Raw genomic sequence first — 288,358 nt, 5'->3', positions numbered from 1 at the left:
TTCCTTTCTCAGGGAGAGAAGCAACGTAGAAGTAAAGAGAAATTTCCTGACAGTTAGAACAATTAATCAGTGGAGCGATTTGCCTCTAGAAGTTGTGGATGCTCCAACACTGCAAGTTTTTAAGAAGAGACCAGACAACCATTTGTCTGAAATAGTACTGGGTTTCCTGCCTCAGCATGGTGTTGGGCTAGAAAATCTCCAAAGTCCCTTCCAATTCTGTAATCCTTTCTTTCTTTCTTTCTTTCTTTCTTTCTTTCTTTCTTTCTTTCTTTCTTTCTTTCTTTCTTTCTTTCTTTCTTTCTTTCTTTTTCTTCCTTCCTTCCTTCCTTCCTTCCTTCCTTTCCTCTTTCCTTCCTTCCTTCCTTCTCTCTCTCCCTCTCTCTCTCACACACACCTTCAAGTCCATCAGCTCAAGCAAAGGCAGACTGACTGCCTATTTTAGTACCTCTCAACTTTAAACAAAAGAATAATTTCCAATCTGCTCCAGAAAACAACTATGTCCCAATTCCCATCCCCACACCAAGCTAAATAAGCTAAATGGAAAAAATCAGAGTTTCCTGGTATCTGATTTGTGTCAAATGTATCAGACTAAAATATGCTTCATTATGCTTCAAAGGGAACACTAGGGTACAAAAAGCCTCTGACACTTTTTGGTTGATCATAAATACAAAAATGCATTTTTTTAAAAAAAAATCATTTTTATCTAATTTAAGGAGAACCAAAAAGTCTGTCTTGAGGTATCTTTCATCTGCTGAGGTTCTCTGTTTATGCATGATTTTTAAAGTTTCACTGTATATGTAAGCTCTGCTGAAATACTGCTGAAATACTGTTTTATTTTATTTTCGCTTGATATAAGTCCTGCCATGCTGGGTCTGCACAGTTTGCTTCCTTAACCTAATTTAGGATACCCTATGCAGAATCCTGATAAGTGGGAAGCTATGAAGCAAGTTCTATCCTGTGCTCCTATTAAGACACTGTTGCAGTGGACACTGGAAAAACTAAGAAACATAACTGACATAATTTGCTTGGCCTTGGCAAAGCCACTGCCTATCATAACCTGGCTTACTTCAAATGTTGCCAAAAGACTAAATGCTGAGACAAAGGGTACAATCTGCATCTGGTACATGGATTTCGGATGCAGGGTGAGGACAACAGAAGGAAGAAACTTTGTTCCAGTTCCTTCCTTCCCAAGGGAGAAAAATCTCTTCCTATGTTGATTTTATGCTTTTTCATGAATCTGAGAACAAAGGCAAAGTACACAGCAGCTGCTCCTTTCAAGTTGATTAGACTATCTCAGGAAAAAGAAACAATCACCAATGGCCATCATGAACTTTCATGAACCGTATGCAGCCCATCATAACAACCAAGGCAATCTAATAGGTTTGGTAGGAATTATTTAAAAGACTAGGCACCTAGAAATTATAAAGGTCCTAGAATTATCTGTCCAGCTAAATTTTATTTTAATTTTTATTGTAAAGTAATATGGTCTCTCTCTCTCTCCCTCTCAACATAAAACTTCAGATGATTTTCAAGTTGCAATTACAAAATTCTAGTTGAAACTAGCAATGTAACTAAATAGAAGTCTTCCTTTACGATAACCCATATTAAAAACGTCCAAAGCATGTTCTTGAAATTATGTAAAGTTTCTAACATGTGCAATTAGTTCATTTTCCTAAAAGAGTTATACACTGGTCAAAAACATGCAATACTCAGAGTTCAAGATTGTACGAATGGTTTTGTAATAGAATTTCCTTGAATAAGTAATATGAAATGCTCCAAATACATATCCTTTTCCCTTCTTAGAAGGTAAGCTTGGCCATCTCATTTTAACTATGCTGTTTTCTAATTAAAATTCCTAGTTACAACTTCTTGGAATCTGGATTATCCTGAATACCCCCCTCCCCATTTCTTTATCAACAGACTTCTTACAATGTATACCACTTTCCATTCTTAATACCTACTATTCTTTAATGTAGTATTATCTTATTTGCTTTTCATAAGGTATTTATTAGTATTATTCAAAATTTAGATGTAACTGAAACAGAATCATCAGACAATATTGTGCTATAAATATGATATTGTTCATTATGAAGACAATTTTCTAGAGGTAATTCTGGACAAACTAGTGCTTTAAACCTGTATGAAGTCTCAATCTATATTTTTAAAAAAATCCCTAACCTTTAAATTGCTTGACAACTGACTCATATTACACAAATGGTTGCAGTGTCCTGGGATCATGTGATCACTTTTTGCAACCTTCTGACAAACAAAGTCAAAGGAGAAGCCAGATTCATTTAACAATCATGTTACTCATTTAACAACTGCAGTGATTCACTTAACAACTGTGGCAAAAATGGTCGTAAAATAGAGCAAAACTCACTTAACAAATGTCTCACTTTTGTTGGGCTCAGAAATGTTAAGGCTCAATTGTGGTTGTTAAGTCAAGGACTACTTGTAATAGAAAGGTATTCAGGGGTATAGTGAATGGTATTGTTGTAAAATAAACTTATTTGTTCTTTTTTTTTTTTTTTTTTTTTGGCCTCATCTCCTGCCTTTAATTTCTTTTGCTTTTTTTTTTTAAACTTTTCTATCTGTTATGCTTTGGGAATCGCACAATGGGCAAATATGTACCTACATACGTAAGAAATGAAGAGCATCTTTCTCTGCCTTAAAATATGTTTGGAAACTATAGGCAAGTGGATATGTAAAAAAAAAAAGTTTGAAAATGAATCCAGATAATATGGTAATCATTCTAGTGATGAATGCCATCTTTTTAGAAGAAATGCGCCTCCGTTAAACCAGAGAACCTCTGTAAATCCTTCTGATTAGATAACAACCTTGACCACAACCTGGCCCTGGTACTTATTTTTCTGAAAAGCAGTTAAAAGCTATGGATAGAAATGTTGTTTTCCAACTGCAGCTCACCCGCTCACTGCCCACATCAGTGGTAGAGGACAGAATGTTCTACCTCAGTCCTGACTGCCATAGCATTTACTGATTTCCATGCTGCAATTCACTCTACGTGAGAGTATCTTTGTGGAGCACTCAGAAGCCTCAACTGGTAGCACACAGCTGTCCATCTTGCATCAAGGGTTAGAAACAGGTGCATATTCAGCTAATTTTGTGCCAATTACATGTGGCTGCCAATTTGCTTTTAGGCATAATTCCAGATAATATTTTTATTCCTTAAAGTCCTACATGACCTGGGACACTAATGTTTTGAGAACTGCCTTTCCTAGAAGAGTCTACTGTTGCATCCTTACATAGAATCTCACAACACAGTCCTGTTGAAAAATTCTGTCCAATAATTCATTAAAAAATGATCAAATCTGTTTTTTTTTTAAAATTTGGTCATTGGCTGACAGCTGGGTTAAAATTTTAAAAATCATGTAAGCTACTTTAAACTGTATTCAGAAATAGTATCTGTGTAGGTTGATGAATATATATATATTTAATTCATAAAGTTAAAAATAGCTAATGATAGTGAAGTTTAATTGTGATCCTCAGACAAATTCTTATTATGAAATTAGGAATATATACATAATAGTGAAATCCAAATTTAAGCAGATTTATTATTTGATATAGTTTGGGCTTATTCTTTTTTATTTTTTAGTAATACATTTTATTTTATGGTTATAAAACACAAATGATACATTATTTTGGTATTTATATAGTATTGACTAGAGATTAAGGCTGATGATTTAGATAATTTAAATCTTTAAAGATAGAGAGAAAAAATATGTCAACATTAACTATCATCTAGAGCTGACCATAGCATTGATAAATAACTGCAAAATTCATTAAACTGATTGTTACTGTATATAATAAAGGTTTTGTACGAGATGACCCGGCTGAGCCCGAGGGAGGGGTCAAACGTGTCATATGTCATGAGTCCCGGCACACCCACGAAATATCTAAATCCAGTCTACCTTGACTACCTGTCTTATTTCCTTTGACCGCAAATTTGTCAGACTCTTATAGAGAGCTTAAGTTTGCAATAAATCTTTATACTCATTTGAACCTCCTGAATTTCCTAATTTCCCCGGCATTTCTATCTTAAGCTTAATGCAAGGATTCCATTGTATTATTACTTATTGTTGTTTATGCTTATTTAAAAAACAAACAAAAGGAAAAATAAGTAAAAAAACCTATTTTCTAACTTTCTCCTTCTTTATATCTTGACCAATTTGTGGTATAAAACGTTTATTCCTTGATTTATGTTTAGTATTCTATAAAACAATCTTGGGGGGGTGGGGGGTGGGAGCAAGCTGTTTGCATTCATTACCATAGATCACAAGATTGATATGTTTTCTACTGACCATGATTCCACTGTGAATAAATCCTCTTCGGTAGCGGGCTGGTTTGAGATGAGGATATTCTTCGGTGCTTGTTACTTTGATCCCCCACACCTGTTTCCAGGCTTCATAGAGTTGCACATGGACCGGGTACACCCCTGAATGATGAGGGGCCACTGCGTATCCCATATCTGTAGGGATGCCATGTTCCTAAGAAAAGGCATTCATAACTGTTATCCTCTAACGCTAACAGAGGAATTTTAATGAAGTAATTACACTGCAAATGAGAAGAGCCAGACATTCATTTTATTTCTTTATCTTAGTCTAATCCAGGCAGAATTCTAGTTTAAGACATAGTTCAAAGTGTATTTTTTGCTCTTACTGAATTAGTCAGACCAGGGAGTGGATTGAGTAACTAGCATTATATAAGTCTTATTGTTTCCTGTTTTTCTACAGGCTTTTACGCTCAATTTAAAGCAGGTTTTGTACAGAACTGGCCTGATGACTTTTAATCATCATGCTTCACAGTTTTTCAGGAGATAGTTAAGTGAACAAACACTAAATTTCTACCCTGCTGAACTGGAAAATATTCTACTTCACATCTGAACAATTCTTTTATGGAAATGAAGAAATGCTGTTAAAAACACATTTGAATAAGTAGCAGTAAAAAAAAAAAACCCAATGCTGTAACATATGAACAAATCCCAGGCAACAATCCAAAGTATTGGATTACAGTATGTGTAGTCCTCACTTAGTGACCACTTCTTTAGCAACTGTTCAAAGTTGCGACAATGCTGAACAACAGGTAGTTACAATCAGTCCTTAAAATTGTGGCGTCAGTACCCATGTGTCACAAGATCACAATCTGCGCTCTTGGCAACCGGATGTTGATAGCTGCAACATCCAATGGTCACATGATTGCCATTTGCGACCTACCCTGCTGACTTCCCATGAATAGGGAAGCCAGCTGCGAGTTGCTCTGGTAAATCCCCCCAGTCTTCCTGTGCTCATGAGGGGTTGCCACAAAGAAGAGGGGGTCAAATTATTCTCCAAAGCACCGGAGGGCAGGACAAGAAACAATGGTTGGAAACTAATCAAAGAGAGAAGCAACCTGGAGAAGGAGAAACTTCCTGACAGTGAGGACAATTAACCAATGGAACAGCTTGCCTTCAGAAATCATGGATGCTCCGTCACTGGATGTTTTTAAGAGAAGACTAGAGTCTAGACAGTCACTTGTCTTAGACAGTCACTTGTCTGAAATGGTATAGGTTCTCTTGCTGGAACAGGGGGATGGACTAGAAGACTTCCAAATTTCCTTCCGGCTCATTCATTCTATTCATGCCATGCCATCCACCTCCACGGTCTTCCTGCGCTCGCACTCCTTACCCCTGGTCCTCCTGCTCTTACACTATGCTATCCACACCCAGGCTTTCTTGTACTAATGTGCGGCCTGCCCTGGGCCTCACCTCACCTCCAACTCTCATGCACCCTCCCAACAATTCCCCACCCCCACCCCCGCAGCAACCAGTGTTCCTTATTTGGGAGTGTCATCACTTCTCACTTAACGACCTGCATCTCTTGGGATAACAACATCAATAGGGATTGTTGTCTCTCTAAGTGATGTGGTTACTTGACTTCGTGCTTTATGACTGTGTCGCTTAGCAACAGCAACAGCAATCCCAATCCCAACTGCCATTGTAACCTGAGGACAACCTGCAGTTTAAGAAGCGCCTTCTGCAAAATTACAATATTACGCTTTGTTTTCCTCGCCCTTTTAATTGAGTTTTTGTTAATTAATAGTGTGAATAACACTTCCAAAACTTCATACCCCTAAGAAGTATCTTTTGCAGGCTCTTTTTAAAAAGAAAGTAATTTCACAAGGTCAGGTAAGTACTGTGCTGAAAGATGTTGGGAATTATCTAGCAAAAGCACTGATTGAATAAACTGTGTTTAGGTTATTTTTCAACTGAAAGTAGTGTAGTAATATTTTAACATACACTTCCTAATGTCAGTTCCAAGCCAGAGACAGCAAGGTAGCAAGATCCAACCAAGTTCAATCCTTTATTTGCGTACATGTAGTGGACAGAATCTTGCCGAATTAAAGCTATAATTTTCTAAACTACTAATATATCCTGAGAGATTCTAGGGTGCCATTACCCTGAATTTTTTCCTCACTCTTCCCTCCAACTTTGGGTCATGCAGTCTCTTGGTCTGGGCCTCTCTCTGGGAAAGCTCTAAGTTGGCCAAATTCTCCCCCTATGCTGCTACAGGTGCACATTCCAACACAGCTGCATCTGGATGTGATGGAGTAACATGAATATGCTCAATGTTAAAATTAGAACAGTACATTAGGAAAAATTTGGGGAGCACCAGGAACGAATCACTACTAAACTAGAAAAAAATGCTAATGTGGAACTGAGCCACTTAGAGATACTCTTAACACTATTCGTCTCTGTATGTCCTTACTAGGAAAAGGAACCATCCAGGCAACCCCTGCATTGACAGCAATGTTAAGAGCTCACATGCAACACAACCAACCATCTGTGTGGTTCTGGAGATACGTATTAAGCTTTCAGGAGAGTAGCTACTCAGTAACAAAATCACAATTTAAATTTAAAACAGAGACTTATGGGCAATAGTATGACATTTACTGGAACCATATATTAAACAGATATTTGGATGGTGTCATAGGAACCATTATTTGTTTTTAGCATACATGAAAAGTAAAAAAAAAAAATGCAGCTGCAGATCAATAGCTGCAGGAGACACACACAAGGACAAAAATAGCAGCACATAATTTGGGAACTACTAGGAGCACCATGAATTGAAACAATTTGGGAATCTCTGTTAGTCAAACCTTCCACCCTTCATGTATTCAATGCTTCAGGTTGTATTACCTGAAATAATTATTCAATTGGTTACAAATCCATAATATTTAAAGACTTTCTCATTTTAGTGGTTTAATGTACAGTCACACTGTTCTGGCAATTCCTGTTTCATTTTGCAATGATAAAACTTGTTATAGCCACTGGTTCTAGATGAGAAGTAAGCAAACTAATAATTCTACATAGTCAAACTATCCTCTGTTTTTTCTTATAAAACCTACCCTCCTCACTCCAGCAGTAGTCCTGGGCAGCATTTTACTTACCACGGCAAATTTCTTGTTCATGGCCATTTGGTCTGCCAACACGGATTGATTGTGAAAAAGGTGAGGCTGCATGTGACTCCACATGTGGGGGAACCACCAAAACTCCTTCACATAAGAGAGCAGAAGGTCATCTCCCTCGTCCTCCGCATCTGTACCTGCCAGGACCAAAGCATCATCATCATCATCATCACTATCACCATCATCATCATCACTAAGCAATGTTTAAGCCACAAATGAAGGCAGAGCTTCACAAAATCATACCCCGCAATCTGACAGCTTCTACACTGAACAGCATTAAATGGAGTACACTGCATGGATTAAGTTAACCCAAAAACCTTAGATCTCCCCAAGTAGAAAGGAATAGAAACTCTTCTTTATTAACCAGACATACAACACTATCATTTCCATGTCCAGAACTCAATGCAGAGGTGAGATCCTGTGGCCTTTCAGATGGTTTACAAAGTACAAATCTCAGCAGCCTTAGACATCATAGAAGATAATAAAGGATGCCTGTTGTTATAGATTACATTTGGAGGACTTCAGGTTCTTACAGTTGCCCTAATGCTTTAAGACACTTGCATATTCAAATTATATTAGGTAAATTTTCACCAGTCACCGAGATTAAAAGGTTTGAGAAGCTACAAAGAAAACTTTGCCAATTGTATTCTTACCTGTGTGGAAAAATTTCCCTGAGTAGCCCAGATTGAAGGTGAAATTTGGGATATGGGTACGTAGTTCATTCTGAGTATCAAACAAAGCCTACAGGATGGAGAAAAGAGAATTTAAAGAGTAGCTTACAAAAAAGATTGGATCTACATAACTAGGTGGTACTTGCTCAATAGTAGTAATTGTAAGAAGGATCTTGGAGTCCTAGTGGACAATCACTTAAATATGAGCCAGCAGTGTGTTGCAGCTGCCAAAAAAGCCAACACAGTTCTAGGCTGTATCAACAGAGGGATAGAATCAAGACCACGTGAAGTGGTAGTACCACTTTATAATGCCTTGATAAGACCTCACTTGGAATATTGCATTCAGTTTCGGTCGCCACATGTAAAAAAAGATGTTGAGACTCTAGAAAGAGTGCAGAGAAGAGCAATAAAGATGATTAGGGGACTGAAAGCTAAAACATATGAAGAACGGTTGCAGGAATTGTGTATGTCTAGTTTAATGAAAAGAAGGATGACATGATAGCAATGTTCCGATATCTAAGGGGCTACCACCAAAAAAAGGGGGTCAACCAGGGGTGAAATGCTCCCGGTTTGGACCGGATCGCCCAATCTGGTAGGGATGACGGCAGGTGGTTCAGAGAACCAGTAGCAAAAATCCCTGCACCTCCCCTCCCCCACCATGCCCAGCTGACCTGCACGATCATCAGACGCTTTTTTTTTACTTTTAAAAGCATTTTTTCTACAACCTCTTCCGACGAAAAAATGCTTTTAAAAGTTAAAAAAAAAAATCCTCTGATGATCGCGCGGCTCAGCTGGGATCATCAGAGGCTTTTCAAAGCATTTTTTTCTGCAACCTCTTGGCCGAAGAGGTGGTAAAAAATATGCTTTGAAAAGTCTCTGACGATTCCAGCTGAGTTGCCTGATCGGCAGAGAGGCATTTTTTAAAAAGCCTCTCTGATGATCCCAGCTGAGTTGCCTGATCAGCAGAGGCTTTTCAAAGCATTAGAAAAAATGCTTTGAAAAGTTAAAAAAAAAAAAAAGTTGGCCACGCCCACCCAGTCACATTACCCCACCCCCCAACAAGCCATGCCCACAGAACCTGTAGTAACAAATTTTACATTTCATTCCTGGGGTCAGCCTAGTCTCCAAAGCACTTGAAGGCAGAACAAGAAGCAATGGATGGAAACTAACCAAGGAGAAAACCAATCTAGAAATAATTTTCTAACAATTAGAACAATTAACCAGTGGCATAGCTTGCCTCTGAAAGTTGTGGGTGCTCCATGACTTGAGGTTTTTAAGAAAAGATTGGACAGCCATCTGTCTGAAATGGTATACAGTCTCCAGCTCGAGTAGAGGATTGAACTAGAAGAACTTTTAACTTTATTATTCTGTTAATTCTGTTAATTACTGAACTTCCCATTCTCTTTGCCAAAACCCCATATATAGCATAGCAAAGCCCCATATATAGCACAAATTTCTGCATGAGTATGGATTACTGCAGATAAAACATACCTTTGTTCAATTATTCACAAGATTGGAAGTTTCTGGACATTCTATCACAGATTCTAAATTTGATATTCCTGCTTTCTGAAAAGCTGACCATCATCTACTGACTTTCAAAAACATTCAACAACATATTCAAGACAGCAGCCTGTCTTCTTGAACTGTTGTTGCTAACATTAGAGTTGCAATACTTGACTGAATGTCCTAAGGGCCAGTCTACAGTTCTTGCTGCAACTTTCACTTCCAAAAAGTGAGAGGAAGGAGCTTCTTATATAATGAAAAATATTTTAGTACTGCCCTAGAGGTTAAAAAATGAAAGCTAGGCATCATCAAATTCTATGTTACCATAGAAAGTGAAACAAGTATGTATGCCAGTTCAGATATTTCTTTTCATTAACATGTGTTAATACATGCATTTCATTAATTCACATGCCATACTAGAAGTTTACTTTTACAGGACAGCTATGTTGTAAACTACAGGTGTATTCTGCAATATCCAAGTTTAGAGATCACTATTAATAAAGCAATCTTTGGACTCTCATATCGCCTTTCTGATAGGAACAGATATTTAAATTCACCTGAGATATCTTTTATGAACCATGCCCATGTTGGGTATCCATTAGATAAATTCTAGTTAGAAGTAGGGGTATTTAAGGGAAAAAAGTTAAATATTCATTCAGTACATTTAGATCTTGCCAAACTGGGTCTTTAGTCAGGAAGCACCTGTTATTTGAACCTTTGACTGATACATGTTTATTAAACTTAAATGACTAGCTAGAGGGTTCAGTAGCCATCTCTACTTTTGTTGAAATATGGAAAATAATGGCCAGTAATTTAAAAGGCAATTTATTATATTTATTTATTTATTTATCAAATGTATTATCTGCCTACTTACCACAGGGTAATTCTGGGCATATAGTATGATTTATGTTTTTCCTTGTTCTTCTAAAAGTAGCTAATGACATGAAATAAAACTTTTCAAAAAAAATCTTGCTGTAACTACCAACGTCTGCTATATGGCTCAAAGGTTCCCCCCTCTCCCCTTCCCTTTGGTGATTAACATTTGACCAAGATCAGAGTTGCTTATAAAATACTCTCCTCAAAACAAATTCCTTTCAAGAGAAATTGTATTTTTCATAAGGTGTCAAAAAATTGTCTAGTACCTCACATACAAAACTTTCCCATTTTATGCAGAGTGTTTTATGTTAGTGCATATGCACCCATCTATAGCTAAATCAGTTTAGGCACCTGCAATCCAAACTGTATGCTAGCAGATAGAACAAGCAACAAGAACTCTGTGATCTAGGTCACTGATCTGAGCATCAATGAAACCCATTTAAACTTTTCCTTTAATGAAATGAACTCGAGGGTCAATAGGCCCCACATCAACCCACAACCATAAAACAAAGAGCAATAGGCCGGTCTAAGAACAATTACCTTGACATCATCCACCTTCATCCGTGTGCCTTCCTTGCCAACAAAGATATCATCAATGTCGACTAAGATGTAACGGTCAAGGGGAAGTGAAAGCCTCTTGCCAGTCAGGAATGAAACAGCGTCCACAAAGACCAGTTTGTGTAGCCAAAAGTTGAGATTGTTTCCAAAAAGGACTCTCTGGATGCCATCATGGAGTCCCAAGTCTTGTACGACGGTGGTATGGAGTGCGGCATCAATGCTCATGTGTGGGATGGATTCAGCTGACTTGGTTTTAGCGAGGAGGACTGGTTCATATGTGGAATGGTTTGACTGGAAGACTGTCCAGTCCTCCCCTGGAAGAAGTCCCTTCTCTACCTCACTGGGCCGCGTGATGTACAGCAGCGGTGATTTGGGATTGATGCTGCAATCCTTCAGTGCAAGGTTGGAGTGGAGAAAAAGGGGAAAACCTTTCAGCTGAGCACTCAGTAAACTGTTCTCGTTCGCCTGTAAAGAGATCACATGAACTGAATGACAATTTCAGACCGGAGGTTGTCAGGTGACAGTAAATACAAGAACAAGCGAAGAGAATTTCAGCTTACCGTCAGGGAGATAACTTTCTGTTTTATTCTTCAGAAAGTACAATGTGTCCTAGTTGCTTGGCAAGTCCAACTTCAGGACTAAAAAGCCAAAGGACACTAAACACTTTGAGCAGAGATGTGTAATTCAAAAGCTTCCCCATTCAAAAGCTTTCATGCAAACATCCAGAAGCCGCAGCTGAATTCTTGTTTGTAATATAAACTGGTAGGGAAAGTTATTACAGGCATGGAGGGTGACTTTACTACTGTAACTTTAAGTCTGTGGATATTTTCAGTCATTCAGGTCATAGTTGTCTCAAAGGTGCTTTTTCAAAAGGCAATTGGACTGTTTTTTTCTCTGAGGAAGAATAATACTTTTTGCTTCTCATCCAAGAAGCTTCTTAGGTTCTGACAGGGTGGTGTGGGCAATGGAAGGATTACTTCTGACAGGATTTTTTTTTGGGGGGGGGGAAGGGTGTCTCATATTTCTTTGCAGTTATCTGGTTGTTAGAACTCTTCCTGAGAGCTCTTGAGGCCACAGAGGACCAGAGTGCAAATGGGGGTGGCATCTTCTTGGAACTGCTGCATGATAGACAGGAGATAGGTGGTGTCTTATCCCTCCCCCTCTGTTGAGAGAGGGCTGCTCAATCTTAACATAAATGGCCTCTTGTGCCCCTTTCAAGCCAATGGTCTTTTCTATCCAGAATGTGGCCTTTGTTTCCATTGTCCCCCACCATCCTGCCAGAACCGATGAAGCTTCTTGAATGAGAAGCTAAACGTCTTCTTCCTCTTCCTCAGGGAAAAATAAGTCCAGTTGCCTTTTGAAAAAGCACCTTTGAGACTATTGTAACTTTAATTTTGATTTAGTTTAATTTTAATATGGTGGAAATCGTTTTACTTATCCCACCCAGACCCTTCTTTTAGAAGCATTGAGACTTTGCTCTTGATTAAGCTATAAATTAGCTTCCTAAAACAGTCAACATGTTTGCTATCTTCAGTCAAATCATAAGACTGTCATTAGTATATGCATTTCAGCAACCAGAGGATCCAGTTCACAATGGAATATGGAACAGTTTATTACCAATTTTAACATGAACCTCTTCTTAGGAGAAGAATCCAGATTATATATAGCTCAAGGAGACAAGCATACAGAATATTTTGTCTCCCTCCTATTTTCCCACAACGACCCTGGGCAGTGGGTTGGGCTAGTTAATTGTATAAACTAATTATTTTACAAGTGTCACCATATTAAAAAAAATCTTCTCTGAGCTGTCCGTTATAAAAGGGGAAGAATGGAATCAAGTCATTACTTATCTTTAATTTAAATATCAGCAGACTGAAGGGAAGGAGAGCACCCAGAACAGAAATCCTGAAGGCGCTTCCATGTGACACTGAATATGACAAAACAACAAATCTGGGGGTGGGGGTGGGAGCTGCTCTCTAGCATTCAAACTCCAGATGGCATTTTTCTCTGAACATACACAAGCAACCTAATAAGAAATGAATAGGTTACTTGTTTCAAGATTTGTTGCAGAGAGCAAGAATCCAGTGCTCATGCACTCTGAGAATTATAAAATGTCAGGATTTAAATTTATGATGGTTCATTTAATTCCTCACAGAGTCCAGAGCTGCTCATAGCATCTGGCTGCATGTCTCTGCCATTAAGCTAATGCAAAATAAATAATGGCACTGCCCTTGATTCAAAATATTGTAAGAGGAATATATATATCGAAGCAACCTGGTTTTACCCATATATATATATATATATATATATATATATATATATATATATATATATATATATATATATATATGGGTAAAACCAGGTTGCTTCGATATATATATTCCTCTTACAATATTTTGAATCAAGGGCAGTGCCATTATTTATATATATATATATATATATATATATATATATATATATATATATAAAAATCATAGTGGTCAAAACCTTTATTATGATCCTCAGGCCACACCACAGCAGCTTAGTTAAAATCAAATGTAGTACTGATTAACAACCAGGTTAAAAACTGGGAAATTGTGAGATCTAGTTCTACCTTAGACACAAAACCAGTTGGAAGTTTGGGGAAAGGTTACTGAGAAGATGGTTGGCTTACAACTCCAGAAGGTTTTATAAAAAAAAAAAGATTATCTGGTCAGGATTCAATCCAAGCCATAGCACTAAAATGTCATTGGTTATGCTTGGCAATAACTTTTGGTGGGTCCAAGATAGAGGTTCTACATTTATCTTGTATCTCCTTAACCTTTCAGTGGCCTTTGATACCATTGATCATGATATTCTTCTAGAAATGGAGCTCACAGTGTTATGGGGGTTGCCTCTTTTCTCTAGGGCCAATTCCAGGCCTCTGTTTTGGGTACCTCGGGGTTGCATTTAACATTCACATGAAGCAGCTAGGGGAGGTCATCTGTATGTTGATGGTACTCATCTGTAGATCTCTGTCTTTGCTAATCAAGTAATGCCATCAAGCTCCTTTCCCAGTACTTGGAGCTTGTGAGGGTCTGGATAGAGGAGGACAGACTTTATCCCAACCTTGGCAAAATTGAGTGTGTGGGGTTTTTTAGGGTCCATGGTTCTGGAAACTCTCCATCTTTAATTTTGCCTGGGGGTGACTTCCCTAGTCAAACCAGTGAGTAATTTAGGTGTCCTCTTGGACTCACAGATTCCCACTCTTCCCAGCAACCATAACCATGCTAAGTAGATGAATGATTCAGGCAGCAACTATGGAGACATCTGCTAGGAGAAAGCTTTCTTACACTGGCTTTGTATTACCGTCTACTTTTATGCATAAAATGTGAAATAAACTAATTTCAGGACATTTTGTAGATACAATAAATATCTGATTAGGATATACAATATTGTGTTGCATGCCTCTGGCCTTTTAAAAATCTCAGGTGTGAAGCAATTCTCTGCCTTTGAAATGTAAAGACAAACAAATAAAATTGCATGTCAAAAAAATAAAGGATACTTAGCTACTCAGTTCACTTTCTTTTTGCAGAGAAGCACAAATAGACCTTGGGGAATATTAACAAAGAATCATCTCACAAGAAATCAGGAAAGGGAACTACAACCTGAAATTTCATAGTTCCCCTTTGATAACTTCATTGTGCAATAGGAATAGGTTAACATATACTATTCTGCTTTTCACTGTTGCTCAAATCTTATCTCCAGAAGTCAGTGTATCGCTTCTTCTCTTCCCATCATTTCAGTAAACACTTTCTCAAATTTGAAATACCTTGAAAAAGCCAATGATGCCTACACCGTACTCTACGCAGTACTTGTCCAAGAGCTCACGGTTCCAGGCATCCAGGTTCACATACTTCAGGATGTTCTCATAGATGATAAGTGCAAAGCGCCCTCGGTCCTTGTCAGTCAATGTAGGCATGTCTCCCTTCCCCGGAGCGATCTCTGTCAGATATTTGAAACGACTAGATTCCAAGATGGCCACAATCTCTTGTCCCAGTTGAGAGTAAAGGCTTTCCACAAACACAAGGACCAAGGGGTCAGTCCGAGAAGAATCTACCACTTTGATGGGTTTTATTGGTAGCAGGCGTGAAGGAGCAATCTTCGGTTCATCACAGTCTGGGCTCGGGATATCCCCAGAGGGTTCCAGTCCCCTCTTCCACCCATATAAATAATATGCGGAGACAAAAACACTGAGCAGGCAGAAGGCAAAGAGCAAGAAGAGCACCACTTGAGGAGATACCTGCCGGAAGCTCCTCCGGATCCTTACTAAAGTCATCCTTGCTTTGGAAAAGAGTTTTCAGGTTCCTTCCCCACCCCACCCACCCTTCCCCCCTCCCTCCCTCCAGGTCTCAGCTCAGGAAAGACTGGAGATAGTTTCACAAAGAGGCCATACATGTATGGAATTGCCCCTGTGACAGTCCATTATCCATCCTGGTCCTTTTTCATGTCACCATGGCAAATCCATTCAAAGTTCCTTTCTCAGATAAAAATACCAACAGTTTCTCATCGTCACTGTTTTATTAGGATGGAAATCTGACAGCCTTGGCCTTCAGGAACTGTTCTCAAAAAGCGGGACCACATGGTGATTCCTTGGGTCTGTGAACAGAAGCAAAGGGGGGAAATGTTAGCAGTGGGGAAGAAAAGCCTCATCTCCCAGTTCAGAAGCTCTGCCTCTTAACACATTTGTTTCCAAACAGAGAATTTATGGGCCTCTCACATCTACTTGGCTTCTCTTGCAGCTGGAGTGGGAGAAAATTCACTATACCCATAGATAAGTGTTTTTTCCTTTTGTTTTTTTTTTTCTTAATTATTATTCCTTATCATGTACCATGCAGTGAACCTTTTGCCACTATTGCATAATAAAAGCTGGACTTGTTAAGCCAATTCTTTGGGAGAGCAGAATATGCCAGTGGGTGGATGATTAGGGATGCTCTTTTTTTTTCCACAGAGTATTCAACTCTTTGCATTCTTTCTTCTTTTTTTAAAAAAAAGTTTCCCAGGCTATTTAAGCCCACATAAATAGCACAAGGAAGGAGTCAGAGAAATAGCTAAGGAAGATAAAATGCAGGCTCGTGCATAAAAAATATATATATGCAAACTGGAACTTTCCGAGGCCTTAATCTGCAGAAGGGAGAAAGAGAATAATAGACTAACTTCAACCATGTTCAACGAGCTTTATAGAGAAACTATAAATGTAAGATTGCAGTAACCCCACCCTCAATTCAATCTCAGGGCATCGATTTAAAAAAAGCCAGCTGCCCTTCAGAGAACCATACACGCAACAGTCTTAGACAGGACCCATAGTTTGTTTTCCCAGTCTTGCTGATCACTCCCACGTAGCTTTGAGGTAGCCGCCACACTCTCTGCACCTGCTTCAGCTTAGTGTCAATCACTTGCCAACACACCACAAGAAGCCTTTAATACTTTGACAGTGTAGAGGACTGTAAGAAATGCTGCCATTGCTTTGTATGCTTGGAAAGGCCAGAGGGGGCCCTCAGCCCAGCTTTCACTCGTGGAACAAAAACATGAAACAATTACAAATGTTCTCCTAGTCACTGAAAGAGCCATTCCAAGGCTACACTCCCAAAGAAGAGAACATTATTCAATGCAAATGGTTGGGGCATTTTACCTGTATCTTAGAACACCTTCAAAGCACACATCAACACAAGAAGGAAAGCATAGAGAGGTAAAGAGAAAATGTGTATTTCCCCCATCCCAGTTTTGAAAGGCAAACCCGCTTTCTTTATTCTCTCACTGCGGATCAGTGCATTAAGTTTTCCAGTTTCTCAGTCAACAAGTAATCTTACGAAGCTTAAAAGAATATTTGGGAAGTGATCTTTCCAAGGACCCAAGCTGAGCCGGGTGCAAATTAACCCAATGCCAAATAAAGGCGACAGGAGTGAGGAAACAACTACCTTGTATAGAAAGCATTTCACATAGGTATGGTCGTACTGCCCACAATGGCGAACAGATTTGACTTGCATACTATAATGCCAGTCAGCTCACAGCTAGATCAATTATCATATATGTGCACGTTCAAATTTTCTTTAATCACAGTATTACTACTCCCATAGAGGTAACTTTTGGCATTCCTGCTTCCAGGGATGCAAAGAATGGACAAAATAATAGTACCAGCTAGCAAATGTATCCCTAATGTGTGGAGCATGTTAGATCATGACAATTCCACACAGTATTCTTATTCAGTAAAAGCCAATCTTTGAACATCCATCTGAATTTTCATTTAGGACTAAATGAGACATAAAGTTAAATCTATCTTTGGTTTGAGACTGATAATAATCCAGAGCACAGCAGGTATATGACATGAAACATATTCTTCTGTGCCTCTGCTCTTATCCTAGGAGAAAAAAAAATCTGCATTTAATATTAGCACCAGGAAGAAAATCCCCACTGTTACAGATTATGAATTTCCTTGCAATGCAAATAGCAGTGCTTGGGGGTAGGTGGGAAAAGAAAGGATACATTTCACTTTCTTCATATCTGCTTGATCTGAAAAAGATCAATCCCTGCAGCTGCAGAATTTTTTTATTTCCAAGCTATGGCTCACTAAATGCAGATACTGTAGGTTAAGCCATTATGTTTAGTTTAACCATTAAGGTTGAAGTTTAATAGCCACAATATTTTTTCCTTACTGGTTTTTTTTAGTGACACTTAATTATTACAGCTGAGGACAAAGCCCCCCTTCCCCCCCCCCATTCACAGTTGCAAGTTGAGACATCTGGCAAAATTTCCAAAATGTGGTTGTGAAGTGCTCAGTCTTGTATTCTACTCTTCATTAAATCTTAATCAGACATTACTCAGACTTTTTAAATCACGAAGAATGAATCACAATTATCGTTTTCCCACAAGCTAAAGCTCCCTAGGGTAGATAGATGCTCCATCAGTTCACAGAAAGACACTACTCGGAATCTAAAGAGCTTTTCCAGTATGCTGGACAACAGCTCTTTCTCTACACAGACTGGACAATCAGACAGATCAGTTAGGCATGACATTTATATCCCTGATACGTGAGTGCTACTAGTAGAACATTTTAATCTGGCTGGCCAACAAAGACAGCCTGCCAAGTAACTACCCTAATGCGATCCACATTTTTTTATAAAATGAAAAGGTGAAAAACATTGAAACAAAGTTTAGTGTAGGATAATCTCAGACATCAAGAGTATCATAAGAGGGAGAACATCCCTAGTTCCATCTATCCAACTCCTAGACTCATATCTCCTACTTAAAGAGCAGATGGCAATCATAACCAGAAGGGCTATATACAAATCCATTTTTTTCAATAAACAGGAGTATACAGTCCTTGGTGCTCTCTGAGCTTGGTTGTTTGCTTGAAGACGTTTCATTACCCAATTAGGTAACATTATCAGTGTGAGTGAGTGTGGGGTTTGCTACAGTAGCTTGCCCTCCCACTTTTGATGTAAGTATGGTTTTCTCTGTGGTACAGGTAGTCCTCAATTTACAAGCACGGTTGGGATCAGAACTTCTACTGCTAAGAAATGCAATTGTTAAGTGAGTCACACCTGATTTTATGACTATTTTGCCACTGTCATTAAGTGAATTTGGTTCCCCCCCCCCCGACTCTTATTGGAAACCTGAGAAGATCACAAATGGTGATCACATAATCCCCAAAATGCTTTAACCATTGTAAATTCATATCAGTTGCCAAGTGCCTGAATTTTAATCATGTGACCATCAAGGTCACTATGACAATTGGTTGTAAGTCACTTTTCTTGGCACCGTCATTAATTTCAAACAGTTGCTAAATGAATAGTTGCAAGTCAAGGTCTACATATATAGTTTCTTGATTAGGGTACTGTTTCTTGCTTGATTACCTGATATTAATCCTCGCATTGATGTTGGCTTCTGGAGAGGATATGTTCTGGCCTTTTTGTCTCCTTTTTAGCATTTTTATTGACTCTTTTGTATGGTGTAAATGTGGTTTATTTTTGAGTGTCTATTGATAGCTGATTGTCAGAATGCCAAGCTTCCAGGAATTCCGTAGCTTGAAGCTCACACTGTGAACTTCAGTTCCAGCTGAACAGTTCCTGTGTTCATGTGTTGTGAGATTAAGGCATGGTGTCTTCTGACTGCTGGTTGGTGTTCTTTATTTGTATTTTTTATCTAACATTGTTATTTTTATAAATAACTCAAGATTATAAACATACCTAATACTCACGAAGGCAAATATACATGTCCCAGGAGGACAATATACTTCTGGCACCGATAACCTCCCACCGGCCAATCTGCTCCCACAGAGAGGGTCTCCTCAGGGTGCCGTCAGCCAAGCAATGTCGACTGACGACCCCCAGGGGGAGAGTCTTCTCTGTGGGGGCACCCGCCCTCTGGAACGAGCTACCCCCAGGAATATGACTGATCCCGGACCTTCGTACTTTCTGTCGAGTTTTGAAGACCTTCTTATTTCAGCAAGCCGGGCTGGCTTAAAATTTTAATGGGTTATTTTATGGGCAAAGGGTTTTAAACTTTTGGGAAGCCAATTTGATTTAATTCTGTTTTAATTCATCTTAATTTTTATATTGTATGTATTTTAATTTTGGCTGTTCACCGCCCTGAGTGCTTCGGGAGAAGGGTGGTATACAAATTTAATAAACCTAAACCTAAACCTAACCTAACCAGGACGACAATATTGCAGGATTCAATATATGAGTTGGTCACTGGGACCAACTGGTCCCAGTGTAGCCCATCCTCAGGGAACTTCTCTTTCTCTCTCTCTCTCTCTCCAGAATATGTGAATGTGTGCAAACATTCTGGAGAGAGAGAATTTCCCTGAGGATGGGTTCCAACACGAGCCCGAAAGCTTGAAGGAATAAACCTTTGGTCTCTCACTCACTTCGGTGACTCACTCAAATTGAATCCTGCTTCTTCTATTCCTTCTTCCTTCTATTTTTCCCCACAACCGCCTTGTGAAATGGGTTGCACTGAGAGTGAGTGACTGGCCCAAAATCACCCAGCTAGCTTTCATGGTAAGGCGAGACTATGGCTGGTTTCTAGCCTGGTACCTTAACCAATAGATCAAACTGGCTCTTATAACTAGCATAATAATAATTATATTGCCATTGTACGTATATACACAGTATACCCATACAACGAAATTCACTTAACACCCAAAGACTAGGCCGAACACACATAACAATCCCCAAACACACCCCCACCCACCACAAATTCCCCGCCCCTAAACCACCCAAACATCCACACAACAGACCAAGTAATGCTGTCCAACAGCTCACTGATGGTGGCCCTTTAGTTCATTGTTGAGTGCAATTATAGCTTTGGGATAAAAACTATTCAGAAAATGTGTGGTCCGAGGTTTAATTTTTCCAGTCTTTACACTATATGTTGTAGATCATTCCTGTTTTTTCTTCTTAGACAACTAGGACTTTTGGTTTACTTACGATGTTTTGGAGGACCTTAGTTGGTTTCTGTGCTACTTTGACACTGTATGGTTGTAATGGTCTATTGGTTGTTTCTAAGTTGTTTTTAATGTGTGCCAATGTTATCCTTTTCCTAGCTTGTGTTGGTTGTGCTGTAGTGATTGCATGGTCAGGGATGTTGTTGCGTGGGTATCCCATTTTATATAGGCAATTGGTTTCCTTTTTTCCTGGTGTTCTGGCTTGCTGCAGTGTGTTTGTACTCATCTGAACAATGTTCTTACACAGCTCCTCTTGTGGGAGATTGGCTTGTTACTTTGGTAACAGAGCACTTGGTTGGTGTGGGTTGTCTTTTGATAGACTTATTTTTAAAATTTGTGATCATTTGCTCTGATGAGAATACACAAGAAGGGTTCTATGTTGTTGCTGTTTCCCAGTAGGCTTCTGGGAACAATTCATGATCCTGATTACACCTTTATGGTACAGGGCTGGGTTAGTTGCACGACTGCCAATCTCCAACCGAGTTTGCCTACCCCAAGAGATCCAAATGAGTAAGATGTTCTAGGTCCCCTCTGTAGGAAAGTATCATCTGGCAGAGCCAGAAGGCATGCTTTCTCTGTTGCAGCATCAGCCACTGGAACAGCTTACCCTGTAAGATTCAAATGGCCTTTAATCTACTGACTTTTTTTGAAGTCTTAAAGAACTGGTTTTTGCCCCAAGAACTGGACCGGGACGGTGGATGAGTCCATCTGTAGGGAGCAGGAACTCCCACAAATATTGGCTGGCTACAGTTACACTGTCTTTGTGTGTGTTTTTAAAATCTTGTTGATGTTGGCCTGGTTTGCAAACCTATATTAACCTCCCAGAGCGGTAAAATTTGTGGGTTGAAGTGAATATTAATTGATCAAATAAATACATCTAGGTTCAGATCTATGAATTTCAGTGATCATTTGAGGTCACTCCGTCACTGTCACTCCAATAACCTGCAGTATAAAACCACAGTGAGGATAAAATTGGTAGGCAAGCATTGCAAATATTTTAAACCGAGTTTCTAAAGAAAGAATGAGATTCAAACTTAACTAACAAACGAGCTGAAACAAAATATTGCTTGTCTCTTTTAGATATAACCGAACAGTAAAATTTCCATCAGGCCAAATTCAACTCCTGGTAGCTCCTCTAGACTTTTCCATATAGTTTTCCAGGCAGGAAAGGCTTTGTCCAAATGCAAATAATCTTAATTTGAAAAATAGAACAGGGTACCGACACAAACTAGCAAGGAGCACATGGTGCAACAATTCTGATAGAAAATCATGAGCCAGAACCACCATGGAAAAGGTAGCAAGATCTGTCACCACCAATGCACCATAGGAAAAGCACTAGAATTCAGTAAACCTTAGCTAAGATGATGACCCTCAAGATCTCCAATCAAATTACACCCTATCTCATGGGTTTTGCTCTCATACACCTGACGCACATCAACTTCTGCCTTATGTAGGTTTTAGGAAATGTTCACAAGGCCTGCCAGTCACTATTTGTTCTATCTATCTGCATTCCTTTCATCACTTGCAAGTGCTTTAAACATTCTTCAACTCTTCCATCTTCCAAGCTGGAGCTTTTAAGCCTTGCTGAAAGCTAGAACAGAGACATCTAGGTCGCCAGCAGCAGCCTTTGAATTGAGGCTGAGCAGCAGTTGATGGCCTGCCGTTTCTCACCTTGACATCTTAGCAGGGAAAGCAAGAATATTAATAAATGCCAGCGTGAGTCTCCAGCTATTCAGTGAAGGCTTTTCTAATGGCTATAGCCGAGGCTATAGTTAAATTAGCCTCTGGTTACACCTTACCAAATTCATGGTCAAACGTGAATTTGACGATTCTGATGTTTTTCAGCACTTAAGTGCATTTGCTTATACCATGCTGCAAAGGCCAATTATCTAAAATAATTTTTAAAATAACATTATTAAAGCAAGATGATTTTAATGAAATGAGATTATACCTAACTTAATCCAGTTATTTTTGTCCCTATCTGAGATAAAGGGATAATGGCCTTACATACAGATTACATATACAAACAAGCTATAAGTTAGAACTACTATACCTTTGATTTTTTAAAAAGTTTATTCCATTTTCTTCCTGGAGTAAAATCCAGAAATCAAAGATATAGTAATGAAATGGGCTTCTTGTGCGGCCACCTTTCTTTTTCAAAAAAAGAAGAACATATAACACACACAATACATGCACACCTAATATGATACAGGTCATTCTATATAAAGACCCAGGTGTTGAGGCACATAAAGGATAAAGTTAGAAGTTGGAAGGCCATGAGTTCAAGTCCTGTCTTTGGCACAAAGCCCATGGATGACCCTCGGCCAGTTACTCTCTCTCAGCTCTAGGAAGCAGACAATGGCAAATCACTTCCAAAACCTCAGTAAGAAAACAGCAGGGACTTGCCCAGGCAGTTTCCAGAAGTCAACACTGGCCTGAAGGCATACACCACACACACACACACACACACACACACACACATACACACACACTGATGTCTGTACAGAAAGCAGCAGGCTCTAAAAAAGATTTTACATAGATCAAGAATAGACAAGAAGAAGAATGTTAGGACTTCCGAGAAAGATGTTTCCTTGCAGCCGCTGAGCAGAACAGCATTTTGTTCCCCTACACTGAACTCAGCATCTTCCTTTGTCAATCAGTAATTTTCCCAGAGGCAATCGCTTGGAATGACAAGAGCACTGCCACAGTTTCAACCACTTCCTTTGCTAAAGCTCCAAACAGCCCTTTTAATCTCCCAAAGTGCTTACTAGACGTTAACCATTACATTTCCTTTTTCCTCTCCATCCACAGAGCACACCTCAGCACTTTTCTTTTGTTGGGAAAATGCACACTTGTGATATGTACAGGGTACGGAAGGCAGCGGGCGCAAGAAAAAAACTATTTAATCAAGAATTCCACCTTAGAGCCATAAGATGGTTTTCTTTTGTTCTCTGCCATTTTCAATCCTTCACATTGCACCGTCCAAGCACCTCCTGCCTTCACTAGTCCTCCCGTTCCTTCCTGCACAGAAGAAAAGTCACAAGCTCTCATTAGTGACATCAGAGTTCCCATGGCTACATCCAGAGAACTGACAGCCAACAGATTTAATGGCAATGCATGGAAGGAAAGGCAGCGAGGCAACGGTGACTGACAGGGAAATATCACCTCTGCTTCTTTAATCATCAGTGAGCCCTAAGAAACTGGGAGCACAAGGCACTGATGACTTTTCTTTTAATCACGAGTCCTCTCCATCACAATCACCCTAAATATCTCCTTGCCCTTCCTTCCTTCCCATTAGGAAAAAAACAAACAAAATAAAACAGAGGATGGAAGAAGCAGAAATTCTATTCCACTTGGTCAGAGGCTAAATGATGCATTCTTTTGAATTTAGCACATTTCTTTTTAGGAGCTAGTGACTCAAAGGTCAAGAACAAAATAACTCAACCCAAGTAACTCAAAGATACCCAAAGAAAGGAGAGGGAGGGAGGGAGGGAGGGAGGGAGGGAGGGAGGGAGGGAGGGAGGGAGAGAGAGAGAGAGAGAGAGAGAGAGAGAGAGAGAGAGAGAGAGAGAGAGAGAGAGAGAAGAGAGAGAGAGGGAAGGAGGGAGAAGTTTAGGTGAAGTTTATAAACTTCATAGCTTCCTCAAAACTATCTAAGCATAGGCTTACATCAAGTTCCACTAGTCCTCAATATTGACAATCTAAAAGGAGGAGGAGGAGGAGGAAGAAAAAAGGCATATTAGACTTCCATTATTATTTATAATTTCCAGAATATAGCCATGTCTCATACAGATCCTAAATTTTGTTTTAGAAAATGATAGACAGATGCAGCCCATTTAGGTTTTATTTCCCCTTGGGGGAAAGGTTTCCACCTCTATTGGCTTGCTGTTATAATTGCCTTCTTCCAGGATGCTTTTGTTTTTATTTTTCAGTTAAACCAACTTCTAGACAGTATAACCCCAACTTTCTTCAGCCATCATGGATGGCTTGAAAATGAGATAGAGACATGTAGGATACAGCAACCATTTTAAGCCCCACCTACATAGAAGTCCTACAAGTCATATATAAGTGTTGAATGAAATCTGGCAAAAATAGACTCTCAAAAATAATAGGAAGCATGTTTTCTTGGACTACTGTAAAATAACTTCAATTTGGTTCTTTCTAAGGTTGTGTTTATATACTGCGATCAGCAAATCTTTTAATAGTAACAGCAATGGGCAAGTCTTCCCCTTTCCAACTCAAAACCTCTAAGGCAGCCATCACCAACTGGTGGTCCACAAGAAAATTTTGGTGGTCCTCAGAAAACTTATTTGCATTTTTTATATTGCACTAAATCCTCAAACTACGGCCCCTGGGCAGGATACGTGCAATGAACATTTATGTTGCTTCAGGAAGTCTCCCCCTTTGGAGACTTTTTGTGTGGGTCAAAGGGGGGCAAAAATTCCAACTCAGGGTCTGCTTCAGCCTCCTGGTGCGGGGCTTTGGGTGAAGGCTGGAGGGAAGTGCCGCTGGTGGCAAAGAGCCAGAGGGCCTTGTTCCAGTGGGACTGCATCATGGCCTGGAACTGGCTGACCATCTCAGCCAGCTGAGCCTGCAGGCGCCGGTACCTGGCCTTGCACTCCCACAGGTCTTCCCTCTGTTTGGAAAGCCTATGCTCCTAGTCCTCAGTGAGGTGCTTCTGCTGAGCCTTTCTCAGTCAGATTCAATTTGAACTGAGTCAGCTGTTTTGCCAACTCTTACTCGTGGTGGCTGCTTAGCTCCAACAACTGCTTCCTGCTGGGGCCCTAAGGAGCCTAGGCGGACAGGCAAGAAGTAGCTGGGAGGGGAGGGGCAAGTAGAGGCTGGCGAAGTGCCCCTCGACGCGAGTGACATCGAGTTGGCCATGACCACCCAGTCACATGACACCTAGCCACGCCCACCCAGCCGGTCATTAGGCAGATCATATTAATGGTCCGGGGGATTTTAAATTATAAATTTAGTGATCCCTGAGGTCTGAAGGGTTGGTGACCCCTGCTCTAAGGGAAGGGACAGGATAACACAGGAAGGCTTAGGAGGGGCAAATCGTCAGTTGGTATGCCACACATAAATTAAAACATTACACCAATGATGCACAGCTAAGGGGAAACCAAGGAAAGGATGGGCACACCAACAGGCCAAATAGAGGAAGAGAGGAGAGGGGGGCATTATCCTACTTGCCCTATAAGATCCCTGGCCAGCTGGTCTGAATCAATACCTGGAAGAATTAAAATATTTTGGGAGTCCACCAGACTGAGATTCTCTCTGGAAGAATCTTTGAATATGATTGAATTCTAAGCCACATGGAACTGAACACATTTTTGATTGTATGTTATTATCTACCTTTAATTTGAACCACTCGTGCAAAGCATACTACTTAACAGTCATATACAATTACAGCTGCTTCCCTTTCACTGACCATAGCTCTTAAGCGCTAAACTATTGTAGTATTTTCTTATCGAACCATAACACTGGTGAAATATTTGTCTGACATAGCAATATTTATGTGGATGAAAAGAAATATTAAAAAGAAAATACCGGTGGTAGGAGAACTTCAATATCTCTGATAAAGTCATTCTTCCTGCTTTTATTGCTTACATCAATTGCAAAAAGAGGTTTAAAAAATAATCTCCCCTCCTTAAATTCCACTCATAGTTTAAGAATGTAGATCCTGGCTAAAGCAATCATTCATATTTAGGTTTTGACTACCTTGTGTCAATGCCTAATATGCATGCGCTAATTCAGTACAGTAGTGTTGCAGACTTGAAGTTTATCAGCATGGAAAACTGAAACAAGGGAAACAGTTGCCCATCTGCCAACATACCACTATTATTTAGTGCTCCTTCCCATCTACCACTGACCCACAGAATTCAACAAAACACATCTAAGAGCATGCAACCATACACAAGATATGAGATCACAACAGTTTCCAGCATGAAAAGACATTTCTATGAATTGATGATGTTCCGCACTTCAAGCTACAGCTTAGAGAAGAAGAAGAAGGAGGAGGAGGAGGAGGAGGAGGAGGAGGAGGAGGAGGAGGAGGAGGAGGAGGAGGAGGAGGAGGAGGAGGAGGAGAATCCGCCAGATTGTAATTAGTCAGTTATTAGATTAATATGGGAGCGATATCTTCTAAAGTATAAAATTTTAAGATGATTAGCTAAAATAAGTAAGCATGATGCTAGTCTACCTCACATGTTCTCAGAGAAGGTTTAATTCGTGGTTGAACTTTGGTCATCAAGATCTTCAGGTAGGGAGGAACAAAAACATATCTTGAGAATTCTTCCAAGCAATATTTTTAATTGTTAAAAGCAATGTCTTCTTTGTGATATATACCCTATTTCCCTTAAAATAAGACCTATCCTGAAAATAAACCCCAGCATGTTTTATGCATGCGCCTAATATAAGCCCTCCCCTCCCCAAATAAGCCCTACTTAAGAGCCTGCATAGCCGGCTGCCCGCCCATTTCACCTGGTTGCTCATGGTGCCGTGGCTACAAGGTGAGGTGGGGAGTGGTGGATCTGCCCCACACTGGCTTACCTCAGGGCCCCCTCAGTCAGGCCATCCATGCACCGACACCTGCCTTGCGGCAGCAGCAACAGCAGCAGCAGCCATGTGTAGCAGGAGCCCACATGGCTGCCTGCCCACTTCTTCTACTTACTCATGGCCACAATGAAGCAGGAGGCTGAGTGGTGTGCTGCGGCCAGGAGATAAGGCAGGTGTCAGGGCATGGATGGCCTGGCTGCAGGAGCCCTGAGGAAAGTTGGTGTGAGGTATGTGGGCCAGCTCTACCACCACCACCACCTGCCTTGCCTTGTGGCACTGGTACTGGTGTGTTGCTCAGTCTCCTGCTCTGTTGCAGCCACAAAGAAGCAGAAGAAATGGGCTAGTGGCCATGTGAGTCCTGCTGGACGGGGCTGCCAGAGCCGCCACCATGAGGCAAGGCAGGTGTTGGGACATGAGTAGCCTGGCTGTGGGGGTCCTGAGGTAAGCCAGTGCAGGGCACATGGGGTAGCTACACCCCCGCCTCGCAGCAGCAGCACTGGTGCACCACACGGTCTCCTGCCCCACCACGAATTAGCAGAAGAAGTGGGTCTCCCATACATGGGGGAGAAAATAAGACACCCTCAAAAATAAGCCCTAGTGCTTATTTTGGGGCCCAAAACAAAATAAGACATGGTCTTATTTTCGGGGAAACTTGGGTTATATAATTTCCAAATTACTGTGTTACTCATTTATAATCGTCCCACATTTTCCAACTAGCACCTATTTTCAGTAAATCTGAAAGGTATGAAATGATAAAGTTGCAGTACAATTAGGAATAGGAAAATGTGAATAAGAAAATACACAACAGATATGCAGTAAGAATGTATAGAGCAGATTCTACATATCTCTCCATCAATTCACTTGTATTTCTATTTGCAGAATATTTTTTTGCCATGAAAAAGTTCTTTTAAGAAAGTGCTTTCCAGCTGTTCTGGTCTCCAAATCTCTTTTTTATAAAAATGTGAATGAAAGCACTTATGTCTCAGAAACAGTTCCTGCCTTTCCTTTCTCTTTATAGATATCACAAGGCTTTAACGAACGGCTTCCTAAACTTTCTTTTCTTCTGAAATAAAGGAATTATCTTAGCCTTGTACCCTCCAATTAGTTACTTAATTATGGGATTCAATATGCTCTTTCTTTCATTCTTTCGGTGTATACATGCATAATTCAGCAAAGTAAATATTTTAGGGAATAACTAAAATAGGAACTACTTTGTGCTCTGACTCTGGTGATTGGATCCTGAATTATTTTTTCTTAACACTTGGGTTCCCCAGCCAACCAACAGGAACAATTGAGCCAATAAATTGTTTCGTGAAATTGACTAAGCTATCAAATGAGACCCTTTGTCAGAAAGTAAGAACTCTTAATTCTCTGGGGAAATCAATTAAACTTGTTCCCATTTTTAAAAAATTTATCAGGAAACAAATTTGCTATAATTGTTTAGTTTTATATTACAGGCAGAGTCTGAAGGAACCTCATCTCTCAGGACTCTCTAAAACTCACCCTCTAAAACATCCCCCCCCCCCAAAAAAAAATCAGAGTGGACCCAATCTTTTTGGTCTTCCGGAAGGGCTGAAAATATGGCTTTGTCATCTGGTCTGGGCATCTACTAGTGGTGGTGTAGAGTCAGAAAAATCACTGCTGCACAGCTGCTTCATTTTAGAAGATTCTTTGGCTCTACTTATTCCCAGGATGTATAATAGAGATAGAGGGCAAAGAACATAGTGCATGATTGATGAAAGGCCATTGCAAACTATTGCCTTCTGCAGAGCTATAATTCAGGCCCTTGAGTAGTCAAGATTCTGCATGTAGCTCCACATCTTTACTCCAGAAGATGCTGTCTAACCGGGCAACTAACTGGTCAATATTGGGACATGATCGTAATTCCATTAATCAGGCTCACACAGGTGCAATTGATGGGATCAGTTATAAATATAAACACTTAAAGTTTGGGAAAAGATGTGGCAGGAACACTGCTGACTTGGCTATACCTTTCTTCTGTACAAATAGAACATAACAAGGTACAGATACAAAAAAGGTGATAGGACCTGATAAAACAATTGCTTCAGTTTTTATCTGGAAGAAGCCCCAACTCCAGCAAACTATCAGTCAGGATAGGAAATGCCAAGCTAGACAGACAGATGACTTATCAGGATAAAGCAGATTTCTAGAAAAATCTCTATCTGTAATTATGATTTTAAAAATATTATCCCAAGAGGGCACACTGGAGGCAGTAGAATAATATTTCCATATTTATGCTTATACTTGTGATTTTTGTAGAGAGACAATTCTAGAATTGTGTGTCTCTAAGAAAAGGTGCTTTCTGTTCTCAGAACCAGTAATTTATTAATGACCAACTTATTATCTTGAATTTTGTACTTTTTTTTTTTACTAAAAAAAAACCTTTTATCCTCTCCTGCTGACAAGATTGGAGCTTCAATTATTGGGAGGGCAACCTTGAGTCAACTCTATTCTGAAAATCTTGTTTAATTTTTATCAGTCTCCATGAAAAAGAAATTACTCTTTGGTATGTTAGCTGATAGTATTCAGTCCTTTGGGTATCCATCCTTCAACAAATACATCAAAGACCAGAGTCCCCAGACTGTAAGGAAGCTTTCAATATATGGGGGCAGGATGAGACACTATAGAAAAAGACAGAGCCCTCTCTACCTCCCAAAGAGCTTCTGTTACTATTCTGTACAACAACAGTTAAATCACAGAACATTCTTTTTTTACTGCTAGAATATTTTTCCAGACCTTCCTGCTTTTCCCACAATACTTAGGATCCTAATTCATTCTGTATCCTTTGATATTGGCTTTAAACAATCAACTTAAATACACAGGGGTTTCATTGCAATTATTGCTGGAAAAAAAGTATTGCTTAAATATTTGAATGATATGTTTATTTGCAATAAAATCAGAATTAGGAAGCAAAACAAAACACAAAACAAAAAGACAATTTTGCTTTTAAAAAAATCTAACTTCATCTGGTGCAATTTTCTATACTCAAAAGTAGTTCAATTTAATAGGCTACTGGGGAAAACCTTTCTGATACAACACCATTTTAATGTGTGTTTAGGGCTGCTTCAGAAATGCCTATTAAGGTATTTTCTTTTTGGCTTGGTTCTCATTATCCAACAACAGAGTCCAATCAATCCTTTGATATTCTCCCTCTCTTGCCATCCCTTTATCCATTGCCAAGCACAGACTTGGGTGGAACCTGTCACCAGTTTAGAAAATCCACCTGCATTATAACATTAAAGTCCAGGAAATCTCTTATCTTTGTAGCTTCAAAGACAATAGATATAATTCCTCCAAGCATTCAGTCAAATTTATTTTGTTTCCCAAAGTAGAAGCAAAATGACTGGGGGAGGCTGGGGAGAGATTATCTCCACATTTGGCATACAAACAAGAAAAGCTCACCTTCCAACTATGTCCCAGCTCAATTGCCTGTAGGCTGACTCTCTGTACTTAATGCAGCCTCTCCTAATCTGAGATCCCTGACAAACAGCATTACAATCAACATAGCTTTCTAGGCAAATTCTCTCTACACACACAGGTCACCTCCAACTCACTAAGCTTCAGGAAATATTTCTTCTTTAGTTTGTTTTTTCTTCTTCTCACACAATCTAGGAGATCACCTGCTGAAAGAAATATACCTTTGAAAATCCCCAGGGGTAGAGAATGCTTAACATTTCCTACTGAGGTCAGGACTGAGCAGTCTCTAAAAAGAACATTAGCCAAACAAACTGTAGAGTTTGGGGGTGATGGGAAATTTTAACACCAAATGAATACACACATTGTGCAATCAACCATTATTATAAGTGGCATACGCATTTAAATTTCTACTAAAGATTGTTCTCAACAACTCTAGCTGGATTCAAATCTAATATTTCTTTAAATAAAATAAAACATTAAAAAAACTAATTTTTCAAGTATGCCTAATTCAAGTTGGTGTAAAACAAAATGCAAGCTATTCAAAAATTCCCTATTAAAAAAGAAAAACAAGCATAAATACAAAGGTTGGTTTTCTATCTAAGAATGAACACAGAAATTTTAGAAGCATAATTAGAAATAAAGATAGTGACTTTTTTCACACTAATATTTTAATCACAGAAGGAAAGATTTGGAAATCAAGAGCTTGTGACAGGCCTGTCAATTGCTGATTTTAATACAGAGGTCAATGGATCTACTCTTGACTAAACCTCAAAAAAGTAACTCTACAGTTAGTCCTTAGTTAATAACCGCAATTGGGATTGGAGCTGCCATGGTGCAGTGGTCATAAAATGCAAAGTCATGTGACCATGCTACTTATAAATGGCAATCTAAGTTGCCATTGTTAATCAAGGACCACATGGATTGTGGTTTTTTATTTATTTTCAAAGTAATACTATATAATATTCAAATCAGCAAGCTGAAGCTGAGGGTAATGCATATTTAACTAGTGGGATTTACTGCTGTATGATGTTGTAATGTTCAAGTTCACTAACTTGAAGGGCTTAGCAGTAGACTGGATACATTCATGGATGACAGGTCTATCTATGGTTATTTCCAAGGGACTGACGGGACATGTATGTTGGAATACCAATTATAGAGGTTCAACAATAGATAGGCAGGTCTCCATCTTCTGCTTGTAAGCACCTTAGACCAAGTTGCACATTGTGAGAAACTACATTTCGGATTAAAATGACCCTTAGCTTGATTCAGCAGACCTTTTCTTACCTAAAAACTAGACTGACTTGCCCCTCCTCTACTGATGAATCTAGAGCACAGAACTACAAGAATCTGGGTGCCTGGTGTGTCCTATATGGCTTCTTCCACATACAAGGTTTGGAAGCAATTCTAGGGATCTGCCAACTATCCCCCTAGATCAGGGGTGTCAGACTCACATTGTCACGGCAATGTCCACATGGCGTATCTGGACTTTTTCCTCCTTCGCTAAACCAGGCGTGGGCGTGGCTAGCATGTGACGCATCGGCCCGCGGGCTGGGAATTTGACAGCTCTGCCCCAGATAATTACTATACTCAAGGCTCTAGTATAAAACTGGATGGTATCCATAGAAGAATCAGCCATAACTCACAAAGGCCATCACCAATTTCTTTAGGCTAACATTACCAGTGCTGAAATCTCAGGATACAGGAAATTCATCTGCAATTCATAGGCCTTGGCCATAACTGAATTGCTGCTATTGCTCAAAGTGACACACATAGCACATTAGTGTTAGTAGCACATTAGTGTTGTTTTGGCTACCTAGTCATCCACTTTGACAGGAAATCCCCTCCCATCCTTGCATACTATTGACTTACAGGATAGAGCTGCTATGTGTAGTAGTACCACTGTTTCTTTTGGGAGCAAACAGAGTATGTTGGCTACAGCTGGAGTGTGGTTAGCAGCTTGGTTTAGTGTCTCTATTCCCTGAAAATCAAATTAAAGGAGAAACTGTGGGAAAGGCACTGTTGGATCGAATAATCTCTCACTTGAGAATACCTCAGAAGCTTGTAAAGTGAAGTACAGGGTTGGGAATCCTTTTGGCATCTGCTCCTCAGTTAGAGAACTCCTGTTGTCTTGCCAGGAATACTGACTGTATCTCTGCCTTAGGCAATTTGTAATGCCGAGGGGAGAGGAGAGGAGGGGAGGGAGGGATGGAGCTCTTTCAGTGTATGTTCACCCATTTCTCCTTCTGAGTCAACCACTGACCATATGTCAAAGGGAATCCCAGAGAGAGAGTCAAATTATTATTAAATGCATACTTTGCCTTTCTCTGCATACAAGTTTACCATAAGTTGGCTTATAATAATAAAATACCAAATATAAAATATTGTTGTCATCCAATACAATTAAAATAAAAATTGAAATCACTATCATTTCATATCTCCCCTTCAGTAATCAACAAGGCTCCCACCCGGATGATGTTCAGGAAACTATTAAAGATTGGCTATTCTCCCAGGCTTTAGGGCAGAGTGATAGTTGAACCTGCATTGGAATGAGGTGTTTTGTTTGCAGGTTTGTCTTAGGTCACTCGTGATTTCTTTTGGAGTTTTGTATCTTTTTTCTTGCTTTTAACTGTAAGCTATGCAGAGTCATTGAGAGTTGGGCCCCTAAATTGTATGTAGCTTAAGTACAGTATGTATGTATGTATGTATGTATGTATGTATGTATGTATGCATGCATGCATGCATGCTAAGTGATGGGTCCTTGGACAAAGAAATTTACTCCACGATCAGCAAGTCCAGTCAGACACTGGAGCAGCTGCATACTAGAGTTCTCAATCAACACAACATCCATATCTCTGCAAAACTAAAAGTCTACAGAGCTGTGGTCATTCCTTCCATCTTAAATGGATACAAGTCATGGATTTTGTATGGAACATACATCAATGTTCCGTCCAGAATGCGGCTGCACGGGTAATTATGGGTGCAACTTGTTGCGCCCATGTAACACCTCTCCTGCGCGAGCTGCACTGGCTCCCAGTGGTCTTCCGGGTGCAATTCAAGGTGTTGGTTACCACCTTTAAAGCGCTCCATGGCTCAGGACCAGGGTACCTACGAGACCGCCTTCTGCCACCGATAGCCTCCCACCGACCAGTTCGCTCCCACAGAGAGGGACTCCTCAGGGTGCCGTCGGCCAAATTATGTCAGCTGGCGACACCCAGGGGGAGAGCCTCCTCTGTGGGAGCCCCTGCCCTTTGGAATGAACTGCCCCCCGGACATACGCAAGATCTCTGACCTCGGAGTTTTCCGCTGTGCTCTTAAGACCCTGCTCTTCCGACAGGCAGGGCTAGCTTCATAATTGAGTTTTAAATTCGGAATTCTTAAATTTTGGGTTTTTTTAGCAAATTGGCCTTAAATGTAATACTTTTAATAATTTTTTAAATTTAAATTGTGATATTTGTATTGTGTTTTTACCTGGCTGTACACCGCCCCGAGTCCTTCGGGAGAGGGATGGTATAGAAATAAAATTATCCTATCCTATCCTATCCTATCAAACAGCTAGAGAAAATTTGCATGTGGGCTCCCTGCTCCATCCTTGGCATTTATTGTCATATTATTGGCATATTGTCAAGATGGTACCAGAAACTGGAGGGCAGAGTCTGCCAGCATTGAATCTCTGAATATCAGAGCCCAGATTAAATGGATGGGACACGCCATCAGAATGGATGACCACTGTATGCCTCGCCAGTTGAACTAGAGCCGTGATGGCGAACCTCTGGCATGCAGAGCCCTTTCTGGGGGCATGTGCACCATCGCCCCAGGTCAGTCAGCTGGCCGTTCGGTTTCCGGTGCTCTGGCCTGTGCGCACCTTCTGGTTTGGGTACTCTGTGCCTAACAGATTCGCCATCACTGCACTAGATGTACTGGAGTCTGGGAAGAGACCTCAAGGTCAACCATGCAAGCTCTGCAAAGATGCTGTGAAAGAATCCTATTTATTTATTTATTATTTATTTATTTATTTGATTTGTATACCGCCCTACTCCCGAAGGACTCGGGCGGTGAACAGCCAACAATAAAATACATAAATACACAAAATTTAAAAACCCGATAAAATCAAATTAAACTTTCTGGCCCAGACAAATTAATATACCCCAATAATTTAAAAACAGATTAAAATTTACATATTGAAAAAGGGAAGAGATCAGGCCAAGCCCGCTTGATGGAATAAAAAGGTCTTCACAGCACGGCGGAAGGAGCGCAGATCCGGGATCCTCCGTATCTCCGGGGGGAGCTCATTCCAGATGGTAGGTGCCCCCACAGAGAAGGCTCTCCCCCTAGGGGCCACCAGTCGACACTGTTTGGCTGTCGGCACCCGGAGGAGTCCCTCTCTATGAGAGCGTACTGGCCGGTGGGAGGCTATTGGTGGTAGTAGGCGGTCCCGTAAATAACCAGGCCCTAAGCCATGGAGCGCTTTAAAGGTGGTAACCAAAACCTTGAAGCGCACCCGGAAGACCACCGGGAGCCAGTGCAGCTCGCGCAGGAGAGGTGTTACATGGGAGCGCCATGTCGCTCCCATTACCACCCGCGCGGCCGCACTCTGCGCCAGTTGGAGCCTCCGGGTGCTCCTCAAGGGGAGCCCCATGTAGAGAGCATTACAATAGTCCAGGCGGGAGGTGACGAGGGCATGAGTGACCGTGCGTAACGGTCCCTGTGCCCCTGTGACATCTAGCAAAAGGAATTAGAAGCTGCAGCTGCTGACAAAACTTGCCATTTTATGAAGACTTCACCGGCTTTGAAGACACATGCTCCCCAAAACTCTTAGAAAACCATGACTAGTGCCCAGGATAATACTCACAATTATTACAGCAATGGACTTCCAGTTCCCCAATTGTGCTAGACTCTGCACTTCTAGACAAACGATCTCCATGTCCACAGAAGAATTGCTCAACAGCATGCCTTCTTCAAACCTGAACGGTTACTGTATGTATGTAAGTATGCATAAATGTAAACTTTTACTTCTTACTATCAATTTTGTTTTGTTTGTAGTTTATGTGTGTGTTTTGTATTCTCTTTCTCCAATTTTATAGGCATAAAATTAAATAATTAAAAGCCTCACTGGCCTGCTCTATGGAATCAACAATAAAGACAGAGAAGTAAATTATCTCTCCCTTCATCTCTCAGCCAAGTCTTTGCAATACATGCCGCATCAACACTTTCATCCGGGACTAAATCCCGGATAATAGATATTTTAATAGAATTTCACCAGGTATTACAATACAGGACTTCTTTTAAACTGGAAGGCCCATTTTTGCTTCACCTTGAAGTCTTCAATTACAATGCAGCTTGATTGAGTAGGGGTGATATGATAGCAACTTTCAAGCAGATTATGAGTTGTCCCTAACAGTAGTATATGGAATAACGGTATTTCGTTATAAGAATACATATTTTTGTTGTGCATTAAGAAAATTCTCTAAAAGGCAAGAGCAGTTTGACAGTGGGCCAAGCCTACTTCTCTGGGGGTCTATGACAATTTGCCACTGCCAACTCGCCACAGCTAACTCGCCATAGCTAACTTGCCACGGGGCCAATTCACTGCAGGCCAACTCACCGCAGGACAACTCGCAGCAGGAAAAGAGTTACACTAATATTAAAGAAATAGTGGAATGGAATAGAAGGATGCAAAAGGAGGGACAGAATGAAATGTGAATGGCAAAAATTAAAATATTTATTTATTTATTTTAAATAATTAAATAGAATTGTTAAATTGTCCCACAAGTTGTCCTGTACCAAGTTGGCCATGGCAAGTTGTCCCATTTCGTTCTCTGGAGACTTCAAGCAGAGATTGGATAGCCACTCTGGACTTGATTTTCACCTCTGGTCAGTGGTTGAATGACCTTGGTAGAGGGGACTTAGACATTAAACCCTTGTCATGGACAGATCATTCGCTCCTTCACTTGGACTTTCCTACTGCTTCCCCCTGCCGCAGGGAGACGGAACCGACTAAATGGTTCCGTCCCAGGCGCCTGATGGATCCAGAAAGGTTCCTGACGGAGCTTGGGCCGTTTCCTGAGACTCTGACACACGACTCGACTGAAGAGCTGGTGGCTGCCTGGGAGAGTGCGGCCACCGGAGCTTTGGATCGTGTCGTGCCTTTGCGGCCTCTGACCCGATGCCGATCTCAATTGGCTCCTTGGTTCTCTGAGGAGCTGAGAGAGATGAAGCGTCGGAAAAGATGCCTAGAGAGCATTTGGAGGACTAGTCATTCTGATTCCGATCGGACACAGGTGAGGTCTTATATCAAGACCTACCTAGTGGCGATAAAAGCGGCAAAATCTAACCATTTTTCCGCTCTTATCGCATCTGCAGAGAACCGCCCAGCCGCCCTGTTTAGGGTGACCCACTCCCTTCTTCGAGGGGGAGTGCGGGAGGATCCCTTGCAGGGTCGAGCTGAGGATTTTGTGCAATTCCTGCACGATAAAGTCGCTCGGATTCGGGAAGGCTTGGACTCCGACTGGGTGAGTCCGGGGGAGGAGACGAGGGTAGGTCTTGAGAATATTATCTGGGAGGAGTTTGATCCTGTGGCTCCCGAGGATGTGGACAGGGTTCTGGGTAGGATTAGTGCCGCCACATGTTTATTGGACCCGTGTCCCTCCTGGTTGCTACTGGCCTCCCGGGAAGTTACACGAGGCTGGCTCCAGGGGATTATAACTGCTTCTCTGAGTGAGGATGCCTTTCCCGCCGCCTTGAAAGAGGCGGTGGTGAGGCCCCTCCTCAAGAAGCCTTCCCTGGACCCGGCTGAATTAGTTAACTATCGTCCGGTCTCCAACCTTCGTTTTGTGGCGACGGTTGTTGAGAGTGTGGTGGCACGACAACTGCCCAGGCACCTGGATGAAGCTATCTATCTAGACCCGTACCAGTCGGGCTTCAGGCAGGGGCACAGCACAGAAATGGCATTGGTCGCGTTGGTGGATGATCTCTGGAGGGCCCGGGACAGGGGTTGCTCCTCTGTCCTAGTCCTATTAGATCTCTCAGCGGCTTTTGATACCATCGACCATGGTATCATGCTGCAGCGGTTGAAGGGGTTAGGAGTAGGGGGCACCGTTTTGCGGTGGTTCTCTTCCTTCCTCTCCGGCCGCTCGCAGTTCATGTTGGCAGGGGGGCAGAGGTCGACCTCGAGGCATCTCGCATGGGGAGTGCCACAAGGGTCGGTCCTCTCGCCTCTTCTGTTCAACATTTATGTGAAGCCGCTGGATGAGATCATCCGTGGTTTTGGGGTGAAGTGTCACCTGTACGCTGATGATACTCAGCTGTACATCTCCACCCCAGACCACCCCAACGATGCCCTTGATGTGATGTCTCGCTGCCTGGAGGCCGTGCGGGTCTGGATGGGGAGGAACAGGCTCAGACTCAACCCTTCCAAGACCGAGTGGCTGTGGCTACCGGCGTCCCGATATAGTCAGCAGGTGCCATCGCTGACTATTGGGGGTGAATCTTTGCCCCCCACAGAGAGGGCTCGCAATCTGGGTGTCCTCCTGGACGCACGGCTGTCTTTAGAAGAGCATATGACGGCCGTGGCCAGGGGGGCCTTTTATCAGGTTCGCCTGATCCGCCAGTTGCAGCCCTTTCTGGACCGGGACGCCTTGCGCACGGTCACTCATGCCCTTGTCACCTCCAGGCTGGACTATTGTAATGCTCTCTACATGGGGCTCCCCTTGAAGAGCACTCGGGAGGCTCCAGCTGATCCAGAATGCGGCCGCGCGGGTGGTTATGGGCGCACCTCGTTGTGCCCACGTGACACCCCTCCTGCGCAAGCTGCACTGGCTCCCAGTGGTCTTCCGGGTGCGATTCAAGGTGTTGGTTACCACCTTTAAAGCGCTCCATGGCACAGGACCCGGGTACCTTCGAGACCGTCTTCTGCCACCAATAGCCTCCCACCAACCAGTCCGTTCCCACAGAGAGGGTCTCCTCAGGGTGCCATCAGCCAAGTTATGTCGGCTGGCGACACCCAGGGGGAGGGCCTTCTCTGTGGGAGCCCCAACCCTGTGGAATGAACTGCCCCCGGAAATACGTAAGATCTCCGACCTCCGGGTGTTCCGCTGCGCACTGAAGACCCTGTTGTTCCGCCAGGCAGGGCTGTCAATATAATAATTTTAAATTGGGGTATTTTAATTTTTGGGGTTTTAAATCGGCCAAATCTATTTAATTATTTTAATTTTTAATTATTGTTGTGTCTTGTGTTTTTAAATTGGCTGTACACCGCCCTGAGTCCTTCGGGAGAAGGGCGGTATAGAAATAAAATTATTATTATTATTATTATTATTTGTCAAATATGCTTTAACTTGGAACTCTGAATTGAGAAGTCTCTCTCTTGAAAGGACACAACCAGTTTATCCTTCCCCATTGAATATTTAAGGAATGTTACTCCATCATCTCTCTTAATACAGCATATATGTGCATTCACAGTGGTTTAAGGGTATATGGCACCCCGATTGTGCCTTGTCATGCCATTCCAAAGATTTGCATTTTTAAAATGATTCAGGAAGAGGGAAAGCATTGGTGCAAGCTCAACATTGGTACACCAGGCCATTGCTGATTGGGCCATCGCTTAAAGCTGGCCTCGCACTTTCAGGTTTGATTATTTTAGTATCTATTCTCCTAGTATATGGCAATCTTCACTATTAATTAGTTTCTCTGAAAAATCCCCCAACTTCTAAAGCCATTGCTTCTTCACAATTCATACTGTGTCATAACATAGGAATTAACTCTTTTAAAATGTGAATGCTAATGTGAAGATGACTTGAACATTACTTTCAATTTGGCACTTTGGGTGATAAACCATTTAGATTATGAAGTCTCTGTCCCAGTTTTTAAGCAAAACTGGAATTATATTAATTACTATCTGCCTCTTGGGAAACTGGATTCTGATAAGATATTGCAGACATCCAACAGTATTGGGTTGTTTATCTAATAGGCTGTCTTAAAAGAGTCTTAAATGAAAACAAGTTCCAAGATCAGCTCCATGTCAATGTCACAAACTGTACATTCCGTGACAATCTCTATGGTCATCAACAAATAGCTGCTTGTCCCCAACAGAAAAACTGAACGTTGAAACAAGAACAGAATAGAATCTAAGCCAGTAAAAATACATTTCTACTTACTTGGCAGTATTTGGACTTGTCTGAAATGTTGCAAGGGAGAAAAATGAAGAACAAGTTATCAGCTACTGCTAGACAGCCCACTCTTGAGCTTGCAAGCAAAGCAGCTAATGCAAGAAACATTTTTTCCTGAAACTGCTTAATTCTACCATTTTTATTTTGAAATACAATGACTGAATTCCTGCCATTCCCATAAAAAGTAGGCATTAAAAATAGAATAACACAATTGACAAAGAAGGAGATACTTTTCTAGCTCTCATATGTTAGCCACCATTTGTCAAAGGTAAAAATAACATCCATTGTATTTATTTCATATCATTAATAATATTCCTTTCACTGTTTCATTTCAACTAAATCCCAAAAGAATGTATCATGTGGTTATTTAGATGCCTTCTTTTCTATACTGAGTCACTTTATAGCAACTAGAAGGGGAAAAAAAAAAAGATGACCGAAATTGAGTAACCGGTCCTCTCTATCCCTCTCCCTGTGTCTCTGCCTGTCTCTCACACACAGAGAGAAAGGGAGAGGGAGAGGGGAAGAGAGAGGGGGGGGATATAGTGGACCCAATGCCGGGGTGAAATGCTACCGGTTTCTACCGGTTTTGGCGAACCAGTAGTGGTAAAGCTACCGGTTCGGATGAACCAGTAGTAAAAAAAAAGCTACTGGTTCGTCCGAATCGGTATTTCATAAATCAGCTGTGCCACGCAATTTAAATTCGCAGAAAATCCTGCTTTCTAGCGAATCTAAATCACGCGGCACAGCTGTTCCCCCCCCTCACTGTTCTACTTACCTTCTCAAGCCTCCTTTTTATGCACGAAGCGCACGTTTTGTGTGCACTGCACATATATGTACAGTGTGCATTTGGTGCACATTGGGCATGCATGTGCATGCATTTGGCATGCACTGTGCATGTGCACGCACAGCTTGCATTTGGCACGCAATGTGGATGCACGTGCGCAGCGTGCGCACAGTGTACACCACACATGCACATTTTCTTTTTAAATACAAATACTTTCCATACCAATGCTATCTACAGACTGCACTTGCTTCAAAGGAGAAAGCAAAGCTGAGCAAATAGTTTGTTTCAGCGTTATTCTTGCTTTTCTCCTTTACAGGAGTCTGTTTAATTTTTTTTTCAGAAGACAATTTAACAAACAAAACAAAACAAGTAACAACAACAAAAACACCTGAAGGAAGGCAAAGAACCTGGAAAGTAACTATTAATCAGTGCATCACAAACCTCCCTGTTCTTGGTCCCTAGAGCAGGGCCTCCTCCCAGAACAATAGAGATGTGCTAATCACTTGAAATGTGAGCAAAATGTGTTCCCTCAAGTCTGGCAAGCATAAGAGTGATAGTTTCTCACATTGTCATGAAAGATCTGGCTCTCAGCACTTGCCCTTTTTTTAAATGTTTCATTTTGCTATGGTTTAAATTACATAATAAGAATGTACTGGGGAATGCTACATACAAAATATAAGCCTTAAATCAGCAAAAGCCTATTTTATACACAACAGCTTTTCCTTTGATTATTGCAAATTGCCAAAAAAACCAAACAAAAAAACAAACCCTCATTAATGATCATGGCAAGGTTCAGAAAACCAAAAGCCTTTGCATTCATTTTAAAAGATAAATTTCAGTCTCATAATTTAACAATAGGTTTCAGTGTGAAAAAAACCAGCACATTAATGAATGAATGAATCACATACATTTGTATGCCATCTTCTCTAGACAGTTTACAATGATCTTGCTTACCACCAGCAAGATCAGAAAAAAAATAGCATAATCACAATTCAAACAGCATTACTCCTTTACTCCTATACAGATGACTCCAACTTAGTGACACCTCCTACTCCAAACCTTTTACTACTTTTTGAAATGTGAGAAGGCAGAGGGTCATCCTAACCTTGGGAAGAGGCGGTCTACTCCAAAGGTTATTTATGGGTATCTTCCCTATAACTTCACATGAGGATATACCTTAGTGAAATGGGTGGTAAGCAAATTTAATAAATAAAAATAAATACTTATCTCTATCTGACCCTCTTTCAAAATGGCAATTTTCCTCTTAGCTAATACTTCCTGGGCTAGCTGTGAAGCAATTAAGAGTTAAATCAACTTATGCATAATTCTACTTAAGATTTGGGAAATTAAGTAGTAAATGGTTCTCTCTAAAACAATTCATTCACAGATGGGGTTGCGGTTTCAAGGTCTTTCCTTTATGCTTTTCAGGCAAGAGAACAGATATAAAATTCTCAGATGATATGGCCACGTAGAAATGGGATACATGCTGCCAACAAAATTTAGAGATTAGCAATTGTTTAAGAAATGCAAGTTGTTTTCTTAGGTTTGGAAAAAAGAATTTTTCAATACCACCATGATGGGCCCAAACCCAAGAATGCTTGAATAAGAGAGATACACAAAAGAAACAAGAACTAAAAATTTCTATTTCCCAAAGAGCCTTTTAAATCAAGGATAGTAATTCATTCCTGGAAATAACTTTTTTTTAAAAGCTGTTAAAACTATGCTATTGATGCACTGTAAGAAATTGAGAAATGCTAGCATTTTAAAAAAAAGCATTACTAGGTGCAAATGGTCTACAGATGTGTGGCAAAAGTTCATGACTTAATCTTGGTCTCAGATCTTCTTAACATCCAGACCACCATTCTGCTCACATAAAACAATGGAAATAGAAAGAGTTTGTTAATGTAATCTGCATTTCTACCATGGATGTGAAGTGCTATATAAATGTTAATAGGTATTTAAAAATATAATCTAGGAGTCTAGGGGGACCTCTTAAGTCATGGGATAAAGACAATGCATACTGATCATTTTCATACTCAAAGGGGGTCAAGGGGAAAAAAGGAATAATTCTCCATAGCAAATATGTTTTGTACCTGGCATAAAGGAAGATCAGATAACATGAGGGAAGGAGGGAGGGAGAGAAGACCCCTTACATATTTTGCATCTTAATGACAAACATTTTGAGTTAGCATTAAGAATTTGCAAAAGAAATAACCTATTATTCCGTCACAGCAAAACCACAATGTTTTATAGCTCCATAAAGACTAACATTAATTATGGCATAAGGCTTTCTTGTCTATGCAGCAACTCTCACAACCTGTATGTCTTGCATTTATGCATACAGGTAGTCCTCAAGTGTAATGGAGCCTGCTTATGGTCATAGGCCATGGCAGTGGTTATGCAAGGCTCTCCCATGTGATCTCCTTGCTTAATGACCATAATCCCTGCTGTCCCTGTTGTGGTCAACAACTACATGGGTCATTAAGTGGAGCATGAGGTGCCTCAGGGGGTGGAGGAAGCCCTGGAAGCTTGGTGCAGGTCAAGGTCCTCACTACAGCACCTCCATAGCTCACACATAGCCTGCCCTAAGCCCAAACCCAAGGCACCCTGTGCTCCACTTGCCACCCAGCTGGATCCCATATCTTTGGGCCTCTTCCCACCATAAGTGGGACCCATCATGCCTTGGTCCACTTATCTTTTCCAAAGATCACCTTCAGAAAGGAGAATCATCAGATTCTACCTTGTCGCCTTCCTGTATGAAATCTGTATGGCGCAGTCCTGAAATCAGGCACTCGTTTGGGAGCAGCCGCAATTCCCGGATCATGAGAATTGTGGCCACTCCCAAAATGATGCTTGCTTCTGAGATGGCACCACATGGACTCTGTATAAATGATCTCCTGAAAAGGTAAGCAAAGGGAGGTTTAATGGGGAAGGAAGGTGTGGGACCTAATGGGGCAGGAAATGAGCCTAAGGCCTGGTAAGGACCCAGCTAGCTGGGAGGTAGGCCCAAGGTAGGCCCAGTGGGGCAGGATGGAGGGAGGGAGAAGAAAGGTCAAGGGGTGCTGCAGCATCCCTGAGGTTAATCCTAAGCGCGGGCAAATTGCCAAGCGCTGGGATTTTGTTCATGTGACCGCGGGGGCACTGCAGTAGCTGTAACTTCAGGAATAGGTCCCTTCATCATAATTTTGAATAGTGATAAGTTGTGGACTCCCTGTATTAATAATTCAATGTTACTTCCCCTTCTGCAGCAGGCGTTGTAGTTCAGATCCTGTTGAAAACAACAAAATTAAATAAACTGGTAGTTTCAAATGCTACAGCTTGATGAATTCATGAAAGTCACCTTACTGGATCATAAGTAAGAGCTCAACAGTCATGGCCACCTGTTAACCTTTTTAAAGCAAAGTTCTCTTAACTCTTAAGAGAACTTCAGCCAAAATTTGTGTAGTTTCTCTATACAGTACTAAAAATTTTCATGTCTGTTTAATTGTTTGTAAATTTTAATTGGGCAAAACAGTGCATTATAGGGCAACAATTTTTTAATCAACCTACTTGGGCTAATTTACAGAATGCATCCAAAATCTGGGACCCATGACTCCCATGGCACTGAAATTTGGCAAAGTTGTGGCTGTTTTAGTGTTGCCGCTCTTAGCTCCATTCATGTGACCACCATTTCCAGCACTATCTGCTAGCTTCCTATAAGAAAATACAATGGGGAAGCTGGCAGAAATCAGAAGTGCTTCCACTGGTGGGTTGTTTGTTTGTTTGTTTTTTGTCCACCCATGTGGTAAGAAAATATCTCTGAAACAATGACACAATGGATCACATGTTGTGTAGTAAACCAGCCACTAAATTGGCTTCTCTTTCCAGAAAATAAATTGCTAGAATATTCTTTACTGTGCCAAAGGCAACAACAAAAAAGTGTTATATAGTTGTAAGACTTGTTCAACCAAGAGCATAACGTACGCCATCATCTTTCATTAAATAATATGAATAATAAATGCCTGGATGCAGCTAATGGAAATTATTCTTCCCAAATCTAGAATCTATTTTTAAAAATTGCTGCACACACAACTAACTGTTCTCTTGAGTCTGGCCAGGTTTTCTGCTTATTGTTAACAAGTGAAATCTGTTCTCTAACCAGTTTAACTATTCTTGTGAACATGCGGAAGTTGTGCACCATGTCCCCAACTCTTTGGAATGAAAGCAAAGCCAGGACAGCAGAGGAAAAAGGGGCTGATATTCTATTTCCAAGCATAAAGCAGCTTTTTGGTTCTTGCATAATACAGTGTCTGCGCTTTCTGAATAAGCCCTTGACAAAGACCCCCACAAACACTGTTCCGTGCAAGACAATAACATCCTTTCAGACCGAACAAGCAATAGAGACCCCCACAACCTAGCCATGTTCAGAGCTCTCTGTGCTGATCGTTAACAGCTAGGCCACAAGCCTGTTAAGTTGTTCTTCATAAATAATTCAGGTCTTCCCCCTCTTCCTCTGGCTGCTGACTACATTCCACGTCCCGGTTTGCAGTTGAATCCAGCAGCACTGTGTCAATAGAATCGAAAGCCAAATTACACAGCCCCAAGACAATCAGAAAAGCCAAGAGGAAGGGGTGGGGGGGAAGCAGTGTTTTTCTTGCCCACTGAGATCTGGAGGAGGGGATGGGGATGGGGAATTTGGGACACTGTGAAGAGAAAACTTCATGTGAGATTTCAGAATGCATTCTTCTTTTCAGTGGGCCAAAGAGATCACATGTCATTATTGATCTGTGTGAAAATGGAACAGACACATCAGAAAACAATTATCCTTTAAAATTTTTAAATTATCCCCCTTTCCCAAATATGTGAAAAGAGCAGGTGTACGTACTATCTAGGGATTATCTTCGCTATCAAAATTTCTCTTTATAAAATGTACTAGGGCCCAAGAAGAAAATGCAAGAAAGATTTCAAAGAAGTCTTCGGCTATTCAAAAGGATCAAGCAGTGGTAAACTCCAAATTTTTTTACTACCGGTTCTGTGGGCATGGCTTGGTGGGCGTGACAGGGGAAGGATACTGCAAAATCTCCATTTCCACCCCACTCTGGGGCCAGCCAGAGGTGGTATTTGCTGGTTCTCCAAACTACTCAAAATTTCCTCTACCGGTTCTCCGAACTGCTCAAAATTTCCACTACCGGTTCTCCAGAACCTGTCAGAACCTGTTGGATTTCACCCCTGGATCAAGGGCCTTTCTTATAATTAGGCCATTAAGAGGCATACCAAGATGGCATCCAAGGAGATTCCCAAAATTAGGCTGTATAAAAGCTCCCACCCTTTGGCCAATCTGAAAAACAGTGTATGTACAGCCTAGGACCGTGATGGCAAATCTATGGCATGCGTGCTGGAAGTGGCAAGCAGAATCATCACTCCGGGCACGCGAGCCATCACCCGTTGCTCTTCCAGGTTCCAGAGTGCCAGCCACCTGGTCTTCACAAGCGCGGGAGCACCAGAAACCAAAAGAGCAGCCACCCGGTGTGCATACGGGTACCAGGAAGATGATCTTCCAGTTTCCAGTATGCGCATGCACACCAGCCACCTGGTTTATGACACACATGCGCACATGAAGACCAGCTGGCCAGTGCGCATGCGCGCACCAGAAACTGGAAGATCATCTTCCTGGCGCACGCATGCGCACTGAGCGGTTGCTCTTTCGGTTTCTGGCATTCCTGTGCCCGTGAAGACCAGGTGGCCTGGAACCCAGAAGAGCAAGGGGAGCAGAGCTGCCATCCAGGATGGGCTGGCCAGCGCTTCCCTTCCTCCCTGCCCGAGCAGGCTTCTTGTGCAGCACCAACGCGTGTATCCGGTCCAGAGTGTCTGGCTGGCTCGGGCGCACAGGGCAGCAGGGCAGTTTTTGCTGGCTGAGTGGCCAGTCACCCCGCCCACTGCTTCTGCACTGTGAGGGGCAGTTCGGTTCGTGCGCTACCGCTTCTGGATGGGTGTTGGAGTAGCCAGGAGGAAAAGGACAAGAAGTAGACATCAGGGAGGCGAGCTGCCGCAGGAGAGTTGGAGGAGAGTGCAGCACGGAGACACCACCGAGGGATAAGAGGCATGTCGGGCCGGCCAGGAAGCAGGAAGCCTTTGCCAAAGGATAGGGGGGGCTGTGCTGGCTCTCCCGCCTGCTGGCCCCCCCAAGCCGAGCCCCAGGAACGCCGATGCCCCTTACCTTCAAGCCCGGGAAGGGGCTCTGGCTTTCCAGCGGAAGGAGGCAGCATTCCCTGCCCAACTTTCTCTCCCTCTCCGGGGCTGCGGAATCAGGTCCTCAGTGGGGATGTCCCACCATCCCGACAGGGGGGTGGGCAGGGAGGCACAAGGACCCCCAAAAGGCAAGGCAGAGCAAGCACAAGTGCACTGGATAGCTGGTCTTCGCACACACATGCACGCCAGAAACCAGAAGATCATCTGCTTAATCTCGGTGCCGAAAAGGTTCGCACATGCTCCTGTTTCAGCACTTGGTGCTGAAAAGATTTGCCAACACTGGCCTAAGAGAAAGATCCATTGAATATCCTAAGATTTTTTGTTTGTTTGTTAGAGCCAACATTTGGAATAGGTGCACATATATCCAATATTCTGTAAATCTTCTATATATTTTTCAGTTATATTTGAGAGAGGAGCTCATATTTCAGATCTACGAACATAGGATTATTCCAGCCAACTGCTTGCAGATTTCCCTGCTCAAAGGAAAGACCCAGTTCAATCAAACTAGGCACTGCTTGACATAAATCCACACTATCACATTCAGATAAGTATTTAAAAGCAATACTCAACAGAAGGTCATTCTTATGCAATCAGATGTGATCACTTTTGTCATGGATTGCTTGTGGAATGCTAGCTGAGCTGGCCAATATTTAGGTAGTCTTGCTAATGTGCAGTCAGACTATTTCAAAAGATGGGAGCTAGGAACATCCGATTTTCATTTGGAGAGAAACTTGACCAAGTTTAATGATGATAAACAGAAGCCAATAATGCCATCTTCACCAGTATTCTCACTCTCCTCACAGCAATAAGGTTGCTTCCGGCAGGCTTTGAAGGAGTTTTATAAAACGGAGATAAGGAACATCTTAGCAATAGATTACACAGCCTGCTTAAGTGCTTAGCAAACAGTAGTCACAGGGTTCAGGGGATAAAACAAACAACATCCAGGCAGGGAAAAGAGCAGAGAAGGAGAGGGCATGTGCTTTAACAAAAGAAATGCTATGACTTTTCTGGTCCTTGGTCTTTTTCTCTTCCCTAATACCATGTCTAATAAAGACACAGGAAAGGCAAACAGTTGAATTAAAGGGAACACTTGTGGGGGGAAAAATAAATTCCAGGCCATTATGTCCACAACTCTGATTAAGTCATTTAGCCAGAGCTTTCAAATATATTACCGTAGCAATTACTTAGAAAATATCGTGCAACCCAATTGAATCATTCGGAAAACCCTGAACAAGCTCAGTCTTGCTAGATTCTAGTAATTTTTCTGTATGGTAAGAAAGATGTATTTTCTAAAGCTAAAAAAACAGGTTGTTTTTCTTGATTCTTAATGATGTATTTCTTGCAGTGAAGTCTAGCTGAGCACTGACATTTGTAAAACATATTTTAGAGCCAGAAAACAGAATGTAAGTGCTTAAACACTACAGTTAATCTTACACTGGGATGACAACCCCTACTCCCCTATACCATGTTGACTGTTGCTCCCTCAAAATACCTAAACCAAGACAGCTTAGAAGAACTGAAGCAAAAACATACTTGTAATTCTAAGGAATATCCTTACAAAGTGAACTATTTTTATATGAGATAGCACAATAGCAGAGATCAGCTCCAACTCCCACTCCCACCCTCCATTTAAATCTCCTCTCCTTAACTAAATCTTGTTTCAGTTCAGTATCTCCTTAAAGCCCAGCCACTTCAGGAGTACACTGACCTCCCTTACTAGATTGCCTTAAAAATGATGTACTGGAGGGTTTCAAGTGTAACATAAACCATTTGACAGATGTACCACCAAGTCAATATTGACACTTAAAGACCATATAGATGGATATTCTCCAGGAAGATCTGCCCTCGGCTTGGTCCTTCAGGTTTCACAACTGAGTATATTCATCTTGCTGCAGGTTGCCATTATCCTGTCTTTTTTCCACTTTTCCACCATTGAACAAAGACAGCGAACAGCAAACATTTCAGGCAAGCACTAAAACAATTTTCACAAATCTGTGGATAAAATAGTCCAGGTCTTCAACATTAACCTCCTAGGGCTTCCAATCAAATTTCTTGAGCACTTTAAATCTAAATCTGATTCTTGTCCCTCCGTGTTAATGCCAGATCACATTTGTTAAACATCACATTCAGGAAATATTTCTTATTACTATAATAAGATTATTCATGCAACATGGTATTGCTATTACATCAATTCTTATAAAAATGCTACAGTCTGCACAATTGTTGAAAAGAATTTTGTAGCAGATGGCTGCTCTGGTTTGTCTTGTGAACTGCATTTTTTAGCTTAATTATTTCTGCAACAGATCTACCTTCCAGAAACTTTTTAATTTAATTTTAATTTTTTAAATTTTATTTATTTTTATATGCCGCCCTTCTCCGGAGACTCAGGGCGGCTTACAATGCATTAAGCAATAGCCTTCATACTTTTGTATATTTTATACAAAGTCAGCTTATTGCCCCCACAAACCGGGTCCTCATTTTACCCACCTTAGAAAGGATGGAAGGCTGAGTGCTTTTTTGCTTTTACTATAGATGGGAGAAAAACATTTTTTTTTCTTGAAAGTGATTACAAAATTATGCTGATCATCATTACTATAAATATTTATTATAATTATAAAATTATTAAAATTATTGAAGCATTAAATAATTTAAAATTATTCTAGCCATCCATATTTGGATATTATCTCCATTCTAATAATTATTTCAATTACTCTGAAATTAAAAGTTACATTATCACTGTTGATTTATAAAAATGAACATAGCAATAGCACTTAGACTTATATACCACTTCATAGTGCTTCTCTAAGCGGTTTACAGAGTCAGCATATTGCCCCCAACAATCTGGGTCTTCATTTCATCCACCTCGGAAGGATGGAAGGCTGAGTCAACCTTGAGCCCGGTGAGATTTGAACTGCAGCTAGCAGTCAGCTGAAGTAGCCTGCAGTACTGCAGTCTAACCACTGTGCCACCTCGGCTCTAACATAAATACTAGTCTGCGTGAACTAGCTGTTACATAATCTACTACCTCAATGTGACAAAGTTATTTTTTATTTTGCTTATACTCTAGCTTTTCCCAAACAGCTCTCTCTTATAGGTGGGTCTTTTGTTATAGTAACACTATGCAGCAAACTACCTTCATGGCTGAATGGGAATTTGATCCAGTGGTCACATCCAACATGCTGGTAAATCCAACTTTCCCACCTTGATAGCTCTTCCCTTCATTTTCTTACTAATTCTAAACTTCCTTTAATCTCATACACAGAAATCTAGAGATCTATGTTTTTCCTCCACTACTACCCCAAAAATTGAAAATGCTGCAAACAAATTGTGTGCTATTATGCATAGTCTAACCAGGAGAAAATTTGAGGTCAAGAGCTGTATTGGCCTTCTCATTTAGTCTTAATTTAAAAATACATGTCCATTTCCTATAATACAATAGAAAGGAAATAAAATAAGGCAGAGTGCCAAGCAGCAGCTACGCCTACAATTTAGACATCCTACAACACTATCAGTAAACCACTACAAGAGAATCATTAGACTAATCAGTCTTCTGAACCTTTAGTTTTTCTTTTCAACTTATTCTGTAGAAATCTGTTTCTTCCCTTGTCAATGACCCCAGGGACAAATTATTTTTTCGATGTGCCCATACATGCTCGGCCTTGCTTCCTTCCCCCTTCACCTATCAATCCACACAACAAGTAAGATAGGTTTGCAAGGCACAAGGTTTAACAAGCCTCTCAAATTCCCTTATCTGTCTGGTTAACCTAGAGAATACAAAAATGTATTGCTCCTTTCTGGGAAAGGATGCAAACTAAAGATTATTGAAAATTGCTAGAAATGGCGTGTAAGAAATGCAAATGCAGCACTTCTCTTCTTGATTTAAAAATGCATTGTGATCTTGGCTGCAGCTTTTTCAGTAACTTAATCAGCCTGTATAGTCCATTTGTGTCTAAGGCTCTTTAACTAGTATGAATTGCTTGCCAGAGAGGCCTGAGGTGCTATTGCAAAAAAAATCCTCATCAAAGCACAAAGATGAGAGAAATAAAAAACAGAGCAAAAAGAGTACAAAGAGGAAAAAAATGAGTTTACGCACAAAGAGGGAGACCTGTGAACACACATACATAGACACACACGCGCACACACAGTACAGAAACTGAAAATAAAATGGTCGAAAGATAAAATAGAGATTTAAAGAAATATCTAGCAGCGCAGAAATGGTAGAATGAATGCTATGGGGAGAGCAAAAGAGGCTAGAAGATAATGTATTACAAATACAGAACACTAAATTAAGCTGTTTACTGCTGAATGAATGTTTTACATTTAACAGAGAGATTTCAGTAGGTAACTGTGCTCTGGAAGTAGCCTAAAGCGTGATCTGAGTTGCATACCTTTAGAACAAGGCATTCAAGTGGCAGGTGCTCTGATCCATAACAAGAGCTCACCAGTAGTGCTTAAACAAAGAATTCAAAATACAGAAGAGACAATATCAGCACATGCAGCCACATGGAAGAATGGATATACAAGGCTACACTCACAGACAAAAACCTAATTCAAACAGCATTATATTCATGAGAGCAAGTAAAAATCCTAAGTTTATTCACCCACAGTCTAATATCTTGCAGTTATAGAATGCCTGCCCATAGTGCTCCACAATCAGAATAAGTCACTATAAGTGTATTGATGATTACTCAGTGAGCTTGACTAAATAAACACATAACACCTGTAGAAAGTTAGCACCCACCCCTCTCCTAGAAGAATGAAATATTCCAGGAAATATTAAAAAGGCAGAATATTATACTTCCCTGGATGAGAAAAGGAGAAACATGCTCTTGGAAAACAGCTCCCACCTTTGTTAATAGACCCAGAAAGGCTGGGCCAGCTTATCTACAATACAAAAGACATTCACCCTCAGGACATAATAGGATTAGTCCTCTACCCATCTCACCACATGACACCACCCAGCAAGATTCAACCAAGCCTGGGACTCAAGAAAACCTACAAAGTTACCCCTGCATGGCCTCATGGGAGTCTGACAACCAATCAGAATACATTTCTTTCACAGGAACAGGAAGCTCTAAGGCGGGGCCAAGAGAAGGTATATATCTTCCATGTCTTCTTTTTTTGCCCAGGACCTCAAATCATGTGGTCCTGTCCACCATTAAAGCATCTTTCCAAGCAGTCTCCATGTTTCCAGTGTCTTTCTTCCCACTGAACCAAGATGGACATTTTTTCCAACACACCTTAAACTCATTTTTAAAAAGCCCTCTGATATCTTTTAAAGATTAAGCATTCAAGCTTATGCAGCACACTTTTCTACTGCCAAGTAACCAGAATATCATTTTTTTCATTTCTTGATCCCTGCCCATCTGAATTGCATTCTGTTTTCCTGTATCCTACTTTAATCTAAAATCAAGAGCCAGATATTCTATTTCTTTTGTTTCTTCAAAGTCTCAGCTGTATCTCATGCAGTCTTTCTTCTCCTTCAACAACTTCCTGGACAATTCAAAAGCTCATCTTTGTCTGAAATAATATAAGTTAATTGTCACACTGGCACTTTATATACAGCGTACACACAATAGGAACTGTCATAATAGCATAAGGCTTGTCTTCTGTATGCATCAAAAGAAAAACAGTCATTTAAATACATTTGTGCCACCTGCAATTAATTCCCCCATACAAATCTTAAAACTGTTGAGTCACTGCACCTAAGTACAAAAGGGGAGCATGAATAACCCCCAAACGTATTAATATCTGAATCCAAAGAGTAACTGAAATAGTTTTTATATTATTAATTAAAATGTAGTTATATTTGGGCTTCTAAATAAAACTAGATTTTAATCAGTGGCAGGCTGCAGATGAAAACACATCATTTCTTTTTTTTTTCAGTTGAGATATATGGTTAGATTATAATTGAGAATTATGGAGAATTGAAACAAGATGCATCAGTTGAAATATTTATGGACAAACTTCATGTTCTTATTAACATTTTTTAAGTATGCCAAGCACTGAACTTTCCAGATAAGTCAAAAAGTACAAAGAGGCAAAACAAATTTCATTGCAGAGAGAGTATCATGGAGCCTCACTTATCAAAATTTTTCAATATCATTGGGAAAAATGAATCATTATTATCAGGAGCAGCAGCTTAAAGGCTATTAAAACAACCACAGACTTCTGTTCTTAGTATTTGACTGGCAGACTGCATGAGAGAAAACACAGGACAGATGGGAATCAAACTGTTTTGGGATTTCATTTTCCTGTCAGTTTTTCAGTAAAGTTTTCTTTCCTAAAAGAAAGCCATTCTAAAATCAGGGTCAATCATGTTAAATAATATGTAAAATACTCTCCCCTAAATTGTTCTATACAATTTCACAATTGTAGAAGATCAGACTGAAAGACTGCAGCAATAATTTATCTCTGTTCTTTAAATGGATATCCTTAACATTTCTGTAAGAAGATGATGCACGAACTTAGTACTTTAAAAAACTGGAAGAGTCAAATAATGCAAAATAATGCATGAATCCCGAGAGAAGTTGCTTGCCCGCCCCCCACCCCAAAAAAAAAACCAAAAAAACCTTAGTACATGAATTTAAAAAATATATATAAACAGATTGTTTTAACATCAAGTTAGTGATTAATTCCCTAAAAAAGAAAAGTGAAGAAAAAAATTATAATAAAGTTTTTTCCTTCTAGCTTGACAACTTCTATTGGATTCATTATTAATACCACTCATTCTGACAACTATGGTGTCGTCATCAAACCATAGCTTTATAATATCTTTCCCCAGCCCAATGTTCCTAGTACATCTATAATAAGAGCTTCTAGGACTTCCAGCCAATATGACCATTAGTGTGCTATCTTTTTATCAACTCAAAATTGTGGAAGTTGTAATCATATTTCTTTTCAGAAATGTGAATTCATACTGTAAAACCATGAAAAGAATGTGGCAACTGGTAATGAAACTGCACAAAGGCAGTACTGAATTGAAGATCATTAGCAGAAGCATCTGGAACTCAAATCTACCTTCCAAGATTGGGTTTAATTCCTTCAGAAAATATATTTCTTTTAAAAATGCAATTGTTGTCTTCTATAAAGCCAGCATTTCCCACATTTAATTAAAATTAAAGAAAATCTAAATAAGGCTGACAGGAATACCAGATGTATAAAAGTATGCTACATCTTTTGTAAAATAATAGTTATGAAAAAAATAATGAGATACATTGGCAAGTCAAGTGTTCACAATGTGTACATGAAAACACATTAATTCATTTTAAAAGCACATATCAGAATTTATTTAAATAGCAGATCTTTCCAAAATAAAATTATTTATATTTCATATTTTTTAAGTGCCCATCTTCCTTGGGGAGGGGCTCTAGACAATGGAAATGTCTATTTCAATGCTTTGCAAGCAAAGATGGCGATCCTTATCTATCGACACACTCTGTTTTATCCCTGAACTTCTCTTAGCCTATACTTAAAACTGAACTTGTTGGCTGGGGTAACACCATGGTTTCTTGATCAAGCCATGTAATAGTTTGATTGATTCATTGTGCTAATCTGCAGACCATAGTTTAGAAATCACACTGGCCATCCACAGATCATTCTGACTGATATAATATCTTAACATAGTTAGCTGATAAGCCCAATCAGCAAAAGCAGGGGAAAAGAAGAAGTATCAATAGGAACTTGCAAAAAGCTCACAATCTTTAGAAACAAAATACTATATCTGCATCACCTTTCGTTACTGATCACTTAAGTTCTAGGATGGGATATACAAAATAATCAAGTATCTATAATCTATAAAAGGGATGCGGTGGCTCAGTGGCTAAGACGCTGAGCTTGCCGATCGAAAGGTCAGCAGTTCAGCGGTTCGAATCCCTAGTGCCACGTAACGGGGTGAGCTCCCATTATTTGTCCCAGCTTCTGCCAACCTAGCAGTTCGAAAGCACATAAAAAATGCAAGTAGAAAAATAGGGACCACCTTTGGTGAGAAGGTAACAGTGTTCCTTGCGCCTTTGGCATTTAGTCATGCTAGCCACATGACCACAGAGACGTCTTCAGACAGCGCTGGCTCTTCGGCTTTGAAACGGAGATGAGCACTACCCCCTAGAGTAGGGAATGTCTAACACATATGTGAGTGGGGAGCCTATAATCTACAACACTTCACAAAAGTCAACAGAAGTTCTCATTGTCCTCCATAAAAGTTCCATCACATTTAAATTCAATTTGCTCAGAAGAACCAAGGCCATAAATGCTTGGTCCCTGTATTCTTTCCTTTAAATTAACCTTTAATTTTTTTTTTCAATAATACAAATGTATTAATACCTATCTAAACTAAACTAAAATCTTCTATAAACAATTGCCACAGATAAAAGACTGTGTTGGTATTTCACAAAATTCATTTACAGGAGGAAACAGGAATTGCAAAGTAAATCATATTTATTAGGACAAGAAGAATCTCAAGAAATTTCTATTTGTTTTGTATTTCCTGATGTTTAATGTTAAAAGAAAATAAAGTAAATAAGAAAAAAGAAATTCAACAGCATATAAGGAAAATTTGTATAAGATGTTTTACAGGTGGCATCTACCCCCGACAAGAATAGCCAGAATGTTCAAGAATAAATCCGAAAAGTATTGGAAATGTCATCAGACACCGGGCTCATATTACCTACCATATGTGGTAGACATGTGTAGAAGCCAAAAGATACTGGACTAAAATCCACACATGGTTGGAAAAAATGACAAAAAACACATAGATTTTAAACCAGAGATTTTTTATTAGGGATTCTGCCAGAAATATACAATAGAGAATTGAGATATTTGATTGTGAATGTCTTAACAGCGGCTAGAATTGTGTTTGCTAAAAACTGGAAAAATGAGAAAATACCAACGCAAGATGACGTTATTAAGAAAATCATGGAATGTGCTGAAATGAGTAAACTGACATTTGAAATTAGAGAACAAGAAGATAAACAATATTATAAGATATGGGATTTGTTTTATCAATGGCTAGATAATAAAACATGGAAATGAAATATGAAACATGAAATGAATGTTATAAATATAATATTTGAAAATTATTTTTATGAAGTGATAAAGCCATAGTTAAATAAATGATAAATGAGGATATGTATTTGTTTGATAATATGAGAAATTAGACAATTAGTAAATTTTGAATATGGGGATGAAACACAAAAGACTTGTAACCGACCGACACACTATTTGCAGTTGTAATGGATGATGGATTTATGTTTTATGTTTTGTTTAAAAATAAAAATAAAATTCAAAAAAAGAAAAAAGAAATAATTATTAAAATATGTTCATATTACTTAAAAGACAAAGAATGTTTATAATTATTTTTCAAGCTATAAAGAGATAGCCAATTTACTGTAATTTGTGAACCACATTATAGGTTTCAGGTTATTTGGCAGACAACTAGAAAACTTTCTGAATCTAAAGGTCATTTCATTTCAAGAACCAATATCAGACTATGAGTACTTAAGAAGCTAAAATTAAATTGACTCAAATTAAACATTTTAGTATAAATCACTCTGAAATGTCATGGTTTTAAACTATATTAATTTTCTAACAGTTGACATTCTAAACTGATTCTAAATTAGACAATTAGGCAAATTAGGCAAAATTTGATTCAACCGCAACAATATTAGCATTTTATTTCAAATATATATTTATGAAAAATTTGAAAGAGAAATCCAGAAGCAAAGAAAAATCAAATATAACCATACAATACATAATCATGCTCTGGTTATCCAGGACATAGTATTATACTGAATTATTGCAATACATTGAACAATAGCTTGAAATTACCTTGGAATAGGTGTTGAAAAGTGCAATTGATTCAGAAAATAGCAGCAAGAATGTGGGAGGGCATTTAGAAGGGGGCACTTAGAAGCAGGACACTATCACAAGCAAAGTCCCACTGATTAATCTGTACCTGGGAAGGTTTGGTAAAGTGTTGATGATGACTTTCGAGCAATAAAGAATATGGATCCAGGATATCCTATGTCGTTGCATCTTTTTGCTGTGTTAGTCTGTTCACATCAGATGGAAAGGGCCTGCTCTGCATAGTAAAAACGGTGGAGACAAACAGGCTTTAACCATGGCTACACCAAAATTATTTAACTTCATGTCTCAGGAGATTCGGTACAGTGGCTCAGTGGCTCAGAAGCTGGGCTTGTCAGATGGAAAGCAGCAGTCCAGGTTCGAGACCTGAGCACCATACAATGGGGTGAGCTCCCAACCTCATCCCAGCTCCTACCAAACTAGCAGTTCGAAAGCATACAAATATGACTAAATAAATAGGCACCACTTTGGGGGGAAGGTAACAGTGCTTTGTGACATCATGCTGGCTACATGACTGCAGAAATGTCTTTGGACAGCACTGGCTCAATGGCCTTGAAACAGAAATGAGCACTGACCTCTACAGTTGGCAATAACTAGCTGAGTAAAATCCTCAGGGACTTCCTCAATAGACTAGGTTGGCATCTTCTAATATTTAAGAAGGCATTGATTTCATATGAAATGTAAACATTATTTCATTATTTATTTTGTCTGCTGTACCAGTTTACTTTTACCATATGATCTTTCTTTTTCCTGAAACGGTAATTGTATATTTGCCTTGCACTGGCTGTAATTGTCCTTATCTATACTGTATGTAAATAAGAGCATTTAGTCACTCTAGCCATTTGTCTCATCAGCCTTCTATTTTGCTTAGCACAGATCTTTATCTCCTTCCATGTACTCCTGCTGGCTCAGCTAAAGCCTAATTCCATGTTAGCCCAACACATGAAAACAAGGCCCAGGAATAAGCAAATGCTTTCAGAATGAATAGGATTAGGATTTTGCCTTTCAGCGCCTGGCAAAAATCCCAGGGAATGCATCCTACCTTGCCAATACAGTTGTACCAATATTTAGCTATGAATATTGATGTTTGTGTCATTCTTTCCTTCCTCAAAAGTTTGCTATTAGTGCTCACAGAAAGAAATTGAGCCAGGAGAACTAAGAAACAAGAAGGCAAGCTCAGGATCCTCCAATGATCTGAAATATTAAACAAACAAGCAAACAAAAACGCCAAAGACAAAATGTGTACAACAGCCTCTGAATGTTGAGTGTCAATTAAAAAAAGAAAACAAAAAGTGAGAGCAGAGTAAAGAGTAAATTGGCTTCTTGAGCTCTAAGCAACTGATTGAATAGCACTGAAGTATTTTCTATTAGAAGACAAGAATATATAATCCTTACTTCTTTAAAGTATTGGTAGGGCACATTTCAGGTCAACTTGGAAAAGAAAATCACAAAGTTATTATTCACTTATGGAAAAAAATAAGTCAGTTTCTAATATGGAATATGTTTGAACAAAACTTCTATTTCTAAATTTGCTGATTACTGACAATTATTTCCAGTCCTGCTATTTACAGCACCTTTCCAAGCATGTATCTGTTTCCTTGCTTGCTTCCCCTATTTTCAGCCAATTTTTGCCATCAGTTCCATACCAGCGTGAGCAAAATGTTTAACTAAATACTGCATCTACATTGCTCAGTTCTCATCAAGATGTTTTTTTCCTCATGAGAAGAAAAGAAGGGAAACATAATTATATTAAATTATTTTGAAATTAAAGAGATAACAGAAGAAATAATTGCAGTATAATTTAAGGCATTTCAGTTAAGATGCTCCAAGTGATCAGGTTAAAGGTTTTCTAAAATTGTAAAATATTTTTAACAGAAGTTACAAAAACATACATATCATAGGTTCTTTCCACACAAGGAGGACAAATTAATTTCTTCTGTTCTTCACTATTCATCTCTGGCTTTCCTACGAAATAAGAAAGCAGAGTTGGTTCAATCAGATGTCCTACCTACCTGCTGTCCATGATTAGAAGCCTAAAGAATGGATTGATTCTAACTTGACCTCTCCAACAAGTTATGCAAATCAATTTATTTATTTATTTATTTATTTATTTATTTATTTATTTATTTATTTATTTATTTATTAGATTTATATTGCCGCCTATTCACCCATGGCGACTCAAGGCGGCTTATAAAATGCTCCTTCTTCAACAATAGTAAAATAAGGGAGGGGCAAATTATGCTGGAGGTGGAGTCAGTGGTTACTATCCTATTTCCTAAACTTTTTGGGAACATAAACTAGGCCAAATGAATCCATTAAAATGTCCTTTGCAGCAATGTAACATTTTAAAAAACATTATTTTAATACTTCAAACTACTGCAGCACTTCTCATGGAAATATATCTTAATAAAGATATATTTTGCTTGCTTTTTTGCTTTGCTTTGCTTTTTTAATTTATATTGCCGCCTATTCACCCATGGCGACTCAAGGCGGCTTATAATATGCTCCTTCTTCAAACAATAGTAAAATAAGGGAGGGGCAGATCTTCTCCGGAGACTCAGGGCGGCTTACAATGCGTTAAGCAATAGCCTTCATACTTTTGTATATTTATACAAAGTCATCTTATTGCCCCCACAATCTGGGTCCTCATTTTACCTACCTTTAAAAGGATGGAAGGCTGAGTCAACCTAGAGCCTGGTGAGATTTGAACTTGCAGTAATTGCAAGCAGCAGATGTTAATAACAGTGCTTTAGTCCACTGTACTACCAAGGCTCTTGATTCAAGGTAGTGGTTATGTGCGACATCAGGGGTATCAAACTCGCAGCTTGTGGGCTGGATGCATCACACGCTGGCCATCCCTACCCCTGGTTTAGTGAAGGGGGGAAAAGTCTCGATACATCACATGATGACGCGAGTTTGACACTCCTGCAGCTACATGGCATTGGGGCCAGTTATCTGGGGGACTGCTCATCTCTTGTGTAGTCTGACTGGCTGCTAAGAGGTGTCAGAATGGGTGTAATCTAGCCTCCCTCTGCAATGAGATCCAAATGGCTTCCACATTGATGGTATTCCAGAAGTTCTTAAAGCCATGGCTCTTCTCCCAGGCCTCGTGGTAGGGTGGATGGAACATTTTGCTAGATGTGTTTGTATGTATTTCATATGTTTTGAGGTTAGATGTCTGGATTTGCCATTTTATTTATTTCCCTTACTGTATTTTTATTTGTTTTATGGTATTTGTGTTTGTTTTTTTTATACTGTGAGTTGCCCAGAGTCAGGTTGGAGTTGGGCAGTGCTAAAGTCAAATTAAATAAGTGAAGAAACAAAATAATCAGTCAGAAATTATGACAACTCAATCTAAAGTTACTTAACTAGGTGTCAGCACCAATATAATTAGCCCAAGATGAAAATACCTTTTTAGATGCCTAAATTATTCCCCTAAACTCAAGAGAACTAAAATATTGACTACAATTTAGAAGTCAGAATGTTCATTACTCTACAAATACAAGAACATCAGCCACAGCTGCACAACAGCTATAAAACAGAAGCTGTTTTAATAATAAAGCTTACAAGATATCAATAAATATTACATCTAAAGGAACTTCTTAGGGTATCAAAACAAAGGTAACTAGCTGTTATTTTCTTCAGTAATGCATTTTTCAGAGATTAACTGCAGCATTTCTGCACAAGGGAGAAATATTAGCAAACTTGGGACTTTCCCAAGATTTCTAAAGCTATAAAGGGAAAGGGGAGGAGGGGAAACATCCTCCCTCCTCAAAAAACATTTAAAGGAAAACTGGGCATATTTAGTACCCCTGGAACACTGAGTCAGTTGGGGGCGGGGGACATGTGCTATAAGAAGAAAAGAAACTGACTAGCAATAGGCAAACTGCTGATGAAGGAAGTGGGCATCCTAGATAGGCTACTGGATGAAGATGTAAACAGAGGATATATTTAGCTATTTCTCCAAGACAGTCCAACAAGGTCATTAGATGCCGATATATAGGGGACAGAGTCTCTAATCTTCCTTCCACCAAATGGATGCATTTTTTTCTGAGGATGTGAAAACTGCCCAGATAATTCAAACCAAACTTTTACAGGTAGTTCTTGTTCCAGTGATCATGTGATCGTGATTCAGGTACTTGGCAGCTCGCATGTATTTACAACAGTGGCAGCATCCCGAGGTCTTTGATCACCATTTGAAACCTTCCCAGCCAGCTTTGGACAAGCAAAGTCAATGGAAGAATGTGGATTTGCTCAACAACCATGGCAAAATAGATCTAGCATTGGGCATAGTCATCTGATGGCTCACTTAATAGCTGTAGTGCTTTACAACAGAAGGTCCAGGTCCAATTGTGACCATAAGTCAAGGACTACCTGGAACACATCTATGCAGTTTAAAAAGTCTTCATGTTTTTTAAAAAAAATCTTTGACATCAAATTACCCTTGATAAATCCATATTCTTTCTAACACAGAAGAGGAACAGGAACATATACAACGTCCTATAAACAATAGGAACTAGCTACTACTTCTATACACTTTAGAAAGAACTTCTATACACATAGAAAAAAAATCATTTTGATCACATAGAGAAATGACAAATTGTGGTCTTTGCTCAGTGACTTAGAAAACACATCCAAACAGCATATTTGTCATCCAATTTAGAAATACTTGCCTATAGGGAGGTGCCAGTAATAGAAACTGAAATAACAAACAGGTATTGGATAAAATATATTGCTTCAAAACTATATAAATCTGGATTCATGATGCTTAAATTCTTAAATATTGAAAAATGAATTCAATAAGAGGAACTGGCCAAAAGCACAATCCATGGAGACTCTAATTTTACATTTTCAAGTATATGGTTTGGGCACTTTTTCAGAAAGCGAGGAAGACAAACACCAGATCTTTATTCATAAAGCCTCAGGTTATGCGAGAATAGATAGCACAAGCTTATGAAGCTACTTCATTACAACTTTGTTCTAGGTTATTTAAACGTTTCAAATTCCACTCTTTCTTTACCAAGCCTAATTATGTCCCATTCACTATCGGTCTTCAATTCCAAAAGAACCTTCTAGTCACGTAATGTTAAAGGTCTGGAGAGAGAGAAAATATATACCGTTACAAAGAAAGAGAAATGATGAGGTTTCAATTAGAATATGTCTTGTCTGATTTTATTTGATGTAGATCAGACATACACACATACAAAAGGAGGTCAAAGGTTGCAGCACTGGGACCCTGGAATTTGGAAACAGGACATTAAAACAAAGAGGGAACTGATCTTCAGAAATCTAAGCAGCTGTAGCTCTCAGGAACTGCCTTTCACTCACCACTGGGGGAGGGGGAAGCTGAATTCTTGTATTTCAAGGAAGCCCTCTAATGCCCTGCATTGATTTTCAAATGATCTTTCTCCCCCCCACCCCAAGAGAAAGAAAAGTCTGCAACTGCACTCAGCAACTGACAGTGAGACACCCATTCCAAAGCTAGCCAACCAGCTGTCATGTGCTAAATGCATCATTGGTATCGATTCATCCCTTCAGACCCTGTCAGGGCTGTCGCTGGCTTTTGCAGCGGAACAATGCAATACAGAAGCCAGCCATGCCCTTGTCTCATAAACATTCTGTGCATTGGAACCACAGGCCACTCTCGGATGTCTCCTTAGCTGATCTGAACTTTAGAATAACTTGATCCGCTTCCTCTGTTCAGACAAGTAATGAGAGACCGCCAAGAGAAGGCCACGAAGCAAAGGGGGAGGAGGGTGGCGAGGGAAGCTTTAATTGCCTTCATGGTTTCCCAGCCCTTCCCCCTACTTTTCTTTCACATGATTGCCTTTCATTGGCACCAGCTTCATTACACTCTCAAGAACAGTCTCTTAACTCCTTTGGGATGCAGGTTCACATGCAAACATCCTGACAGACAAAACGCAATCCTCTCCCCATCTTCATCTCCCTGATATACAAAGATAACAGAAGGCCTGTATCCCACAGCTCTATTGTTTCAGAATACGAAAAATGTGCAGTATTTGTTTTACAGTTTGGAGATGGGAAATCTGCCCATAACCTGTATAGAATGGTACAATCTGAAACTAATAATTGTTTTACATTAAAATTTGCATAGGACATTAGGAGTTTGAATTAAATGTATGTTGTAATAAGATTTCATGCCTATATAAAACAGGGCATTGACACTACTACATTCTGCTTGAACTGTAACCCTCCTAGTACCTCAACTACAAAGTTGCTTAACGCTGAATGCTTGCAGGAGTAGCAAAGGAAAGAGAATGTCATTACTCTGGGTCTGAAAAGAGTAATTGTGTGAAAGTCATAACATGCTTTTGCAAATAAACCAACACTTTCTTTAGCTAGTAAATGCGGGCAGATTAAAAAAAAACAATACCATATCTTATACTGTACACAAAGAGCAAAATTTAACACAGGTATGGCAGATCATTGCTCACTATCTTCCATTTTGATGCAGAGTCCACAACACATTGTTATGCTAATCCTTTACATATTATTTTCAAAATAAACCCATTACATGATCATCTGGAAAAGAATTTACACAAGAATAGGCTATACAAAGCCAGTTATACAAAACAGGAAATTTGAAAAGTAAACAACTAAATAGGTAAAGTGGAATATATAACTTGACCTCTAATTTACACAAAGAAATCAGCCGAAATCCAGCAATTAACAATAAGCACCATATAAAAACTGGATGAATTGGATTTAAAATCATATTCCACCATTTTAAAATACACAATAAGTATTATTTCAGCAATTTAAACATATTGATTGGTAGATAAATAGAGCCATTAAAAAGCTTTGGAGCATAATTTAAAACTTTTGATTATTATGCAAGCCCTTTAATATTGCGGCTATATTTCTGTTTAGAGACAAGGGACCCATTTCTGTTTCTCTTTCTCTTTCCCATACACACACACATTCACAGAAATAAGTAAGACGGCTTGTAAGTAAGACAAAAGTCACAATTCTGTCTGGAAGGCACAGAAAAGGAATACAAGGTCATCCTTATTGGCTCCATGGTCAAAGAGAGAGAACAAAAAACTGTGGCAATGGCCATTCCTTGGGTTCAATGAATTATGTGTCATTCATGTTGCTTAAGTAACAGGATATGTATGTTCATTATATACCACTGAAATATACTTATATGGAAGTAAATTCCACTCCACTAATGGGACTGACTTCTCACTAATTCAGTACAGCATGGGATGAGATTAAAAGGTCTTTTGCAAAATATAAAAGGCTGTGCTGAATTTTTTTACTATAAGATATATGACTAGCAAGCAGCTCAGTGAAAGTTATTTGCCTGACAGACTGTACAGTTTCTCTGGTGGATAATTTCAAGGATGTGATGGAGGACAACAAGAAAAAGGTAAGTAAAATTAAAGTAGTAAGCACAGAACTCTGTTGGCTATGCCACCGTGTGTAAGGCAAGAAAATGGAGAACCCATCATAACACAAAACCACCTGTGAATTGCAAAAAGGTTTCAATATTCAGAACAGAAGATTGAATGATCTATAGTCATTTGCATATTTCAAAGAAAAAAATGGAATAGCCAGATCCTTGCTTTATAGATGAACTGAAGGGAGACATAAAACATATTCTGTGCGTTCTTGCCAGTAGCAGGAATATGCCTTTGCCCTTCTACTTGTGCATATTGGAAAGTGTCATGCTTCCACTAATACACTTAATCAGTTTTTCCAGAAAATTCTTAGCTTACAATTAGAATGTGGTTTCATCTTTGACAAAAAATATACCCATAAGTCAAGCTGAACTGCTGCTGATTACTCAGATATGTCCATCTTTGTTTGGCAACAGCATGGAAATGTCTTTCCACTACTTTTGTCCAAGTTTTTAAAATCCCCCCATCCTGGCTACAGCTTTAGAATTTCCCGAGTTTTCCATCTAAGTACCAACCAGTGTGGCCTTCTTCACATTTTCAAGGTCAGACAAGTTTAGCCAAGTATTGTCACCTGCTGCGGCATTGCAAAAACTATAAAAATGTTTTATGGACTCAAAGAAACTTTAGCAGTTAATATATATATTATGGATCACAATGAAATTTGAATGAAACAGGAAAATATTAATCCCAGATTTAAATACTAGCAATCTTAAGTGAGCAGGGCAACCTTCCTTCTCCATGAATTTCAAAATTCAAATTCACAGCAAAGACTTATGATAATCAAAATCCTACATATCTATCTGTTCACCTGATATCCTTTGTTCTTATAAGTGTCAGAGAAACATATTGCCTGTCACATTCAACAGATTAAATCAAGCCCCCATGACTCTCCAGATCAACTAGGGTTGGCTGGAGATGATGGCAGCTGTAAGCTAATACGTATGAAGGATACATATGCATTGTTACAACTAAACCTATTTTGCAAGTATCTAATTAGAGATATTCTATGAGCAAATTGCCCAAATTGTAACTTTATCAGAGTGTACATTTAAAATGCTGGTTTATATTTATACAGAGAATGATGTACTTTCCCAGGTTTTAAATGTTTGACATTTTTCTTCTATATGCCATTCCAATAAAATAGGGAAGCATATTAAAACCAATACAATAGTTCTATATTAAATTATGCTGTACCTTGTATCATCTGCCACTCTCTTTTAAAAAAACTTTTAAGAAAATGAGGAGCCAAAAGTAGAAAAAGATCAGATTATTTAAAAGCATTTTGACTGAACTTAATAAATCCTGATATTCTATTTATTACTTTTGGTTCTTATAAATGTGCTAAAGGAGAAACTGTAAGCTCAGCTACAATTTATTTGATTTGATTTTGGTTTAGGATATTGTGGCAACCCAGCCACTGTGATTTGTAAACCATCACTTACAGTTTAGAATATTATGAGTCCAGCCAACTGTCGTTTATTCAAACCATGACTGACTTACCATGGACTAATATAAAATGTCCACCCAGCAGAGATTCTTAATAACGTCTCTTATTATTTCCAACTAAGGCCATTCAACTGATTTCAAGAAGGGTTTCAACACTGGCACAATTTTGTGTATTCCACCATTTTAGCAGGATGGAATTGCAGCCAATGATATCAAGCTGAAAACAGCTGCCTCGGGAATAATATCTTCAGAATGGACCTGGCTCACAAGATTCCACAATAAATTTTTAACATTATGAATGTACACAATTCATATTGCTTCCACAGCAATGGCCATGTTTTCTAGAATAAAGTAAATTCCTAATTTTTTTTAATTTGGTTGCTCAGTTTTATTAATTGTTTTGTTTCTTGCTTACTGTTTCATTATTAAAATATTCAATCTGTGCTTCTTTTGCCCCAGAACAAACAGCGGCCATGGCTGAGATGCCAACATCGCATTGTTGACCAGGGCTGAACATCTGACATCGTCTTTCATCAATGATGGTTATGTGGGAATTGATGGATTCCGGTATGGAGGTTCCACAGTGATGGAGGCCGCCTCCTCATCTTCAACTGGTGGTTCTGGTGATGCATGCAATACCTTGAACTCAGAGGCCAAACCAAACATAGACCCCAAAGACGAACTATTTGTTGGAACAAGATATGATTGAGGAACAAGTCAAAGAAACGATGATAATTTGGAGTAAATATTTGGGACATAGTATTGATTTGGACAATTGGCAAACTCTATGGGAAAAAAATTTAAAAATTATGTTAGCAACCTCATATAAGGAAAATTTATACAAGATGTTTTATAAGTGGCATCTGCCCCCCACAAGATTAGCACAAATCAATAAGGGAAATTCTTTGGCTTGTTGAAAGTGTAAGACGCCTTCGGGGGATTTCTACCATATGTGGTGGGAATGCCCAAAGGCAAAAAAATATTGGAATTGAATAAATTTAATTGAAGAAATTTTATTAATAAATATAGAAGTCAAGCCGGAATTTTTCCTTTTGGGAATGACAGAGGATAAATATAAGAAAGATATAAATTATCTATTATTGCATTTACTCACAGCTGCATGGATAGCCTTTGCTCAAAAGTGGAGAGAGAAGGATACCCCAACTGAAGAGGAAATATTACTAAAAATTCTTAACTGCGCAGAAATGGACAGACTTACCTTGGAGCTCAAGGATGTAGTACAGTGGACTAAAGCACTGTTATTAACATCTGCTGCTTGCAATTACTGCAAGTTCAAATCTCACCAGGCTCAAAGTTGACTCAGCCTTCCATCCTTTCAAAGGTAGGTAAAATGAGGACCCAGATTGTGGGGGCAATAAGCTGACTTTGTATAAATATACAAAAGTATGAAGGCTATTGCTTAACTCATTGTAAGCTGCCCTGAGTCTCCGGAGAAGGGCAGCATATAAATTAAAGCAAAAAAAAAAAAAAAGATAAATGTGAAACATGATATTATATAATCTGGAAAAATTTTTACGAATGGCTAGACAAAAGGAGAATAGCCGAGACAAAGGTGTAGTGTTAGATGAGAAATATATAAATTACGATGGATAAATATGTATGTAAATTGCATAAATAGGTACAGGTATAGATTAATAGACAAGTATGTATAATTGTGTAGAAATATGATAAAGATTGTTAGTATGATGTTATGTATAAATAACGTATAAGGTTAAAGAATTATATTATAATATTAACTTTAACATAATTTGTATTAGTTTAAAGTGTTGGAAGATATTTAGAGCCAGTGGTGTCATATCTATGTCCAATGTTTTTAATTTTGAATTATTAATAAAACACTTTTTAAAAAAAACAAAGTTCCTTGGAGACCCTGGAAAGTGACATTGTTCATCTTTGGGGTCTAAATTCCTAGTTTTTTCATGTAATATTAGTGCCTTCCACATGCTGAAAAAAGACATCCCAATAAAATTAAAGAGATCATCATAACTAGCAGGCAAGGGGTCTTATATTGATCTAATCAATATACACAGATGGTATTCAGTGGGAAGTTGCACATTAATAGTGTGTCGGTAACTGACATTACAAGTAAATCATACTTAAGTATATTTCTACCACCTGAGTTATAAAATTCATGACTATCCAATCACAGAAACATTCATTTTAAGCCAAGAAATCAGTGGGAAAGGATGAAGGACAAACTAATAGGGCTCTAGCCAGGAAATGGGCTGAGCCAAAGAGATATAGATACATATGAAGGACAGTTGGGCTGGGCTTGCAGAAACATGCCAACATAAATACTTATCGGAATATGGAAGGAAGTACAGCAAATGCAGCAAGGGTGCAAAAAAGACAGGCAGAAATTAGCTGACATCTAACAGATAAGAAGTACAAAAACTACAAGGCAGAGAGAAAAGCAAAGATACAAACTAGGAACTGGTCAACAATTCCTAGGTAACAAGCCAGCCAATACAGTCATTAAATCACTTCCTGCTAAACCTTAATATAGCCTCAGGATGGTCTGTGGGGAAACATGTTGTGTCAGCCAATTACACTAAAAGCAGAATGACCTACTAGCATCAACATTACCGATCCAGTTACATGGACAGCTCCCTGTAGCACAGTAGTCAAAACACACTCTTACATTCAAGGCTAAAATCAGGAATCCACCAAGGATTACACACACCAAATTAAGGTTGGCAAAGGTAAGACCACTGGCCAATTTCTAATGAAGTGCTTGGCATCTGGTAGATGCTGGATTCTTGGAGAATAAAGTCTAAGCTGGTTATCCTAAGGAACCATCACCATCTTGTATAAGATAGTTCTATAACAATGCACGCCGTTAGGTAGAAGGCAAGGGACTTGGCTTGCTGCTAGGCCTATTGAAATCATTAAATGACCTCTTAGATGTTGTCCAGTTAACCAGGTAACTTTTACTGGGGGCAGGAATGGATCAGCACATTTTGGAAAATACTATTTTATTTTCTAATAATAGCAACAGAGCCCATATAGATGCCAGAGACATTCTTGGAAATAATGATTCTGGAGGACGGTGCTTTGTTTTGCAGCATGCCATTCTTTAAAAATCTAAAAATAAACTTTAAAGGAGTATTATCATATATATTAGACCTGACAGGCTATACAAGGAAGTGTCTAAGGACATTATTTTGACTGTAGAATTTGGGTCTGTGACAAATTACAAAAAAAGAGAAAGACAAGCAGGCAGACGCATTAAAAGGGAGAAATGTTTGTCTATCCATAGCTATTATAAAAAATTATGTCTTAAAAGTTGATGCTAGTGTATCTTCAGTTAGCAGACAGAGCTTCCTGTCGGCCTCCTGCTTAGAGAGGCCAAACAGCTGGAATAATCAGCCTTTCCTGTGATCTAGCATATCAACTTTATAATTTTAAGAGTACACGTTCAATATCATTTGTTACAGATTTGTTAAGCCTTAAATAGAGATTCCAAAAATGTAACAGAACATTCGCAATGTATGTCATTGAATTATAACAGTTGGATTCCCACAGCTGGTTACCTTCAGATGTATTTTGGTTTATAACTTTTTGAAGCCTCATGCTGACAGGAAACTCTGGAAATTAAAACACTCAACATATAGGTAGTCCTCACTTAAGGACCATTCTGGTTGCTTTATAACCATTCAAATTTAAAATGAACCTCCCCAGAGCTACTTACAACCTGGTTTTGATGACCACACACACCCTTGACTGGTCATGTGACTGCATTTTGGGATCTTGGCAACCGGCTCACATTTATGTTTGCAGCATCCTGCAGTCATGTGACTGCAATTTTCAGCATTTTTTTTTACCAGTTTTAGGCATTCAATTCCAGTTTTCCATACAAAAACCTCCATTGGATTTGCTTTATAGCCACAGTGTTTGCTTAACAAGGACTAAAAAAGGTCATACTATCAAGTATGGTCACATGGTGACCCACTTAACAACCACTACAACTTATAACCATAATATTGGACTCACTTATGGTCATAAGTTGCGGCAACCTGTAATAATATCTAAAAGGCATCGCTTTGAGAACACTGGAATATGGTAGGAGTAGTAGAAGCAGCAGTAGTAATACTAGTAATGCTTAAGCATTGGCACATACACATCAGCCTGATTACAACTCTGCCACCATTTTCTTTGTTCAAATAAGGGGGGGGGAATCTAAAATAGACAATATGTTGCAAATTGGTATTAAAAATGGACCTTAGGTTGAAAACCCCTTTCCCCACACATAATAGCTAATTATTGCATTAGACAACTGCTCTTAAGAGAGAACATTTTTACTATTTTTACTTAGATAACTAAGATTCCAGACAGACCAGCAAAGGATGAAGATACGTTATTTAGAATCATAGTTCAGGATTGGGAAACACACTGTGCCTTTCAAGGATTGCAAATCCTATCAGTTCTAGCCAACATGTTTGATGGTGAAGAATGTCAGAAGTGGTGGCTTTAAGAACATCAGGAGGACCAGATAAGCTACTGTAGAGCTTGCAAAAGAATTGCTTAGGGCAGGGCTTCCCAACCCCTGGTCCATGGATTGGTACCAGGCTGTAACATGCCAGAAACTGGGCTGCGCAAAAAAGCAAAGCCCCATCCGCAGGATGCAGGCAGCATGTGAAACCATGCCCTTTCTGGTCCATGGAAAAATCTCTCTCCACGGAACTGGTCCCTGGTGCCCCAAAGGTTGGGGGCCACTGGCTTAGGGAATGTACCCTGGTTCTTTTACACAATAAAACAAATTTAAATATCTGCATGAATTCAGGTTATTATTTCTGAAGTTACTATTACTAACTGGCTTAAATCCAAGAACATCAGTTTAACTAGTTTTTCAGTTTGGCTGAGTTTAAATAGTTTTTAGTTCCTGGAATCCTGCTCCCATTTCTTCCATTCCTTCAAATGATGTATCTTAAACAATAGGAGGGGGACTATATACTAGCTGTCTATTAAGTATGGAGTTATTAGCAACAGTGTCTATTATAATCACTCATCAGGTGTGAACAATCAGATCCACACATTAGTTCAATTAGCTATTTTATTGCTCAAGCCTACAAGCACAGGAATTTTCTCAGAGTGGTGGTCTGCTCCTGGGTCAGGCTAGAGAAGGTTCAACAGTATTCAAGTGGGGAGAAGGTCAGACTTCACCCTCTTGTGACCATGCAGGGATTCTAGACTAATTTTCCTTTTAATTCCTCCCCCTGGTTCGGCCAGTTTCTAACAACTGTCCATCCATCTTCTTGCTGAACATCCTTTTCCTCTTATTTCCTTCCACCTTTCCGAGCATTAGAGCCTTCTCTAGAGAACTAAGTCTTTGCATAATGTGTCCAACATGGGATAATTTGAGCCCGGTCATTCTTGCCTGAAGTGAGAATTCTAGACTGATTTATTGGACAGCAAGAAAATCTTTTGTAGTCACTTAGCAGTATGTTTTCAAGCCCCAATCAAAGTACTGCTTATACCCCAAAAGGTCCATACATTGGGGCAAAGGAAGACATTTTTATTTGTTAGATTTATACCCCACATTTCCTTTAGGGGTTTGTAGAGACAGACAGACAAACAGACAGGAATTTCCACTGCTGAGGCTGGACTTAAATTCTTCAATGTGAGTTCAACTAGTCATTATCCCTACTGACTCTTTTGCTTATGGTTATGGACATTAAGAGGCCCAACTCAAGATGCCACCATCAAGAGATATAAGGGCCATGGAACAGAAGACTGGCCTTCTCAGCAGTAGGCCCTCATTGTGACCTGTCCCAAAAGTGAGCCTACCCCTTCAATTATAGCATTTTGGATCAAGGAAGATTCAAGAGATATTTGATTTGTACAGTAGAATGAATCAAGGAATAGCTGCTGACTTTATTTCTTTCATTTATGATTTGTTACCAATTAATTTACCTTAATGCAGTTTGAGATAAGAGTAGTTTTAGTGTTGTGTTTACGTACGGCACTATTATACAACCAATTCTATTATTTCTGTGCTATCCAATCATGTCCAAAATTCACCATAAATATTTGTATCATTAAAATGACTAGATGATAAGCAATGCAATGAACTGATCCATAAGAAAACATAAAAATCAAAAACTATTAGTGAAATGATATCATTAAAGAATGGATTACAAAAAAAGTACTATGAACAGATTGTTAACTTTTACAAAGAATGCAAGAGGTTGACTGAGATATCAGGGTATTCCTTGAATATCTACACTTCTACAGAATTACTAACAATTGCACTGTTATTCAGTATGCTGAATGAATTTCTTCTGAAGAATAAAAGAACACATATTTCCTTGTTTTTAATTCCTTTTCAAACAGCCTTTGCAATGCAGCTTAGAAGCCACAAACTTATTGTTACAGCAGCTGAATACTCCCTTTTTTTAAAAAGGGAGAAAATCAAGAATCATCTGGAATACAAGAATTTATTTTCCAAGCTGATGAAATACAGAAGCATCATATTGTTTATTTTCTTATTTGTAACCAAGACTTTGCAAAGACTGTGAAGTTCATGGAAAAATTTTGAAACAACCAGAACTATAAGCCAGATAAATTGCATAATAGCCTTGGTCTGCAAATTCACAAATTTAATTTTTATGGTTTCTGAAGATTTTCTAGTAATATTTTGATTCATTTGCAAATTAAAAGTAATTATTGGCAGAAGCATACATCAGGAACAAAATACTGACATAAAATTAATCACAAGCAATGCTAACCTAACTCCCAGAAAACAATGACATGTTGGGTTATCGTTTCAGTGATATTTCTGTCCTTCTTCCTTCCTCCCTCTTCGATCATTCCCTCTTCTTTCCTTCCCTTCCTCTTTCCTTTCTTTCTCCCTCTTTATCCTTTCTTTCCTTCCTTCCCCCTTCCTTTCCTCCTTTATCTCTCTCCCTCCATTTTTTATTTATTAAATTGATATGCTGCCCATCTCACTACTGAGCTCTCCTTTCTCAGTAAACAGGGAAGGGCCCCCTCCCTGTTCCTTCTTTTCTCCTTCTCTCCTTTCTCCTTCCGTCCTTCCTCAGCAGATAAGTAGCTACTGCCAAGTAGGGGAGAGAGTGCATGAGTGGCCAATGCAGGGCATGCTAGCAGAAAGGAACTGGACCACTTTTCCATTGACTCTCCAAAGACATTGGTAGTGGGAATGTGGCAAGGATCACAAGAGTGTCGGCAATTATCAATTCCTTCAGGATTTCCTCTTGTGGGATGTTGTCAGCTATTGAATATGAGAATCATGTGAACGCAGCTGACCGTGCACTGCAGCAGCAAAAAAATCCCCAAATTTTGTTCCCTTAATAGTAATAGTTCTAACGTATTCTGTAAATTAACCCATTTGAGGTACCTTTGTTGGCAAACTTTTGCCTTATGATGCAGCATTTCACCCAAATGAAAGTTACAAAGTATCAAACAGACACCAGAGTTTTACTACTATGTAGATACTGTCAACTAGTTCAGGCGAAATATCAAGACCATGATTTGTTGTGAGAAGAAAAATAGGTGTACAAAATCCATTTTTGAATGATGTTCGGGAGCAAATTGTAATTTGCTATTTAACTAAATATAAGAAATTGAAGATTTGTACAAGCCACAATTTTAAAAATAGGATATAAATTATGGTCTGCAGATGTCATAATTTCCTACATATGAAAAAAGGGGTGGGTGGGGGTGGAACTAGTTTGTTCCAAACTCAAATATGAGTTTTAAATAGGCTGCCCTTGCAGAAGAAGTTGGAAGCACAAGTCCTAAATTCAACACAAAACATCCAATTGGTTATGAAATCTGAATCAGAAATATGACAAGAACTATTGCTCAAAGACTTTCCAGAGATCTGAAGCTCAGATTTAGTATTTTTCCACAGAGCATTCATGACTACTAAAAATATAATATATATAAAACCTAACAAGATCTAATATAGATCTATGCAAGTAGTCCTTGCTTAGTTATCTGTATCAGTTATCACCAAAACCAACAGAGTAATAACTAAACACTCCGTTCATGTACCTTATCACCTTATTCCTTCTATCGCCCTCTCTCAAGTTAAGAAAACAGTTACCTACAATCAAAGATTGTAGCTTACAATGGCCCAATGCCAATAACCAATTTTAAAAATATTCTGGCTTATTAAATTCTGTTGAGCATGCATGTCCATGAAATCCACTTATGAGTCATGGTGGCACAGTGGTTAGAATGCAATACTGCAGGCTAACTCTGCATTCCACTGCCAGCAGTTCAATCCTAACCGGCTCAAGATTGACTCAGCCTTTCATCCTTCCAAGGTCAGTAAAATGAGGACCCAGATTGTTGGGGGTGATATGCTGACTCTGTAAACTGCTTAGAGAAGGTTGTAAAGCGCTACAATGTGGTATATAAATCTAAATGCTATTGCTATTAGTCTTGCATCCTGGACATAAACTGTTTCAACTCCTACCTTCAAAATGACGCTATAGAGCACTGCACACAGAACAACTAGACACAAGAATAGTTTTTTCCCAAATGCCATCGCTCTGCTAAACAAATAATTCCCTCAACACTGTCAAACTAGTTATTAAGTCTGCACTATTAATCTTCTCATCGTTCCTATCACCCATCTCCTCCCATTTATGACTGTATGACTGTAACCTTGTTGCTGGTATCCTTACGATTGATATTGACTGTTTTCTAATATGATTTGATTGCTTATTTATACCCTATGACTATCATTAAGTGTTGTATCTTATGATTCTTGAATGTATCTTTTCTTTTATGTACACTGAGAGCGTATGCACCTCAAGACAAATTCCTTGTGTGTCCAATCACACTTGGCCAATAAAAAATTCTTCTTCTCTCCTCTCCTCTCCTCTCTTCTCTTCTATTCTCAATCAGAAGCCACAGGCAGAAGTTCTAAAGTAGCCATTCAAATTAAATCCAAAGAGTTTACAACATGGAAATAAATATTCCAGGGTAGTTCCTTTGTTGTTTTTGCTTATTTAAGCAAGGGATAAAGAAAAGGGAGAATTTATTTGTATATATAGTCTAAAGCCATCATGGCGAACCTGTGGCACGCGGAGCCATATCGGTGGGCATGTGAGCTCAGCTCCGGCGTGTGCCAGCTGATTTTCGGGCCTTCTGGGCCCATGGAAGTCAGGAAACACACTGTTTCCAGCCTCCCCAGGGCCTCTGAGGGGGTGGGGAAGGCCATTTTTGCCCTCCCCAGGCTCCTAGAAAGGTTCTGGAGCCTGGCGAGAGCAAAAAACAAGCCTACCGGGCCCATCATGCCATTGTGTGCCAAAAGTGGGTGGAGTACAGGGGGTCGTGCGTGCATGCACGGGGGAGCGGAGTGCATAGAATTATGGGTGTGGGCCCATGCACGCACAACCCCCCCCGTGCTCCCCCCGTTTTTGGCACGCGATGGCAAAAAGGTTAGCCATCACTGGTCTAAAGACTACAAAACAAGAAGCAGGGTTTCTAAGAACGTATTATCCCCATTCATAGAGTAGATCACTCTCTCCTTCCCACCTTTTATTGCCTCTTCTCTGCATATGAGCACATTCTTTCCTTTCTTCCTTTATTATTAAAAGGATTATATTCAAGCAATTTGGCAGAAAGGAGGCTCTATACATATCTTACTGCACAAAGTAATAAATCAGTCCTTCTCCCAAATTTAATCTAAAATATGAGATGATAAAAGATTGTGGTGGACAAAGGAAAACAAAACAAAACAGGATACTACATTTTTGTTAATACATTCTTGTAAATATAATGGTTGAACAGTTTAAATATAAATATTTCAACAATAAAAATGCTTAAATTACAAGAGTACCCAACTCTTTTTCCTTACATCTGAGTCAGGTGATTGGAAGTGATGAACAAGTATCTGAAATTCAAAAATGGAATGGATTAAACCAGTAATCTAGAAATTTTGACAGAAGTTTTGAAATAAGTATTTTGCTCAAACTGATAGTCTTTAGCCCGAGTGTATTTCCCCACAATTACAATGATTTTACATTGTACTATGCTATTATTTTGTCATCCATAATGTGCTGACAAAACCAAGATGGATTACACATTAAGCAAAATCATTGTTCTCAAAAATACATTTAGCAAAACCAAGCAAACCATATTATGCCTCATTGTAATGCAAAGCGGTACTCCAAATCCAATATTTTGCTATTGGAGGCAAGGAATATATTTCACTGTATGAGACCAGTACATCTGTTAGAGCCTTTTCTGAAAGAGATAATCTGACCATAGCAATCCATAGTTCAATAAATAAATCACCAACTATTCTAACAGTCCATACTGTATTTGAGATTACTTGAAGACTATCCAAAAGCTACTTCGTTCTAGAAAATGATTACTAGGCTGCCAGATATTGAGAATATACAACAATGGGTCCTAAAGAAGAGTAATGAATAGAATTCAGTTTCTGATCTTTGAAAATTCATGTTTTACAGGGACACTGTAACTAACATAAATATAGATCAGTTGCCAAGTGTCTGAATTTTGGTCAAGGGGATACTACAATTATTGTAAATGTGAAAAACAGTAATAAGTAATTTTTTTCAGTGCTGTTGTAACTTTGAATGGTCATTAAATGAACTGTTGTAAGTCAAGGACTACCTATAATTTATCATATACTGAGTCATCTGTGAAGACTCTCCTCCAGATACCCTCCCCATCTGAAAGGTCACAGAAGACAGGGCAGTTTCACCAACAATACCTTCCTTCCAATTACAGAAATTGTTGCTTACTATATTATAATATATTAATCTTACTGTTGTTTGTATTATACAGTAAAATGCAGAGGAGTCATCTGGCAGAAGGCAATATGCACATAAAAGGTAAGTCATTCTAAAGATGAGAATTAGATTACAGCAACACAGAGACCTGCCACCTGTTAATTCTCCTTTCATTCATATTAAGATCCCTTAAGATCTTAATAAACAAGATCCCTTGTTTATTGCAAGATAAACAATCTTCTCTAGGTTCATTCAACAGAATATCTCTTTTTACACCCATTCATTAGCCGATGTGCAAGCAATCCCATCAAATAAAAATTTAAGAAGCAAATTTAGTTATCCAAGGAAAAGTATCTGGTGTTAATAATGTCCACAGCATATTATTTGCAATAATCAACCACAGGAACTGAAATTATTATATAGTCTCAAGCATCACACTTCTAGCTATATATATATATATCAGTCATCTCCTAGGTTATAGAAAGTTTTGATTGCTAGATACTGGAACCACAATTTTTCAGGATCACTGTATTCAAATATTACCAACTCAATTAAAAATTGCAAGTTGTAATGTAATAAAAGTGATTCACAGGTAATATTAGTCCTACAGGTTTTAATTGGGACACACTCTAACACTACAGTGCACAATTAGATGTCAGCAGTTTGACTTTCATTCATATAAATGGAGGTTCTCCCACAACAAAACCTACAATTTTATACTATTTTTGTAGCACGGTGATATACATGGATGGGTGTTCAGAAATCTCTTAAATTCAAGTTATTTTATTTCTTGATGAATATAGATTGTTAGGCTTAATTTTCCAATGTAAATTATTACCCAACCCATTCACATCAATCAACTATGAGATTATTTCTATATTGAATAAATCAGGAGCTTTAATCAAATATTCAAATAAGCCGTCAGAAAGAATAATTTTTGGAAAAAGCTGTTGTCCAGGATGATATAAAAACTCCTGCCCTGGTCAGGAGGTTAGACTAGAAGACCTTCAAAATCCGTTCCAGCCCTATGATTCTATGTTTATGGGAAAAAGTAAAACTGTAAAATATAATAAAGCATGTAATTTTCTAATGATGCTCTATATAGATCATCAGGACTCTGTACATTTTTAAAATTTTGAATAGGGATTCTGCTCTTGAAGAGCATACAGAAAAGCTGGGCCTACAATTGATCACAGCCAAACTAGATCTATGTAGAACAAAGGTGGGTTTCAGCAGGTTCTGACCAGTTCTGGAGAACCAGAAATTTTGAGTAGTTCAGAGAACTGGTAAATACCACCTCTGAGTGGCCCCACCCCCATCTATTCTCTGCCTCCAGAGTCCCAGCTGATCTGGAGAAAATGGGGATTTTGCTGTAACCTTCTTCCACCAAGCCACGCCCACCAAGCCACACCCACAGAACCGGTAATAAAAAAATTTGAAACCCACCACTGATGTAAAACTTCCAAGGGCAGGACAGTGCTTATGCATCTGCCTCACGTGTTGCACTCCAACTGCTTTCTCCACACCAAGTTTGAAAATAATACTTACTATATATTAAATAAACAGATACCAAAACATATTCATACTTTTTTGTCAACTAAGGCAGTGGTCCCCAACCCCCGGTCCGCGGACCGGTGCCGGGCCGTGGAGTACCTGGCACCGGGCCGCGCAGCGGCCGGGGGACATGAACGCTGCAGCGCAAAGGCTCCTGGGCCGTGCGCAATGGGCTGTGCGCAAAAGCTCCTGGGCCGTGCCCCCACCCCTGCGCGCGCTCAGCGGGCCGCGGCGATAAAAAGGTTGGGGACCACTGAACTAAGGTATTATAATGCCTTAAAATTATTACACACATACAGTATTTTTATTTTGGTACATAAGATTAAAATTGGAAGCCTAAGCAAGAGACTTCCAATTCAGTTTTCAGAACTGGATGGCAGCACCCAGTTGGACTTGGAAACAAAGAAAAGATTGGCCCTGGTCAGTACTTAAAATGGGTAGCTAGCAGAAATTCCAGATAGCTAGCTTGGAAAGGGAGAGACTATCCTGAAAGAAGGTAATGGCAATACTTCCATGCTGCAGTAAGAAAACTGTACAGACATGTTCATTAAATCACCAGGAGTCAATCTCAACTGGAAAGAGAATTTACATCCCCATGAAGCAATACGCATTCTAGAGTTACCATTAACCAAATTTTAAAAAATAAGAGAGTTCTGAAAGAGCAGGCCCATAAAAAAGGGAAAGGAAGAAACACCAGCAGCAGCTTATTATTGGCTAAATGTTACAGCTGTGCTGTAAATTCAGAAGCTAAAAGGGGGCCTTCCAGCTGGGATTTATAAAGTGCTTTGTTTAAGGCTCAAGCCAGAGCAATACAAAGACTTGCAGACACAGAACGTGTAGATTGCTAAACCAATCCACATCTGCAATTTGCTGATTTTCTTTAGTCCTTTCTTTTAATTAATGCAATTTCTTTTCCAAGTCCTTTCCCTCTCTCCTACCCAGCAGCATGGGGTAAGATCCTCATCCGAAGCTATTTTCATCTAGGTGTTACTGGAACCACTCTTTTCTTTTGTGGCAACTACTTGAAACTACCTGAAACTACTTGAAGTTTTGGTAGCTTAAAGATACCAAAGGAGGTCTGTACTCCAGCCGTTTAAGTCCTTACCACTGCATGACAGAATGAGCAGCTGTCACTTGCCTCAGCTCCTGCCAACCTAGCAGTTTGAAAGCATGTAAATGCAAATAGAAAAATAGGTACCGTTTCCCCGAAAATAAGACATCCCCTAATAATAAGTCCAATCAGGCTTTGGAGCGCATGCGCTAAAATAAGCCCCTCTTCAAAAATAAGCCCTCCCCGAAAATATTTAACTGCATGCACAGGCGGTCCCCACCATTTCCTCTGGTTAGGGAGGCAGAGCTGGAAATCAGGTAAGATTGCAAGAGGAGCCCCGTCTTGCTCCACGTGCCCCAAAATAATAAGACCTCCCTGAAAATAAGGCCAAGCACTTATTTCGGGGTTCAAAAAAATATAAGACAGAGTCTTATTTTTGGGGAAACACGGTACCACTTGGGTGAGAAGTTAACATTGTTCTGAGTTTCACCGTACGCTTTGTACTGCGGTGTGATGTCATATTGGCCAAATGACCTCCAGAAACATCTTTGGAGCGAGCTGGCTCAATGGCTTAATGAAATGGAGATAAGCACCACCTCCTAAAGTCAGCTATGACTAGTAGAGTAAGCCTACAGGGACTCTTTTACCTTTGCTACTGGAACAACATCCCTCCACCTGTTTGTTTTGTGGCAGCTATCTGAAACCTTTGAGTAGATCAAAATTAGAGAACAAGGGCCATTCTATTACTCTAGTGATCTTCAATACTGAATTCAATTCTTATGTATACTTCAACCTTTTCTTGTCCATATGTCCTATGAGAGCACCTTTTGAAAGATGACTTGGAAAGCCCAAAGGGCTTTATGCAGTTAAGGGATGTCTCTGAAGAGGAACAGTGCTTTTCATCCTTTTTCATCCTGCTAACTATGTGGGAAAGGAGAAAGAAGTACTGTAGCTTTAGTGCAGTTATAGTACTAGATTTATGATGAATCTAGGTCACCATGAGAGGGCAGCAAAGAAACTTTTCTGTATCTCTTTGCTGCTCTCTAGTGGTCATGCGAATGTCTGCAGCTAATATCAGGTAGGTAATAACTATAGATAGTCCTCGACTTACATCAGTTCATTTAGTGACCATTCAAAGTTACAATGGCGCTGAAAAAAGTGACTTATGACCATTTTTCAGAGTTACAACCTTTGCATGTGATTAAAATTCAAATACTTGGCAACTGGTTCATATTTATGACCGTTGCAGTGTCCCAGGATCAGGTGATTCCATTTTGCGACCTTCTGACAAGCAAAGTCAATGGGGAAACCAGATTCACTTAATAACTTTGTTGCTAAGTTAACAACTTCAGTGATTCACTTAACAATTATGGCAAGAAAGGTCGCAAAATGGGGCAAAACAAATATCTCACTTAACAACAGAAATTTTGGGCTCCATTGTGGTCATAAGTAGAGGACTAACTGTATAGGGCTTCTGACAATTTCTGCTAATTATAAAGGATTGGGGAGGAGGGGAGGAGATACTGCTTCTGAGTGGAGTTTTCCTTGAGCAATTCCAAGCCAGTGTTTAGATTTCCTGAAGGAAGTGAAGACGTCTTACTGCACATCATCGTAACAAATCCATTCATCGCTGCCATCAATTTCAACCTATGTAAATACTCCAAAGAATCTATAATATTTGCAAATCTAACATGCATCTTCCAAAAGGCCTTTCAGGATGGCATTTAGAAAATTTCCCTTTTATAAAAATGTTTAACTTGAGCCATCTTAAGCAAAAAATGCAGACAACTAGTACATGGCAGCAAAGAGTTAGCATCTCATATATCTCTTTGCTCTAGTTTAGTAATTTAGATTTTTATAGCCAAGATATGGCAACCCTAGCTTTAGAGTTGTATTCAATCTGTAATCTTATGTGGAATATAAACCATACCATTATTATTTGACTACAGCCTTTATACAGATACATCCTTTCTAGGTACCACATTGTTCCTTTGTTTTATAAACAACTCTTTCTAGGAGGAAAGAGCCAAGCATTATTGTCAACCTGCTTCCTCAATCATGCATCTCTGAAATACCCAGAGTAATTTAAAAGCAGCAGCAAGACAGTGTGATTATTTGGCACAGCTCTTGCGCCAAAGCTCAAATGCCAGCACAGAAAGAAGGCAACAGATGCCATCTTTTGAAGAAATTCTTAGTTGTTTCTATAATGTTTGAAGAGAGGAGTAAAATGTATAACAGCTGTTATTAATTTGTGACTCCTGCTATCTCCTCCCAAATCAACGCAAGCACACTATTTTAAAGTTATAAAAATGCATTCAGTAATAAAGCAGTAACCCACAAAATATTGCATAATATAATAATTTTACAAAATACAATTAGGAATTTTAATTTAAAATGTCTTACTAAATTAAATGCTTGGCCCCTTAAAAAGTCTGGCTCTCAGTTTCCTTACAACAACCTCACTGCTAACTATTAGCTTCCAGATTTTAATTATTCTTTCAAACAATGGGTGGAAAATCAGGCATTTTCATTCCAGCTGTTTGCCTTTTACTTAGTGGTCTCCAGCATTAATAAGAGCAACACTTTTATTTTTTTTTATATGTTTCATCATTATATTCTGCTTACACATTCTCCAATGTGCCTGGTTTATGTAATTAATTCCACTTTTTATTGAGGCACTGTTACAATGATTTTACCAAGATGGGACATTCTGGACCAATACTTGGCACTTGATGTTTTGTGGTTTGATTGTTGTTGTTGCAAAGAGAGGGAGGGTGGATTTTGTATTTGGATTTTACTTCTGCAAGCCACCCGAAGTCACCATGAGTAAGTTGGGTGGCCATGTATATTTTTTCTTAACAATTAAAAATATTTAATTGTTTATTAAGGCAAAAAAATATCCTTAATTGCCTTAATAAAAGTTAGATACCCAGTGCTGTTCCACACTATCATCGGTGATGCCCCTGCATATCAGCATCCTGTTTGGCAACTGGCATGCTAGAAAATGCCATAGGATGTGCTCATCTTTTTTCCATAGCGTGCTATGGAAAACAGCAACATAACTGTCACTCGGCTCAATCTTGTTTTGTCACAAACAGTATAGGATTTTGTAATTGAGCTATTTGCTTGAAAGTAGAAGGAAATTAGTTTGACTGCCTTGTTTTCCTCTTTCTTTTAACATCCCTATTAAACTATCATTGATCTAGAAGAGGAGAAAATTCCTGGCCATTTTTCCATCACCTGTGTACACAGCCACTATGCCATTTCTTCTCTAATCTTCAGAATTGGGGTGCAGCCTTTCCTGACATAAAGAAATTGCAGCTTCAGGCATGAGCTTACCAAGGAAGAACAAAGCAAGACTCAGAAGCGCAAGACAGCATTAGAAAGAGCCCCCTTTGATATTCTATATAAATCATTCCAGGTTAAGCCGCCATCCAGGGGATGCAGAGATTCAGCTAATGAGTGTGAAAGCACTTTGAAGATGAAAAGCAATCTAAGCACCAAGTATTTCGAATTGGTATTTACGTATGCTGGGTTTTCATATTTTTAAGCTGTGCCTTGGCAGCTAAGGACCCTCCTTGTCAGATCTGCTGGTGGAAATAAAACTGGTGAGGTTAAGAAGCACTAAGAAAATTTGGATTTGGTGGTATGACAATGTGTGTGTACACGCATTTCATCAAGAAGGTAATCTTCACCTAAGTGGTTTTCAAACAGGGAGAAACCAAGGTATCCACACAGTGTCTATGTTTGAACCACACAGAAAACTACATATCAACTACACTGGAGTCTAGCACATTATGCAAATCCACAATCACTGCTCAGCTTGTGGTCCAGGGTGTTATGGGAAGGCAAAAAGGGGGGGAGGAGATAAATAACTGGGTGCATGAAGGAAGTTACTTACCCTATTCCTAACCACACAATCTTTTTTAAAAAAAAAATAAAATCAAAGGAAACCCAACCACAACAACAGCAGCAGCCAATCAAGTTCTCCACCCTTCAAGAGCCACCAAGAATCACACTCTTCTGTGGGATGGCTCCTTTGGCTCAGCACCCCACATGGGACTTTGTGGGAGACAAAAGTTTTTTTTTTTTTTAAACAGTTCTCAGGAAGTGGGGGAAGGGAGGCAGGAGGAAAACCCCTTCCCAGGATTAAATGCCTCTCCTACTCTTGCTCTTTCAACTACAGGATCCACCCCCACCCCCCTTCTCCTCCCGAAAAGCTACAAGCGAAGGGGCAGACTAAAAAGGGGAGCGGGAGGCAAATCCTAAATCACAAGGAGAGGGAAAAGGAGGCTGCTGCTGCTGCTGCTCCTCCAGCTCGAGGCCCTTCCTCTCCTCATTCTGGGGTTGCGCTGAAGCCTTGCCAGCTTCCCCCCTCCCACCTTTTGTCCCCAGCCCCCCCCCCCACTCTTCTCTCTCTGCCCTTTTCTTCGGTCCGGGGAGGGGGGGGGTTGAGATGTGGAGGCCTGGGTGCACCAATCTCCCCCCCACCCCCAAGTCCCCCAGCCCCTCTTCCCAACCCTCGCGCTCGAGTTCCAGTGGGGCCTGCACGCGCTGCCGGCGTCCTCGCGCCCATTCATTAGCCGGCAAGAGCAGCAGCGGCTCTCGCTGCTGGCCGCCCATTCCCGCCAGCCTCGTACCTGTTGTCTGCAAGGCTCCCGGCTGAGTGCAAAGCGTCGCACCTGAGGAACCCGGGCTCAGGGTATATCAGCTGAGGAAGGCTTGCTTGCCTCCGTCGGTTCCCGGGCTCTGCTCCGTTAAGGCAGCTGGGCTCGCAGGAAGGCTGCCACGCTCGGCTCAATGCCTGCCGCACAAGCAGGAAACCCCAGTGGCAGCCCGAGAGGGGGCTGGTGCGGGATGCATTAGCGACGTCTGCTTAAAGGCCATAACAGGCTCTGCGGGGAGCACCGGAGAGGAACTGCCGCCGCGTTAACCCTTGCCGAGCCGGTTCCCAGTTTAGCTCAAATTGAAGCGATCGCCCGACCGCCTGTTAGCTCCCTTCCTCGGCTCTCCTCGGATCCGATCCGCCCCTTTCCTCCCTCTTCCGAATCCCCACCCACTCGGGCCAAGGTTGTTGTAGCGTTCGCACGATGGGGTTTGATTTATCTTGAGGGGATGGCCGGGGCTGCGGTTCAGAAATCATGCCCTCGCTGGTCGGTTCTCTGTGGATCTGCTGGGCTGAGAGATTAAAAAGTGTCGTAACCAGCAATCCCAAAAGCAAAGCCGCGACGCCACGATTTCTTAGCCGCCTCGGGAGGAAAAAAAAAAAAAGCCATCACACACAGTAGGGCCTACTTCCGAGTAAACGAGCGTCAGAGGAGTCGGGATGATTAGGGTGGCCTTTACTAGCGGCTCATAAAGGCACCTAGGATCGCAAACTTCATTAAAGCGCCTGCAGGTCTCCAGCCGTACCGAAAAAGTAAAATCGGGTTACTGTATTTAAATAGTCCTGCTCCAAAGGGCTCGCTGCTTTCTTGGGGATAGTGAGATAAACTTACAGATGTATTTGCACATGAGACGTGAGAATATGCAAAAGACCAAGGTCACGTAGGTGACTTTGAACCTTGGCTGATTTTTAAAAATAAAATAAACTGCCTGAAGAGGAGACCACTAGGAAATCCCAGAGCCATAAACTACAATGGGATGGGGGGAAAAACATTGCCTAAAAGAAGGCAACATTGTATTGCTGCCAAGGAAAGAAGATGAACATGCCAATGCAGTCACCAGAAATTGCAAAGGGGTTTCTCTCTAGATCAGTAATTCTCAGCCATGGCAACCTTTAAGATGCATGGACTTCAACTCCCAGAATTCAGTGAGTTGAAGCCCACTCATCTTCAAATTATCAATTTTGAGAAACATTCCTCTAAATTATTCCAGTTTGTTGGTCCCATAAATCAATTGAACACATAGCCACATAAGAGTAAAAGTATTTGTATGTACATGTTTGTAATATACAGTGGGTCCTATCTGTGTTATTAGAATTGCATTAGTTATACTTTCCTTTTGAATCTCTTTTTAACTTCTAACTTTCTCTCTTAGCAGAATTGACTTTAATGCTACAAGGGGACAAGGAGACACCATTTTGTGTATCTCAGGAGTATCTATCTGTATCTCAGTCTTACTTGAGGTTGTGATTAAGGAGCTACTTTTCTTTCTCTTCGCAAGGGACAGATTAATTGTAAACAAATTTATCAAGGAGGTTGGAAAAATCAAACTGGGACAAGGCCTCCCCACAGTTTTAACAGTGGTGGTCTGGAAATCATTCAGTCATCCACAATCAGTGAAGAAACAGTCAATGAGCTGTTTGGGGGGAAATGGAATTAATGGGTTTAATCATAAGTAACTGTCTGCTCTCACACAAGCAATTTGCAATCCAGGTTTGCTGTTGCTGAACACATTTTATTCTGAGGCTTATAAAATAAGTTGGATGGAATTTTGCTTCCAAGTAAGCATATTCAGGACTATAACCTCACAGCTTATCTAAATGCATTGATTCAGAATATCTGTCACACATTTGCTCTTCATGTGAAAGTGACATTTATAGTGATATACATGGCAGTTTGTATCTGTTCTTTGACCAGATTTGATTAGTGTCAACAGAACAGCATGCTCTGGAATATGCACTGAGCAAATGGGCTTTACCTCTAGAAGAATTTGGAATTTGGCTGAAACTCTGGTCACTCAAAATTTAACCATACAATCTAGCAACATTGAGCGGCTTTATAATTAAGAAGTAACTCCACTTGATAATAAAGGTAATCTTTCCCCTAAAGTAGAATTTGATGATAACAAGCTAGAAGATACTGTAAGCAGGTAAGAAGGAACTTGGCTAGAGGCTTCTGCATAGATTGTTTTCTGTTTATTTAATTTGGGTTTGCTTAGCTTTAGTTTCCTGACAATGCCCCCCCCTTCCCTCCCCCCCCCTTTGTGAGTCTAAGAGTAACAGGACAGTTCAAGAAGGGTAGCAGTGACTGAGGTTTAATGCTGCTGTTTGTCACAATATTTTTTACTCACTTGCTAAATAGGGAAGCCTCCACAAGATTAACTTTTTGGCATGGTGATTTATCCCCTGAATGCTTCACTAGTCTGTGAGTCACTGCCTCCTGAACAAATCCACATTTTAAAATTTTCCAAGGTAGAATGAGACATTTTTAGATCTCCCCTAAAGTCATCCCAATATGAAAGTGTGAATGCCAAATGGGTTTCAAGTGAACGATGCTGGGAGTCAGCTGAAAAACATTCTTTGCTAGTTTGAGTTCCTTTGATGTCCATTGGATAGGAAAGTGTCCGCCCTTCTTTGAGTATGGACTGAGCTACTTTTCAACAATATATGTAGCCAATGACAATACACAGTGGCCTGGTTTACATATAACACAAATCCACAACGTAGCTTTTAGCTCAGCCCCAACCATTATATGTTAATAGAACATCCAGATTCAGTCAAGTTCTGTTCCATACAGTATCAACTCTCAAACTTCCTCTTTCCGCTATGTATTTAGGATGGGCAGTGATTAATATTTATTTGTAGTTATATTTTTAGGGTTTAGGTATATACATACGAAGGTAATATGTATATAGCATGTCTATATGGGTGTTATGTGTACACTTTTGAGAGCAGGCACAATTTAATTTTTAATATGTCAGTGTGTGCTCAAAGTAAAACAACATGACAATAAAGATTATAGTATTTTAATCAAATCATTATGGTTTGTTTGACAATTCTTTAGAAATCCTGGCTTAGTGCAATGTATGAACCTAGTCATATATAAAAGTCTGTTTTTCCCAACCTGTTTTTCTTCCAATAACCCTTGTCATCCCCAGGAAGTATAGTGCATGAAGTAAGTCATCCTTATCTAGAATATGTCAGTCAGTATTTATTTATTTATTTATTTATTTATTTATTTATTTATTTATTTATTTATTAAATTTATATACCGCCCTATTCCTAAGGGACTCAGGGCGGTGAACAGCGAACGATAAAAATACATGTAATACAAACGTTAATAAAAAATCAATTAAAATATACTAAACACTCTGGTCCTAGATAATTCAAGACATCCCAGTTTAAAATAAAATCAAAAAGCCAAAATACAAAATACAATCTCAATCTTTTTTGTCTTTTTAAATACTAGAAAACTCAATAAAGTATATTAAAAAAAAATAAAATAAAATCAAATCAAATCAAAAAGCAATATAAAGGGAAAGTTAGGCCAGGCCGGCCTGCTGAAACAGGAATGTTTTGAGGGCACGGCGGAAAGTGCGCAGATCCGGAATCTTCTGTATCTCTGGGGGGAGCTCGTTCCAGATGGTGGGTGCCCCCACAGAAAAGGCTCTCCCCGTGGGGGCCGCCAGTCGACACTGTTTGGCTGACGGCACCCTGAGAAGCCCCTCTCTATGGGAGCATACTGGGCGGTGAGAAGCTATTGGTGGCAGAAGGCGGTCTCGTAAGTACCCCGGTCCTAAGCTATGGAGCGCTCTAAAGGTGGTAACTAAGAACTTGAAGCGCACCCGGAAGACCACAGGGAGCCAGTGCAGCTCGCGCAGGAGGGGAGCCACATGGGAGCACCATGCTGCTCCCATAACTACCCACGCGGCCGCATTCTGGACCAGCTGGAGCCTCCGGGTGCTCCTCAAGGGGAGCCCCATGTAGAGAGCATTACAGTAGTCCAGGCGTGAAGTGACGAGGGCATGAGTGACCGTATTTAACGGGTCCCAATCCAGAAAGGGACGCAACTGGCGAATCAGGCGAACCTGATAAAAAGACCTCCCGGCCACAGCCGTCAAGTGTTCTTCTAAAGACAGCCGTGAGTCCAAGAGGACGCCTAAGTTGCGAACCCTCTCCGTGGGGGGCAATGACTCATCCCCAATAGTCAGTGATGGCACCAATTGACTATATCGGGACGTCGGAAACCACAGCCACTCGGTCTTGGATGGGTTGAGCCTGAGTCTGTTCCTCCCCATCCAGATCCGTACAGCCTCCAGGCACTGGGACATCACTTTAAGGGCATCATTAGGGTGGTCCGGGGTGGAGATGTATAGCTGAGTATCATCAGCATACTGATGATATTTCACCCCAAAACCACGGATGATCTCACCCAGCGGCTTCACATAAATGTTGAACAGAAGGGGTGAGAGAACCGACCCCTGTGGCACCCCACATACAAGGGGCCTCGGGGTCAACCTCTGCCCCCCCCCCCGTCAACACAGACTGCGACTGATCAGAGAGAAGGAGGAGAACCACCGCAACACGGTGCCCCCCACCCCTAACTCTTCCAACCGGTGCAGCATGATACCATGGTCGATGGTATCAAAAGCTGCTGAGAGGTCTAATAGGACCAGGACAGAGAAACAACCCCTGTCCCGGGCCCTCCAGAGATCATCTATCAATGCGACCAATGCCGTTTCCGTGCTGTATTCAGGCCTGAAGCCCGACTGGAACGGATCTAGATAAGCCGATTCATCCAAGTACTGAGGAAGCTGTCGCGCTACCACACTCTCAACAACCTTCACAACGAAGTGAAGGTTGGAGACTGGACGGTAATTAGCCAACACTGCTGGGTCCAGGGAAGGCTTCTTGAGGAGAGGCCTCACCACCGCCTCCTTGAAGGCGGCAGGGAAGACACCCTCTCTCACAGAAGCATTTATAATCCCCTGGAGCCAACCTCGTGTAACCTCCCGAGAGGCCAGCACCAGCCAGGAGGGACACGGGTCCAATAAACATGTGGCCGTGCTCAGTCTGCCCAGTATCTTGTCCACGTTTTCCGGAGTCACAGAATCAAACTCTTCCCAGGTAATATTCTCAAGACTTGCCTCCATCCTCCCTCCCGAATCTACCCAGTCAGAGTCCAAATTTTCCCGAATCTGAGCGATTTTGTCATACAGATATTGTACAAAGTCCTCGGCTCTACCCTCCAAGGGGTCCTCCCGCACTTCCTGGTGGAGCAGGGAGCAGGTCACCCTAAACAGGGCGGCTGGGTGATTATCTGATGACGCAATAAGAGTGGAAAAATAGTTACACTTTGCCGCTTTTATTGCCACCAGGTAGGTCTTAATATGAGACCTTACCAGTGTTTGGTCAGATTCAGAACGGCTGGCCCTCCAACTGCTCTCCAGGCGTCTTTTCCGGCGTTTTATCTCCCTCAGCTCCTCGGTGAACCAGGGAGCCAGGTGAGATCGACGCCGGGTCAGAGGCCGCAAAGGCACGACCCGGTCCAAAGCTCCAGCAGCCGCCCTATCCCAGGCAGCCACTAGGTCTTCAGTCGAGCCGTGTGCCAGAGCCTCAGGAAATGGCCGAAGCTCCGTCTGGAACCTATCCGGGTCCATCAGGCGCCTGGGGCGGAACCACCTCATCGGTTCCGCCTCCCTGCGGCGGGGTGTGGCGGTTCGAAGGTCAAAGTTCACCGCCCTGAGTCCTTCGGGAGTAGGGCGGTATACAAATCAAAAGTAAAAAAATAAAAAATAAAAAAAAATAAAAAAAAAAGTGAAGGAGGGAGTGATCTGACCATGACAAGGGCTCGATCGCTATATCCCCTTATCTCGAGACCACTCAGCCACTGACCAGAGACAAAAACCAGGTCCAGAGTGTTTCCCCCCATGTGAGTAGGGCCATAAACTAATTGGGTCAGGTCCATGGCCGTCATGGAAGCCATGAACTCCTGAGCCACCTCAGACGCCTCACCAATGGATGGCAGGTTGAAGTCCCCCATGACCATAAGTCTAGGGGTATCAATCGCCACCGCGGCTATAACGTTGAGTAGTTCAGGCAAGGCCGCTGCCACGTGGCAGGGAGCCAGGTACGTAACCAGCAGGCCCATCTGCACCCCATGACCCCATTTCACAAGGAGGGACTCACATCCGGCCGTCTGAGGAACAGTGGCCTCCCTCGGACCAAGACCCTCTTTAATGATAACTGCCACCCCCCCGCCCCTTCCCTGTGACCTTGGCTGATGAAATGCCCGGAAACCGGGTGGGCACATCTCTACGAGAGGGACTCCCCCCTCCTGGCCCAACCAGGTCTCCGTAATACCCACCAGGTCCGCTCCCCCCTCCTGAACAAGATCACAAATGAGGGGGGGGGTTATTTACCACGGACCTGGCATTGCACAGCATCAGCCGAAGGCCCAGGGCCTGAGGGTCTGTGCCACCTGGGGAACGAGAAGAGCATTGGGGGCCGGAGCGTGCCACCGCTTGAAGACAGCGAGCGCGCACTCCCGCAACTTGATGTGGCCCCCTACTCCCGCCATATCTGCCCCTCCCACCTATAGTACTGATGTAATGTCTATCAACAGCACAAGCTCTAACCCTCTCCTTGGCCCCGGATTCTGCATCTCCTCCGCCGTGCTCTTCAGATGGACTAGACACCGTCCCTCGCAGGTTAATCCCTGAACCCATACAACCCACCCCCCTCCTGGGAGGCCCCCCAGCCTCATTATTTACATTGGAAACCACCCTCCTCCCAGATCCCCTTAAAATAGAATTTGAAAAACTATCTAAAAAACCCCAAAGCTTCCGGTTCTTAGCATACCACCTCTCGGGGTTCCAAAACCCATCCTCGAGGGCGGCCCTAGATAACTGGGAGGGCCAAACTTGCGAGAGGGGGGAATCTCGCAGTCCTAGGAGTTCTGTTATTGAATACATCGGAGGTGAGATAGAATTGGAGGTGATGAAAGGCCATTTTCTTCTTAAGGTGTTAAAGATGGTTTAAAACAGACGGTTAAGACAAAAAGGGTAAAGTAGATAATTGTACAAGGAAGCTAATATAATAGAACATCGGAATACCATCTCCCTCTTACAGTGATGGGAAAGTCTTGTGATTAAAATAAGTTAGTCATAAAAAGGGGGATGAGAGTCTCAATGACCGCCCTCTCACGGCGACCAGTCCAGAGTTACAGAAACAAAGGAGAAGATGGTCCGTCCCACTTGTATAAATATTATAAATAAATTGTTCAAGACTCTCGATGTCTATGCTTCCTCCCTTTCTGATACCAGCAAAAATCCGAAGATAAGGTCGAAAAAAGCAAAGGTGGAGCATCCAGGCGGAAGAGATGAAATCAAATAAGTATAAGAAAATGATGTTGATTATCACACTGTATTAATAAATAAGAGGTGAAATTACACCTGGAAGTGTAATTTGTTTCAGAAAGCTTTGCCAGGTATAATAACATAAAAAAGAAAACCCATCTTAATTTCTATATTGTACACAATGGAAGTACTAGAATTTGGACTAGAATTTCTGTTGCTAAGTAAGGTGGTTGTTAAGTGACTTCCACTTGATTTTATGATCTTTTTTGCCACAATTGTTAAGCAAATCACTTTAGTTCCTAAGTGAATCATGGTCATTAAGTGAATCTGGCCTCCCCCATTCACTTGGCTTGTTGGAAGCCAGCTGGGAAATGATGATCACATGACCCCAGGATGTTGCAACTGTTAAATTAATGCCAATTCCCAATTGCCTTAATTTTGATCACATGACTGGGAATGCTGTGACGATCATAAGTGCAAAGACTGGTTGTGAGTAACTGTTTTTCAGTGGTGTAAGTCTGAACGGTCACTAAAAAAATGGTTGTGAATGGAGAACTACCTGTTTGTGATCTTGTAATCAAGAATGATCATGTTATATCAACATTCTCAGCAATGACTGCTATGAGTAAATCATTTTCCTATTGTTCCATCACGAATCCAGTGGTGGGTTGCTCCCAGTTCGGTCCGGTTCCTGCAAACTGGTAGTAACGGCAGCGGGAGGCTCTGCCCACCCACCCGGACGTCATCATGAACTATCGTGCGCGCTCCCGTTGCGAACCAGTAGTGGAGGTAAGTAGAACCCACCCCTGCGCCAATCCACCTAGTAGAACAGACACTTCATTTTGCTGGGAAATATCCATCTCGGCAAGATGATTTTGACTAATCTTAAAAAGTTGAGTAGGATTAGATTTAATTGAATGGGAAACTTCCAGGAAATACCAAGACTGGGAAGCCAGAAAGTAAGTGGCTGAGTAAAGACAACAACAAATCACTTTCATGTTTTTGTCATGAAAACTACATATGAACATAGATATGAACCTGAACTACGTTTGAAAGAGACTTGCAGTAGCCATCCATTCAGTAAATCTAATAGTGCAGCATTTCTTTTAAAAACAAAAAGACACTTTTCAATTCAGGACAGCAGAGTGTTGTCTTGAGTGTTGTCTGTTTAGAAAAATCAGAAAAATCCCCAAATCTGCTGCCAGTTCCCACTAAGCCATGGCATGACACATTGACCAAATTCGTAGGATACTTAACTATAATGTGGTTTGGCTTAGCATGCTATCCCAACATAGATTGGATACTACTTTATAATTTAGAAGGAATACCTTAACCACAGTCTCTAACCATTGCTTGTTTTTTATTAGCTTATTTTAGCAAGAGTCTTGTGCTACCCTACAGGGAAATTAACCTTTAGTTATTTCCATTTTTTGGCCCGGTGACATAAAAACTAGTTGGCAAAGCAACCAAATATTAAATTTGCTCCTTCAGCCGGCAATGTCTACTGCCCAGCTTTGTTTTCATTCTAAAAAAATCTAAAAAAGATGTAGTGACATATGATGATTCTGACCCTAGCAAAGCTGCTGTATATGTTTAATTTTGTTTTAGAAATTTGGCTGCATCATCCACTACAAAAGTGCTTAGATAATAGCTATAGAAGCAAAGTTTGACTGACAAAGAATTCAATGTCACCTGGTAGCATTACTTTAGATCAGGGGTGTCAAACTCGTGGCCCACGGGCCAGATACATCATGTGCTGACCCCGGCCCCACCTGGTTTAGCAAAGAGGAAAAAAGTCCCATACGTCATGTGACGCCGCCATGATGCTGTGATGCTCATGGAAAGGTGTTCTGTATAACAACATTGTGCACTAGGATTAAATTCATAAGGGAAATAAAAATAACCTAAGGCAACTTACTAATTGGAAGGACTTCCCAACCTCAAGAAACAGCTATTTCTTCAGCAAAGTAAGCCAAAGGGTCCTTCCTTGTGTATTGTACTTCTCTGTGTTGGCATTCCCATATTACAGATTTGTTTCAAAGATCTGATTTTATTATACTACAAGTAAGAAGTTTCAAACAACATATTTAAAAAGTGAAGATCAAAACTTCCGGTGTTATAGAGATATGTGAATGGCTTTGTTTACAATATTTCAAGAAAGGCCACCAAGACAGTAAACGGAAACATTAAAAGGACCAAAATACAACTAAAAGAAAATATTAAAAATCTATTTGAAAACCTAATGCAATGTAAAGTAATAGTTTTCAATATGTGTCTGAGAGAAAGCTGAGATTCCATAGAAACCTGTTAAAGCTTCCTCTCGTAGAATGTAATCATGCAGTTCAAATTCCTGGATTTACAGCTTATCCATTATTACTCTTCCTTATTAGGCACACAAGATCAAGCATTATTGCTGTGGTTCTAGCCGAACCACCAGTACTTCTCTTTCTCTGAATTTCTCATGCTTCATAGGTAAGTCTGAGAATACCATTTTCATTTTTCCAGTATTCCCAATGTGATATCACTTCAGATTATTGTGGGAAGTATAAACAGTAGTTCTCTCCTGCCTTGATTAGAACACGGGTGTTCTCAAGCACCAAACCCAGAGGTATTTATTAAATTTATATGCTGGTACATCTCCCCTTACATGGCCAGCAGGAAGTAACTGCCATGAAATAAATATGCAGGAGTTGTTTCTTTGTGTAGGGCAGTTTTCTTCTTTTTGAGCACCTTTCAGATATATAGCACTCAATTGCCAGAATTCCTTAGCCAATGTGGCCATGGCTGAGAATGCTAGCATAAGGATAGTTTCTCCAAGCTTATAGCAGCATTATTATATTCTTCAGCTTGTATGGCTCTATTTGCTACAGACCATATTGTTGCCAATTGAATTTGTAGAATAAGCTACAGTGGCTGGTTTGAAATAGAAAAACCTAAACTGAACAATTCACATTTCAGCTTAGCCTTAGTGCAATTTGGCAATCAGACAGAGAGACATAAATGCATAAAACACCAGTACCTTAACTAAGAAAGTAAATAATAGGCATAATTGTATTTTGTAGCAATTGGGACATCAGTAGTAAAGACATTAATGTTGACTTCAAAATTGATACCAATCAATACATCAGACATCAACATATTAATATTGATGTCAATATTGGAGTCATCTTAAACATATCATTTTTAAGTTTGCTCATTTTTTAAGACATGAGATAATTCTGACCATTTTCAGAAACTGCTGTTCTGTCATTTTAGTAAAATAGATCATATGCCACTGTGAAATGCAATAGGTCAGTGATAAGCCTGGACCTCTGAAAATGATTACCCATATCATATTTTGATCATAATGTTAGCACCTAATCTAAGCTTGTACAGAGTCATTTTCTCTCATCAAGAAAGGAGTTTTTTTAAATAATAATAATAATAATACAATGAAGTAGTGCTTAAGGGCCAAGTCTTCCTAAGCATATACAAAATCAACTACCCTGATGCCCTCTTAATGAAGCTGAACTGCAGGAGGCGTAGTATACTATAGGGTCCATCCATTTTCATTTGCAGCATAAAGTCTTTATGTTCTATATAAGCACTAGGCTGCAAATGCAACCTTCACATTATATATTAGGGCACTGATGGTTAACTTTTTTGCAATCATGTGCCAAAAGCGGGGGGCACGGGAGTCGTGCGTGTGCCCACACCCATAAAACAATGTGCCCCCCCTACGCATGCATGCACAACCCCCCCCCGCTCCCCCCACTTTTGGCATGCGATGGTATGGTGGGCCCAGTAGGACTGTTTTTCACCCTCCCCAGACTCCAGAAGCTTTCTATGAGCCTGGGGAGGGTGAAAACAGCCTTCCCAATGTTCCCGGTGGCCCTCTGGAGGCCAGAAACAGCCCGTTTCCTGACTTCAGGTGGGCCTGGATCAGTTGGCCAGCGAACGCATGTGCACTGGAGCTGAGCTAGAGCAACATTCGCGTGCCCACAGGTATGGCTCCGCGTGCCATCTGTGGCACACGTGCCATAGGTTCGCCATCACAGTGATAGAGTGTATTATTCATGTCTGATTTTGTGTTAGTATATACATGTACTTCCATGACAAAATTTTCCCTGTCCTTATAACATTCAATCCTAATCAATGACCAAAAGGAGAAAATGTGGTGATTTGATCTAGTAGGTTTACTTCATGAGTAAACCTTTTGCTTTCCTTCTTCTGCAGTTTTTGTAGAAACTGGACTCAATAGTTTGGTGGTAAAAGAAAAGAATGTTTCTGGAAAGACACTCTGACTTTTTTAGGAGATATTTCTTCTAGGTCTGCAATTCTGCTCAATGGTTTACTACTCTGAAAAGAAGAACTGTTGTTGGGCTGGTCTTTGTTTAATCAGTCTAAATCTTGGATGAATTATCCAGAGTTCTGTGATCAAATTTCAATGAAAGGGTTCTCTAGCCCTGCGATTAGCCATCAAAGGCATTTGTTTGATGTTCTGTTCTGTGATGTACATCCATAAGATTATTCCCCCACCCCCTCATCCCAGAGATAGAGAGGCAAACTTGGTGGGATGCCCTAAAGGGCTGGATGCTTTGGGGTAATTGGTAGGTCTGGCTAGAGATCTTCCTAGAATAATCCCTTTATTTTTCCAGTTGGTACACTTGTGTCTTCTTATGCATATCACATTTTTGAAGCCAATTAACTACAAGATTTCCCCACCATATAATAAGAGATTGAGAAGGAAATGCTGGCTCATCAAATAACTTCCACTTTTCACGCTCTAGTTGGAAGATGAGGTGCAGACCAGCTTCTGCCGCCAGCTGCACATTGGACTTTCCCTAGTGACAACTTCTGCTCTAACCTGCAAAGAATTCTCCTCATTCCTTGGCCTGGAAGGGAATTGGAGGTAGAAAGAGAGGCCTAGTTTTTATCAGTTCATAATTTCTCCCTGCCCAGAGGCACTTTAGAACTGTAAAACAATGTACAAACTCAGAACAGATACTGATATCCGAAGTCCTTGTCAAACTACAGCAGAAATGTGTACATCCTAAATACTAATGCAAAGGTCTATCTAAAAGAAAAATAAATGGCAAAGGACATGCTGCATTTTTGACGGAACAATCTCTTTTTAGTCCCAGATTGGATGGAACAATCTCTTTTTAGTCCCAGATTGGAGGGGGGTGGGCAGCAGTTGAAGGTTATTTACAGCTGCTCTGAATGAAAAGAAACAGCCATTTCTTTGATAGTTTGGAGTGGCTTTTCTCAATTTGGTGAGCTTGGGGGAAAACTGGACCCTCCTATCACTGCTTAAGCCAGCATTGCTTGTGAAGGATGACGATCTTCCCCAAGAGAGCATTGTAAGCCCAACATATCTAATCACACCAGACTAAAGAAATCTTTCATATACAATAGTGAATTGCCAGTGTCAAATAAAAAATTATTCTAAAATTTATGTTTTAGTAAAATTTGGCCATCTACTTATTAGTAAAAAAAATGGCCACTCATATTATATAAAATAACCATAGGGAGCTCGCAACCAAGATATACAAATAACAAAATACATAAAGTGTATTTATATACTTAGGTATATGCAGTACAAAAAGACTCGCATCTTGAGAATGCTGGGCTCCCCATTTTTCAGGATGGAGGCTATTCTACAGGGTAGGTACAGTCAGATAAAGACTCTCTTCCAAGGTCCTGCCAGGTGATAACACTTCAACAGAAAGGACCTGAAGCAAGCTCATCCTATCCAATCCTCAGGGAGAGACAGCCCCTCAAATAACCTGGCTGTATGCCATACAGGGATTTTAAGGTGACAAGCAGACTTTGTATTGCCCCCAGAAAGAAACTGAACATGTGAAGCATGGGGTTCATAACTTCATACACTATTGCATTCTGGACCATGCTTTTGGGTGGTCTTCAAGGGCAGAATCATGTAGAACATATTGCAGTAGTCCAGACAGGAGATAATTAGGGCATGAGTGACCATGAATAGAACCTCTTGGTCCAAGAATGGTTGTAATTGGAGTGCAAGATTAATATGTTCCCTTGCTGCAACTGCCACCTGCTCCTCAGACAGAAGCTGCAAGCCCATGAGGATTTCCAAATTGCACACCAACAGTTCAAGATAATGCTACTCCATCAAAAGTTAAAATTACTAACTCTCCAAATCCAAGGGACACCCAAACAATAGGGCCACTGCTTCTTGCTAGAATTGAGTCAGAACTGATTCCTCTGTCCAGATTCTTAAAGCCTCCAGGCACTAGGTCAGCACCTGAATACCGCTACTTGTCAGGCTGGGACAGAGATGTACAGTTGACTATCATCAGCATACTGCACCCAAGCCTCCTCACCTAGTGGCTTCACATAGACATTGAAAAGGAGACATGAGAGAGCTGACTAAAAAGGACACAAATAATTTTCTTCTCTCAGGGTCTACTGGAGCTGAGTGCCTACCACCCTCTTAACAACCCTTCCTAAAAAGGGGAAAACTAGAGACTAGACAAAAGTCATCCAATGGTGTCAAGCCCAAAGATGTCTTCTTGAGAAATCAAAGTTCAAGGCAGGCAGCAGCAGCCTTTCTGCAATGAGATATTAACCACCACTTGGATCCAACCACGTGCTACTTCCTGGAAGGTCTTGACCAGACAGAAGGAACACGAGTCCAGGATCCAGGTGGCCAGACTCAGAGTCTCAAGAATCTTATCCACTTCCTCGTATATTCTTTGTCAGTTCTAAGGCTATTCTCATTCTCTCTTCAACTTCATGTTCTGACTATAAATTTACCACAGATAATTAACGGAGCAAAACTAAACACTTCTGAGGCTCAGTGTGGTGATACTTATTTCCTGAAAAGTATGTATAAGATTTCAGCCTCTCAAAATATTAGCATGAAGTTGTTGAGTCTGGTTGCCTTGGCAATCTCAGAGCAAAACTGCATTTGGTTGTGATCTTGTAATATACAAAAATTGCCTTAAATTGAACTGATCTGGTTTTATCCAGTATATAGGTAGAAATTATGTTCCCATTACCTGTAATGTCATTCTTTAATTGGAGATGCCTAGGACTGAACCACAGCTGTTTAACATGGAAACATAAGTTCTGTGTCACTATTCAACAAATCATATAGTTCTCGTGCATATAGTGAAAGATCTATTTAACTAAAAAGTTTCTAAAATTCAGATGGTCAAGCTGTCTCCAATGCACCCTGATCCATACATGGTCAGGTTCTAAAGCTTCTTTTCCTCCCATTCTATCAATATGCAATCATTCTTGTATCTTGACTGAAAATCGTACTGCAAGGTAGTTCATTTTGATTTATTTTTCTCAGCCCCACTTCCACAAAAAGCTCAAGAAACCATATTACCTAGAAGAAATCCATTTTAAAAATTCATATTAGGAATATTTTTAAAGGGCAGTATATTTTTGGCACTTTTTTGTTTTTACTTGTAGAGAAACATCTGGGTTGTAAATAATAATTCAAGAGAGCGAAAGGAGGCAAAATGCATTTATTCTTAGGGATTCTGGCATGTTTTATATGCCAGAAATGTATATATTTCTCTTCCAAAAGAAACATGAAATAGCATTGATCAAAAATACTTCAGCATAGTATCAGTGGATCTCTCACACACATCAAACCAGTATACAGTATAACACAGATATATTTAGAGGATATAATACTAAATTTATGTTGCAATCCTATGTAGCTGAATAAACCCACTTTAGTACAGAAGGACTTAGTTTTGAGTATGGCTATAATGGATTGGACAGTCAGAATCTTAAGAGAGTTGCTAATAAAATACAGGTAAAATAAGAAGCTGCTAAACAAGCAATGCCACCTTAAAACTGTATTATAAAACTGATAATAACAAATAAATTTCAAAAGCTGACAAGTGATATAGCTTATAAAGGCCATTTAGCTTATTTGCAGGCATGAGGAAGGAAAATGTAATTCGACTAAAGAAAGATCAAATGATTAAAAACAGCATGCGCCATCAAAATAGGTGGGAAGTAAAGCTACAAAACGTTTAATTAGCTACCTAGGATGGCAACATTTGTCAGGATATGAAGGGGTCTATCAACCATTGTATGTTCGGGGTGCACAAGAAATACTAGGATTTTTAATTTGGTAATCCTTCTGAGACTAATTTGGAAGAGCATTAAGTCCTGAATGGAAATAGTGGCTACTGTATATTGCCATCAAAAAAGTGCACTCCCAGACAGTGGCGGATTAAGGCTCACTGGTGCCCTAAGCACTGACAAATCTTGGGGTTTTTGTTTCTTTCTCAACTTTGTGGTGCCCCTTTGGGCCTGGTGCCCTAAGCACATGCTTAGTCTGCTTAATGGTTAATACACCACTGCTCCCAGGCATGTAAGCACTTGACAGTAAGCCCCATTGAACTGAATTGGGTTTAAATTTGAGCAAAGATGCAAAGCATTGTACTATATGCCGCAAAAGGGATGCCATGTATGACCCTCCTAGTAATTTTCTGTGGCCCACAACAGTGGTTATGAGGGAGTAGGTCAAAGTGATGGCAGGTGTCTCATTTGCAAGTGCAGTGACAAGATAGCTGCCAGGGGGAAGGTGGTGTCTTGGCAGTTTCTGTTGGCCATGGTAGATCTTCCCTTGGTCTGAGACTATGGCTTTGTTCCTGAGTGAGGAAGGCCAGGCAGGGTGTGGCTAGACTGCCAATTGATGAAGTGGGCTCCAGGGCCTGGTCCCTTTCCCCACAGCTCCTCTGCCTTTGGGGTTGGGGGAATGGCTCTGTGCAAAGGGCATAAGTCATGGACTAGCCAAGGGACAGTTCCACTCCTGGCACTTCAAAAGGGCACTACTGAAAGCCAGGAAGACCTTCCTACAAGGAGGATTTTAAACATGGGTGGGCTGCTATGGATTTGGCCGGGTTTGGGAGAACCCATAGCTAACGTTGGCCGGTTATCCTACCCCGGCTGGCCCCTCCCACCCCACCCCTCCCAGGAGTCTCCACACAGCCCATTTTGGATGCAAGGTAAGTGCAGGGCCCACACGGAGGCTCGGAGCGGGGGAAAAAACGGGCCTCCCGAAAGCTCCAGAGGGCCTCCGGAGCCTGGGCCAGGCAGTTTTTGCCCTCCCAGAGGCTCGAGGAAAGCCTCTGGAGCCTGGGGAAGGCAAAAAAGCCCCCTGCCGCGGTGCAGGAGGCCAACTAGGCCACACACCCATCATGGTATGCTCATCCAGCAACCAGCCACAGAACCAGTTGCTGAAATTTTTGAAGCCCACCCCGATTTTAAAAAATCAAGATGGTGGCTGCAATTGCACATTTCAAAGCCCACATACATTTTAAAGTATGCAGCAATGCACATAAAAATGGGGTGGCATTTGAAGGACATGGTTAAGGTTCACCATATTGACTTGAGCTTTTTGGCCCCTGTCCTCCCTCCCATTGCAGTTGGCCTAGAAGCTGTTGCCTGTGACTCGCTATCAGTGGTGCGAACCTGTGGCAGGGACAGGGAAGTGGGAGACTTTTATAAATTGTAAAAATCTAACACATTTAATGAATAGTATTTCAGAGGTACAGATTTCCAGGGCAGTTTGGGGTGAAACAGAGCCCCCATGGCTCTGTTTCACAATACAAACTCCCCTCCCCCCCTCCCTCATTTAGCTTGATAAATGTGTTTGAAGAATCCTTGGTGCTCTCCGAGATTGGTTGTTTTCTTGCAGATGTTTCATTACCCAAACTAGGTATCACCATCAGGGTTGCATGCTGCAGTGCTCTTCATTTTTGTACCCTGGAGACTTTAGTACTGATATGGGAGGGGGCTTCGGTGCTGTCACCCTCAGGCTAGCAGGCTGGTTTTCCTGCTGCACTTCTGGTGCTAGGAGTTGGAGACCCCTGCTCTCTAATGCACTGCCTGTCTTCAATCATAGGAACCAATTGATGCATTATGCAGCAAGCATATCTGGAGTGGGAAATGCTGTTAAACTGAAACAGATACATATGTGTTTGTAAACATGCAGTGGGATTTTTTAGGAAACTATGGCAACCAAGATTTCCTAGCGCACACCCACACTTTGATATAAACACACATTTTTGCTGCATATTTTACATTCCAAACGTCAGTTTTTCCATGGCAAATGTCCTTGCTACCACAAATGATAGATTCCCCCTTAGGGATGTCTACGTTTGTCGAGCTCCATGCAGCAGGGCAAGTTTGAGGAAGCAGGAACTGCACAGATTTGAATAAAGTCCCTTTAATGCTAGTCCAGGATAAATACAGACTCTTGGACAGAGGAACTTGCCATTTTCTTTTATACTGAGTTCATTAAGGTCAGTTTTTTTTTTCCAACTTGGCAATTTTTAAGATGTCTGAACTTCAACTCCCAGAATTCCCTAGCCATTAATCATAATAGAGCCGGAAGAGGTCTTCTAGCCCAAACCCCTGCTCAAGCTAGAGACCCTATACCATTTCATACAAGTGGCTGTCCAGTCTTTTCTTAAAAACCTCCAGTGGTGAAGCCCCTACAACTTCTGGAGGCAAGCTGTTCCACTGGTTAATTGTTCTCACCATTAGGAAGTTTCTCCTTAATTCCAGGTTGCTTCCTTCCTTGATTAGTTTCCATCCATTGTTTCTTGTTTTGCTTTCTGGTGCTTTGGAAAATAAATTGAATTCAAATTCAAATTGAGTTCAGATTATGTTTGCAAAACTACTGATTAAGGCAGAGACTCTTTGAATGATGCTTCTTTGAAGATGTTTTACTACCTTGAGCTAACCCCTCAAACCCATTTATCAAGCTAAATGAGGAGGGGGGAGGGGAGCTTCTATTGTGAAACAGAGCCATGGTGGCCTGTTCCACCCCAAACTCCCCTGGAAATCTGAATCTCTGAAATACTGTTCATTAAATGTGTTAGGTTTTTACAACTATAAAAGTCTCCCACTTTTTTGTCCTTGCTTATGAGATCATTTGTCCACTGACTTGTCCACTGTCTCTTGATTAGGACTTCTCTCCTTTCCATTCTTTTTCCAGTCTCCCCACAATCTCCCATGTTTATCAATCTGACCGATATCATTGAAGCTTAGCATTGAGAACACAAAATCCCCAGATCTCTCAAGCTACCTTTTAGAGTTTTTAAATGTCACTATCAATACAGTATTGATGCTCATATAATGCCACCAGTGGTCATGTTGCTTTTCAGAACACTACCAGATTGGTTCCTGCCCTGAGAAACATAAAAATTTGACACAGAACCTGCAGCTCCTGAAATTTTTGAGAATATCACCAGAATCATCATCATTGTATTATTATTTACTTTATTCATTAAACATAAAACTCAATCAACTGAACATTCAAAAATGCATCACAAATACCATTGACTGGTGCTAATGGTTGATAGGGGCTGCTCCCAGCGTCCTAGGTATTAACCAAGTACCTTCTTAAGATGTACAATGTTCCAAGTAGCGCAGTTTTTTGCAGTTCCACTGGTGTTATTGCAGGAAGCTGCAATTTGTTGATGTATCTATATTATTATTATTGGTTAATCTTTAATGAGATTCACAGCCTTTGAGGCTGGTTAATAGCTCAGCAGCTCGAGTCCTAACCAAGGACCTAGGAACTGTTAAGATATCGTCGGAGGATGTAAGCTGTTCCGAGTAAGGTGGTTTTTTGTAGAGTCAAAATGTTCAAGTCCGGCAAATTTAGAATTTCTAAATAGGGGGGTAGCCCTTTGGGTATTGCTCCAAGGGCTCCAATTACAATCGGGACAACACACAATTTCTTTTTCCACAGTCGCTCAACTTCAATTTGCAAGTCCCGGTACTTTGTGATTTTTTTCTTGCTGCTTATCTTCAATCCGTGCATCACCAGGTATTGCAATGTCAATGAACCATACTTTTTTCTTTTCAACTATTGTTATGTCAGGTGTATTGTGGACCAAGTGCCTGTCAGTCTGAATCCTAAAGTTCTACAAGATCTTGAGTTTTTCATTTTCTAAAACTTTCTCAACCTGATGTTCCCAGTGGTTTTTGCTGTACTCAAATCCAAACTTCTGGCACAATTTCCAGTGAATGATCTTAGCAACACAGTCATGGCGTTGTAGGTAGTCAGTTTGTGAAATTTTGCTGCACCCACTGATCAGGTGGTCGACTGTCTCATCTTTCTCATTGCAGAGGCGGCATTTGCTGTTGGTGGTAACATGTTGAATTTTTGCCTTCATGCAGTTTGTGGCTAGGGCTTGTTCTTGAGCTGCCAAAATAAAGCTTTCTGTTTCTTTTTTCAGTATTATTATTATTATTATTATTATTATTATTATTATTATTATTATTAATCATCATCACACAGTCAGCCAGATGTTCAGACTGGGTTTGGCATTTTTGTCTACCTATCAAGTAGGACCTGGATCTGGAATAGGCAAATCTGAATGTTTGACGGTGTTACAGATATCGTCGTAGGATGGAAGCTTTTCCAAGTAAAGCCGCCTTCTGCAATTGACTGATGGCAAATTTGTCAATACCTATGGTGTTTATTATTATTATTATTATTATTATTATTATTATTAGTAGTAGTAGTAGTAGTAGTAGTAGTACTACTACTACTACTACTACTACTACTACTATATAATTTTTAAAATGCCCAGAAGGGAAATATGCAATGTATTCATAAAATTACATTTTTAATAAGAACTGAATTTAAACACCAATAAAATGAAATCAAATGTAGTTTTTGTCCTGGCCACACATTCATTTTTGGAGTTTGACCCTTAATCTGGGCAAAAGCAACTCATCCCTGCAATAGAGGAAGGAAAGGACAATGAAGACAGAGCTTAACTAATAAAGATAGTTAAAGAAAAAAGTGGTCCGTTAGATGTGTTGGGGCTTAGATACAATCTGAATTTTATGGGACAGAGTTGCAAAACACTCTAGTGGCCAGGAACAAGCCCAACTCTGTCCCATAAAATTCAGATTGTTATCTAAGTCCCAACACATCTAATGGACCACTTTTTTCTTTTACTATCTTTATTAGTTAAGCTCTGTCTTCATTGTCCTTTTCTACCTCTATGGTGATGAAGTGAACTAGGCAAGATAAAATTGTGTAACACCCATGACTGTTTTTTTTTCATTGCAGCATTTGAGAGGAAAGGGATATATATAGATATATATAAAACCTGTGTTGAATCTGTTTTGGAATAATTGCAGTTTTATATCTTTGCACTTCAAACTGGCAGAAAATAATACCATCAAGTTGGTAGGAAAAGGATTGTAAATGGCAAAAAAGGGACAAGGGTGCATCCAGCCTCTGATTGCTCATCACTGAATTACAAGAATACTCTCATTTTCATGCTTTCACTAAAATGCTGTTTTCCAGTCCTTGAGCTGGCAGAAGAGTATGCCAGAATCAACTGAACTAGCACAATTGCTAAACTCTCTTCTGCCTTGGTAACAAGGCAAGGAAATGTTGCTGTCCTTAACAGTTCTAATGTGTAAAAGTTAAAGAACACAATTAATGGATTTCCCTAGCAACAAGGGAAATCACCTAGTAGCAGGAAGAATCGGCTCCCGTCATTTTCCTTAATATATGATACAGCAGGGCAGAGCCTTAAACAGATGCTTTGAATGGTGGGTTTAGCTGTCAACTATCAGGTTGCAGGCTCAGAAGTATCCCATGTCTGTGATTAATCAGTCAGGCTGTTTCTCAGCGTGGGTCTATTGCATTTGAAAAAGCATTATACCTTTGTACAAAAAGTCAGCTGACAGGTCCCAGGTCATTTAATGAAGTCCCAGGATACATTGCCTATTGTATCCCCTGTTCATTAAATTATCCATTTTCATTTCCGGCTTTAGATTAGCTGCTAAAAACTACCACCCTTGGCAAAACATGCAATCAACATTCTCATCTCCACAGAAAAGTATAATTTTTTTAATATGTGGTGTTTTTTTCTTGAAATTTGGTGTCTGAAATGACTACATTGTTTGCTTATACAGTTCAGACAAGCAAACTGCATCCATTTTCCTTATGTGACCTGAAATTTCTAGCCCTTCAGCATGTTTGCATGCTGCTATAAGGCCACTATAATTAAGGCTACGCCGTAGCCGCTATGGTATCTAGACTGCAATGATTTGGACAACCACCAGATGAAAGTGAGGAGATGCTGAGAACCCAAAGTCTTTCCTACCCTCTACTGGCCATCCAGGGTTTTGCAACTTGGCTGTGGTAGCTCCAATCCAAAACTTTGGGGGTGATTAAAGAATTCCCAAGGTTCTTATATTCCTTTGGCAGTGCCAAAACACACCAAAGAGCCTCCCCAAGATTGTGTGAAGTTTTTGTAGTCTTCTTTGAAAAATAAACAGTTTCATCTTCTGACACTGCTACAGCTCCACCTCCAGTCTGTGTTTCATTAGTCTGTGATTTTACATACACACTCAAATGGGAATATATAATGCTGGAGAGAAAAGCAAATAGTGTGATTTTTGGACTGCCACATCTGATAGGATGAAGTAGACTCTGATCTGTGGAATCTGGCCTAAGGCAGAATTTTCTGGAATAATTTTCCTTTAACAATCGAAAAGAAATGACTTAACTCAAAAAACTAGCTGCCCTCCTTGACTGAATGAGTAACAGAGAAAAGAAGAAATAAAAACAAACAGAAAGCTATATATTTATTACATAGATCTGAAACCAAATTCTTATTACGAACTTAAGGCAGTTTGATATCTTTGTACATGCATTACTTTGAAAGGTTCTTTTCTTCTTAAATGTTACATCCTGAAATCCTTTTACTATCTGGGAAGAGGCTATTTTCAACTATGAGTTGTCGTCATGAAAGCAAAATGAATACTTTTGTTGAGACTGTTAATATTGTTTGCAAGCTCAGCTAAAACGCTTCCAAAACAAACTCTGCATTTTAATACATTTAAACCTTTATGAGAGTTTTCAAAAGGACTTCACACAGAAATAATGCCAAGAAAAGAAAGAAAGTATGAGTAATAACATGTCTGGGAGCTAAAGTTCAGTAGCCAAACAGCAACATTTTCACCATTGATTAATGACTCGTGTAAGGACAGGAATTTGCTAAATATTCAGCCTGGCATTTACAAACATCCTTCTGCCCACACAGATGCGTAACTGTTAAAAGGGTTCACAAGTAAATTGCTCCATTTGGCCAATCTTTTCAAGACTAAAAAAGAGAAAAACAGATCAGATTTCAAAACAAAGTATGCACTTTCATAAACTTTTCTTGGTGGACACTGGTGGACCACACAGGAAGAAACGGATCAACAGTAAAGCAAATAATTTGTCATGATTTTTGTTTTAACTGACACTAGGGGGAATATGAGAGGAGGAAATACCCTTCTAGAAAAACCCCTGGAAATCTGTGGCGCTTCTCCAGAGGAAGGAGGTTATAGAGTAGAGCCATGTTTCTTAACGTCAGCAATTTTAAGATACGTGAACTTCAGCTTCCAGAATTCCCCAGCTAGTTATGCTGGCTAGGGATTTCTGGGAATTGAAGTCTACACATCTTAAAGTTATGGGGTTGAGAAATAATGGATTAGAGGTATAAATAAAAAGATCTTAATCTATCAATACATATTGCAATTGTATTTTCCCACCCTGCCTGGCTAATGATGTTAAAAAATGGAATCTTAAGTTTTTTTATTTACATCTTTGGGAATAATATTGTCATAGATGAAACAGCAATGATAGCCCAAGAACATTTGTTTTCCTTAGAAGATGTTTCACTTCTCATCCAAGAAGCTTCTTCAGCTCTGACTGGATGGTGGGGAATGAAAGCATTTATACTCCTTGCAGACTCATTTGCATTCTTTTAGAGAATCATTGAGGCCACTTGGAGGTTTATCTGTGTCCTCAGGGTCACCTGAGTAATGGAAATGGATGTGGAGCCTTCTTGGAACTGTAGTGTTTATTAGAACTACAGAGGGATTGGGCAAAATGAGTATCAAGATGGTTCCTTCTCCTGTCATCTGAATCACCAAGCATCTTCCCTTTTGCCATGGACAAAGGGGATGAAAGGAATGATTAATAGAGAAACCTTCTATCTTAATAAGCAGTGTGATTTCCACTTTCAAGAAGTGGAAATGGCAGCCTAGCCCATTTTAGTCTGAATTCGATAAAATAAAAGTGCTGCTTCCTTGCCTCTCACATCTGTCTCCAAATACGCTTTCAGATTAGCCGTATCCTCTTGAATGCTGATTCTGTTTGTAATCTGCCCACCCTTGCTTTCCATGTACATCTGGTTCTTTCTCTCATGTAGCACTTCCGAGATGAATTAATATCCCATTTCATTTACCTATACTTCTAATCTAACCGAGATGGGCCACCCACATTGAGATCCAGCCCTAACCACAGAAAATCAAAGAACTGGGGGTAACATCTGAACTCTACTAGCCCTCTGATGAATGTAGATTGCTGGCAGAAACTCTGTAGCTGGAAGATTTCAAATTAGCTGATATATAATTGTGTGGGAAGAAAGCATATAGAAAGGGTGATTTATAGGATGTTCCTGCTGGTGTTAATGGACTGAAGGAAGTGGGAGGAACCAAGTCCAATTAAAAAAAAAGCATTTTGTAAATCATTTCTTGGGGAAGTTAAAGAGTCCTGAACATCTGCTATATGGAAGTGGTTACAAAGCCTCACCATCAACAGTAAAGAATTGTGTGGCACCTGAAAAATTAATGAAATCTCCATGAATGCTACTTTGTAAAAGGCTTTCCCATAATAAATCTGGTCTTCTAGGCAACACACGCTTGTGCTGTTTTCAGTGCAACATAAAAATGACTTATCCCTCTGGAAAATATTCACAATATAATGAGGGCGCCTGGCTCTACTTATTCAAAAGTGTGCCTTGCCTAATGCCCTGTAGGGATGCTGAACTGCTAATTTGTGCTTAAGGAGCTGGAGACTCAGACTGCCAATGGGGAACTGGAGGGTTCTTCTCCTGGCCACAGGTACAATTGTCTATTGTGCCTCACTTGAATATAATAAAAATAATGCAGAATATTGGACAAGTTACACATTTTGAATTCTTTTCAAAATGGGGAATGATTTTAAAACAATGGGAGTAGGGAGAATAGGGAATTATTGGTGCAGATTAGCCAGGATTCTTCAAAAGCACATACATAGGTGAACAGCCGGGAAAAGCCGATCCAGTTCTCTGCTTGGAAATGAGGCTAAACCTAATAGCAAGGTACTTTTCATGAAGGGTATAGAAAATTCATCCTCCGGGCAATTTAAGGCATTCATCCTCTGGGCAATTTAAGGCAAGAAGATAAATGAATATATTTTCATGGCATTTCTTATTTTTAGATGGCAGGGGGAAAAATTATCACTCAGTTGCCAGGACAATCAAGCCGATATTTTCCTGTTGTGCTATACAAAAACGGCAAGACCAATAAAATCACTGTAGCGTAGCAAGGCAAAAAGTGTGATGCCGATTGCTTTGACAAAGAAGATTGAGAGAGGGAATGTAATTATCCTTCAATTATAATAATTAATTCAGGGCAGCGTACAGGAACTTCATAAAGCGCAATAACTACACCATTGTTTCGTAAGGACAATGCAAGGCGTTGCTTTCGCTCAGAGACTTTTTTACCTAGTCAAGTCAGATTTGCTGTGCGATGCTGTGTAATATAACTCACTGCAGAAAGCTACAACAGAAGGTGGCACTGAAGTAGCAAATGAAGGGAAGTAAAATAACTGTAAACAATGACAATAAAATGCAGTCCAATTGTAGGTGGCAGGTCTATCTGTGAGGTGTAGTCAAATAAATCAAGATGGTGGCCATGATATATTATTTATTTATTTAATTTATATAGCCACCATCTCAGGTGCCAGATTATGAGAAGCTACAATAAAAAACAGAACAAAAAAATAGCAGCCAAGCAATAGCACTAAACGATCATTCCAATTAACACCACCAAAAAACAGGCTCACCAACACCATCAGGGCTCCAGGCATGATGGCAAAACTAGGCCTTTGAGGCCTTTGAAAGGTCAGCAGGGTTGCGCAAGTCTGATCTCCAGGGAGGAGGATGTTCCAGATGGCAGGTACCATAACAGAAAAGCTTTTTGTCCAGGGAAGAGGATGTTCCAGATGGCAGGTACCCTAACAGAAAAAGCTTTTGCAGATGGCAGTCCCTCACAGACATACTCAAAGTATGCCTCCTCTGCCAGATCTAATGGGATGGGTAGATACCATCAGAGAAGATGGTCCCAAGCCATGAAGGCGTTTAAAGATAATCATCAGCACCTTGAATTGCATCTGGAACAGGTTCACTTGAGACAGTAAGCTGGGCAGCATATACATTTAATAGTCTTTTACTGTATTTAATTGTTGTTAATGTTTTTAATGTTTTGATATCTATGTTTTTATATCATTGTAAAGCCACCCTGAGGGACGTGGTGGCTAAGATGCTGAGCTTGTTGATCAAAAGGTTGGTAGTTCAGTGGTTTGAATCTCTAGTGCCGCGTAACGGGGTGAGCTCCTCTTACCTATCCCAGCTTCTGCCAACCTAGCAGTTCGAAAGCACATAAAAATGCAAGTTGGTGGGAAGGTAACAGTGTTCCGTGTGCCTTTGGCATTTAGTCATGCCGACCACATGACCACAGAGATGTCTTCAGACAGTGCTGGCTCTTCGGCTTTGAAACAGAGATGAGCACCGCCCCCTAGAATCAGGAACGACTAGCACATATGTGCGAGGGGAACCTTTATATAGTTGCACATCAAGCAAATACAACTCGATACAGAATAAAAAAACCTTCCAGAATCTTAATAATAATAGGCTATTACTATCTGTAAGTGAATGCTGGTTCTCAGAATTACAAAGGGCAAGTTTCCACGCTTCTAGGTTTCATTTAATTCAAGGAATCTAATATTTTTTTATTGCTGGATGAAACTCCCATTTTTAGACCTGCTATTAGAATCTGAATCGTATTAGTGGGGTTTAAGTTTCAAACTGCTAAATTATTTTCAAATCAATTAGATGGACATTTACATTTCTGTCTGCCTCCTTTTCTTTGCATACCTCTGATAGTAGGAAATGGATCCATTCAAATAGACAGAAATGTGAATTCAATAATATATGTAAATACAGATTCCACCTTATATCCCCACAGGTTGTCACAGTAATTAAGCTATTCAAATCAGATTCCTGCTTGCACAGTAAGACTTAGTTAATGGATTGGGAAATTCCTACAAAGGTCTGTTTTGTTTTTATATATCTCATTTCAATGCCAGCTTTCAATTGTAGTGATGAAATATTTTATGTCATTTAGCTTCTTAATGATTTCTTCACCACAGCTATTTTGTGGACTCTTAGTTCTTGGTAGCTGATGGAGAACTAAAATGGAGAAGTGGCAACTATTCTATGAAATCACTTGGGTTCTAATCCACATCTCCTAAATTAAATTCCAGTTTAACACATTCACCGCTGGATCAGACAGTTTCTCTAACTTTTTTATGGATTTGCACCATATGGTCAATGCCTGTCTTGTCCCGAGTTTTCACCTCGGTCACAGTTTGTTGATAGTATTGGGGACAATGTGCTTTTCCCTAGATCACATGCAAAAAGTAATGGAACTATAACAGTAACCAAGCGGGCACTTTGAAAAGTAAAATATTCGTTTAATGCATTTTGATAGTTGAAATGTGAACCATTACCATAGAAATCATGAAAATCGAACCACTGCTACTAAACCAGACTTTATGTTCAGGAAAATACAGTGGTACCTCTGTACTCATTGTTAATTGGTCCCGGGAGGCATGATGAATACCAAAAATGCTGAATACCAAACTTTTCCTATAAGGAATAATGTAGTGAGTCACAAGCCAGCCGACACTGACAAGTTCTAGTTTGTGTGCTGAATATCATACAAATAATGAATACCAGGACAACATTTTCACATCAAAATGCATTGTATACCAAATTTGATGATTTTCAAAGTATTTGAAGAGCCATGGTGGTGCGATAGTTAGAATGCAGTACTGCAGCCTACTTGTGTTGACTGTTGGCTGCCTGCAGTTTGAATCTCACCAACTCAAGGACAACTCAGCCTTCCATCTTTCCGAGGTGGGTAAAATGAAGACCCAGATTTTGGGGGGCAATAGACTGACTCTGTAAGCTTAGAGAGGACTGTAACGCACTGTGAAGTGGTATAGTGCTATTGCTATTGCTATTGGAGTACCAAGGTACCACTATACAGCAACACACCCTAAGCTATAAGAAGTATGTTAACAAATTCTAGTTCTGTGGCTTCTTGTTGCAACTGCATAATTCATTATTATTAAGTTGTTATTAATAAATTGATGCCAGTCCAGCATTAAAAAAAGTGTTGTATTATTTTCTTTTATCCGGGAATTTCTCATGCTCCCTCCAGTGGCAGTAATGGGAATTGTACCATAAATTACTTCACAAAACTAAGTGGAGGGCTCTTCCTCCCTAGGCCAGGGGTGTAAAACTCGATTTCATTGAAGACTGCATTAGGGTTGTGTTTGACCTCAGAGGGCTGGGGTGGGCGTGTCCAGCTCAACATCACTCATGGGCCAGATCTAAGCGCTCTGCAAGCCGCATCCAGGCCCCGGGCCTTGAGTTTGATACCCCTGCTCTAGGCCAAGTTAAAGTACTATCCATCAGTTCTTGAGCCAACAGAAAATTATACCAGCCTAGAATTAGTTGCTCCATTGGTGATCCTTATCCTGTCACAAACTCCATGTCAGAAATACTTATTTATGATGTACAAGCACATTAAGGATTTGGGTTATAGATTATTTGGCTGTGACCCTTCTCACCAATTGGCAAAATATCTGCCAATCATTGTCTTTAGAATGAAATGGGATAGGAAGAGCTGGAGAAGGCAGCAAGTTTTGACAGATGGATATACCAACCACATTAGACATATTAAAACTTACTTGTATTTGGCACAAATATATACTGTGAGTTTGTTGAAATGGATCACAGCTATCCACAAAGAGTTATACCATAAAGTCCATGCTCTCAAATTCTTTCTCTGTGTGAGGTTACACTCGCAGAAAAACTGCCACTACTTGTTTCCTGCTTAAAGGAGAAAGTACTAACTTAACATCAGAAGAGCAAAAGAAAACTTTAGTTGGGAACAAGATATAAGCAGGATCATGAAAAAATAGCAGAATAAAGAGGCTGCTATGGCAGGCATGTTCATGTTCACCCTGGAATTAAGTGTAAGTTGAGAAAAAGACAGAGCTAACCCATAGAGATTAGTTATACTATCTTAATTTTTAACACAGAGCCAGCATAATAAACAGAATTACACACAGTAACAAAAATTGCAGTCTTTATGTAAAAATCCAGTATTTAAACACACAGACAGTGAACAGTCTTAATCACATAGAATAATACTGATCAGTCTCTCTGGTATACTGATACAAAATTACATCTTATACCCAAAGAAATAATAGATTTCTTTTCTAAGGTTGTAATCAGGTGGTCACACTGTTTATCCAGTACTGAATTTTAATAAATACATTTCATATTTTGTTTGGTTTTTGGGAAGAGCAAAATTTTAACTGATTATACTCTGTATTTCTTAGAACTCTTAATCATTAAAAATGATTACTTATACAATGTATTTATTCCAATACTTTATTCCAGAATTTGGGCAAATAATAAATATCTGCTTTACCAATTCTCTTTAGCTGTTTATTAATTGTAATGTATATGCAGAATCATTAAAACAGATTATTATATCAACAATACTCCATGGGTTTTAGATGCCGATAATTCATCTGGACCAAATAATGAAATCAGAGTTATTTAAATTGAGTACCACTGCCATTTATTATTTTTGGCAATACAGATTCCTTTTACAGTAACTAAAATAATGTGAAGACTGGAATAGTAAGATACTGATCCAAAGCATTAATTTGCCCAAGCCTCAAACAAAAGTTACCTAAAATTTTCAAATTGAGATTATCCCAAAGTGTAAATTTATCAAGTAAATAAGAAATAACATTATTTCCACCCAACTGAGGACCCAGTTTGTGGGAGCAATAAGCTGACTTTGTATAAATATACAAAAGTATGAAGGCTATTGCTTAACGCATTGTAAGCCGCCTTGAGTCTCTGGAGAAGGGCGGCATATAAATCAAATTAAAAAAAACAAAACAAAACCTCATTTCATATATACCTTGCAGGAAATGCAATTAAAATGTTGCTGAAAATAAGTCGAATCCCTTCCATTGTATAAAAGGGATGAAAAATAGCATTTTAATTGTATTCCATAAGGAAACTGAAGTCCAAATGTACACCCAATGATAGATGGGAAAGATGCTAGTCATCACTGACCAATGACTTCCTCAGCACCATTTTCTTTAGAAACCACTTAATACTAATTACCATCAATTCTCAACACCAATCATGAGATTCATCCAAACTCAATTTTTTTTCAAACACTGAATCTAGATCCAATTTTTCTTTAACCAAAGACCTCTCAGGACAATAAGAGGTTCTTAAGTTCTCTTGGATAAAATCTGCAAATATAGAATTGACTGCATTGGAAGTACAGAGATTTTTGTAGTGGTATCCTCAGGAAGACATAAAATAATAGTCCCCATTCTGTCAAATCTGTGCTATTCACTGCAGTAATTGTTACGTCTCTACAAGAAAGATGTGGATTAAAATCACCACCAATTAATTCCTTAAGTGAAAACATTTCAGGGTATTATTACATACATTAAAATCCCTAAGTACAACTTCATTTTTTTTTTTGACAACCAATATTTTACTTCATGGTAGATTATAGTTGTGTTATGGGATTGTCTTCTAGGGGTGTCATTTGATATTAATTGCATGACAATCTTAACTTTCTTTTTACGACAAATTGCTTTAATTCAAAGATGTGCACCAGTGGGGAAGATTAACTGTAAAGACTGCTGCCTAAGAGATTTCTAAGTGTTATTAGCTCAGTCTGTTTTGCTGGCATCTCATTTTAAAATATGTTATTATTTCAGACCATGTTAGCTGAAATGTTTTGTTTGCTACAAAGCTAGCAATATTACAAAGGAAATGAAAGAGATCACATGCCAATTTGCTGTGCCAATGACTGGGTTGGGCTTGACTGGAGAAGGATCTATTGACAGGATGGGGTGGGGATGGGAGAGATATTCAGGTAGGCCTTGATTAGTGTGGTTAATGAATCCCATTAAAGTGTTGCATTATTTGAATGTTCACTATTCAAAGTGATATTTCTATGGAAAAGATTATTGGTTCTAGCTCGGCAATAGACAATGAAAAATTGCAAGTATTTTTTATGTGTATTAATGAAATACTAAGGTAAACATTGTAGAGAATATTGCTTATATATTTAAATTTATAGTGAACAAAATCACAGAGTAATTACAGAAAGTAATATAAAAAGAAAAAAATCTATAATTGAGGCATTCCCACATCTTGTCATTTTTTAGTGTTGCTATGACCATATTTATGTTGTTCAATTACATCAAATTTTTGCTCTAATGCAATAAGAAGCCTCTCCTTTTTTCTTAAACTTATACTGTTTTCTCCTGACGGAATCTTCCTTTTCTCCTATTTTGTGGACACAAATATTATCAGTGTCTAAAGCCCCAACTATAACGGTGCATGCTGTAGCCTGAATTACTCACAAGCTATGCATCACATTAAATGCAACCTGATATCAATTTATAATTTGCACTAAATTAAATATTGCCCTATTTAAATTCATCATGACCTACCTAAATCACTTTCTTTTGTAGAGGATACTGTATATACACTGCTCAAAAAAGTAAAGGGAACACAAGCAGAAGACATTGCGCGAGCTGCACTGGCTCCCGGTGGTCTTTCAGGTGCGCTTCAAGGTGTTGGTGACCACCTTTAAAGCACTCCATGGCTTAGGGCCGGGGTACTTACGAGACCACCTTCTGCCACCAATAGCCTCCCACCGGCCAGTATGCTCGCACAGAGTGGGCCTCCTCAGGGTGCCGTCCGCCAGACAATGTCGGCTGGCGACCCCCAGGGGGAGAGCCTTCTCTGTGACGGCGCCCACCCTCTGGAACAACCTCCCCCCAGAGTTACGTACAATAACAGACCTCCGGATTTTTTGTCGGGCCCTGAAAACCTATTTATTTCAACTAGCTGGGCTGGCTTGAGTTAAATTTTAAATTGATTTTAAATTGGGTTGTTTTAATTTACGGCCAAAATATTTAATTATTTTAATACTGTTTTTTAAATTTTGTATGCTCTGTTTTTTACTTTGGCTGTTCACCGCCCTGAGTCCTATTTGGAGAAGGGCGGTATAGAAATGGAAACAAATGAATAAATAAAGAACACCAATGACCCCTTTTTTCAACGCTGAGCTACAAATATTCTCCTTTATTGACTAATTTGAAATGAAACATCCCAAATTCTGTGAACACTTAATCCTAGCACTGAGACATTACTCAGTTATGGTTTCTCAGCGTTTCTGTTGTGAACAGCTTAACCTATAAACATTTAGCAATCACAATTGGGACTAGCAATTTGGTCTTTAAGCAAAGCGGTCATAAGTGAAACTACAACTGAGCTTACAATCTTACTTCAGTTTTCCTTATTTTACAGGTTGTAAATGAGAGGATGGGTTGTAAGATTATTTTTTCATCACCACTGTAACTGTGAATGGATGCTAAATGAGGCAGTCACTACATGAGGATTAACTTCCCAGCTGGATGCCCATTAGATTTAATAATTAAACAACTATATATGTTCTTTGTACTGGGAAATAAGTTTTTTTTAAACATAGCAAGAAAGCAGCAATTATAACAAGCCATGATGATGTAAAATGACAAAATACATATCCTAGGATTATTACGTAAATTACATGATTGTATCATAATGTCTGGCATTGACTGTACAAGTCAGTTCATATGAAGCATAACATTCCCCATTGGGTGTGTTTACCATTTTAAAATACAAATGACTGCATAAGGGCTATATCATTTATTCAATGATAATAAATATCATTTATTCAATTCTGTTATGTCTAATATCCAAACTAGCTTTGAACCTCCTGAGGAATCAGGATCCAGCACTGAGGATCATTGCAGTGCACTAATTTTTAATATGAGAGCAACATTTAGAATTAACCCTATACCAAGTAAAACAGTGTCTTCAAACTTCTTAAATAAATAGCAAAAATTAACCTTTTAAAATTTTAAAAATTAATTAATTACTAAGTCTGCATTACTATTAATCTTCTCATCGTTCCTATCACCCATCTCCTCCCACTTATGACTGTGTGACTGTAACCTTGTTGCTGGTATCCTTACGATTTATATTGATATTGTTTCCTGATTGCTTATTTTTTCCCTATGACTATCATTAAGTGTTGTACTTTATGATTCTTGACGAATGTATCTTTTCTTTTATGTACACCGAGAGCGTATGCACCAAGACAAATTCCTTGTGTGGCCAACCACACTTGGCCAGTAAAGAATTCTATTCTATTCTAACCAAGTTCAACAAAAGCAAACCTGTGACTCTCTGTGGCTGACGGCTGACAGAGCACACTGACACACAAACCCTTTTCCTTTCATCATTTTTGATAACTCGTGAGTTTTCAGCAGGCTTCTAGAATGACAGAAAAAAATCAGTTGTATAAAATGTGACTACTTAATCATCAATGAAACAGGATGAAAAAATAATACTCCTAGCAACAAACCTCCAATGCAATGAGTTAGAGCTTGTTATATCTCTTTGGTACCATCTCAATGTTCTCTGGACTTTTGTAGTGCAGATATGATAGCCCTATAAAGAGGCCCTGTTCAGCTTCATGAAGCTATTATTATTATTATTATTTTTTACATGATTTCACTCTATCCTATGTAAATCCATCCAGGCCTGTGAAACAAGAATAAAAATAAATCTTTTTTTTTTTAAAGAAAGCCCAGACTGACCAGTTATAGTTGAAAAACCCTTTTGAAATATTTGTCTCTCATAACTAAGGCATGGAAATAAAGATTTGTTCTAGATGACTGAGAGACAGCAGAACCATCCTCTTGTAAACTCATTAAGTGCACTACCTTGAAAAATAAATGAGACGTAAAATGTTCTCTGAATACTTGACATGGAAAAGGATACTAAAAGGAATGCCAAGGACTGCATAGTTCTGCTACAACATGTTTACTTCTTGGCCAAAACCACAGATTGTTCTGTTTCTTACATTTGGGGCCATTCAGTGAACTATGTGGTATGCACTTTTAAGGGGGGGTAGAAATGATTAATTATTCTGCCTGTCATGACAGTGCTATAGACATACTTAATAAGATTTCCATTGACTTCTCCTGAGATACAATTTAAGACTTTTATTTTCAATAATTTTTTTTAGCCTGCTCATATAGCCAATCTCTATGTGTGATGGAAGAAAAGAGCAAAAACAGCATCATTCATGCTCCAGTCTACAGAATTGAAGTGCATTCAAAAGTCAAATTCAGCTTTCAAATGCCCATTTCATAAAGAATAGTTTTTGAAATTTTATGAATACTTTTGAAATTTTATTAAACTATGCAATTTATCTAGAAAAGCTAAATGTCAATTCATACATTGGACACATTTCTTTATGTACACTATTTAATCCTGATGCCCTCACAGTCTCTCATATACCAGACGCATTAAAGTGTTGAAATAAATAGAGGCATTGAAATAAATAAATCTTTCATTTATTTATCTATTTATTTCATCCATGTCACTTCAATTGTACCAGTACAACTCTAATCAGCCTACAGCAGGGGTATCAAACTTAATTTCATTGATGGCCGCATCAGGGTTGTGTTTGACCTTGGGGGCCAGGGCGGGCATGGCCAGCTTGACATCACTCGTGTCGGGGGTGAGTGGCCCCAACACTCTGCCAATGAAAAGGGGCTTCTGAACTTTGTTTTCGGCTGTGACGGCCTCCTGCAACCCTCTGCCAGTAAAAACGGAGCTTGGGAGGGCCACATGCGCCCTTCCTGAGCTCCGTTTTTGCTGGCAGAGGCACCACAGGCCGGTCCTTCACTGTTTCCAGGGCGGCCCCATGGGCCAGATCTAAGCACCCTACAGGCTGGATCTAGCCCCCGGGCCTTGAGTTTGACAACCCTGACCTACAGCATAATATATATTTTTAAAAGTCCAAATGTATTAGACATGTGTATGTTAAATATATATACTATCAATATAGATTTAACTACAATGGTAGCATCATAAAACCATAAAATAACACAAATTGCTGGGTTCATCTGAATCTGAGCATATCTCACTTAAGTACCCAAATGCTCATCTAAAAAGCCATATTTTAAGATTTTCTGAGTATAAGAGATGATATGGGGGTAGAGTATTCAACAGGAGAAAGGAAGTAGGGTATTCAACAGGAGAAAGAATATTAACACACCTCGGAGCTGGCAGAGACTTTCCGTAAACACTCTGCCCAGGCACACTGAGCAGGCAGTCACGAAACCGTGGTCCTAAGTCACATGACATTTTAGAGGTCCTCACCAGGACTTTGAATTACACTTGGAGACAAACTCCCTGCAATATTGTTAGCCTGATTAATATGCAGCCTAATGCATTGTGTACCAACTATAGTTTCCAGGAGGTCTTTGCAGGTGGCCCATTTAGAATGCATTACAGTATTGAAACTCATTTGGTGATAAGAAAGTATAGCCAGTGCCTTCTGCATCAACAATAGCAATAGCACTTAGATTTATATACCACTTCATAGTGCTTTACAGACCTCTCTAATCGGTTTACAGAGTCAGCATCTTGGCCCCAACAATCTGGGTCCTCATTTTACCCACCTCAAAAGGATGGAAGGCTGGAGTGAGCAGTGAGTTAGCCCTGCAGTTCTGCATTCTAAACACTGTGCCACGAAGAATGGTTGCACCTGGCACATTGCAGAAAAGACAAAGGCCGCCTAGTCTCAATTTCCACTTGCTGTTCCAGTAATCCAGGATTACCTCGGTTCCTGGGGAAGCACATCCCTAGCTATAGGCAAAGTTGAGGCAGTACCTTGCTAGAACCAAGTTTTAACCTATTTCTCCCCTGTAGCCCACAATATTGTGTTGTGACCTCCACTATATCTCCCATTATGACAACCTGCCATAATGATGTATAATGTATTCATATTTAGTCCCAAACTGGATAAATGCCTCCAACAGATTCAAGTACCGGTAGTCCTCAATTTACAACCATTCAGTGACCATTCAAAGTTACAACAGCACTAAAAAAGGTTACTTATGACTGTTTTTCACACTAATGATGATGCAGCATCCCCATAGTCATATGACCCAAATTCAGATGCTTGGCAACTGGTCCATACTTATGATTGCAGTGCTCCAGTCATGTGATCACCTTTTGCGATCTTCTGACAAGCAAAGTCAGTGGGGAGGACAGATTCACTTAATAAATGTGTTACTAACTTAATAACTACAGTGATTCATTTAACAAACGAGACAAGAAAGGTCGCAAAATAGAGTAAAATTCCCTTAACAACTGTCTAACTAACTAAAACAATTCTGAGTACTTAAGTTGCAGAATGATCCATTTTAAAAAAAGTAAAACATTCACCACATAGTTGTCTTGGATGCAGATTATGATCTTAATCCAGTTATCAGTGAATAGTAACAGACATTTATTATATTTGAAGTGAAGAGTAACAACAGGTCAAATGAGAAACAAAGATTCTTTCCTTTATCTGTCACCATTTTATCCTGGTGGTCAAAAACAATGCAAAGATGTGATGCAGTCTCCAACTACTGTATGTATTTGTGTAGGAGAGGGAGAGGATTTTGCAGAACTCTGAAATGTTTTAACCATGTGAACATGGCTTTGTTCTGCTTAAAAAGTTAGTTTAAAACATATTTTTGTCAAATTTATGTCTACATTTAGTGATTTTCCTGTTTCCTGTTGTTATATTGTATGTTTCTCTTCCAATTCTTTTCTAAATATTTTTCTAATCTCATCCAAAATTTTGCTTTCTCATAACTGATGTTCAATTTTAAAATATAACTATCCCTAGATATTCATATCAGAGTATTAATGTCCAGTGCAAAGCCATAATGTAGTAATAGCAATAGCACTTAGATTAATTTTACATAATAATAATAATAATAATAATAATAATAATAATAATAATAATAATAATGTTAGACCACCAAATCCAGGTTGCAAAAACTCATTTCTTTGCTGACATACAGTATTTATTCATATTTTTGCTACTCGTAAAGGTATCTCAAATGATGAAATTTTATCAGAATCCTTAAAAAGCGGTTCTACAACCATAACGTAAAAAGTTATGGTTGTAGAACCATAACTACATTTTACGATCTTTATGACTGACACCACAAAAATGTTAACACGTGAAACTGATTGAACATTTTGTAATGTTTCTTGGTGTAAACGTCAAATTTATGCATTTCATGTGCCAGGCCAGTGTTTTTCAACTTTCAAGGTGTATGGACTTCAACTCCCAGAATTCCCCAGCCATCAAGCTGCTAGGGGGAACTCTGGGTGTTGAAGTGCACACATCTTAAAAGTTGTCAAAGTTGAGAAGCATTGAGCTAGGCAGAGAACCGAAGGCATTTAATTCGCCTAGTATCTTCTGAACTGTCAGGGTAAATCGCCAGAAGAGATGCTTCTTTTAAAATGAGGGTCAGTCACTCCAAATAGACCTCTTAACTTTATACACCCCACATCAATTCGTGGTGACAGAATTCCCCCACGTTGCCTCATGGCGCTCCTGCTTCAGGGATGCAGGGCAGAGAAGCCTGTACAGCAAAGGGCCGTTTCTATTGGTTCATCCCATCCTCGCGTGCGGGCGCAACCCGATTATTCAAATCCTCTCTCTTTTGGACCGGCTGACGTCACAAGTCTCCCGCCCAACGTCTGGCGGGAAAAGCTTCCGCCCGGTCAACGGAATGCAAGTTTTATTTTCCTCTTAAGCAAGGAAGAAATTTTTAGACTCCGGTCGCCGTTTCCGCACAACAAACGCTCCCCTAGCCGCGTGCTCATTTACTTCCACGAAGCCGCGTCTCTCTCCATGGGAGTGACCTTCCCTCAGCCGGTAGCGCGTCTCGGGTAGTATTTCCGGGTGGTAGAGCGTGACCTCTGCCCTCGTGACGTTGCTCTCTCCTTTCCGGTGCTGGCTGCCGCCTGCAGAGACGCTCGAGTAAGTGGCTGGTGCGGCCCTTTTTCTATCCAACTCCATCCTCGCGGATCCGGCCCTCTCCGCTCCCCTCGGTGCTGTCAGTCGGCTACTCACCCCTAACTGCGCGAGGAAGGCAACGGAGGGCGAGGTTGGGGGCCTTTGTTTCTGCACAGGGATTCGTTGTTTTAAGGAGGCCCGGGCGATGGGCTGGTTGGGATGGTTGGACAGGCCTCTTGAAACCCCATATCACCCGGTCTCTGGGATAGGTGGTGTTTTTTTTTTTTTTTTGTTTTTTTTTAAGGTTTGGGCCTCATCAGCAGGCTTTCCCCCAACTTCGCGAATGTTCTCTCTAAGCTGTGTATCTTTTCCCTCGGGAGACAAACCGTCTTTACTTTCATCATCCATAAAAGAGCTGAGGCTGAAAAGTGTGGCCAAAACCATCTATTTAAACATGTTTATGTGGCTGTTTTTTTTATGCGCTAACTGTTCTCCCTCCTTTTGAGGGTAGAGGAGTTTTGAGCAGGGAAGATGGTTGTATTGACTAAAACTCCAGGAATATTATGTCCAGTAACTGGATGTAATATCTCTAAGCCTGTACCACGTGGGTTTAATACTGGAACTTTTTTGCTTTGCAAAAAGGTGTGGAATTCAAGTCTGCCTGGTAGGCTATTTCATTTAAGTTCACCCTGATTTATTTAAAAATGCCATGTACCTTAACTACATTTGTAATGCATTTGAAGCAAAAGTGGCAATAGAAGTCTTTCTGAAAGCAATGAGATTTAAGTAAATCTTAATTATAGCAGTATATTATAACTATATTGTATAGTTATTGTAAAGGTAATGGTCCAAGTCGCATCTTAAATTTTTGATCTTGTTTGATATGGAAAGTTCTCATCCAAATTCGTGTTTATCAGAAAATTAGGAAAATTACCAGAAATCCTATGAACAGGGAACCTAATTTATAAAACAGTAAATATTGAAATTGCTAGATTTTCCATGAGATTGCTGTCTGGGTATCCATACACTCCTGCATATCTATACATGTTTGCATATATAATTTCTTCTTCTTTACTTTAATTATTCAGTGGGCAATTAGATGGAGCAACCATTGGTGTTGTAAGTTCTCCCTAATCACAATGGAGCTCTTTTGTTCTTCAGTATTTTTTTTCAGTGAACACTATTTGACTATTGTCCTCATGTGAGAACATAGCTTCCAAAATTAGTAAACCTTTAATTTTCAGCTGCATAATTAATACAAAGGTAGCATAATTCATAAGTAAAATACTAAATATTGAAGTGATGGTACAGAAATGCCCAGATCATTGTTCTAACTTGGTAGGTATATAACTTGTAGGTAACAACAAGAGGGAAGTGGGGAACGTTAACATTTAAATACTCATACTCTTTACGTTGAAGAAGCTATAATTGACTGATGTGATAACCTGAAAGTCTCCATCATCTGTTGCTTCCTTTTTAAAGCCACCAACAAGTTGCTTGAAGTGTGACACAAAAGAGCCAACTATATATATTTCTTCTGAAATGGATGTCTCTTATTGTGGGGATAAATAAGTTGTGGATTGCTTATGTGTTGAGGATAACATTTTGGGACCTCTTGGATAATTTGCATGTATTTAAGGGGAAAGTGGATCCCTTAAGCACAAACTTAAGTATTTAAACTTCATATCAGTAGTGGACCATTTTCCCAAAAGGTTTAATGATGTTGCCCTGCCCATGCTGATACCACAATACTCATGCCCCATGCAGTTCTTGGGACAGAAAGCATATTCCCAGTTCAGGAAAGAGTGTCTGCTACTTTCCTGGAGATCAGAGTGGGAAATAATCCCCACTGTAGCTATGTATAAGGCTCTGATTAGAAGTTGTGAATCAGCTTTATTATATATGATTGGGGAAGGGGGTTCTTTCCTCAACTTGGTATTTAGATTTTTATAGTTTGTCTACTTCAAAAGAAAGTAATAATAGTCTATTTCTGTCTATTCCATAATTTGTTGTTTTATACAGAAATGGCTCCCCGTAAGGGTAAGGAAAAGAAGGAAGAGCAGGTTATAAGTTTGGGACCACAGGTTGCTGAAGGAGAAAATGTGTTTGGAGTTTGCCACATCTTTGCTTCCTTCAATGATACATTTGTCCATGTAACTGACCTGTCTGGCAAGTGAGTATCTCTACTTGTGAAAGGATGATAATATTTACAAGATTGTAATAGACGATCTTGGCAATAGATGTCAAGACTTATTTATGTCAAAAGGCCTATAATATTCACCCAGCCTGAACTTAAAGGAAACACTGTCTACTTGGGCATATACATACTTAGCATTGTAACTTTCGTGGAGCAGAGTATTATGTTTTATTACCATAGCTGAACCCCAGGTGAAGTATCTACTCTTGGAACCTTTTTGTTTAGAAACACTATTGTTTCTGTTAAGAGATGTAATGGTATTACAATCAAGCAGAAACTTTAACCCTAACTCTGGGAATTGTTTTATTCATACTGTATTTTAAAGACAAATTTGCAAAGAAGTTATGTTTAACTATATGCTTTTTGTCTCTGGTGAAGGAAAGGCTGGGATTAAGTTCATCTATAAGGCATTTCTTATTTTCTCAGGGAAACTATCTGCCGAGTAACTGGTGGCATGAAAGTGAAGGCCGACAGGGATGAGTCTTCTCCTTATGCTGCTATGCTGGCTGCTCAAGATGTAGCACAAAGATGCAAGGAACTGGGAATCACTGCCCTTCATATCAAACTGCGGGCTACGGGTGGAAATAGGTAAGGGGGGAGCCAGTGCTTCATTTATCTCTCTCTTGTGCAAATATTTTCACATGTACTCCTTGTCAGCAGGGTGGATAAAAACCGATTTTTTTTAAATAAAAAAAATCAGTTTTTTTTTAATTGAAATCGGATTTATTTTAATAAAATGTTTTTGTAGTAAAAAACTATCTAAAGATAGTTTTCTATTTAAGATACATTAATAATTTAGTTTATTCAGCATGAAATGGAGCTTAGTTATGTAGCATGGGGCTGTCTGTTCTGCAATATTGGGACTGTTGACTGAGTCAACAGCGGGTCAGGAGGAGCTGCTGCAGGACAGAAATGGAAAGTATTATTCTGTGGAATCATTTGGAGATGTAGCTGTAGCTGTTGGAAGAATGTTCTATTAATCTGAATGCAAATATTTATCTAATATAGTGGATATTTATGGATATTTGGCTGATTTGATGTTATGGTATTGTTTATACTCTATCCTTTTTTTTTTTTTTTTTTTTAATGAGTTTTACTAGTTTTACTGCAGTGGAATAGGGTTTTCTGTAGTTTTGAGTTTACTATTTTGGCTTGAGCCATGCCATTCTTGGCTCCTTTGGGCAGCCAGGCATCATGTGAGCAGCTGGTTCAATGTTTCTGTGAGGAAAATAGCATAGTCTTCAACCTTCTCTTTTTAGGGAAAGTTGAAAAGGTGGTAGGAAGATCCTAGAGGAAATGGATTATCTAGATCCTTTTCAGTCAGGATTCAACCTTGCCTATGAGACAGTAATGGTGTTGGTTGTTCTAATGGATTGCCTTTTTTGGAATCTTGGGGAAGGGACTGGTCCTATTCGATCTCTCAGACAAACTTGGCCATAGTACCCTTCTTGGAAATGCAAGGATTGGGACATTACCGGTAATTCTGCTTCTACCGGAATGAGTAATTAGAGTTGATGCTTGTGGGTGACAAGTGCTCAAGCCCTTGGGAATTCAGCATTTTATCCCATGTTTATTGGAACCATTAGCAGAGATCATCCACAAATGAATGGTGAGACATCATCATTGGGTATACATTGCTACCTTGGTCCAGGCTAGAAATACTGAGTTAGTTCAAGATCTAGTATACAGATGCCAATAAATATCTGGACATCCCACTTACAGTTATCCAAGTGGTTGCTGTGAGTGAAAACACACTTCTCCAAAGGAGGTGTGACTTGTCCATTTAGATTCTCACTCCTGCTCAAGCAACAGATAGAAAATGTGGCCAATGGGATGGATTTGCTCAGCTTCAGTTCTGCTCAGTTCAGCCAGTTACAGCCTTACTTGCAGTAGGATGCTCTGACATTTGTGCTTTGATCAACACAAGGCTGAATTACTGCAGTTTACTCCTTGGGGGGCTTCTTTTGAAGACAATCTAGGAGCTGCAGCTGCTACAAAATTGACGCCTATTGTAGGACACCAGTGCCAATGTAGAATAATACTTCAAGGTTATTGAACTGATAGCGAGTAGGCTTCTTGGCCCAATTCAAAGTTGTCATTACTTTAGACAGTGTAGCATTGAGAAAAAGGTATCTTACAAAAATTGAATATGTCCAGTCCATTTCAGTCCACTCATCAAAAGAAGGTCTGTTAAGTGTCCCCACTCTGATGCCCACAGAAAGGAATATAGGCCTTTTCTGTAGCATCCACTTTATAGCATTTTCTTCTCTCAAGAAATATGGTTAGCCTTAATTTCTTCGCTTTTCAGAAGCAAATGAAAACGGTTCTGTCCCTTTGGTCCAAGCTAATTGTGAGCACTTCTCTGATAGGAATATAATTGCAATAGGTTTTTGTTGTTGTTATGTACAGATAGGCCTTGTTTAGCGACTGCCTCATTTAGCAGCCATTTGCAGTTACAGTGGTAATGAAAAAGTAACCTTATAACCTGTCCTCCCATTTACGATCTTCACATGTCTGTTAGCAAAGGAAAACTGAAACAAGATAAACGGTTTCACTTGGCAACTGTTTTCAAGTTTTTGATCCGAGTTGTGATCACTAAATGAGGACTGCCTATAACTTCTCTTGCCATGTCACCCAATTGAGATTGGAGTGGATTAGAAATTCTAATAATTAGAACTGGTTTGGCAAAAACAAGCAAAAGAGAGCAGGCATTTTACTAAACTGAATACAAAAGGCACTTGCATTTAAAGACATTCTAAATACGTGTTCTGAATAACTTTTCAGTGGTTTTCCTTTCTTTTGATTTAATCTTAGCTTTACAATTTATAGCAGCTCTTTTGGCAAAAAAGAGCCATGCTATATCAGACCAACCATCTATCTAGCATGGCACTCTGCTACTAAGAGTAATTAACTAGAAAGCTTGAAGTCATGCTGTTTAGTTATATCCTCACTGTTATAAACCAACAAGAAAAAATTAATTGCTGCACTGATGCTGCCCAATACTATTCCATGCCTCCAAATGAAATAAATCCTAAATACAAGTTTCAGTTTTTATTAATGTATGTTTTACTTTCTTTGCAGAACAAAAACTCCTGGACCTGGAGCTCAGTCAGCTCTCCGGGCTTTGGCTCGGTCTGGCATGAAGATTGGGCGCATTGGTAGGTTTTCTGTTGAAGGATATTTTCAACAATGTGCCTCCTGCAATCATTTTCATAGGGAATATAGCTGTTTCTTTATCCTATTACTTTATTTCAACAAACCATTTATTTTGCATTAGATGGTTTGAAAAAGTTCTTGCTAGATAAAATTATTTGATCTATACTGAAACGAGACATTAGAAAAAGATGATCCGGGTAATTAGGGCCTTCAGTTAGAGAGAATTGAGTTACAGTTGAGTTGCAGCTGGATCTTTCAGAGAACAGCATTACAAATTGTCCCAGCATAGTACAGCCACAGTATCAAGGCCAAAACGTGTTTGGTTTAAGCACAAGGCAAAACGTGGCATTTTGGGAGGTGGGGGTGGGGAGAGGAGAGGTGATGGGGAAAAGCTAAAAATATGTTGGAATGGGGGAAAGAAAAATACATTGGAAGATTGGGGATGGGAGTTAGACAAAGAGGATATGTTGCACTTGAAGCAAGAATTCTGGTGGCAGCAAAGGGGAGAAACCCATAAGAAGACTCTGGAAAATTCAGGGGATTACTGGAAGTGCTGGTTGGATATACTGTTCTAGAAACAAGGACTTCATATGCTGGGAAGACTTGAGATAGTAGTTTGGAACTGAAGCCATGCAGAACAGAGAAAAAGAATAACTCTAAACTTTGTTTCAGCCCAAACCTGGAACAATCAAAATATTCCAAGCTTCAGTTCTCTCAATCTGCAACTCACTCAAAAAAGTTCAACAGAAGCGTTGAAACAGAATGTGTCTCCTTCACATTAAAAATAAAATAAATGCTTTCTTTTGTGCATAGACCTAGCTTTTCCTAGTAGCTGTTTCTTAAAGCCTGTGCAGACTTGCCTTTTCTTGGACTTTCACATCCTGAAATTTCAGAAACTTAAATTGGGAAGTATAATATGTCTCACGAAACTTTGCGATCTTAGTGTTGCGTTCTGAATGCTTCCCTCTTCTCTTTTAAAGTATTATTTTCCATGTTACTCTGTGATTTTTTGAGGACTTGTATAAACAAAGAGTGAAAATAATAACCAAAAGTAAAAAATTTTCTCTCCACAGAGGATGTTACCCCCATTCCTTCAGACAGCACTCGCAGAAAGGGCGGTCGCCGTGGTCGTCGTCTGTAAAATAGGGGCTGTTGTATTTCATCATTAAAGCTTTCCAATATATCTCTCTTCTCATTTGTTTTTCTCTTCTATAAATTTAGTCACCACTGCTGTTCTGCGAAGTGTATCTTTGACTTGCCTTTTAAGTCTTTTCTCAATAATTATTGACATGAAAAACATCCTCCCTGTCTGGACAGGGTTTTTTTCTTTCTTTTGCCTCCTAATAGCTCCCACAGGCACTTTAGTGTATTCCTTTTCACTTAAAAGTTGTTTTACTATGAAGCTGCTTAGTGCAAAATTAAACCCTAAAGCAATAAAGCAGCATTGCGAAGGAAGACTCAGTTAAGTAGAGTTTGGAGGTAATGCATAATCTTGGTAGTTAAAAGTAGAGGCAGAGAATGGCTGCATTCTTTGTATAGATTGAGCTCTTTGTCTTCTTGGATGACTGATTCCCCAAATGAGCTCAGCTTCCAATCTGAAAGACTGCTATACAAAATTGGCCAGTGTGCATTGAATTTCTAAAGTTCTCTCAGAAAAGGCATTTTGGAAAGCAGCAGATAGCCTCAAATCTTTTGATCCTCATTCCTGACAAAATTTTAATTTTGGTGGGAAAACTGGGCATATATATGATTGGGCAACAATATTCAAAGACCACCCAGAAATATCCTTGACTCTATGCAATGGAATTGACTGACATGTAAGAAGGCATGGTGTTAACAGAAATAGTCTTGGTTTAAATTTGGAGGGAAAACCAACCATAGAACTTCTGTGCAAGAAGCATTTACCCATCTTGGTGGTCCATGTTGTGACCCAATTCTATAATTACAGTACCCTGTATAAATAAACATAGTTTGCTTGTTAATGCCAAACTCCTTAATTTAGACTATTATATACTACCATTAAAAAAAATGTCCCTGTCCATGAGAAACTTGTCTTTTTCCTTTTTTTACCTGACCATCAGGCCTGGTGCTCTTGGATCATCTCTACAGCAGGATTATTGAATCGATACTAGATTTTTGTGTGACACTTCAGATATGTAAATTCTAAGATAGTTAAAGTTTATTGGGTATTGGATAGTTAAAAGTATTGGGATATAAATTATAACCTAGTACAATGGAGATAACCAGAATGGAAACTGACCTGAACTTTTATTTTCCAATATTTAGTCCATTGCTGACATTGGTAGGCAAATCTTTCCCAACTTTAGCTCTATTGAAGATAAAAGCTCCAGTCTATTAGCTCAAGTTTTGCCTCTTGTTTTGGAGCCCACTGACATTAAGTATACTTAAAAGACAGCTTCCCCTTTTGAAAATAGTTTAGAGAAGCAATCTCATGATTTCTTCGTAGTCTCATTCTGTGAAAATGGCATCTTGGAAAAAAATTTCCTCTTTTCTGTGCATGCTTGTTAATGTAGAAGTGACTCATTTGAAAACGAATCCATGAAATTGCTAGTAAAAACCAAAATATAAAGACAGGATGGCCAGGTAGATGGTAAGAAATCAGTCATTTCACAATGTAATGTTACTAAGCCAACATTCACAACAGAATGCTATCATTATGTAAAGCTTTTGAGAACATAGCACATTGCAAAGTATGCTACCGTGGTTTTGTTCTAAAATGTTCTGTAGTTCCTCTATCAATGAATTCTCCTTTTAACATCTCCAAAACCAGTTGATCTGTTTCCTAACTGAAACAAAAAAACACAATGTTTATTGAGAGGCTGAGTTTCACCTCAATAGGGGGTTGGTATTGGCTATTACCACTATTGCTAATAAAATTCTATTTTAATATTAACCTAATCATCAGAATGTAGTGAAAAGAAGGCTGTATTTTCTATCTCTTGGGGGTAGCAAGACATACCTCATGGTCCATACCAGTGGTGGGTTTCAAATTTTTTTACTACCGGTTCTGTGGGAGTGGCTTGGTGGGTGTGGCAGGGGAAGGATACTGTAAAATCCCCATTCCCACCCCATTCCAGGGGAAGGATACTGCAAAATCCCCATTTCTTCCCAATCAGCTGGGACTTGAGAGGCAGAGAATAGATGGGAGTGGGGCCAGTCAGAATTTTTACTACTGGTTCTCAGAACTATTCAAAATTTCCGCTGCCGGTTCTCCAAAACTGGTCAGAACCTGCTGAAACCCATCTCTGGTCCATACTCCAATATATTTCTCTTTAATAAGGTGTTTAATATTCTCTTTAATAAGACATTTTTCCCTTAATATAATCACTAGGTGGCAGTACTGTCTAACCATGGCTCTCTGAAAAAAGCTGGGTTGGACCTAGTTGGTATTTGGCCAACTAGAGGCCATCAATGAATCCCAACTGTACAATAGACTGGGAAGAAGAAGACGATAAAACCACTTCTCTGTTGTTAATGAGAAAACTACATCCATATCAATCAAATCGTTTTAAAGAGTCATAGCCCAACATAAGGCGCGTGGGATATAAACAATATTTTTTAAAAAAAGCTAAAAAGTATTAAATCAGTAGGAGCCAAGGTGGCCCTAACCAGCAGCTCCTGAAAAGACCTCCCAACCTCTCACTCCTCTGGCTCAATCCTTTGACCTAAAAATGCCACCCAGAGGCAAGAAGAGAACCAGAAGCAGCCTCAATAATGATACCGGGACCCATAAATCTAAACTGTATGAGTATTTTCTTGGAGCACCAGGAAATATATTTCATTTGGAGACGTGCCTTTTTAAGGTCTGAATGAAAAACACCCACATTTGTGAAGTTTTATCTTCTGAACTGTGAAAAGTTACTCTTAATAAGACCCATTTTGCTCAGAAGCAGCCCATCAGTTCAGGGGTTGCTCAGAAGCAGCCCCTAAAGAACCCCAGGTCTTCTTCAAAACTGTTGAGCATTGGTGGAAAATCTGGCCACAAAGGACTGAGTAACTTGCTGTGATATATGATAGCCACAGAACGTGTGCACTAAACCATGGGAGCATGTACCCATCTCCTTTGCCCTGTCTTCACCAGAGATCAGCTGATTTTTCTGATACTTTTAGTATGGGAATATTCCTGGTCTGGTTTAATCTCTCAATCGAACTTGCTGATCAGGGAAATGATTACCTGATCAGGTATTAAAGAAAGCATATAAGTTAAACTATGCCTACTGGCTGGTTGGGAAAAATAGTCAAAGGACTATATTTAAATCATGATTTGAATATTTGAACTGCTCCTGAGGATTAGGACTCCTCTCAAGTAGATCTTAGATTAAAAAGGGCTTCAAAGGAAAGAAGATGAGTGGAAAGCACAATTGATCAGCAATGTCTACTCATGATGCTGGATTTTATCTTGTGCTGTGATACTATAGATTAGGAAACTGTCCAGATTCTCAGATCATCTGTTGTATTTTAATCTGTTACAAATTCTAGCCTAAATTTAAATTTCTGCCTAACATAAGCCACTGGATAAAATGACTGCATTAAAACTGGGTCTCTGATCTAGCTCAAAAACTTATTTTAAAATGAACGAAATAATGGCCATATTGCTATTTGTTTTAGCACTGCTAAGGTGCCTATAAGAACTGTTGGGTACATAATTCCAATGTTTCTTACTCTCAAATTGAGAAATACTGCATTATCCCTATCCAGAAAACCGTTATTTCTACAATGCAGAATGGAGGAACTATCACCTAACATCCGATTTCCCATCTCTATTCCTCTGCCATTATGTATAAAAAAGGGTTATAACTGGAATAACCAAAAATGACTCCTTTTTGGATGTCTTTGTTAATTGATTAATGTATTGATTCAGTGTCTCTGAAATATTCTTTGGAGTGGATCTTTTCATAGATAATGTTATAGATCAGGAGTCCCCAACCTTTTGGACCTCAGGGACCACTAATTTCATAATTTTAAATCCCGTGGACCATTAATATGATCTGCCTAATGACCAGCTGGGTGGGCATGGCTAGGTGGTCATGTGACTGGGTGGGTGTGGCCAACTTGATGTCACTCATGTTGAGGGGCGCCTTGCCAGCCTCTACTCGTCCCTTCCAGCCACTCCTCGCCTGCCCGCCCGGGCTCCTTAGGGCCCCAACAGGAAGCAGTTGTTGGAGCTAAGCAGCCACCACGAGAAAGAGTTGGCAAAACAGCTGGCTCAGTTCAAATTGGATCTGACCAAGAAGGAGGCTCAGCAGAAGCACCTCATGGAGGACTAGGAACATAGGCTTTCCAAGCAGAGGGAAGACCTGCAGGAGTGCAAGGCCAGGTACCAGCACCTGGAGGCTCAGCGGGCTGAGATGGTCAGCCAGTTCCAGGCCATGATGCAGTCCCACTGGAAAAAGGCCCTCCGGCTCTTTGCCACCAGTGGCGCTTCCCTCCAGCCTTCACCCAAAGTCCTGCACCAGGAGGCTGAAGCAGACCCCAAGTTGGAATTTCTGCCCCCCTCCAACCCGCACAAAAAGACCCCAAAGGGGGAGACTCTCTGCAGCAACACAAACGTTCATTGCACGTATCTGTCCCAGGGGCCTTAATTTGAAGACCCCAATTTAGTGCAATATAAGAAATGCAAATAATTTTTCTACAGACCACCAAAATTTTCTCCGTACCACTGGTTAGTGACCACTGTTATAGATAATGTAAATTCTTGCCTGTTAATGTCTGTTTTCCTGCTTTTTCCTGCCCTTTAATTGTTTGTATCAGTTAATGTTTTGATATTTCCTGATACTTAATAAATAATAAAATGATACAGGTACCAAGACAGATCTTGAACGGAGTGGTGTATTCTTGCTCTGATCTGAATATAAGAATTGACTAGGAATTTGTTGGGTGCAAACTAAACTGGAAATTGCCCTCAATCATTTCCCAGCAAGAACTAGTTGAGGATAAGACTTTCCAAAATTCAGAATTCTAAATCCTGTTCTGGGGTTGAAGTTTCTGTGAGAATTTTACCTATGAAACATTTCTCATTGAGGGGTGGAATGAACTAGATGCTAGCTCTCTGTCAGTTGGCATTTATTAAAACACATGCAAAAGTACTCTCAGGAAGAGACACCATTTTGAGTATGGAGAGAGTCAAAATAATTGGAATAGGGAAGCAACATCAACGTGAACAAAAGCTGTGCGAATTGAACATGAACTACAATCTATTCCAACTGTTATTTGACCTGAATTTAAAGGAACGTCTATGTATCTGTACGGAGTTCCTAACACCTCATAATCCTTTGTTCCCAGTAGCATTTTATTCTTTAGTGAAGTAGCTACCAAATCATTAACTATGATAAAGACAGGTTTGAGAAAGCTACTGCACGCTAACAGTTGGATGGAACAAGGAACAGCCACAGGTTACCTGCCAACAGATGATGTCATTTGAGTACCCAATGACATCTCTTAGAAATTAAATCTAGAATAAAAACGCCCAATTAGATTCCTTTATGATAATAATGTGGGCAGAATATTGAAGGGTATTTCCAGCTACCTAGGTCTTTCTACTTTCACTTCCCTCATTTGCCTTTCAAGAAACACTTGAAAAGCCCAGCAAACTTTTAAAAATTCCCATTTCCCAGCCATCAACCACATTGCCAGAACTCAGCTCCTGAGGCAGTAAAGACCATGGAGGACGACCATATTCTTCTCCCACCAACTGGTTCTACAAGACAACAAGCAAGGTATTTGTAGCTACCACTCATTTTATTTCCTTCAGCTGAGTTTTGAGTTTCCAGTATTGCACCTTCTATCGTATTGAAAAATAGGGGACATTTGATGTAGCTGAGAAATGTGGTAATTGGAGCGGGGGGTATCTTTCTGCAAACCTCCCAATGTGTCTAGAAACATCTATGCTGATATAAGAAGGAATTAAGACAAGCATTTAAGTAGACCCTCAGTGCATTGGCCAAAGGCTAGTGGCAGTTTTCCATGCACGATGCCCTCCACCTGGGTTGGTTTACAATTTCCAGTATCCCATCCTATATGCTGGTGGTTGCGCTAAATGGGAGGTAGCCTGTTCCAACTGGAGGGAATATGGTGGCAAAAGCCACAGGCTGGGTTATATGGATTTTCAAAACGGAAGAACAGAAAACATGGGAAGCACTGAAACTGTAGCATTATGAAAAGTACATAGAAACAAGCTCATTTTGTGTCCATGGGGTTGTGTGAATAAACATGGGTGAGATTATATTGCTTAGATTATTCTTGTTTTTGTCTTCAGCTATGATTTATTGAATAACCTATAATTGGCTTTTATACTCCTGTCACGTCGTAAACTATGTTTTATAAATCACAATATAGTTCACGCTATATGCTAACCCAACCATATTTAGGCTTAGGATAATTCAATTCAATTCAGTTCTTAGCACAAGATTATAAACCTTGTTTAAGTGTAGTCATATTTCTAACCTTGAATCTTTTCATGCTGGGCTTGCTTCATTAGCACAATCACTTTAGGGCAATCTTTCAATCTCATCAAAAAGTTTAGACACTGTGCTTCGTGCTTAAGAAAACCAGTCAGGTTATAAGGAAGCCACAATATGTGTTATCAGTTTAACAATATATTAAGTTATGCGCTAAAACCAATTAAGTACTGGAGCTATTTTTAAATCACTGGCAAAGAATTATCCATTTTCTCCGGTATATCACCATTTTCAATTTTGTTTTACAATGGTACTTTGGAAATATAACTCAGTTCTCTCTCCCTTTCCTTTTCCTTCCTTTCTAAGCAGTAAAAAATGTTCACTTATTTTTTAAAGTGCAAAAGTACAAGAGAAGTAGTCAAGGGTTGATTTGTTATACTCTACGTTGTGCTAGCAAACATTTCTTCGTTTTCACTTTCAGCTTCTATTTTGCAAGCAACAAATCCATATTAATGAATTAGATAAAGGTCTCTTGGGAATTTCCCAGTTTTGTTTTTGGACAGCAGGTTATTTTGTGAGCTATAGAAGGGGTAAGATACAGGTTGAGGAAAATAGGGATTTTCTATAATTTGGTAGGGGACTTTTTTTTAATTGGCCATGTATGGTTTTCTTTTAAATTTGAAGCCTATTCCACTCTATCCATTTTGGTCTGTGTTATATATATATATATAAAGCACACTTTTATCTTGCACTGTTTGTTTAGGAGGGTGGTGGTAGAGTATATACTTAATTGCCTCTATGCTATGCTAGGTTTGGCAACTTTCAAAGTGGGGGGAGGGAGGGATTTCCATGAGGGAAATTAATCCTTTGGTATAAGGGAAAAAAAATACAGGTAGTCCTTGACTTACAACCACAATTGAGCCCAAAATTTCTGTTGTTAAGTGAGCCATTTGCTAAATGAATTTTTCTCCATTTTACGACCTTTGTTGCTACAATTGTTAAGTGAATCCCTGCTGTTGTTAAATTAGTTAAACTGCTTGTCACAAGGTCGCAAAAGAGAATCACCTGATAGAACAAAACAGAACAAAACTTTATTGTCACTTTAAATGTAAATTGAGGACGCAGTTTGTGGGGGCAATAAGCTGACTTTGTATAAATATACAAAAGTATGAAGGCTATTGCTTAACGCATTGTAAGCTGCCCTGAGTCTCCGGAGAAGGGCGGCATATAAATCAAATTAAAAAAAAAAAGTACACTAATCAGTATACATTAAATTGAAATTTTGTTGCATTCAGCTCTCAAAAGATAACCATTATACATATACACACACATATATGAGACAGAGAAACATCACAGTCTAGTTCGAATGTGTACATATACATGGCAGGGAAAAAAGGAATCCTGTGAATTTATAAAACGGATGGCATAAGGAACAAAGCTGTTATAGAATCTATAGAAGTAGTCCTGCTAGAAATACTTCGGAACCTCTTCCCAAAGGGGAGCAACAGAAACAGACCGTGAAGTGGGTGTGTGGGGTCTCTAACAATGCTTTGCACTCTAAGCACATGGTGCTTATAAGCAGTATCCTGAATAACAGGAAGCGAGCTTCCTATACTGTCCTTACCACTCTCTAATATGGACTTTCTATCTGAGGCACTGCAGCCACCAAACCAAACCGTGATGCAGTTTGTTAAAACACTCTCAATCGTGCCTCTGTAAAGAGTGGCCAGGACAGAAGGAGAAAGATGTTTTCTCCCCATCCAAAGCAGGAAATGCAAACACTGGTTTGCACGCTTCACTAAGGATGATGTATGAAGAGATCAAGTCAGATTGTTAGTTAACTCCACCCTCTGATACATAATACTATTGACCACCTCCACAGCTGCAGCCTTGATACAGAGTGGAGTAATAACTATGCCAGCTCTTTCTAAAAATCAACAATGATCACCTTGTTTTATTAACATTCAAAATCAAATTATTTTTATTATGCCAATCCACCAGAGCCTTCACCTCCTCCCTATAAGAATCTACATTGTCATTCCTGGATAAGACCCACCACTGCCGTGTCATCCGCATATTCAGTGATGGGTTTCAAACATTTTTACTACCGGTTCTGTGGGCGTGGCTTGGTGGGTGTGGCATGGCATGGCTTGGTGGGCGTGGCTTAGTGGGCATGGCAGGGGAAGGATACTATAAAATCTCCATTCCCACCCCACTCCAGAGGAAGGATACTGTAAAATCTCCATTCCGTCCCCAATCCAGGGGAAGGTTACTGCAAAATCCCCATTTCCTCCCGATCAGCTGGGACTTGGGAGGCAGAGAATAGATGGGGGCAGGGCCAGTCAGAATTTTTACTACCGGTTCTCCGAATTACTCAAAATTTCCGCTACCAGTTCTCCAGAACTAGTTAGAACCTGCTGAAACCCACCTCTGCGCATATTTCACAATATGATTCCTAGCAGATTTTGCACAGCAGTTGTGGATCATCAAGGTGAACGGTAGCGGACTCAAGACACAGCCCTGTGGGGAACCCGTACTCGAGATGGGGTTGGAGACTTTTCTTCCAAATCGCACAAACTGGGGCCTAATCAATAGGGAAATCAAATATCCTATGCTTGTCACAAGGTCGCAAAAGGGGATCACATGATCCCAGGACACTGCAACCATCATAAATATGAGTCAGCTGTCAAGCTCCTGAATTTTGATCACTTGACCATGGGGATACTGCAATGGTGGTAAGCGTGAAAAACGGTCGTCAGTCACTTTTTGTAACTTTGACCGGTCACTAAATGAACTGCTGTAAGTCAAGGACTACCTGTAATGACTTCATTTGCTCTTTCTCCATAGTTCTTTTTAATTTTAACAAAGTCGCAAGGGGGTGGATCACAGAGTCTTCTTGCTATCTCAACTAACTCGGTAATTACTGCAACAGGCAGAGGTCTGCATTATAAATAGAAGAACTGTCTAAGCAACGTGTATCTCTAGCAGAATCCTGCAGATGTGCATTCATCATGCAGATGTTTTGGTGCAGGACCTCAGGTTAGAGAGGGAAGGACAGACATTAGGATGGCTGGGTGAGTACTGACACAAACCTCTTATATTTGGCAGAAATTCTTGCAGCAAGGGGACTGCCTACACTGTCTTTTCTCTCCTGGGGGTCTTGCTCCTCGCTGGCCAGGCTGTGACTGTCTACTTTGTGTATCAGCATGACAACCAGATCACCAAACTGACCAAGAACACCCAGCAACTGAAACTGGACTCCCTGACCGGCAGCATCTCTAAAAGTTAGTCAGCTACCCACCCCCTTCCTTTCACTTTCAGCTGCAGAGCGCAAAGATGATGGATGGCCCTTAGACAAGGTTTACTTGTGACATTTGCAATTGCACAGGCTCATCGTGATCTCTTTATTTAATCCTGCTTGGAAATTACTTTTTGAAAGTAATTTGTGGTTGAGTATGAAGGACAGAGGGACATGGTGGCTCAGTGACTAAGACGCTGAGCCTGTCGATTGAAAGGTCAGCAGTTCAGTGGTTCGAATCCCTAGCGCCACGTAATGGAGTGAGCTCCCGTTACTTGTCCCAGCTTCTGCCAACCTAGCAGTTCGAAAGCACGTAAAAAATGCAAGTAAAAAAAAATAGGGACCGCCTTTGGTGGGAAGGTAACAGTGTTCCGTGAGCCTTTGGTGTTTAGTCATGCCAGCCACATGACCACGGAGACGTCTTCGGACAGCGCTGGCTCTTTGGCTTTGAAACGGAGATGAGCACCGGCCCCCAGAGTCGGGAACGACTAGCACATATGTGCGAGGGGAACCTTTACCTTTACCTATGAAGGACAAGGTTTCTGACTAAAAGAAAGCTAGCCAAAATTTCTATTGGGCATACTCACACATGCACAAAGGTAAACATGCCCTTGTCTTGCTTCAGAGATTTGTCTGGATTATAACCAGGGACTCAAATGTCCCTGGTTTGACACAACTATAAGGGTAGAAAGCACTTGTGAATGCTCTTATGTTTATCCCTTTCTGTATGTATTTTACAACTCTCTTTCTTCCCACAGATGTCCAAAGATCAGGCCCAAAGATGGCAATAGCTAATGTGATGCCTTTGGCCCTGAGCGAACCAAAGGTAAATAGGACAGATGGTGAAGGCCACTGCTCCCTTCCATGGCTTATTGTTGTCTATCTATGTTGGATTCCCAATAGTTCCTCTTGAACGATTTCAGTGGGCAGTTCTGCAACTTCTGAAAAACTGGCTAGTTTTAAAAGTTCACCTTTCACAGCACTGCAACGAAGGTTTATGTAGTACTCTCAAGGCAACACATTTATTTTTGCACAAACTTTCACGGATCATGGTTACACACCATTTAGAATTGTTTAGAAGTTTACCCACAAGTATATTTAGAATTGATACACACAGTGAGGAGACCATTATGTTTAAATTATTTCAGTCCCTCCTTCCTTCCCTTATGATCACAAGAATAGGCAACCCTTCCTGCCACTGCCTACTAAAATTCCAGAGACATGGGAACTCCTTCTAATGTTCTCCTTTCCTGGTATAAATCCCTATTTTCTTTTCTACAGTTTCTGCAGATGGAAAACAAACTGACTAATAGCACCGAGGATCAAGTCAAACGCCTGCTCTTGGTAAGGGGTCTCGCCTTGTTACTTTTGTGTTTGTGACAAAGCATTGTGTCCCGATTGTGGATGCTCCAGCAAATCTGCATTCAGTGTGATGTTCTCTCTTAAGGCTGTGGCTCCTCCTTGAGCCTACCTTCCGTCCAGCATTAGGCAGGGGAGAATTTGCCGTTCTACCTTGTTAGAATCAGTTCTGAGTCTTCACTACTTTTCTAAATCTCATTAATCTACTTTGCTTTTCAAGCAGCGAAGTTGACCGATGAATATTTTTTCCGGACATGAGAATCAGCAACGATCCTTGACTGCAGATACATACAATCTGTGGAAGAACTGAAACTCAAAGAAAAATGGGAGCGGGAAGGGCCTTCTTTAGTGAATTTTACAGAACCTAGCAGTAGTTTCTGCCAAGATTTAAGGAAGCTGCCGATGAAAGCACAGCATATCAAGCTGCAACTTTTGGTACACCAGTTTGCACTGGATAAGTTGATTAGCAGTTTTTTTTTTCTTCAAGCAACAAAGCACAAACTGTAATTCTGTGCCGGTTTTTCACAGTCAGGCGTGTAACTGCTTTGGACCCTGGCCAGAGAGTTTCTCTTGCTAAGTGCTCTCACTTTAACTGTGCAAAGAGAGCTGTATTTTTTATTTCAAATTCATTTTTTGCTTGATCTGTGTGCTTTAGCACCACTCCCCAGCCTAGATATTCACATGTATTCAATGTCAATTGTGCTAGATGAGTGAAATTGATATTTTCAAAACCTCTTTGGCTATCTGCTTTTCTCATGATGAGAATTACATTCAGATTTGGAATCCCAGTGAGACAGATTGTCAACGCTTAAGGAGCCTGAGTGGCGTAGGAGGCTAATGCTTCCTACTAAGGCAGCATTTAACATCCAGCTGCCTGCAATTACTGCGAGTTCAATTCTCACCAGGCTCAAGGTCGACTCAGCCTTCCATCCTTTCTAAGGTGGGTAAAATGAGGACCCGGTTTGTGGGGGCAATAAGCTGACTTTGTATAAAATATACAAAAGTATGAAGGCTATTGCTTAACGCATTGTAAGCCGCCCTGAGTCTCCGGAGAAAGGCGGCATATAAAAATAAATATAAAAAAAAAAAAGTAGACCAGACTAGCAAATAAACTCTGCAGTAGCGTTAGCCTTCCTTTAGCCAAGAAGGTTAAATCTACTCTGAGGTTGGATGTAATAACAGTCTTTTGCCACACTCTCATTGTGCTATACCTTCTCTCTCTTCCTATAAATCAATGAATCAGGGAGGTATCTGCCTAAGCCACTTCTTAATGTCATCTGTTCCTGGACTTAAAAAATGTTTCAGCTTCTTTGGTCTAGGTAGCAGCTGCATGCAGAGGTGGGTTTCAGCAGGTTCTGACCAGTTCAGGAGAACTGGTAGCAGAAATTTTGAGTAGTTCAGAGAACCGGTAAATACCACCTCTGACTGGCCCTGCCCCCATCTATTCTCTGCCTCCCGAGTCCCAGCTGATCGGGAAGAAATGGGGATTTTGCAGTAACCTTCCCCTGGAGTGGGGTGGGAATGGAGATTTTACAGTATCCTTCCCCTGCCACTCCTACCAAACCATGCCATGCCATGTCATGCCCACCAAGCCACTTCCACAGAACCGGTAGTAAAAATTTTTGAAACCCACCATTGGCTGCCTGTCTCCATCAAGGTCCGCTTCCTTGAATTTAGAGAATTTAGGAAGGGAATTGGAGAGAGGAGAACTATGGTTTAGGGATGTCAGCATCTCCTTTTTTATTTTAAAATACCATTCAGAAGAATGAAGTGGTGGTCCAGTTCAAATGTACAGAACTGTCTCACAGTCCTGTCTAGATGATCTTACATATTAGGGACTTTCTTAAACTGCTGAAACCAAGTTGCTCATAATGTGTAAACTAAGCCTAGTCTTCAACCTGGGTCATACAACATAAAAAGTCATCACACACGTTGCTTCATTTGGGTTAAACATTGTGGCATGAAACTGACACCAGTTGTTTCAATACGCCATAGTTAAACAAACTGTAGTTTGGCATAACATGTGGATTCGTGCATAATCCTAAACCACGTATTAAACATAGCTGCAAAGGCTTAGCCACATCATAAGCCGAAATGAAATGAAAAGAACAATCAGCATATGAACCTGACCCTGATGCTCTTGAACAACAGCCCTTCTTGTATCTGTACTGTAAATATGTCTCTTTCTTTAGCGAGAAAACCCAACCAGAACTTTTCCTCAATTAAAAAGCAACTTCCTGGAAAATATGGGACACCTGAAGATCCGCATGGCTTACAATGACTGGAAGGTAAATCTCTGTCATTCCTAGAGTCTTGTTCCTCCTCCTTGGATGCCCTTGATTTTCTTTCCTGAACCCTCATCTCTCTTCTGTGATTCTCTCATTTTCTTATCAAGATCCTGGACTGCCTTATTCTGATTTCCACTATCTATAGGAGAGTCAAGTATAGTCCTACCAGAAATCCTCTGCTTTTCTACCTTCCTCTCTACTTACATAAGAAACATCTGCATCTTCCTATGGAGCAGAGGTGATATTCAGCAGGTTCTGACCAGTTCTGGAGAACCGGTAGCGGAAATTTTGAGTAGTTCGGAGAACCGGCAAATATCACCTCTGACTGGCCCTGCCCCCATCTAATCTCTGCCTCCTGAGTCCCAGCTGATCGGGAGGAAATGGGGATTTTGCAGTAACCTTCTCCAGGAGTGGAGAGGGAATGGAGATTTTACAGTATCCTTCCCCTGCCATGCCCACCAAGCCACGCACACTAGAACTGGTAGTAAAAAAAATTGAATCCCACCACTGCTATGGATCTTCAACAGCCTTCTTTAGGAGATACGGATTATTCTCCAAGAGGTTACCAAGGAAGGGCAGAACAATAGTGGTCTTAATTTAATATAATTAACCTTCAGTAACGATATCTGGTCCGTTTGCAGGAGTTTGAAACCTGGATGCACAAGTGGCTGATCTTCCAAATGGCCCAAAAACAGAATACCGAAGAAAAAGGTATGTAATGCTAGACTTGTAGGAAACAAACAACTTTTAAGCATGAAATTCTTGGAAGCAAAGGATGAATCCATTCAACTCAGAGCAGATCAAAGTGCCATGTCCTACTTGTGCCTACCATCCTAAAGAGGTGTAGGAAATGAGTAGGAACAGCAACAATATTCTAGAATATTCCAAGTGTCGTGATGTTATCAAGCTTTGTGAGGAAAGTTAAATACTGAGGCATATGCAGAAGGATCAGGATAGAATAGGGTTTGTCTCCCCCAGTCCCATTTTATGTAGCTTTGCTTATTTCACAGTTTAGCATCAGTACTGTACAGTACAGGTAGTCCTTGACTTACAACCATTCATTTAGTGACCATTTGAAGTTATAATAGCACTAAGGAAAGTGACTTATGACCGGTTTTCACCCTTACAACCGTTGCAACATCCTCATGGTCACGTGATCAAAATTTGGGCCCTTGGCAACTAGCCTGTGTTTATGACAATTGCACTGTCCTGGGGTCATGTGATCCCCATTTGTAACCTTCTCAGCTGGCTTCTAACAAGCAAAGTCAATGGGAAAAGCCAGACTTGCTTAACAACCACATGGTTCACTTAATAACTGAAGTGATTCACTTAACTGTGGCAAAAAGGTTCTAAAACGAGGCACAGCTCACTTAACAACTGCCTTGCTTAGCAACAGAAATTATGGGCTCAGCTGTGGTTGTAAGTTGAGGACTACCCATACATAGCATTATAGTAATGAAGAAAGCCAATTGCAGGAAGATGCCTTTGGTTGAAGTGCATCCAATCAGCAATAGCAATAGCACTTAGACTTATATATCGCTTTACAGGGCTTTACAGCCTTCTCTAAGCGGTTTATAAAGTCAGCATATTTCCCCCAACAATCTGGGTCCTCATTTTACCCACCTCGGAAGGATGGAAGGCTGAGTCAACCTTGAGCCTGGTGAGATTTGAACTGCCAAATTGCAGGCAGCCGGCAGCGAGCAGAAGTAGCCTGCAGTACTGCACTCTAACCGCTGCACCACCGTGGTTTAGCAATATTGAATGATGAGGTCAAAGAAATGTACAGCGTGGGCACATCAGGGCACATTGTAATGTACACATACGTATGATCAGGGTTCATAAGGGAAGAACGGGGGGCATGCAATGGCTCACTGATTAAAGACGCTGAGCTTATCAGCTGGAAAGCTGACAGCTCGGATTTGAGACATGAAGACACACAACAGCACAACAGGGTGAGCTCCTGCCCCAGCTCCTGCCCACCTAGCAGTTACTTGCCCCAGCTCCTGCCCACCTAGCAGTTTGAAAGCATGTAAATACAGGTAAGTAAATAGGTAAATAGGTATCACTTTACTTTGGTAGGAAGGAGGGGTGAAATGTAAAATGTGTTACTACCGGTTCTGTGGGAGTGGCTTGGTGGTGGTGGGGTAATGTGACTGGGTGGGCGTGGCCAACTTTTTAAAAAAAAAAAACTTTTCAAAGCATTTTTTCTAATGCTTTGAAAAGCCTCTGGCGATCAGCAATTCAGCTGGGATTGTCAGAGAGGTTTTTTTAAAAAATGCCTCTCTGCTGATCAGGCAACTCAGCTGGGATCGTCAGAGACTTTTCAAAGCATTTTTTTTACCACCTCTTCAGCCAAGAGGTTGCAGAAAAAAATGCTTTTAAAAGTAAAAAAAAAAAAAAGCCTCTGATGATCGTGCGACTCAGCTGAGCATGGGGGGGGGGGCGCGCAGGGATTTTTGCTACCGGTTCTCCGAACCACCTGCCGCCATCGCTACCGGATCGGGTGATCCGGCCCGAACCGGGAGCATTTCACCCCTGGTAGGAAGTTAACCGTGTTCCATGCACCTCAGCATATAATTGTGCTGGCCACATGACCACAGAAATGCCTTCAGACAGTGCTGGTTTTCTTGTCTAAATAACAGAGATGAGCACTGCTTCCTAGAGTCGGACACTACCAAACAGGGGAGGCCTTTACCTTTAGGGAAAGAACTCAGCAGTTACTGCTTTTTTTTTTTTTTGACTGGAGAGAAGCCCCATGTTCTATGAAAGAATTCAAAGGCGCCATCTTGTAAATGAAAATCTCTTGTTCTGTTGCAAAGGGAATTTTGCCATTTCCACGAATTTCTTCTTGAGTTTCAGCTCTCCATCCTACACGGTCCTCCCATCTTCCAAACATTCAAAGTTACAACGGCACTGAAAAAAGTGACTGATGACTAATTTTCACACTTATGATCAATGCAGCATCCCCATGGTCCTGTGATCAGAATTGACTCATATTTGTGATGCTTGCAGTGTCCTGGGTCATGTGATCTCCTTTTGCGGCCTTCTGACAAGCTAGATTCACTTAGCAACAGTTTGACTAATTTAACTATTATAATGATTCACTTGACAACTGTGGCAAGAAAGGTTGTAAAATGGGGCAAACTCACTTAAGAACATACATTTTGGCCTCAATTGTGGTATTAAGTCAAGGACTACCTGTTAACTTGTTGAGTCTGGTTGGTTGATGAACTTTTCATACTGTAGAGCCCAGAACTTATACGGAAAGAGAAGAGAAAGCACTAGAAGTCACAAAGCAGAAAAATGTTCTCTCTCTCTCTCTCTCTCTCCCTCCCTCCCTCCCTCCTCTCTCCCCATCCCTCTCTCTCACACACGTCTGGCAATAAGTGATTCATTTAATACTTCAGTTACAAGTTAGACGTTGCATCTGTGAGGAAGGAAGACCCAAGATGCAAATTAAGAGCCTCTTCAATATAATTTAAAACCCATGGGAACATCTTAGGCATTTCAGCAACTCCCTCCGCAAATGATTCAATAATGCTTCAGTAGGTTATGTAACAAACTTGAGCACCAATCTTGTATTTAAGAAGAATTCTTCCTTCTGTGATTTCTGCAGTTTTTGAAATCAAACCCAGTGGCTGAGAGTTTCATATCAATTAGCCACCCAGCAGTCATCAGCCACTGCCCCCATTAGCAGAATTTATATTAATACTACCTCCATTAAACTACTCATTAGCGTTTGCTCTCATTAGGCTAAATGGTTTCCTTGGGAGCCATCCCAATGAAATAGCTGTCCTAATTAAAGTGGCATATTGTTACAAAAAGCATTATTTCCTTACCCTTCCCTTTCCTTTGGTATAGCTTAGCAATGGAACAACCTGTTTTGATGATTAAGGAGTAGCCAACACAGTCAGCCAAGCCATATGTTAAAACTTTGCTTTGAGCTTCCAGGCTGCTTATGTGTGGTGTGATGGTTATACAGTAGACTTGGTTGCTCCCCTTCCCTTCTAATGTGAATTGTGTATGCAAAAGCCCCACCATCCTGGGAAAAGCTCTACTGAATGCTGCTCCCTGAGAGACTGGCTTTCTGGAGTGTAATTGTGCCACATTCCGAGAAACACTTCATTTCTGAATTATGCTCCATATATAAATTTGTCATATTTAATTACATTAGCATTGGAGAACTGCATCTCTTCATACATAGTTGAAGTACAACTCCCATCACTCCTCATATTTTTTTTTAAATTATATCCCAAGTTAAAATACAAACTCCAAAAGAAAAAAAAAAGGACAAGGCAAAATGATGAACAAGACAAAAATGGACATAAAACAACAATGAAAAAACATGCACACATACAGTCTCCGCTAGCTGAATACTGATAAATATATTTCAACAATAATAGTTCCCCCCTTGCAAAACAGGTCCACAGTTTATAAGAACAGTTAACAGGTAAACCCAACAGCAAAGCTAAACTTTAAAGCCCTCTGTTAACAATTGATTATTGTAATTAACTCACAGAAAGTCCACAATGACTTCTATTCTATCATACACCACTGTAGTCATTAACTCTGATTTGTCTAGGATCAAATATCCTAGATCAGGGGTGTCAAACTCGCATTATCACGGTGTTGTCAGGTGATGCATCCTGAGTTTTCCCTCCTTCTCTAAACCGGCGTGGGCGTGGCCAGCACGTGACGCATCTGGCCCATGGCCCGCGAGTTTGACAGCCCTGTCCTATTTGACAACTCAAACCATTACTGGCCATTTATTTATAAAAAGAGAGTGGACAGCCATTTGTCTGAAATAGTATAAGTTTTCTGCTTGAGTGGAGGGTTGGACTAGAACAGTGTTTCTCAACCTTGGTAGCTTGAAGATGGGGGGACTTCAACTCCCAGATTCCCTGCTCGCTGGGGGATTCTGGGAGTTGAAGTCCACCCATCTTCAAGCTTCCAAGGTTGAGAAACACTGGACTAGAAGTTCTCAAAGATCCCTTCCAACTCTGTTGTTTTGTTATTGTCCTTGCTGGGTGAGGCTGAGGGGAGTTGGCACCAAAGCCTGCACTAAAGGCCATACATTCTGTATTATCATATGTGCTCTTCTGAAGACAACGGATGTGATTATTGTGTTTTACAAGTGCTTTAAAAGGACAGCGAGAGTACTGGCAATCAGTTCTAAATATTAAAATTTCCTTGGTTCTCCCTTTTTTTTTTTTAAAGGGAAAACCAAGTGCCAGAAGGAAGAGTGTGTTAAAGGTGTCCATCCAGGAAGATTCTGTGCCCATTGTGATGAAAAGGGGAACTATCTGCCTTTGCAGTGCAGTTCCAGCAGCGGCTATTGCTGGTGTGTCTACAAAAATGGCACAATAATTGAGGGCTCTAAAATCTTTGGACGTCCAGACTGTGCTGGTAAAGAGCTTCTTTCTGCTATCAAGTGGGAGAGTTACTAATGTGATGGTTACGGTTATGAATATTAAATTTGTTTGCCGCCCATCTTGCAGTCTGAAGCGACTCTGAGTTGCTTATAGTATGATACAAATATCCAGACAATTAGAAATATAAAAGCATATAAAAATTAAACTAAAAATCCATAGGTCTGGAGTGAAGAAGCAGGAGAACCTTCTCTGTTAATGCACCACCAACCACCTCCAACCAACAGCTTTTCCTTCAGGACCCCATAGCCAGGTTTTGAGGTATTTTCTGAAGGCTAAAAAAAAGAGAAGGCAGATCTTACCTCCTGTGCAAGATATTCCAAAGAACAGGGCCATGGCAGAAAAGGCCCTTCTCCTGGATCTTACCAGTCAAATTCCTTGGCTGATGAGATCTGCAGTAGGCCCCTTTGCAGCACGAATGGGAGAGGCCAATCCCACTGAGAAAAGGTGGTTGCACAGATATCCTGGATTCATGCTTTAGAGCAGGGGTGTCAAACTCACATTGTCATGGTGGTGTCATGCGATGTATCAGGATTTTTTCCCCCTTCGCTAAACTGGGCATGGGTGTGGCCAGCACGTGACGCATCCAGCCTGCAGGCTGGGAGTTTGACAGCCCTGCTTTAGAGACCTTTAAAGGTAATAACCAACACCTTGAATTGCACCTGGAAGCAGATTAGCCTCTAGCAACTGAGGCAGGGAGGTTGCTACACACCAAAGAGGCTGGTACAGCGGCAGTACTCCCATTTGATCCTGTGAGCCTTGTCTCAGAAACAGAGTCTCCCATCTGGAAACATGAGGAGCATGGACCCTGAAGGCCAAAAGAGATTCTCAAATGACAACTGCTACTCCCCCTGTCCAGAGTTGGGTTTCAGCAGGTTCTGACCAGTTCTGGAGAACCGGTAGTGGAAATTTTGAATAGTTCGGAGAACCGGTAGTAAAAATTTGGACTGGCTCCTCCCCCATCTATTCTCTGCTTCCTCCCAGCTGACTGGGAGGAAATGGGGATTTTGCAGTAACCTTCGCTTGGATTGGGGAGGGAATGGAGATTTTACAGTATCCTTCCCCCGCCACGCCCACCAAGCCATGCCACACCCACCAAGCCACACCCACAGTAAAAAAATTTGAAACCCACCACTGCCCCTGTCCTGTGGCCTTGGTTATTGCCAAACTCTAACCCCCCAGGGTACATTACTGAGAAGGTCTGGGAGTGAGTTCAGAGGGCTGGAACATGCCACTGGTCTTAAGCATAGGCATCTTCCACTGGCTTCCATCTATATGCCCCATGCCCATCATCACTTGACTGAATCGCCCCATTCATTTTTAAAGCTTTTGTGCATAAATTTTCTTGATACACAATGCAATGATCTTTCATCAAATGTGAGTTGCTGGCAGCAATTGCATTGTCTTCCATTAGTTTTATAAATGCTTTTTTTTTTAACCAACCATAGCCAGGCCACCATCAGTAGCTACACCAGATTTGTTACCAATTTTTTTAAAAAAATCACTTTAATATAATTTCTATTGCTTCAGGTAAATCAAGTTTGGTTGTGTCTTTTAATGGTACTAAAACCATTTTTTAGTGAGATATTTGTTATCAATACCCCTAATAAAAATGGGAAATAGAGTCACATTTGTAGCATTACTACTTCATCTACTTCTAAAGCATAAAATTTGAAATTACTAATTTTACTCTCCAAATCTCTTTCAATAGAGAAAGATAGAATTTTCTATTTTTTTGCAATTTGCCTGGCTATAGTCCAGTGAGACAAACTGATTTTATAAAAATCCATTAAAAAAATTAGGATAAATTATTTCTGCCATACTTTCCATAAATTGCTTAATAAACTCACCGCTAGTAAATGGTTTTGATTTTTCTGCAATCAGATTTTCTACCACCTAACTTTCACAATAGTCGTAAATTTGTTTAAAACATGGTTGAGATGACATACTTTTTTCAGTTCTGCTATTTTGTTTTTACAAAACATCCCTTGATATGCATCGAATTTGACAGCATGTTTTACATATGTCTTTCCAAATTGTAATCTTTAAAACTGACACAATTCCCTTCAAATTAGGCATAGTGCCTTATTATTTGTTTTGACAAAAAAGTATTCAACTCTCCATTTTTTGTTGAAAAATTCTTTCTTAATCCACAATTTTTCTTTTTTAAGGTTTTGGGGTTTTTTGACAGGATGTTGAAGTTGTGCTTTCATAAAAAAAATAAGCAACCATTTATTTTTCTAGTATTAGTGATGGTGCATATATAATTATATCAATATCATGAGCAAAGAACTATTTAATTAATTTTTGCACCACTCTACCACAGTTGCTAAAAAACTATTTTAACTTATTGTTTTATAAACTAATGCAGTAAATCCAAGTGCAGTAATTAAATCAGCAAACTTACATGTCTGCTTCCCAACAAAAAAACTTAATTTTTTTTTGCTGGATTAATAAACGTCTGTCTTCACACGCACACATACATTATATTATCACACACATATAATTTGTTACCACTGCATTTTACTTGCCAAGCTGCAGAAGCACATCTAATGTCTGACACACGTGGATTTCTATTCAACTATGTGTGGTGGGCACGGGAGGTGAAGTTAACACAGCTCTACACAATATTTGATTATTGCCTACGTAGTACATACTTGAGTACTGTGCAATTGAGTCATGAAAAATATAGCTAAAAATCACATGTTAAAAGTTTATATCTTCGGGATGCATTACTAGCAGTTCAGGGTTATATGTGGGCCGCAGGTTGGACACACACCTGATCTAGACCATGATAGCAGTGTTCCAATACTTGAGGGGCTGTCACAGAAAGGACCCGGACAACCTATTTTCCAAAGCACCTGAAGGCCAGACAAGGAATAATGGATGGAAGCTGATTAAGGAGAGCTTCAACCAAGAAATAAGGAGAAATTTTCTGACAGTGAGAACAATCAACCAGTGGAACAGCTTGCTTTCGGAAGTTGTGGGAGCTTCATCATTAGAAGCTTTTAAGAAGAGATCTGTTAGAAATGGAATAGGGTCTCCTGCTTGGGCAGGGGATTGGACTAGATGACCTACAAGGTCCCATCCAACTCTGTTATTTTGTTAGACCAAAGGGAGGGGTTGTTGGTTAATAGACAAGCTAAACTAGGAATATAGGTACATCCTGATCATCCTTCGTGTACTAATAGAAGATTGGGGGGGGGGGAGTTGCTTCTAGAAGATCAGGGGGCTTTTTGTAAAGCCAAGACAGCTTCATCCCAGGTTTAAACAATGTGTCAGTTGTACAGTTCCTGGAAAAGGAATAGCTGAAGATTCTGAAATACACACAATAAAGGAATGTTGGTAAAGACGAGAACATTTGCAGAGATAGAGATTTGATTAGGGAAAAGACAGCTACATTTGTCAGTGACTAGACATCCTTTATTGATTTTTTTTTTTTTTTTGCTGAAAATGGAAAAAATGTAATTTGGAATTTATGGGATTAGAAAAAATAGAATATGGAAAGAAGGAAGCGATGATAGAACTATAGAAATGGAGGACAACATATAAATGCATTTATAACAGCTGTAAAGATCAGAAGCCACTTCTTCATATCTTTTTGCCTTTTCTGTCTATTTTCTTGTATTCCTTCTTTTCTTTTTCTTCTTTAAGTTTGTATTTTTTTTTTACTTTGTAAAACATTTAATATATATATATATATATATTTATAGGAATAGCTGGTCAAACTGAAGCACCAGTCCACCCCACTCAGCGCCTCCCTGAAACAACCCCCCCCCAAGGAGGTAATATTTGTTGCACTAATACATTCTTTAAAAATTTAAGAAATAGACGTTTTCAGCTCTTTAATTGTGCCAATGTTTTGTTTTCGCAGGCATTTTCGATCCTGAGAATGGAACCTATTCTGGAGACCAAAACTGATGGATCTCTTCAGGTGACTTGAGGAGAACCTTGTTCAATCTGCGCAGAGGGCTCTCTAGGGCAGGGGTCTCCAACTTTGGCATCTTTGCTGGCTGAGGAACTCTGGGAGTTGAAGTCCACAAGTCTTAAAGTTGCCAAGGTTGGAGACCTCGCTGAGGAATTCTGGGAGTTGAAGTCCACAGGTCTTAAAGATCCCAAGATGTCCACAAGTCTTAAAGATGTTGGAGACCCCTGTTCCAGGGCAGTATCCTGCTTCCCAAAATGCTTAGCTACAGATAGCCACGGCAGCCTCCCCCAACTTAATACTCTTTAGATGGCTGGATGTTCTGTTTGCACGCTCTTTGGCTTGTTGACTAGGAACTGTGTTGAAATCCCAGCTATATGGAGATACCAGGTTAAGTAGGGCTGGCTTAGGGGGACTATAAAGGACATAAACTCCATAGCTCCTTATCCGTACTCCTCATTTCCCAGCTAATGCTGCCCATCTCTGATTCAGAAATGGTGTAGAGATATCATGGCTAGTAGTAGCGAGTTGCGTCTTACATTAGCTAAAAATTTCTACCATGCAATAAAGAACTGCAGTTCAAATGTTATTCTGAAGGAAAGGGAAAAAAAAACTTGGTTAGGTCCAGTTGGCCTAATACACTGCTGAATGTGTAGGTTTCAAGATTCCATGTTTATAAAGTTTTAGATGCATGTCCAACTAGATTGCAGAACATACAAATGTCTTTACGCTTCATAATGCTGGAACAACAAAAAAAGTTTTTTAGCTATATGCATGTGTGAAGAACGTATGGATATACAAGTTAAACAAGCAGCTTCCTTGAATCGGTATGACCAAATTTATTGAACTGGCACCTTAAATATTTAGAGCTTTGCATTAAATAAATGTCATTTAGAATAACTTGCAGGGGAAAAGGTCTGAACAAAAGGAGCTTGTGGCAGTACATGGGTAAGTTGAATAATGCTAGTTACATTGGCATCCTTCAGTCTCAAAAAACTATGGTATCGTGCTCTGGAAAGAGGTCCTAAAACAGCATCTGGTGTGACTAAAAAGGCCAATTTGAGAGTGGCAATCCCTTCCACGCTGAAGGCAGATATATTCTGTCCCCTGCCCAGCCCCCAGATTTCGCTGGTTCCGGGACTGCCTCTGCCTCAGCCTGTCGAACAAGTGTCTCTTTGAATTGGAGAAGGCCATGCTGCGTCTTTAGCCTGCAAGTTGAACAATCAGAGGTCAAGGTTTCCCAGTCGTTAATGTCTGTTCCCAAGGCCTTTAGATCCCTGTACAATGCTACAGTAATCCATAGGATATGATTAAAACATATACGATTGGTTTGGTATCTTGAAAATATGTGGACTTTCCCACTTTAGAGAGACCAAGCTAGACTCAGACCTCTAAATAATAGTTTTGTTTCTGTAACTAGTGTGGTTACCATTCATCTTTCGTTTTTCTTTTTTTCTCCTTAGAAAATATGAAACAAGGAGGCCAGCACATTGCCCTAAGAAAGTCAAATTGTCTTCATCTTGTTTCACTTTTGCTCTGCTTGGATGCTGATTTCAAGAATTACTGTAACAGCAACCTGCTTCTAAATTTATCAGTTTAAGAATTATCTTAAATGGAAAGGAGGAAAGGCTGGAAAGTAGCTTAATTATTACTGTCAACAATGCTCAGTGCAGAATTATTCTTTTAGAAAAGTGACCTTTGCTTATCCAGGACTTTAACAAATAAGCAAGAAATTTAGATATTTCCCTGTGTAATGTTCATGCCCCCTCCCCCCGATTTTGATGTTTAATCAGTTAAGATCATTCAGTGCAAATATTTCAACATCAATCCTGTTCCATATGTCCATTTGCCATCAAACAGGAATTTAAAACATGACAAAGATGCAATTTCTCCACAATGTTTTCTTTGCAAGGTTTATTTCCCTCAGATTGCCTCTCCTGATTTTACAAAGCCCACCTATTCATATCATTATTTACTTCATTGTTTTCTCAACCTTGGCAGCTTCAAGATGGATGGACTTCAACTCCTAGAATTTGAAGTCCGCCCATCTTGAAGCTAACAAAGTTGAGATACACTGATTTACTATATTTTATGTGAATGATTAGAACAAAATCTCTAAAACAACTTTCCTGAAGTGGCACTCTCCAGATGTATTATTACAAGGTCAGAAATCTAGGCCAGCATGATCTTTGATCTTACTGTCTAAGACAGTTTAACCATGGCAATCTAAGATGTTTGGGCTTCAACTGAGCCAAGAATTGCTAAGGTTGAGAAACCTGTTCTAGGGATTCTGGAACTTGCAGCCATCTGGCAGACACCAGGATGGGGCATACTATTTTACAGGGAAGGAAACATCCTTACTTCCAGAAAGGTCAACTTTTCTAACTGGATGGCATAGGTAGCATGTTTTTTCTTTCCAAGAAAAGCTTAGTAGAGTATTAGACTTTGGCCTGCTGAAGTGTATGCATGCTTTCTTTAGTAGTATCCTTAACATAATCTTTAGAATAGTTATTGAGCAAGTTACGATAAGCAAAGAAGTCTTTAAAACATACTTCTAATTGATGATAGGCTCTCAAGTTTATATACCAATCCTAGTCTATGGTCTGTTAATGATGCACACTGAATATATAATCACTGATAACAAACTAAGATGATTTTAATTATAAGCTTTTGCAAAATAAAAAAGTAATCAGCTAATGAAGCACTCTTCTGCTGAAGTGGATGATTGACCCTTTCACATTCTAGCAACGCACAGGCTGCCAGAATATCCTCTCCTTTGAAAAAACTGCAGTTGCGGAAAGAAGATGCTGCAGTATTTTGTTCAGTAATTGCTAATGATGTTATTATTCCTGACATGCTTTCATTTGACTGTGCATACAATCAGAAGGCAAGCGTGATGGGGATGCTGCCTTTCTTTTTGGCCACTGCAGACTTCAGGGAAGGGGGATCTACATAAAGAACAGCTTTCACGGAACGCCCCATGCATGACCTTCAGAAGCAAGCTGCAACCATTTTAATGGGCTTCCTTCCATAGTAACAGTGTGAAGGATTGAGGCCATGGTTGAATTCTGCTTGGAATCAGCAAAGCTTGTCAGTCACCTGCGCTTTGCTGACATCCACACTAGGTTGGCCGCCACAAGGTGTGATGTATAGAGATGAGTTTAATAAACGTTGATCAGATCCAATGGATGCAAAGTGCCACTGCATAATTATACAGGTGCGGATGGAGTAGTTAAGGGATCAAAACATAACAGTTGGCTTACATAAAAATACTTATATGAAGAACCCTTTTCCAAACACTTCCATTTCCCCTTTCGTATGATTGTTTGCATATTTTGTAATAACATACAGTACTGTCTCTGGTAGCCTAATACATTAAACCAGTGGTCCCCAACCTTTCCAGCTCTGCAGACCAGCAATGGCAGAGGGGGTGGCGGTGGTGGGAGAAGAGGGGATGATTTTGCACACTCGCTTGCTGCTTGCAGGGTCCCGATCCCCAGAGAGCCATGACGTAGTATCTGATTGTGGCCTGGGAGCTTGGGACTCCTGCATTAAACCATAAACCAAACATCTGCCGTTTTTGCCCGTGTAACTAGTTTGTGATTCAGGGCATTGTATGAACAAGGAACACTACTGAAAAAAACCGTACACGTGGGTTAAGCCAATACAACCACTTTTTCTGCTGACTGCCGATTGCCTGAAGTTTGGCAGTTCAATTTTTTTTTTTGCTTTAATTTATATGCCGCCCTTCTCCGGAGACACAGGGCGGCTTACAATGCGTTAAGCAATAGCCTTCATACTTTTGTATATTTATAGAGTCAGCTTGTTGCCCCCACAATCTGGGTCCTCATTTCACCTACCTTTGAAAGGATGGAAGGCTGAGTCAACCTTGAGCCTGGTGACATTTGAACTTGCAGTAATTGCAGGCAGCTGGTCTTAATAACCAGCTTAATAACAGGGTGCCTTAGACCACTGTGCTACAGGCTCTTTGTAGTCACCAGCTCAAGGTTGACTCAGCCTTCCATCCATCCAAGCTGGGTAAAATGAGGACCCAGATTGTTAGGGGCAATATGTCAACTCTGTAAAACTGCTTAGAGAGGGCTATAAAAGCACTGTGAAGCAGTGTATAAGTCTCAGTGCTATTGCTATAACTAGTTGTGAGGGCTAGCGGATCTCTTGGAGGAGTGAAGCAAATGGGAAGTAGCCAACTTGTCAGAATAACACTGAAATAATGTAACTTGTAGCATAAAGTAACTTTCCATGCTTCACTTCAAGAATTGTTTGAATAAACTTCTAACCATGGAGTCAGAGGATTCCAAGTACAGGAGAAACTCCTGTCTTGCATACCCAACAAATATTGTTTGAAAAATTGAGCATATTTTATGCAAGTTTTCCGCTATTAATATTTACTAAGTTCTTAACAAAAGTGATGCCCCCTTCCCAAGTCATCTTCTGGATATGCCAAAGAAGTATTGGAAACTACGTAGTGCAGATCTATCAACTGCTTTCCTAGAATTAGGAAGCATCTCCAAAGCTTTTCGTGATTTATTACATTTATATGCCACCCTTCTTACCGTTTGAGGCAACTCTGGATGGCTTATCCTGTGGACTTAAGTAGATATTAAACAGCATAGGGGAATTTGAAATTCCGTGCAATATCATGGGTTTTTTACCAAGGTGCCAAACTTCAGCACCATAGAATGGAGGATATAACCCAACAGAAAGGATCAGAATCATTGCAGAAATCCCCCATCGCATGATTGGTGACAATGGAAGCCATCGAGTCCCAAAGGAACAAAAAATTATCCCCCTTTCCATTCTCTATTTAGTTTCTGGTACAGGTGACAAATCAAGACATTTCAATCCTACAATTTTTTTTTTTAAAAAAAAGCTGAGATGAGTTCTACATGCATCTTTCATGTCATCACTTTCTAAAATCACAATGTGCAAAAACTGTGTATCTGAGATTGTCTTATGATTCTCCCGCTCTTCCGGGAAAGGTTTTTTCCTTTCCTAGAGTGACATAAGTAGTTTTAGATAGAAGCATTAATTTATTGTTTTTCTCTAAGGTTCCACTCCTTCAGGACAATATAATCAGGCCGTGAGACATGCATAGCGGAAGCAGGTAGAATGCTTCTTCTTTACATCCTTTGTAGTTTGGATTAAAGGAATCCCAAAATAATAACAACCGTTTTCAAGGTCAGTTAATAATAACTTGCCCCAACATCGCAAAGTTCTGTGTTGTCGTGATGAAAGTAATGGGGAAGGAACAACCTTAATGTTTCAATGACTTTCTTGATTAGGCTGCAAAGGGGTAACTTCCTTTAATCAAGTTGGAATTTCCTACCAGAATTCCTACAATGTTGTCAAGTCTCGCTTCTAATACAAGACAGGATTGAATAAAAGAAGAGTTGGGTATGAAAAAAAACCACACAAGAGGACTTTATTTTATTGACATTGCAGAATCTAGTTGCTTCTTATGCAGAATGTAGATGCTCTTCACAACCTGGCTATTTTTGAATAGATACCCCTTGACTTCCTATATTCCACGCTTCAGACATTTTTGAGACACTTGTAGAGAGTATGAAATTGGAAATCTATATAGGGATAGAGTGGGAGAGGCACTCTGGAGGTGATGGGATGACTAAGGACCTTTTCCATATCTAGGACTAATACAAAAACAACTCTTAGTCCCGCTAAGCATTAAAAAGTTAGAGGAATACAGTGAGATTCCATAAATTTTCCATGAAAATCTGAGGCCTGGGAACCTGACTGTCTCAAAATTAAAAAGGCAAACATAAATGCATGAGCATATTCAGTATGAGATCAGAACTTTGCCAAATTATCAGCAATATTCAGGTGTGGTGGAGAAATTGTGCACTTGTTTTTACACACGCAAATCAGCTTTTCCCAGTCAAAATCTTTTTTATTAATAAAAAGAGGAAGGATGAGACAGAAAGACAATCCAGAGACAACACAATTTTGTACCTGTTGGACATAAAGAGAGACCAAGGTTGTTCCTTCTTGAAAATGAAAATAAAAAGTTGATTAAAGAAAAATAGCAGGAGGGAAGGGATGAGGTGTTCCTTTAAAAATAGAATTCTTAAGTGTCGAGGAAAGGGAAGAAAGCAAAGAGAAACAGCATTTTAAAAATTCTTCAGTAAATAAAACCAACTTTTTGTCTCTGCACATGCTTCTTCTGAGAGATCTCTTCAGACAGATCGTTTCACTTAATGATACAAGTTGTATCCTTCTATCAAGCCCGTATCCAGGTCACTTGAAGCACAGAGTTTCTTAGCTTTAAAAGTCATCAGTAAAAATAGTTATAAATTAAATTCAATCTCTGACATTTGGTTTTGTTGTTTAAAAAATATAAATGAATAATTCCTTTCTAATTAATGTACTTCCATTCTTCAGGTTGAATTACAAAGCCACTGCAGAGAGGAGGAAAAAAAAAGACAAAATTAGGAAAAACACTGTGGTGGGGAGGTAAGAGAAAATAAGTGGTATTCCTGAAATTCTTTAAAACCCTTAATTGCTCTACTTTAGATTCTGGCAATCATTTTGCCCTGAAATGAAAGTTTCTTCTCAAAAGGAAGGTAGTTAAAAAAAGTGTTTCAAACAGATTTGGATATTCAGCAAATCCAGAAAAGTAGATTTCTCTTTTTCATCTCTGATTGAAGTTATCTAAAATGGAAAGTACCAGAAAACCTTAAAAAACAACAACGCTAAAAGTAGCAGAGGCAGAACTTGATGAAATCAGTAGGGTATCAAGTTCAAAGCTATGGTGATCTGAAGTACAGAAAATTTATGTAATGCAACATACAACAGCCCAATGCCCTCCATGTATGGGAACAGAGTTGGGCATTATGGGGCATTTGAAGTCAAAAATATCTGGAGGTCATCTGACTGGGAAGAGATCTAATTTATAAATATCTAATGTAAACAGGATTGTCTGCAATGCTAAGACACTGATTAAATTAATTAAAACTCTACTATATTACAATCATACATTAGTAAACATAACTAATAAAGACAAGGTAAAACTGAGATCAGTTTCAGCTCAACTCCTGATAATTATAGCTATGCAGATTTCCTGACAACATCACAGGAGTATTTGCCACTGCTTTCTTTTCCTTTCAATCAAGATGGTTTCACATACATGGTACATGCTATTCTTTGGGGAATGAAAAAGAAAGTTAGCAACTGCCTTCTTTTGGACTTTTATTGTCTGGCTTCTAGTCTGGATGACTGCCCAGTTTGGCCAACCCAAACCATCTAAAGCCCTCCAAAACATCTTAAATACAACAGTCACACTATGCAGGGCAGACAGGCAGAATATTAGCTGAGTACATTCATTAACACCAACTAGCAGTCAAAAGACACAATGAAAACTTCTTAATATCACAAAACATGGACAGACTCAACCATAGTTTCAACTGGGAGACTGTGAGCATCCTAGGCCTAGTCAAGTTAAAAAATGCTAGAGAATTATTGGAAGCCTGGCACTCAGACAAATCAACCATGAACTGTCACATGGAAATAAATCTTATTTACACACCATTCAAAGGAGACAATAAAAAACCCTAAGAAAAATATAAGAACGCATATACACTCCACAGCAGCCAATGACCAGATAAGCAGGGATTAAACACTGGGTAAACAATCAAGCAGGAAACAATACCCTTAATCAAGGAACTATCAAGGAGAAAACCACACCCCCCACTAAAACTGGCAGAATAAGGTACTGTATATTAATAGGGAGCAAACTCCACATTCACTGGCACTGATGTAATCTACTTGGATACTGAAATGTTTGCAAGCAAACAACCAAGCCCAAAGAGTAGCAAGAACTCCACAATTCAACCCTGAGCCACAGTTACTCTCTATTATTGTAATTGCCATGGGATTTCCATGATTTCTCATCAAAATATTAACCTAGCCCAATCTTGCTTAATTTTGAAGGTTTACCTCCAGGAGATGGACCACAATCCCTTTGTTTCTCTCCCAGAACCCCCCTTGATTGTGTCCACGAATTTTAGTTATGCAGTTCCTTGATACTTATAGGTGGGAAACAACAGAAAACATTCTATTTTAGGACATGTGTATGTCCTAAATAGGTTGATTCATTTCAAACATATTTGCCACAAAATAAAAATCCTGACCTCATCTTACTTTTTATCTTTGCTCCTTTCACTGCATCCATAGCCCTTCCACCATATATTAAATGCATTCCCACATCTCACAAGGACTAAAGGTCATATGATCAGTGTTCCAATATCTAAGGGGCTGCCACAAAGAAGAGTGGGTCAGCCTATTTTCCAAAGCACTTGAAGGCAGGACAAGAAGCAATGGATGGAAACTAATCAAGGAGAGAAGCAAACTAGAACTAAGGAGAAATTTCCTGACAGTTTGAACGACTTGCCTCCTGAAGTTGTGGGTGCTCCAGCATTGGAAGTTTTTTAAAAAGAAATTGGACAACCATTTGTCTATAGGGTTACAGGTATAGGGTTTCTTGCTTGAGCAGGGAGTTGGACTAGAAGACTTCCAAGATTCCTTCCAACTCCGTTATTCTGTTATCTGACTTTATTACAATTTGAAAAATTATTCTGCAAGAGTCTTATTTCTATTTGTTCTCGTCTAAGCACTGAAAATCATTGATAAATTCTAGAAGAAAAAAAAGTTCTTTCCCATTCACCCACTTTGAACTCAGTTTCACCTAATTGCTTTTCTATGTCTAATAATCTCCTGACATACCTACAGATCCTCTTGTTCCAACTGAGCACAGGAAAGGATCAAGGATGATGGCAATAGATTAAGGAGTGCTCATCTAACATATAATTTTCAGGGATGGCTCAGCATACTTACATGTTCATGCCTCTTGAGGGTTATCCGTTTTCTGAAAGAATCACAAAGTAAATGACTTCAATTTGTTCTTTTCACACATAATACAGAGATAATAATGTGCTAAGAAATGCAGACTGTGTTGCGGTAAAAAACACCCAGAGACTCCTCAATTCTTCAATGGAAAAGAGCTCAGTTTCAAAAGCACAGTTTGGCTTTCATTTGTGTTGAAGAAAGATACATTTCTGGGGTAAGATTAGACTATATTTTGAGTAAATATGTTCTGAGGATTCTGGAGGATAGGTAAAAGCTAAGCAAAGCAAGCTGAACAAGAGTAATTTGCCCTATTATTATTTTTTGCTTTAATTTATATGCCGCCCTTCTCCGGAGACTCAGGGCGGCTTACAATGCGTTAAGCAATAGCCCTCATACTTTTCTATATTTATACAAAGTCAGCTTATTGCCCCCACAAACTGGGTCCTCATTTCATCTACCTTTGAAAGGATGGAAGGCTGAGTCAACCTTCAGCCTGTTGAGATTTGAACTTGCAGTAATTGAAAGCAGATGTTAATAACAGTGCTTTAGTCCACTGTACTATAGGCCAGTGATGGCTAACCTTTTTGCCATCACATGCCAGAATTGGGGGGAGTGTGGGGGGTCGTGGGTGCGCGTGCCCACATCCATAATTCAATATGCCCCACCCTCCTGCGCATGCGCAGATGACCCCCCCACTTCCCCCTGTTTTTGGCACGCAATGGCACGGTGGGCCCAGTAGGCCTGTTTTTTCCCCTCCCCAGGCTCCAGAGGCTTTCTAGGAGCCTGGGGAGGGCAAAAACGGCCTTCCCCATCCCCCCCGGAGGCTGGAAACAGCCAGTTTCCCGACTTCAGGTGGAACCGGAAGGCCTGAAAATCAGTTGGCTGGTGCACGCATGCACGCTGGAGCTGAGCTAGGGCAACACTTGCGTGCCCACCAATATGGCTCCACGTGCTACCTGTGGCACCCGTGCCATAGGTTCACCATCACGGCTATAGGCTCTTGCATGAATAGACATGCACGCATGTCTATTTAACATGTATTCAAAAGAACAGATGGAATATTTCATACTAAAGAATCCTTGGCCTCTAAAATAACAAAAGCAACAAAATCTGTCACTTCCTTTCTGATTTGGTTTAATCCCTTCCAATACTTAACTCTAGAAGAAGCAAGCCTTTTAGATTATATTAAAAGAGTTATTTATGACCTTGTCTGTATTTCCAAATGAGGGATGTTTTTCAGTACCCCACCTCTGATATACTACCCAATCTACTACTTAGGCTAAAGCACCTCTTCCCTCAAAAGAATCTCCTAAAAACACTGCTTTTGTGCAGAACTGCATAAGAAAATTACTCTTCCATTTAATAATTTTCCTTTTCCATCACATTAGTAACGATCAACCTAGGGAATTTACTGGGGACCATGTGTGGCCTCAAATTGTACACCTGTGCTCTGAAAACAGTTTTGGAGCATAAAAAAAAAATAATGTCATGAGTCTAAGGGTAGCTGTATATACTCCCTGAACTAAATATATGCCTGAGTCATATAAATACAGAACAATTGCTCAAAGTCATTCAATATGTACCTGTTCAGGACTGTAACAAAACCAATTAATGGTGGGGTGATTTGCCCTCTGCACACTCAATCCTATACTGGTTGATAAGAAGAGTTTAATTTGTACCAGATACATATATCATACAAAACAGTTCAAAAAGAGTCCCAAAGATGCTTTTTCAAGAGGGAACTGGACTTTCTGGTTTTTCTTTGAAAACATTTCTCAGGAAACCATGTGCAGATCTGTACATTGGGGATATGAAACAACCACTTCATAAACGCATGGTACAACATAGAAGAATAAACCAATCAGGACAAGATTCAGCAATCCATCTGCATTTAAGACACTTTTATAGACAGCAAAGTTTGCATTTTGGACAGAGGACGACTGGTTTGGAAGATGCCTCAAAGAGGCCATCTATGCAGTGGTGAAATTCAAATTTTTTTTACTACCAATTATGTGGGCATGGCTTGGTGGGTGTGGATACTGCAAAATCTCCATTTCCATCCCACTCCAGGGGAAGAACACTGCAAAATCCCCTTTCCTATCCCACTCCTGAGGGAAGGATATTGCAAAATCTCCATTCCCACCCCACTCTGGGGCCAGCCAGAGGTGGTATTTGCCGGTTCTCCGAACTACTCAAAATTTCTGCTACTGGTTCCCCAGAACCTGTCAGAACCTGCTGGATTTCACCCCTTCATCTATGTCAAAACTGAACATCTCTCTCTCATCAGAGGGGAAGGGATACGACATCATCTGTTTCAGTGGTGAAATCCAATTTTTTTTACTACCGGTTCTGTGGGTGTGGCTTGGTGGGCGTGGCAAGGGAATGATACTGCAAAATCCCCATTCCCTCCCCACTCTTGGGGGAATGATATTGCAAAATCTCCATTCTACCCCACTCTGGGGCCAGCCAGAGATGGTATTTGCCGGTTCTCTGAACTGCTCAAAATTTCCACTACCGGTTCTCCAGAACCTGTCAGAACCTGCTGGATTTCACCCCTGATCTGTCTCTAGTCTACAACACAGTCCCTTCAACAGTTCCAAGAAGGCTCCACACCCATTTTGTTCCATTCAGGTGATCCTGAGGATATAGATAAACCTCCAAGTGGCCTCAATGACTCTCTATAAGAATGCAAATGACCAGCTGTCTGCAAGGAATATACCGTAAATCCTTCTATTCCCCACCATCCAGTCAGAGCTGAAGAAGCTTTTTGGATGAGAAACAGAAATGTCTTCAAAGAAAATCCAGAAAATCCAGTTGCCTCTTGAAAAAGAAGCTTTGGGACAACTATGACCTGGATGACTGAGAATCTTCATAGACAGTTCAAAATAAGAATATTCTTTCCTACCTTCTTTTTCTTTTTTTTCTTCTGTGACCCATCTGCATCAAGTTTCTCCACATTTTTGTTCTTCTTTTTCTCTGTAAGACATTTAAGAGTACAGGGTAAACAATTCAGATTGCATCTTAAAAAAAAAATTCTGGGGCCACATAAAAGCACATTCCCAGCTTTGAATGATTTTAAGTGCAGGACCATTAGTACCAAATTCCCCAAGATACTTTATTTCTTGGATTCCAACGCCATTTAAGGAAATGATTACTACAACATGTCAAGAACCTGCATATTGTGAATGAGTGCCAAAGTTGTGCTAGGAAAATCTAGTGCTAAATCAGTTGTTTTTCTACAAACATCCAGATTTGCACCAGAATCCCCTATTTATTGCAACTGGATTTTTTTTTTTGGGGGGGGGGAGCTAAAATTAAATTCAAAGATATCTTGATTTGAACAAACCCGCATTTAGCAGATTTCAAGAGCAATGGATCAATTTACCATCCAAAGATCCTTCCCCTGCCCCAATAAGGGATAAATGCATTGCAAATGAATATTCCAGATGAGGCAGTTAAATTAATTTTCCTTCATTTAATCATTACAGAGCAATTTATAACATTTGCCTATAAACTGCCTCAGTAATGTACTTCAAAACCCTCGCCTCAAATGGACCATTAAAATGAGGTTTCTCTGTGTTGTTGCTAATTTAATCCAGGCATGAGGCCTCAGGTATTTATTTTCTCACTAACTAGGATAGTAAGAGGTGGTAGAATAAGGAAGTCCTCTGAAGGCAAGAAAATTAAGCCAGGATTAGGCAATTGAAATCAGCCCACAAAGAACTTTTAATATAGGTAGTCCTCAACTTACAACAGTTCGCTTAATGACTGTTCGAAGTTATGATACTGAAAAAAAGTGACCAGTTTTCATACTTATGCTGTGTTGCAGCATCCTCATGGTCACGTGATTTTACATTTGGATGCTTGACAAATGATTCACATTTATAACGGGTGAAGTGTCCTGGGGTCATCTGATCACCTTTTGCGACCTTCTGACAAGCAAAGCCAATGGGGAAGCCAGGTTCACTTTACAACCATGTTACTAATTTAACAACTGCAGTTATTCACTTAACAACTGTGGCAAGACAAGTCGTAAAATGAGGCAAATCTCTCTCAACAAATTTCTCACTGAACAACATACATTTTGGGCTCCATTGTGGTCGTAAGTTGAGGACTACCCGGAGTTGCTTGCTGGCAGGGACAAGCACTGGGCAGTTTATTTTTATGCTCGTCACCCCGTTTCATTTCACACTGCAAACTTTCAATTCAGGCATATTTGGAATGTTAACAGCATGCCTGGGATAATGTCACAAGAATAGCTACTCTGGGGAATCAGGGTTATAAAATAGCCATTTACTAGGAGCCTAATTGGTGTTAATGCTCCTTATCATTCCCTTTTGTCACTACGATGCCATTATCACCACCCTCCAACACACCTTCTCTTTTTTCCCTGAACAGATGGGCACATTTGTAAATTTATCTGCAGCCATGTGCTGTTATTTTTTTATGAATTCCTAGGAGGATAATTCCCAAGTCTTTCTTGGGCACAAAGATAACTCTTAAGCTTGGCTTGTACCATGTTAGTGTTCAAGCTTCACATACATGGCACCACACAGAAAATCCCAATAATAACCTACACCATCATTTGTTCAACTTTGAACTTGGCTAACAGAGTCGTTAAAACCCATACACAACACCACGCTAAAGCGTATCCAGAGTGACACCAAATCTGCTTCACTATCTGGACCCATAAACAAGACTAATGCAGAGCATACAACAGCTGACCATTTCCAGCTTCTTTCTAGGAGAGAAGATTGCTCCATCTATGGAAATAAGATGGTATTCCTCTGAAAATTTAATGTTTTCAGTATTTATAATCTGATTTAACAGTGTATTTGTAGTTAAGTTCATTATGTATTATACACTCATTCTGGAGTGGCTTCAAATAGAAGAGATGGTATGATTTCCTGAAACCCTGAATAAAAATCCTAATTCACCTGAACTGTGATCCTCTGAATATGTTGAACCTAGCTCCCTAAAGTCCTTTGCCAGCGTGGTCAAAGGCAGGTTGCTATGATTGCCATAAAACGTACTCCTTTCTCCTCTCTGAGTGATAGTGAGAGTTTTTATAAATCATGTTACAGACAATGAAAGATGAAAGCCTCCAAAAGCAAGATAGAATTATAGAGACAGTGCTAGGGGAGTAAAAACAAGGGACTCTGAAGAGCAAAAGAACATTATTAACTCATGATTAGGTTCCCACTTCTACACTTTTACTGTTACGATCAGTGAATTTTTCTGGAGAATTCACTGATAGAAGAAAGGAAGACTGTTGATTTAGACTAGAGTCTCCTTGAAAAACATAGTAATGTTAGTTTGGACAAAGAATCTCGTATCAGCTATTAAGTGTGGCGATAACAATGTCATGTGTTGGCAAATGTTTTTCTGTGTCAGGACCTGGATGATCTGCCATCATTAGCTGAAGCTGAAATTCATAAATCAAAGCAATGATCTCAAAGGTACAAACTTACAAGGAAGTTTACAACAAAATGGATGAAGGAGGGCAAATTCAATATTTTGGAATGGTCAAGGCAAACTCCAGCTCTAAACCCCATGGAAATGTTGTGTAGGATTATGGAAAGAGCAATATGCTATGGATGAATAGGCCAGAATTCTTACACAACGTTAAAGACACACTGCCAACTACAAAAAGAGTAAAATAGTTACTGAATCTAAGGTATTTGTATCAATTATTTGTATGTTCGGCTATTTTGTTTCTGAAGTATAGTGAATGAAATCTGTCATTTACGTCAAACATCATCACTATTTCTGCACTTGGTCTTTTTATATGTTTATGCCGATATAAGTACAATCTCCCTGTTTATTCAGATTCACATGAGACCCTGGCAAAAATAGGATAAAAACCAGGAAATCTAAAAGAGGACAAATACATACACAGAACAGAATATCCGGGAGGTTACATGACAAATAATTTCCACCCCATTTTTTTTACGTGTACTTTTCTATAGCATGACCCCTATTCTTGTATACATTAGTGAAGTGAAGCAGAGTATGGAAATAAATGGGGTTTTTCCCCCCCAGTAAAGAGGATAACTTATATCAAGATCAGTAAAATTTCAAGATCGGTAAAATCCGAGTCTCCATACAAGAGCCTCTTTCCTTCTTGTTCTCCCTTTCCTAGAGCAAGCCTGCGACCATTTCTGTTTGAGAATCCGGCAGGCAACTCAAATGCCTCAGCAGGAACTACTGAATTGGCTGGAGCTGCTCTTTGAATAGCAAGATTAATAGTGTCCCAGCAACTTCCTCTCAGTGTTTACAGCGGCTCTCTAAATGCAGCCTTCTTAAGATCGACTCATTTGCACTAATATTCATGATTTATTCAGGTACTGCTGAATATGACCACTCAGCAGCCTTTGTAGCTGAAGCACCCTTTTCGGCTCTATCTGTGAAAACTGTGAGCATATGCCTGAGCTGGGAAAGTTGCTTCCATTTCAGTTTTAAAGCCATGAGGCAAAGGAAGCCATTTCCTAAAACGTATCCGAGCTAGGCTCTTCAGCCTCCTCCATCTGTTCCCACCAGAAAATCAGAAAGGAATCATGGGTAATCATGTATCAAAACAGGTTAAATACAGGAGTGTTGTATTTTGCACCCAGGCCAGCATGTGCTTTTCTTCTACAGTACAGCAAAGGGCTACTGTACCTCCACTTCGGAAGGTAGAAGTGTTTTACCAAAAGCACTGCTGCAGCTGGGAACACTGAGGGACATTTTATTTCAGGGCTGGTGAACAAATCCAAAACCAAAGGACTGTTAGTTTTGGATGGTGCCAGAGGAAAACTGATCTGGTGGGCTAATTCACATGGGGATAAAATAAAGGAACTGGTTAAACTTGTTTTTAACTTTGGTTCTGTGTTGATTTAAATTCTTGTTCTACTAAAAAAACAACCCCCAAAATAGGAGAGCCAATTTGGTGTAGTGGTGAGGCACCAGGCTGGAAACCAGGCAAATTCTAACTCTGTTTTAGTCACAAAGCCAATTGGGTGACCTTGGGCCAGTCACTTTCTCTCAGCCCTAGGAAGCTGACAATGGTAATCCACTTCTGGGAAACCTTGGCAAGAACACTGTAGGGACTAGGCCAGGGGTGTCAAACTCGATTTCACTGAGGGCTGCATCAGGGTTGTGTTTGATCTCAGGGGGCCGGGTTATGGTCGGAGGGGTGGCCAGCTCGACGTCACTTGTCGAGGCTCTGTTTTCGACCGCGATGGCCTCCTGCAGCGCTCTGCCAGCAAAAACGGAGCACATGGTCTCCCTGGGCCTCCGTTTTCACTGGCAGAGGGCTGCAGGAGGCCATTGTGGCCATTAACAGAACCTGGTGGGCCTTGTACAACCTCCCTGAGCTCCATTTTCGCTGCAGAGGCACCGCAGGCCGGTCCTTCGCTGTTTCCACGGAGGCCTCGCGGGCCAGATCTAAGCACCCTGTGGGCTGTATCCTGCCCCAGGGCCTTGAGTTTGACACCCCTGGACTAGGCCAACTAGTGAATTGACTTGAAGACACCTGCTCACACAAAAGTGCCTATGATAAAAATAAGGGACATTACAGAGCAAACACAAAGTAGGTAAATCTAACATCACATTTTAAGGAAAACTATTAAGTTGGTGCATCCAAATGTTCTGGACCAACCCTGGACAGACGAACAATAAAGGAAGGTGATCCCGAGGATCACAGTGGGATCAGATAATTGGGAATCAGTTCAGATGATCACTTGAATATGAGCCAGCAGTGTGCAGCAGCAGCCAAAAAAGTTAATACAATCCTGGGTTGTATAAACAGAGGCACAGAATCAACATGTGAAGTATTAGTGCCGCTGTACAAAACCCTAGTAAGATCACACCTGGAATACTGCAACCAATTTTGGTCACCATTCAGAAAAAAGATGTTGACACTTTGGAAAAAGTTCAGAAAGAGCAATTAAGATGATCAAAGACCTGGAGACTAAACCATATGAAGAATGGCTGCAGGTTTTGGGTCTGTCTAAAGAAAAGAATTAGGGGTGACATGAGAGCAGTATTCCAGTATTTGAGGGGCTGCCACAAAGAGGAGGGGGTCAAATTATTCTCCAAAGCACCAGAGGGCAGGACAAGAAACAATGGTTGGAAACTAATCAGAGAGAGAAGCAATCTGGAATTAAGGAGAAACTTCCTAACAGTGAGGACAATTAACCAGTAGAACAGCTTGCTGTCAGAAATCATGGGTGCTCCATCACTGGAGGTTTTTAAGAAGAGACTAGACAGTTGCTTGTCTGAATTTTTTTTTTTTTTTTTTAGATTTATATGCCGCCCTTCTCCAGAGACTCAGGGCGGCTTACAATGCGCTAAGCAATAGCCTTCATTCTTTTGTATATTTATACAAAGTCAGCTTATTGCCCCCACAAACTGGATCCTCAATTTACCTACCTTAGAAAGGATGGAAGGCTGAGTCAACCTTGAGCCTTGGCGAGATTCGAACCTGCAGTAATTGCAGGCAGCTGGTCTTAATAACCAGCTTAATAACAGGGTGCCTTAGACCACTGTACTACCAAGGCTCTTGGAAGGAAATGATATAGATTCTCCTGCTTGGGCAGAGGGCTGGACTAGAAGACCTCCAAGTCCCTTCCAGCTCCTATTCTATTCTATTCTGTTCTGTTCGATTCTGGGGGCTCAAAAAGGACTGGGAGCATCATAGAAAAGGGGAAGTAGTTAAAGCAGAACAAGCCCATACAAGAGGAAGGAAGAAGCTGAAAAAAAAAACAGGAAGCAGAAGAATGTTAAAGAACAGACCTAAATATATCTTCTGAAAAGCCTTCTTGCCTACCCTTTTCACTTAATTGCTTTTCTTTAGACTGGAATCAAGAGGTATGTTGGGATAGTTTCTTTACACAGGTATAAGGAGGGGGGGGGGGACCATCAGAGTGCTAAGCTTGCATATACTGAATAAACCTTTCTCCAGTATTACTCCCTTTACCAACACAAATGAATTGGTAAAGCATTGGTAACAACTGCTTATTGGTAAGCAATACCTCTTTACCACATGGGGGCAGCAGAATGCATTAGATCCGTGATGGCGAACCCTTGGCATGCGTGCCACAGGTGGCACGCGGAGCCATATTAGTGGGCATGCCAGCTCAGCTCTGGGGCGCTTGCGCACACCGGCCAGTTGATTTTCGGGCCTTCTGGGCCCACCAGAAGTAGGGAAACAGGCTGTTTCCTGCCTCTGGAGGGCCTGGGGGCGGGGTGGGGAAGCCCCGTTTTTCTTTCTTACCTGGCTCCAGATCCTCTCTGTGTATCTGGGAAGGGCGAAAACAGCCTTTCCCACTCCCTTGGAGGCCCTACGGCAGCTGAAAGGTTCCATTTCCCGACTCCCGGTGGGACAGGAAGTGACGTTTTTTCCTGTCCCCAGCCTCCAAAGACTCCTAGAGAGGTTCTGGAGGCTGGGGATAGGAAAAAATGTCAATTCCTGTCCCACCGAGAGTTGGGAAATGGGCCCTTTCAGCCTCTGTAGGGCCTCCAAGGGAGTGGGAAAGGCTGTTTTCGCCCTTCCCAGATACACATCTGGAACCAGGTAAGAAAGAAAAACAGGCCTACCAGGCCATCATGTGCCAGGAGCGGGGGGGAGGGGGTTGCGCATGCATGCGCGTGGGCACGTGCGTGCGCGACCCTCCCCCGCCCCCCCTCTCCTGGCACGCGATGGCAAAAAGGTTAGCCATCACTGCATTAGATAATGAAAAAAAAAAAAAAAGGGACCAGGAACATTAGCACCCAGCTTTGATATGCCCACATGGAATAGGGATGGAGTTTTTACTTTTATCAGACTTCTTTTCTTTGCTGTCTTTTTTCTTTGTTGATTTGATGCTGTCTGAAGCCTTGGATTTCTTTTTCTTCTTTTTTAGCTTTAACTCTTCCGCGCTCTGCATTTTACGCTTCTTGCCCTTTGAAGGGCCAGTGTCCCCATCTGCCAGTTTCCGTTTCTTGGATGGTTTTTCTTTCTTTCCATTTTTCGATGTCTTGGCCTTTGCCACGGGGCTAGCCTGGGCATTTTCTGGGGTTTCTTGTTCCGTGTCCTGCTGTTTGTTCCCAAAGAAAGCTTTGAACGATGGGGTAAGTGATTCTGGCAACTTTGCTGCAGATGTCTCTTGGGCTTGGCCATTGCTCTGAGCCTTTGCTGCAGCTTTCTTTGCTGGGGTCGGCTTGGAGTTGGTGCTCTGCAGCCCTTGTTTCCTTGCCCCCTTTCCCTTAGCAGCTGCTGCTTCCTTTCCAGAAGAAGGCAATGAGATGATCTCTGTAGAAACAAATTTTTACTATTTAGCAACTATTAAGAACCTGATCCCTATAAAGTACTGCTAATTTGTGGGTAAATCATTCCAACTCAGCATCAAAACATGTGATGTAATATGAATAAATGATACTTAAAGAAATGGCATAAGCTATAAAAGTTTTTTGCTTCTCTGTGCTTTGCTGCTTTCTAGGTGCTGACTGAGCGTGCTACAATCCAAGATTTTACTCGGTCATGGCTATATTCCCGTTTCTGCTTGCTCCAGGAAATTCTCAAATACAAGATTCTATCTTCTAGTCGTACAATTATTTTGAATGCCATTTCACTCCACGCTCTTCAGATATGTTTGTCTTAAAATTACTAGGCAATCTGGCCAATGGTTGGGAAGTATGGGATCTGATATTAACTTTTTTTAAAAGAGGAAATTAAATCAAGATTATCTTAAAAAGAAAATTTCTGTAGTGTACCTATGCACATGTTCAAAGTATATCACATGTAAAAGTATATGTTGAGCTTCATGTTCCAAATAATCCTTTTCATTATTAGCTTTTAAGGTGTCACAAGATTCTTTACTGATGATAAGTCAAATGGTCCCAGAACCAACTCAGCATTAATTCAACTGAGAATTCAACTCAGCATTAACATGCTTTCCCAGTGCTGCCAGAAAACCAAAAAGGGACCAAATTCAACAACATTTTTGAACAGCCCCTTGATCTTTGTCTCTTTACACAATACAGATCTTTGGATTGTGAGGGTTTTTTTTTTTTCAAGCTTTCATAGCCACCTCCATTAAAATAATTTAAGCAGGCAGCAGAAAAGGAAAGAGAAATCTGACATATAAATATGCTACCTATTCTATCTGCCAGCACTCCTGGGACTGATCTGCAAAATCTTATTCTCTTCAGGCCTTCTTTGAGCACACAGCAGAAAAATAGTTTGGCATATTTTGAAGAGTATCTGGTAGATAGCAACCAAAGTCTCTCAGTGAGGCTGTCAGCAGGCCCTTATTTTAATCATTTATCTGAAAGGCAGACTTTTTCCTTTTCGTCAGACATGAATGAAATATACCTGGTGATATGGTCAGCGGAATCAAAATCCTCATTTTAGATACTAGGGTTGTGATGAACCATTTAAAGCTTTTTGTTGAGGCTGGAGTAGCAGGGAAATCTTGAACAACTGTTGGCCATGGTGAGTTGGCTATGGTGAATTTTTATTTATTTATTATTTATTTATTAATTATATTTATATACCGCCCTTCTCCCGAAGGACTCAGGGCGGTGAACAGCCAAGATCAAATACATAAATATAAAAGTTAAAAACAATTTAAAACCAGATTAAATACTTTGGCCCACAATTAAAAACATCCCATTAAAATCCAATTTAAAAATTTAGCAAGCCCAGCTTGCTGGAATAACAAAGTCTTCAGGGCACGGTGGAAGGTGCGCAAGTCTGGGATCCTCCGTACCTCCGGGGGCAGCTCGTTCCAGAGGGCAGGGGCCCCCACTGAGAAGGCTTTCCCCCGGGGGGTTGCCAGTCGACATTGTCTGACCGACAGCACCCCGAGGAGCCCCGCCCTGTGGGAGTGTACTGGCTGGTGGGAGGCTGTCGGTAGCAGAAGGCGGTCCCGTAGATACCCAGGTCCTGAGCCATGGAGTGCTTTAAAGATGTTAATCAGCACCTTGAATCGCACCCGGAAGACCACTGGAAGCCAATGCAGCTCGCGCAAGAGAGGTGTTACATGGGAACTGTAGACCCCCTAAAAAGTGCGTTCCTTTTAGTCTTCTGTAACAAGAAGTTCCTTTAAAGCTAACCTGTTTTCGATGTTTCCTCAGCGTCGCTATCGCTTGAAGAGCTATCAGCTGATGAGGTGCTGTCAGCAGGAGCTGGCTTCCCAGATGACTTTGCTTGAGCAGTGACAGAACCCTGCTTGGAGAGCAGAGGACTTGCTGCCACAGTGGATGCCTGGATCTTGTGAGGACCTGGTAGCCCCGTTAAAAGAGACTAGGAGTGAAAAAAAAAGAAAGAGAGAGAGAAATAATGTATGAACATGTGATTAATAGCAAGGGCAGTCAACAGAGTGATAATCCCAATCTCTTCAATTAGCAAAATTTATCAGTACCTGTTTAGTTCAATACTTTTCACAACTTAGCCCTACATGGTTTAGGCCCAGGGTACTTGCAGGATCATCTCCTGCCATCCTCCCATCGTCCTGTGGGCTCCCACAGAGTGGGCCTCCTCAGGGTGCCGTCAGCCAGACAATGTCAGCTGGCGGCCCCCAGGGGAGGAGCGTTCTCTGTGGGAGTGCCGACCCTCTGGAACGGGTTGCCCACCGAGCTTAGGACAGCCCCTGACCTCCTCTCCTTCTGCCGCGAACTGAGGACGTGGCTCTTTCACCAAATGGGCTGACCCATTGGGGGATTTTTACATTGGAATAATTTTAAGTAATTTTTAATTGGATTTTAATTTTTATGTAATTTTCTAATTTGTTGAATGTCTCTTTGTAAGCCGCCCTGAGTCCTTCGGGAGAAGAGCGGCATATAAATTACATACATACATACATATATACATACATAAATAAATAAACTTCATAGCAGTGCTGACACATGAGAGAAATGGCATGAAACAAAGATCTACCAGAGCTTTTTTTTCATTGCCTTCCAAGTGTGATGTCCATTATTCTGACTGGACATTTTGGAAATGTCTTGATACTGGATAGGGAAGGCTGTTTTACATGTATTATTTATTAAACAAATTTATCTAGCTCCTCAACTCACACATAGGTGAGTCTTGGAGGCTTACATTTAAAAATGTAAAAGATCTATCATGTAATAAAACCATTTAAAAATCCTACCCCGTCCCCATTGTATGGTAGCAACAATACAATAAGGTTAGCTACTCGATCAGTTCCATTTCCATTTGTAGCCCCGGTTCCACTGACATAGCCACTTTTAGGGCCTTTCGGAAAAGAAACAGGGTGGGGGTTAATATTGTTTCCAAAAGAAGGCGGCACCTGTCAGACCTGCCCCAGTCTGATCTCTTAGGAAAGAAAGACCCTCAACTCTATTTGGTTGAAGTGATAGATTCTTTTACTAAAATATGTTGGTTGCAGTAAAGTCAGGCTAGAACTAAAATTCCTGTGCTCAAAAGATATAGAAAGTTTCCCCCCATGACCAGTATGTCTTCAGACAATAAGAGTCTGCCTAGGTCAGCAGGCCCCAATCTTTGAGACTTGGCAATCTGGCTGGGGGGGGGGGGGGGGGGAGGGGAACTGGCCTGCCGCTCGTGTAGCCTGGTTTTTTTTTTTTTTTTTTTTATTGAAAAGGTTTTCAAATACAATTTTTTCCCCCTTTTTCCCCCCCTCCCCCCCCTCCCTAACCCCCCCTCCCCACCCTTCCCCCCCTGTGACTTCTTCGTAACAAAAAAAAACCCTAATTCATAACAGATTACTTACTCCCTCCTCAAAATACTGACCTTTACTTACTAAAAGTATTATAAATCCCCCTTTATCCATACATTTCAGAAAAGAAGAAGAGAAAAAAAACAAAAAAAAAAACAAACACATTATACTATAACTATTATAAAATAACTTCTAATTTAGCATAATAGTGTTTTATATCTATACATTATTGCAACAATTCAAAACCACCTTCCACTTTAAAACTATACGATAAGTCCTACTTTAATAACATTTCAAAGCGGGCTCCCCGTAAAATCTAATTTAACATTTATTCCACTCTATCCATTTCCTCCACTCCCCTAAATGTATCACTTAAAAATCCCTTTTCTTAAACTAATCAGTCTGTAGCTAGCTTATTCACCCACTGTCTTACAAATTTACCATACACAACAATTCTTGATATCTTTAATTCACTGCCCACACTACTTAAAAATATATATATATATATATTCCATTATATCTAAATAAAAAAAGAAAAGACAATAACTTTAAATTTATAGTCCATATAATATCTTCTTGAAGTCTTTCCACTGGATTGTTAAAACCAACATCCATAATAGGGTAACATAGCTTGCTGATGCAACAGTTTATTCAAGATCTCCAATCATATCTGCCCCCATCAGTAGTAAACATCTTCTTATATATATAAAAGTAAAAACAACCACCCGAGTGACATTATAATTATATTCCATATAATAATAATTGTGGGTTTCATCAGGATTATTAATTTCCATCATCGTATTGGGTAACAACCCGATCTTCTGCATGTCCCAATGTGATTCTCTTGCCTTATAATTCAAGATAATTATAATATATTTATCAACACAAAAAGAAGTTTCAAAGTAGATAATTCAAAACCATCAATTTGAGGCTCTTTCCATGTCCCAAAATTACGGCAATGCAGAGATCTGCCACTATCCTCAGGATGATATTGACCAATATGTCGCCTCCTCTATGTTTTCACATAATCATTCATATTTTAAAATCACTGGCTTCACTGTTGCTTGGGTTAGAAATTTCTATTTTTGTACAACCTATTTCTTTTTTTGTTTTCTTTTTGTGGGTTTGACTTCCATCCTAATTTTTTGTGTCTCGCGTTTCTTTTTTATCCCTTGTATATCCTCTAATTGGTTTCCATGCTTGTCCTTGCCTTGATAAGTCATCACATTAAAATCAGATGGCACTTCTCTCAAATTTGTAGATAATCCAGCTGGGGTATCCGATAAATCCAAAGGCAATTTATCTGGTACAGTCTCTGTCTTTAATTCCAGCTCCTTCTGCTTATCCTGTATTATATCTGAAGACGTTAAATTCATTTTCAACCTATTTTGATAAAATTCTTCCGCTCTTTCAACAGTATTTAACTGGTATCTTTCTCCTTGATATCTCAATATAATACCAACTGGGACGTCCCACCGGAATTGAATATTTCTCCTTTTTAACTCAGACACCAGAAAGCCAAATTTCTTCCTTTCCATTAATATCTTAGGTGGGAGTTCCTTGTAAATCCAAATCTTTCTTCCATACAATTGCAAATTAGAATTGAAGGAATTTTGCACAATTTTATTCCTAATTTCTTTATCTGAAAAATAAATTACCACATCTCTAGGCAATTGCCTTTGCTTGGCAATCCAGGAGTTTATTCGATAAACTCTGTCAATCCTACAAAACACTTCCTCAGGTTGAATCTTTAAAATCCCAGCTAGAAATTCAGAAGATATTTTCCTTAAGTCATCTCTGTTATTTTCCTGCAAACCTCTAAGTCTTATTGCATATTCTGTGAAATTATATTGTATCTTTAGAACCTCTTTATCAATCCTCTGTTGCAGATTTTCTACATTACCAGACTTTTGGTCAGCATCCATTTTAAATTTTTCTTCTGAACTATAATCCTGAATATTTAACAAATCATTTTCAATTTTTTGAATTCTATTGTCCAATTTATCTTGAATTTCATCCATTTTTGACTCTAGTAAATTAGTATTTGTATCCAACCGAATCATGAATTCTGACACTTTTAAAATTTTTTGCTGCAAAAAGTCAAACTTGGATTTCACCAATTCCTTAGTTTCCTGCTTAAATTTTTCAAGTTGCTGATTCACAATCTCATCCCTTCTTTCAATCTCCTCTAAGAGAAATTCTATTATATTAAAATCAGGTTTCTGGGACTGAAGAGTTAAAACTTGTTCCTTTAAATTCTTAGTGGGGGAATCCCCCCCACCTATTTGCTTGTCTGACTTCACAAGCCTCAGTGCCATGTTTCCGCCTAAGCAGGCTTTGTTAGAAGAAAAAAAAAAAAAAAAACAAGACAAAAGACTTCCAGCCAGCAACAAGGGAAAAAGAGAAAAACAAAAACAGGAGCGGAGTTTTATCTACAAATGTAGCCAGTGGTATTTATTCCGCTACATTGTAATAATAAAAAACGGAAGAACTTTCCCTCTCAAACTCTTCTCCAGCCGCGGCAGACGCCATTTTAAAAAGAAACTTTTTTCCTCTTTCTCTTCCTCTATTCTCTTAAGTAATTTTTAAAAGATAAGTAAAATACTTGCGCTTCAGTATTACAGGTCCAGCTCACATTTTCTTTGAGTAATCTGTCAAATTCGCAGGCTTGCTTTTGACGCCTGGCTCTGCATTAGCAGAGGTCTCCCAAAGCCCGGAGCAGCGGCTGGGGATATGGGGCATCTCATCCGCTCCATCCCAAAAGTAAAAAAAAAAACTTTTGGGACTCTGCAGAGAGTTCTACCCACCCCTGCCGGCTCTATCTCCGTTTCCTCATGGGAACGGAGTTTTTTCGAGCCGCCGTTCCGTTGTGAAGGCGGCTCTGACAGGCAGTGGAAGCTGACGATCCCAAAGGAACGTCTGGCGGCGGCCAGCAGCAAACAGGAAGAGTGTAGCCTGGTTTTGAATAGGTCACGGTGCAATATGGGCCGTGGCCTGGTGTTTGGGGACCCCTGGCCTAGGTGTTTTGAGAACGCCGAGATGTTTAGCGTAATTCACATTCTTTCTCAGGGTGCACAGCCTTGTGTGGTGGCACAAACTCTCTCCCAGGTCTTGCATTGAAGGGAGAGTGCCCACACAGAAACGGGAGCATGCAGGAACACCGCCCTCTTCTCCCTCTCTGTTCCCGCTGCTGGGCGATCCCGTGTGAAGAAGGGGGCTAGCAGAGAGGGGGGAGTGCGAGGTTGCTGCTTCTGGGACGAGGGGACCCGGGAAGCATCTGGGTCCAGCTCACCTGGCTTCTCTTCCTCTTGCAGCCAGCTTTCCCAGTCTAGCTTGATGCAGCCTTCCTTCCCAGGCCCCCGTCCATCCTCCACTGCCCCCCCCCCACAACAGCCAGACAAAGCTAGGCAAAAAGCCAACCCTCACTGGTGCCCAGCTTCACCGACAGCAGGCTTGGAAAGTGCAATGTGAGTTGCGCTGCTGCCTGCGTCAAGCTCAACTGGGAAGGGAGAACATGAACGAGCACCAAGGAGCCCATGAAGGGGGGAAGCCAGCAAAGGGGCGAGCGAGGGGAGTCCGTCCGCAGCATGCCAGGCTTGGCAGACTTTTTAAGCCTGCCTAAAGCAGGGAGGGAGAAAGAGATCCGATTTAACCTCTGTGTGTGTGTGTGTGTGTGTGAGAGAGAGAGAGAGAAAGAGATCGAATCCAATCTCAGAGAGTTATATCAGGCTGGCGGCAGTGCTCTCTCTCTCTCTCACACACACACGTGCACACACAAAAACAGGTTGGATCTTTCTTTCCTCCTGCCCCCCTCCCACCAGAGACCCCTGGATTCCCTCCCCAACCCTGCCTGTCTCATACAGGCACCACCCATGAGTGACGTAGAGTTGGCCACGCCCACTCAGTCACATGACCCCCCCCCAGCCACTCCCATCCAGTCATTAAGAAGAACAGGTTGTTAAATTATTTGAATCCCACCACTGGTAGTAAAACCTTATTATTCAGGTTAAATTGCCGTGTTGGCACTTTGCGATAAATAAGTGGATTTTGGTTTGCAGTTTGGGCACTTCGTCCCTAAAAGGTTCACCATCATTGCCCTAATTGATGGAACCTGTAACATGTCCTGTCTTCCTGTCCTAATGGGCAGTCAGTAGTTGCAATAGAGGGGAGTCTAAATTTAGTCAGTTTTCATTCCCATGGGACTCAAGTTCCCCTGTATCATTTCTAAGTGTGCCTCCCCCAATAAGTTACTTGGATACATGTGTTTAGGGGGCGACATTCTGGCTACAAATTGAAGGGACAGGGCTGTCAAACTTAAGTTCTTGACAAAAAAAAAAAAAGGCACACAACACAAGGCTCAAGCTGCACACATACGGCCATGCAAATCCAAATTCCTTCAAAACTTTTGCTTTCTTCCTCTAACGAGCTTGTGTAATGTGTAGGCTAAGCCATGAAAAAATACGTAGGCTGTCAGCACAGTTGTTGAAAAAAGGCAAACGGAGTGGGGAGCTGTTAAATGCTTCAATTTTCTAGAAAAGGAGGGGAAGTATTTATAAGTTGTATGGATTTATAACCTGCAGGATAAATTCGCTTCTCTGTTCATTCCCTTTTAAATATGCATACGGGAGGTTGTTGGCGATTACTACAGTCCCATGCTTGCATGCAAGTCTAATGTGTCACAGATCTACAGTTGGTACCACACATTGCTCATAAAGACAATTTTTATAGCTACGGCATGGCTTAAATTGCAACTGAAAACTGCTGCTGCATGCATAGTACAGCTCCTCCTGTAGCTATTTAATGCTCTCTATTTTTCATTTTCATTAAATCAATCCTGATTGGTACACGTTCAGAAAGCATGCAGCCAACATGTTAACTATGCAGGTTCTGATTTTATAATCCTTTGTTCAGAGGCATATTGTAGGTTCATGGATGGTGCAGACAAGGCACACTTGTTGACTCCCAAGCAGGGGTGAAATGCTCCTGGTTCAGACTGCATCACCCGATCCGGTAGCGATGGAGGCGGGTGGTTCTGAGAACTGGTAGCAAAAATCCCTGCCACTCCCCCATGCCCAGCTGAGTCGCACAATCTTCAGAGGCTTTTTTTTTTACTTTTAAAAGCATTTTTTATACAACCTCTTAGGCCAAAAAATGCTTTTAAAAGAAAAAAAAAAGCCTCTGATGATCGCGCGGCTCAGCTGGGATCCTCAAAGGCTTTTAAAAGAAAAAAACCCTTTTTTTCTTTTAAATGCCTCTGACGATCCCAGCTGAGTTGCCTGATCGGCAGAGGCTTTTTTAAAAAGCCTCTGCCGATCAGGCAACTCAGCTGGGATTGTCAGAGCCTTTTGAAAGCATTTTTTTATGCCAAAGAGGTTGTAGAAAAAATGGTTTTAAAAGTTTAAAAAAAAAAAAATTGGCCACGCCCACCCAGTCACATTATCTCCCACCACCAAGCCACGCCCATAGAACCAGTAGTAACAAATTTTAGATTTCACACTACTCCCAAGTGATTTTATGGTGACCGCCTTCTGCCGCATAGCTCCCAGCGACCGGTAAGATCCCACAGAGTTGGTCTCCTCCGGGTCCCGTCAGCTAAACAATGTTGGCTGGTGGGCCCACGGGGGAGGGCCTTCTCTGTGGCTGCCCCAGCTCTCTGGAACCAGTTACCTCCTGAGGTCCGGACCATCCCCACCCTATTGGCCTTCCGAAAAGCGGTGAAGACCTGGCTTTTCCAGCAAGCCTGGGGCCGTTGATCTCGCTCTTGTGATCTGGCGAGATCCGGCTATGAATGGTGTGAATGAGTTTTTAATGTTTTTAATTTTTCAATGTCTTTTTATAATGATTTTTCAAATGTATTGTGAGGCGCCCTGAGTCTTCGGAGAGGAGCGGCATATAAATTTAATTAATTAAATTAAATTTAATTAATTAAAAGACCACCTATCCCTTTTTTATTTACAATACGTTTCTTTATCTTTCATCTTACCATTCTAAGATCTTTCTTAAACTCTATTCTATTGTCTTTAATTAGCTCTGTTTTAATTTCTGTTTTTGTCACCTTTACCAGGTAGACTCTATAGTAACAGAATCTTTAAAGTCTGAATGTGTTTCTCCCTCCATCCCCATGTGAACCAGGGAGAAGCCTGCCTAAGATGCTTTCCCAAGTTATTTTCAGGCCACTTTTATCTGACTGTTGTCTTAGCAGCAGCTCTTCCTCCTGTCCTTCATGGCCGTTCCCCCGTCTTCTACCATTTCTGTCCTATTTTCTACTATTGTTATTATTAAACTATTCTCCTTTAGTTAAGTTCTGATTACCTCCATTCTTATCCCCCTATCTGTAGATCCTAAATATACTTCCCTTACACTATTTTCTTTCATTTAGACTTTTTTCTGTGCATCCTATTCTAGTCTGTCAGTTCTGTCTTAGTACTATTGATATCAGTCCCATCAACCAGCTCTCCATGGATGAGGTCTCTGCTGGTTGGGGCACTGCTTTTAGTGTTTCCTACCCTGTTTCCCCCAAAATAAGACATCCCCTAATAATAAGCTCAATTGAGCTTTTGAGTGCATGGCAATAAGGCCAAGCACTTATTTCAGGATTCAGAAAAATATAAGACAGGGTCTTATTTTTTGGGAAACACAGTATTATTAGCACAGGGACAGTGTTTTCTAGGCCTTGTGAGGCTTCAATTTCAGCCTACTTAAACCACGACTTGATATCTCTATGTCTCTCAGCTCTTTCCTTCCCTTCTGGCTGCTCTGGCATTCTTCCTTGCAAGTTGCCCTTTCCTTGATCTTTTTTCACTCTAGGACAGTCCCTGCTCTTGGCTTTGCCGTCACACTTGGCCCTCCATCCATATGTGACCAGTTGCTGCTTTCCCCAGCATCCCCAGTAAGTGCAGTTCTTCAACTTGGTTAAGCTACTTGCCATGTCCCAGTCCTGATCTGATTGCCAGGCCTTTCAGGACTGCTTTCTTCCAGGACTGATGTCTGGCTACTTATTCATATCTGAGGCCTTTCCCAACAACAATACTAGTACAAAATCCTGACTTTCTCCACTGGGCCAGGCTATTCATCTGAATCTCAAGCCCACTCATTGTCCATGTTTGGATTCACCGGCACAACAGATCTTCCAGACAACTCTTTCCTAATGACTACTTCCTCCATCTTCAGGTACCTAGTTTGCTTGCTTTCTCCTTCCCCTCCCTCTCTGTAAGATAAGTCAAAATATCCAATGATGCCAAGTGAACTTGTACCTGAGACCATGAAAAAATACCTGAGAAGCTTCTTGTTCTTCATCACTGGACTCCTCAGATGAGCTCTCTGACTCTTTTTTTGGCTCTTGTTTCTGCTGGGTGGCTGCAAAAAGCAAACAGTGACCTCAGAGTCCTCGAAAAATTAAAAGGTGCTGTGACATAAAGAGTGTGGGAACTGGGAAGATCAAGTCAAATTAAGGTTTATGTTCATTGTCCAGTTACATAATGTGACTCTTAACATATTTAGCTTTGCTTATTATAAAGGCTTCATGAAAGTTCACAAGATGGGAATTGCAGAGGTACATTTATCTTCTGCAATGAAAGAGGTCCTTGCAGCAGTTCTATTCCTATTTCAATCACACTATCATGTCTTTCACGAGAACAATTAGTAACAAATGTCAACAATGGAGAACTGAAATGTTAGTTTGAACCAGACTTGTTGATACTGGTGATTTAAATGTTTGGATATATGAACTGTTGTGGGACTCTATCTGAGGAATTGGTGGGCTTCTTCTGGGTGAGGAATGGCGAGCTAAGACATCTGTGAATGAGCTGAGATGACAACCGCAGCTAAGACCCAAGGATCAATGAGGAGACCGGTCTCATGGAACTTCTCTGGATAAGGAGAGGATAAGAAGATCGCCCACTTGTGCTCCAGATGACTGCTCTTTACAAGAAAATCAAGACAGTGATTTCCCCCAAGTTTGAGGACTGGGAGACAAAGGGAACCATCCTGCTCTCAACTGCAGAGCCTTTTAAAGTGCACTGACCAAGGTTAAAATAAGACATGCTTGTATAAATCTGGGATCCTTTTATGGGCTTTTTGATGACACTATGACTGAAATGTTAACGATTTATGTATTTAAGGGATGGGTTATGGGAAGAAGAGATATTTGCATATATTATGGGGGATGATGAATTATTAAGTTTCTACTCATGATGAAGATCAGAAGCTACCTTTTTATATTCTTTTTTCCCATTTCCTTTCTTTTTTCTGTACACCTTTTATTATTATTTTTCTTTCACTTCTTTCCACGTTTAACTTGCATTTTCTTTTACTATTGTTATAAAAAAAGAATGATAAACTGTTATGCCCAACTGTTTGCACCAAAAATATCCCAAGACTGGGGGAGGCTGAAGTGGTGGAACACTTCAAGGAAAAGAAAGAAGAATTTCAGGAGCTCAGCCTTTTAAAAAATAAATTAAAACAAAAACTAAAAGCAAGTGCAGAGGTGTGATTTTGACATAAACATGTCTCAAGTGGGCAACATTTTTTTATTTTAGGAGCAAGCTGCATTGTGTGGGTAATGCCATCTTATGTGCATAACAAGCTGTGCTTCCAAATATCTACTCTTCACTGGGCTTCCAAACTTCAAGTGTTTGTGAAGAGCTCCTCCTGCCACCCACCCCTGGTGGAATCGGGCTTCTCTTACCAGGCTGGGTCTGATGCTTGGCTGTTGTCGAAGCTTCTGCTTCTTCCTCACTGCTGTCTGAGGAACTGTCCGAGGAGCTCTCCTTATGTATAGTGATTCCAGAGGACTTAGCAGTCAGAGCCTGTCCTTGGCTCTGTTTAACCTTTGGGGAGGGAATCTGTTCTTCCTTCCCTGTTGCTTTTGTGGAAGATCTCCGGGGTTTGTTGGAAGCAGCACCGGATGTATTTAAGTTGGTCTGTACATCCTTTCCTGAAGGAATGGCTACTTTGCCAGCCACCAGCTTAAAAAAAGGGTGAATAGGAGGCTGGGGGGGGGGGGGGAGAACATAACCGGAAATGCATTTTAAAACGTGTATTTTCTCAGGAACAACAAGACATTTGTGTCTGAAACAAAACCAATACTGAACTGCCATCAATCATAAGACTATGCAAATCTGCTCAGGATGCTCCAGTTTCTATTGCTGACTGTTTCACAGAAGTTCAATACATACACAAAATACCCTTGAAGATAACATTGTTTTATCTTTAAAGCAATTAGCCATTTCAAAATTTACATAAATAATTTCTACGTTACCTGCACTGCAGAAAATAAAACCAAGAACCACTAGATTGCCAACTCCACCAATGGCAAGATGTTGATACCTCCCCTGGTTCCAATAAGAGAACCTGTAAGATTAGCCTGACCTGCGTGGCTTCACTTATAGTATCTTATCTACCTTGAGAACAACCTTCTTGAAGAGTGGCTTCTTGTATGGAAGAATGACCTCTCCTTTTACCTGCTTTGCTGGCTTCTCAGCTTCTTTGCTATCTGAAGAATCAGAGCTGCTGCTTTCTGAGCTCTCAGAAGCTTTTGGAACAGGGACAGTTCCTGCTTTTGTTGAGGCTGTCCCCCCTTTCCCTGCTGGCTGAGGTTTGCTTGATGTGAGCCCTGCATTCTTGGCTGTCACGCTTTTCACAGGACTTGTAGCAGGTTGACGTGTTACCTGAGCTGGTTTCTATGGAAATAAAATATTGCAGAATTAGACTGTGGCGAAGATAAGAGTAATTCCCGATTCAAAGGAATGAAATCAGTAATTCAGTTGCCTGAACATGGAGAATAGCCACCTTAGAATTGGCAACGAAGATACTGAAGTGGTGGACAGCTTCCATCTTTTAGGATCAAGCCAATAAAGGAGCAAGCAGTCAAGATAAGCAACAGAATAGCACTTGATATAACAACCATGAAAGTCTTGGAAAAGATATTGAAATATTGTGCGTAACAATCTCTACAAAGATTAGAATCACACAAATCTTAGTATTCCTGAGGTACTCTATGGAAAAATATGCAGGATTTTGAAAAGTAAGAACTTTTCCAAAATAGGAAGAAAACTGGTGCTTTTGAAGGTTTTTTTTTGTTAGAGAAGACTCCTGAGAATACTGCAGACAGCCAAAAAAGACAAACAAATGGATCATTGAACAAATCAACTCAGAGTTCTCCCTTGAGCACAAGTGACCAGGCTCAAATTATCCTACTTTGGGTACATTATGTGAAGACCTAGCTCTTAGGAACAGGATCTAATGCTGGGAAAGGAGTAAAGAAAGAAAAGATGACCTGCAACAATGCGAATGGATTCAAGTAACAGTGGCAATGGGCATATTATTAAAAGACCTGAAAGAACAGGTTAGGAACAGACTGTCATGGACAAGATCTTTGTGGCTGCTAAGAGATGATACTGATTTGATGACACATCATCAATCAGTTGCCTAACCACTATCACTAGTTGTTTCCAATTGTTTTCTAGAGGCCTGGTAAGTGTAGGAATTAGATTGTAGCAGCATTCAACACACAAGCTGCTCCTATCTCGTGGTAGCTCTATAGAAGCAGAAAATGGCCTAAAACATGGACGGGCAGGAATTTGAGCAGGCTGTTGTGGCCCCGCCCTCTGAGCCTGTCCCATCGGAGGAAGAAAGCTCCGAGCATGAGGAAGAGGAGTCAGCCAGGCCTCCCTCTCCAGGCCCCTCCCCTCTGGCACTGTCTCAGGTGCCGGCCGAGGGAGAGGAGATTAGCAGGGAGACAGGTGTCTCGGATGAGAGTGAAGGAGAGACATCATTCCTGGACGCACGCCTCCGAAGGCATGATAAACGATTGCAGCAGCTCAGGAGGCGTGCTAGGAATTAGAACTGAGTCACTGGACCACACCCCAGAGACTATATAATAGAGGGTGGTGGCCAGTGATCCCTGTGACGAACAAAAATAAACCTTGGATAGTCACTAAAGCCTCGTCCGAAACTGCTGAGAGGAATATTTATTTCTGTTGGACTCTTGTACGCTGAGTATATTATCTTTCTGTTTTCTGTGGCAAATAAAGCACTTGGCAGACGGTGTGTATATTGCTGCCAAGTTGGAGATAAAGACCTGGGTGTGTTCCAAGTGCTTCCTTAACCCTCGGCTGGCTGTGTTTGTGTGTGTGTGTGGACGGGGAAAGATCACAGGCATTCCTTCACTTGTCCCGATGTCAATGCATTTAAGGGTCTGCTTCAAAACAAGGGAATCTTATAAAAGCTGTAATCTGCTTCTACATTAGCTTCCAAGATGGTGTTCAATCTGCAAATGTCAACCTTCATTTTCCTTTCCGGAAAAAATACCCCGTGTGCCTACACATTTGTAGTTGCTTGGTTTCCAAGATGCCAACAGACTTTGTTTATATGTTTGCATGCAACTTCCATTACAGGAGGCCCCACAACCGCTAAGCAGCTCGCCATCTTGTTTCAGCCACAATCTTCCTTTTATTAAAAGGAAAGGCGTGTGGGGAAAAATGTAAGTCTGTCTTGCTCTACCCTATAATTTTCTCCCTAATTCACCTAAAAGAACTGCAAAAAAGGTATGGGTGTGTGGTGTGTGGTGTGTGGTTGAGTTATAAATATTTAGGATGTTGATTAGGACTTAATGTCAGCAATCTCAGGGCTATTTTTAAAATGTGCAAAAAAAAAAAAAAAGCTATGTTCCCTTCAGCACAAACAACATTGGTGTTAGAAAGGGGCTTTCTGAATTTTGTCCCTCTTATCAGGTGGAGAGATACCAGGAGAGATGGGGTAGGAATGGGGATTTCAGCTCAAAATATGGGAACCTTTGTGAGGGAAGAGTCTTTGTTTTGCAATCAGGACAAGCTTATTTGAGGGCCTTGTAGTGATTTTATTGTCTTCCTGGACCTGGACCTGGAATCCAATCTACTATACAGTGTGTTAAGAGGGATTCATCTGGGGGAAATGCACAGCATTCAGTTCGTAATGTGATTGTATTTGTCAATAGATACAGATCATGTGTTGTCAACAGAGCTATAGGCTGATTCTCTTCGGTCCTTTAGCTACAGGCTACTACTCTTAAGAGTATTACATTGTTATTTTATTTACTTCTTTTGCAGTTTGGGTTTGGGCTGCTATATTGGAACTGTACTGAAAACAAATTATAGCGCTCTAGAGAAAAATCTGGCTGTCACTTTTTTTTCCTTTTTTAAAAAAACCCAGATTTTAGCCTCTTAAGGTGATGAAAATAAGTGGAACAAAATGAAGTACTTAGGGAAATTTCAGGATTCATCTGGAAGAAACTGCAAAGCTGAATTTTTAAAAGACTAACATTTTTTAAAAATAGATTTTTTCCCAATACAATTTTTTCCCAATACAATACAAATAATAATAATAATGAAATGAAACCCCCCCCCATAAAATTATGCTTTCTATTGATTGCCAATTCTTTCCTTTTCTTCTCTGACCCTTTTTAATCCGTCAATGGATAAATCATCAATTCAGTCTTCTTCTTTCAACAAAAAGAAGCTTCCAGTCTGAGGACCAACATTTCCCAAGAGCTACAAAACAAGAGTGTTCTGCAGAATTTCTCGTTTCCATCATTAAAAAAAGGGAGGAGAAACTACAAATATTAAACAAGTGTGCACAGATGGGCTTCCATCTACTATATACATGGCAGATTTAGAGGTTTTCTTTTTGGTTTAGAGCACTTCTAATTGTATACAAATGCTTCCAGCTGTCCATATCCCCTTTGCCGAGACTTTTCAAATCTTCTGAGAGTCAGAATTACAAAAATAAATTCAAGGAATGGAATAGATTTGCGTGACATATTTCAGATCCACGTCCCTTTCAAAAATCCAAAGCCAAAAACCTAATAAATGTCAGTTTTTGCCCCTGAGTACTTTTGACACAGTAAGTCATCTTACTGTGTCAAAACAGAGAAAGAAGAGATGCTTAGACTATTAACTATAGCCTCTTCCTGAACTCCATGCCACTGAGTTCTGTCAACTACCCACTTTGTATTTTTAAGGTATTCACAATCAGTAGCAATTAATCACCAACTGCATTTGCTTTCTCCAGATGGCACACTCATTAAACTCAATGGGGCTTAATTCAAAGTAAAAGCGCATTAGACTGTTTTTACAGCCTAATGTTATACTTCTACCTACAATCCTGTCTCTTTTTTTTAATTGTCACACAAAATAGTCTTTCAAATTTACTTCTCCTGATCAATTCTAAACACTAGATTTTTTTGTGCGCGCTCCCATGTACCCTTCATATTCATCACCTGAGGCAACAACATATAAATGTATATATCCAACATATTTTTTTAAAAATAGACATGCTTTCTAAGTAACAAAGCACTGTTCTCTCTCTCTCTCATTCATTCATTCTCAAAGCCAGATCAGATAGCATATTAATCTCCCCCCTCAATCAACCATCAAGAACTCTCTAGGCAATTTTCCTGCAATGATTTTATTCTGGCTTTCTCACCCCATTTCTAATTTTGAGAACAACTGCAGCAATTGGCAGTTCTACTCAAGAACTCATATTAGGGAGCCAATTCTGACACTTAGAACCTGAGTCACCAGGCTCTGGAAATAGGGCAAGAGAAAAAGAAAATATAACTGGACAGGAATCCACTCTACCCTTCTGCAGACATTACTTGGACAGCCAAGGTATCACTTCTAGACTGGAATTCTAAACTTGCTGCTACTTCTGCTGTCAGCACCACTTTACCCACAGTGCACCCCCTTGGCCCAGAAATTGAGGAAACAGCAGTTCAATTTTACAATAACCCCAAATTCCTGGCTGGGGAATTTTGGGAATTGAAATTTACACTTCTTAAAGTTTCTGAGGTTGAGAAATACTAGTATAGAGAACTGTAATAGGGAATCAGGTAACAGGAAACAGTTGTGTTTCATGACCTTACTCTTTCACTCCAGTTACCATTCCATTTTCTCAGGCAAGAGTCTTGGGCTGGGGAATGAATGGGTGGCAGTTTGTTGCCAGAAGATTTCCTCCTGCCTCCTGCTCTGAAATTTGTGGTATCTGTATTAACTGCTATGCATTAAAGGGATGGAGTTAAGCTAAGAAACCATGGCTGAAGGATTCTTGTATCCCACAGCCCACATTTTCATCAGTAGCACCACAGATGAGATTTTTCCAAAATCAACCAATGATGCTGCCAACCTCCCTCCTCCTTTTTCTTCCAGTGGAAGGATGTAAAGAAATTCCAAAAGAATTTCTTATACAAGAAAAACTTCAGTAAAGATGAGCTCTGGAATGGAAAGTACTTGAAAAATAGATTCCATTCAGTTCATTTAGCAGTTGGATATGATTTGAATTATTAACACCATTTGTTAAAAGGGAATTTGCAGGTTTTAACTAACTGCTTCTGTGAACACTTGTGACACAAAGAATTATGAGATTAGAACAATATAAGAAAACAAAGCATATAGGAAATATTTTTACTACCTACAAAGAAAATGGGAAAGGAAGCAATTATTTAAACAATTACAGAGGCTTCCTCCTTATATGAAAGATTCAATGGACAAAAATGTTCTAGTATTCAGACTGGCAACAGAGATGAAAAAAAGGAGACACTTAGCTGCGGTGTTAACAAGGGGGGGGGGGGAATCCCTGAATCCAAAATACTATTAATCTCATTAAATATAAATTGAGTCAATTTACTTAAAAAAAGAACAGTTTTTAACAAGCTCAAGTATATAACTTATATTTTTGATAGCAAAGAAAAAAATAATCCAAGAACATACAGCATCAAGAAGCACAAGCAAACAAAAACTGAGAAATTTACTGTATATATTAGCAACAGAAATCTAATCAAATTTAAATAGGAATGATTTCCTTACATATAACATATTACATAGCAAGGCAAGCTAAGACAGTGTAAAAAAAAGAGAAAAACTGATTTTAAAAAATGGAAAAAAAATGACTCAGGTATAAGGAACTGTAAAAGTTTAAAGCAAAGCAAAGTATTTAAGTATTACTTTGTAGATGGGGAAAAAAATGAAAAGGCAACTGTGGTACTGGGTTATAATTGTGGTATTAATTGTGGTATTTTTAATCACACCATATCTTCTTACATCACATATTTAATTGCCCACTTTTGTACAATGATGATGCAATAATAAAATTAACCAAATACTCTTATCTGTATCTTAATTCATTCACAGCTTTGTTCCTGAGGTAGAAGCCCCCTTTCAAGCCCCTTGTTCTCCTTCTTACTGATAAAACAAACGATTACAAACAATGCCAGAACATTCACAGCTTAAAAAAACCAAACCCCCCCCCCCATTGGGTTTTGTAAAAAAAATAATAATGGTAGGGCACAGTCTTTCCCTTCCACAGATTTCTCTATGGTTACCTGAGTGGCCACTTTATCTTCCTCAGAGTCAGAGTCATCACTTGAATCTTCACTACTATCTTCGCTCTGCTGGGCTTTCTGATGTGGTCCCTTTGGAGGCTGGGGCTTCACTGTACATACACTTTGAGCTGCACGAGTTGCTTTGGGGACTGAAAGCAATCAAGAGACAGAAAAGTGATAACTCGGCCAGTTCTAAAAGGTTGCACCATTAGAACACGCAACCTCACTTCCTTCTTTCTCTTTGCTGACTTTCGCCAAGAGCCCCAAAGATGCATCGATTCTCAGTGGTTTTCTTAAATGTTTGATAAGGCAGCTCAAGCAATATGATTTCAAGACGATACACATTCTGATAACTGTATTTTGTTGGTATGTTATGAACTGCCTTTTTGAAATACATTTTTATATCACACGCAGGTTAGAAATATGTTTAAATATGTACAGGTGGTCCTCGGCTTACAACCACAAATTTGTGTTGCTAAGTAAAACATTTGTTAAGTGAATTTTGCCCTATTTTATGATCTTTTTTGCCACAGTTGTTAAGTGAATCACAGCCGTTGCTAAGTAAGTAACAGGTATGTTAAGTGAAGTTGACTTTGTCTGTCAGAAGGTTACAAAAGGTGTTCACATATGACCCTGGGATACTGCAATGAACCCAGTTGCCATGCTTCCGAATTTTGATCATGTGACTATGGGGATACTACAATGGTTGTAAGTGTGAAAAACGATCGTTAAGTCATAAGTCACTTTTCTCAGTGCTTTTGTAACTTTGAATTGTCACTAAATGAACAGTTTGTAAGTCGAAGACTACCTGTATCAGAAAAAAGGTTAGTGGAATGGAGAGGGAAGACACAATGTTGAATGTTTGCCTTAGGCACAAAAGCCAAACACGTCTTAGGAACAGCCACTGTGTTCTTCAAAAAATTATTTTGTGAAACTATCCACAATTTCCTGATACTGAAAAAAAACAAAATCAGTCATGCTGATTTTTTTCCCCCAAGGCAGCTTTGGGACAAAAAGGTTAGGAGAACTATGCGCAATTTCAATTTACAGCATTGAAATTTAATAAATCTCATTAGCAGTTACCTGGTTATGACAGACACAGTATTTTCCTCACTGTGAAGTCAGTCACCGTAACAGCGGGGCTGACTATGGATACTGCAATTTTTTTCAATAAACAAATTGAGGTGGTCCTAGACTTACAACCATTCGTTTAGTGACCGTTCAGATGGCACTGAAACAAGGACTTCATATTTACGACGGTTGCAGCCTCTCCATGGTTACATGGTCAAAATTTCAGTGCTTGGCAACTGGCATTTACTTATTAAAGGTCCCAGGGTCATATGATCACCCCTTTTAACTTTCCCAGCGGGCTCCAACAAGCACTTAATGAGGAAATCCAAATTTGCTTAACATTCTGATTCACTTAACAACAACGATTCCTTTAACAACTGCAGCAAAAAGGTGGTAAAAAATGGGATACATTTTACAACTGTCTTGCTCAGCAACGGAAATTTTGGGCTCAGTTTTGGGCTGTAAGTCAGGACTAACTGTACATAGCTTTTATTATAATAATAATAAAATCTAACTGCAGAAAGATGCCTTTAGTTTAAAATTTCAAAATACACACCACTAAAAACTACAGTTTTTAGACCACTACAGTTCTAAAGCTGTGTGCCAAACCTACTTTAGCTATACCAAGGAACTGGTGAAGAGATGATAGACTTTAAATTCCAAGACAATCAGATTTGTTTAAAAATATATTCTAAAGGTGTTTTGAATTCCTCAGTCAATTGTTTTAAAGCACCACATGACATCTCTCATAGTTATTAACAACTCAACACTCGTTACTGCTGTAACAGATTTTTCACAGATTTCGGCAAGAAGAAATTTATGAGATCTGTCAACTGCTGTAGCACTGATAGAAACACAATTTGCTAATCTCTGTATTTCTATAGGCCAGTGATGGCTAACCTTTTTGCTGTTGTGTGCCAAAAGCGGGGGTCGCACGGGGGGCTCGCGCACTTGCGTGCCCACAACCATAATTCAATGCGCCCCCCCGCATATGCCCCCCCCGCGCTCCCCCTGCTTTTGGCACGTGATGGCACAGTAGGCCCTTATCTCACCCTCCCCAGGCTCCAGAGGCTTTCTAGGAGCCTGGGGAGGGCAAAAATGGCCTTCCCCAATCCCCCCGGAGGCCGGAAATGGCCTGTTTCCTGACTTCCGGTGGGCCCAGAAGGCTCAAAAACTAGCTGGCCAGCACGCGCATGCACGCTGGAGCTCAGCTAGGGCAATCCTCGCGTGCCCACTAATATGGCTCCGCATACCACAGGTGGCACACGTGCCATAGGTTCGCCATCATGGCTATAGGCAAAACCACACAAGAAACTATTTCTGAGATACATTTGAGAAAGATACATTTGAAAGAACATCAAGAATGTGATGTTTGTAAAATAGGGCACAGGTTTCAAAGAAGAATTTTCATAAAGTAACAATGAGAACAGTTAAAAGTTGAAAATATTTCTGAAGGAGTTTATATTAACAAAAGGAAGTTTTGTACAAAATCTATGTACAAAATGGTGAAGAAAGTTGCAAATAAAAGTAGAAACTTATCTTTAATGCAGCTGAAAAAAAATCTGTACCCTTTCACTCTAACAGATGAAAATACTGCCTACAGATGACAGAGGAAAATAAGCCAAAAAACATAAGACACTTAGCAGATTCTTATTTATACTACTGTTCAATTAACAAGATCCTCCATGCTCCAATATCTGACACCATTAATCACAAAACAGCTATGCTTGGCCTTGTTAGGGCTTCTTCATAAGAAAAAGAACCATTAAAATTAATCATATTAAGATAAATCAACCGCCTTTCAATTGTGAATAATCCAGAATCATGAATCTGTTTATTACTGGTTTTCTTCCATCTTTAGAAAAACTCATCATTCAGAAATGAATCTGGGATTGCCAATACCACAAAGGACAAGAACATCCAATTTCCTTCAAGGGAGCATCAGTTAATTGGTGAGACACGCTGACACTATAGGCCAGTGATGGCTAACCTTTTTGCCATCGCATGCCAGGAGAGGGGGGGGGCGGGGGAGGGTTGCGTGCGCACGTGCCCACACGCATGCGTGTGCAACCCCCTCCCCCCTCCGCTCCTGGCACATGATGGCCTGGTAGGCCCATTTTTCTTTCTTACCTGGTTCCAGATCCTGTGTATCTGGGAAGGGCGAAAACAGCCTTTCCCACTCCCTTGGAGGCCCTACGGAGGCTGAAAGGGCCCATTTCCCAACTCTCGGTGGGACAGGAAGTGACATTTTTTCCTGTCCCCAGCCTCCAGAACCTCTCTAGGAGTCTCTAGGAGCCTCTCTAGGAGTCTCTGGAGGCTGGGGACAGGAAAAAACATCACTTCCTGTCCCACCGAAATGGGCCCTTTCAGCCTCCATAGGGCCTCCAAGTGGGAAAGGCTGTTTTCGCCCTTCCCAGATACACAGAGAGGATCTGGAGCCAGGTAAGAAAGAAAAACGGGGCTTCCCCACCCCGCCCCCAGGCCCTCCAGAGGCAGGAAACAGCCTGTTTCCCTACTTATGGTGGGCCCAGAAGGCCCAAAAATCAGCTGGCCGGCACGCGCAAGCGCCCCAGAGCTGAGCTGGCATGCCCAGTAATATGGCTTCGCATGCCACCTGTGGCACGCATGCCATAGGTTCGCCATCACGGCTATAGGCTAAAGGAAAAATTGAAGATGCTAACACATCTCTCGTGTCAGTTTTGAAATAACTGGCATCAGTGGTGGCACTTCAGAATGCAGTTTGTGCATCGCCTTGTTATTAGTGTCCTTTCCCTGTCAAGCTGCTAAGCAAAGAAATTAGTAGAGCCGCTGAAAATAAAAGGTTTTTTCCCTGAGCATCAATAGGGCTGGAGCCTTCTTACTAGATGGAGCTGGCAATTTGGATGGTGTAAGGTCAGTTTCATCCTCACTGTCAGACGAGGTGCTGCTTTCATTCTGGGCTTCTTTCTTCTTCAAAACACCTGGTGCAGCTTTGGGTAGGATCCCAGGCTGATTGGCCTGATTTTGACTGGTCCTCACTGAAGGACGTGGAGTTGATAAACCCTGCACAACAAGGGAAAAAAACAGGCAGACATACAGATAAAATGCACTGATTTCTCATATACCTTTCCTTCCTTCTTCAATTTCTAACAGAACCAAAATGATATATTCCCACCATTAAAAACAGCAATGATCACAACTGGGATTGCCGTGGCTAAGTATGATGCTTTGCTTAACAACCGCTTCACTTAGTGATAGAAATTCTGGTCCCAATTAGAGTAGTAACCCGAGGATTACCTGTATAGCCTGAAACAGATACAAAAACTTAATCTGCCTGCCAAGCTTCTTAAATATCTTTGAATATCAGATTTTTTGTGTGTAACATTTTATTTACAATAAAATACATTTCATGGTATTTTATGAATGTCTTTTAGCTTTGTATAGTTTTTATTTTGTTAAGATTGTAAGATGCCCAGAGTTACTTTGTGGCAGTATGGGCAGCCAATAAATTTCATAAACAAACAAATGATTAACATTTAAATTGGTTAATTTGTCAGATCAACTGCTTCTTAAATGACACACAACAAATACCTGATTTGAAATCCTTTGGTCTTGCTAGTAACTAAAGATGGACCATGCCCATGGTATAAACATTACAACCCCATGGAGATGCATTTGCAATTGAGTTTATTTTGGAAAGAAGGGGGATAAAGCACTACTTTTACAAAAGACAACCAGCCATTCAATTGCCCTAGAAGGAAGCCACGCAGCGGTGAGCGATACAAGCTACAGTTGCCTGAATTACACCAGACTTCAAAGCCCCTCAAAGGAAGCTAAATCAAAGCTGTCTTTTCAAGAAACTCAGCATCTGGTCTGCTGTATTTTTAAGAACTCTGGGGAGAATAACAAAAAATGAGGCAAGAAAAGAAATCATTTTCTGAGCAGCTTTTATCTGTTAAACAGGGCAATGCCAAGGCTGCTAGGTCTCTAACAGCAGTTCTTTCTTTCTTATTCCTCTGTGTGACAACAATGAATATTGTAAGACGGTGTAAAATGTGGTGTAAAACACACCTGACAATCGCTGGCGAGAAAACGCATGTTCTCTAAAAAGGGGAAAGGAGTTATATAATTGGATCTTTTTCTTTCTTTCCTCCCCCTTTGTAAGTCTTCAATTCCCGTAATTTGGATGTTTGTGTTATTACTAGTCAGTTGATATGCACAATTTTGTCATTTTTGGCCTATTTTTTTCCAAATCAATGTAATTATCCTAACAATGTTAACTGAACGGATAAGTTGGATGACGTTCTGCTTTTACACAAATCTTTCATTCATAATACATATTTTCTCCTGGCCCGTCAAAAGAATTTGAAGACCTGGCTCTGCCGACTCCCATGGTGCTCACAGTGGAGCAACCAAAGGAGACGTATGCGAAACATTCGGAAAGGAACATATCCATTCACCTTGTACTGAGAAGTGTTCAAAAGCAGTGCTATGGAAAATGACAGACTTATCTCAATGGAGGGAAAAATCAGGAAGGTGCAGCAAGAGGCAGAGACCAAATTTTACAGATGGAAGATGGGGCAGATAATAGGTGTACCATACACTAGGCTTCCGAGATGCCAATGGAGACAGCTAGAACTATATTGCTTTAAGATGTGGGGTACACACATTGGCAAAGAAAAGGAGCTTTGTATGCGAAATTATTCTGTCTGATCATCTAGAGCAGAGGTGAGGAACGATGGAACCTTTATAACTTGTGGACTTCAGCTCCCAGAATTCCACGTCATTAAAGGGCCATCATTCCTCATCTCTGCTCTAGAGGAAGCCTGCTTAAGATCACTGACATGAGAGCTAAAAGGCCATGGACCAGAAGGCTGTCATTTTTTGTCATACTTTATGGAATATGCACTCCAAAAGTTGTCTTCACCCCTTTTTATATTTTTAGGAAATCGTTCAAAACCTGATGATTCTGATGTCTAGTTGTGGAAAGAGGGGATGACCATTTTATCTGAATTACCGGAATGACATTTTTGTTAGTATATTTTAGCAGGTTAATATTCATGGTTTTTTTTTTACACCATCCAAAGAAGCTACCCTGGCAGGCTGTAAATATCTTATTAAAAATAAGCAAATCATCTTACAAATGGCTGGCTCACGCAAAAACCAAAACCACCGTTCCTAGAGGAAAAACACCAACCTTCTGACTTATGGGAACCGGCGAAATCTCACTGTCACTTTCAGATGATGAGTTGCTGCTGTCTGAGCTCTGGGCTTCTTTTGAAGGAGGCGGTGGCTTTGATAAGATGGTTGCGGGAGACTTCTGGGTGGATTTTGATGGAACAGAAGCAGAAACTGCCTTCTTTAATGGGCTTGATGCTGCATTTTTCCCTGGTGCTTTGGAGGCCTGAGGATTTTTTTTGGAGATAATTTTAACTATGGTTAGATATTAGAAAAATGATATAAATCAGAGTTCATGAACTTGAGTAAGACATTCTGGTGTAATAAATGAAAACGAATGCTTGGGAAATAGGTTAAATTGTTCTGAAACTATATCAATTTCTTTTCCCTGAACTTTATTTATAAATACAGAACGTTATGACGAGTTAAATAAAGAAAAATATAACTATTGTGTGTGTATATATCTACAGAATTTTCCAAATGCTTCAAGCAGTTCCAGGGTAAGAATAGAATTATACTATATATACTCTACATGCATAGTAAAACCTACCAAACAGAACTGGTATTTAAAAGTGATCCTGAACTACCTGTTTAGCATTCATATTGTTTTATTTTGTTACACTATCCAGAATTACTACCTTGGAGGGCTGTAAATGTCTTATTAAAAAATAAGCAAATCAACTTACAAATGGTTGGCTCATGCAAAAACAAAGATCACCATTCCTACTTTTGAAGAACACCAACCTTCTGACTTATGGGAACCGGCGGAGTCTCGTCGTCACTCTCAGATGATGAGTCGCTGCTGTCTGAGTTCTTGGCTTCTTTTGAAGGAGGCGGTGGCTTTGATAAGATGGTTGCGGGTGACTTCTGGGTGGATTTTGATGGAACAGAAGCAGAAACTGCCTTCTTTAATGGGCTTGATGCTGCATTTTTTGCTGTTGCTTTGGCGGCCTGAGGATTTTTTTGAGATAATTTTAACTATTGTTAAGAGATTAGAGAAATGGTATAAAGTCAGAGTTCCTGACCAAGACATCCTGATGTAATAGATCTTGAGAAGGCTTGGGAAGCAGGTTAAATTATTCTGAAGCTGTGTCAACTTCTTTTCCCTGAACTTTATTTTTAAATACAGAGCAATATAATTTTTTTTAAAAAAATATAATTTGTTTGTGTGTATATTTTGTGTGTATATACCTATAGAATACACATGCTGTATGAGCAGGGTAAAAGATAATCTGGTAAATTTGCAGCCTGAAAACAGCCATAAGGGTGAAATCTTTGTTCAGCAGCAAGTGAAAACAATTATCTTTGTGGGCATTGTCTGTAATCTTAAAGTCTGGTGAAATTTACATAAGATTATGTTAACTAAACATTTGGTTACTTTATATTCCAATTTCAATCTATCATACCAAAGTGAGAACCTAGTTGTCACTATGACATTCTTATCTCTCCAAATTATAAATCAGCTCTCACAGCTCTTTAGATTCCACAGGAATAGTTGGCAATGAGATAGTATCTGCCTAATAATTCCTATACAGTGGATTTCCAGACACTTCATTGGACTGACCAGTTTCAAGCGGTTTTCCTTTCCTACATTTTGTACCCATTGGCTTCAGATGTTGGAATCAGTGTCTTGGCCAACTTTACCAATGCATCTCACCTGTGATACTGAAGCAGGTGTTTTAGTCTCACTATCCGATGAGTCAGTAGTTTCTGAAGTGTCTGTTGATTCCGGGCTTCTGTTTGCACTTCCAGATTTTGCACTGGCTTGCTTTGCTGCGATTACCTTTACTGCATTTCTTACACAAGAGCCAGGAGTGACTGGTGACTTGTTCAGCAGTGGACTATTGATCGGGGAATTTTGCACAGCTGCTTTAATCTAGAAGGAAAGATAAAAAATGTTCCTTGTATTGCGGGGTGAGGTAAACAGCATAGGTATTGGCTACTAAAGATGCATACCCTATCTCAGGGCTGTCAAACTCCCGGCCCACGGGCTGGATGTGTCACACAAGGGCCACGCCCATGCCCGCTTTAGTGAAGAGGAAAAAAGTCCCTTTATGTCATGTTATGCCACTGTGATGACGTGAGTTTGACACCCCTGCTCTAGCTAATGCATTGGAATAGTCAAGTTGGGACAAGAGGAGGATAAAACCCAGTTAATACTGGAAACATATTCGATCCATTGAGTAATGTTATTCTATCAAGTCTAGTCTATTGCTCTAAATTGAAGGAGTTAAAGTAGAGGACAATATATCCACTCATATTCCAGTGTTATTCTTTGGTATTGACAAAACTCAGGAAAGTTGCTTATGTAGGTTTAGGACAAAGGAAGCAAAAGGTTGGTATTGTTTTCTCTTGCATTTTCTGGAACCCCTTTAGGCAGGAGAAGTTTTCTTTCTTTCCCACTAGGAGAAGGAAATGAATAAGAGGGTCAGCTTAGGGAGAGAACCTCTTGAGAAAAGCAATTTGGAACCTGAAGGGGGAAAAAAAGAAAATGTAAAAATAATTATGATTGGGGCAGGAGGTAGAAAAGGAAAACTGAACCTGCCCATGGCTCACATGTCAAAGTCAAGAGAGATAAATCAACCCAATTTCATCCTTGGTCAAACAAAACTACACCAAAGAGGAATTTCTCTTCAAAGTGAGATGCTAAATTCGACTATAATAATCAATTCTAGTCTGCTTGCTCTCCCATTATTGGAATAGGAATTGCATTCTGCTCACAATTTCAATTTCATATTCTCATAACCATCCTGGTGTCCACTTTCCCTCTCTACAGAAGTAGGAGAATAGCTTAGAATGTATTCCCTTCCCCATTCCTGGAACGAAGTCCTTGTGTGCCAATTCAGACTTCAGCACTGGAGACAATGTTGTTGTTGATTCAAAAATGCACATGGGAGAATCCATGCATAAGAATTTTCTGATAGCCTTAAAAAGCTAGTTCTGGCACAAGAGCAAAGGTTGGAAAGCTCCATCTCAACATCTCAAGTTTTCTTAAGACAAAAACGTAGTCAAGTGGCAAGAGATTCAAATAATGGGGATAGGTTCATTTAATTTAGAACCTCGTTAAACTTGAGTGCATATTTTAATTAGCTCTGTAGTGTTTACTGGTCATTAGAGGACCAATCTATTCCCCCATCTCTATCCGTTGGATTTGTAATGTCTTCTTTGAGCATCTTCTGAAGACAAAAATGCTCACTAAACAAATGAGCAGTGTCTGGAGGTTGATACTATGGAGTTGATGTATGAATCCTTTGGAAATTTTCCTCAATATATCCTTTGGAAATGGCCAAATGGGGAGAAGCAAAGGGTATTCTTTCTCAAAGGCACTTTCCCTGCTCTGCCTTTGTCAAGTGAGTGAATTATTTAGTTAGTGAATTATTATTGCAGGCACAGACAAAAAGGACACACCCTTCCACTAATTTAGAAAACTGTTAACTAGAGTTACTTGGACTGTTGGTGCTTTTGTCCCGTCCTCAGAGTCAGAATCATCACTCGACTCCTTGCTTGTGCTCGTCGCCTTCTTTAAAGCTAAAATATAGAAAACAGAATTTGATGCCAAAGGAGATCACTTTTAAAAAATGTTTAGCATTTATAGTTACCAATACTAAATGATAGTATCTCAGTGTAGTGTAGTGTAGTGTAGTGTAGTGTAGTGTAGTGTAGTGTAGTGTAGTGTAGTATAGTATAGTATAGATATCCCTTTATTCTATAGTAATCTTTGTTGCTCCACATATCAAGTTTTAAAATATTAGTACAAATTTTGAAGTGGGGTCAATCCATTCCTACCATCACCAAACACAGTAACCAGAAGTAGATTCAGCATCTAAGGTTCTTGCACTGTAAGAGGTATGTTCTGTTACCTCTGTGAAAGATGCTGATGCAAAAAAAAAAAAAAAAAAGATGTTTCTGTGACACTGCAAAGATACCCTTCAATCCTTACCTACATATTCAGAACTCAATGATCACATGTTAGATGTCAATTACATACACTCCATCATGACAAGCTTCTTTTTGGCTCAAAAAGTTGTTTTGAGTCCCAAATTGGTAGAAAAACTCTAAAGCCTGTTTTTCTTGAAGTGCAGTCTTTATAGATAGCATTCGGATTGGCATCAAAAGAAACTTATTTTTGCCAGCTCAGTATAGAGATGTTATACTGCATAAACACCCATCCAATAGGTCATGTAAGGCAGACTCCCTTTCTGGAATTTCCAAAAATTCCAGTAAGCCCATCAAGCCTTTCTGAAGGATTGTTTGGGCAAAGGTATCTTAAGATGCTTTCGTAACTGGCAATAGGAATGTTCTCCTTGACAGTGAATTTAGAACTTTCTTTCGGCTTTGAGTAAGAACTTTGAGATTACCTAAGTGAGGGAGAGACACAAAACTACTATAGCAGATCTTTTGAATTAAGCCTTGGTGGCGCAGTGGACTAAAGTGCTGTTAAGTAGCACCAGCTGCCTGCAATTACTGCAAGTTCAAATCCCACCAGGCTCAAGGTTGGCTCAGCCTTCCATCCTTTTGAGGTAGGTAAAATGAGGACCCGGATTGTGGGGGCAATAAGCTGACTTTGTATAAAAAGAACACTGTTGGGGGGGGGGGCAAAAGCCCTACTAAGCAGGTATATACCAAAGTATGAAGGCTATTGCTTAACGCACTGTAAGCTGCCCTGAGTCTCCGGAGAAAGGGCGGCATATAAATCGAACCAATAAATAAATAAATAAATAAATAAATAAATAAATAAATAAATAAATAAATAAATAAATAAATAAATAAAATCTTCACTGTTATCGGTAAGATAATAAAGATGAGACCCTTTCTGCAAATTTAGAGCGCTATCTATGCAACACTGCAATGAGAATCTTAAGTAAGCTTATACTTACTTGGTTTGGAAGGTGGGGCTTTTACTGTGGTCAACGTTGTTTCCTCCTCACTCTCAGATGAGCTGCCGCTGCTGCTGCTGCTATTGGAACTCTCTGCTGTCTTTGTGGTCTGTGTTGTTTTTTGTCCTCCTGAAATAAGTGACTCCGAAGAAGGTCCTGCTTTACTAGAAAGGCCTTTATTTGGCCCTGCTTTTCTCACAGATGGAGGCGGGGTCTTATTTGAAGCAGATTTGTCCTGCTCTCCTTTTGCTTGGGCAGCAGCAACGGTCACCCCCTTTCCTGGGACAGAATTAGTATTTTGGTCAGCCAATTTTTTTCCAGCCACAGGACTTTTCTCCTACAAGAAAAGTTGGTTAAAAGAGAAAGACATTCCATGATATTGTCAAAGCATTTTTATAGATACTTCAGCATATCCTACATTCAAAGAAACTTTCTGACTCAAGGTTTCCTAGAGATTTCATAACAACAATTGCCTGCTTAATATGTGCTCTGGGGTGACCTCACACTCTTCACTTCCAGTTCTAAATTGATGAACACATCTGTTCTTCTCCTGTTCAGGAGCGATCACCTCAACAGGGCGTGGCAGTCAAGAGCTGGAGGAGACACTTTGTCACCAGCAGACTTAGTGGCTTGTGTAATGAATCCTTTCCCATCAATAGTGATAGAGATCTTCTGTATGCTAAAATGAGGTTGATCCTATCCCAAAGGTGCTTTGGAAATGGAAGGATTTATATTTCTCTGAGAAAAAAAAGTGCAGACTACAGGAACCAGGATCACTACTCAAGTGACTCTGAGGGCACAGATAAATCTCCAAGTGCTTCAATGACCCTCTAAAAGGATGCAAATGACCAGCTGTCTGCAAGGAATATAAATCCTTCCATTCCTCACTATCCTGTCAGAGCTGAAGAAGCTTCTTGGATGGGAAACGAAACTTCCTCAAAGAAAAAACAAGAAAGTCCAGTTGCCTCCTGAAAAAAGCACATTTGGACAACCATGACCTGGATGACTGAGAATCTGTACAGAGGCTGATTCTAGCACAAGGGTATAAAAGTAGGATCTGGCCAATACCAGCATTCCCTTTGTGGTCACCAGAGAAGGCTGTTTCAGCCCCCCCCCACCGCCTTTAAGTGGAGAGAATTAAGGAACAAATTATATCTTAAACCTTTCAATGGCTGAAGACACCTTGCTAATTGTATACTTTAAAATTATGAACTTTTTCTCTCTGTGTATGTGTCTTTGGAATGTTCTGATACTTTATAGCACTGAATTAAAGACATCATTTTGAAGCAATATTGAAGACAACTTTTCCCAAGTAAACTTACATGTTTACTTTTTTCTCTTAGTTAACACTTTAAGATAAGCAATATATACTGCATTTTTCAGAGTATAAGACGCACTCCCTCCCCCCAAAAAGTGGATGGAAATATCTGTGCGTCTTATACAGCAAATGTTGTCGAAGCCTCAGCCACCTGTTGGCCCCCACCCTTCGTCCATTTTTTGCCTCCACGCATCACATTTTTGGCCATTTCCCTGCTACCTGGAACCAGCCGAAAACGGTAATGTGCTGTGGCGATCCCGGCAGCCTGGAACGGGTCTAAAACAGAGAGTGCAGAGGCCAAAAACAAGACGCACGACAGCCAAATATGTGACACACAGAGGCAGCGATGGGCTGTGGCGATCCCTGCAGCCTGCAACAGCTGATTGACGGTATTCCAGGAGGCTGATCCAACCGCCAATCAGCTGCTCGTGCTGAATCAGGCTGCGATAACGTGCTGAAGCTGACCAGGCTGTTTGCTGCAAGGACGCGAGCCAGATGAATACCGATGGATGCTGGTAGGTAGAGGCAGATTTTTTTTTCTTTTTTTCCTCCCCAAAAACTAATGTGCATCTTATACTCCGGAGTGTCTTAAACTCCGAAAAAGATGTAGTTTGTTACTGAGGCATTTATCTGTAAAAAAACAATGGTGACAATACAACCTTATTGCTTAATGCATTGTAAGCCGCCCTGAGTCTCCGGAGAAGGGCGGCATATAAATCAAATTTAAAAAAAAACAAAAAACCTATGGACTCTGTTTTTGAAATGCAGGTAAGTTTCTAGTCAAGACAGTCACTTTTCTAAATTGCATCTGACTGCAGATTTTAAATATTTTCTAGGACATAATATTTAAAATAACGAGTGGTGTGGTGGCCTAGAGGTGGAGTTCTCACCTCACACTCAGGAGACTGTGAATTAGATCCTAGGTAGAGGCAGATATTTCTCTTTCTGGGCATATTGAGAATATATCTGCTGAACAAAACTCCGCATTGGTGACAGGAAGGGCATCCAGCCATTAAAACACTCTGCTAGCTCCATTCAGTTGCACAGACTCCACCCAACAAGGGATTATGGGGGTCATTAAATGAAGGTGATGATGATAATGTTTAAAATAACAGACACCTAGGTGCAGTCCTAATTGACCATCCTAGATACATTCCTGATATTTTCCAGCAGAATAGCAATGATCAAAGTCTTTTTACTTACAGTTTTTTTGGCAACTGCTTCCTCTTCCGAAGATGATTCTGAATCTGAATCTTCGCTGCTACTCTCTTCTTTAGTTACTGTCTTTGTTGGCTTGGTACCGTTATTCACATGCAGATTAGCTGGAACACCCATATAAAAGCACAACATATTGACAGACTGAATGCAATTTTTTTTCAACTTATATTACAACCAACTACAATGGAAAAGATTCTAGAAAAGGAGATGCCAAACTGAATCACTGAAGGGGCTCTGCTCTCTACCTTTTCTATCAAAGGATAAATGACCACTGATAGGTAGGAAATAAAATATGCTGATAAAAAAAGTTTCTTTTAAGCATCTGATTGAAATGATTTTGTCCATGCTAGTGCAAATGGACACGGTCTCAATAATCTCAATATAAGACACTCTGTGCACAAGCTATGTTAAATAGCAATAATACGTGAAAGTCTACTGAGGTTGTCCTGATTTAAATCTTCTCAAAGTTAATTATTTTCTACTCTTTTTTTTCAACATAAATTTTTTTATTTTATAAACAAACAAACATACAATTCTTAATCAATCATACAGTGTATCATCTTTTGTATCTTCTTGTTATTCCTCCAGTATTTATCATATCTTAATTTTATCATTTCATTTATTGTGACATTCCCCCAAATTTCTTACTTTTCTATTAATACATTTATCTATCTTTTTATTTTAATAAAAAAAAATTTTCAACAACAATTTTATCCCCAACCATCCTTCAACCTCCCATCCCCACACACACCCCCAACTTCCCAGAGCAAAAACAGGGTATAACATTTAACAAACGTAAGCTAAAATAAACTAACTTACTACAAGATTCAAAACTCCCTCACACTCTTTAACTCCCCTTTTAAAAATTATTCATCAACCTTCCTTTTACAAATTCTGTTATCAAATTTCACATTTGTTGCTAAGATCCTTTCCATACCTTCTTATCAATAAGACATTCTTCAAAATATAAATTTCAAAACTTTTTTTTTAAAAAAACTATCCATTAAATTTTAAGTTAACCATTTTAATACTTCAATAAGTTTTAGAAAGCTATCCAATTTTAATTAAGCCTTTTTACTTCAATGAAACAGTAAACTTTAGTTTCAAAACTTTTTTTAAAGAAAAAACTATCCATTAACTTTTAAGTTAACCATTTTAATACTTCAATAAGTTTCAAAAAGCTATCCAGTTCTAATTAAGCCTTTTTACTTCAATAAAACAATAATTATTACTAAAATCCTCCTCAAAAGAAATTAATCTTCCATTCTTCCTTTCTTTCTATATTTTTTCCAGTCCTTCTTCTTCAGTAATACTTTCTTCTTCAGCATTGCTCCTCCCCCTACTTTTATTTTCGAAAATTTGGAATTTTGATTTGAGGTTGATGTATCTTGAAAACTCGTTCTCTTCTTGGAATTATTTCCTCTGGTTTGAAACCCCCATTTCGAGTCTTCCTGCTTATATAATCAATCAGTTCATTCCTCTGTCTGTAAGACCAAGAATTGTCACGATAAAATTTATTGGTTTGCAGTAAAGACTCTACTTGTTGCTTTTCAATTAGTTGCGTGGAAGCCTCTGCCAAAGACTCTATTTCCGCTGTGCCAACCTCCATCTCAATCCTGACAGCCGCTTTTCTATCCTCCAAAGTCACATTATTCTGGTTAATTTCATCATCTTTTCCAGCCAGCAAATAATTGTTATTCTCCAAGTTATATTTTTGAAAAGTTCTATCAATTGATTCCAAGAAAGCAGAAGTAAAAGAATTTAAAAGTTCTTGAAAAACCTTTACAGTCACAACTTGTGAGTTTGCTGACTCACCAGACAATGATCCTCCAGCCCTAATGTCAGCCATATTTCAATATTCCCTTTATATTTATTCAGCTATCAGGTCAATAAGTCCAACTATTTTCCGCACAATTTAGAAATGTAAATTAGTTGAAGTCAAAACCATAGTCTTTTCCATTCCGCTTCCACTTTAAATCTTTTTCTTAATGTGTAATCCAGTAGCTTTAACAATGTTACAGACGTTAAAAAGCACTTTCACTAGTAAGTTTCATTTTCACGCCCTCAGGCGCCATTTTTTCCCTTTTCAAACGGAGTTAAAGATCAGTACTTGCTTTTTTTGTTCTCCTGATTTGCTCTGCCAGCATCCAAAGTCCAAATTTCTTATAATCCTTAAAATTGTGTTGCTGGTGTGGTTGCGACACCTTGGTCTGCATAAAGCAGACTCATCCCGGATCCGGAGCAACTGAAGGGCTTTCAGGGAGCTCTCACCCTGCAAACCCCAGGCTTAAAAAGAAAAACCTGGGGGTCTAGGGGAGCTTTACCCAGACTCTTCTGCTCTTCTCTCCCCCTTTTTCCCTGAGGGAGAGTTTCGAGCCGCTAGACAGCTGATTTTCGCTGTTCTAGTGACTAACGGAATCACGGGGCTGGAGCTCCTGAAGGAGCGTCCATCGGCGTTCGCAGAGCCACAGGAAGACCTATTATTTTCTACTCTTGAATTCTCAGTTTTATTATTTCAGATATGGGAAGTTGTGAAGAAATACAACAGACTTTCAACCAAGTATTGCAAGAAAAGGATTAATTAGAACAGCTGATCTCCAAAATTAAAAATATATTTACAATTGCCAAATCAGTACTTTAACAATGGAAGCTTTTAAACAATGATTAAAAAGTGTTGTTCAAAGGTAAGTTCTATAGATACGGTTTAAAATAGTCATAGTTGCAATTTGAAGTTTAAATACCTAAAGTGTCAAATCACAATTCTAATTACTCTGGAATGCTTACACTATATAGAACTAAGGTGTCACAAAGTTGTGGTGAACTAGTATTCCAAATATTGTGAACTTGTAATGTTGCCAGAATAATATATAAATGCATAAATTGAAAAAACAAACAATCTAAAATTTCCCTCTTGTTCCCAATCTCATTTCCTTCTGTATTACATTAATACAGGTAAGGGCTTATTTCACACTTTTTAACCATTTTTGGAGTTTATAGCGAATGAGGTACAATGTTCTTAAATGATACCCATGCCATTATTTATTTTATTTTTATTTATTTTACAGAATTTATATGCTGCCCTTCTCCCAAAGGACTCAGGGTGGCGAACACAGATTAAAAACATACAATAATAAAAACCCACTAAAACCAGATTAAAATAATAAATAATAAAAACCCAAGGATCAGAATCAGCCCATTTGTTGGAATAACCAAGTCTTCAGGCCTTGACAGAAGGAGCAGAGATCTGGGGCTGTCCGGAGCTTGGTGGGTAGTTCGTTCCAGAGGGTAGGGGTGCCCACGGAAAATGCCCTACCCCTGGGTGTTGCCAGATGGTATTGCCTGATTGACGGTACCCTGAGGAGAGCAACCCTATGGGAGCGGACAGGACGGTGGGAAGTAGGCAGGAGATGGTCCTGCAAATACCCCAAGCCATGTAGGGCTTTATAGATCAATATAAAGTATTGATATAGATCAATACTTGTAAGCCGCCCTGAGTCTCCGGAGAAGGGCGGCATATAAATCAAATTTAAAAAAAAAAAAAAATACCAGCACCTTGAAGCGGATCCGGAGGACCACCAGTAGTCAGTGCAGCTCGCGTGCAGTGCAGGTGTTACATGGGAGTAATGAGGAACTCCTGTAACAACCTGCGCGGCTGCATTCTGGACCAGCTGGAGCCTCCGGGTGCACCTCAAGGGCAGCCCCATGTAAAGGGAGTTGCAGTAATCCAAGCGGGAGGTAACCAGGGAATGAGTGACCGTGCAAAGTGCATCCCGGTCTAGAAAAGGGCGCAACTGGCGCACCAGGCGCATCTGTGCGAAAGCCCCCCTGGTCATGGCTATCAAATGGTCTTCTAGGGACAGCCGGGAATCCAGGAGGACACCCAAGATGCGGGCCCTTTCAACGGGGGCGAGTACCTCTCCCCCCATCAAAAGTGACGGAGCTTCTAGAACACGGGATGCTGGCATCCATAGCCACTCAGTCTTGGAAGGGTTGAGTCTGAGTCTGTTCCTGCCTATCCAGGCCCGCACCGCCTCCAGGCATCGTGACATCACGGAAAGGGCATTAATGTCCTAGCTTTCCAACTTTCTTTGTTCTCCACTAAGAAATCATAAATCAGCGGGTCCCTTTTTATGGACCTATCTTCTCAAAGTCAATCATTTGAATACATTTCTGAATGGTTCATTTCCACTGGTTCTTACTTTTTATGATTTGTGCTGCTTCCTCCTCCTCTTCTGAGCTCTCAGAGCTGCTCTTGGGGTCAGAAATTCTGAGCTTTACTGGAGTGCCTCTCTTGGTTTCTACGGTCTTTTGTTTTGGAATTTGTGAGACAGTCCTATTAAACAGATTTTATAAGGATGCTGAATTGGAGTTAATAAGGCCTGCTAAGATTCTCAAAATGTATTCAATTGTGTGCTCCTCTTCAGAAGCACTTTCTTTATTGTGGCAGAAATAAAAGCTGGCATTTCTTTACCTTACACACACAAAAAAATCTTGATCTGATTTGATATAGTTTGATCATTTTCTCAAGAAAATATAAGGCCAGCAGACTTCAAATTTAATATTAAAAATATAATTAGAGTTATACACATCCTATGCATGACCATGAAATTACAATGCAAAATTTAATTAAGTCCAGTAATAATCTAAGCTGCAAGAACATGGTCCTAGGATTTTCTTAAAGTATTTCTACACATCATGTAAATGTTTAAGCCATATCACATACAAGAGAACAAACACAAAAGACAAAACAGCTTAACTAAATGTATCATAGTTTTATATTCATATTGCTATTGTAATTCAATGCACCAGGAGATTACTGGGCTTTGTACGAATTTATTGAGTAAAAAGGATTATTTGGGTACCAACAGTTCAAAAAAGTTTAAAACAGTGATATTCTGAAGTAAGAAAGCTAATTTAAGTATCTGTCTTAATACAGTTGCAACTATAAGCAGCTTTTTTGAATAAGTTATTGACAACAAACAAATTCTCTTCTTAGACTGTTGTTTGAAACTAGTTCAGAACCCAGTATTGGATCTGTGATACACTATTCACTAGATCAGGACTGTTAAATCAAGTGCAAAAACAATTAAATAACAATTAAGTATAGCTATAAGGTAGCAACAGGCAAACATCTCTAATCACTCTCCAATACTAAAGAGAAAAACTTACTTTTTCCACTGAGTGATGATCTCTTTCAGAGAAATATGAGATGATGGGAAAGACTTCTGTACAGGAAGAAAAAATATTGGACCAATACAATTAAATCATTTTATTATAGAATCTTTAGTACAAAAACACTGGATTAAAGTTACAATTCTAAACACGCATCTATTAAGGAGCACTTTAGTCCTTAAAACAGAGATTGATAATTAATTTTCCAAAAGGCCACATAGGAAACTGGAACTGTCATGGAGGACTGCCACTGCTCCTTTAATATTTAATAAGCTTTAATATTCAGGGTAGAACAACCTCATTTCCCACCTTTTACTTTTCAACAAAACAAAACGGTAAATGGTTGTTGGCTTCCTAATCTGTAGTTTGATGGGTCAAGTGAAAAGGCCAATCAATAGGAAGGAAACAGATTAAAAGGACAATTTTAATAGGGTATTTGCCACCAGAGACTTAACTAGAAAAAAATGAATGAAACAAGGTTACTTGTATGGCTCTTATAAAAGTCAACAACAATCTTTGTTTTCCTAAGAACAATTTGAGGAGTTTGAGGAGGAACAATTTCCTATTACATTTGAGGAGTTTAAATGTCGTTCTTTATATCCTTCTAACATAGGGGTAGGCAATAGTTGTCTACATGTTATGGATCACAACTCAAATAATCCCAAACCTATTTAAAAGTTGGAATACAATATATCTGGAAAACCAAAACTTCTCCAATCTTGTGTCCTTCAGATATATGAATATGATTGTTAGTCATGTTCTTGGTATGGTAGAAGTTAAAATAATTCTATTCAAAATTGTGGAAAGCTGGTGAGAATTGCTTCAACTTCTTTTATTTTATTTTTTTTAAAAAATGAGTATATTGGTGTTAAAGAGCATTTTACTAATTCCAAGATATTTTACAAGTGTATTTCTTTCAGTGGTCCCCGAACTCTCAATTTTCTTAGTTGACACAAAATTAAAATAAGGGAAAAAAGGCCTTCATATCTTTAGAATATTGAAGACTCTAATACCATACGTACTGTAATGTCATTGCTAATTGATAGATCAAAATGACTAATAAATGTTAAATAGAGCAACAATAAATACAAATTAACAGCACTGATAAATTAATTAAAATAGTTGATGACTGTTAGCTAGAGCAATAATAAACATCCTTCTACAAATTCCTGATAATTGCTAATCACATCACTGCAAGAAATGGTAATATTTTTAGCATTCTTATTCTTCATCATATTATAATTAATACTTTTTTTTAGCAGTAGTTACAATTCTCTGCATGGTTATCGAATACAATTATTATTCAGGTACATATAGCTATCATTTTTAGCTATGTATAAATGAACTCTATATATCATTATACTTGTCCATATAAAATCTACATCTGTAGGCAATATGCTCATAAGTAACAAGTGTAAATCCATGGAGTGAAAGGCGCATACATTCATCTTTCTAGTGATTAATAGTTGTCAATAAGGACATGAAGAATCCATTTATGTTGCCTGGTTGCCAAATTCCAAATATTAGATATGTAGTTCAAAAAAAGAATACTAGCATGTGAAAAGTTTAGCTTTTGTTACACAGTCTTACTTATATAATTCAGTACTTTCACCCCAAACCTAGTATATGTAGGACACGGCAAAAATATGTTTTATAGAAGCATTATCCTTACATTCTCCATCAAATTGCTGTCATAATATTTGGCAAAGGTTTGGCATCAAAAGATCTATAACTGCTTTAAACCGCTCTATAGGAGCTCATCTATTCCTGGAATTTTACATCTTGTCCAACTTTTTAAAAAGCACTTTCTATCTCTCTTTTTTTCTTTGACAATGTATTTTTATCTTTGTGTTTGGTTTTCTCATTTTTGTCACTATTTTAAACATCAATAAAAGAATTTAAAATGTAATAAATTGTCAAAGAATCCATAACTGAATCCAAGTTCATGTTGTCCCACTTAACTACAATCAGATCAAAAGTTTCTATTAAAAGAACTCCCAAGAGTATTGCAAAGTTCTGAAAACTAGCTGCTAATTCTCAATTCCCTGGCCCTCTATCATAGCATCCTTACCGGAGCGCATGAATTATGCTATGAGCAAATTGACAGCTGCAAAGATTTTTTTTTTTATTTGCCAGAGAACACCCACATCTGTGGAGGAGCTAAATGCTATTCTTGAAGAAACACATATCCAATGCAACTCTGAGTGGGCAATGCTAACATCAAGGGAGAAGATGTGGGACCCACTGATGAGTGGAATTCATTTCAACATGCAGATTTCTTCTCAGAGAGATTTCCTGCTGGTCAAGATCTGCTGTAACCATGGCTTCAATCTCAATGCTTTGCAAATCCTGTAAATTACAGCTTATTCAATAAAATACACAGTACTTAAGGAATCAACGACTTGCACAATGTGTGATGTCACTCACCATTTTTATTGATTTCTCTAAGTTTCATTACACAAAGCAGGGCTGTGCACAATTCAAAAATGACCTCAAAGAATTGCTTCAGATATTACTCATTAGAGTAATGAGTAATTACTCCCAAACTGCACACATAGAAGCCTAAAAACATAGCTCACACAAAGCCTGATTTTTTTTCCAGTATGCACAAGTCCACTAGAAAGCGGCTTTAGCAAGCAATTATGATTAACTACTGCAATGCTCTCTACATGGGGTTCCCCTTGAGGAGCACCCGGAGGCTCCAACTGGTGCAGAATGCAGCCACGCGGGTACTTATGGGGGCGACATGGCGCTCCCATGTAACACCTCTCCTGCGTGAGCTGCATTGGCTTCCAGTGGTCTTCCGGGTGCGCTTCAAGGTACTGGTTCTCATCTTCAAAGCGCTCCATGGCTTAGGGCCCGGTTATTTACGAGACCACCTTCTGCCACCGAGAACCTCCCACCGGCCAATACGCTCCCACAGAGAGGGTCTCCTCAGGGTGCCGTCGGTCAGGCAATGTCGACTGGCGACCCCCCGGGGAAGAGCCTTCTCTGTGGGGGCACCCGCCCTCTGGAATGAGCTACCCCCAGGGATACGACTGATCCCATACCTCCGAACCTTTCGTCGGGCTCTGAAAACAGTCAGTTAATAGTTGGATAACCTTTAGCATGAATTACGGCCTTACAACATCTTCCCATGGAGTGAACCAAGTCTTTTAGTTCTGTAGCTGTTATAATGTGAAACCAAAATTGAATGATTGCTTCTATTAACTGGGTTTTATTGCCGGGTCACTTCTGACTAACAAGTTTCTTTAGTCGGCTCCATAGATTTTCAATTGGGTTAAGGTCTGGGCTATTGCCAGGCCATTCCAGCAGTGGAATATGATTATCTTTAAACTCCCCCCAAAAAAGTGGTGTTATTAGCCATCAAATCTCAAAAACACACTTTTCCCAAAAGGTTTCCACAATTTTGGCCACTACTGCAAAGATTCAAATGGTTTAGAAATCCAAAACTTGAGGAAACAAGTGTTTCCCGCTATGTTCTTACCCCAAAATCAACACTTTTAAGTACGGCTCTTGTTCTTAGCATCCTGACACAAGAGGCTGCGTACTATGTGGGACCACAGGGGACCGCTGTAGTCCCTTGGCTATTTCCTTGGAGACCAGGTTGGCACTGATGCCACCTGCCGCAGCATCCATAGACTGACCATGACTTTAATCTGCAAGTGTTTCTTTGTCAGTGTTAATTTAAAAAAACACAAATCATAGCAAGTTATTTATTTTCCTTGATTTGCTTTCAGGGATGGTCATTTGCCACAGGACCCAAAAGCACGCAATAGATATTGTAAGTAAGTAAAATACATAATGGGAAGAACTTTCAGATTAGTTCTTATTCAAAACCACATTTTCCCCACTTAATGCTGTATTCATTCATCTATAACTAATTAAGCAATGTCTGTAAAGCTGTGCCAGTAGCCTTACAGGAACAGAAAGTAGAGGCAGTTTAGATGAATCAATATTTCTATATTACACTAGCAACAACACTTAGACTTATATTCCGCTTCACAGTGCTTTACAGCCCTCTCTAAGCGGTTTACAGAGTCAGCATATTACACTAACTGATCGCCTTTTTGATACACAGTGAGTAGAATCTCAAGCATTCCAAGTACAATATAAAGAACCCAGTTAACAAATTTAAAGATATCAGCCCAAGTTGTAATAAGCAATGGCAATGCCTTATGAGTCCTTAGCTCTTCTAATATAGCTCTTTATCTTTCCATTTGAGCATCATTACAAATCTATGCTCAGTGGGAATATAAAAAGAACATAGCAGAGACATACGTAGCATTTATAGAAAAACATAGCATTAATTTTCATTAGTCAAGTAGTAACAATTAAAAGCAAAAATCTATGAATTATAATCCATACAGAGGTTGTGGTCTGTTCACACTGCATATTAACACTTCTATATTGCTCTCTCTGATGTGTTTCTTTAACTGATATCACTATTAAAATAGATGCCATCCTGTATATCTGGAAATTGAATATGGAAATCTGTGACAAGGTTGATTTCCAATCCATCCAAGAGGACATTCAGTTCAGTTCTCGAAATCAGTTTCAGTCATACGTGATGGGAGAATAGCAGGATAGAGCACGCTTACCAACCAACTCTTATGGTTTAATTTGTCTTGCAAACAGACATAGGAATGCCTACAATGGGCAAACAGTCTTAATTACTTATAGCCTCTGATTGCAGTTGAGTGAATCTCAACTCATAAACAAAATACCCAAATTGATGGAGGACCCATGTGCTACTTAATTAGACAACAGTTGCCATCATGGCCTTCTTCCACAATGAAACCGAACTGAAAATAGGGGAAGAAAAGATTCTTCCAGCAAAATGTTTATGATGAGCACTACAACTACAGTGCAGTTTTTTACTAAATGTTCATTTTACATAAGCTAGTATCACATCTCTAAGTGAGTTATGAACCTCAAGAAGGACAGTATTTCTAAGGTAGAATCAGGGCATCTGGCAATTCATATGCTTAGAAATACATCCCTCAAAGGCTGAAACAGGCAAAATTAGAGTAAGGTGCAAATTTGCCTTATACCTTTTAGATGATCATTTTACTTTGATTATTCCATATCACCGCACAATGACCATTGCTTATTTAGGTATGCTACACGGCCACAGGAATGCTTAAAAGACATTAAGTGTGCCTAAAACTTGTACCATGCATACGTATTCAACCTCTTCAATAGAATCCTTATCCGGAGAATGTACATAATCTGATCACTGCCCTAAGTGTCCAAAGAGAAAGGAGAGACTGTTTTTAATCACAAAAGTAAATTATTCCAGACAGCTCTGTAAAAGCAGATGATTAGTGACAATTTCCAAGCCCAGATGGTGAAGCTACAGGAGGCGAGCACCACAAAACTGTAGGTTTGCATGAATGAATACATACATACATACATATATCCTCTACTTAAGTCCCTTTAGAATTATGTGGCTTCCAAATTAAAAAAAAAAAGGAGGGGAGGGGGAAGCCACAATAAAACTAACCCAAGGACCAGGGCGCCCTGTTTCAAAGATCCAGAAGAAGCTACTTGCAAGGCTAAAGGAGAAACCTTGCGAAGGGAAGGAACGGTTCAACTTGCAACCTGGCCCGCAGCTGACTTCCAAGAAAGGCTGCCTTTCTTTCTACAAAGCAGCAATGCTGCAGGTCCCCATGTTTCCAGCCACGTGGGCCAACGGCGCCTTTACCTGGCCGCTCTGCTCCAGCAACTCCTTGGCTGCGCTCTCATAACCCAGCTGGATCAACTGCTGGTGCATCAGAGCCAGCAGCTCTTTCTGCTCTCGCGCAGCTGTCGCCATGCTCTCGCCCCGCGCCCGCGCGCGCACGTGTGTGTGGTGGGGAGAGACGTGGGAGGCAACAAGCTCTCCTATCCCACAGGCATGACTACGACCGCAGGCCCCGCGTGTAGAGCAGGCGGCGGACTAATCACATGCCCCAAGCTGCCCGTGCCTCTACCCTTTGCCCATGCACCAGCGCGTACGTCACTTCCTCTTCCCACCCTACCGGTCCTCGGGCTTCTGGGAAATGTATTCTGAGCGCGAAAGGTTACTCGGTGTGTGTCCTTTTCGGCATGTTTTGTCATTATTATTATTATTATTATTATTTTTTGAGAACAAAACGGTGGTCAGCAATTGAAATAATAGCACCAGGATTCGAATTATTTGGGAAGATGTAAAATACCTTGGTATTTGTTTTCTGGAGCAACAGGAAGGGAAACACTCCCATCTGAAATCTTAACTGGAATAAGTCTCTTGCTACTTTGCATTACTATATTAATGTTATATCTTTAAGGTGTCAATAGGTTTTTTTTCTATAACTTTTTATGGTTATACAAATTATTTTAAAATTTTTATTTATTAAATTTATATGCTGCCCATCTCACTATCCACATACAGCACTAACTGTTAGCAACATAGATTCAGATGAAAACACCTATACACTTTAGATAAGTTCAAATCACCAGGATCGGATGGTTTACATCCAGAGTTCTGAAGGAGCTGGCAGAAGTGATCTTGGAACTACTGACCAGAATCTTTCAGAGCTCTTGGAGCACAAGAGCCAGAGGATTGGAAAAGACCTGATATGGTTCCAATCAGGGGTGGGTTCTAATTTTTTTTACTACTGGTTCTGTGGGCGTGGCTTATTTTGTGGGTGTGGCTTGGAGGGCATGTGACTAGGTGGGCGTGGCTAGCTGGTCAGAGTCATTTCTGGAAGGTCCTCGCACTTACGACCAAGTACTCGCACTTACGACCCGACTCATTTGTTTGCTTTTAACACTGATCAGCTGTAGGATGGCCCTTTGAAGCCCTGGCAAGAGTTTAAACAGTTTTTTTCCCTCTAGCCATCAGCTGGGACTCAGGAGGCAGCAATAGATTGGGGGTGGGACCAAATAAAAGGTAAGAATAACGTGGGGTGGGTGGGAGAACCGGTTCGGTGACGTCATATCGTCACCGCTACTGGCTCGGCCGAACCGGACTGAACCAGGAGGAACCCACCACTGGTTCCAATCTTCAACAAGGGGAAAAAGGTGGATCCAGGAAACTAAAAAGCAATCAGCTTGGCATCAAAGCAACATCCAGGTAAAATCCTGGGAAAAATAATCAAGCAGCACGTTTGTAAGCATCTAGAAATGAACAAGGCAATTACTAGAAGCCAGCATGGGTTTGTTAAAAGCAGATTATGCCATACAAAGCTTATTGCCTTTTTTGATAAAGTGACTAAATTAGTGGGTGGATGCATATACATGGACTTCAGTAATGAATTTGACAAAATAGACCATTCTTGGTAAAATAGAAAAATGTGGGATAGTGCCACCATTGGATGGATTCGCAGTTCGCATGTAGCCCTCAATGGAATTACATCTACATGGAGGGAAATATACATTGGGCTATGTCAGGGTTCTGTTTTGGGGCCAGTAGTCTTTAACATCTTCATAAATAATCTTGATGAAGGGATATAAGGAGAGCTCATTAAATTTGCAGATAACACCAAGCTGGGGGAGAATTGCTAACACTTTGAAAGATATACTCAAGATTCCAGATGTGAGCATGGGGCCCTTTGCAACAAGATGCAGTTCCTTGAGGAGAAAAGCAAGGTTCTGTATTTAGGCAGAAAACCAAAATACACAGTTTAGAATAGACAATACCAACAGTAGTAACTATGAAAGGAATCTAGGTGTCCTAGTGGACCACCATTGAAATATGAGCCAGCAGTGTGCTACATCTGTTTAAAAGGCTAATGCAGTCCTAGGATGCATCAACAGAAGGGTAGCATCAAGATCATGAGAAAAGAGAGTACCGTTTTACAGTCTACTAGTGAGGCCACACTTGGAATACAGTTCTGGTCACCATGACACAAAAAAGATACTAAGACCCTAGAAAGAGTGCAGAGAAGAGCAACAAAGATGATAAGGGGTCTGGATGCTAAATCATATGATGAACAATTAAGAGAACTAGGGATGTCTAACTAACCTAATGGGGTGACATGATAGCTGTCTTCCAGTACTTGAGGGAGCGCCACAGGGAATGCCACAGAGAAAAGGCAATTGACTTATTCTCTAAAGCACCTGAGGATAGGACAAGAAGCAATTCATGGAAGCTCGTTAAAGAGAGATCCAACGTAGAACTAAGGAAAAATTTCCTGACAGTGGGAACACTTAATCAGGGAACAGTTTGCCTTCAGAAGTTGTGGGTGTACCATCTCTGGATATTTTCAAGGAAAGATTGGATTGGAACCATTTGTCTGGAATAGTATAAGGTCCCCTGCCTTGAGTAGAAGATGTCCCTTCCAGCCCAATAAATCTATGATTCTAGATCAAAGACCTTTCTAATCCAGCATTTGGTTCCTGCAATATACCTTCTTATTTGATAAATCCACAAAGAGCATTGGTAGAACAGGATTATTCCATTCTCTCTCTTCCTCCTACTCTCCCTCTCTCCCTCTCCCTCTCCCTCTCCCTCCCTCTCTCTCTCTCTCTCTCTCTCTCTCTCTCTCTCTCTGTGTGTGTGTGTGTGTGTGTGTGTGTGTGTGTTGCTTTGAAGTCAAGTCAGTATTGACTCTTGGCAATTGCCTGGATTAGTCCATGCAGTTTTCTTGGAAAGCTTTCAGAAGTGGTTTCCCATTTTCCTAGGGCCAAGAGAAAAAAGTCTACCACAGGGTGACCCTTGCCTAAAGCAAGACTAGAACTCACAATCTCCCAATTTCTAGCCTGGTGACTTAAAGCACTATACTAAACAGTCTCTCTCATTCATATTCCCCGGACCCTTCTAACCAGTAGGCATTTATAACCTCCGTCCATTACAAGAACAGCATTATGTGTGAGTATGAAAAGCTAACTCAGAAAAAAACCAACAAAAGGACAGGCTTGCAAATGCTTGTTGCAGGTGATGGCTTCTGAGTTTGCCTCTGATCATCAAACTCTATATTATCTGTTCTGTAACAGATTTGAAACAAAAAAATGCTTTGGGTTTTTTTATTTTAATTTTGAAAAGTACATTGGAATTGAATTGCCAAAATTGTAGAAGCTGTTCACCAAGAAGGCAAAATAGTTCTGTATGTATGAGGCAGTGGTGGGTTTCAAAATTTTTTACTACCAGTTCTGTGGGTGTGGCTTGGTGGACGTGGCATGGCTTGGTGGGCATAGCTTGGTGGGTGTGGCAGGGGAAGGATACTGTAAAATCTCCATTCCCTCCCCAATCCAAGGTTATTGCAAAATCCCCTTTCCTCCCAATCAGCTGGGACTCGGGAGTGGGGGTGGGGCCAGTCAGGGGTGGTATTTACCGGTTCTCCGAACTACTCAAAATTTCCACTACTGGTTCTCCAGAACTGGTCAAAACCTGCTGAAACCCACCACTGGTATGAGGTCATTTTAAATTTTTCCTGTTCTAAGAGAGGATTCACTTCACACAAGCATTAGATTATGCAAGATGTTTTTTTTACTCCTCACCTGAAGAGCATATAGGTTTATACATAGATAAGCAACATCTCTTTCTAATTTTCAATCCTAATTACTATTGGTTATCAGGAAACCAGTCATTTACAAATAACCTCATTGGTTTCTCAAGAATCGCAGTGTACTGTAGACGGTCTGTTATTTGGAAATGTTCCTTAACCAAATATAGCTTGAATCCTTATTTACATTGCCTGTAAATATTCAATATTTTATGTAAATATTGTTCTATGTTAATAGCACTTCCTCGTTTCAAAATAGTTGATTATATATGAACGCTTATACCAGACCATCTGACCATCTGGCTAAATAAAGTTAGTTTTACAGGTAGGTAGTTTATACATAGGTACAAACTATAGAGCAATTAGATTGTGAAGGTGCTAAAGTTAGCACTTTAGAGGATAATTTTGACTCTGTTCAATCTTGGCAAAGAAAGATGCTACTATTTTAGACAGCTAATAACACCCAGAGAAGGCTTCTTTAAATACAGTGTATGTGTGTGAGTGTGTGTATGTATATGTATACATAGTATATTAATATGTATATATAGTACATGTATACATAGTATATGTATATGGGATATACTGTATATGCATACACACACGCACACACAAGTTTACAATATTGAGACAGCTGACAAAGAATATGCACCAGTGGTGGGACTCATCTCCGGGGTGGGTGGGTGGATGAGTCTGCCTATCGAGATGAGGTGGACCGGTTGCTTTTGTGGTATGTAGACAATAACGTGGTCCTTAAAACCAATAAGACCAAGGAGCTCATAGTGGACTATAGAAGGAATAGATCAGACATCCAGCCCTTGCTTATAAATGGAGACCGAGTGGAGCAAGTGGCCAGTTTTAAGTTTCTGGGTATTATCATAAAAGAGGACCTGACCTGGGGCACTCACCTTGCAGCACTGGTCAAAAGGGTCCAGCAGAGATTATACTACCTGAGACTTTTCAGGAAACAACAACTGAATGAAAAACTGGTGGTGACCTTCTACCGCTGCACCATAGAGAATATTTTAACTTATTGCACCTGTATATGGTTTGCCAATTGCACAATGGCAGATAGGACAGAGGATCATTGGTTGCCCTCTCCCCTCTTTGGAAGAGCTTTACAGCTCCCACTGCCTTAAAAAAGTTCAAAACATTTTTAAAGATCCACCTCATCCTGGGCACCCTTTTTTTGAACTATTACCATCTGGGAGATGTACTGAATAATAAAAAGAAGGACAAATAGGCTGAAAAACAGCTTCTATACCAGGGCAGTAACTACTGTATATTGAATTCTACTGCATAGTGCAATATTAATACAATATTGGGTTTTCAATTCAATTGTATAGAATGTGAAGGATGTGTGTTTATGTTTTATTTTTATAGCTACAATGTACACTGAAGATGGCATTTAATTTCGTTGTATGAGGTGGAATGACAATAAAGTAAACTAAACTAAATTAACTAAACATTGTGCATAGAGGAATCATAGTTCCATTTTACAAAAAAAAAATGCTTTTCATGCACATGATTCATGAGAACACAATTTTCAGATCTTAGCACCATCACATAAAATACTCCAAACTCTTCTTTGTTTTTTAAAAAAAATGTATGCCTGAAGTGCTGTCAATCAATATAATGACTAGGCTGTAGGATCAAATGGTATGTGGATGAGAAGCAAAATGTCTTCAAAGAAAAACAAGAAAGTCCAGTTGCCTTTTGAAAAAGCACCTTTGAGACAACCATGACCTGGATGACTGAGAATCTCCATCGATGATCAAATGGTATGATTTAAGATACTTGCACATGAATATTTTGTTCCACTTTGAAAGTAACTCTAGAACTATCATGACCATAAGCTGAGCTGATATATTTTCAGTTCAGCTGCAGCTAAAACTACTGCAAAGCTTAGCAGCAAGACTTTACTACGCCCAGAAATGGAAAAATTCACAAATTTTCATGGAATGGGATTGCATAGATGGCAAAACAGCTCTGATTAAACAAAAGACTTTGTCTAGCTTTGTTTCTATGTTGAAACTATTTTTGGAGTTTTTGCTTGAAATTGAAATAAACATTTAACTTTGGGATTTGACAATTAAAATTGTCTATTATTATTTCATTTCTATTTATTTACTGTTTGCTAATGGTTAATTTCAGAGCAAAAGGCTGTTGTATTTTATATGTTTTTTCCCCCCAAAAGTTGGAAGTTATTCTTTTCTATGTTCCCTCCCCTTTTTTTCATGTAAAGCCAGTTTTGCTTCTTCCCTGACCTCTCTTTTTTTCCTTTCAATTTCCTTGTATTTTATCTTCTTTCAAACTTAAGAAAGTTTTGCAAAATAAGAAACTATTGCAAAGCTAGGAATTTTTTAGACATCCTCTTTCCAAGTTGGAAAAAACTCATATATTCTTCCTGGCTCTTGAATTTTAGTCCAAATACAAAGCACCAGGATCTAGCTATTTGTCTATAGAATGTTTTGTACGTGAAGTGTTTTGTATCTTCCTAGAAAGGTGTCCCTGTGGCTTTTATCCTCTAGTCATGACCAGCTTTAGGTGGCAGTACTCATTTCTGTTTCTTAAGCCAAAGAGCCTGTGTCGTCTTGTTGGAAGAAACATCCTTCTAGGTTCTGCTCCAAGTGGGGAAAACAGTCACTGGAAACATGGAGACTGCTTGGAAAGATGGTTTAATGGTGGACAGGATCACATGGCTTGAGTTCCTGAACAGAAAAGGGCAGATACAGCGAGTTTTTCAGGTTTTATGCTCTCTCTGGCTTTGAACTTCTGGGGCCCAGAAAGAGTATCCTGATTGGTTGTCAGACTCCCAGGGGGTGGGGGCCTTGCTGGCTGATGGTCACATGTGCTTCCCAGGTCACATGTGAGTTTCTGCTGCTATTGTGTAGAGGGCTAATCCTATCTTTGGCAATTCCTACTATGGCTCTGCCTGAAGGAGGTAGATCTTTGTTATGTAGAGTAGACTGGCCCAGGCCTTAATGGCCCATTGACAAAGGGTGGGGGGCAGGAAGGTGGGAGCTGCTTTGTCTGTAAAATATGCTTCTCATATTTCTCATCCAGGGAAATATAATATTCTGCCTTTTTCATATTTCCTAAAATATTTCACTCTTCCAGGAAAGGGGTGGGTGCTAACTTCCTACAGTCTGAAAACATTTCTACAGCCAGCAAGACATCATGACGTAGTACAAAGCATATGATGAAACACGGAATGCTGTTACCTTCCCACATGGTACCTATTTAATATACTTGCATTTGCATGTGTTTGAACTGGCAGCTGGCAGGAGCTGGGACATGTGATGGGAGCTCACTCTGTCTCACAGCACTCAGGTTTCGAACTACTGAGCTGTAGATATTTAAGGTCTTTAATCTAAGATTCAACATCCTAACCACCACATTCCTAGAAGGAAATACATTATTTGTCCTGAAGGAAACAGGCTGAAAAGTAGAGTTTAAGAGTATTAATCAAGGGAAAGCTGAACAGAGATACAGAAAAGAACAAAGAGGAAGTCTCTTGTTTGCTTTCTCCCAACAGCTTTGTGATCCACAGAATATAGTGTCGAGAGTCAATACTTTTGGAGCTCCAAAAGCAAACAGCTTCTGAGGGTTGGGAAATAAAAACAGCTGTGAAATAGAAGTGCCTTTACTTTAAGGCAGCTGTATGGACCTTTCAAACACCCATGTAACTGACTTCTCATGAACTGTTTTGTGGTTTGAGATTTTATAAATTCCTGTGAGCAAAGTGGGGAAAGAAAATTGGTACTCTATCAATTCTCTACTACCTAGTCAATCATCTGTATCTTAAAAAGTATAGAGAAAAAAAATAAAAGGAAAACAAATTGCCATATCCATACTTTGGGTCATAAGTAACTCAAGATCCAAACCTCCTACTGAATGCAGACCATGTTTCTAATTCTCAGCACAAATGGTCAGGGCAATAGATTATTAGGGCAGGAAATGACCTTCAGTTTTACATTTATTGGACTTTAAATATCAAGACATGCATTACAGTACAATACTGTTTTGCAACTTTAAGAATGTAGATCAACACTAGTTTAGATTAGCAAAACTCCAAGTAGAATTTGCCTTTATCATTTGTTATTAATTGTTCCCATTTCTCTTTCTTAGAGGATGTGAAGCAATTTAAACTTTATAGGCAAAGAGCAAGATTTTCTCCTAAAATGCCGTAAGTAGAACACACCTAGAGCAGTGTTTCACAGACTTAGTCACTTTAAGATGTGTGGACTTCAATTCCCAGAAATCCTCAGTCAGCATTCTAGGGAGAATTCTGGGAGTTCAAGTCCACACATTTTAAAATGGCTAAAGTTGAGAAACACTGACCTAAAGTTATAGATTCTTTCAGATATGATTTTATCAATGTAGGCTAAATCCTAACCTTAAAATTGCTGTTCAAACATTACAGTAGGCCAGATTTATAAACTATGGTTTATTAAATCATGATAGCCTGGATCATATATAACACTAACCCATAATGTCACACATTTTATACATTGTGTTAAACCATAAGCGATCTTTAATATATGTTTATGTGTTTACTTTACATAGTATTTTACATCATTCTGTACACTATGGATGGTTTACAATGTTAGCATCTTGCTCCCAGCACTCTGGGTCCTCATTTTATTGACCTTGGAAGGATGGGAGACTGAGTCAACCTTGAGCTGGCCGGGATCGAACTTAGGACAGTCTGCAATACTGCATTCTAACCACCGCACCACCTGGGCTCAAAATACATTACGAAATATAGAGAACATAATATTTTGATGGCAAAATATGAGCTGTCTCTAGGCATATGTGCCTGTTTCCATGATCCAGGCTACAAACTTTAGATGACCACAAGATGGTAGTAAAAGCACCAACTTCTACTCTTAGCTGCCATCTAGCTCCCAGACATCTATATTTTTGTAGTCCTGATCGGGCATACATAGTTTTTCTCTTTTTCTCTGTCATATATTTTATCCTCAAAAACAATAAAGTATAATACATATTATAAAAGGAAGAAAATAATACCTTCCTGGGTGTCTTGGAGCAGCCCTCTCAAACCTCACTTCCTTTGAGTAGACATGCTGATTGGGAGGACCAGGTTGGGGGTTGATTGGGGGAACAAAGTATCAGTATGGATCTGAAGAGTAAGAACTGAACAGTTCCTTCCTCTGATTGCTACTTACTGAGATTTTAATCACTGCTTCCTGTTTCATTTGCCCATCTTTTCGTAAGAATACGGAGAGAGAGCAAAATCCTGTATGGAGCCAACACAAGAGTTTCATTATTTTCTGACAGTGGCAGCTTTTGTATTATTTCTGGACTTAGGGGCAACTTGTTTACCAGGCTTGTTTCCAGTATACGATGGTGACTTGGTGTGTTTTATTATTAACAAAGTCAGACCTGCTTTATGTGTAGAATATTACTGTATTGTAATATTTGCAAATTGTCACTAGATGGTACTATAATGTTGTTTCCATAGCTAAAGCATGAAACAAAAAAGAGCCTCCTTAGAAAACAGCCCATTCTTTGTTTAGTCTCTATGATGGGAATTGCTTAAAGAACGGTATATACCCTGACTGCCTTCCTTAGTACAGTATGCCTACATTTTGCTACATTTTCCAATAATAGCATAATGGAAAATGGGAGACAGGCAGTGGATAGAAAATTATCAGTTCATTTGGTCTGTGCTACCATTATGAATGCAGAATCACTAAAACGCTTGAGTTTTCAAGAACTGTTCCCTTTCTTTCTCCATTATAACTTTATATAACATTTTCACTTCATTTTTACATGAGCTATTGTTTGTTTAATCTGAAGTAGACAGATGTGATTAATATTGATTGTGGTTTGTTGTAAAACTCATAATGTATTTTTTTTTTAAATCACAGCCATTTAGAGCTTGGAGGGGGCAGTGCTAAACTAATCTCAAGCAAATACTGAAGCATTCTATGTCTTTTTGTGAGCGCATTAAAAGAAATTGAGGAGTTGAGGATACATAGGTTTGCTGCATCTCATTTTTCAGAACATATACCATCTTCATGAAAATTGTTGTTAAGTGAAAAACGTCTTTTTTTTTTTTTTTTTTGCTAAAGCTCGTATTACAGAAATGGCAGTCTGCAAATCTGCTTCATTTCAAAGCCAGTTGAGCCCAGAAGGTTTACAGCTTCATGAATGAATAGCCATCAGCATATTTTGCGGGGGTGGGGGTGGGGCGGATACATTACAGTTATGGAACCCACTTAAATGGACGAATCTGAGAATTTTCTTGACCTATAGTTAGAGGCACAGAAGGCATTTGAGTGCTCCCATAAACATGGCAAATAATAAATAGAACTATTCAGTTAAGCAAACATTTGCATCATTATAAATAGGAAAGAAAGCTGCCATGACGAAACTCTGGCACAGAAGGAACACCACCGGGCAATTATCAAAAGGTGAGAGTTTAAATTCATGTCGTTTCAACCGGAGGCAGACTATTTGTTCACTGTATTTTTAGGAGCGTGCAATGTCCCTGTACAGGGGTTTCAAGATCTCAGATTGTTAGATAAGTGATTCAGTGCCAGGGGTGAAATAGCAGGAAGTGGATCAGGTGAGCTGGTGGATAGAGATGCAGTGACCAAGAGATCAGTCTGTAGACTAGTCATTATCCCCAGTCTCTGGGAAAAGGTTTTTCTTTGCTTTTGGCTTGGTCCTTTGTAAATATTCATTCCTACTTGCTGGATTTCATTCTTCCAAGGTTTAACGCAGTGTTGCATTCACCAGAGCAAGCTTTTGGTTAGAATCTTATCAGGAGGCTGGAGAACTGTTATAATTTGTTTCATGTTGATGTATGGAAATGAGCAAGTTTTAGTGTTAGTCTGCAAGAACCCAAAGGCCTTGAGAATTCTTACTCTGTGAGTCTAAGAGACATAAGGCAAAATCCCTGTAACCTAGTCAGAACAGAAACTGAATATTAATTTCTGCCACTTTTCTACACATTCATGAACATTTTACAGCTTAAGCAGTGTTTCATAACTATGGATTTTTCATTATGGTGGAAAATTCCAAACAATTTTTGATGTAGAGAAACAAGCAGTTGAAACTATTATGTCCTTATAAGGACATCCGCCCGGATTGGCTGCCAGCCATCGGGCGGGAAAGTTGAATCGCTGTCAGGGGCGGTGCGACTGCCGGAGCGAATATAAGGAGAGCTCCGGCAGCGCACAGGCAGTCTTGCTACTGTTTCTTGTTCTCAATAAAGTTACTAATGTAACGAGCTGGTCGCGTCTTCCATTCCTGCGCCGATCTAACACTGGCGACGAAGGACTAGAGGAAAGAGACGAACCTCGTGGCACCAAGCCAACAAGACCAAGACGCCGGGACCTGAAACCACAGTAGGCATTCCCGAAGGCATGGCATCCGCTGAAGTCACTTTGCCAGCCCTTGCTCCATTCCGCCCAGGGAAGGACAAGTGGAAATCCTACGTGGTCAAATTCCGGCAATACCTGAGAGGCAACAACATCAGGGATGCCGATGATGACCGGAAAAAGGGCATCTTCCTGGCCAACTGCGGCTCCGAAGTCCTGGATATGGCAATCGATCTCGTAGCACCACGAGACATCGAAGAAGTGCCATGGACGGACCTGCTGCAGACCCTGGAAGAATACTATGCCCCAACTGGAACACCAGTGGCGAACCGTTTCACCTTCCATCAGAGGGACCAAAAGGAAGGTGAGACCATCAAAGAATTCGTGGCTGCCCTGCGCCAGATCGCAGCCAGCTGCGAGTTCGACCACGTGGACAACGCCATCGCTGACCGTGTGGTTTTCGGCATGAGGGACAGAAGCCTGCAAAAGAAATTCCTGAGCAGGAAGAAACTCGTGCTCAAGGATGTGGTGGAGGAAGCCACCGCATCCAAAATCTCAGAGAAAGCGGCTGCCGCAGTAAGCAGAGCTAAGGGAATCCACAAGATTCGCTCATCACAGCAATCATCAACCGAGGATTCCACAGCTGGATCCGAGTCGGAGGTGGAGTCCACCGTACACAAGGTATCCAGACCCCCAACACGGGAAGCCGCCCAACGAAGCTACAAGGGGGAGCGCTGTGCCAGCTGCAGAGGGGACCATGCCAGGGCGACCTGCAAGTGGAGAGATGCGACCTGCCGACGCTGCAACAGAAGGGGTCACATCGCCGAAGCTTGCAGAGCCGAGGAACCAGCCACAGAGCCATCCAGCCACCGTCCCCGCGAGATTCGGAAGGATTACCAGAGATCATCCAAACGGTCCTCTGGCCCATCCAGACGCAGAGACGATGATTTTCCCCGGAGCGGAGCGGTCCACCAGACGACCATCGCACACACGGACTCACACAATGCCACCAAGTTCCACGTGACCATCCACGTGGAGGGAGCACCCTGCGAAATGGAGGTAGACTCGGGCTCGGTCTACTCCATCATAGACTGGCAACAACTGAAGCGCCTGCAACCCAGCATCACCAAACGTGACCTGAAGCCATTACACTCCAAGCTCATCGACTTTGGGGGCAACCCCATTGGAGTGTTAGGAAGAGCCATCATCCGAGTCGCCTACAACGAGTTCAAAGGCAAGCTCCCCATCACCGTTGTGAAGGACAGCCGACCGAACCTGCTAGGAGTGGAGTGGTTTAAGCCACTGGGGCTTTCAATCGAAGGCATCAACCAAATTCGCAGGGACGAACTCGACAACCTCATCGAAGAGTTCAAGGAAGTCTTCGATGGTAAACTGGGGAAATTTGTGGGGAGGCCAATCTCTTTTAATCTGGACAAGGGAATCACCCCAATTAGGCTGAAGCCCCGCCGGGTTCCATTTGCCCTGCGGCCTAAAGTAGACGAGCAGCTGGATAAGCTGATCGCCCAGGGCATCCTGGAACCGATCGATCATGCTTCATGGGAGACCCCCATTGTGACCCCACTGAAGCATGATGGGTCTGTGCGCATCTGCGCCGACTATCGTTGTACCATCAACAAGGCGTTGGCACAGAGCGCATACCCAGTCCCAGTAGTGCAGCACCTGTTGCATTCCCTGGGAACTGGCACAATTTTTGCAAAACTGGACCTGGCCCAGGCTTACCAGCAACTGCCAGTGGACGAAAAAACGGCGGAGGCCCAAACCATAGTCACACACAGGGGGGCATTCAAATGCAACCGTCTCCAGTTTGGAGTCAGCGCTGCCCCCGGCATCTTCCAATCAATGATGGAACGCCTCCTCCAAGGCGTTCCAGGGGTGGTGCCATACTTTGATGATGTGCTGATCTCCGGAGACTCACAGGCACAACTCCTTGATAGGCTCAGGCTTGTCCTGCAGCGCTTCAAGGCCAAGGGCTTGAGAGTCAGGAGAGATAAGTGCATCCTAGGAGTACAGGAAGTCGAGTTCCTGGGCTATCTCATTGATAGCACTGGCATCCACCCCACCAAATCTAAAGTGAAGGCAATCCATGAAGCTCCGAGCCCCAAAAACAAAACGGAACTTCAGGCATTCCTTGGGTTGCTCAACTTTTATGCAATCTTTCTTAAACAGAAAGCCACAGTTGCTGAGCCACTCCACCGCCTGCTGGGGAAAGCGGCTTCCTGGAAGTGGGGCCAGGAAGAGGAAGCAGCATTCCGAGCCGTGAAAGGACTTTTAACCTCAAAAAGCGTCCTCATCCAGTACAATGAGACGCTCCCCATTAAGCTAACCTGCGATGCGTCGCCCTATGGGGTGGGGGCAGTCCTCAGCCACGAACTGCCCAACGGCTCTGAAGCCCCAATAGCATTTTTCTCAAAAACCATGTCTGGCGCGGAACGCAACTACAGCCAGCTGGACAAAGAAGCCCTGGCCATCGTTGCAGGAGTGAAACGATTCCACGAGTATCTCTACGGGAGGAGTTTCACCATAGTCACCGATCACAAGCCACTCCTGGGGCTCCTCGCAGGCGACCAACCCACACCGACCTTCATGTCCCCGCGGATGACGAGGTGGGCCATCTTCTTAGCCGGCTACTCCTACAGGCTCGTGCACCAGCCAGGCACAGCCATAGGAAACGCCGATGCGCTGAGCAGATGCCCATTGAAGGATCCTGTAGAAGACCCAGCCCCCACGCTCCACCTATTCCACATAGACGACGACGCCAGCTGTCCAGTCTCGTCTGCAGATGTGGCCGTCCACACCCAGAAGGACCCCACACTCCGCCAAGTGAAGTCCTGGATCCTCAGGGGGTGGCCATCGCAACAGACGGAGGAGAAGTTCAGCCCGTTCGCCAGGAAGCAGAAGGAGCTGTCCACCATGAAGGGCTGCTTACTATGGGGAGACAGGGTGCTGATCCCAAGCACTCTGCAACGGCGGACACTCGAAACGTTGCATAAAGGGCACCCAGGCATTGTCCGCATGAAGGCCCTGGCACGGAGTTACGTCTGGTGGCCCGCACTGGACAAAGACATTGAAGAATGGGTCTCCAGATGTGACCCGTGCCAGGAAGTTCGCCCAGCGCCGCCACAAGCCGAAACAGCGAAGTGGGAGACCCCCAGCAACCCCTGGTCGAGGATACATATCGACTTCGCGGGCCCGATGCAAGGGCGCCACCTCCTCATCGTGGTAGATGCCTTCTCCAAGTGGCTCGAGGTGGTACCCATGGCATCTACCACAACGGAAGCGACGATCCGGGCCCTGCGCCGCCTTTTCGCCACCCATGGCCTACCGGATGTGCTGGTCTCCGACAACGGCCCCCAACTCACATCCCTGGCCATGGAGGCGTTCCTGGCAGGACTGGGCATCCGCCATGCCCTGTCCGCCCCGTACAGGCCAGCTGGGAACGGACAAGCGGAACGGATGGTGAGGCTCACCAAGGAGGCACTCACCAAGATGGGCACGGGCGACTGGCAGGAAAGAATAGACAACTTCCTCCTCACCCAGCACATCACGCCGCATGCCACCACCCACAAGAGCCCGGCCGAACTGTTGATGGGCAGAAGGTTGAGGTCACCACTGGACCGGCTGCACCCACAATACAGCCCAGAAGTGACCGCAACGGCCAGCCGCCCGCTTCGCGCCTTCAGCAAAGGAGATTCGATTTTCGCGCTGAATTTCCACGGCTCTCCTAAGTGGCTGAAGGGGAAGATAGACAGCACAACCGGCCCAAGATCCTACACCGTGGAGCTGGAAGATGGACAGGTCTGTAGACGTCACATCGACCAGCTCCGGAAAAGGTGGGGGGGAGTGCAAGAAAACCAGCCTGACGGGGGAGGCCTACAACACCCCGACGAGGTAGGCCTGCAACACCCCTGCGAGGTAGGCCTGCAACACCCCGGCGAGGAAGGCCTACGACACCCCTGCGAGGTAGGCCTACGACACCCCGACAAGGTAGGCCTACCACACCCCGGCGAGGCAGACCACCACCACCCCGACGAGGCCGGCCAAGCACACTACCAGGCGCTGACACAGCGGCAGTCCGGAGCGGTAGACCGGGGTCAGCCGAATGGAGGGTGGCAACACCAACCCAGCGAGGTGGGCACCCGGCACGACAGAGCGAGAGACCGCCATCACAGCACACGAGTAGACCGGGACCTGCCCAGAGGGGAAGCACCACACCCCGCCAGCGAAGGCAACCCACATCAGCCCTGCCAGGGAGACCTCCACTCCAGGCGAGTAGACCGGGGACCATCGGAGATGGGCACACCGCAGCCCATGGGCAAGGGTGGCACACGACTCCCCGGCGAGAGGGATCCCCGTCCAGCACAGAAGACAACCCGGCAACAACAACAACCCAGCCCAGATGACTCCAGCCACCAACCTGCGGTAGACCAGGGACTAGGGCGAAGGGAAAGCCGACAACAACCCGGCCAGGGAGGCCTGCGCCACCCCGACAGGGGAGACCGCCACCAACCCGCAGAGGTAGCCCCGCAACGACAGCCCGACCAGGGCGACCACTACCGACCTGACGGGGGAGGCCAACACCAGCCCGGCCAAGGAGACCTGCGCCACCCCTGTGAGGTCGGACACCACAACCCGAACCAACACCATCCACAACTGGCAGACCGGACCCGAGGGCACCGATCCGAACCACCCACCAGGCAACAACGAGCCAAACCGCGACCGAACCGCAGCGCCCGGGAGACCGGGGAAGAGCAAGTGACAGCCGGTGACTTACCAAGACTCAGACGCTCTTCCCGGGTCGGAACCGAGCAGCATCAACGAGGCGAGAGATCCACAGGCCAGGAGGAAGACCACCAGAACCAGCCATCCAAGGCCTGCGGTCCGGCCGGAGGCGCTGAGGGTGACCCCGCACACTCGCCAGCCGAACCGAGCCCGGTTCCGGGGAAGGAACCAGAAGACGGAGGAGCCCCGTCCGTCCAGGGCGGGGACGAGGAAGAAGTGAGACTGCGCAGGTCAACTAGGGCGCTGAGGCGTCCTACGTACCTGCGGGACTACGTGACGTTTATAAATGAACTTTGAAATTTTTTCGGACTAAGGGGGGAGGAGTGTTATGTCCTTATAAGGACATCCGCCCGGATTGGCTGCCAGCCATCGGGCGGGAAAGTTGAATCGCTGTCAGGGGCGGTGCGACTGCCGGAGCGAATATAAGGAGAGCTCCGGCAGCGCACAGGCAGTCTTGCTACTGTTTCTTGTTCTCAATAAAGTTACTAATGTAACGAGCTGGTCGCGTCTTCCATTCCTGCGCCGATCTAACAGAAACTCCTCAGTTCTTGGATATAGTGTTCTCAGGCTACCATATCTAGGCCACAACAAATCCTGACAACCTTAGATGGTGGCAAATAGAAAACTATCTTTTTTTTCAGTCATGAAGTGATCACCTGGATTTCTGCTTCCCAGACCCGGCAGGCATATAATCCACTCCTACAACAGGGAGTGTCCTTTTATTCCTAATTATGATAGGTCTCCACATTGGCAAATTGAGATATTTCCACACCAGGACTTAAAAGAGTTCTCAAGCTTCTAATTGCCAAGCAATTGTCTTCCCCTATGTACACCCATCTATTCACTGTGGATTTCATCCAGATGTTTATCTCACTCACTAACTTGAATTCTGACTGTTCAACTTAGTTCTCCATTGGGCATTGAGTGAAACTGCATTTAATTCTCATAATAGGTTCTTTAATAATCAGCTTAATCCCAGTCAGCCTTTCTTAGCCTAAGAAATGGAATGTTGTTGTTCAGTTGCTAAATCGTGTCCGACTCTTCGCAACCCCATGGACCATAGAAGGCTAGGCTCCCCTGTCCTGAAAAGAAGGATTAGAGTTGACATGATAATAGTGTTCTAATATCTAAGGGGCTGCCACAAAGAAGAGAGGGTCAGTCTATTCTCCAGAGCACCTGAAGGCAGGACAAGAAGCAATGGATGGAAACTAATCGAGGAGAGAAGCAGACTTGAACTAAGGAGAAATTTCCTGACAGTTTGAACAATTAATCAGTGGAATGACTTACCTCCAGAAGTTGTGGGTGCTTTAACAATGGAGGTTTTTAAGAAGAGATTGGAGAACCTTTTGTCTGAAATGGTAAAGGGTTTCCTGCATGAGCTGGCGGTTGGACTAAAAGACCTCCAAGGTCCTTTCCAACTCTGTTATTCTATTATTCCTCTGTTGTCTCTCATATTCATGTAAGTTTTCCAGAATAAGAAGAGGAATTGGGTCATTGGGAAGAGGAAAATGGGATTTTAATCCATTTCTCCAGCCTAACTGTTCTGACTAACAACTGCCATTCAGTAACTATTAGGAAGTGCCAAAGGAAGCCTTCTTTCAGATTTAATAATCTAGCACTGATAGTGATAAGGGATTTGGGTTAGAACCATGGTACAGAAGAAGAAAAAATATTTCCTTCCATCCCTGTTTGTGTACTCTTTATCTAATAGAGTCTAGAGGCAATAATTCTTTTTTGCAAGAAGATATATGAAATATCAAGTTATATTTTTAATTTTCAGTATCTTGACCTTGTTTTAGGCAGAAGGTTATTTTGAATTAGGGTCCAAGATTCCCTGTAACTTTATAACAGAATTGCCCAGCCCTGAATGTGGCTTCAAGGGGACCTTCAAAAATTGTAGCTTCCATGAATCGAAAATTTTAAGATAACAGAGGAGGAATATTATTAAATTGAAATCAAAGTGCCATTTATCATTACTCATTGCATATTTTCCTGAATGCAAACCTAGAATATATTTAAAAGAAAGCGAAATCCTTAGCCTGAAAAAGGGTTGTACACCTACACTGTCAACATAGGTTAGAATCATAAAGCTGTTCTTTGATACTTTGAGTAATTGGATATGCTGCCCCAAGAAGGAACAAGCATTATTTTTTAAAAAAATAGCTTCACTGAAAAAAATAAACATCCTCATTCAATCAAATGTGAGAAAGGTCACTGAGAGAGCTAGAGTGAAATTATAATCCCTTGGTATACATAGAATATTCACAATTAAATCCAGTGACAAGGACTTTTGTGAAATCTGTATCTAGGATACATGTACTGTCATGAAGCTTTTAAAAAATATATTTTTGTTAATGATATCCTGAAGTTGAAAGGAAAATTCTATTCCAATACAAAAAAAAAAAAAAGTCCTTCTATCATCAAAACTCAAGCAGGACTCAAAGGTAAACCAGTTACCAGTTATTTTAATTTTTTTATCTAAGTCAAAAAGGAAGGATAGGATATGAATCATTTTTGTGGTGGTGCATTTACATGTATGTATACAAAAGATAAAGATTTACTCCCATCCAGTTGTTTCTGACTATAAGGCATGGTGCTCATCTCCGTTTCTTAGCCAAGGGAGCCAGCATTGTCCAAAGACACTTCCATGGTCATGTGGCCAGCAGGACTATATGCTGAGGTGAATGGGACCCTGTTATCTTCCAACATTTTGCATACTTTCAAACTGCTAGGTGGGAGAACCTAACAAGTAATGGGAGCTCATCCTGTCGTGCAGCGCTTGGGTCTCGAACCTGGGCTTCCAGCTGACAAGCCCAGCATCTTTAACCACTGAGACATTGCACCCCCTTGATGTATACAGACATAGCTTTTTTACCTAAGTATTGCGAATTTGGATTGATTAGAAGAGACTAAATCTTGAGATGCAGGCATAATCTTTCCAGAAGTTTAGCTCATCACAACCTGCAGTCATGAAATTTGATTACCTCAATAAAGCCTTTTGTTTAAGCTAATCATTGATCGATCCTGTCTTCCACTGATATAATAATGTTCATCATCACATTTGTATCTACACAGATCTCATTTTTACTGCTTTTATGAACCTAGGAAGGAGAAGGAAAAGTAGCTTCCCCTTTTCCTCAAATGACCTCATTTAAAATGTTTTCCCACAATCTGAACAGTCATCCTGAAATGAGAAGTTGGCTTTGTTTTATTTTAATTACTACGTTCCCAAGATGTAGGGAGAGGATGCTTACTGTTCGGCTGAGAATCTCCTCCCCATTTTTTTTTTCATTAACACAACTGCTGGCAGAGCATTCCCCAGGTTAACTATTCTCAAAAACAAATAACAGGATTTTTTTTAAAAAAAATCATGCATGTCTAAACTTCAAAGTCTTTTCCCTATTAAAAACGTATCTGTTCTTCTACTACTGGTCTGTAGGTGCTGATGTCCAGCTACCCTGTTTCCCCCAAAATAAGACATCCCCTGATAATAAGCCCAATCAGGCTTTTGAGCGCATGGCAATAAGGCCATTATTTCAGGGTTCAAAAAAATATAAGACAGGGTCTTATTTTCAGGGAAACACGGTAGCAGCTGAGTAATATGGGAAACATCAAAGGATGAAACAGATATCTGGGAAGTATAGCATTCTCTGAGAAGGGAAAGCTGCTTGAGGAAATCTCCACAGCAAAGCTCACATCAAGAACAAGTGAAAAAGAGTCTGACATAACAATACTGTTGTACAGCCAAATTTTCTTTGATTGGTCAGTTTAGGAGAGAACAATGTGGGCAGCATCAGAACTGGATTTCAGCCCTGTCTACTGCCCGGAACTTAGTTTCATTCCTTTCCACAAGAAGAAACATGTATATAATGGACCAAGACAAAGGAAGGGGGCTTTGGAGGAATTAAAATACAACAGTGTAGGCTACTGTAGTTGGGGTAATGTTAAGATCCATCAGGAAGTAGCAAGAGAGTGACTCATTTTCCACAAAGAATTAGAATTAGAATTAAAAAATTTTATTGGCCAAGTGTGATTGGACACACAAGGAATTTGTCTTGGTGCATATGGTCTCAGTGTACATAAAAGAAAATATACGGTCATACAGTCATAAGTGGAAGGAGTTGGGTGGTGGGAACGATGAGAAGATTAATAGTAGTGCAGACTTAGTAAACAGTTTGACAGTGTTGAGGGAATTATTTGTTTAGCAGAGTGATGGCATTTGGGAAAAAACTGTTCTTGTGTCTAGTTGTTCTGGTGTGCAGTGCTCTATAACATGGTTTTGAGGGTAGAAGTTGAAACAGTTTATGTCCAGGATGTGAGGGGTCTGTAAATATTTTCACAGCCCTCTTTTTGACTCGTGCAGTATACAAGTCCTCAATGGAAGGCAGGTTGGTAGCCATTGTTTTTTCTGCAGTTCTAATTATCCTCTGAAGTCTGTGTCTCTCTTGTTGGGTTGCAGAGCCAAACCAGACAGTTATAGAGGTGCAGATGACAGACTCAGTAATTCCTCTGTAGAAGAAAAGATGTAGAGCTTTAAAATGAAAGCAGAAGAGTAGAATTTGGGGAAACACAAGTGGTGGAAGCAAGAAGCAATAGTAACACATTATGTAAAAGTAGTGAAACAGTAGAACAGAAGGGTGAAAGATAGGGAGCAGAAAATGAAAGGAGACACCTTGGTTTTTTCTATTATGATTTGATACATTTTAAGGTAGATCTATTTGCATTCTTTTACCAGATGTTTGTCAGACTGGTGTGCTGATATAAAACAGAAAGCACTGTTGTTGCTCAGGAGATTGGAGTCCTTTGTGCTCTTAATAGAAGCTATATGTATTTAAATGTCTAGGTATGGGTTGCTAAGGCTGGGCTTCTGAGAACAGCTGGTGAGTGTTTGATCCATAAGGCAGCAGTGCTGCTTTTCTAGGTCAAGCCAAAGGCATCATTTTTACTGAAGTATCATTGGGGAGGTCTCCCCCATTCTTCTGCTTGTAAATGTCCAAGAGATGGAAGAAAATGCCATTTTAAAATGTCCATGCACCACAATGAAAAACATAAAGTAAACTGAATCAGTGTGTTTGCTTAATGCGTGAAGGTTGATATTTTCCTTTTAGTTTATTTGGGCATTAATTTCTTACATGGAACTTTGCAGTAATGATTCAGATACCAATTGGCAAATGTAACTCATTTGCATTCTCTGGGAACGAAAAATAATGGAATTCTTTCTGAGTTAGTGATTTGAATACTGTTGGATTTTTGTTAGCCACAAATGTAACAAAGACCCATTCCATCATTTTCATTTAGATTTCCCACCACAGGTTCAATATGACTGATTTCTAGATAAGCATTGTAGTTGAGGGTTGTTGTTTTGTGTGTGTGTGTGTATGTATGTATGGCAAATTTCACAGCATTAAACCAAATAAAACAATAATTAGAGTTCATCCCCTCACGTGGATTTCCCAGTAATATTTCCAGATAGAATAGTTGAGTTTTTGCTTGCCATTTCTGTAGGTAGTGAATATCAACCTCACTACTAAGCAGGTTGGATGGTTTCTGAATTGCCTGGAGAAAGACAAGCAAAATATTCATTTAGCAATGCATTATGGAAACACCTATGAAAGGTATTACTTGATTTCTCCACTTGAATACTCTATATAAGTAGAACAATAAGCATACATATTGGGAATTGTGAGAGTTGAAGTCCACACATTAGAAAGTCAAGTTGTATAGTAATTTATTATTATTATTTGATGAGAATGATGAGAACATAATAGAAGAGAAGTAAACATATATACAGTCCGCATAATTATAAGTAAAACGTCTATGGTGGTATGGCAGTGGCCTCATAACTGGCTATCCAATTCAGCTATCCAGGCAATCGCCTCTGGAGTTGCTTCATGCAGTTCTTCTAGGGAAACAGAGAATGTATGTCATGGGCAATCTTGCATAATATGTTTAATAGTTGCATATCAGCATCACAATTTCAACAAGGGAAATCTTTCCATCTCCACTGATACAAGGCAGAGGCACTTCTAAAACCAGGTGATTTGGTAAAAGGATCATTAATGGTCAGGACACAAGAAGGTACCTTGGACCATTCCTCTTCTCAGGGTTAAACTGGGTAGATGTTAAGTGAAGAGCTGTTTTCTAAGCTGGCCTATGGGATTTAAATCTTGTGATGGGCTGTGCATTGTCCTGGTGAATAGGGAGGGTCTTGTTCAGCATCCTTGACTGTAGTTGAACAAGCGTTTGTTGTCTTCTAATGTTGGGAAGTATATTACTAAGTTTTGGTAACCAGTGAACAGGAGTGGGATGCAACATGCCGAAGATAGTACGCATTGCCTGGTGGAGTTGGACATTAACCATTTGGATCTGGGTGCTGTTAAGCCACACACTGGCACAATATTCAGCTGTGGAATAAACCAAAGCCAGGGCTGTTGTTCGTAGGGTGCATCAGGACTCCCAGATGTTCCAGCCAATCTGTACAGTAAATTGTTGTGGTTTTTCAATTTGCAACTGTTTTTTCCAGGTGTTGCTGGAAGGTTAGTGATCTGTCCACTGTTACCTCCAGATACTTCAGAGAGTTATTACATTGTAAAATACAATTCTGGAACTTCAGTGAAGACTGGTAATTTTTATACCTATTGCTGATGCAGAATGTGGCTACTTCTGTTTTTGTTAGTCTTGGTTGGAGGCACCATTTTTTTTGAAGTAGTTGTCCAGCTTCTGGAGATCCTGAGAGATGATGTCATCTGCATCACTGAAGTTAGTTCTTTGGACTGTGAGATTGACATCATGGGCATAAATAAAATTCCAAGAAACATTTTCAGCAGATCATAGATGTAAAAATTAAAAAGAGCAGCGGATGGAACTGATCCTTGTAGTAGCCTTTTGATATCTGCTTCTATTGAATTCTGTGAAAACTTGACATAACCTGATATTCAACACGTTGTCAATCAAGGTGACGGTGTTATGACAAGATATAACCTTGATTAGTTTAAGAAGTCTTTCTTTCCAGACAGTATCATAGACCGCCAAGAAAAATAGCAACATTTTTCATTTTCCTTTGGAATCCATTCTCCAGGTAGGAAGTTAATTCAAGGACTTGATCACTACAGCCAGATCTGAAGTAAAATCCAGCTTGTTCTACTTGGATTACAGATTCTACTGCTAGGGCTATCCTGTTTAACACAAGTCTTTCTAGAAGTTTGTAGATGACACAGAGAAAAGCAACTGACTTGTAACTTCCGGGAATCCTTCCCTGGTTTCAAAATTGCAATACTTTTGTCTATGAATTAATGAATTAATAGAATTAATTGAAAGGAGATATCACTACCTAGGTGATGTTGCCATCCCCTTGCCATCCCATTCTGTGTTCCTAAGTGAGTTCTCCACCAACTCATTGGATAGGCTGACAATCCCGTGATAAATTCAATGAGAAGAATACTTGGTTATAGGAGAGAATGCCATTAAGATACTATCCAAATTTGCAGTGTTAAATCATATATTAGAACTTTATGTTCTTTAGAACTTTATACTTCTTCTGCTATTCTGTTGTCTGTCTGTAAATTGTTCAAGGAAAAAATGAATCCCATGAAACCTTTAAGGTGTTGGTTCTCATCTTTAAAGCGCTCCATGGCTTAGGGCCAGGGTATTTGCGAGACCGCCTGCTGCTACCGATAACCTCCCACCGGCCAATACACTCTCACAGAGAGGGCCTCCTCGGGGTGCCGTCGGTCAGGCAATGTTGGCTGGCGGCCCCCAGGGGGCGAGCCTTCTCTGTGGGGGCACCCGCCCTGTGGAATGAGCTGCCTCCTGGAATACGATTGATCCCGGACCTCCGGACCTTCCGTAAAGCCCTGAAGACGTTTTTATTTCATCAAGCCGGCCTAGCCTAAATGGTTTTTTAATTGGGATTTTAAATTTTATGGATTTGGGGTTTTAAATTTGGGTAGCCAATGATTTAATTCTTTTAATTATCTTAACTTTTGCATTTGTATGTTTTTTAATTTTGGCTGTTCACCGCCCTGAGTCCCTTCTGGGAGAAGGGCGGTATACAAATTAAATTAATAATAATAATAATAATAATAATTGTCCACACTACTCCTAAACTACTAAATATTTACAAACTAATTTATTTATTTATTTATTGAATTTGTATACCGCCCTACTCCCGAAGGACTCAGGGCGGTGAACAGCCAAATAAAATACTTATAGTACAAATGTTAAAAAACCATTAAAATACAATTAAATAATTGGCCCGGAAAACAAAATTTAAAACACCCCTAATTCATAAGACAAATTTAAAATTTAAAAATTTTAAAAATTATTTAAAAAGTTTAAAAGAGAGGTTAGGCCAGTCCGGCTGCTGAAAAAGAAATATTTTGATGGCACGGCGGAAAGTGCGCAGGTCCGGGATCCTCCGTATCGCCGGGGGGAGCTCGTTCCAGATGGCGGGTGCCCCCACAGAGAAGGCTCTCCCCCTGGGGGCCGCCAGTCGACATTGTTTGGCCGACGGCACCCTGAGGAGCCCCTTTCTTTGGGAGCGTACTGGTCGGTGAGAGGCTACTGGTGGCAGAAGGCGGTCTCATAGATACCCCGGTCCTAAGCCATGGAGCGCTCTAAAGGTGGTAACCAAAACCTTGAAGCGCACTCGGAAGACCACTGGGAGCCAGTGCAGCTTGTGCAGGAGGGGAGTCACATGGGAGCGCCCCGTCGCTCCCATAACCACCCACGCGGCCACATTCTGGACCAGCTGGAGCCTCCTAATTTGGCTGTATTTCTCAGGAACTTCCTTTAGGATTATATCTAGATCAATATAAAAGTTCCTCTCCTTTATACAGAGTTGTTAATATTTTCTGGGTTGAAGTAAGATTAGATATGTGGAGCCCTAGGTAGTTGGGTAATGAAATATCTGCAAAAAAAAAAAAAAAAAAACCATCAACCAACCAAGTTCAGAAAGCACCAAGGACCCCACAATTCAACTAGGAGCTACAAATATTCTCTTCCGTTGGAGATATATAAACCAATTTTCCCATATTCAGTGGGAATTAGAAAACGCTCTCTCCCTGGGGGCTGTTACTTATTTTGACTTCAGTAGTTTGGGTGTTCTCCTTGCTCTTCTTATTAAATTGATGTTTTTTTCATTTTCTCTTGCATTACCATTAAAGTCATGGGTGACTACTTTTATGTGTTCATATATAGTTATTTGTTTTATCAACAAGAATAAAATGCTAAACAGACAAACATATACATCCAACACTAACAACAAAAAAGGGAAAAATCAAGTGCAAAAAAGGAAAAGAATGATCCAAATATCGAAATAAATCTAACATTAAACATAAAGAATCCACCCCAGCTGGATTCTGAGAAAAAGAAATAAACAAAAAAACCCTGATAAATTCTCCTCCCCTTATATAACAGGTCTACAACTTTTCAGTGGGTGGATATTTTTATATATTTATACCTACCTTTATATCTCTTATGCAAAGTAATCTACAAGGTGAAATTAAATTTGTATGGTCCCATAAAATTCTGATAAAATTACCAGTGGGTTCCAACTTTTTTTTAATATGACAGATCAGTAAAATATAGATCATTAAATATTTCAAAAGCAAACATGTTCGTTTGCTGTAATTTAATTTTACTTATGTTGAAAGTCAGTCTTTGTTTCTATTTTAGCTGAACTCACCTTTCATTCTGTTCCCATCCTCCCCTTGGAAATGTGGCACCCATCATCTCAAACAAAGACTAAGTGCAGCCCATTACCCCAAAATGCTTATCCTGCTATATAGCATCTTTTATGACTTGTTCATTTTTCTAAATTAAAGATGTGCCGGGCCTCATTACCATTTAAATGAAGAAACACATTGCTCGGTGGACTCATAATTGCAACCAGCTTGCCATTGCATTAGAAGCACCATCATGGATAAAGATGCTATAAAGATGCTATAAAGTATGACTAAAACTTTATGTGAACTGATACTATTTGAGCAGATAAAAACCTAACTCTAGGGCTTCCAAATGATAAAACATTTTATTAAATTAAATAGCTGAAAAATAGCTTTGACTCAACTATGCTCAGATCATGAGTATGTCCTACTAGGGGACAGAAATAACTATCTCAGGAAGTTCATCAAATTTATTTCGATTAATAACAAATATGATTTTGGGTGACGTACAATAAAACCAATGATTGAGACAGTCTTAAAAAACTGTTAAAAACAATTAAACATAAATACAGTATAAACAAGATAAAAATCTCACACAATGAAGCCAAACTCATTCTCTGGGAAGACAGGGCTATGTATGCTGGTCAATTAGATTCCCACGCCCTCTAAACTGGCTGTTATCCTGATGCTTGATGGAGAAGACCAGCTCATTACTAGCATGTCAGATTTATCCAGCAGTTACTGTCTTTTGCAGATCTTGTTTGTCTTCTTGGGCAGCTAAATTTCCTAGCATGTCCTAAAGCAGATCAACAGTATTATAAATATGCTGAATTAAAAGCCAATCACTTTGCATGTCTTGTGACATACACACACAAACATGTACATATATACATGCACTTCATCACTCACTTTGGCATTTTAAAATTAGTTCCAACTGGTATTTAATTTAAACATAGGCTGCTTCTCCGCTACTTTTATTGTCGGTTTACCACTAATTGTCCTTTTTAAAAGTGTTTTTATGAAAGCTTTACCTTGAGGCTAATTTTTAAAGTTGTTCCTCATTATAAAGTTTGGCAGTGATACTCAATCTTGTCGGCCAACATCAATAGTTACAACACAGTTATGATTTTATACAGATTTCTGCTGTTTTTCACCATTATGAAGTTAAAAGTTTTGACATGAAAAAAACTGTGGTTATATTATGGAAATGCATTTTTGTATGGTTTCTTTCTTAAATTACATTATATCTATTGCTTTAGAAAGGAAAAGGGAGGAGGGATAGAAAAAAAAGTGTTGCAAAGTAAACGTTTAAGGGAGGTTTAGAATAGTTAACAAGCTGTAATAGTTAACAAACTGTTAACACAACAGTTTGACTTCTGGGAACTGTAGTATTTTGGGAACATTGCAATTTACAATGGCCAAGTTTTAGAAACCTGTACAGGTGTTTTGATAAAATGGTGAGCTTGCTCTTTCTACCACTATTTCCACTTTTGGCCTTACGTTATACAGGTAGTCCTCAACTTACAGCAACAATTGAGCCCATAATTGATGTTGCTAAGTGAAACATTTATTAAGTGAGTTTTGCCCCATTTTATGACCTTTCTTGCCCCAGTTGTTAAATGAATTATTGAAGTTGTTAAGTGAGCGACACGGTTGTTAAGTAAATCTGGTTTCCCCATTGACTTTGCTCGTCGGAAGGTCACAAAATGACACTGCAACCGTCATAAATATGAATCAGTTGCCAAGGAGATGAATTTTGATCACGTGACTATGGGGATTCTGCAATGGTCGTAAGTGTGAAAAATGGTCAGAAGTCACTTTTTTAACTGCCTCTGTAACTTAGAATGGTCACCAAATGAACTGTTGTAAGTCGAGGATTACTTGTACTCTTTTATTTTATTTCATTATTTCCTATAGAATAGTTAACTAAGAATGACACCAATGAGAAAAAGTTGACAAATCTTTATACTGCTAAAACTCATTCATGTCTGCTTGTAGCCTTCAGTTTGGTGAAAAGCTTCATCATAGGGCAACCATTTTATGAATCAACAGGATTCAAATGGACTAACATACAGAATGCATCAAAAATCTGGGACCCATGGCTCCCATGAGAATGAAATTTGAGGAAATTGTAGCCACTTCAGCCGTGTAACACTACCACAATCATGTGATATTCGTTTTCAGTATACAACTTCTTACAAGGCAATGGGGAAGCCAACAAAGAAGATCATAACTTACTCAGTATCACCCATCCACACAACCTCCACAGTCCCTTTGTGCTCGCACCCTAACAGCCACTTGTGCATTTTTCAATCTGTACTGCATCCTGGGTGTCCTCTGCAACCTGTGCGGCACCTGTCACACACCCCTGTGGACCCTTCCCAACATACACCGCATGCATGTGCACCCTCCCTAACCTGCATTATGCCCATTATTTTTTATTAGGTCAAAAGGAAAATCGGCAAGAAAGCTAAACTGGATTTGAGAAGAAGGAAGAGGGAGGGAGAGAAGAGAGGGGAGGGGGAAGAGAGGAAGGAAAGAAGGAAGAGTAAGGGGAGGAGGGAGGGAGGAAAAGGGAGGAAGAGAGGAAGGAAAAAGGGAAAGAAGAAAGAGGAGGGGAGGGAGGGAAGAAAGGGGAGGAGAGAGGAAGGAAAGAAGGAAAGAAGGGAGAGTGAGGGAAGGAGGGTGGGAGGAAAGGAGAGAAGAGAGGAAGGAAAAAGGGAAAGAAGGAAGAGAAGGGAGAGAAGAGAGAAAGGGAAGAAAGGAGGGGGAGAGAAAGGAAAGAAGGAAGAGGAAGGGAGGGAGGGAGGGAAGAAAGGGAAGGGGAGAGAAAGGAAAGAAGGAAGAGGAAGGGAGGGAGGGAAGAAAGAAAGGGGAGGGAGAGACAAAGGAAAGAAGGAAGGAAGGAAGGAAGGAGGAGGGAGAGACGGAGGGAGGGGGGAAAGAAGGAAATTCTTTGTAAATTACAGCACTTAATAAATTAATCCTCAACACATGAAAGGTGATGGATGCTTGTCTTCACGATCATCTTCCTGTGTTCTTGAAACCCTACATCTGAACACTTGATTAGGGCTAGTAAAGGGAGGGAGAAAGAAATGAAAATGCACTAAAGAATTAGCTGCCACCTATTGGAAGAATAAATGGGAATTATGTTTATGAGTGGAAAGGGGAAATTGGGATTGTGTCTGTGTGTGTGTGGAGAGAGGTAAGTTGTGGCCATTTATATTTGATTCTTAGTACTCCAAAAACATTGACATGACATGATTGGCTAGACTCAAGATTAAGTCCTTTTTCATACTTGATGAGTAAACATATATCTTTCAAATGACAAGATATTCCAGAGAACGATATATATTTATTGCTTTACTTTTTAGACAGTAGCAAAAAAGCAACAACTTTTACTGACAATAAATGAAATCTAAGAAGCAGACGCAGAGTTTTAAATGCAAGACCTGTATGACTTCTCATTTCACTGCTTAAACTCTTTTTATTTTTTATTTTTTTTGCAGTGATGCAAGTTCATATGAAAGTAGATCATTGCTGGCAGCCTATAAAGCTCAGTGCAATCTAAAGATGGATGCCTAGGGAGTGGGTAGCCTGATAGGATGCCAGATCCATTGTTCCACTTCCATGCCATCTTTCTTTCACAGAATTCAAGGCAGCATAATACGGTTACCAAATAATTTCTCACTCAGGCACTGATCCGATCCAGACCTGCACTTTAAGCAAGTTTGTTTAAAATGTCAGTTTATGTAAGAACTATGGAAAAACTTACATCATCACCGAGGGAAAAAACATTTGGTTCTTTGTGGGAGCTGGAATACAAACATGTATAAAGTTTGTTAAACTAGATGGCATTTCATGTGAATGTGTGGCCTTGGTTTATTTTCGAGAGCTTCTTGTACATTTTTTTTTTAAAAAATCCTTTTTATTTAACCATGACACTGCAACTTAAATTCCTGAGAAATGCCTTGTAGTTTCATTCTACTGTGTGGGTGGATTTCTTAATGGTAAATTATTATTGCTTTAAAATATCTTGGTGTTGTGGAGAACACTTTCAATTCATGGGTTTTGTTAGGTTAGACTGCAAACTTTTCTTTAGTTTCTACTGAAGGACTGTAACCATACTGGCAGAAATATTGGTAGGTGTCTTTTTTTATAATAATTGCATATATTATTAAAAAAAACCCTCAGTTTGTAATTAAATTTCTTCTCCTAAATTCCATTATATATACTGTAAAATATATTGTTTTCTTCTGCATTGCACTGTTCTTTTTTTTCTCACGCACCGTATATTCTGTAAACATTGCTAATTTTGTAATATTTTGTGGAATATGTGGCCTTTATTTTTATGAAAAATTGCTGAGGGCTTTTTGTAAAAAACAAAAATAAAATTTGATGCCATTAAGGTGGACTGCTCATGCTGTCCATCATTCAAAAGAAATATTGTCCCACTGCTGCAGTGAAGATTTTGAAAAAGGCTGCTAGATATTTAGCATGTCTGTTTAGTATAATAATATCCTCCTTTTTTTTTAGCAGTAACAGTAATATGTAGATTTAAGACTACCTACTAAGATAGGTAGTTCAGCTATGTAAAAATAACAACATGCCCCTTTTGAATTCTCTGAAGTTTTGCAGAAGGACATGTCACGTTTTTAATGTATTTATGGAGAAGGAATACTTTTGTTAACTGTCTGTCTGTCTGTCTGTCTGTCTGTCTGTCTGTCCATCTTGCATAATGTAATCCTGGGCAGCTATCAACCATCAAACCATTTTGAATATGTGACAAAGCTAAAAACCAGGACCACTCCCAAAATTAAATTGTTTAGAGGAATGTTGATTGGAGCATTAATACATATGGACTTTTGTGTGCAGATGCTGCTGCATAGTTAACTAAGCACTGAAATAATTTCCGGTGAATGTTAAGAGTATATAGTATAATACAAGGTATGTGGATCTGAACTTTAATGTATTAGAAACCAGAATAGTTGTGTTAGCCTATTATTTTTCTCTTATAACTTTGACTCCCTGCGTTGACTCCACCTACCAGGCAATATCTCCCTTCACTAAATATCTCCTGAAGCACATATATTTGATTAGATCACTTTCTATCTCCCTTTGTATATGCTTGATGTACAAACTGGTGTGTTTGCTCAGCCTAAAATAGGTTAACTTTATTTGAGCAGAAATCCAATTTCTTCCAATTCTGAAGGTATCTTGTTTTTTTGCATATCCAATTGGTGAATCAAGTGGCTATACAAAGTAAGAAGAAGGGAGATGGGCTTTAGAAATATGAAATATAAATAAATAATCAGAAGAATAAGAATCAGTTATGGCAGCTGTCAACCCCTGATATGGCACCCCCGCCAAATGCCATCTCAGGGTTGCCATACCTGGGGGAGGGACTCCTAGCATAGGAGATGAGTGGTAGGGAGAACTCATGAAGCCCATCAGACTGATGGATGAGGCTGCAAGCAGCAAGCAACGGCGAGCCGATGAACAGCTGACTGCAAACCAACTGATGATCAGCTGATCGGGGCTGCCAGCAGCCTGATAAGCAGCTAATTGGATCTGATGGATGGTCAGCTGCTCCAACGGCTGAAGGGCACAGCTCCAAACTTCAAAGGGCACTGGAAGGTGGAAGCTCCCAGCACTAACTTTATTCCATTCTTCATTTTGACCGAACTCACTGTGTGCTGAGATTCTGGCTTAATAAGCCATTGGGAACCCAGAGCGAGTGGCATCCTGATTTTGGTTTGGATCCAGAGCTCGAGCCTTTGAGAGCAGCACTATGGAGTGAGATTAAAAAAAACAACAAACAGACAAGAAATAAGTATCAAGGTTTCAACTAATGAACCCAAGCAAATTAGAACTCTGAGGACACTGTCTTCCTCAAAGAACTTCTTTATTGGGTACATCATATCGGCACACTTAGGGTAAAACCAACTGAATAATTCCTGTGGTTTCAGCATAATTAAAATAGGAAAACCCCTCCCCCTGTGTCACTGATTGTATTGGCCAATTAGGTTAATTGGCTGGCTCCTCGTGTACTCCTTCCCACCTTCATCCGTCACCTGGGGAGATGACCTTGGCTTCCAGGAGAAAGCTCTGTCTTGTGTCTCCTCCGTCCCCCTCTTCTTGCACTGTGTGGCAATGATGAACAAGACAATGGCTTCTGCCAGGTTTGGTTTGACGTTGACAATAAGTTCAACAAAGGTATATGAAACAGAAAATATGCATTAAAACACAAGAGAATCTTTTTTAAAAAAATAAGGATTTAGTACAAGAGATATTAATAACCCTGAAAATGCCATTGGATAGTTGCAGGATTATTCTATGTTTCAACTTGAATGTCAAATTTGCATCTATACTAAAGAAGACATAAAATACACATGTTTAATTGGAAATCCAACATATGGAAGATATTTTTGTTCCATGCTCTTTTGCAAACTGATATGGCTGGTTGCGTTAAGAGTTCATTTATTCTACTGCATGCAGAAACAGAAAATAGTACTATAGCTGTATTTTATGTCCTCCGTAGGGCAAATCTGCATAGACTATAATGTATGCTGATGCTGAATGTAGCAGCCATCAATTACTCGATATACCCCGGCTTTGCTACCTGTCTGCAACTGCAAATTAAAGGACTGCTAATTATATGAGACACCACCATAAATGATTGCTGGATTATTTTCTTCTTGATGGTTAACTAATTAATTCAGGCCTTGCTTATTACCTCTGTCATATATCTCAGTAGGTAGATTCATTTTCTTAAAATCTGCTATTGAAGGATTTAATTTGCATTTGATTTTAATTCCTTCATGTTAAAGTATTTTTTCAATGTCTGTATTTTTTTTTATTTTAAAAAAATCTACAGGGAGAGTAATGTTTCCTTTACACAGATACAGAATTAATTCTGTACCTAAGGGCTTACCCCCTTTTAAGGGGAATGATCCCCTTTTGAACCCGCTAAAATGATCACAAATAATGCAGAATGTCTTGACTCTGTAAAATTCTATTTATTGTGATTTAACATAAAAGTATGTCTTCTAGCAACATTTCAATTTTAGAAGGAAAGAAAGAAAGAAAGAAAGAAAAAAGAAAGAAAAAGAAAGAAAGAAAAGAAAGAAAGAAAGAAAGAAAAAGGAAGGAAGGAATCAAGCAAGCAAGCAAGACTAGTATAGAAAAATGGTGGGTATTCTACCATGCAAATTCACAGCTATAGAGGCAAAACTAACAAGAATGACTTCAAGTAGCTCAGTGGGCTCTGTTTTCCATTGAAAGCATTAGTGGTCACTCACCTCTGTGGGGAAAAAAAGCTTGCTGCCTGCTCACACACACAACCCCGTCACACAGCGCTAGCATCAATTGGATGCTAATCATATTAGGAAATAATTCAATGTATTTAGAAAAATTTAGAGTTATTGAGATGGGCAGTTATAGAAATTGAATAAATAGAAAAGTACATGTTCAGAGAAGAACATGCTGTAGAAAGTTAGCACCCACCCCTCTCCTAGAAGAATGAAATATTGTAGGAAATATTAAAAAGGCAGAATATTATATTTCCCTCGATGAGAAAAGGAGAAACATGTTTTTAAAGACCCAGCAGATGAACAGTAACAGAGTTGGAATGTTATCTAGTCCAATCCCCTGCTCACGCAGGAGACCTATACTAGGGATTCGAACCGCCAAACTGTTGACCTTTCTGATTGACAAGCTCAGTGTCTTAGCCACTGAGCCACCTAGTCAGGCTAGTCAGATATGTGGTGCACATTAAGACTGGGCCAGCCTACCTGCAAGACAAAAGTCTTGTTGTCCTCCATCTCCAGGGTGATGGGATTAAGACATGACCCCTCAGGATATAATAGGATTAGCCCTCTACCCATCTAACAGCAGGGCTCACTGCATTGGGAAATCACCTGGGGACATTACATCAGCCCAAGGTTCCACCAGACTTGATTCAGACGAACGTGACTCCACATGGGAGTCTGACTACAGCCAATAGAATACATTTCTTGCACAGGAACAGGAAGCTCAAGGGCAAGGCCCAAGAGAGGGTATAAATACCTTTCTCTCTCAACTCCATGTGATCAGTTACCCAGAATCACACGTGCTTGGTGGTTCTGCTTCACCATTAAACCATCTTTCCAATTAGCCTCCATGTTTCTAGTCTCTGTCTTCCCATTTGGAACTGAACCCAGATGGACATTTCTTCCAACAATGCTTAAGAGTAGATTGTCTGATAACAATGATAAACAACACAATTTAAACAATGCTAGGTGAAAATAAAGTATAATTTCACATGTGGTGCATACGTGACTTTTTGAGACAGCTCAGCAGAGCCCAGTTGTTTTCCCATTATCTCTTCTCCTCATCACTAATTTTGTTCTTTTTTCACCTATTGAATTCATGGTATTATTAAAACGTTCCCATTTAGATCTAACTGAATGCAATTACTCATCCATTCTATCAGAATTCTTTGAAGTGATTTCTAATTTGGTTCATTCAAATACTGAGTCTGTGTTTCCGTTGCAGACAAATGGTTTTTTTTTTCTTGTAGATCTCTGGCCTCATCTTAGAATCATATTGTTGAAAGACATCAATTAGGACATCAATTTCAATCCTCTGCTTAATGCAGGGATCTGGCTGAAATAAACCCTGACAGATAGCCTTCTCGTTACGGCTTGAAGACACCCTGTGAAGAGAGCTCATTATCTAGCTTTTAGCATTTGAACTTCCCTTCTTAACATTCAGTGAGATTCTGCCTTTCTCTAAACAGAGATTTATTATAAACTACCTTGCCTATAGGATGATAGAGACCACCTCTTTATCTTCTTCAATTTACTATCCTTTCAGGTATTTGAAGAGTTCTGTCATATCCCCTCTAGGTTTTTCTTTTCAACACTAAACAGCCCCAATATTTTCTACTAATGAGCTCTCCTTGAGTGTGGTGTGAATCTACTTTATTGTGATGTCGTCCAGTCTACATTTAATTACCCTGTTGCATTACATGATTTGCTAAAATGAGGGTATTTTTTGTAGTACTTCCACAATCAATTACTCTAAGAAACTTAATAAAAAAAATTGAGGTAAGTTGACTTTGGCAGGCCTTGCTCCTGACAAATCCATGCTGCAGACACATTGTTTTAAAGATGCTTATACTCAGATCAAGCTGTTTATGCAAAGATCTGCAAAATCTTTCCAATTATCTGTATCAGATGGACTAGTCTGTTATTCCTCCTTTTTTTGGAGCCAGAAGATTTGTCTTTCTTCAGCTGCTGGTATTTCATCTATTCTTCAAGATTTCTCTAACATCACATCACCAAATTCCCTCATTCCGTCTTTAGAATAAAAAGATTGAAATAGTTAAAAATAATTATATAACTGCCACAATATTTTAACAATAATTGCCATCATTGTTTAATTCACCAAGGCAAGTGTTCTTTCTTCAACAACAACAAAAATGTGTACTAACTTAAATACTCTTACATAACTTCTCTTAAATAAATGTGAGCTTATTTTAGATCAACCTTAGGATACTTGCTAGATCTAATGTGAGTCTCCGTAGTTACTCAAAAGTAAACTCAATTGAGTTTAGTCTGATTTACAGTAATGTAAGTTGCAGCTTTAATATGTAGCATAGTAATAATTACTACAAGACAGCTGTTTTATTCCAGATGATAACAATATTATGCATAGATATAATTTGATTCCTGTTTGGCAATTATCTAATTTTTCACACTTGCAGACTATAATTCTCAAAGCTACAATGTGCATTATAATCATCTTCAGCACCAAATTAGGCTTTGCAGGCGGTTGCTTTTTCTGGTTTATTTACATATGTTCTTAAATATATTCTAATGGGTACCTGAAATTTTCTTAACAATGTTTTAATAACTCTATTTATTGTGTTTATATGTGAGAATTGAGCTGTCCTGTATGAAAAATCATAGAGAAAGAATGCAAAATATGTGAATAATTTGTTTCAAAGCATTTAAATGCAAATATTCAATTTAGTATTAATTCAATTCACTCTTAATTCAGTTTTAATTGCAAATGTTCAATCAGTTATATTTTGACTAAATGACATCTTATGCTACTTTTTAAAAAAATTGAGCTTTATTTAATGCAAAGTTCAAGGACATGTCTCTTTTTCTTCTATGAATAGAGAAGCAGTTGGAGAGGAAAACAATTAGCAATGCCTTCCCCATTAGCATTTGGATTAAATTTATAATCTACTAGTATGAGGTTTCAATTTCTTTTAAGGTTGCTAATCTCCCATCTTTCACATTCCATCTTGGCTGACATGCAAATCTATACCTGGCATCTAATATTTTAAACAGCGGTTGGAGTGGGTCTGTCACATGCTGAAATGCTCAGTAAAAAACAAACAAACCCAAATATCATATAGGTAGAAAACTATTTTGTGCAGAAGCATTTTTCTACCTGGAGAAATTGTGCATCTTGAGTACCTTTCGGTTATGACATTCTTCTTAGATAATCTGATTTTCTTCACACATGATGTTATTGTGGAAAGCCCTCCCCCTGTCCTAGAAGAATGAAATATTTTGGGAAATATTAAAAAGGCAGAATATTAGATTTCCCTAAAGGAGAAATGGAGAAACATGCTCTTAAAGACAGAAAGCAGCCCCCAAATCTTTCTTAATAGCTCACAGCAGATGCCAGCACTTAAGAGATAAAGAGCTTATTGAAAGAGGAAGACAAGTATCTAGATAGCTCTATTCATAACCAAAGCAAATACTGCAGAAATCCATTCAAGACAGGCTATTTCAAAACTCCTTGGCAGAATGGTAGGATTAGAAAGCAGCCTCTCACCCAAGATCCAACACAGGACAAAAGCCATTAGCCACAATAGGAATTGCCCTACACCCATTCAGAACACAAGCCCCATCAATCCACCACCCCCAGAACAGTCCAAACTTCAAAGTCACAGAAACCTATAAAGATCCATCCACTCATTCAATCATTTTGTCAGCTGCCCAGAATCACCTGTCGTTGGTGGCTCTGCTTCACCAATAAACCCTTCTTTCCAATCAGCCTCCATGTTTACAGTGTCTTTCTCCCAGCTTGGAACTGAACCAGGTGGATTTTCCTTCCAACATTATCAAAAAGGCAGAGAATTAAAATTCTACAACGTGGCACTTTTAGAACTTTATCAGATAATGTTTTTAATGTTTTTAAAATGTTTTTATAATGTTTTTAAATAACTTTTCCTAAGTTCATTGTTCGCATTATGTTTGCTGTAAGCCGCCCAGAATTCCTTGGGAGTTGGGCGGCATAGAAATGCGATAAATTAAATTAAATTAAATTAAATTAAATTAAATTCAGAACACATACATTTCTGAACACAATCTTTTCAAATGAAGAGATTCCCTGGATTATTTCAATGATGATGGGACAACACTGCCTTCCTCCCCTCTCTGTTGAGCTCCGTTGAGCCTTTCCCCCAGTGGCAGTAGGGCAGAGCTGCCAATAAAGCTGCACCCTTGAAACAGGTATGAGAGGAGAATAAAGGAGATGGCCCAAAAAAGAGAGAGGTGTTTTTTCTTTAAAGGGAGTGGATGATCCAGAAAAAGAAGAAGGTGTGTATACCCCCAATCCTTTTAGAGGGTGACATATATACACATACATAAGGTAAAGGTAAAGGTTCCCCTTGCATATTCGTGCTAGTCGTTCCGAACTCTAGGGGGAGGTGCTCATCTCCATTTCTAAGCCAAAGAGCCAGCGCTGTCTGATGATGATTCAGTGGCCGGCATGACTAAACACCGAAGGCGCATGGAACGCTGTTACCTTCCCACCAAAATGGTCCCTATTTTTCTACTTGCATTTTTACATGCATTTGAACTGCTAGGTTGGCAGAAGCTGGGGCAAGTAACGGGAGCTCACTCCATTATGCAGCGCTAGGGATTCGAACCCCCAAACTGCCGACTTTTCTGATCGACAAGCTCAGCGTCTTAGCCATTGAGCCACCACGTCCCCCCTACGCATACATACACACATCTGAAAGGGCTGGGGAGATGTCATTATGAAAAAACCAAAGATATAAAACTGAAATGTGAAATTTACCAATCTGTATGTGAATGCTTTTTTAGTGTCTTCTATTCTACTCTATATACATACATACATACATACATACATACATACATACATACATACATACATATATATATATAATACCTGTCAAGACTCCAGTGTTTTTGTGGCTCTCTTGAGTCTGGGTCAGTCTAATTGGATACAGTTCAAAAAAAGAACCTGTGACATCTCAGAATGCCACAGATATAGGCTTCAACGCTGTCTTCCTCCCTCCCCACCCCTGCCTTCCCAGATTCTAAATAAGTCTCTTATAATTTCATCCATCACTTAGATGGGAGGAAAAAAAGTAAATAAATGGAACCATTGCCAAAAACAATTTTTACTTGCAGCATCTAATTCAGCCTCTGATTGAAGACTGGACTTGGTTTTTAAAACAAGGTCCCTTGGAAAGAGTATTAAAGCCTATGAGCCATTTGAAAAATGATACTGCTGTATATGTTTGAGCATATGTCAGTGATCAGATGCAAGTGTTGGCAAACCAAGATGAATTTTGTGTTCATGGTGTGAATTCCTACAGAATGCTGACGGGTGGGAGCTTGTAGAAAGAATGTTGTATCTGGGTGGGATTAGTGAGTTTGTGCAGGCATATAAAAGTACTGGAGATGATTTGTCTGCTGGAATCTTTTTTAACTTAGAGCATGTTTAAAATATGCACAGGAATATTTGGAATAATATACACTTTTTTTTATCAGCTAGAACCGTGATTTCCTGTGATTTGCTGAATAGGGTGCTTTTGCTAACTTGGAACTCAAAGGCAATATTAATATTTTCTGTGCATAAGATGAAATTGGATCCTGCACCTTGTTACTGCCTGTAAGAGAGCAGATTGCTTTCATGAATAAAAATACACACATTCTGTAAATGTTGGAGATCTTTCATACTTCTCTTTAATGATTAAATGATATTTATCTTTAAATTGAAGCAAAGTTATTGATGCTGCTAATATTTCAATTTCATTATGAATTGGGAAATGAGCCCTGGAAATTTCTCTTGGCTAAGCCAAAGAGTGGTATATGTGTGTATACTGGTAGTAATGCATATGAGATACATAGCCTGATGGCCAAATCTCAGATGGATCAACTTCCCATTACAAAAATAGTCCCTAGAAACTATTCTGTACATGGAAAATATATTTGAGAAATTGTCTTTGGCAAGCCAGATTGATTACTTAGAAAACTTCCTATGTTTTACTTTCCACTTTCTACGTCTTCTCTTTCTGTCTCTCTGTCTCTGTCTCTCTCAGTCTCTCTCTCTCTCTCCCTCCCTCCCCCTCCCCTGTCTCTCTCAAATTTATCTGCAACCCATACAATGGTCCAAGTGTCTCTGAGTGGAAATTAGGGGCTAATATTAGGGGGTTTGGTATTTTTTAGGGGCATCAATATATTTTTATGGGAAAGAGTATGCTCTGCTGCTCCTCGCTAAGCAGCAGGTATCTGCTTGAAGTTATGGTGTCAGGCTAGTGTCTTAAACTCTTCCTCTCAGAAATCTTTTTGCACCACACTACACAGCTGTGCTTCTTGCCTTGAGGTAGTAATGAACTGCAATTCTTGCTCCCACTGCTGGTCTTTCAAAGGATGCCTTCACCTTCCCCACTAACCACATCAAATGTGAGAGATGGGGATCCTATAGCTCATTTGGAAGTAAAAAGAAAAAAAAATGACCCAGGGGGAAGATATTTTATAGGTCATATTTTTTGACTCTGTAAGCATTAATATGTATGATTTTGGAAATCTGCCCCTCTCCTCCTTCTTGGTTAGGGAGATAAATCACTCCTTCAGGAGATAAATAGAATCCAAGTTTATTAAAAGAAAGAAGAGGAAAAAGAAGATAAAGCATTCTTAGCTTTAAGTAGTTCTGTGTAAAATGTAAAACAAAGGAGATAAGAATATTGAATTGTCCCAAACATATTGGGTGCTTGTATAGAGATAGCAGTCACCAGAGGTAATAAAATATTTTTTTTAAAAAAAACATAGAAAACTCAATTAAATTTAGTGCAACTCTTAGATTTCCTTGTTCCTTCAATCCTTGGATCTGATCCTTGGAACAGATATTACCTTTGTGTCAATTTTTTAAAGTTTCTTCTTGTGAATTCCAAGTTAGAAGTTGGAAGAGTCTTTTAGGTCTTTCTTTCTCTCCCTTACCTCAGCATTCAGCTTCTTCCTCCTTAAGTTATTTTTATTTTGCAACAACCTCCCTAGCAAAAAAGGATATTTTGAGGAACTATGGGCTTTGCGTACTGTATGCAACCACTAAAGATCACACTTGAAAGAAGATGTTAAATGGAGACATGAGCCAGCAGCTTACCATCTGACGTGAGGGGGCCGGCAGGCAGGCTATGAGAATGAGTGGGGTGGGGAATATTTATCTGCCCATTCACTGTAGATACATTGTCTAATGATATATTTAAGTAGATAAGAAACATTTTCATGTCTTAGTATCCAGTCCACCAAATTTCTACAAACTGTTTAACAGGAATATATTTTAGGGCCATTTTTACAGCATCAGATCATTGCAATTTATACGTAGAGGACAACCTGTATTCCTTTTCCAAGAGACTGGCATTTTCATCTAGGGCCAAAGCCCAGTTCTTTTTTTCCTTGTGGGCTTTCCCAGTGGTGAAATCCAATTTTTTTTACTACCGGTTCTGTGGGCGTGGCTTGGTGGGTGTGGCAGGGGAAGGATACTGCAAAATCCCCATTCCCTCCCCACTCCTGAGGGAAAGATATTGCAAAATCTCCATTCCCACCTCACTCTGAGGCCAGCCAGAGGTGGCATTTCCGGTTCTCCGAACTACTCAAAATTTCCGCTACCGGTTCTCCAGAACCTGTCAGAACTTGCTGGATTTCACCCCTGGGCTTTCCCCTCTTCATAATATTTATCAAGAAGTTGCTATAGTAGGTTTGTTAATCTCCTTTGCTAGGCTTCAAAGCATTGAGGGTAGACGTTGACAATAGCACCTACCTATTTCTTTAGATCTATAAAGAAATGTTAAAAAGGATTGCATATTTGTCCCCATGAATCTAAGTTTTCAAGTGTTTTTCTCATTGTTTCAAAATGTCTGAGATCTGGTATCTGTACAGCTAATAGCAACAAATCATAGCTTATTTGGCTGCCATTGTGTAAGAATATAAGTACAAGAAAGAATATAGCATTGAACCATAGTTTATCGCAAATTAGCTACAGGTAATAGATTCAGCCTATTGGTTTCTGTTCCTAGGAATCAGATTTCCTAACTACCACCACCAGCAGCAACAACATAGTATATGGTATTACATGAACTGTATTAGAAACAGGGTTTGTAAAAATAATGAACAGGGTTTGTCCTTGGATTACATTTTCTGACTCCTTTGGGTGCAGAAAGCCAGGAGAACTTACTTAGGTAACATATGAAGTTTTAATTTCATATTCATTTAAATGCTCCTAGTTGTGTGAAGAATTGGAAAAGAATCAAGCTACAAATGAATCATGTGTACATTTATGATGATCATTTATGGTAAACCAGGATCGCCTGGAATTCTCTCTTCCAAACATTTGAGAATATACACAGTGCCGAATGGATTCATGGTTTAGGATGGTTTTAACTTGAATGTTTAACCACACATGACTATTATGTGGTAACTATAAAAGTCCTTGATTTGTGGATGCCAGGAGCAACACTGAAAGCTCCTTTATTACAACTCAGTACCTCCCAAGTTGAAAACTGGGATTCTGCCAGTTTATTAGTTAATGTTTTATCTGTTGGCTAAAAAAAGTATCTCAAATAATACAATTGCCTCATTATCTTTATTTAACATCTACTGAAGGTTTTCCAATGTGAATCTTAAATCCGCACCTCACAGAAAAAATAAAAAGAAGTAAATCTCGCATTTTGACATCAATTTACGAAAAGGCTGAATCTTTAAATTTAAAACAGAATATTATAAATCTGTTTGTTAGACTTTACTTTGAAATGTTTTTCCCCCTGTTTTTCAAAGGAGTACAGCCTTTTTTGTTTTATAAACGAAAAAGATTTCAATTTTTACTGGAAGCGTTTATTGCTTCGAGAGTATTTATGCAAAGAAATACAAGGACCAGATTTTCCTCGGTGCCTTTGTTGAAACCTAAGCAATAAAGTTTCTCAGCATGAAATTTTTACAAGCATATTTTTTCATAGCAAAAAAAAAAAAAAAGGATTTGAGTACATGGAGAGAGGTAGAATGTTATGCACAGTATCAGCACGTTGAAAAGGTCAAAGTAAATGATTATAGGCAGATTCACAATCATGACATCAGGAATTTGAAAGAGGTCATCAGATTAGCCCTGATATTATGAAACATGTGGTTTAGTTTGCTGTCCTAACATTTGCCAAGAAAGAATCTAATGTTCCAGAACAGCTGAGATTCTAATCCAAGTTCTTAAAAGCTAAAAAGCCTTTTTTATTCCTGTCAAAACTAAGGACGGATTCTTCTTCTTTTGCTTATAACTTTAGACAAACCTTTTAATCTTGCTGTCTTACTTGTTTCCTGGTGCTGACCTTACTAAAAAATCCAGTAATGTTGCCATAAGGCACTAAATGTGGTTAGTCATGAAGTCATGTCCGACCCATCGCGACCCTATGGACAACGTTCCTCCAGGCCTTCTTCTCTTCTACTATCCCCTGGAGCAAGAGTGAAATGCTACCGGTTTGCTCTGGTTCGCTTTGGTTTGCATGAACCGGTAGTAAAAAAATGCTACCAGTTCAAGCGAACCGGTAGTTTAAAAAAGCTACCAGTTCCTCTGAATCGGTATTTCTGACGATCGGCTGTGCAGCTGGGTTTAGCTTTGCTAGAAAGCAGGAAATCCTGCACACACCAAAAGGAGGCTTGAGAAGGTAAGTAGAACAGCGGGGGGAGGGGTATCAGCTATGTAGCACAGTTTAGCTCTACTAGAAAACAGGAAATCCTGCTTTCTAGCAAAGCTAAAGTGTGTGCCACAGCTGATCCCCCTCCCCGCTTCTACTTACCTTCCCAAGCCTCATTTTGGCATATACTACACATGCGTGTGCAGACACAGAGGGCACGTTTGCCCATGTGCGGCCAGTGCAGTGCCCATGTGCGGCCAATGAACTGGTAGCAAACCGGTTCAGATTTCACCACTGCCCTAGAGTCCATTTTCTCACGCTGACTGCTTCAGTGACTCCATCTACCTCATTCTCTGTCGTCCCCTTCTTCTTTTGCCCTCAATCATTCCCAGCATTATTCCTAAATATATCCACACAATTGGGTGAGAATCAGTGGGATAGTTTTCTACTGTTCTGTGGTGGGTCAAATGGAGAACTTTTGAAAGGAGGCCTAAAATAAATACTGTACAATTTCATTTTAAAGGCAAGACATGCTTTTTTAAAAAAAACCGATTAGTGACTTTCTAATGCTTTGTGCTATGTGTGCAGGTGATCTCTCCCTCTCTGTATAAACTGAATTTGTTTATTGGGCTCAGCCATGGGTCTCTATATAAACCTGGGCACTTTACAGTCCCTGGGCCACATCTGGCCATTTGGCTATCCTTGCCCAGCCCATGTGAGGTCAATCAAAACTAAAAAATAAAAAATATAAACAAGTGTATGCAATACAACTGTGTAGCTTTTATTTTGAAAGCAACTGCTTTTTACATGTGTGAGTGTGGATCCTATTGGACTCTACAACAGTCTCAGTTTCTCATATGGCCCCTTGGGAAAATTAATTGCCCACCCCTGGTATAAACTATAGTTGCCAGAGTTATTATAACATGCTATGCCAAAAAACCCCATATCATTGCTTAGTGTCTGTGAATCACACCATTAAATTTCATTAAAATTATGTTCAGCTAATAACATAATATCAGCCAAATTAATATATTTTGATAGGTCATACAAATGTACTCATATGGGAATGTCTCATTTTGGACAGAGTGTAATAATTGGATTGTTTTGCATGTTACTCCAACAGGAAGATACCTGTGAAATGGAGACTGGGTGGACATGTATCTGTGGAAGGAGTGGACCAATCAAAAGACTGTGCTAAGAGCTGTAAACAACTAAACTGAAAACATTTGGACAGTGTACAAAGCAATGATTTGATTAATCAATCCACAGCTGGATGGGCTTCTATTACATATATACTAAGCGAGAAATCCTGATCATCAGATCACAATAGTGGGGATCACCTTAGCAAATACTGTACAAACAAAACAAATTACATTTAATCCGATATGGCAGCCGCAGACCAGTGACATGTTCCAAAGCATTTATCCACTTAAAAAGTGCAAACTACTGTTTTCCTAATGCTGGAGCCTGAAAAGAAATATGTAGATAGTTTGGAAATAAAGATAAGCCTAGCAAGGGCATTTCCAGAGCAGCTTTCTTCTTTTTCCCTTTGGCAGATGCTGACAACACATGCATAAAGAATGCCGACTAAAATCAGATGAATGAGCAGCAATGAATAGACCCTTCAGTACGCAGACATAGAAGTAAATAAAAAGAATTTATGGTTCTGCCTTCATGTGTCCTTTAACCACAAAGCCTGGAAGCTCAGATTTTTTTTTTTAAAAGAACTTTGAATTAGAATTATGAGCACTATCTCCAACTCATACTGGGGATTGGATTTCAAGGCCTATAACTCTTGCACTATATCTGGAGGAATGCTTAGCAGCTTCCTCAGAGCCTCTTGCAGTTACTGTCAAGAGTCAAATGTTAAAAATGGCACAAGGCAGTGTATTTGCAACACACTTGATGCTGAACCTTTCCCCCCTCTTATCCCTAAGCATATGGCAGCCCAGAGCATAACATTGCGTCATTCTATTTTTGTTCTCTTTCTCTTTAACCGTAATGATCCTTAATTTAAAAGGAAGAGAAACAACAATGCTAAATTCAGATCTTTTTGTGAATAGCTTTAAAAAGATATCCACAAGTGAAAAACAGGAGGGAGGGGAAGAATGAACATTCTGCTGCTTTTCTGTAGAGCCCCAACTTAGATATACCTGGATTGTTCTGTTAGTGTTCAGTCTCAGAGTAATGTCATTTTAATTTGATCCTAGAGGCTATTTCCATGAAATACAAAGTCAATAGATTTAATGGTATGATAAATTAAATTGGGATGGCTAGGAATTTAAGCATGAAATTCATGCTTAAATTCATATTTCTGAGATTGGATAATTTCATCCAGTCATTTCAGTTCACAGTTTCTAGAAGTTTCACTTGATGCTGGCTACCATCTTTGAACACCATGCTGGCTGCTCATAGCAGACAAATAACTGGACCAACTATGCATTCTGATTGTTCTTGTTCCTGCTGCAGAAATGCTTTGAGAAAATAAATTTCTAAACAGTTTTAGGCCACTTCCACATTCTCCAGTCTTTCAAACTCAATTTGAAGCTGCCTCGCAATTTTGCCTTCACTACCACCTGCCTTGAAATGCTGCTATGAGGGACAACTACTGAGCTCTACGAAGCCATGATTTCTCTGAGGCACTGGAAAAAAAATCTCTGTGAAATAGGAAGTAAGGTGAAAGATTTCCCCCAGTGGGAAAAAAGCCTGCCCATAAGTTCTGTAGAACTGCCATAACGCTAATATAAAGTCCAACTTTGCTGCAACTTCAAATACCCAATAGCCAATCCAGAAATAAATTAGCTCAGTCATTTAACACAGTCAATGTCAAGAGATCAAACAGTTTTGGAGCTGATTTAGAATTGCTCCAAAGACCTAACATAGACATGCTACCAGTTTTGATCAAGTATGCCTACAGTTTCTGATTTTATCATTTTCTTAAGTAAATGTCCAGAATCACACATTATTTTTTCCCCAACTCTTGTGCGCTCTAAAAGAGTAGTGGGAAACTGCATCAGACCCAAGAACCAGATTCATTCTCCTCACATCTTCTGCAGACTACATGATGTCAGCATTCAGGGTCTGAGAGGATAAAAACTCAACTTTAGCCACCAGTGATTAAGGAGATGTCTCATTCAAACCATCTGTATCTGAAATATAAATGTTTGCTTTCTCCATGGTAAATATCACTCAAGGCACATGGATGTGACCTTTAAAACAGGGAACAAAAATGACTTTCTGTCTTAATTATATCTGTATATGCAGACCAATGCCTCAACAGCCTAGAATAAATGGATTATTTCGGCACTTTGACAGTTAACATTCAGATTCAGATAAGGGATAGAGATTGCATTAGTTGCTCTTTTGGATGACCTGTGCAGGGATCTGGATAGGATAGTATGTCCTCCTTGGTCCTATTAGACTTTGGATTTTGATGCCATTGAGCATGGTATTTACCAGACTGTCTATAGCTTTTCTCAACTGGGATTTCAAAAGAGGTGGTTTCTGTGAGAGATTGTGATTAAAAAAACATATTTTTTTTTGCACTTGACACACCACAGTGCTTGCAGGGGTGGGAATTTTTACACACTGTGATTCAGCTGCTGATCTGTTGCTTTCCTGTTGTTTTAAATATTGTAAAACATGGATCGTGTAGGTTAGAAGAAAAATGGAAGTGACATTTTTGTTTTGTTTTTTGTTGTATAATTTTCATGCAGGATTCCCTGAAACCTGAAAATTATGTCAAAGGATAATGAAGTTATGAAAGGCTGGTCTATGAGAATCGGAGGCACTGTTTTATAGTGTTTCTGTTCCTTCCTCAATGTATGTTGGGGATCGAGAAGTCAGCTCAATGGTATCTGAAGGGTTGATCATTTTTCTTGTTCTTTAACATCTATATAAAACCTCTGGAAGAAGTCATCCAATGCCCTGGACTTGAGTCAGAATTGTGAAAGAGCAATAGGCTATCCAGTTGGCAGCATGATAAATAATTTAATTTTGGACCCCTTATCCAGGGGTGGGCTTCAAAAATTTTAGCAAGGGGTTCTCTGTCTGGTTGCTGGGTGGGTGTGGCCATGGTGGGCATGGCCCAGTCGGCCTCCTGCACCAAGACCAGGGGGCCCAGGCTTCGGAGGCTTTCCTTAAACCTCGGGGAGGGCGAAAACAGCCTCCCCAGGCCCTCTGGAGACCCAAACTTCTGGTAGGCCCATTTTTCGCCCTCCCTGAGCCACCACGTGCACCCTGCACTTACCTGCATCCAAAACCGCCTGCATGGAGACTCCTGGGAGGGGAGGCGTGAGGTGGGAGGGTCCAGACAGGAGTGGGATTTGGGGGTTCTCTGAACTTCACAGCATCTTAGCTAGAGGTTCTCCCAAACCCCTGCGAACCACCAGCAGCCCACCCCTGCCCTTATCAGCAAAGCTCAGGGCTGAAATAGTATCACATATGGTAGGACCATCATCTCTCATTGCTTCTCAAGCATTACATAGAGAAATCTGGAACTCAGCATTTGTTGGGTATGTAAAGAAAGAAAAGGAGAGGAGAGAATCCCCAAGCAAAATGTTGCTTGTGATTCAAAACTTTTTTTTTTTTTTTGATAATCCTTATTTAACCCTGGGTGCAACAGAATGAGAAGGAGAAGTTCAGAGGGAGTCTAGAGTTGATAGACAGTCTCCTGCATTCAAAGCCCCTCCCCAAGTCCTCAGCAATTCTATGACTGGCAGATGTTTCTCCATCAGCTGGGGAAGAGTGAGGGCAAAACAGCCAGAGGAATAAACAAATTAGTTTGCTTATTATATCCTGCACACATATAATGCTAAGGCAGTATGATCCAGCAATGATTCAGAATAGACAACAGAGATGCAGTAGCAGTGGGATAGTTTCATCCAGACTCAAAGAGAAGCATGTAGTGCTTCATTTCAGCAGTAGGGAAAAGCCCTGTGTGATATCCTGCTATAGTACGAGATTCTGTTTCTGGAGCTGGATTGGGTGGAGACATGCTGAGAAAACTACATTGAAATTTATCATGGATAAATAACTAAATAATATTTTAAAGCAAGAGTGTTTTGATTATGTTAAATATGAAAAGAATGTTTTACTGCTTCTTGATTGGATTGTTATTCTCAAGGCCCAGACCATCTGACCCTGAGTTGAAAATGAATTTGAGATGGTCTCCCATAGATTGCCTTGTAGGGAAAGATTCACGTGTGTAATGGAGAGTTTCACAATATATGCTTTCCAGGGGTAAAATCCAAATTTTTTCCCTACCGATTCCGTGGCCATGGCTTGGTGGGCGTAGCAGGGGAAGGATATTGCACAATCTCCATTCCCATTCCATTCTGGGGCCAACCAGAGGTAGTATTTGCCAGCTCTCCGAACTACTCAAAATTTCTGCTACTGGTTCTCCAGAACCTGTTAGAACCTGCTGGATTTCACCCCGATGCTTCCGTACTTAAGAAGGAAAGGAAGCAATTATTATTCATGAAACATATTAGCAAAAAGCCACACCAATATTCTCAACAAGATATTTCATACTCTTGCTCTACCCATTTATCCGGAAGTAAAAATCTCATTCTCAAAGATGCTCAGTTCTTTATATGTGCCTTTATGCACATACGTATGTGGAGTACTTGTTTTTTCTCTGAAAATGTCTACAGGGAAAGGCCATTGCCTGTCTGTTGTTATCATTAAAGGAAAAACAGACTTGTGACTTGGAGTTGTTTATTCTGATAGAGTTGTTATGCAGGGGTGGGTTTCACTTACTTTTGCTACCGGTTCGCTCGTGCGTGCACCTCGTCTGCGCATACGCATGCGCAGATTGTATTTGATGATGTCCAGTTGGGTGGGTGCTGCTGCTGCTGCTACCGGTTCATCTGAACTGGTGTGAACCATTAGCAACCCACCACTGTTGTTATGGCAAGAAAAACATTTGTACTGTAGCTAGGGTTAATGTACCAGTTGAAGTTATTCCCTCATTGGTTTGGATTTGGAAGAAGGTATCCATGGCCTGGTCACATCCTTTCCAGAGGTAGTATTCAGCAGGTTCTGATCAGTTCTAGAGAACTGGTAGTGGAAATTTTGAGTAGTTCGGAGAACCAGTGAATGCCACCTCTGACTGGCCCCGCCCCCATTTATTCTCTGTCTCCCGAGTCCCAGCTGATCGGGAGGAAATGGATGCAAAATCGGGAGGATTTTGCAGTAACCTTCCCCTGGAGTGGGGAGGGAATGGAGATTTTACAGTATCCTTCCCCTGCCACGCCCACCAAGCCATGCCCACCAAGCCATGCTGCGCCCATCAAGCCATGCCCACAGAACTGGTAGTAAAATTTTTTGAATCCCTCCAGTGATCCTGTCTTGATGACTGCACTGCATTCACTGTCAGATGACCAGAAATGTCCAGAAATTGCTAATTGATGCAAGATGCCAGATTGCTGAAAGATTCTGCACTGGTTTCCAAATACTTTTCAAGTAAAATTGAAGATCTTAACCTTTACATGACTTTCCCGAGGAGCCACTTCTCCTATGAAGAATCTCGTTGACTTTCAGAGTCCTAATGGGACACTGAAAGCAACTCTTCTGAGTTGCTTTCAGACCATGGAATGCACTCCTCCCTTCTTTAGAAAAGCTCCCTTGCCTGATCATTTTGAAGAGAAAGTTGGCATATAAACCAAATTAATAGTAGTAATGGTTTGTTTGAGTATCCAGAAGGCTTTTTTTTTTTATAATGACCCTTGCCAACTCAGCTGTCATGAAATAGGAAGAAAGGCTCGCTAACTACAGCAAACTGTAGCTAATTAAAAAATGGGAACAGTTTGTACAACAAAGGCATAAAAATGTGGATTTATTCATGGTTTGTCCTGGGATTTTTATTTTTCAGCCTGAATACTAATTGCTTAGAGTCTGAGAGAATGTGGACAGGTTATCGATGGCACTAATTACCTAGGGTGATAAATCACAAAAGGATGTAAAGGAACTTCCCAAAGGCAAAGGTAGTAGTTGGGTGAGGTGCATTAAAGTGGCAGATATAATTCAGTTTCACCAAATGTAAAGGGAAACACATTGTCACAAAAATGCATGTAGAATCTGAGCTGGAAGTCACTCTCAGGGAAAGATTCTTGGGTTTAGATTGAGAAGCTTAATGGAATAGCCTAATATGCGTTTGCTATATATATAAAAAAGACCAATTTCACACTGGGCAGTTTGAAATAAATAAATAAATAGATAAATCAGTACGCTGATGACACCCAGCTGTACATCTCCACCCCAGGCCACCCCAACGATGCCCTTGAAGTGGTGTCCCAGTGCCTGGAGGCCGTGCGGGCCTGGATGGGGAGAAACAGGCTCCGACTCAACCACTCCAAGACCGAGTGGCTGTGGCTTCCAGCGTCCCGATATAGCCAGCTGACGCCATCGCTGGCTATTGGGGGCGAATTACTCGCCCCCACGGAGAGGGCTCGCAACTTGGGCGTCCTCCTGGACACACGGCTGTCTCTAGAAGATCATTTGACGGCCGTGGCCAGGGGGGCTTTTTATCAGGTTCGCCTGATACGCCAGTTGCGCCCCTTTCTAGATCGGTACTCTCTACGCACAGTCACTCAGGCACTAGTCACTTCCCGCCTGGACTACTGCAATGCTCTCTACATGGGGCTCCCCCTGGGGTGCACCCGGAGGCTCCAGCTGGTCCAGAACACGGCCGCGCGGGGGATTATGGGGGCAACGAGGCGCTCCCATGTGACACCTCTCCTGCACGAGCTGCACTGGCTCCCGGTGGTCTTCTGGGTGCGCTTCAAGGTGTTGGTGACCACCTTTAAAGCGCTCCATGGCTTAGGGCCGGGGTACTTACGAGACCGCCTTCTGCCACCAATAGCCTCCCACCGGCCAGTACGCTCGCACAGAGTGGGCCTCCTCAGGGTGCCGTCCGCCAGACAATGTCGGCTGGCGACCCCCAGGGGGAGAGCCTTCTCTGTGACGGCGCCTACCCTCTGGAACAACCTTCCCCCAGAGTTACGGATAATAACAGACCTCCAAATTTTTCGTCGGGCCCTGAAAACTTATTTATTTCAACTAGCTGGGCTGGCTTGAGCTAAATTTTAAATTGATTTTAAATTGGGTTGTTTTAATTACGGCCAAAATATTTAATTATTTTAATACTGTTTTTAAATTTTGTATGCTCTGTTTTTACTTAGGCTGTGCACCGCCCTGAGTCCTATTGGAGAAGGGTGGTATAGAAATTTAATTAATTAATTAAATAAATAAATAAATAAATAAATAAATAAATAAATAAATGTCAATACTGCAGAGCTTTCATATAAATCTGTGATACGATTGTGCTTTGGACACCGTTCAACAATATCATTGGCTAGTGATGGAACTGGAAACCGTGCTGAAAAAAGCAACCCAAATGAATGAAAACAACGAATATTTGAATGCTAGAAATGAAGGGAACTGAGGAGCGATTTGATCGAACTGTTAAGTGTTTCCTGGGAAAAAATGGATACAGATAATTGCCCTCATTCCCCCGAAAACTGGTATCACTCTATATAAAACTGTATGGTGGGCAGAAAAGGCCAAAGGAAGTAATTGTGAACTCTGTATATGGTTAACCTATGAATGGTAGCTAGATGTTTCTTCCAGTTGTAGAAACAAATTGCTTTTTAATACCAGTGGCTGGGATGCCAAACCAACAGAATGCTTGTTTTCATGTCCTCTTACAGGCATCCCAAAAACATCTGACTGATGTCAGAAACATCTAACTGTGTGTGACAAACAATATGTTGGACTAGAGCAGTGTTTCTCAAACTTGGCAACCTTAGGGAGTGTGAACTACAATTCCCAGAATTCTGACCGGGGAATTCTGGGAGTTGAAGTCCATACCTCCTAAAGTTGCCAAGGTTGAGAAACACTGGAACACCTTTGGTCTTCTTATTCTACATTCACTTTTGCTAGTATAAATGAAGTTTCTCAGGCCCCAAATTACCACAGTTTGTCTCTGCTCCCCTCCCCCCAGGTCTTCTTTAATGAGCCATAACATCAAGACTTTCCATTCAATTATGTGTACTGATTTTGTTAAGATACAAAGAACTATTTATTATAAGCCTGCTTAAGGCTGCCCACTGAATATTTTCTTTTCCTTTTGGCTTTTGTGTCTTTGAACAATAGAACTGTTTTGAATAATAGGGATTACCCTGCTTAATGGCCTAAATTATTTTTGAAAGCAAAAGTTTACTTTTTAACATGGGGAAGTGCTGGTTGAGAAAAGGCAATGCACATGGAAGGGCTTTCATGAAATATTGAAACATTATCCCACTTGGTGTGTCTAATCAAAGAAACTCAACTGACAGTTCATGTTTGAAGAGAATGGGGGCACAGAAAAGGTCCTAGTGACTTGGAATGTGGGGAAGCTTTATTGTGCATGTAAGATTTCTGAAAAGAAGTGGTTCATTAGCCTATAATATTCTCATCCTGAAACTGTCATAAGGAAAACATCGTGGTTCTCAAGTAACTCCTGTTGATCTTGAGGGCGTTAGCTTTGAAGTGAACATTCTTATGAATGCAGACTTTGCTTGATTTCAAGGTTATGACTGAGTCGCAAAAAAACCCCCTTTCCTTGGATAAATAAGGAGTTCAACAATAGGCTGAGGCAGAACCACTTCTGTACTTACCTTCCTCCAGTGTCACTTGTGTGCCCAGATTTTTATAAAATCCCAGTACAGTTAGTTATCAACCAGGTGATTTTATGAATCATGCAGATTTCATTTTTAGTTGAATGACATATGCATATTGTGTAATCTTGCAATGAGCAAGAACATGTCTTCTGTGCCCGGGGGGAAATCTAATTAGCAACCAACCTTGTCCTTTGTCTGCAGAAATAACTTGGATTGAAAGTAACACGGATATTAATAGCTTGTTCTATTTCTTTTCCTGATCTGAATATTTGTGTTATTTTCCTGATGAAGAGAGGTGTGAAACTCAAAAACTTGCACCTTCTCTGAATTTCTAGGTAATCCAATATAAAGCATTTCACAAATTTGATCTCTGTTTCTCTAAAGCCAAATGCTTTCCAGGCATTCTTCCTGGACAGAGTGTTATCTTGCATCAATCTATTTAAACTTCCTGAGATAAAGCCTGCATCCTAACCCATCAAAGGAAAAACAACATCGACTCTCACTTTAGAAACTGACCACCTCAGCAAAAATTTCTGGGAACGCAGGAGAACATGCTTCACAGAAGACAGACAGTCCTCTTCCTGTTAACAGAATTCATGCTTATGCATCAGTTTGATGTAGACAGGTGTGTTTTTCTTTCTGTGAAATGGCATTGGCTTACAAATAAACAGAAGGACCAGCTGATCGCGTTGCTTTTACTGGACATTTACAGAAAGTTTTCAAGTGAGAAAGACCTCCTTGTTTGAAGCACAAGCATAAGCCAAGTGAAGAAAGATTCTTTTTTTAAAAAAAATGTGCTTGGCTACATTTATTGGGAACAACAGACCTCAGGCAGAGTGGGAAACACTTACTAAAGTATTCTGTCTGTTGAAGGTTGTTTTTATTTTTTATTTTAAAAAAAGCTTCTAGCCAAGAAAAAAAAAAACATCTCCTGGCCTTTGTAGTGGTTTCATTGCTAAAGGGAAGAAAGTAATTGGGAAAGGAGTAATCTTGGGGAATCCTGAATGCTAGTAATGTAAGTAGATTAATAGTAAGGATCCTTTCCCTCAAAGAGCAAAAGGAATCTATTTTACAGAGACAGTTTACCGTTAATTGAAAAAAAAAAACCCTCATATAACCTAAGGGTATTAATATAAGCCTATTATACCAATAGGCTTACACCAGTGGGTATTAATACTGACTGAGAGTAAATTCAGTGATAAGCACAAATATCAAATACCCTGTTGCAGTTTGCAAGTTTTTAATGAAACATTCGAGTTTCACAAACTACTTATGAAAGTCATCATAAATTATTACAGGCAGCAGTGATCATTTGACACCTTCTATACTGGGCCCTATTTGTCTTTTTTTTTTTTTGCATATTCATCGTCCAGCTATTTTAACTCAAAATGGATTTCTTTCCTGGCCTTAGTTTTTCTTTCCTGGTTCTGCAACTATTTCAGTCTTAGAGTAGATAAGTTTAGATAGTTAAAAATAGCTGAAGCAGACAGATGTTTTTTATATTGGATTTTGAACATTTACTGTTATATCCAAATGAAAGCTTTTACAAGATAAAAAGAAGGGGTGCATAAAGAGGTAGGTGTATGTGTGTGTGTGTGTGTGTGTGCGCGTATATCTATCTATCTACCTATCTATCATCTATCATCTATCATCTATCATCTATCTATCTATCAATCATCTATCAATCATTTATCAATCATCTACCATCTATCATCTATCTATCCATCGGGTGAAATCTAAATTTTTTTGCTACCGGTTCTGTGGGCGTGGCTTAGTGGGCGGAGCTTGTGGTAAGGTGACTGGGTGGGCGTGGCCAAGTCAATGTCACTTCTTTCCCCTTTTTTAACCTACAAAACACAACATAACACAACTGGCTCACCCACAATGTAAAAGCAGCTGTGCTAAACCCAAAATAGCCCCGCAACAAGCAGGAACCTCACACAGCCATAAAAAGCCCCAAAAAACAACTTTCACACTTTACACACACACACAACACAACACAACAGGCTCACCCACAATGTAAAAGCAGCTGTGCTAGACCCAAAATGGCCCCTGCAACAAGCAGGAACCTCATACAGCCACAAAAAACCAACTTTCACACTTTACACACACAAAATTCCACATACAGCTTTGTGAGATTTTGTGTGTTTGTGTAGTTGTGTAGTTATTGTGTAATAAAATTATTATTATTATTATTATTATTATTATTATTATTATTATTATTATTAAACTTTAAATGGCTAGGTCTAAAAAAAGAACAACTAAAAAACCCCCCAATTAACTATTTTTTTTAAAGCTCCCAAAGGGGGAGAAAACTTACCCAATAGAACAGGGATCTCCAACCTTGGCAACTTTAAGACTTGTGGACTTCAACTCCCAGAATTCCTCAGCCAGCTTTGCTGGGAGTTGAAGTCCACAAGTCTTAAAGTTGCAGATAGAGCTGCTCACTGATGAGCTTGGTTGCAGGCAGGGAGATTCAGTTGCTTTCTGATGCAATGGATTGCAGGTATTACAGCGTTGCGACCAGCAGCTAAGGTAAGCAAGCTGGAGGCTGGGGGGCGGGGGGTGGAGGAGAAAAAAAGAAACTTTTTTTCTTTTACGTGGCTCTGGCGATCCAAGCTGAGTTGCCTGATTAGCAGGCAACTCAGCTGGGATAGTCAGAACTTGGCTGGTCAGAGCCATTTAAAAGGAAAAAAAGGCTCTGATGATCACGCGGCTCAGCTGGGCATGTTGGGCAGGGGCAGGGATTTTTGCTACCGGTTCTCCGAACTGCCCGCCGCCATCGCTACCTACTCGCCCAAGCTGGTCCGAACCGGGAGCATATCACTATCTATCTATCTATCTATCTATCTATCTATCTATCTATCTATCATCTATCATCTATCATCTTATCATCTATCAATCATCTATCATCTATCATCTATCTATCTATCAATCATCTATCATCTATCTATCTATCATCTATCATCTATCAATCATCTATCTATCTATTATCTATCATCTATCATCTTATCATCTATCTATCATCTATCTATCAATCATCAATATCTATCTATCAATCATCTATCATCTATCATCTATCTATCTATCTATCTATCTATCATCTATCATCTATCAATCATCTATCATCTATCTATCATCTAATCTATCTATCTATCTATCTATCTATCATCTATCTATCTATCAATCATCTATCATCTATCTATCTATCTATCATCTATCTATCATCTATCTATCTATTATCTATCATCTATCATCTTATCATCTATCTATCTATCATCTATCTATCAATCATCAATATCTATCTATCAATCATCTATCATCTATCATCTATCTATCTATCTATCTATCTATCTATCTATCTATCTATCTATCTTGTAATGCAAAAAAAAAAAAGCAAAAATATTGGATCCTCAGGTGCAAATGTGCAGGCAGTAACATCCAGTGTAAAAATAATCCTGGAGGTCCAAGAAATGCATGTACATGCTTAACTTGCCACTTACTGGTATGCATTCAGAGCACAACATTGTCCCAATGGCATCATATCTAGAAATTAATTCTTCACAGAATTATAAGATACTTGCTGTGATTCCCAAGACAGCAATCAATGTTCCTTCTTCCTGCTCACAATGGCTGAGACAGGAGGGAACGAGGAGTGGGTGCTTCCCTAGGTTCTTTCAAAGTCTGAAAACACTGCAAATACATTGAGAAGCAGTTTGAATGAAGGATATCTCCACCCCAGGGCTTTGTGCCAGTTTGGAACAAGTTCTGGAGCTGTCCGATCACACAGTGTTGGCTGGTTTTGATGGAGGAGTCAATTTTTTTCTACTTTGTTTCATTTTATGGGAAACTGAAGCCAACACTGTTCATTGTAACGCTGTGACTCTGTGGAGTTTGTGCGCTGTTAATTTTCCCATGGCTGGGAATTTTTAAAGACCTCCCCTGGATCAGAATTCTCTCTCCTCTGACATATGGAATCAATGTCATATGTTGGATTTTCTCTGCATTGTTATCTGCTCCTCATCCTTTTCTGGTTGCAAAACTCATTTCAGGTTTAGAGGCCTTTAAATACAATAGAAAAGTTATTGCAACTTGTTTGGATGTCTCTTTTCTTTTCTTCTTTCAAATAAGCCTCCCAATCTAGTAATATGTATGGGAAGAAGCACCAGCCATTCATTTCATTCTCCTTTCAGACGTCTACTGATTTTCATGAAGTCTTGTGACTCTGTCTATAGATATGCATTGAATGAATACCCCCCCTCCTTTTTTTTTTTTTTTTTGCAGTTTCCTTTTGGCCAACTACAAGAAGTACTGATTTCCAGAGTTTCAAAAACGAAAATGATCACTGCTTTCTGAAGGACTGAAGAGTGGAAATGCTATGACATGCAAATAACCTGAATCTTGAAATAAATGAAACCAAGAGGATGCAAGTGTGTCTATTTCTCTCATATATATTTTTTTAAAAATGAGAAATATCTTTTCTAACTTAGGTAATTTATTTTTAGGGTTTTTTTTAGTGCACTTCTTAAATTTAGAATCTGGGTATGCAGTTTAATGTATAAGGGATAAGAACAATTCCTGCTGGTAACAGTAACACAGAGTAAATGGAAACTATTGAGCATCACATTTCGTTTGAAGAAAAATTAGGCCAGCTAAGCAACAAAAAATCTGGCACCAATGATGAACGTTAAACTTGGCTTGTGCTAAATGGAGAAATTCCCAACATGGGAAAATAGAAGAGCCATCTGAAGAATAATCTTAGCTGTAAAAAAATCCTTATGTTGCAGCCAAAAGCAGAAAGTTTCTTGATGTTCATGGTTCCTGCTTGGAAAAAGATTCTGTCATTTCCTTCTTTTTGGGTGATCCAGAATGAGACCGATCATACAAGCTTCCAATTAGAAAATCCCAAATCAATGTATCCTAAGATTCATATATGCTATAAAGACTTATATTCTTCTCTTCTTCTATCTTATTTCAATCTCAATAGCCAGCAGGATCCTCCAAGCAAAGCCATATTGTTTGCATCAACACTTTTTAACTGCTACAGGTGTGAAAAGAAAGTGCTTGCGTAGACAGAAAATATAACGAATGATATATTTTGCAAATGATACTACATTTAAACTTCACAGTGATGCTTTTTGCCCTGAAATATTATTTCAAGTGGCCCTAAACCCATTTTTGAATATTCAGGTCAAACAGCACTTATAAGAAACATTTATTAATGGGTAAAGTGCAAATTCATTCAATAACGTATTTTTTTTACATATGTTAGAGGATGAGATATTGATGAAATGGCATATCAGCAGGATTCAATTATTTACTTAGTTCTTAGGACCTGCTGGGAAGCCGACTATGGATCTTAGCAAGACTTTTCTTGGGACTCTCAGATTCTCATGAAATTGCTGCTTTCCTAATTTGGTTTTGGAAGCAGGGGCAGAAATTCAAATAAGATTGGATCACCTTATTGAAGCCATGAGGAAAGCATCCAAAAACAAGGTCAGCTAAACCACAGGCCCCTCTCCAGGCTGACATCTCTTCAAAGATGTCCATTTAGAAGTAGAATAGATTTTGAGTCAGAACTGGAAGCTCCTTCAGGAAGCTAGATTGAACCTATGCCTCCAAGAAGATTCATATTTTTGCAAATAAATGGCACTCAGTCTGCACCTTGGAATAATGCCCATACAAAGAACAATCATAACTGGTATGTGGGTGGCATGGTTTATGCAAGAAAAGGAACCCTGCTAGCATGCCAACCTACACCTCTCCAACACTTTTGTACAAGGTATACATTTTATTCTTGGGGATTTCCTGTTTCAAATTGAATAGCAAATACAGGAAACTGTAGGCAGGCTGTGAGGATGGACAAGTGTTAAATTGGAAGGAAGCTCAGGTTGCTAGCTACCTACTTCCATTCAATAACACAACTGCCTCACTCTTTACCACAAGCTAGGAGCAACATTTGGGACTCCACCCTTATTTAGCTATCTTCATCTCATGTTTCCTGTGAAGAAAGCTGCTTCATTAAGAGAGGGATACAATCAAGATAACATGAAGTGTTGATGCTATTTTATATTGCCTTGGTAAGACCACACTTGGAATACTGTACAGAACTGTATCCAGTTCTGGTCGCCACGATATAAAAAGATGTTGAGACTCTAAAAAGAGTACAGAGAAGAGCTACAAGGATGATTAGGGGACTGAAGGCTAAAACATATGAAGAATGGTTGGGTATGTCTAGTTTAATGAAAAGAAGGACTAGAGGTGACATGATAGCAGCATTTTTAAGGCTGCCCAACAAGCAAGAGAAGAGGCTACCATTGCAATATGGTATAACGGCAGAGCAGTAGTGGAGTAGATTGAGTGATAGTAGCAGTAAAGATAAATGGAGCACTAGAAGGCATCTTCGTAAAGACATAAGGGGGTTCTTAGGGGTTGCCACAAAGAAGAGGGGGTCAACCTATTTTACAAAGCACCTGAAGGTAAGACAAGGAGCAATAGATGGAAACTAATCAAGCAGAGAATCAAGGAGAAATTTCCTGACAGAATAATTAATCAGCAGAACAACTTGCCTCCAGAAATTGTGGGTGCTCCAACTCTGCAGGTTTTTAAGAGATTGGACAACCATTTGTCTGAAATGGTGTAGGGCAGGGATGTCAAATTCACGGTGTCACATTGTTGTCATGTGATGTATTAGGACTTTTCCCCCCTTCGCTAAACCAGGTGTGGGCATGGCCAACGCATGATGCATCCAGCCCGTGGGCCGCAAATTTAACAGCCCTGGTGTAGGTCTCCTGTTTGAACAGGGGGTTGGAATAGAAGACCTCCAAGGTACCTTCTAACTCTGTTATTCTATTATTCTGTTATTCTGCTACATAATGAATATCCCAGCAACACAAAGCATGGTAAAATAGGAACCATGTAGCCAGGCTGATAGAAGTAGTATGTAAGATAGTACTTTGAATTTACCTGAAAGAGCTAGATTAGGTTTTTAAAAATAGGCTTGAGGATATTATACATCCAACAACAACAACAACAACAACAACAACAACAACAACAGACTGAAAAGATGAAAAAGAACAGAAGTTCTAGGATTTTTGTGTTAACTTGGTTTATTCTCTAAACTCTTTTCCAGGGGTTTTTATATATGTCTAATGTTTTTACCCACATTATTCCATTTCTTCGCACTGTTGTTTTTTTCTTCTTCTTTGTTTTGTCACTATCAATTTTACATTCAGATCTTTTGGGAACAGAGATCTATTTATATTGCTTATGGTAATTTTCTTACTAGTGATCTATTGCTCTTTTGAGCATTCTAGTTATCCAACCATTGCTATATCAAAATAACTAATGAGACCAGGATTTATATCACTTCAGTGATGGCTAGGTAATATCACCCCCTATACATCACTACTGAGGAAATGGCCAATGGAATATGATAGGTGTGAAATATTCCTGCCACAGTAATATAATAAATAGTAATGTGTTATTTCTGAAAAACGTATTCATAGAATACTACAATAAATTCAGAATAAAACACAAACACAGACAAACCCACATAAGATCCCATGCAGAATGACTAAAGATACAAATATAATCCAGAATATTTTATGAAAATATTAATTCATTTTAAATTAAAATAAAAATATTATTTTTTACATTTCTCTACTTTAGATGCCTAAGAATGCATCTAAAGGCATTCTCAAGGTATACACTCTTAAAAAAAAAAATCTTAGCTCAGAAAAATAATTGTGTCAATAGTTAAAGTCTTTCTGAACTTTCAGAGCTTTTGAATAATAGATTTTTAAAAGGTTAAATGATAATAGGAGCAATTTAAGAGAACCAACTTGGATATAAAAAAGCAGAAAAGTTCAGAACATATGAGAAGAGTAAAATTTCTTAGAAAATAAAATGATTCATTATGACAAAATTGTAGATATAAAGATACAATAGTTGAGAGAACAAATTTTTTTAGAATTGTATGTGGGAATAAGAAACTAGAGATCCAGCTGGTTTTAATTAAAAGAGTCATTTCTGTATCTAGTCATTTGACATCTGATAGCCTGGAAGGAAATACTGGCTATGAAATGTTGGTCAGCTGTACAATTGTAGGGTTCCCCAAAGTGATCAAGGTTGATTCCCCAAAGGTCAATAGACCTATCCAAGGGGGCAATAAATGGTTGGAGGTCAACAGATAATCAGTAACTATCTGAGAATCAATAGGTGGTTGATTCATTCAATCAATCAATCAATCAATCAATCAATCAATCAATCATAGAGCTGGAAGAGACATTGGAGGTCTTCTAGTCCAACCCTTTGCTCAAGCAGGAGACCCTACATGATTTCAGACAAGTGACTGCCCAGTCTCTTCTTAAAAACCTCCAGTGATGAAGCACCCACAACTTCTGAAGGCAAGCTGTTCCACTTGTTAATTGTTCTCACTGTTAGGAAGTTTCTCCTTAATTCCAGGTTGCTTCTGTCCTTGATTAGTTTCCAGACATTGTTTCTTGCCCCGCCCTCTGGTGCTTTGGAAAATAAGCTGACCCCCTCCTCTTTGTGGCAGCCCCTCAAATACTGGAATAAATGATGGATAAATGATGGAAGGTCAGTTGAGGTAAAGTTCTATGTCAATTCCTAGTTCTGAAGGTGAGGTGGCTCATGGCAAGAGAGTGTTACCCAGAGTTGGGATGGTCAGCTGCCAGTGAGAGCAGCCTCGAGTTGCCATTGTTATTGCTGGTTGTACAGTCAGCCAGATGTTTAAACTGGATCTGGCATTTTTATCCATCTATTGAGTCCTTCCCAAGGACCTGGGATATGCAGATGTTGTTGTTTGATGATGTTAAAAGTATTGTTGAAGGATGTAAGCTGTTCCAAGTAAACTGCCTTTTGAAATTGACTGATTATTATTGTTATTATTCATGATATTCACTATTAAAGTAGCATTAATTAAATTGTTTTCATATAATATTTGGGGATTGATGAACTATCTAACACATAAAGGGTACATGAATTCAAGAGTTTGGAGACCCTTGCTCCATACTATGGATGGTTGAAGCAAACCTTCCATTATCTGGATCCTGGCTGTTTTTGACAAACAAAATCTATTGGGAAATCAGGAGCAACCATCCCAGAGGTGGAAGTGGTCAAATCATTTTCAGAAATCAAATATACTATTCCTAAGTAAGATCCTAGAGGAAGTAATAGCAGTTTTCCGGTTTCAGAGAATATCCAGTATTATTTTATTATTGGAAAGATTGAAGTTATTGCCTCAGGTTGCAGGCTGGAATGAATGGAGAATTCTAGGTGACTGTTCCCCTGTCATTTATTTTAAGTGTCAATTTCCTTTTTTGAGGTGAACATTTCTTAAACTAGCTTCCCTTTCTCAGGAGTCATGGAAACCTTATCATATTTCCAGTGCTGAAATGATATTTCACTTACAATTCAATTGGCTTCTGGAGAATAACAACTATTGTCTTCTGCAGCTAAATATATTGAGTCAGCTTAAGAATACTGATTATTAAGATAAATCTCCATTCAGTTTTTACTAACCTGAGCAAATGGGCTGGAGAATTTTGCAGATTTATACTTCCTTTGTCATTCCTCCATTTTGCCTTATATTATTCATTGAAATCTATTTTGTAATCAGATACCATTCAGAGAAAACATAGGTCTGACCAACTTCTGGGTGATGTTGCTGCTATTAAACCCGTTACCTTCAGAATTAATGCTGTACTTGAGTTCCTTTAACTAATCACTCCAGGATGCTGCTACAGTGAGGTCCAGGAATATGGGAGGCAAAGAAGGCCAGTAAACTGTACTGAACATGGACCATCCTTTCAAGCCCAAAACTGATAGCTTGTTATTTTTGAAGTAACCATTGCAGTACAAAACTGGTATTTCATGGATACAATGCCATAGGCACAGATATATTTTGTCTACAGTTGCAGGTCCTTGGTTTGGATGCCATTTGATAACAATAGCAGTAGCACTTAGACTTATATGAGCCACAGTGGCGCACTGGTTAGAGTGCAGTACTGCAGGCTACTTCTGCTGCCTGCCGGCTGCCTGCAATTTGGCAGTTCAAATCTCACCAAGCTCAAGATTGACTCAGCCTTCCATCCTTCCGAGGTGGGTAAAATGAGGATCCAGATTGTTGGTACAGTATAGAAGTCTAAGTACTATTGCTATATACTGCTTCACAGTGCTTTACAGCCCTCTCTAAGCGGTTTACAGAGTCAGCATGTTGCCCCCAACAATCTGGATCCTCATTTTATTGACCTCGGAAGGATAAAAGGCTGAGACAACCTTGAGCTGGTCCGGATTGAACTCCTGGCAGTGGGCAGAATTAGCCTGCGTTCTAACCACTGCTCCACATTGGAAGATTGAACTGGCATAAGCATCTGGATTCTGTCTTCATCTGGAATAGGTTATAAGGAGATCTTATACAGTTTCAAGATTGTATTCTGAAGGCATTTTTAATATTGGAAACATTCTAAAAATATTGGCTTAGCTAAGTAGGGATGAATGAAAGTTGTTTTGGCTTTATTCCCCTCTCAGAAGAAAATGTGAGGAGCGAAAGAATGATCATTGCAGCCTCTTCTATGTGAGATTGCTGGCTTATTTTCTGTTATAATAAGACTGCCTTTCCAGCGCAATACCTTTTTCAGCTCCAGTTTGCCTGGAAGACACAATTATGGGTTGAGTAGCTCAGCTGAATAGGTTCTGGGGTGGATGAAAGGAACTCTGTATCAGCAATGCTTTTTACTGCATTATCACAGGACTTCTTTTTCCAATACAAGTGTAATTGTTACATTGAAATACTATTTATTCGGTCAAATACAATATAATACAAAAGTAAAATCAAATGGATGTCTAACATTTTTTTATATTAGTCTCTCACTTTTGCTTTAATAGTGATCCTGACCACTAAAAGCCTCTGAGCTAGATTGAATTGAGCGAGGGTGACTGGCACAAAGTCATCCTGTGAAGTTCTTATAGTTTGTTTTTGTGTTTGTGGCTTAGTTTGACACTGTGTCATAGCCTTGCATTATCTTATGGTGAAACTAATCCTTTGCCAGACCAGGAGATGTTGAGAGGCCTACCACAACTATTGCTGCTTAGGAACATTTCAAAAGAAGGGTGTCAGTAGTGGCTTTAAAAAATTTCAGGAATATTTGCTGATAATATTCTTGCCTTGTTCTGGTTCAATGGGAATGTAATCACTGTAGGGAAAAAAGAAAGCTGTGGCATATCAAATTACTCCAGTTGCTTTAAATCTCTTGCCTTTTTTAATTGAAGTTCCACAAATTGCTGTTTAAAGAACCACAACATTTCCCTTCCAAGTGCTCCATTGGGAAAGAAAACCCACAATATCTTTGAATCTGGAAAACATTATGGTACTTTTTTTCCCTGTCTCTTTCAGTTTGCCATTGAAGAAGTGGACTAAGACTCAGACTAAGCTGAGCACAACCAAGCCCCCACCCAAACAGAGCACAGCCAAGACCCTAACCAATCAGAACACACCTCCACCCAATCAGAACACAGCCAAGTTCCCACCCAATCAGCTCACACCCCCACTAGCAGTTAAAAGGAAGAGACAGCTGCGATCTCACATTGCTCCTGGAAGCACGAAGCCGAGAACACCAGCCTGAAGATGACGAATGAGACTTCGTCGAAACGTCGCCAAGACACTTCCAATTTTATGTGGGAGAAGACCCGAATAACCAAAGACCTACACACACACACACACACACACACACATATATATATATGTAGGTCTTTGGTTATTCGGGTTTTCTCCCGCGTAAAATTGGAGGTTTCTTGGCAACGTTTCGACGAAGTCTCATTCGTCATCTTCAGGCTGGTGTCTTCGGCTTCGTGCTTCTAGGAGCCATTGCTCCTAGAAGCACGAAACGTTGCCAAGAAACCTCCAATTTTACGTGGGAGAAAACCCGAATAACCAAAGACCTACATACAAACACCCGCGAAAACCTCAGAATGAATATATATATATATATATATATATATATATATATATATATATATATATATATATAATATTATTGGCAAAACTATTATCATCAAAACAAGCATTACCTTTAAAAAAACCCAACTATGCTGTTGTAGTTTTGTCCCAATTTACTATTTTTTAATGGCACATCCAAGATGGTTCATCAGTGCTTTGCTCCTGAGAATAAGATACATGGAAAGATTCCCAGCAAAGTTCATTTTGTCTGCAATTCAATTAAGCACATTTTATGAACAATTATTTTATTTGGGACGATGATATTTATTTATTGGTAGAGCTGCCCAACTCGCAATAATGAGATACTGACTTATTCATGCATTCCACTCAACACAGTAATGAATATGTATAGGAGTGATAACCAATTGCTCCATTTTTGCAAGATATTCCCATTCTCACTCAAATTCTTCTACCCACCTTTCAACATTGTGTGAAAGCATAGCTGCTTATTGGAAAAAGATTGATATTTTCCCTTTAGCTAGGATCTCTAGCCATGTTACTTCTTCCTTTCTTCATATCTTGCAGATACAAAATTTCTCTTTTTCCTATTGAAGCTATTGCTTAGCTTATTTAAGATTAAAACAGATTTTTCTTGGTGGTGTGTAAAAGCCCCAATGACTCCTCCTGCCCCCCCCCACATAAATACAATAAGACAAATATTTGAAGAGAAAATAGACTATAAGGAGGAAATGTGCATTGTGCACCTGGTAAATGAGCCAGATATCTCAATGAGCTGAAATGTTTACATAAATCGATACTTAATTGACATATGTTTAAAATGAATACTACATTCACGTAAATATGTACCAGTGGGGATGATAATTTAAAACTAGAATTCCTGCTTTCCTTCTCATTACACACTTGATAAAAATATTGTTATTGTTTATTAATTCTTTGAAAACTGGTGCATTCATTCCACCAGACGCTTCACATTATTGTCTATCTTTGAAAAACCCATTTAATATTATGCAAATAATCTATTTTGCACAGTTATGTTGCAGTACTTATTCTAAAAGAAACCTTATTCATTTATTACATTTCTATCCTTTCATATGAAGTACAACTCTTAGCAATTTACAAGGCATATAAAAATGACTAAAACTTCCATGGTAAATAAATTAAAAACATCTAATTACTAAACCATAAAACAGTCAAATATAAGAGAACAAAAGATCATGTTGAATCAACAGATACATCGAAGAATAATCCTAGATTAGAGGTGTTATATGATAAATGTAGTATTTTCTTAAATATGATTGAAAACTGTATTTTTTACTGGAAAGCTGTTCCACAGTAGCAGCACTTCTGGCTTCAATCCCCTTTATTTCTCCAAAGTGGGAAACTATCACCTTCTCCCCACAAAATGACCTTATCTGTCAGGCTGATTCTCTAGAGAGTACAGAGTATGGCCTTGATGCAGATAGGGGGAATCAGTTTCCAAAGCAACAAGGAGGAAATATTGCTCAAGTCCAAAAAAATGAAGAACATATATATGAATGTTGACATCCCCCTAAATCCTTACATGACTGTAAGAAAGGAAAGAGATAAAAGTTAATTAGTTGCAAGATTTTGTTGTTTGGTTGCAAACTTCATAAAAGTAATTTTAGGCTTAATGCGGAGTTGAGTTCTTGGTCTGGTCTATATCTTGGGGCTGACAGATTCCAATTGGACTAATTAGTCCAGGAGATACCTATTTCCTAAGCCATAACTTGCACTGCATCCTCTAATTTTAATGATACCTCGGTCTCTTTGATCATATTCTTTTGGCTGTCTTTTTTGTCTAAATACATTTCCGCCCCAGTATTTTTCTCTCATAATTTTGAGGGAGATGAGCGATTCAGGAATGTATGTATGTATGTATGTATGTATGTATGTATGTATGTATGTATGTATGAATGAATGAATAAACCATTTTCTTCATCCAAATACGCACTGGAAATGAACCATTCCCTCAACACCTTTTTTCTTAATGTTTAGAAGTGTAATTCCACACTTCCACACACTTCTATGTCCATCTGCAACATATACAGCTCTTTTCATTCCATTCTGATCAGCTTTCCTGTCCTTTCTTATAATCACTTTCTATTTTTCTGTTGGGAAATAAATCTATCTTCAATTTTTTTCTCATAGAGATTCATCCTTTTTCTTCCAGCAATTCTTTCTACTTTCATTAAAATTCCTTTCACTTTCTTCCTTTTCTTCCATGTCCATTTTTTCCCTCATGATCCAGGCTTTGACCTTCCTATCTCCTATTTTAAACCTCTTGTTGTCACCCTTGTATATTCTAATTCTCCAAGCCTTTCATCATTAACAAGCAATTTCAGTTGTTTGTTCATTTTTTTGTCTGTCATGTTTGTATACGAATAGACTTATTTTTAAACCACTTATTTCAAATAAACCTTTTTTCTAAACAAATATTTGCCTGTCATCATTCTCACTCGCTCTGGGGTCTCTGAATGGCCTAATATCTTTTTCTATACTGATTCCATTGTCCCCATAGATTTGTGTCGCCTAACAGGATTCCTCTAACTAACAAGGCAACCATTTGTTGCTCACAGCTGCCCGTTCAGGGATACGTGTACCCCAGAGATCCATGGACCAGAGAACCACTGGCTTACTGGGTGTTCGGTATACTTGGAGCTTACCAGGTGAGAAGAGTATATATTACTCAGTGGCGAAATACAATTTTTTTTACTACCAGTTCTGTGGGCGTGGCTTGGAGGGTGTGGTGTGGCTTGGTGGGCATGGCGGGGAAGGGATACTGCAAAAATCCCCATTCTCTCCCCACTCCTGGGGGAAGGATATTGCAAAATCTCCATTCCTACCCCACTCTGGGACCAGCCAGAGGTGGTATTTGCTGGTTCTCCAAACTACTCAAAATTTCCGCTACCGGTTCTCCGAACTGCTCAAAATTTCTGCTACCAGTTCTCCAGAACCTGTCAGAACCTGCTGGATTTCACCCCTGATATTACTACTTCTTTATAAATTAAAAATAATAGAATAAATGTTAGATGTTGCAACTTTAAAAAAAAAACGCAGGAAGTTACAGTTGGCCTAAATACAGATCTAAGAGGGGGAAAAAAAGTAGGGCTTAAAATATTTGGAATGGCCTATAAAGTCTGAGCCAGAGCAAATACAACATCCACGTAGCTCTGAATTTTTTGGGTTAGGTCACAGTGCTTTCAAAGGAATTTCAGGCACTTTTTATTTGTGCTTCTGACTTGCTTAAACTCTTTAATCAAAAGCTCAAGGAAGAAAAACAAGCTACGGTACACATCAGTTGCAGGGAAGAAAGCCCTTAAAGGTCTAAGGCTAAAAGACCAATGATCTCTGGAATTGAATTCTCAACCCCCTTGGCCTATTAGGTCAAGGTATTTTGTTGTAAGGAAAATCAAATGGGACATATTAAAATCCCTGTATATACTTTTTTAAAAACTTCATGTTAGGTGGGATAACAAGTTAAAGATTGTATGGGGGAATGGGAAGGGATCCAATAGACCATGCAAACGTGTGCAGCATGCTGCTTTGCACAGAGGTTTTATTGTAGAGGACAAGAGTTCTGCTTTCAATAATTCTTCTGCTTTGAATCTTTAGAGAAAGGCAGCATTAAAGTACTATAGAATTGTGTTTGAAAGAAGGGTTTTTTTTTTTTAAAAAAAAATCATTTTTGGAATGGTGCTACTGTAGTCTGTATAGTATACTGGGCTAGCTGGGAAACATGTATAACCAATCTGCGTAACTAACTAGCTAGTTTATATGGTAAAACACAAATTCGGAAATATGCCAAGGTGATGATAGCAATAGCACTAGCACTAAGACTTATATACCGCTTCACAGTGCTGTACAGCCCTCTCTAAGCGGTTTACAGAATCAGCATATTGCCCCCAACAATCTAGGTCCTCATTTTACCAACCTTGAAAGGATGGAAAGCTAAATTAATCTTGAGCTGGTCAGGATTGAACTCCTGACAGTGGGCAGAATTAGCCTGCAATACTGCATTTTAACCACTGCGCCACCACGGCTCTTTTATAGGATATAATGTTCACTGAGAACTTTGTTTTAGTCCCCCACCATTATTTTTTTTATTTTTGAAGATACAGTCTTACAAGTCTTATATATGTGCTTAAATAATTAGATTTATAAGAGACATTTTGATAAATTCAAAGCAATGGAGCTTTCACCTGACTTCAGTGTGAATGAGCATGAATTTTGTTCTGTGTAGAAGAGGAATCTGGCTTTGAAAAAAGGTTTAGGGTTCTATTCCATGGTATCCATCCACTCAACTGCACGGGGTAATCGTCCTTCTATTGCTTGCAGGATAATCAGGATCAGATAGAATTGAGGATGTCCATCTGGTAGCTGTTCAATAGCTAAATCTGTTTTATCAGACAGTACAATCTGCATGAGGCAACTTGGAGAATGAACGCCTGGTTTCTGGGAAGACTCCTAATCTGAAGATTTATAAGATCTATAAGATCTATAAGATAAGGCAACAGCAACTTCTTAAATAGAAATGTGTACCATGTTGAAAATTCAAATTGCTATACTGAAATAGAAAAAAGAAAGTAGTTTCCAGCTTAGTATAGTGATCAGGGACTTTACTTAACCTGACATCCATTGGGAGATCAATTCTCACAGTATGATCCCCCCAGAAAATTCCTGCCTTGTCTTCATGACAACTTTCTTCTTTGATTCTGGAGAGTACAAGAGTAACAGAATAATAGAGTGGGAGGACTTCTAGAGGATCAATTATATTTAATAATTTGGTAAGGCTCCAACAGTGAACAAACAGAATAGTTACAAATCAACTGCAATCTTCAATTATAAAGCCATACATCAGTTCTCACCAAATATCAAATTTGCAAGGGGTCAGCCTGACCGTTCTAGCACATTAAAGTCTGTCCTTGAGCCACTAGAAAGTTTGCTGTCCTGATGGCCAAACTCTAATCTATCTCAGTAAGAAGGCCAGCAATGGGTGCCTCCTTCTTCTAATGCAGGAGAAATTAAGGAAATTAAGGAAAGTGATTGGTGGATTCTCCTGGTTTTATTTCTCTTATCACCAGATGCTGCTTGCTGATGGAGAAAGAACCATCAGTAATTCCCTTTCACATAAAATAGAGATCAGATGAGTGCAGGCAATTGTTTTGAATGACATGCCCATTTCCTACCAAGTTGGCAGACTTCATGTCAATTAAATACCATGTTTTCCTGAAAATAAGACCGGGTCTTATATTAATTTTTGCTCCTCCAAAAGATGCATTAGGGCTTATTTTCTGGTTAGATCTCATTTTTGGGGAAATACAGTACTAAATGCACCCATCTGGCTCATAATCTTAACTGGGGCTTATTTTGGGAGGAGGGGTAGGGCTTATATTATGAACATCCTAAAAAATCATACTAGGACTTATTTTCCAGTTGGGTCTTATTTTCGGGAAAACAGGGTAGATACGTAATAATAAGTATAGATTGATAAAAAAGATGCTGTATACCTGTTAGCCTGTCAGCCTGGTTATTTTGGGACACAGAGATGAGCATGGGATTAAACAGATGAGACCTATAGATAATCATCATGTTCTGTCTTCAATTAGTACTGTAATGAATGCAGTGCTGACAGCAGATCCAGCCTTGTCTTCGTGGGCAGCAGCAACCAGGAGTAGCCAGTGGATGACCACAGCATCACAAGGGAATAGTCAGAATGGTACTGTCCCCCAGCCCAAAACATCAATGCAGTAAAGAAGTATAGCCACATGAAATCCCTTATTGGCAAAAGCAAAGGAAATCTGGCAATGCACCAATGAAAACAGTATCTGCAGCACACCACTGGCAGAACTTGACTTTCTCTCCCAATTTAATTTTTTCTCAACAGAACAGTGCCTAGCCCTCTCTTTCAAAATAGTGGGTAAATTGTGTACATAAAAAGCTTATGTCAGATCTGACAAATGCTTCAGAAAGTGCAGGTCAGATGTTATGCACAAGATACCCAAGTTGAAAAACAGACTTTGCCAAAGTTGTTTCGGTAAAGAAACTGCCTTCTGAGGCAGCCTGAAATATTTAAGGCTTCTGTATTTCCCACTCAATCTAGTTAAAACTAATCAGCCTAGTTTTGTTAGTTTTCTGTTCTACAATGCTTCAGCTCTCATCAAGCCCCTTCCCCTACCATCTAACTTCTGGTTCATCATATGTTGCTGGCTATGTCTGATTAACTGGCTTTCCACCTTAGCTACCTATACTCTGATAGGTTGGGGAGTGTTGCTTTCAGTTCTGGTTCTCTGTATCAGAGTTTGGAATAATGGGGCCTGCATCCTGACTTTTACTGCTTGTATTGAGGCATGATTCCTTGACATGTCAATTGCCAGGTTCATTAGCATTATCTTCTTCTGAGAAAGATGACTTGCTTGTATAGGCCCCAATACTGTCCTTGACATGTTCCTAACTGATTTTGAAAACTTAGTCAAGGAAATAGAATCGCAGAAATATTAGGGGAGGGTATAGAATATAGAATAACAAAGTTGGAAGGGAGGTCTTCTAGTACAATTCCCTGCTCAAGTAGGAGACTCTATACCAGTGGTGGGTTCCAACTGGTGTTACCACCAGTTCTCTTTGCGCATCCTTGCCACAACTGCCACCCCTAGAGGAAAAGAAACCATGGTTGATGTATTGAAAGCTGCAAAGAGGTCAAGTAGACCAAGGATGGACCCATTAAACTGTATCCCACTCCCACCAGTGATCATCGAAATGGGCAAATGATGCTATTTCCATCCCATATCCAGTCCTGAACCCCAATCAAAGAGGATCCAGATAATCCATTTCATCCAGGATCTTCTGGAGTTACAGGGTGACCACCTTTCCAGCAACCTTTCCCAGAAAGGGAAGGTTGGAGACAGGATAAAAATTATGCATTAGGATGGGATCTAGAGATAGCTTCATAAGAAAAGGTGAACCATGGCTTCCTTAAAGGGCTGGGGCACCACCCTCTCATCTAATTTAACATCCCAATCATTCTCTGAGATGTTAAAGATATTTTTTAGTTTCTCTTATCCTCCCGAATTGATTAATACAGATAAATATATTTTGAACTGCATTATTGAAAACAAGCAGGCAACCCGACTTGATGTAAGCAAGGAAGGGATCAACAGATCAAATGTGGAATAAAAAAGGAATACAGTAAAATAAATGATATTATATACAGTAAATAAAGCAGACCTGATGCTTGATCCATAAAATATTTAATGACACATAGCAGGATATGTCTGCTTTCAAATAGTAACAGCTGTCAGTGTGATGCAAGGGCAGTTGGCTTTAGTTCCCAGGTATTCCTCTCTGAACATCATGCTCAGTTCATGCCCATTCTAGAGCAAACAGCATATGAAAAGAGGTAGTTGTCAAGAAAATAAGAAAGGGAGACAAATGTAAACCCCTCTTCTTCTGATATCAGGGCCTCTTACTAATGGGATTTTGAAAATTCAGTATCCATAAATAAGCATAATTATAGCTTTTATGTATGATCTAGCCTGAACCATTGCTATGTTCTGTGAATCACCTGTGGTTCTTTGCAATCAGTAGCAGAGTAGAGAAAAAATAGTGAAATACTTAAATTAGATAATAAATAATACAAGTAAATAGCTTGGTGTCTTCATAGCTGTGCCAACCGTGCATCTAAGATTCTCTCTGATACTACTAGCATGAAGAAATTTAAGAATTTTAATTTGATTTAATTTAATTTAAAATTTAAAAATAAATTTAATTTGAGAATTTTAAGAAATATTGCTGCAATATGGATTTTTAAAATATTTTTTAATGGTAAAAGTGGCTACCTTTGCATCTTCTTATTGCCTAAGATCCTAGCAATGGAAATCAAATTATCAATGCAGTTCTGAATTTTCTCGAAATGTTACATGTATTTGTATCATGCCAATCATCACAGATAGGGTGAAAGCTATGAAGCAGCAACTTAAGGAAGTCACCTCTGTGCATCAAAAATAAGCAGACTTGTACCAAAACCCATGCCATACTAGAATCAGCTGGTTATCTTATTAGAGCCGAGAGGTATTGTCACTAGTATATACAGCTGGCAGCAGGACACTTGTAAAGCCTTCACCAGATGTGGCAATAAATCTCATCTCTCCAGACACTGCTTGGATATTGAGAAACTTATAAATAGATTGCCTCTGAGATACCTCCTGGGTATGAGCAGGATGCCAATACATGCCGGATTGTCTTCGTAGCAGCTGGCATTCAGTGTTGACTTTTGTATTGAGAAATACACTGTATATATGATCTGCAAGATAGTATATAGCGCCAGTTTCTATGGAATGGAATGAAATATTCTTTTTTGGCCAAATGTAATTGGACACATGAGAAATTTGTCTCTGATGCATAAGCTCTCAGTGTACATACAAGCAACAAAGTGATATGTCATAGATCATAATTCATAAGATGCAATCATAAATCATAAGTGATCAATCATAATATGCCACTAGGAGAAGGTAGTAGGAAAGATGAAAAAGATAAGAAACATATTTATCAGAAACATATTACGAGGGGGAAAAGAGGGAAGATATCTGGAAATTCTACAAAGTAGACTTTTTCCAGGCAGGAGTGGATCTGTTGACTCCACTATGTTTATATCATGGCATTAAAGGATCCTGGCTCTACTGTAGTAAGGAATATAGTGGATTCCAATGACATTTCCTGGACATCTATTCATTCCTTGGTATTACAGTATTTTGGAGGTTCTCTCTCTTTTAGTAAGTTTTTTCTTCTTTTACCATGCTAATAAATTGCTTTTCAGTTCATCCAGTCATCCAGCAACTTTGATGGCACCGTTTAATAAGAACTGCTCATCAATAGCTACCATAGCCAAGCTCACACTGTTGAAGAGCAGGCATTTATTTGGTTGTCTTAAAGTGTGAGGGCATTATTCATACCCACGTCTTGAGTTGGACCAGATGTGATTATTGCTTCTTTTAGTATTCATTACATCTGTGAGAACTATCTACATGCATTGACAGATTATGCTTCTGGTATGTCCATCAGAGGCTGCCAGAGAAAATGCCATCCTGGTGGATGATGAGGAGGTAGATTCTTGTCCCAAAAATCCTTGAAATCATGGTCAGGATTCTGCCTAATATAATCCATCAGGGAGCACCATTCATGTACCTGGCATAGATTACAAGGAGGAATGTGTGGGCTCTGTTTACAGAGGCTGCCTAGTCTTGGCTGCATGGCCTGGATGCCAGGGATTTGCCCTAACTGCTGGCACATATTCTTCTTCCCTTTCTCCTTCTTCTAGGCTGTGTGTAACATGTTTGTATGCAGGAATGTGGAAAATGTGATTTGGTCACAGATCATTTTTGTATTCCTCCAAACATTCCATTCTGAATTCACAACATGTTAATCTTGTGATCCCTCCCAGGAATGGTTCATCATTTCTTAGGAGTAAAAGTTTGTGAACAGGAAATGGTTTTCAGTTCTAGATGTGTCTCTGCCTCTGAAATAGGCCTATAACAAGATTTATAAAATAAATAATCACTATATGTTTATGCATATTTGAATCCCCATTCCTGCATACTTTCATATTAGAAATACTTTTTTTTTTTTTTAAGCGATGGTTCCTGCCCATAACTCCTTTTCCCCACAGGACAGCAGGCTTAGTAAGCTTTGCTAGCCTCAATCAAGTAGAATCTCTTTGCTTCCAGTCCCTCTCAATAGTTTCCTCTCCCACAGCATTCAAAGCAGGGGTGAAATGTAAAATCTGTTACTACCGGTTCTGTGGGTGTAGCTTGGTGGGGGGAGGGGTAATGTGACTGGGTGGCCATGGCCAACTTTTTTTTTTTTTTAACTTTTCAAAGCACTTTTTCTAATGCTTTGAAAAGCCTCTCTGCCGATCAGGAACTCAGCTGGGATTGTCAGAGAGGCTCTTTAAAAAATGCCTCTCTGCCGATCAGGCAACTCAGCTGAGATCGTCAGAGACTTTTCAAAGCATTTTTTTACCCCCTCTTCGGCCAAGAGGTTGCAGAAAAAAAATGCTTTGAAAAGCCTCTGATGATCCCAGCTGAGCTGCGTGATCATTAGAGCCTTTTTTTTAACTTTTAAAAGCATTTTTTCATTGGAAGAGGTTGTAGAAAAAATGTTTTTAAAAGTAAAAAAAGAAAGCCTCTGATGATCGTGCGGCTCAGCTGGGCATGGTGGGGGGGGTGCAGGATTTTTGCTACCGGTTCTCCGAACCACCCGCCGCCATCGCTACCGGATTGGGCGATCCGGTCCGAACCGGGAGCATTTCACCCCTGATTCAAAGGAGAGGTTGCTTCCTAAGCCCCACTCGTAAGGGTATCCTTTCCCTCCGCCCATCTCTGTGACAAAAACAATTGCTACCAGGAAGTTCACATACTGCATATTTCAAGCACATTGCTTGATGGTTCATAGAATCCATGCAAAATACATGTCACAATGTGGGAATGAAATGTTTGTGTAGATCTCTTCCTAAATGGCAGAATAGTCAGTTATGTGAGCTTCCCCTGATATTTGAAATAGTGTAGTCATACAAAGAAATAGCTTCTGATTTTCTTTACAGGAGTTATAAGTGCAATTATAAGTTTATCTCTTACTCTATGGTGATCACATACCTCTCTTCTTCCCATTGTCTATTCTGTCTAATCATCAAAACCAGGAATTACAAGTGGATTTTGTTTCTGTTTCACATGAACATTCTATAAAGCTCCCAGTCAGCAATAAATGTAGATATTGTCTTTTCTCTGGTTAAAGAAGTCAATTTAGCCATCTCAGCAAGTTCCACTATATTCACCAGCCATTTCTCCATTATGGGTAGTGCTGAATATTTCCATCTTTGTGCATACAATTATCATATACAAAAACAAATTTCTATGACTTTTTTCCTACTATTTGTCCATCAAATTTCACAAGAAAAACCTCTGGTTTCAATTGCGGCCCTGAAAGTTCCCACAAGCCAAACCATAAAAGGATTAATAGAATAGCTCCAGCTGCAATTCAAACTAGCATGTTGAAATGCAGCTGCAAATCTTTGGATTCCATTGACTTGTTAATTAAATGTCTAATTATTTTCTTGCCTAATAAGCTTATATAAAGAGACTTTGTGAGAATTCTGTTTTGTAAAGAGTTTCTTCTGGTGCAGGGATTAATGACAGTGCGATAGTGGTCTGGGTCAAAGACGATCTCTGAAGTAGGGTATGCACTATTGGTCTTCAAGGCAGTAGGCATCATCCTTAAGATGTGTTGACCGCATCTCAAACCCAGCCAACCATACATTGCCAGGAAACTAAAGCGGTCTTGAAGGTCAAGTGTCTAAGCCATGGGTTGCAAAGCTCATTCTAGAGAGCACCTTAGCCACCCATTACATATATGGAGACAAGGCATTTATTATGTTCAATAAACATTTCATTGTAAGACGTCATTCAGTGGAGAATTAAGAGTTAGTGTTTTTTACAATAATGCTACTAAAAGTACAGCAATAAAAACTAATACAAACAAAAAGTAAACTGATTCTTTGCATTGGTCTTAGCACAAAAAAGTACCTATAGCCCAACCTACCAAAAAAAATAACTTTAAAAGACAGACTAGAAATAAAAATTAAAATAAACAAGAAAATAGTAAGATAACACCTTGATGAATATAAATCACTGGGATTTGACAGATTACAACCCAGACTTCTGAAGGAGCTGGCAGATGTTATCTCAGAACCATATCTTTCAAAAACCCT

General features: G+C 40.1%; 4 protein-coding genes and 3 long non-coding RNA genes across 8 annotated transcripts in view; 4 read left to right on the top strand and 3 right to left on the bottom strand.

Moving 5' to 3' along the window:
* The window catches only part of NDST1 (N-deacetylase and N-sulfotransferase 1), a 103,493-nt gene extending 19,651 nt beyond the window's left edge, over nt 1–83,842 (bottom strand). The window contains exons 1-6 of the mRNA XM_034402344.3: nt 83,441–83,842; nt 14,860–15,686; nt 11,052–11,534; nt 8,115–8,202; nt 7,444–7,598; nt 4,320–4,505 (exon numbers count right to left, since the gene is read on the bottom strand). Coding sequence (XP_034258235.1) covers nt 4,320–4,505; nt 7,444–7,598; nt 8,115–8,202; nt 11,052–11,534; nt 14,860–15,366 — 1,419 coding nt within the window. The 5' untranslated portion in view covers nt 15,367–15,686; nt 83,441–83,842. The remainder of the gene's footprint in view (nt 1–4,319; nt 4,506–7,443; nt 7,599–8,114; nt 8,203–11,051; nt 11,535–14,859; nt 15,687–83,440) is intronic.
* On the top strand, nt 6,058–8,095 carry LOC117655185 (uncharacterized). Its single transcript, XR_004588581.3, has 2 exons — nt 6,058–6,181; nt 7,419–8,095. It is a non-coding gene; the product is annotated as an uncharacterized LOC117655185 (long non-coding RNA).
* A 36,779-nt stretch (nt 83,843–120,621) lies between the features above and the next one.
* RPS14 (ribosomal protein S14) lies at nt 120,622–127,471 on the top strand. Of its 2 annotated transcripts, none has more exons than XM_034402363.3 (5): nt 120,622–120,959; nt 122,958–123,108; nt 123,559–123,720; nt 126,214–126,290; nt 127,362–127,471. In XM_034402363.3, exons 2-5 carry the CDS (start codon nt 122,960–122,962, stop codon nt 127,427–127,429), a joined length of 456 nt encoding a protein of 151 aa, XP_034258254.1. In that variant the 5' UTR covers nt 120,622–120,959; nt 122,958–122,959; the 3' UTR covers nt 127,430–127,471. The 2 variants fall into 2 exon arrangements, with proteins under 2 accessions (XP_034258254.1, XP_034258264.1); XM_034402373.3 differs by having other exon boundaries at nt 120,922–121,086.
* A 5,342-nt stretch (nt 127,472–132,813) lies between these two features.
* CD74 (CD74 molecule) lies at nt 132,814–152,706 on the top strand. Its single transcript, XM_034402385.3, has 10 exons — nt 132,814–133,025; nt 136,815–136,990; nt 137,763–137,830; nt 138,286–138,348; nt 140,556–140,651; nt 141,293–141,362; nt 145,869–146,057; nt 149,794–149,865; nt 149,955–150,014; nt 151,469–152,706. The coding sequence occupies exons 1-9, from the start codon at nt 132,970–132,972 to the stop codon at nt 149,999–150,001; spliced, it is 837 nt and encodes a 278-aa protein (XP_034258276.1). The 5' UTR covers nt 132,814–132,969; the 3' UTR covers nt 150,002–150,014; nt 151,469–152,706.
* Nucleotides 152,707–155,910: 3,204 nt separating this feature from the next.
* On the bottom strand, nt 155,911–212,754 carry TCOF1 (treacle ribosome biogenesis factor 1). The gene is made up of 19 exons (XM_034402407.2): nt 212,425–212,754; nt 206,715–206,770; nt 205,745–205,878; nt 201,531–201,649; nt 199,010–199,346; nt 197,578–197,660; nt 195,790–196,008; nt 194,877–195,083; nt 194,152–194,358; nt 191,837–192,017; nt 187,905–188,053; nt 182,011–182,229; nt 181,236–181,539; nt 179,823–179,905; nt 170,964–171,153; nt 168,682–169,158; nt 161,791–161,861; nt 158,874–158,904; nt 155,911–156,439 (listed from the first exon to the last, which is right to left on the bottom strand). Exons 1-18 carry the CDS (start codon nt 212,533–212,535, stop codon nt 158,878–158,880), a joined length of 3,174 nt encoding a protein of 1,057 aa, XP_034258298.2. The 5' UTR covers nt 212,536–212,754; the 3' UTR covers nt 155,911–156,439; nt 158,874–158,877.
* Nucleotides 212,755–222,280: 9,526 nt separating this feature from the next.
* LOC148115476 (uncharacterized) lies at nt 222,281–269,022 on the top strand. Its single transcript, XR_015731954.1, has 2 exons — nt 222,281–222,627; nt 268,884–269,022. It is a non-coding gene; the product is annotated as an uncharacterized LOC148115476 (long non-coding RNA).
* Nucleotides 243,862–248,554, bottom strand: LOC148115477 (uncharacterized). Its single transcript, XR_015731953.1, has 2 exons — nt 246,072–248,554; nt 243,862–244,179 (listed from the first exon to the last, which is right to left on the bottom strand). It is a non-coding gene; the product is annotated as an uncharacterized LOC148115477 (long non-coding RNA).
* Nucleotides 269,023–288,358: the final 19,336 nt, after the last annotated feature.

The sequence above is a fragment of the Pantherophis guttatus genome, chromosome 2 (genome assembly GCF_059756535.1).
Source record: "Pantherophis guttatus breed Tessera chromosome 2, ASM5975653v1, whole genome shotgun sequence".
Lineage (NCBI taxonomy): Eukaryota > Metazoa > Chordata > Lepidosauria > Squamata > Colubridae > Pantherophis > Pantherophis guttatus.
Note: the sequence above shows the minus strand (reverse complement) of the source record. Positions and strands in the feature narration are given on the sequence as shown.

Coding starts and splice junctions, on each gene's coding strand:
- RPS14 (XM_034402363.3), top strand. CDS start 122,960: ATGGCTCCCCGTAAGGGTAAGGAAAAGAAGGAAGAGCAGGTTATAAGT. Junction 123,109..123,558: donor GTAACTGACCTGTCTGGCAA/GTGAGTATCTCT, acceptor TTATTTTCTCAG/GGAAACTATCTGCCGAGTAA. Junction 126,291..127,361: donor CATGAAGATTGGGCGCATTG/GTAGGTTTTCTG, acceptor TTCTCTCCACAG/AGGATGTTACCCCCATTCCT.
- CD74 (XM_034402385.3), top strand. CDS start 132,970: ATGGAGGACGACCATATTCTTCTCCCACCAACTGGTTCTACAAGACAA. Junction 136,991..137,762: donor GACCGGCAGCATCTCTAAAA/GTTAGTCAGCTA, acceptor TTCTTCCCACAG/ATGTCCAAAGATCAGGCCCA. Junction 140,652..141,292: donor TGGCTTACAATGACTGGAAG/GTAAATCTCTGT, acceptor GTCCGTTTGCAG/GAGTTTGAAACCTGGATGCA.
- TCOF1 (XM_034402407.2), bottom strand. CDS start 212,535: ATGGCGACAGCTGCGCGAGAGCAGAAAGAGCTGCTGGCTCTGATGCAC. Junction 171,154..179,822: donor AAGAACAAGAAGCTTCTCAG/GTATTTTTTCAT, acceptor TTTCACTCCTAG/TCTCTTTTAACGGGGCTACC. Junction 158,905..161,790: donor AGAAAAAAAAGAAAAAGAAG/GTAGGAAAGAAT, acceptor TGATTCTTTCAG/AAAACGGATAACCCTCAAGA.